The 286,112-nt window shown below is 37.6% G+C and overlaps 15 protein-coding genes, 1 long non-coding RNA gene and 1 pseudogene across 21 annotated transcripts; 6 read left to right on the plus strand and 11 right to left on the minus strand.

The window, feature by feature from the left end:
- Window positions 1-7,978: 7,978 nt before the first annotated feature.
- Window positions 7,979-9,968, minus strand: LOC137390915 (uncharacterized). The gene is made up of 2 exons (XM_068077231.1): window positions 8,285-9,968; window positions 7,979-8,040 (listed from the first exon to the last, which is right to left on the minus strand). Exons 1-2 carry the CDS (start codon window positions 9,966-9,968, stop codon window positions 7,979-7,981), a joined length of 1,746 nt encoding a protein of 581 aa, XP_067933332.1.
- A 6,122-nt stretch (window positions 9,969-16,090) lies between these two features.
- LOC137391359 (glycerate kinase-like) lies at window positions 16,091-22,347 on the plus strand. The gene is made up of 8 exons (XM_068077809.1): window positions 16,091-16,217; window positions 16,567-16,751; window positions 16,878-17,029; window positions 17,314-17,489; window positions 17,846-17,977; window positions 18,715-18,918; window positions 19,826-20,051; window positions 21,846-22,347. Exons 1-8 carry the CDS (start codon window positions 16,125-16,127, stop codon window positions 22,145-22,147), a joined length of 1,470 nt encoding a protein of 489 aa, XP_067933910.1. The 5' UTR covers window positions 16,091-16,124; the 3' UTR covers window positions 22,148-22,347.
- Window positions 22,348-28,853: 6,506 nt separating this feature from the next.
- On the minus strand, window positions 28,854-54,792 carry LOC137390917 (serine/threonine-protein kinase Nek10-like). Its single transcript, XM_068077232.1, has 21 exons — window positions 54,724-54,792; window positions 52,878-53,101; window positions 51,635-51,733; window positions 47,876-48,084; window positions 45,035-45,185; window positions 44,566-44,652; window positions 44,228-44,317; window positions 43,049-43,180; window positions 42,788-42,920; window positions 42,132-42,290; window positions 41,378-41,551; window positions 39,783-39,962; window positions 39,527-39,662; window positions 39,192-39,419; window positions 39,024-39,102; window positions 38,606-38,806; window positions 38,060-38,358; window positions 37,782-37,946; window positions 37,392-37,556; window positions 37,026-37,209; window positions 28,854-28,878 (listed from the first exon to the last, which is right to left on the minus strand). The coding sequence occupies exons 1-21, from the start codon at window positions 54,790-54,792 to the stop codon at window positions 28,854-28,856; spliced, it is 3,189 nt and encodes a 1,062-aa protein (XP_067933333.1).
- Window positions 54,793-56,231: 1,439 nt separating this feature from the next.
- On the plus strand, window positions 56,232-61,158 carry LOC137391648 (uncharacterized). Its single transcript, XM_068078165.1, has 6 exons — window positions 56,232-56,326; window positions 58,054-58,237; window positions 59,065-59,267; window positions 59,366-59,582; window positions 59,739-59,842; window positions 60,435-61,158. Exons 1-6 carry the CDS (start codon window positions 56,285-56,287, stop codon window positions 60,663-60,665), a joined length of 981 nt encoding a protein of 326 aa, XP_067934266.1. The 5' UTR covers window positions 56,232-56,284; the 3' UTR covers window positions 60,666-61,158.
- Window positions 61,159-62,746: 1,588 nt separating this feature from the next.
- Window positions 62,747-85,940, minus strand: LOC137389736 (sterol O-acyltransferase 1-like). Of its 4 annotated transcripts, none has more exons than XM_068075819.1 (14): window positions 85,843-85,940; window positions 80,992-81,153; window positions 80,022-80,116; window positions 78,530-78,672; window positions 77,642-77,695; window positions 76,512-76,619; window positions 74,438-74,580; window positions 74,218-74,345; window positions 73,976-74,127; window positions 72,846-73,042; window positions 72,295-72,470; window positions 67,661-67,802; window positions 67,318-67,463; window positions 62,747-63,419 (listed from the first exon to the last, which is right to left on the minus strand). In XM_068075819.1, the coding sequence occupies exons 2-14, from the start codon at window positions 81,116-81,118 to the stop codon at window positions 63,327-63,329; spliced, it is 1,704 nt and encodes a 567-aa protein (XP_067931920.1). In that variant the 5' UTR covers window positions 81,119-81,153; window positions 85,843-85,940; the 3' UTR covers window positions 62,747-63,326. The 4 variants fall into 4 exon arrangements, with proteins under 4 accessions (XP_067931920.1, XP_067931921.1, XP_067931923.1 ...); XM_068075820.1 differs by lacking the exon at window positions 85,843-85,940 and adding an exon at window positions 85,610-85,777; XM_068075822.1 differs by lacking the exon at window positions 85,843-85,940 and adding an exon at window positions 85,598-85,777.
- A 218-nt stretch (window positions 85,941-86,158) lies between these two features.
- Window positions 86,159-119,069, plus strand: LOC137392042 (uncharacterized). The gene is made up of 7 exons (XM_068078652.1): window positions 86,159-86,377; window positions 95,115-95,229; window positions 105,022-105,161; window positions 106,133-106,229; window positions 116,741-116,829; window positions 117,495-117,621; window positions 117,960-119,069. Exons 1-7 carry the CDS (start codon window positions 86,214-86,216, stop codon window positions 118,032-118,034), a joined length of 807 nt encoding a protein of 268 aa, XP_067934753.1. The 5' UTR covers window positions 86,159-86,213; the 3' UTR covers window positions 118,035-119,069.
- A 10,584-nt stretch (window positions 119,070-129,653) lies between these two features.
- Window positions 129,654-153,108, plus strand: LOC137392049 (leucine-rich repeats and immunoglobulin-like domains protein 2). 2 transcript variants are annotated; one of them, XM_068078661.1, is made up of 20 exons: window positions 129,654-129,945; window positions 134,983-135,057; window positions 137,624-137,698; window positions 138,444-138,515; window positions 139,400-139,537; window positions 140,879-141,022; window positions 141,741-141,884; window positions 143,423-143,494; window positions 144,050-144,127; window positions 144,534-144,677; window positions 145,112-145,339; window positions 145,674-145,840; window positions 146,351-146,493; window positions 146,883-147,072; window positions 147,837-148,121; window positions 148,793-148,920; window positions 149,663-149,818; window positions 149,936-150,230; window positions 151,170-151,658; window positions 152,112-153,108. In XM_068078661.1, exons 1-20 carry the CDS (start codon window positions 129,773-129,775, stop codon window positions 152,756-152,758), a joined length of 3,843 nt encoding a protein of 1,280 aa, XP_067934762.1. In that variant the 5' UTR covers window positions 129,654-129,772; the 3' UTR covers window positions 152,759-153,108. The 2 variants fall into 2 exon arrangements, with proteins under 2 accessions (XP_067934762.1, XP_067934763.1); XM_068078662.1 differs by lacking the exons at window positions 139,400-139,537; window positions 140,879-141,022.
- A 145-nt stretch (window positions 153,109-153,253) lies between these two features.
- Window positions 153,254-169,910, minus strand: LOC137390240 (retinol dehydrogenase 12-like). Of its 2 annotated transcripts, none has more exons than XM_068076560.1 (7): window positions 169,887-169,910; window positions 162,909-163,091; window positions 161,122-161,293; window positions 160,646-160,762; window positions 156,199-156,360; window positions 154,079-154,240; window positions 153,254-153,928 (listed from the first exon to the last, which is right to left on the minus strand). In XM_068076560.1, the coding sequence occupies exons 2-7, from the start codon at window positions 163,089-163,091 to the stop codon at window positions 153,768-153,770; spliced, it is 957 nt and encodes a 318-aa protein (XP_067932661.1). In that variant the 5' UTR covers window positions 169,887-169,910; the 3' UTR covers window positions 153,254-153,767. The 2 variants fall into 2 exon arrangements, with proteins under 2 accessions (XP_067932661.1, XP_067932659.1); XM_068076558.1 differs by lacking the exon at window positions 169,887-169,910 and adding an exon at window positions 169,850-169,855.
- A 231-nt stretch (window positions 169,911-170,141) lies between these two features.
- On the plus strand, window positions 170,142-171,040 carry LOC137390094 (copper chaperone for superoxide dismutase-like). The gene has a single exon (XM_068076344.1). The coding sequence runs from the start codon at window positions 170,151-170,153 to the stop codon at window positions 170,898-170,900; it is 750 nt and encodes a 249-aa protein (XP_067932445.1). The 5' UTR covers window positions 170,142-170,150; the 3' UTR covers window positions 170,901-171,040.
- Window positions 171,041-171,056: 16 nt separating this feature from the next.
- On the minus strand, window positions 171,057-175,317 carry LOC137390093 (WD repeat-containing protein 88-like). The gene is made up of 8 exons (XM_068076343.1): window positions 175,180-175,317; window positions 174,883-175,088; window positions 174,436-174,499; window positions 174,191-174,329; window positions 173,664-173,975; window positions 173,321-173,403; window positions 171,622-171,783; window positions 171,057-171,314 (listed from the first exon to the last, which is right to left on the minus strand). The coding sequence occupies exons 1-8, from the start codon at window positions 175,279-175,281 to the stop codon at window positions 171,072-171,074; spliced, it is 1,311 nt and encodes a 436-aa protein (XP_067932444.1). The 5' UTR covers window positions 175,282-175,317; the 3' UTR covers window positions 171,057-171,071.
- Window positions 175,318-178,126: 2,809 nt separating this feature from the next.
- LOC137392071 (SWI/SNF-related matrix-associated actin-dependent regulator of chromatin subfamily D member 1-like) lies at window positions 178,127-195,228 on the minus strand. Its single transcript, XM_068078687.1, has 12 exons — window positions 195,089-195,228; window positions 193,449-193,572; window positions 192,984-193,019; window positions 192,327-192,365; window positions 191,583-191,673; window positions 189,973-190,138; window positions 183,985-184,107; window positions 180,900-181,004; window positions 180,502-180,765; window positions 180,260-180,357; window positions 179,692-179,953; window positions 178,127-178,440 (listed from the first exon to the last, which is right to left on the minus strand). Exons 1-12 carry the CDS (start codon window positions 195,152-195,154, stop codon window positions 178,288-178,290), a joined length of 1,527 nt encoding a protein of 508 aa, XP_067934788.1. The 5' UTR covers window positions 195,155-195,228; the 3' UTR covers window positions 178,127-178,287.
- A 10,761-nt stretch (window positions 195,229-205,989) lies between these two features.
- Window positions 205,990-206,922, minus strand: LOC137390918 (uncharacterized). The gene has a single exon (XM_068077233.1). It carries the CDS (start codon window positions 206,920-206,922, stop codon window positions 205,990-205,992), a length of 933 nt encoding a protein of 310 aa, XP_067933334.1.
- Window positions 206,923-206,987: 65 nt separating this feature from the next.
- On the minus strand, window positions 206,988-208,811 carry LOC137390919 (uncharacterized). The gene has a single exon (XM_068077234.1). The coding sequence runs from the start codon at window positions 208,809-208,811 to the stop codon at window positions 206,988-206,990; it is 1,824 nt and encodes a 607-aa protein (XP_067933335.1).
- A 29-nt stretch (window positions 208,812-208,840) lies between these two features.
- LOC137390920 (uncharacterized) lies at window positions 208,841-209,776 on the minus strand. The gene has a single exon (XM_068077236.1). The coding sequence runs from the start codon at window positions 209,774-209,776 to the stop codon at window positions 208,841-208,843; it is 936 nt and encodes a 311-aa protein (XP_067933337.1).
- Window positions 209,777-246,156: 36,380 nt separating this feature from the next.
- LOC137390921 (uncharacterized) lies at window positions 246,157-246,751 on the plus strand (annotated as a pseudogene).
- Window positions 246,752-255,762: 9,011 nt separating this feature from the next.
- LOC137391069 (uncharacterized) lies at window positions 255,763-259,266 on the minus strand. Its single transcript, XR_010978101.1, has 5 exons — window positions 258,060-259,266; window positions 257,813-257,877; window positions 256,839-257,295; window positions 256,463-256,605; window positions 255,763-255,966 (listed from the first exon to the last, which is right to left on the minus strand). It is a non-coding gene; the product is annotated as an uncharacterized lncRNA (long non-coding RNA).
- A 2,538-nt stretch (window positions 259,267-261,804) lies between these two features.
- Window positions 261,805-266,615, minus strand: LOC137390922 (uncharacterized). The gene is made up of 6 exons (XM_068077237.1): window positions 266,352-266,615; window positions 266,099-266,266; window positions 264,538-264,695; window positions 263,519-263,706; window positions 262,962-263,108; window positions 261,805-262,337 (listed from the first exon to the last, which is right to left on the minus strand). Exons 1-6 carry the CDS (start codon window positions 266,613-266,615, stop codon window positions 261,805-261,807), a joined length of 1,458 nt encoding a protein of 485 aa, XP_067933338.1.
- Between the last annotated feature and the right edge of the window lie 19,497 nt (window positions 266,616-286,112).

Here is a 286,112-nt window from a genome sequence, read left to right on the forward strand (position 1 = left end):
CAAAACACGTTATCAGTTCTAAAAATGTTTGAACGCTCAGATGACCTACTGTGTAAAATCTCAGAGATGGCATATGTCATCAACCCCCAACCAATGTCCCTCTTGAGCAGGAGTGTAGGTGAGAAGCTTAGGATGGTCCTTTTTATGTACTAAATCGGCTTGAAGTAACCAAGGATATTCGAACAGTTTTTCCAAATCTATTCAGAGAGTTGGGGTTGCTCAAGGACTACTTCTACAAAATCTCACTTCAGGCTTTGTGTAAACTAATGTACATATTCACACACAGAATTCCACTACCTCTGTGGGAGAAGGCCAAAATCCGACTTGGAATGGTGTACCATGATGCAATAGCGCTGGTGACTTTGGCCACCCACTGGTGCAGTGGTACAAGTAAAAACCTTCTGGTCATGTTTGAATGTGTAGACATGACTGGTCTGAACAAAGCTGTTATGTTGGAAGTCTTCTGTATGCGTGTGGTTGAGGAAAGTATAACACTTGATCAACAACAAGATGTTCTCACAGTTCAATGCTAATAACAGTTTCTGGCAAATAAGCCTAGATGAAGAATCAAAGAAGTTTACAACATTCCTGACAACATTTAATGAAGAGGTTTTCAGCTCTTTAAAACGGCGTTCCACTGGTAGGTTGATAACACATGGGGTGGGTTGAGCCCCATGTGTTATGTATGATCATGTGCCCCATGTATGATCAACTTGTCCCATTGGCGTGGGGCAAGTTGATCATACATGAGGCGGGTTGAGCAAAACTTGAATTTGAGCTGTTTTTAAAAGCCTCACAACCAAATTTATGTTTTTGATGCATTTTAATTAATCTTAGTCATATAACTACACATTTTCATGAGAATACACAATATCGAAGTGACATAACAAGTTAGTAGCCAAGTAAGCAAGGGCTACACACTCAATAACAAAAAAACTGAATGTAAAATAATGAAATTAAAAAGTCACCAAGAAGTAGCTTCCTTGTAGTTTTCAAAAAAGTGAAGAATTAGCAGAACTAAACTCTTCTTTCCATGTAACAAGTATAATTTCCAATTAACAGAAACACTTATGCAACATCTATTTAATTATTGGTAACAGTGAACATAAAAAATTGAGATGCAAAAGAGTTGAAAACTTGTAATGTTTGGTAACGAATGAGTATCCCGGTTCTTCACGAGTTAGTAAGCAGATAAACTAAGAGTTTTGCATGTCCGTGCAATAACTATGTGTAACAAAACACTGACTGGCATCTATGGATAGTTTAGTTGGCATGTACATCCTAAAGGAGTTTCACAAAACGATCACCTACAACTGGTTCTGGGAGACTCTCACAACTTGAGAGCCACCGACCCAATCTTCTTCTTCAGTTGTAGAATATTTGCTGGGAGTTACTTTCTTTAGAAAGGTTACGAACAGATCTCCATCACTTTCTATCATAGCCACTACCGATACATGCTTGTTATATTAGTTTTATGTCTTACCATATACTTTGACTAACACATAGTCGCCAACTCTTACGCTGATATTTGGGATAACATCAGCCTCCTCCTCATCTGATAGGTTAGGAGACTCAATTTTTGGTTTTGTATCTGATGACTTCTGATTTCGTGCTTCTCTTCCCCTTCTTTTTCCCAGCTGGGCAACTGGCTAGTCAAACCCTTGTGCTGCCTCAGCCTCTAGATGTAGCTTCATCAGTGTGCCAGTCAGTAAAAGTGTTTGACCTCTCTTACGTTTCCGCTTTATTTTAGAGGGACCAGCTTTGGGCCCTGGAAATAGATCTGAGGGAGAAACATATTTATTGCTCTGGCCTTCACCAGTTGGATTCTCTATGACCCCAGAGGGGTAGCCAGGACTTCTGAAGTGGACTCCGCGGGTATTACAAAATTAGATGTTGAGGCGACAGGCGTATCTGTAATATCTGCTTAATGTTCTATAGCATTCTTCGCCTCAGGTCTGTCTGTGATTTCTGCAGCTACAAAATCAGACTCCTTAAAGATGCCAGAACTTAAAGGGTATATTCCTGTGGCTTGAAACCATGGCAGAATATTATGAGGGATCACGTTTATGGCAGCATCCTTGATAAGCTCACTAACATTGAAGATCCATATGGTTTGGCCATGGTATTTGCGCATCCAATCATAAGCTACTGGGTTATAGTATGCTTTGAATGATCTATATATCGAAACTTCTAGGGGTTGGAGTCAATGGCTTGTATGGGATGGTATTGTGAACACTACTATCCCATTCTCTTTAGCCTTGGAGACTGCCTGAATGCTAACATGAGATGAGTGATTATCGAGAACCAAAAAGATTGAATCTTCTTCTGTGCATTTTGTGTGTGCTATCAGATGATCCAGGTACTCGTTGGCAAATGCCTCTGCTGTCATCCAGCTCCTTTAACAGCACAGGCTTTGGTACCTGGGATGCTTACCTTAAGGAAGTGAGGTTGCATCTTTGCTGTTGGAAAAAGCAGCATTGGAGTATGCTGTTCCATCAGCAGAAATGGCACAGACAGCGGTCACCAGCTCTCCTTCTTCAGCGGATGTCATTTTTCCAACTTGCTTCTTCACGTTTTGAAAAAATTTGTTTTGGCTTTTGTACAGTGGAGCATCTAGTTTTATCCATATTATATATGCGTTGTGGCTGGAGCTGGAACTTGTCAATTATAGCCTTCTTGAGATTGATGAAGAACTCTCCGACAGTGTACTCGCTGAATGCAGTAGCTCGAGCAAGGGAGGTGGGCCTAGGGGTTCTAATTGACAACCTGTGTCAGCTTTTGAATGCAGAATACCAGTCATATGCTGCTTTCTTATCCATTTCCAGTTTGCTGGAACCTTCAGGTTGTTAGCCATAGCCATCTTATAGGCCATTTCCCTGAATTGATTCACTGTCACGCCAAAAAACTTGTCCGCTAATGACACCATATGACGAGCTAAGTCGTCCTCCATCTCTTCATTGAATATCTTAGATGCACAGGCAGAATAGCCAGTTACTACACTCCTACCCCCCCCCCAGGCATCTCGTTTCTGAATGTACCTGAACAAAGCCAAATAAACTGCTCGTCAGAATCACTTGATGTAAAATACCGAATAATTCGCAGAACGAATGAATACTGACCTAATCTGTAGATTAAGGAGAAAGCTACTAGTCATAAAATATGGAATAAAAAGTCCTCTCTCATGTAATTGCATATCAAAAAGGATATGTGTAGGCCTATTTGTAGAATGAAAAGGTATATAACCCTAAAATGTATGACCTTTGGGCATAATGATTATAATAGTAGCCTGTGACTAGATTAAGGCTTACTATTCAAAGTTCCGATTACATGTAGTTGAATGGAACAACATAAATGAGGGAGAAGAAATTCCTTTATGTTAAAATGTTTCACTTTCACAAAAAGCCAAAGCATTTACCTTGTCAAAGTCATTCCGTCGATCTCATATGTTTTGTCTGCTACACTGATTTTTACATCATTTTTTTTACTGCATCATACGCCGCTTCCAATGATTCAGAGTTTGCCCCTCGCTCGGTCTGTCTTTGCCTATTGCGAACCCTTTCTGCAAAAAAAGTTGATATAATGACCAAGTACATAATTAATGATAGAATTTGAGAACTATTTTGTAGCTAAGCAAGCTTATTGTCACCACACAAGTAGAGAAGAGAGAGCCAAGGTGAATGAGTATCACTATAACATGTGATGAATCACTAACATATGATTGGCTAAAAAATACCAGCAGCACTAGCAAAAAGCTATGTGAAAAAATAGGTCAAAAACTCAACATCAATAATTAAGGGAGAAGGCTGTTATTAAATGATAAACCACCAACTGTGAACTATAAAATTACAAACACATCTTATAACAACAATTAATTTATCCTATTTCAGATAATATGGCCTCCAGTGTTACTGAAAACAGAAAATGATTTGACTAATTCATGGGTTTTTTTCTTAAGACCTCTATCTGGTGGTTAAATTGGCTTGATGCAATCATCTTTTGCATGCAGATGTACATGGCTAGTAGAGCAGACAACTTTATAACCATATCAGTCTATGGTAGGCTTCCTGATAGTAACATTATAATTGTTCATCAAAAATAAAATACTACGGAGCAAATTGATCACTGCTCAACCTGCCCTAAAATTCAAATGATCAACCTGCCCCAATGTTCCAATTGTAGAATTTTCATAAATTATAAAACCTGCATTGAAACTAGGTATGCACTATTTTGGCACGTTACAACACGTATTTTGCTAAAATAAATTGTAAAATATGAATGTTCAACAGTGAGTATTGTGTCCAGTACTTGATACCCAGTCAGCATCAAATATGAGATCGAAAAAATGCTTTGATTTTCTTACCTTGTCTTAATTTGCTGAGTTGACTTGACTGTTCCTTTGAAAGTTTTCCAACATATTAAGAGAATAGCTTATGAGACGAACATAATACCTGCAGCAATAAATCCAATGATTAACCTATCCTAATGATCAACCTACCCCGGCCTCCCCTACTCACAATTCTCTTGCACTCGCTACTTAAAGAGGCTGTTGATTCATTCCACACAGTACTGTTAAGGATTGGCAAAAGTTAATTAAAATCTGATACAACAATAAAAAGAAGATTAAGAGATTGATATTTGATATAGACTGAACAGAATGCGACATGGGTAATGTGAGCGTGAGCGCATCACAGCGGCTGGCTGTGATCAAACTTCGCCTGCTTGCTTACAGCGAGACCGTTTATTTCATCAAATAAAAATTGAATAGACCGGCCGAGCACTTATATAAGGCGATTGTTTCTAAATAGAATATGTAACAGTAACGTTTAGCGGAGTTGTAACAAAAATAAAATTCGTAGTTAGATATATATATTTAGCTCCAACTATTTTAATACAAATTCAAAAATAATAGCCACTAAGAAAAATCTAAATTATAGAAATGTGTATCTCGAACGGAGCTCGTTAAAGTCCGAATCTCCTTCGCCAACTATAAGACCTAGCGGTGTGGCCAATCATTTTTGAGAATTTCTGCTATCAGCGAATAACACACAAACGGATAAAAGTACTGACTCAAACTAATACGTTTGTTTGAAAGCTGGACTAGCTTTCCCTCCCACCGCCGTCTTGCAACTGCAAGGCTTATCAACTTGCCACAGACCTAGCAACTTATATAATGTATCACGCAGGGCTTTATTTGGCTACAAATAATAACAACTAATAATTTAGCTCTTCTGTAGATCAAACGAATATCTTCTCTAAGCTATTAGACAGCTGCCGAAACTCTTTGATCTACCTAGAGCTGAACTAGTTAGGCTGTAGATCGACAATTATTCTAGTTTATATTTGGCATGAGCTTTTTATATAGCGTGTGGTGACATGTTTGTGGTGTCTTGTAATACTTGGGCAACGTAAAAAATAGCTTATTTTACTTTTAGATTGTAGAGAATTTTTACCGATCAAAAGCCTTGTGTGAATATGGGTAGTAAGGGCGATGCGTCTGGATCAATAATTAATAAGAGTGAATAGTGCGGCCAACTTTATTTCGGATCCCAACCGGAAGTCCGTATTCTCTAGAAGTCATATTCCTTGACTCGATAGAATAACCAAGTTATACAACATCCCCCTTTCTAAGCGGGTAACCATCTGAACTAAATGAATCGCACAGGCACTTTTGGGGAAAACTAGATACAGAGGCTAAAGTAAGCGTACGACTTGAAAGCTTATAAAGTAAGTATACAATTTGAACAAATAGTACTAAAGTAAACAGTAAAATGAGAGTCTTAGTTAAGGTTGTGTTAATTGCTATCCTCAAGTATTAGGAGTCAGCTATCTTTGAAGAAAGTTAAGTGGTCGGTAGCATGTAGCATTGATTGTCTTTAGAATGCATGTCCATATTAATAGAGCTGGTAATCCTCTAGTCTTTTAGGTATTCTTCGCTCTCTAGGTAGAGCATAACCTCTACCTGATCTAGGATAACTGGCGGAGTGAGTTAGATGCGAACTCGTGCCCTCTGCGCTATCCAGATCAGGTGCCTGCAGTCCTGAAGAGTCGGCCTCAATGTTAATCATAGGACCTGGCACCTCTGTACTCTCAGGACCCGGCAGAGAAGCTTTAGGTGATGGCACCTCGGGGCTCTCTTCCCGGACAGACACCAGAGCACTCCTGTTTCTTCTGATTGTCCCCTTAGCAGTTTGCACATTGTAAGAACGTGGAGCAATGTTACTTAGTACTGTGCCTTCCCGTTTCATGTCCCTAACATAAACTGATGAGCCAGGCTTGAGCTCCGGTAACTGGTGTGCTCTGTGTCTTCTGTTGTAGTTCGTCATGGTCCTTTCTCTTATTTCCTTCTCTTTGTCAACTACTGATTCAGTGCCCCTCTGCAGAGAACATTGAGCAGGAAGGATCGGCAGAGTAGTTCTGAGAAGTCGGCCCATCAAGAGCTCCGATGGAGTAAAGCCATTCTCTAAGGGTGTAGCTTTGTAGATCATTAAGCTCAAATAGGGATCTGCTGATTTCATCCACATTCTCTTTACAGTGCCAACAGCTCTCTCAGCTTCTCCGTTTGACTTAGGATAGCGTGGAGAGCTAGTAATATGCTGAAAGCCATACAAACGAGAGAAATCATAAAATTCTTTTGAGCTAAACTGGGGACCGTTATCAGATATCATGACTTGTGGAATGCCATGCGCTGAAAAAATAGCCTTAAGTTTGTCTATGACAGTAAGAGTCCCCATTGAGTCCAATCGTCTGACCTCTATATAGCGACTATAATAGTCCACAACCAATAGATATTGTTGTTTCTTAAACTCAAATATGTCTGTTCCCAGTCTCGACCAAGCAATGTCAGGAAACGTTGAATGATTGAGAGGCTCAACAGGAGTGGGTGAGTTGATCTTGCATTGGCGGCAGCTTTGTACCATTTCTTTTATCTGAGCTGACATTCCTGGCCACCAAACAGATCTCCTGGCTCTTCCCAGACATTTTGTAATGCCCTGGTGAGCCTGGTGAATCTGATCCAAAACCTCTAGCCGCATCTCGATGGGAATAACAATCCGTTGATTATATAACAGTAAGCCATCAACCTCCGTGAAGTGTCCCTTCTCGTCCCAGTACGGGTGTAACGCCGTGTTGGCGTCTGTCTTGTAAGTGGACCATCCTAGTCTCATTGACTTCAGAACCTCCTGACAAATAGTGTCAATACGCTGTGCTTCTTTGATCTTGCTAATCTGTGGATCTTCAATTACTATAGGTGTAGTACAGATATTCAGTTCCGAGACAAAGGCAAGATCTACAACAGAAGGTTCCTCAACAGGTGCCCTAGATAAAGCGTCAGAGAGATGATTCTGACTGCCTCGAACATACTCAACTTTGGGAGCATATCGCATCAATCTGAGACGCATTCTCAAAACTCTGGCTGGCACCTGATCCAGGTCTTTCACATTCATAAGCTGAACGAGCGGCTTGTGGTCAGTTTCCACAGTAAAAACTAGACCTCTCAAGAACTGATCTAACTTGTCGCAAGCCCAAGCCATCGCGAGGGCCTCCTTCTCAATCACTGCATAGTTTCTTTCGACGTCAGTAAGAGATCTAGATGCATAATAAACTGGCCTCCTTGTTCCATCCTTTTGAATCTGGAACATGGTGGCCCCGATTCCGTATTGGCTAGCATCAGTCGTTACAATGGTTTGTAGTGAACAGTCATAATGAGACATGACTGCTGTTGAGGTGAGGACCTTTTTAGTCTCCTGGAAAGCTTCTTCTTGTGGGAGTCCCCAGACCCATGTCTTGCTCTCTTTCAACAATTCCCTCATTGGTGCATTGATTGATGAAAGATGAGGTATAAAGCGAGCTAGCTGATTGAGCATTCCATTTAATCTTCTTAGCTCAGTCTTGTTAGTCGGCGCTGGATACTCTTGTATGGCCTTTATCTTAGCAGGATCTGCGCTCACTCCTCCAGCATCAATTATGTGACCAAGAAACTTTACAGAAGTCTTGCCGATGTCACATTTTGCTTCATTGAGGGTGAGCCCTGCGTGTTCCAACCTAGCTAACACCAAGCGCAGAGTTCTGTCATGACTCTCGACATCAGCACCGTGAACTAAGATGTCATCCATGTGACATATAACATTATCTATGCCCGTTAGTAACCCTGACATGGCTCGGGAGAATATTTCAGGAGCACTGGAGATTCCAAAAGGTAATCTGTTATAACAGTACCGGCCAAACGGTGTCAAAAACGTTGTGAGCTTTCTGGAGCTTTCATCTAGACATATCTGCCAAAACCCACTGTTGGCATCAAGTTTTGAAAATACTTTGCTGTTTCCTAAGAGAGCTATGCTATCATCAACTGCTGGCATAGGAAAGATTTCTCTTCTAACAGCTCTGTTTAGGCCAGTTAGGTCCACACAGATTCGTACTTCGCCTGAAGGTTTTAAAACTGGCACCATGCCACTGCACCAGTCAGTGGCCTCAGTCATAGGGGATATCACTCCTTGGTGTACCATCTCCTCAAGCTTTAGCCTAGCTTTTTCTCTTAGAGGCAGTGGTACCTTCCTTGGTGTGAATATACAGACTGGTTTGCTCTCATGTTGAAGAGAGATTTTGTAACAATAACCTTTTAGAAGTCCAAGCCCTCTAAACAGATTTGGAAAATCAGCTCGAATTTCCTTTGTCACTTCCAGTTGGTCTTTGATGTGACAAGTGACCAGCTCTAGCCTCTCACAGGCATGTCTACTCAGAAGCGAAACTGGTTGGTCTTTGATGACGTATGCTGTTTCTGTTATAGATCTTTCCTTGTAAGTCAGCCGAGCCTTCAGGGTACCTAGAACAGGAAGCCGTTTGCGACCTGGTCCTAGTAAAGTAACATGTGATTTCTCCAGTTGTTGGTCTTTTAGCCATGCCTCTTGATCACCAATAATGGTACCATCGGCACCAGTGTCTAGTTTGAATTTGGTTTTATTTCCATTAACATCTACTTCAGCCATCCAGGTCTTCTCTGTAATTTGATTTATACAGAGTTCTCCAGTAAACAAGAACTCCTGATCAATCTCTGCAGAAGCTTCATGTATTGCTCTACTCCTACACATAGCCTGCCAGTGACCAAGCTTGCCACAGTTTCTGCATTTCGCCTCTTTAGCAGGACAATCTCTTTTAGCATGAGATTGCTTCCCACATCGATAGCATTGGCTTTGGTATGTGTTGGTGCTGAGTGGAGCAACTCGAGGCTGTTGCTGTTGTGTTTGTGAAGTGTGCTGGTTATAGTCTCTTTGTCTCATTGGTTGGCTAGGCCTCTGTCCTTGTGACGCAATACTTGACTTCTTTACTACAGCATCTATTGCCCCAGGACCTGCGCTTTTTGCCACCGATTGCATGACAGCCGACGTAACCTCATTGCTTCTGCAAACCCTAACTGCTTCAGCTAGTGTCAAATTGTTGCCTTGAGAAATTAGTTTCTTTCTTACATTGTCATCTACAATACCTAGCACTATGCGATCTCTCAACATCTCGTCTAGTGGAGCAACTCCCCCTGTAGTTGCAGGACGGTAGTTGTATGCACATTTGTCTGCCAACGAACGTAAGTCAGCATAAAAAGCATCAAATGGCTCATTAGGTAGTTGATTTCGCACATTAAATTTGTAACGCTCATGCACAATGTTTCTGTCGCCTATACAATACTGTTCAAGAATATCTAATATAGTGTTGAGTGACTGGTCTGTTGTGTATTTATCGCTATTTTCAACTACTCTAGCAGCATTGTCACCAATTGTATATAATAGCAGAGCACGCTGGTAATCTTCCTTCTCTTCTGAAAGCCTAGACAAAATGTAATATGATTGCCACCTGCTCTTAAAACGTCTGAAGTTAAGCTCACGTTCACAATCAAGAACGATTTCACCAGGAGGCTCAATTCTAGGAGCATTTCGTTGTACGATAACGGTTTGTGGTTGTTGGGCGTCTTCTTCATCTCCCATTTCACAAATATATCGCTGCCACCATGTGTGAATATGGGTAGTAAGGGCGATGCGTCTGGATCAATAATTAATAAGAGTGAATAGTGCGGCCAACTTTATTTCGGATCCCAACCGGAAGTCCGTATTCTCTAGAAGTCATATTCCTTGACTCGATAGAATAACCAAGTTATACAACAAGCCTTAGGTAGGTTATGAGTTAGTGGTCTTTAAAGAGATCTAGTAGTAGGTGAGGTTGAAGGATAAATTGGTGTTAAATGAAATAAGAGAGACTGAATTTGATGATAAATTGGTAGACTCACTTTCATTACTGCACCTCTAGCTAAGGACCAAAAAGTTAGTCTCAGCAGATCCTATTGAAGAGGCAAGAGCGCGAATGTTGTACTTGCTGGTCAGCTTTCTTTGATGCTTGTGAAAAGTCAACATTTTAATGATTACAGAGCATGATAACGCAGCGTCATTAAGGTGGTTCCTTGTTAGGCTTCATGGAACTTAAAGTTATATTGAGAGGATACCCATGGGTACACATGGACTGCATAGATGAATATGAAGATGATAATTAAAAATACACAGCATTTTTTGGCACAAATATGCCAATTGAATAGTTAAGGTATGAATACATTGTTCAAGAGCTGTTGGCAGCAAATTTTAACTGTCTGCAAGGTTGGCCATACCATGTCGTCCAAGGTTGGTTCATTACCTTGGACGTCAAAAAACCGTGTGTATGTCTGTATATCTAATAACTAATTTCTTAATAATACGAAAAGAAAGCTATTCCATTTTTTTCTAAAAAATACATTGAACGGTTGAAATGAGTAGCCTATTTGTAGAATTTACTATGGGATAGCCGATGACAGCTGATACAACATGTGCTTTTGGGTTGAGCAGTCAATGATTAATTTGACTGCTTAATTGTTAAGAATAAAAACATAGACAACTCATCTTGGCATGTTTGCTCCTCAAGTGTTCGCAGAAAAATATGCTAGTTTGTGTTACGTAACGTAACAGGCCCTATCCAAAAAGCAGAGTTTAATATATCTAACTGCTGTTCAGTCACTGCAAAAGATGAGATAATCAGTTTATTTTGGCCTGTCTTTACCACCGGTAACCACTCGTTTTGTCAAATTTACTCAGTCTATAATGCACAAGCTAATAGTATTTTAAGTCATTCACAAGCTGACTTCATGATATTGTCAACTAAAAAGTAACATATGTCAGCTGGTTTGTTCACACCATGACAGTTAGTAAAAAGTAAGCTGAAGGAAAAAAAATTTGAAACGTAGTACTATATATTGAAAATGGAATGTGCGCACACTGATAGGTAGGTTGATATTGAATAGTTTAGAAAGGTAGGCTAAACCTGGAGCCGGGAAGTTATAAATAAGGCATTAATATTACAACACTTGGTGAAATATTACAGCTCAAAAGAACGAAGATATGTTTTTCTTTTGGAATGGAAGGTCATCAATTGAAAAAGATCAGCTTCATTAGGCTTTGCTTTTGGGAAATAGATAGCAGCACTTACCAATGACAAAACCATGACAATGTGACATTTTCTCTAGAAGAGATTCTTGGTATATACTTCCACTATGACCAACTCCGCGTATGTAAAAGAACAGTTCTACATTGACTTGAAGGACACTATCTACATGTAATACTAGACAATGATCTATCAGTGCTGGTTAGCAACTTAATGTTAGAATGAGCTTAAACGCTCAAAAGTGGAAAAGTGTACTTGGCAGGCGCAATGTAAGAAAGCATTGCTCTTGGATCTCTGTTTGAAACACAACCTCGCGCTAACAAATATCATTGGAAAGCTCAAGAAAGCGCACAAGATCTCATAGATCTACCCAAAATGACACACTAGGGCCTGTTGAATTATGTGATTGCCAGACAATAATATGTGGTGAATATCCTACTACAGCTAAGAGAGGAACAGACTTTGAGACAGACTTTGGGATGTTAAGACTTAAATTGTTGATCAACATAGGGTGATCAACATGATGACACACAAGAAAGCTGGTACCAGACTACTACAAAGACTGAATGCAGGTGTGCCAAAGGATCAAGTGAAAAAAGATGAACTGAAAGCGGAGATGGAGTAGAGGTGCGAATCATTGAAACAAACCGTAATTGACTTGGAAAACAGGAGTGAGAGGAGTGCGAGAGCCATTCATTTGGGTCTTAAGTAGGTACAGAAGAAGTGTATTGAACAAAACATGCTACTGTATGTTGTATTTGGCGGTTTCAGTTTTTTGCAGATTCTCAAAGGTTTGGTTTCGCAAGGAAGTTCTTCAGAATTTTGTAAGCTTTTTTATAAGGGTATGCAGGCTAATATGGGTATGGGTGGTTCGGGATCAAGCAGCTTGTCTATAAGTGATGGAGCTGAACAAGGATGTTTGCTTACACCACTTGTCTGCCACGCTTCACATAGTGTTTCACTTACAGCTCAGATGGAGTTCACATTCTGACAAGGAAAGATCTAGATTTGTTTGATGTGGCTCAGTTTAAATCAAAAAACAAAACAATGACTAAGTTAGTCAGAGAGATTTGCTTTTTTGTAGATGATATCGTTTTTGTCGGTATGAAGACTCAATCACATCCATGGCTTAGTAAATAGATTTGTCACTGCTACAAAACTATTCATTCTCAAAATCAATATAAAACACACCTAATGCCTATATCAATCGCCAAAAGTTTTAGTAGATGTTTCTCAAGTATTCACTATTGCCTTTAAATGTCATTGAAGCACTGTAGCTGGCAATTCTAAGTTGGACAAAGAAATCCTACGGAGAATGAGAACTCCTTGTGTAGTATATGGAAACTTGAAGACTAGGCTTTTGAGCAACCACCACGTTTCAATCAAAGTGAAGTGTCAGATATGTCAGTCTATAGTGCTGGCAGCTTTGCTGTATTTTGCTGAGATGTGGACTATCTACAGCATGCAAACGAACAGACTGCAAGCTTGTGATGAAATATTTATTATTAATCATAGGTATCTCATGAAGGAATAAGGTCACTAACACCTGGATGTTGAGAAGAGTAGGTTTACCATCACTCTAAGCCATTCATATTCAAATAAATTTGCAATGACTCAGCCATGTTGAGAAAGTGGATCCTTGTCATGCGCCTCGAAAACTGTTTTCCTTATTTGGTAAACAGAGGAAAGTCCAATAAAAAAACTCCCAAATTGAGATTTAAAATAGTCAAAAGAAATATGTAAAAAGTGGGTATGGACTGTAATTAATGGTAACTAATAGCAAGAAATAGATCAGGCTAAATATGTTGGATTAGACCAAAATGAAAATAATTGTCTCGTCGACAGGTTGCTATAATAATGATGAGAAATGTAAAATTAAAAGTTTTCAACTTTAAACCCTATTGAAGATCATGCAAATCCATCAAATAACTGGACTCAATTCAAAAGTTTGCCATCTTTTTGATGACAAGTTAAAAGTGTAATTCATATAACAAAAAAATATCACATAATAATAGTTATCGCTGTTACTGCTAATATGAGACGTTGTATTTAACAAGTTCTCATTCACTGTTTAACCTTTCATAAGCTGTTCCAATTTACTAGTGTGGTTTTAGCAATTTTTTTTCTCTCACGGCCAACAGCTTTCATTTTTTTAGTTTGGTAGTTGTCAGCATCCCTAGTATGTTTTCAACATGTAAAACTGAAAATCATAGATGGAAACTATCAACATCTGTATACATCATTTATATAGATTCACCTTTTCATTAGTTTGGCTTTCAAGCACATTTTGCTTACAGATCGTCAGATTTTCCCTTGTTGCACCGGGTAACTGAGCTTTCTTAAGCTGTTAGCATAATCTTTGATACATTCATGTTGTCGTTGACCTTATCTGAATCTAGTGCATTCTCTATTCTGGTCACACATTACGGCGAGTATCTTCATATGGTTGACAGCTTTACTTGACATACAACTGTGTTCTTGCATCAGTATGTTGAAGGATAGTCTTCGACATACACTATTAAAAAATGTATATTCTCTTTATTGTCGTATCATACTTGCCCAACATGGCTGATGTAATATTGCTGTCAGACTTGACTCATGTCTCTCGAGGTGTGAATCGTTTCACAATTCTTTTATTTGGTTCTCAACTTTTGTTTGTGAACTTTGAATACATTTTTGGAAAAAATAAACTTTGAAAAAATAAGAAAAAATAAAAAGATTTGTTTCACAAAAGTTCTGTGAAGCATCACAGTTGTGGTCAATGACACTACCATCACACCCGTGCTTGTTAATTACTGCAGCAGCAGCAGTTTTTTTGGTCTGATTGAGTGTCAGCTATTTTTGTCATTCGCTTCTGCGTCTAAATTCGTCTTCAGTAAGTGTTTTATTGTGAGCTGCCTGTAAGCATTAGCAAGAAACAAAATAGTGTAGCATCCTATGGACTATATATCAAAAGAAGCACATTCCCTAAGCTGGGTAGATAGATAGTTTTTATAAATTGCAAGTTACCTATCAGAAAATTCTTTATTTGGTAAGCATATGCAAAAATAATATATCACAAAAGTTTACATGCTGATTATAGAATGCTTTGTATGAGCATAAAAAAACACTGAGGAGTAGGCAATGTCTTGACTAACCTAACATTCTTTGTCTGGTCTTAGTAGCATACATGTATATTATAGTTTTATATACAGCTTTTTAAAGAGTTATGTTCTTCCGCCATGTACACTCTGTTGATTGACACCATCACGATTCATATTGACACCATTACTAAAGGGTTATGTTAGGGTATCTCAATTACTGAAGGGGTAATGTTTAGTATCAAAGTTGAAATTTTGTTATTATGGTAATCAAATATCGTACAAACATGATTAGTCTGTTATTTAGAGACAGTTTTTGATGAATAAAATAAATATTTGTAGATGTAGAAGGGCGGACAACTGCACAATTTGCCACAATTAGTTTGCTTCACACAAGAGTTTTTAATTAACTGAAATTAAGACTGTAAAAATATGTCGTTTTCCATTTGCTCCCAGATCATGAATATATGCTTTAGTGGCTGAGAAAGGCTCCACAATTTGATGATATAAACAGGTATTAATTCTGTCTACACGTGTAAGAAGATAACTCCAATTTAATATTTAGAATCCATCGAATCTTTGAAGCTACATGCATGCAGTTTATTCATAGGATTGGAGGAGGCTATAAACAATTTTAATGTTCAATAGAATTCTAATTCTCAGAACTTTGTGGCGATAGAAGACAATAATTAAACAAGTTGCAATAGTTTGCGGAAAGCCTTTGAATTGCTTAATGTAATAAATAAAAAGCATTTCAGTTTATAGGTTGTTTGTATATAATGTTGCTATCCAAGTGTTTTTATTTGTAAAGGATCGTTAAGAAAATACATTCTTATTCAGAAATGTAGAAGTTACACGGTTTCAAGTGAGTTGCAGCTCAGAGAGACAAGGGATGCTTGTTAAAAATTCGCTTCGTCACTTCATATTACTTCTGCACAAGTCTGGTTATTATAAAGGCAAGCCTGGTAAGTAGATCAGGTCTCTGTTCATTGTGTATATGCTTATTCTCATGAACTATTGTCGTAATACTGTTTTCAGAGTTATGTTTACGGTTTATACCTGTCAAATTGGAGATATCATTTTAAAGACACATGTCTAGACATGTCAGGAACTTTGATAATTTTTTGGATGTGGTTGTGAGAGATAATCACTCGAATATATTTTACAAAAACACTTACTGTAACTATCTCCATACTATATGTAACATAAACTTTACATTAGTATAATTATAGAGAATACTATGCGCTGTTCCGAAATAGCATTTACTCAAATAATCGTAACAAAAACACTTGGCATTATCACTAACAGCTTTAGCAAGGTTATATAATAGAGTCATTCTATCACCGTAGTTGGTGGTTTTGAATAACTAATAATAATTTATTATGTTACAAGCTTATACACTGAGACTCCGTTTTTTTACGAAGAGAAAACATTTCTCATTTTATTTTAAAATTTTCAGGTTTCGATAATCTTCTGCAATTATCCATGGGATCACCACATGGATTTTAATTTTCCTCTTGCTTGTAGCAAATATGTCTTGTAATGTTTACAGGCAGCATGTCCAGGAGATGTGCGTTCAGCTCTGACACAAACACTCAGATGGTCAAGGCCATTTCTCAGGCTGCAATCAAATCTGTACAGCCAATTCAGATGGTCCAAAACAACTTGGAACTAAAAGGTGAACTGCTGAAGGTTCGATGGTTCTATAATTTGTAAATATGTGAATATTTGTCAGCAGCTGTACAGAGTGCCGTGAATTTATAGACATCATTAATAGTTGTTTGTCAGTGCTTAGTTATGGAGTTTACATACGGCATTCATGACATGTGATCCTCTGTAGCATTCCTTCTTTAAATGTTATTATGGGATGTGCATATTGTGCATATGCACATCCCATGACATGAATACACATGTAGTGATCATGTGTATTCGTTGTGAATGATTGTAATGCTTGCTAAGGTTCTTATTTGGAACAAATTATCTGTCAACTTAGATTAGTAGACAGCATGAATGAGGAACTACAGGTATATGTGTATTGCAGGTTGGTAAAGGAAATCAGCAGCAGGTAATTGACTTGACCCAAAAGAGATGTCATGTCGTGGCATATGGTAAAGCTGTCGTAGGAATGGTTGCTGCAGTTCACTCTATTCTAGGGGAGAAAATTGTATCAGGAATCGCGAGCATTCCAACCAACATTCAAAAGGCGCTCATCGCTAATGGAGCGCAGTGAGTTCTGGTTTTGCTGCTGACAGTTCTGGTTCTGCTGCCGACAGTTCTGGTTCTGCTGCCGGCTTATCAACAATAATCAGAACGTGCTGCTGATATAAGCTATTGTATGATTTAAAATTGTAGAGATTTGCTTCCTGGTCCTGATAGCGTGGTTCAACTTTGTGAGGGCGCATATATGAATATACCTGATGAGGCATGTCTGAACACGTCTATTCAAATCGAGGAGCTGATTTGCCAGTTATCTGCTCAGGACCTTCTTATCACTCTCACCTCAGGTCTGTCACATTTTCCTCGTATTTCTTTATATTGTGTTAATTTGTGTAACTGTGATGTAGGGCTGCTCCGTGATGTACATAATACAGGAAGTGATGTAGGGCTGCTCTGTGATGCATATTCACAGGATGTGATGGAGGGCTGCTCCATGATGTATATTCACAGGATGTGATGTAAGGCTGCTCTGTGATGTATATTCACAGGATGTGATGTAGGGCTGCTCCGTGAGGTATATTCTATTAAACTGTGTCATCATATCTCACTATAAGCCTGCTCTTGTCTACAGGAGGAGGCTCCGCCTTACTCTGTCTTCCAATTCCACCACTGACCCTTGATATTATGGCAGATACAACAAGGGGTCTGGCCAAAGCTGGAGCTAACATTGTTGAACTGAACACTGTCAGAAAACACTTGGAGATTCTAAAGGGTGGAGGCCTTGCTAGCCTCGCACACCCTGCAAGGGTTAGAAGTACTTGTAATGCTTAGACTCTACTAGACTGCAGATTTTTGTGGGGCCCCTGGTTATGAAACATGACTGCAGTATTAAACTGTAAACGTCTTTGCTACAGAAGTCCTTTGCTACAGCTGTCCTTTGCTACAGCTGTCCTTTGCTATAGCTGTCCTTTGCTACAGTTGTCCTTGATGCGTTCTTGTTTTAAGATTTTATGAATTGGTAGTTTTTTAATACTTTGCGCTGTATTCAAAATGTCACTATTCTCTGCTCCTTCTGTGGAGTTTGCTGTTTCACTTTTTCTTAGTAGGTTATGACCTTTAGAAAGCTTGCCTGTCATTTAACAATCTGTATATTTTTATTTCAGGTAGTGAACCTCATTCTTTCTGATATAGTAGGAGATCCAATAGATTGCATAGCTAGTGGACCAACAGTCACTGATACGAGTACTTCAGCAGATGCCATTGATATCCTTGAGAAGTACCTCACCAGTCAGCAGGTCTGATGTGTAAGAGTTATCTTGTATATTTGTTTTTTGGAGTTGTCTTACCACAGTTCAACCTGTAACCATACTACTAAACTGAAAAAGCCGGAAAATTCATTCTTTAAACTCGTTTTGTGAGTTTGACTGGAAAACTAAAGGTTTAGAGAATGTATATCACTCTCTTGGTTAATTGGGCTCAGTTAAAAAGTTCTACATGCTTTTTCGAAAAGATAAAATGGAAAACAAATGAGGCAATGAATTGTAACTTGTGGCTGTTACTGTTACTGCTAACGTGAGGTCCTCTTTTTTAAAAGGTCTTATTTGCTATATAAACTTGTTCTCATATGCTAGCGCTTACAATGAATGTATCACAACAGCCTGCTGCCTGTTTTCATAGTTGAAGAATTATTTTGAACATCAACCATTCTAAAAGCGATCGTAACAACCTCTATATTGTTAGTAAAGCTTTACTTTACGGCGTGTAGTTTACCACTGCCTGATGTTTGATGTGTCTTAACACTAACTCGTGTATCAAGTTTGAATTTATGTAACAGAATATGAAAATACATCTGTTTAGATATTGTAGTAAATTGTTTATAGCTAGAAAAGGTGTTTCTCCATTTCAAATGGAAAAATCCTTGCGTATGGCCTATGGTAGAATCTGCTACATCGTCGAAACTTTCTATAGCAGCTGTCATATTACACTGCTGTATTGTTTCTTTTTCAAGCCATAATGGCTGCCTCTGTTTCAGATTCACCCTGTTGTGATGGATGTTTTAAAAAGAGACCTCAAGTCTGAGATGATAAGACCTCAAGCCGAGGTTGCCCAAGTAGACCCATTGAATATTGTGATAGGGTCAAACAGCATAGCCTTGGAGGCAGCTGTTCAAGCTTGCCATGATCACAAAATCTTGTCAGTTTTAATAACGTCAAGTCTCTGTGGCGAGGCACAACAGGTAATACGACTATTTCGTTGAACTTCACTGAGGTTTTTACTTTAGCTATGATGAAAGATGGTGTTTTTAACTATGCAAACCAAAATAACAAGTCTTCTCTCAGTGGAATAAAAACTGTCTCATATACATTCATTACTAGCCACTCGGGTCTGTATAACTGTCTGTGTCCTTAAATCCATATTCATAACTTATCAAATAGATATGAATACAGGTAGTCCTCATTTAACGACAGTAATCTGCTTCGGAAAAACTGTCGATAAACGATTTCGTCATTAAATGGGTTAGGTTAATTCGTCATCATTCAGCAATGTTGACGAATATCTTTCCCTTCATCATTTTTTATACATTAAAGCCTTATTTACTGTTTTTGATAGCTTTTTAAAGTTTTAGCTATATTTTAGTCATAAATTTTAAGATTTTAAAACCTCGAATAGACGAGTGAATGGACTCAGCAAATTTGTTATTATCGACAATACCTATGATAGTGCAAGTTTTTTTACTTCCAATAATTCTCCTTTTATTATACTTATTGATTCTTGAAGAGTAATATTTTTTTTCGACATTTTGAGGAGATATATGTGTATTGAACCTAAAAACGAACACAATGTACAGATATAATCATAGAAAGCACGATTACACGAGAAGATACGAAGTGAGGGAAGGGAGAGGGTGGCCGCGTTGCCTTAGCGAACTTCTAGTATGTTTGCAACAGCATGTATTTACGCTCACAACTGTGTTGCCACTGTACGGTCATAATCACAAGGGATTTGTGTTAAACGAATATTGGAACAGTTTCAAACTCCATCATTGCTTCGAGTTGTCATTAACCAAGGACCTCGTTACACAAGGGCTACTTTTAAATAATTTGATATATGTTCTGTATTGTACTGGATTACTGGCCTTACAGGTAGGTAGAGACATGGCAGAGCTAGCTCGAAGGATTCTACAGGGTGTCGGGGATACTCACTACTTGGAGGGTCTCTTTGGTGACACATTGGACATGAGCACTGAGATGAAGACCTCCTTGGAGAAAGAACTTCAGGCAGAAGTGCAGAAATCAAAAAAGGACAACACACCTCTCTGTTTACTGTTTGGTGGGGAAACAACGGTGCATGTGATGGGCAGTGGTAAAGGTATGGCTTAAGTTTCTGGTACCTGTACTTATCATCATTATAATGTATATCAACATGGTTGGGGCTACGTGCTGCTCTAAACAAACTTGTTATAAACAGAGTTATTTCCTTTCAAAGTCTCATAGATTAAAACTTTTTTAACATAACTCTATTGTAGTGCATTGTAGTACATGACTCCATTATGGTCCAACTTTCAGCAGATTTGAAAAAAGCAATTTTTGTATAACACAATTTTAATAAAATCAATGTTTCTATAACATAACATTTATGTTACATTAGCAATAGTAAATATTTGTATAGCTGCAAGTTACCAGAATTTTCTATAAGTTTTGAGAATGTGTTGATGTAAAACTTCCAGTCTTGATTATATTCTTCCTCGCATTCAATAGCTTACTCTGTAATGCTGGTAATGTCTTCAGAAGTTTTGTGAATGTCTATTGACTGGTTGTTAGTGATGGAGCACTAAGCCTTCATGTAAACATTGGCGACATGCCCATAAACTCCCTTTTAACCTGTTCCCTTTAATTATAGACACATCCATAGATTGTCTTTTAACCTATTCCCTTTAGTCATAGACACATCCATAAATTGTCCATTAAGCCTATTATCTTTAGTCATAGACACATCCATAGATTGTCCTTTAACCTTTTCCCTTTAATCATAGACACATCCATAAATTGTCCTTTAACCTATTCCCTTTAGTCATAGACACATCCATAAATTGTCCTTCAACCTATTCCCTTTAGTCATAGACACATCCATAGATTGTCCTTTAACCTTTTCCCTTTAATCATAGACACATTCATAGATTGTCCTTCACCCTTTTCATTTAGCCATAGATATACACTTGTTATGTATCCGTGTTGTATAGGTCGAATTACACTGAACATGTAGAAAATCAATAGTAGGAACAAATGAATATCAAATTTATATCTTTTTAATACGCAATTTTTTCTGGTGGTTGAACAAAAATTTGAACAACATTTGCTGCTTTTTGATGCTAATTACTTAAAATGCTGTCATAAATACTTAGTGATAAGTGAGAATTTCATAGAATCAGCAGATGCAGTAGTTCATATTCTGTTCTTCCATTTATTTCCCTGATGCTTCCATTCTCTCTAGAAATGTTCAAGCTTAGTAGTAGCTGTGTGCTTGTATGGTGTGTTACCAACTCTCTCTGGAATACGATACTGTAGACATGAAAGGCAATTAACTCACCATAGTGTGCCTACAGGTTTGGATGAATATGTGGAAAGGTTCAAACTTACACATTTGGTGTGGGCAAGTAGAAAAGGAAGCTCGGAGAGGGTTTATATCTGAGCAACCTGGTTCAGTAGTTTAGAACCTCTGACATCAAACCCTTACCTGATCTTGACATTTATGCAGAAGATGGCTAGTGGTTAAATAATAACTTAATATCAATGGCATGCGTCTCTCATCAGTTATGGATAATGCAATTCTGAGTTAGAATTGAACACTTTCAGCCTAGCCTCAACAAGTACTAGCATATATATTGAACCACAGCTCCTCAGCTGTTTTTATAGTCGGTGTGAGATGATTAAGTAGACAACTCCAATTATATTCACTGAATTATTGAAATAGAAACCACATGTGACAGGTAAGGATACATAGCTTGTGGTCTTGCTAATTGTTGAGCCAAACTGTGTGTAAGTAAAATGTTTTAAACAGACTTTCAAGGTTCCGTTTGAAAAACTTCATCGGGTCAGGAAAGAAAATGCAAGATGAACAGATGTTTCTCACTAGTTTTCAGCCTTCAACGCCTGCTTGTTGCAGGTGGTAGAAATCAGGAGATGTGTCTGAGTGCTCTCATATCTATGGAAGAGTTTAGTCTACCCGACGACAAAGTGGTATTTTGCTCTCTTGGAACTGATGGACAAGATGGTCCTACGGATGCTGCGGGGGCGTGTATTACTCCGCAGTGCATGCTGGGTAATAGTCTTAATGCTCGGCTCTCCTTGAGCAACAATGACTCCTACACTTATTTTAGCGAGTTACACGAGGGAAAGAACTTGCTGCGCACTGGGCTGACTGGCACAAATGTTATGGACATCAGCATCCTGCTTGTGAGGCCATGAATACCCAGTTCCATATAACTGATTATATATTAAGCAGAATTTAATTGCTCAAAGTTTTGATTTTTTCAATTTATATCGAAATATACAATTGGTTTACAAATAGTTGCGAAGATCCCTTAATGTTTGACTTTGATTCTTTTATTTTTTGTGAGTTTATTGAAAACATTTCCGCATTTTTGAAACAATAATCATTTTATAGGTCAGCTTCTTCGGAACAACTTTTATTTTAAGCTGAACGTGTGCTTATTTGAACATAAAGACTTAGACACCATCTCTGGTGAGAACATACATGTAGGTAGATAAGATTTACAAACAAATATGGTTCTCAACCCAGAACTATGTCAGAGCTTTTTATTGCCTCCCGTTCATAAGGCAGCCATTATGGCCAACACATGTCTTTAATTGGAGTTGCTCTTCTTAGAAAGTTCATTTCTGCCTAATCATCCCATTTCTTACCAGATCTAGTATATAAACCCGTAGATGTACATTAGTTAGCATGGTAAGCTCAAAACAGGCCTTCACTGTTTTAGTATCATGATCTCTCAACATTTGCATATTTGAGCTGGATACACATCTAGCAGACACGATGATAAATATTCATTGCATGGTGTTGATTCATTCTCCACAAACACATAGCCAAATCTACTTGTCTAGTAAATATTATGCATACCTGCATTCATTGCGCAATTTGATGTAATACAGAATAAACAGGTTTGAGACTGCAAGCTTGAGGCTTTTTACCTTGTACGCATTTCAAGTTTATTTTAGAGTTTTTCCCAAAGGTGTTTCTTAACGGTGACATCATAACACAGCGTAACTTGTTATTCTGATTGTCTAGCTGAGTGATGTAACATAAACCATTGCTGCCAGCTAGTCCCTTTGGCTATTGTGATATCATGTAAATAGGCCGGGTGAATATGCAGTAGCAACCATACAAGCGTAAAAAATCAGCAGACTCATCATAAATGATCAATGAACGCATAATGCTTCGAGGTTCTGTTGTACAAGTTTGGGTAATCATGGTGAAATCAGAAAAAATGGTGAACTGGAGACAGCTAGGCTTAACCATTCTATAAGAGAAAAATGGTGCTCATAAAAGAGCTCAGAGATCACATGAGTAATTACAAAGTCAACAGCAGATTTTGAGTAAATCTATATCAAGTATTGAATAAGTCTGCATTGGTTATCGGGTAGGTTAAGGGCAAATATTGGGTCAGTCTAAAGTAAATATTGGGTAGGTCTAAAGTAAATATTGGGTAGGTCTAGAGTAAATATTTGGTAGGTCTAGACTGGCTATTGCCTTAATATTAAATAGGTTCCTGGCATTAGGTAGGTCTGCAATGGATAGCGTGTGGATCTGTAATGATTATTAGGTAGGTCTGCAATGGATAGCGTGTGGATCTGTAATGAGCATTGAAAAGGTGTGTACCGGTTATTGGGTAGGTCTGTAATGAGTATTGAAAAGGTCTGTACTGGTTATTGGGTAGGTCTGTAATGAGCATTGAAAAGGTGTGTACCGGTTATTGGGTAGGTCTGTAATGAGTATTGAAAAGGTCTGTACTGGTTATTGGGTAGGTCTGTAATGAGTATTGAAAAGGTCTGTACTGGTTATTGGGTAGGTCTGTAATGAGCATTGAAAAGGTCTGTACTGGTTATTGGGTAGGTCTGTAGTGAGCATTGAAAAGGTCTGTACTGGTTATTGGGTAGGTCTGTAATAAGTATTAGATAGGCACATCTTCCTCCTTTCATATTTTCGCCTGGTCAGAATAAGCTTGGCTATAAGTGCCTCTAAAGACTACTTACATGTATAGTAGTCTATTATACACACCTACAGTAACCTGCAGTTTCAACTAGAACCTTTAGGGAAAGACTATACAGCCGCCAATGTCACTCAGCGCTCCTGAGTTTTTGAAGAAGCGTTTTCTGCTTGCTATGTTTGCACTTGAATGCAATTTGCTCATTATACATAAAGGCTGAAATACATTTGTGACACCTTAAGTCATGTATGATAAATCTGATGCCTGTTAAGTAATTGAAATAGTCGTGTCAGCAGCAAATATCAATTCTTTTTTGTATGAAGAGCCAATAGTTATACGTACGTCGCAGTGTCTCAGCGGGTCAGTAATAATGTTCCAAGTCATCTGTAACATATTGATGAGTTGAAGTCTCGATCTTTGTCTGTTCAGTCATTGACATGTCTCCAAGATGAGATGGAAGGATGAAAAAAGACCTTAGGCTAATTTTAGAAAAAGAGAAAAGAGGGAGAAAAGTAGAGTAGAAACTGAGTCTGAAAAATACAACAATTATATTTATATTTATTATTTTATTCCAAAACTGAATGTTTTGTTTTTCTTATTCATCTGCTTTAATTTTGCAGTGCATTACAACTTTTTAATGCACGGTAGACATTTACTGCTACAGCAATTGCACTCCTACTGCATATTAATCATTTTAATCTACCGTGCATCTACTTGCATGACACACTACCTGAAGTACTGTAAATAATGTATCAGCAAATACGAAATTTTCGAAACTTGAAACTGCATGTCAACTGCAACTGCACATTAGTATGAAGGTGATATTGTGGATCAACTGCCACCACTGGCATCTCAAGCCCCTGTACTGCACATTTTCCAAAGTTTTCACCACAATCGATGATGTTTAAAAGTTGAAAATAGAACTGGATAACATACGGCTTCGGTTTTAATTGGTTCCATTAAATACCATCAACTAATCTAACAAGTCATGTCTGGTCTCAACAGAATGAGTGGGTTCCTGCTGCTTAATTTTAGAGAAATCTACTGCAACCCTTCCGGTCTGTCTAAAACATTCTGGCTGCTGAGATATATTTACGTAGACTTCGCTCATGTGAGAGCTAATTCCAAGAATACATCTAACCGAAATGTGCACTAACAACACTCACCCTGCATCCAGCGGTGCACACTGTCCAGTAAGTAATACCGCCCCTATACCGTACTAATAGTGTACTAATACTGCTTACTGAGCATTAGAAAATAGTTTTACTGCATATATATTGCATACTGTGCAGTATTAAAAATACGCAATGCAAATATACTGCATGACTGTGACATGCTTACTACTGCTGATGCACTGCTAATGCAACTACATAAATATCCATAAAAATTTACTGCAACTGTAATGCATTTTACATTTGGTGTTTAGTGTGTACTTATCAATGTGCAGTCAGGATTTTTTCGTAATGGTCACAACCCTGGTATATATATACATGTATATATATACATATATATATATATATATACAGTGGTGTGCATAAACTTGGAATCACCAGTTAAATCTTCAAATATGTATGTTTACATGCTGTTGTCTAAGAAATTCTTTGGAGTTAAGTACCTCAACCCCATCAATATATATATCATTTGAAAGGGAAAATTCTGAAGAACAAGATGATGCCAAATATTCGAAAATATTCTCAGATTTTATCGCTGGGGGTGGATCTGCCGAAAGGCAGACTTATTGCAGGCTATGAATGTTGTTAGTGAAAATTGATAAAATAGGATACAAACAAACTCTTTTATACAAATTGGTGGCCCTGAAAAGGGCCATTGGGTTATTGTTGGTCTTCAGAAGGACTGGTAAGGTGTCTTGAGCTGAGCATTAGTATTTTATTGGCCAGCCCTTGTTCTTGATCACCATCTGACACCGTCGAGGCATGCTGTTAACCAACTTTCTGAGCTCTTCAGGAGTGATGATGGGATGCCAAGCATGAATAATCTTCTCTATTGTTCTTCTATTTTCTAATTGTTTGAAAGCACATCTTCTGCTGATCAGATTGATATATAATATCTGGCATGGCATCATAATTGGCGGGAAAATAGAAAGCAAATGGAAGATCCATTCGATATAGAGTGAACAAAACAATGTGATTCCAAGTTTATGCACACCACTGTACATATACATATATATATATATATATATATATATATATATATATATATATATATATATATATATATATATATATATATATATATATATATATATATATATATATATATATATATATATATATATATATATATATATATATATATATATATATATATATATATATATATATATATATATATATGTTTATTTTATCTTATATGCTCATTTAAATTTTAAGTTTTTGTGATTTGCTGGTTGCACATATACATATAAACACATTCCTCTTTAAATTTCTCATCTTTACTGCTAAAGGCTGTCATTAATTCTACCCTAAACACTAGTAACCATCCCTTCGTCCTCAATGAATGATCAAACAACAATTATGGTGTGTTAGTCGCCTTCATCGTCCACAACTCTGTATGCCCAGCAGCAATAGCAGACTTATGAGACAGAGAGAGTTGGTAACACACCATACAAGCACACAGTTACTACTATGCTTGAACATTTCTAGAGAGAATGGTAGCGTCAGGGAGGTAAATGGAAGAACGGAATATGAATTATTACTGCATCCGCTGATTCTAAGAAATTGCCACTCAGTACTAAGTATTTATGACAGCATTCTTATTATCTGTATAGATGTTATCTTATTATTCTTATTAACTAAATTCAGAGAAAAAGCTTATTGATTGGAGACTTTTTGGTTTAGCCCATAGACGAAAGTTACACAACAGGAAGATAGATATCTGATGAGTTCCTGCAATATCGGTCTGACTTACGATCAGTGTAATAAAAATGATTATTACATGTTGTCCCAGGAGAGGTACCAACATAGACCTATTAACTATACTATTAACTGTAAGAGTATAGTTAATAAGTCTATGGGTACCAAGCCCAAAATAATCTGAAGTACAAAGTAACAGCAGGTAAGAAGATGGTTTAAAGCAATTGCTTGTAAGTACATGTACGGTAGACATCTCATCAGACTACAATACTCTAAGACAGCAAAAAACCTGCCCAGTTGCTCATAAGTTCTAACTATTCTTAGAGATGAGAAGTAGTCTCATTCTTTTGTTTTGTATGTAGTCTTATAGACTCCATACAAAACAAACAAACTCATAGTGTACTGAAAACAAGTTTGACACCTCAGTTCACGTCTGAGACTCTTCAATATTTTAGCTCTACTTTCAAGTCAGGCCATATACAGAGCTTTGAATATCCTTATTACATATGAATACTTGAGACAGCATATTTTATTTCTGACTTAAATATACTTGAGCCATAATACACATAATATAATATAATAATATACTTAAGTCATAATACACATAATATAATATAATAATATACTTAAGCCATAATACACATAATATAATATAATAATATACTTAAGCCATAATACACATAATATAATATAATAATATACTTAAGCCATAATACACATAATATAATATAATAATATACTTAAGCCATAATACACATAATATAATATAATAATATACTTAAGCCATTGCACACACAAAAACCTAGAATTAATGAAGAACCCAGTCGTAAGCTCAATTTGTTGTTTTATATCGTAGTCAACTTATGAAATTTCTTTTGAGGAGACACATGATTACTGTGTTTAACACAAGCAGTAGAAAATGAAAAATGAAAACACCTGATTCGAGGCAAAATAGCATTCTGTTGTGTGTTCCTAGCATCGATTAATTTATTTAGAGTTTTTCTTGGTGATCATTATTATATGTAATTGTTATAAATGATTATAATAACACAAAATAATAAATAAGTGGATGCAGTAAACAGTTAAATTTGTTGCCTCAAAAGAGCAAGAACTTTGGCACACTAGTTATGAGCGCTTTTACGTATCAACACAACACAATATGATGACAATTCACCTGCGAGCCATGCGAGGTTATTAGAGACTAGCTGTGCTACCCGGCGTTGCTTGGGTAATAAAAAAGTCTGGACAGAAAATTGATTTGTTTTTAACATAAAACAACATTTGCCATTCTAACTTTCAAACTACATATCATGAGAGAAGTGTTTTGTGTAGTTTAAATAAATTGAGAGAAAAATGAAAACAACTGTAAAGGTTTTAAAACTTTGTCAAACAACTGTAACTTTCAAGCTATTAGCCTGGCACATTGCCAATGGAAAATTGGAGTAAGCTGCTAGGCTTCTAATGGCGGTACTCCATGACATTGCGTCAGCATTGTTGCCCAGCTAGGCTATTCTAATAATAGCTATAGCCGGAATGGAGACAGACATACGACACACGGACATACTTTGAGAAATATATATATAGATACGCAAGTACCTTATATACTAAAATAGACTGATGATGGAACTGATATGCAGAGGCTTTGCTGTAATTATGCTGAGAGATAAATTCATGAAATTGGTGTTTTTGTTCTCTTTTTGTTCTAATCTCATGTTGTGTGCAGTCCTCGGTTTGTTTACGAAGCCTTTATTCATAGAACTAAAGTTGAAACACCGAGCTAAAGATTACAAATTTTGAACTTTTTCAAATATCTGCTTTACATTCTACATTCAGATGATCACTAGAAAAAAACTCCTGCTAAGTTAATTGATGTTTGCAGTTTAATGACAGAATATGTTAACACAGAACATAGGCCTATAACTTAGGTAGCATGTGTAACCTAAACTACAGTTGCCATTTTAATTAGTTCCACTGGTTATAAATGGTATTAGATATATTTGGTGAACATAAAACAGGATTGTCAACATTTTTTAAACAATTCTTGGTCGATTTTTTGTCTAATTTCCTTCACATTATTTAGTTTTCCAGCTTGAATTTTTGTCTAACACTCTCATAGCCTGTTTCTTCATTGCATATGTAAAGTAACTGAGACTGGCTGCATAGCGGAGAGTACGTTACCATGACACCTTCCGTAGCGTTAGTTACCTTCGAGTACTAGTAATAGCCTGAAAAGATTGGCAGCATGTAATAGATTCTACTCGACACATTTTGACATGATTTATTAAGCAACCAAATGTAATAAACTGGGTGTTGTGCAAAAAATGTGACTATTAATTGTAGACATCGTCGAGAGTAGTGAAATGATCACCTACAAAAGTCAGATCAGTATTCTTATACCTTTTTTCCAGTATGACACTGCGCTCTAGTAAATAATGCTCTATGCCTATAAGCTGATGAAATGCAAGGCAGGTGGATATATCAGTTCAACGGGCAACACAAAATTATAAATATTAGCATCGCTAGAGGAGTCTTTGAGGCAGGAAGAAGTACTGTAAGTAGAGAGTGCGATGTTATAATCTGCGAGGGTTTGTTCAGCGTATCCAATACATTTTAATACATTCATTTACCAAATCCGTTATTTCCTCGTTTGTCATTATCCTCTAACTTCTCAATATAACGCTGAATGTCTATCGGCTCTTTTAACATCTTGTCATTGTTGACTCGATCTAATAGGAAGTCAGTCATTCTCTTTTCAAAATTATTATGCTCTCTTTTATTGTCATATCTCATGGGGGGATACGCGATATAAGAATCAGAGTCTACGGGCACTCCATTGGCATCACCAGTGTTAGCTTCTTTCTCTACAAATGCTTTATTCAAAGTTTTTTTCAGTTGTTTGAGCATCTCTATCTCTTCTAGGTCCTGGTCGAGACTCGCCAGTATGCTCTTGAGTTTGCCCCCCTCTTCATCCTCTGACATTACCACACTTTCCGTAAGAGTTGGTAGCATTAAAAGGTGGGAAAAGATCAGCGCTGCTTGCAGAAAATACATTCTGTGTAGTTAATATAGAGGTGACTTGGAGTCTTAGTGATTGCCTGTAAATATTAAACAAAAATTCCTTTTGTTAAGTGTTTATGAAAACCATATGAATGCATTGAAACATTGCTTGTCATATTAATTGCAGAATAAACGAGCATGTGGAGCAAGTAAACCCTTTGTTAGCATGTCCTATCAAACAAGCAGAGAGTGTTCAGCACAGTTACTTTCTTGTGAGTATTCTTGTTACAAATTCATGATTTTTTTTATGAAAATATTGAATTATTTAATAGTTAAAGTAGACAAGGGTGTCTGGAGAATTGTAATAATTAAGTCATAATTACCATAAAATGCATTGTGCATCTTCATACTGTTTACTCATTTAAAGAACAATAAAATATCCAAGAAAAAAGTGGCAAAAAATTATTTCGTGTATATATGAGCTTCTTTTTAACAAAAGCAACAGTTCTTTGAACCACCTGTGTAACTTACCGATGAAATGACGAACAGTATTTCACTGTCAGAGGCTGCAGAATAATAATAGTGTTTATGTCTTGTACTTCTGCTATGAAGTCCTGTTCAACCCTTGCCTCCTCCTCCTCCTCACACAGCTATGTCACATATCATCAACATTATTCATAGCAGATGGTTTTATATGGTCTCGACTCATTGATTTCCTGTATGACTCCTGCACTCCTGGGTATAGTGTGCTACATCTAGGCCTACACCCACACGCGAATTCTTTGTTGTTAGGCCGTTGGCTGTCTTGTTTACAAACATGTAAATGTCAACAAACGAAAACAACTTTTTTGTAAAAGCCTTGTTATATTATTGTCAGGCTTGTACGTATCTGGTAGGAAATGTCAAACCAACGAATTACAGCTTTATCTGTCAACTGGCATCAATTACACGACTATTGCTCTGTTGTTAAAATAGCTGGATGGGTAAGACCTTTTTGCTGTGAGTGTAGAACTTTGAGAGAAAAAAATAGTGGCAACTCGTAGATTGATTTGGGATCAGAAAGTTTATAGTGATGGGAGGTTTTAGACGATGCTCAAAACATCATAACATGTCTGCTGTCTTGGTTTTTCCAATACCCCCCTCCTCCTCCTCCTTTAACTGATGTGAACAATATGTATTCTTATTAAAGATACATATCTATATATATATATAAATCCCAGTGTTTGCATGTTTTCTTTATGTCTGTGAATCGGTGTGTTTAGCTATAGCTATTAAAATTCAAGAATGAAATACCCGCTTCATGCTGGATTTGATCTCAGAATCTCCCATTCACCAGGTGAACATCTTACCCATTAAGCTACACAAGATGCATTGAATTCTGAAGCGGTATGAGCCGGTATGACCGTTAAAATAGCTTGCTCTCACGGCTCATATTAGTAGGTTTACTAATATAGATAGTAGTGGACTCAAGTTAGTATTTATCAATGTTCCAGGCTAATGGCAAGTGGCAGGCAACTACATTACCTGCCATTGTTTGTAAGCTGTTTTTAATACCCATGCAATGCCGGGCACGCGGTTAGTGTATATATAAGTGATACATATAAGCCTAGTTTTTTCCATATGACTGAAAGTGTCTTTAGAAGCAATATTTAGTCGATGATGATAGGCTGAGCATGCCTGCGCCACTCAATTGCATATTGTACTACGTAAAATGAACGAACAGGAAAGATTTCAATTAAACCTATAAAACACTCACTCGTTCAACGAAGGTGTTGTTGTGCCTGCTCACAGAGAGAAAGGTTAACACGCTTGATACTGGCCTAATGGGAACAGTTTGCTCAGAAATATTCAAGGCAAAAGAATTAAGAGAAGTTTAACTTAACTACATTAAACCTTACACAGCTAGTCTATTCCAATAGTACTAGCTCCGTACTATATCAGTTTCTGGCCAGAAAACCTGGTATCCTTGGTATGTTCAAGCTGAAAAATGGTGGCTTTTTGCCTGGTGTCATCCCTGGTCTCTAAATAAAGATGACATAAAAATCTGGAGTATATAATTCACACTCGCTATGAATTTTTATTATCGTGTCTTTTTGAACAGTGTCAGGTATTGTTGAGAGTTACGGCTTAAAGCCATTCCCAGTTCTCATCGCTAAAAACTTACTCCGTAACAAATATTCTCAAGAAGGAGGGTGTATAAACTAACAGAACATTTATTTATATAGAGTGACATACATCTCATCTTCATGGTGGCAAGTCTCGCTGAGAAACATTATTACATAAAGTAAATTCATCAGTAGATGTTATTCATGGTACTCTGGTAGTCCAGTTTGTTGTGAGAGATCGTCAGGTGTGCTGATAAAGCGCAGATAATAAGTAGCTGTATAATCATTCCTGAAAGGTGAAAGGCGGTTGATTGGTGCAGAGGTTACGGCGTCAGCCGACCAAGCAGAATGTCACGAGCCTGAATCCTGTGTAATGCATTGTTTTTCCAACTTTCAACCATGTCTTCCGACAGATGGTAAGTTTATCGTATTGATGTTATAAACCTGCTAAATAGAATTGATGTTATAAACCTACTAAATAGAATTGATGTTATAAACCTGTTAAATAGAATTGATGTTATAAACCTGTTAAATATAATTGATGTTATAAACCTGTTAAATAGAATTGATGTTATAAACCTACTAAATAGAATTGATGTTATAAACCTGTTAAATAGAATTGATGTTATAAACCTGCTAAATAGAATTGATGTTATAAACCTGCTAAATAGTATTGATGTTATAAACCTACTAAATAGAACTGATGTTATAAACCTGCTAAATAGAATTATGTATCTCCTTCATTTCATGTACAAACATTTGTTTTAGTTAGTGTAGCATACACATACACATCGTCTACCACGAACAATTACATATTACCCACAATTTCTTTCATAGTACTGTTATAGCGTGTTCAAGGTCGTGTCTTCCTATACAGCAGACTTTGTCATGGTCGTATGGCTTTTTAAAAGCAGAGAAACTTTCTACAGAGAAGCGTATAGCTTTCTATTCTTTCACAGTATCTTGCGCTGTCGGTTTTGCAAAAGTTGACAATTTCCTGGGAGGCATCATGGGATTTTCATTGAAGCACTCAATGTCTAATGCTAATTAGACGGACTAGACCAAAATACTTACTACGTTTATAAATATAAAACTTTTGTGTAATCTTTGATTTACTCATTCCATTAAAACTGCCATTTGTTGCTTAATAGACAAATATTTCCAGTGAAACTTATAATTATAAATTTAATACGCAAGGAAGAAAAGCTCTTTTAGGTTTTCATTTACTGCATGATGGTTTATTGCCACGACAACAGGTCAGTCACTTCTTGCTTGCTAACCTAAACGATGTTGATGAATAGCTTTACAAATTATTCATAAAATGACTAAATATTTTCTTTGCAATAAAGCGAGGTATATTCTAGTGTATTGATTAAGGATATAATCAGCAAATGGGGTGTTATTTATGAGCTTCCTGTCAGTCTAGTAATAGGAAGTTTGCAAAGGATTTCTGTTTGATTGATAGATAGACAATATACAGAACTTCACACTGCCACAATATTGGGCTAAAATGTTCCCTCATAGAATAATCGATTTCATTTACAGGAAATATAAAAGACTGGCTGCCACTCACTGCTCCGAAACTGTCCAAGTTTATTTATCAAAAATACGTCTTCTATAATTCTCAAATCATTTTTGTCAGTAATATGAAAACAATCTAAAGACCTCTAAAAGGCAAATATACGAGGCTCCGCTAGCCCTGTGACATCTACCGCACCCGATTGTGCAACTCTACAGCTCTGACTATTTGGAATAGTTTAACATTTTATTATCACTGTTCTCCTTCTGTTTGTTAGTTGTATATTGACAAAACACACTATTACCGCTCCTTACACCCACTTGCTGTTGTTTAGGCTGACCAACAGTTTATTCACTATGTAATACTATAAATGCTCAGTTTATTCACTATGTAATACTATAAATGCTCAGTTTATTCACTATGTAATACTATAAATGCTCAGTTTATTCACTATGTAATACTATAAATGCTCAGTTTATTCACTATGTAATACTATAAATGCTCAGTTTATTCACTATGTAATACTATAAATGCTCAGTTTATTCACTATGTAATACTATAAATGCTCAGTTTATTCACTATGTAATACTATAAATGCTCAGTTTATTCACTATGTAATACTATAAATGCTCAGTTTATTCACTATGTAATACTATAAATGCTCAGTTTATTCACTATGTAATACTATAAATGCTCAGTTTATTCACTATGTAATACTATAAATGCTCAGTTTATTCACTATGTAATACTATAAATGCTCAGTTTATTCACTATGTAATACTATAAATGCTCAGTTTATTCACTATGTAATACTATAAATGCTCAGTTTATTCACTATGTAATACTATAAATGCTCAGTTTATTCACTATGTAATACTATAAATGCTCAGTTTATTCACTATGTAATACTATAAATGCTCAGTTTATTCACTATGTAATACTATAAATGCTTTGTAAACAACCACATAGTAGAAACAAATGGAGCAGAAAATATATCACAAACGAAATATTGCTTCTAATTTGTCTGCATTAATTATTCATTTATTTTGTTTACTCTTGAGACACAAGAAAATAAGCTATAATATCTATATGTATATATTTTAGTTTATTTTTTTGTTATGTATAATATTATATATTATTATATAATATAAAAAACTAGAGTAAACTATCTGTTGCTGTTGACTTTTGCAGATGTGACAGTTGCAGATGGTGAAGGTTTGGGCATGTGCGTGAGATCGGCAATCGATCAACCTCAAGCCATGCTTGCGTGGTGTACATTAGACCAAGGATGTACATTAGACACATGAATGGAAATATGAATATTCATGCATTATTCTTTGAAACGGCGTCTTATTCCTTAATGGACGCCGTTTTATTCATTTTCTGTTAATACATAACATAGCGTCTGTTTCATCTTAGTTTTGTAGACTGATGGTCAGCAGGTAGAAAATGCACAGAGATGAGTTAGCAAGCAGTTGCTGCAGATTCCTGTGATCAAGAGGCTATAGTTATTAGAAGGATGTCAAGGGAGGCATGGTAGCTGATGGAAGAACCATATGATAATCAGCAGAAAGGCGTCTACTCCCATAACAACCATAGGAAGGTGTAATTATATTTCTGTGTCATGTAAATGAGACACGCTGAGATTCCAGCCTGATGAAAAGACTGTCTATGGCTTCTTTAAATGCTACTGAAAGCATCAAGGTTATCGCCATTTTCTATGAGAAATTTTGCTATTGAAAATGTTGACACCAGGGAGATACAGTTGTCAAATAGCTTGTCAGCGAACAGACAACAATGCTGAGTGATTAACAAGTGAGAAATTGAAAGGTACAAGTGCTGCCCGAGGAAGCTAAGAATAGTTTACAAATGGTTTTATTGCAGTAACAACCGTACACATTACACTGGCAGTGCAATTATATATATGAAAATCTATAAAACTCGATATAGACTGACAGATTGTCAATGTAGCATGATTGGTTTAAATCTGAATAATGAACAAAAGTCATAGACTATAGAAGTGAAATTAAATACTCTGATATAATCTATCTGCATTATAGAAAAATAATTGATAAACATTGTCATGTCATGAGAAACTGAGACGATCGAGAACATCTGAGTAACTGGGACAGACAACTTCAAAATCTTCACTATTTGAGCGGATAATCAGAAGCAATCATAAACATCAATAGAGGCACCCATAGGGCACTCATTAGAGTCGCGTTGGACAGAGTGCATTCTAGCAAAAAACATTTAAAATCAAATTTAAAAATACATAAAACTCAATAAATGATACTCAGAAAATGCTCTTTTTTACACAGATAATATAGAAAGGATATAATTGGGCACACCATAACATCTCATGCACTCGCTCTCTCTCTCAAATTCTATTTACAGATACTGTTAAAACAGTCAGGACGGATTCTGATAAGATCATAATATTTACTGTCTAAAAAGACAAAACAATATAAGTGAACAAATAAAGTGACAAGGCAATAAATACGAATACCACAATTAAATTAGGAATGTAGAATTGTCACGCGGCGTGAGAATCACTTTGGACGGTCGACGATAAGGATGGAATCAACTTGGGATTGAAGACTAAATACGTGAATATTGCTGGCTCTCAGATGGCAGCCTAATTAAACAACTAATAAACACATAAATAAATAAATAAATATATCCTCGTATTTGCTATTGGCTATATCGGCAGAGTTCAATATTTGGCTGTAATCTATAGTTCAGTAATTCTACACTATGAGAAAAATAAAAAGTTCACTAATTTAAAATATAACCTCAATAAACTGTTATACGAAAAATATACAAATGATCAATACTATAGATGATATGCAGATACTGCAGTACTCAGGTGAGCAATCTTCAGGCTGAGTATTTCTATAGAAAATATAGCTCTACTCTTACAAGCAGGGCCTCCACAATGCACTTGAATAGCACAACTCCCCATATTTACACCTATAGCGATATATCATGTTGCAGCACCACAGCACCACTTAATAAATTACTGTTTTTCTATAATCTATGAATTAACATTGCCAAAAGATAGTGGATTGCACGGCGATATGAACCTCTGACCAATAGAACGCATCTCGCAGAGTGTATTCACCAACAAGATCACCTTCTACTTATCAACTGACCAATTGCTGCTAGAGGAGGAGATGAAAGGCGTTGTGTACGATGAGGTGACTGCATAGAGTAATAGTCACTCTCTTTCAAGACTTGCTCTATGAACTCATAAAGCGTATCATAGGAGATTCCGTCAGTGATGTCTCTCTCTAGGCCACCTATAAAGTGACATGACGTAAACAACAGTTTGTTCATGTTAGCGACTGATCTAACCGCACAGCTACAAATGCTACAAATCATTTTAGTCCCAGACTTAACATGTTTAGCACTCTAGATATTGCGCTGATCTCTGAAAGACATAATATGTACTCACTTTCATGGTCAATGATAGTACCATTAGGGGGTGACCTCTCCTGATTGGAGCCAGGGGCGTTATTTGAATTCATCAACTCGAAATTGCCAAAATTGATGTCGATCAAGTCTGAAGAGCTACTGGCTAGTTTTTTCAACTCGGTTTTGAGGTGAGCAGAGCTCGTGTTTGGCAGGAAGAGAGCTCGCTTAAACTTCTCTACTATAGACCGCCGAGGATTGTGGGTAAGAGATGGAGGCAACTGTGAGATATATATGACTTTGTGAAGGACGTTGAGTATCTGTTGTATCGGGTCACTAATCTGTTTGACCTTGCGAGGTGAGATGGAGAATGTGGCCGCCCCATTTCCTGTACTCCCTACAACACATCTTAGCTAGCTCAATCCAAGCTACTTACAGAGCTGTGTGCAAGTGTATTCCTATCACAGAGCCAGTACCAATTAGTGTCAGAACACAGATTCTGTATCATACTTTTTTATTGTACTTCTTTATCGCGCTTCTTTATCGTACTTCTTTATTGTACTTCTTTATCGTACTCACCGGGTCTACCTTTGCTGCCGCTTCTTTCTCTCCTTTTTTTCACAACATTTGGGCTGCTCAGACTTCTGTGAAAGTTAGTGATTCTTCCAGTTCTGAGCTCATGGTTGGGAGAAGGTTCTCCTGCGGAGCTGCAGCCAGAGTCTCTTGCACCATGCCTCTGAATGGCTGCATTACATATAGAAAACCTCTGATCAAATTTGGTCGATAATACACATACTCTGGTCGATAATACACATACTCTGGTCAATAATACACATACTCTAGTCGATAATACATATACTCTGGTTGATAATACACATAGCACCCCACTACTGAAGTGTAACATATAATATACCTATGACCAGGTGTTGAAGTCGTACATTAAAATAAGAAGGTATTAGAGTTTTCTACCTGGTATTTCTACTTCAAGGTTAGTTGTGTTGAACTCAAGACGTCGCCTACGAGAGGCACTGGGTGGAGGTTTTGGAGGTCGAGAAAATGCATTTCTTAAAGAGGCGGCACTACCATTGCTATCGCTGCTTGATGGTTCATCTTCGTCGTCTCCACTGGCTCCTCCTACAACCAAGAGAAGTTTCTAAAATGGCTGGCCACAGCCGAGATGAAAACAGAAAAAATAAAACATGTGTGCGCTATCTCTGGTGGATATTACTGCTGCTAATCGTTCATACCTATATGATTATTGTTGGCATCAAATACGAATCGTCCTTGATCATCAGCCGCGCTATTTTGAGAGCTGGCTAGCCTATCACATCGCTCTTGAGATGCTAGGAAAAGTTTTTGGTAGCTGTGCATGTAGTCATTGGCTTTGCTATGTTGCCTTTCTGTCCGTTTTCTTTCTTTCACCAACTTTTTCTCTGTCGAGGTGAGTTTATGTCTGGTATTTTCATGGTGCAAGAGAAACTCCTCGGCTATGAAGCCCGCAACTCCTATAATATCTGGCCTTTCCCGTGGGTTCACCGTGAGGCACCTGGGTAAAAAAAAGCAAAACACTAGCCAAGTTAAACAACCAATCAGGTTTAATTTAAAAACAACTGATCTTACTCAACTGTAGTATTTCTTTTGTAATGCAACCTCCTGCTATACAAATAGTCCAAAAGCATTTTTCTAATCCCTTTAGACATTTCCTTCAAAAATGAGACCAAGTTACTTTTTGCTTTTGCTAGTTTTTTTTCTGACACTTGTGTTTCCTTCAGAGTTATAAACTAAGGACTTACTTAGCAATAGTTGAGCTAATCTTAGGTGAATAAAGTCCTTCCGGCAACGGCTTGTACTCGCCCGCGACAATCCTATTAGCTAAGGCTAACATGTTGTTTGTGCTAAATGGAGGAGAGAGTGTGCACATTTGGTATAGAACGCATCCGATAGACCAAATGTCTGCTTTTTCTCCATACGGGTGGTCTTGCACTATCTCAGGACTGCAAGAGAGGACAACTTCTATTGAGTCATGGCACAGCAAAAGGAAAAGCTTGTATGAGTTATTAAATAAAATCTTAAGTGTTATTAGACTGTGCTTCATTTTGCTATATCAGTCTGTACCATCCACCTCCCCTCCTCTCAGTAGGGCACCCAATCACTTATTATGCATAGATGTCCCACTTTTACCCCCTTGGTATGGCACTGTGTATTACTTACCAAGCATAGAGTATGGTGCCTACAGTAGACTTCATGTACTGTGCATCACCTTTTTTATGTTTAGCCAGGCCAAAGTCCGCTAAAATTTAAACATAAATATTAGCAAAAGCAGAGCTACACGGATATTGGGTGATAAATGCAGCCTGCAGCATTGTGACATCTACTCACTTATGGTAACCTTGTCATTTTCACCGAGCATAATGTTGTTGGGAGTTAGATCTCTGTGCACAATCTGCTTCTCTTTGTGAAGGTATCTTAACGCAAGCACCAACTGAATGAATATATTCCAAATTCGAGGCTCAGAAAAAACTTCCTTCTTCTCCTTGAGAGAATGAAAATGTTCGGCGATTGGGGCTCCTTCGATCAGCTCCATGACGATGCACAGTTTGTTTGCATCTAAAACATAAAGACAACACAGCTGCATAAGTATCACCACAAACAAGCAAGCTCTGATGTTGGTTAAGAAACACTAAAGAGCCAACAGCTAAGAGAAGACGACTTACCAACAGTGAAGGTTCGGTAGTATTTGACGATATTTGGATGCTTCAGCTGGTCTCGTATTATGTTGATTTCACTAATTATCTCCCCTACGCTCTTATCTTTGTCTTTCGTGTTCTTTACAATCATGTTTAGATTTACCTGCAGTGAGGTCACGTTACCAGACTACACTCATGATAATCACCACAACAATATAGTACAAGGCGTAATAATAAACTTGTAGCCATATTAGCAGGGAAAACACGTAATCATATTTCTTACCTCCTTTAAGGCATAGTAAGTGTGGGAACGAGATGAGTCCCTCTTTCTCACTTTACAAACACTGCCAAAAGCTCCTGAACCGAGTTGCTCAAGAACAGCATAGTCCTCGATGTACTGAGTTATCTCCCTTTGTTGGTTCGTGCTCTGAATACTCTCCTTCAGCGCTGCAACTTCACTTTCCTGCAAGTTCAACATTTGCTCTACATAAGGTCATTGCAAACTGAAATTTACCAGCCTTTGTGTGACCTCTCACAGGTAAATGCTGCTTAGTAACCCCTAAAACAACCTAAGCATTGCAAAGAGCATCACAAATCGAGGTAAATTTACAGACAAAGGTAAACACAGACAAAGGTTAATATACAGCCAAAAGTAAATATTTCAACACTTCTTCTACCAACTTGGCACACTATTTAAGACATAATTAAAAATTTGATGCCAAACGATGATTGGGCATTGGTTGTCTAACTGTACTGAGAATAAATTATACACATAACGTATTGTATTTATAAGAGTTGCCTGCAGCTGCTGATGTGAGAAGACAATCCCTATACGAAAATAGGTAGAATTAAAAACTATGAAGTGCAAATATGAAAAATGTTTGCAGTGAATCAGATGCATAAACTTGCCATAGCTTACAGCAATTTATGTAAGCAATTATGCTTTTAGTGTTTTTATGTATCTTCGGTGTGAATCATAATGAGAGCTCCAGTCTCTTGAAGTGCTAATGGCAAACAATGTTAAAAACCTGCTAAGATGCTTTATCTGATATATGACATTGAGAAAAAGATTAAAAAATACCAACTCAAGCTAAGCTAGCAAATATTCTTATCTTGCTAATAAAAAAGAATTCTGTCAGCATCCTTACTAATCTGGCAGCGAAGAAAAGTGTATGTGTGATTGATATTTACAGTTAGTTCCAACTAAAATGCTGGCATAGTGCCATCAATTACTTAGAGTTAAACTGTGAAATCTAAAATTATCTGGTCATGATTTAATTATTCTGCGGATTCACAGAAAAACTTGTCAGTGACGTCATAACATACAATCCTTCGAAAGTATCTGGCCCCTTCGTGTGACACGGTGAGTTACGTCAATAACATACAATCCTTCGAAAGTATCTGGCCCCTTCGTGTGACACGGTCAGTGACGTCAATAACATACAATCCTTCGAAAGTATCTGGCCCCTTCGTGTGACACGGTCAGTGACGTCATAACATACAATCCTTCGAAAGTATCTGGCCCCTTCGTGTGACACGGTGAGTGACGTCAATAACATACAATCCTTCGAAAGTATCTGGCCCCTTCGTGTGACACGGTGAGTGACGTCAATAACATACAATCCTTCGAAAGTATCTGGCCCCTTCGTGTGACACGGTGAGCCCAAATTACCCCTACATAAAATAGCGGTAATTTTGAAGGGTGTCTTTTAATGTTTATTCATCAATATAATGTGACGCTAACAAAAAATTTCTGAGCCAAGATTACATAAAAATTATTAGTATTTTTGAACAATTTACATCACACTCCATGGCTGTTAATAAAGTCCTACAAATAAAGAATTTAACCGTAAAACGAAAGTGAAGCGAGCAACTTACTGGAAGAGAGTTGAGCTTGTCGACGACGGGCTGGTACTTCTCTATGGTGTGCACATAATGGCCGACATCTATAAAAGCTGTGAATAAGCCTTGCGATTTATGAAATATTCTCTGAAACATCCTCCTGTTACCTTCCTTGCTAAAGAGAAACCTCAGCGTTCTCAACGCATTCTTCTACAAGCCAATAAGTCCCTGTCACATAACGCTATCGGAGAGTCATGTATCAGGTTCGAAGTTGAAAAAATAACAATTATGTCACTGATGCAGCCAATCATAATGATGATCTATAAAAAGAATCCGAAGTATTACTGCTAATTGATCTTTATTTACCTTTATTGAACTTTATTTACCTCAAAAAACCTTTGAAATTGTGTTCAGACAATACATGGAAACGAAAGTTATGCAATGCGTAATCTTTCCGTTTTTGTACATAAACGTGACGTATGTGACTGGGCAAGATAAGCTTTTATGTATTCGAAACACCCCCGTGCAAAGAGACTAAACAGTTGGATGCTTTGTATTTGAGGGTTGTCACGGGTAGCTAGCAGTAAAATGTTTGCTTTCAACACTCGGGCTACGCAGCGATATTGATTGATTACTGATACAATATTTACTAAACGCTATTGATTTTTAGGAATGTTTGACTTTACCTTTTGACACACGTGACTAATTCCGGTGACACGGTGACGGTGACACGATCAAACTTTGCTAGTCATTCTTGTGCTCTACATACATTGGACACTCGGTTAATTACCTGCAGAGTTTCCCTAGATTTATCCTTTCTTGTATCGGAAGGGAGAGTAAGCATGCCAATTACATAGACCCCGTTGTTGGAAACTATTTGTTGTGAATTATGGTCATTTCTGATGAGTTCGGTGAGAGCAGCGCAACAGGCTGACTTCAGGCTGCAAACCTGCAATATGCAATTACAGTTCAATTTTTCTATCGCTATATAATACACATATATTCTACATGTAACAAGCATTCAGTAAGCTCTGTTCTAGCATAGATTACACGTAAGTTACTAGCTCTATTCCATCATTATAAATATTATCATTAATTAATATCCTAAAGATTTGCCAGCTTTAGCTCCGGGTGCTTTGAATATTATACTGACTGAACACCTGCGAGAGTATTATAGCTTGAATGAAGTTGCAAGAGGTGGATAGATGGAGGGAAGTTTGAAAGAAGGATGGGAGTGTATTTTTTTTAAATTCGTAAATGTTACTGGACAGCTTTGTCTGTAGTTTTAACCATTTGGCAGTTCCTTTCGCTAATATTGTGTTTGTTTTTTTATATTCTGATATATTAACTCGCTATAACACAATAAACTCACACACACGCATCATCTATCACTGTCCCCCCAACTGCAGCGTAGTCATAGAGTAAGCGCCCAACGTTGACATTTACCTGCTCTATCATTTCCTCAGAAAGGACACCAGAGCTCTCATCCTCTGAGCTCAGGCTAAATAAGGGCTTAGTTCGAGAACCGATTCCTGAGGCTGGGGCTGTCAAGTCTGAATGGTTGGAGTACTTCCTGTCTCTAATAATTAATTAAAAATGTGTAAAATATTCTTAAAAGTAATAATGGCATCTACAACATTTGAATGTAGCAAGCCCTGGTATCAGCTAAATCGCACAAAATCCTATTAGATGGGGAACTAAACTTACTGCAGGAGGTTGATGATAAGAGGGATAACTCCAGATCGTCGTAAATCATCCGATGTATCAGCATCTTCAGCCAGCTGGACTATACACCACATTACATACCGTAGCAGCTTCAGATCTGATTCATCTAACAAACTGAAACATGCATAAATTTGGTTATTGTTCATCCTCCATCCAGTCAACCTGTAGACTCTGAAGATGTGCAGAATTGATTCCTAAATATCATACTCGTAGTTGAAACCTTTTTACTTGTGTATTAAACCAAACGCTGAAGATATTAGAGTCTGATGACCAGTACGCAGTATGGTTTAAACGCAGTGTCGGCTAACCTGTTTTCTCATATCTGCCATGGCCTCTATTATGAGACATCTCATCTTTTTATGCATCAGAATTTTGAAACATTGAAAACAAAAACATTTTTAACCATCACACGGCTATGGCTCTGGCAATTGCAGATTCTAACCCATAGACGTAACGCAAGAGTGATGCAAGACTTTGGCACACAGTAAAGTAGACTAGACTGTGCATTATCATAAGATAGACTATGAGAGATGCACTAAATAGAGAACTGTTTCATACCTATCATTAGAAGGCTGATTTTTCAAACATATGACCACGGTGAAGAACTCTTGCTATTTTGATAGTGAGTGTACTAGATTTTAGGCTGATATTACATAGAAATGTTTATATGAGTAGCAAGAACAGTTTTTCAATGCAGTAAGTCAAGGTCATCCTAAGCTAAATGGCCAATGTACACAGCAGATCATATGCCAAAACATAATGTATTTTGGATCAGTTCATTTTATAGCCTAAGGATCAGTATGGCACAAGTTTTTCACTTTATTTTTATCTACATGCAAGGAAAGCGGATACTGTGCTATACAACACGCATCAGGGTCATGTTTATCAAATACTACAATATTCAGAGAGATGACACTTGACAGCGCAATTTATATCTTCTTAGCAGAAACTTTACTGTTTGCAAGAAAAGCATAGCAAGGTTAGACGAAATAGGTGCAAGGAATCTCTCACACTTGGAGTCCTGATACGAGTGAAATCAAAAAATTAGAAATAAGCATTTTGAAATTTTTTTGCTAGAATCGCTACGGCTGGGATTTGAGCTTGTGGGTCTTCTATTGAAACCAATAAACATATCATCTCAAGGACCATTTATAGATGTACCTGAGAAGAAGAGGGATTCCATCATATACTTTGACCATCTCCCGCACCTGACTGTCACCACATAGAACTTTGAGCAACTTGGCTGAGTGCCTACAGCGGGAGCATTCAAATAACTCTACTATGCACTGGCGGTTAAGCCAACGCAAGCATATTCACCTAAGTTCATATGTCAGCTTGCTGAACACTTCAAATGGCTTTAAATTTGATCACTTTTAGGCGTCTCAAAGAAAGATGCAATTTGAACGATGCTGCAAGCGGGTCAGAGCAATGCGTGTGTATTCAGCGACACCACAACGCGACAAATGAGGCGGATCATGTTCAATGTTTACTTTACATACCTTTTTGAATCCAAATCGTAGTCTTCAAACATGTTCAGAATGCTTTCTGTGCAGTTTAATTCGCCGATTATGCTGCGGGCTCTCTCGCTAAAACAATAGAGTTAATAACATAGTCATGGGATCATTAGGTTAACTTAAAGATAGAATTCCTACTGAATCTTAAAACAATTCAACGCATACAGTTGGCTGGTTTTTTAATGCGCTGAGTGCAATGCAATTTCAAACGGCAGTCAGATGCTTTTAAAACATCCACAAATTATTTCAGTACAATCGAAATTGTCTGCCCACACCCATAGGTCCTGCGATATGCATGAATAAAGGGCTCTGTAGGAAAATATTAATTTTTTTACAAAACTATTTAAATATAAAAGGTTTTAAAAATCTATCTCTATGTTTATGCAATCTGGTTACCGATGGTATCGATGTCTATGGTCTGACTCAAGTAGAATATGGCTACTGAGCCCCTCACCTCTGTGCCAGGTCGTGTAGCGCATAGAGGGCGCAGTGGAGTAGGGTGATGTTACGAGCAGATAGCAAGTTCACAAGCGCTCTGTGAGCACCAAACTGTACTATTCGCTCTCTGTGTTCAGTCGAGTAACTAGACAGCTTCTGGAATATGTCTGAAATTGAAATATCACCCGCTTGAGTCTAGCCATTTGCAATACAAAACATTTTCAGTTCAGAATATTGTTCAAGCACCTTTCACATGTGAATGCAGGATATTGATTTGGCCGAATTTGAAGACGGATTGCTTATCCGGAGCAGCGCATCCGAACTCAGGCTCAAGTCAAAGTTGAGGCTGACAGTAAAGAAGCAATATTTTATGCTAAGGTATTAGTTAACCTTTTAAAGTAAGGGTGCTTAGACACCCCAGCCATCATTAAAAAAGATATAAGCGTAGATGAACACAGCCTATTTCACCATAAAATTATAAACACACAACAAATGTCATATACTGCATGAGACCAGACATATTGTACATGCTGTTCATTTCTGTGCGTCATCTATAACATGTGATGTAATACACAGCATATCATATGTTATGTAATACTAAAAAGACTACACATTGCTAAAATGTAAACACACGCTACCCAAAATGTAATCGCACACTACCTAAAATGCAACATTACACTATCCAGAATGCAACATACACTACCCAAAATGCAACATACACTACGATGAAAAAGTATGTCATCTCGTGACTGATCAAAAATCTCTACTTTTTTGTTTAACTTTCAGCCACTTCCTGTCTGGCTCAACATTAAATGGCTGCATTATGACTAATCAGTGATATTGAGTTAGAGAATTGATCTGTGTAGACTACCATATAGCTAGCCCATACTGTTTACAACTGATTTTTCCTCTCTTGCTAATGAACATACCGAGCACACAAAACAGGTGAGGAATATTTAGTAAGAGGACAACCAATAGAAACAGTAGTCATTAACTGCGCATCTTTCCTTCCGATATCTGAAGTCAAGAGCTCGTGTAACTAAGAAGGCGACGGTTGCTTCGGTCAACTTTGAAATGCGAGAGTATATCGATTCTATATTGTCTTTTCTATCATCAATAAATAATAATTGGTCGACTGTTGTAAGGTTATCCAATATGCATTGTATATATATAGATTGTAAGCACGCGTAGCTTCCATTCCTCAGTGCCACTCATCACCACAAACCCTATTGTTTGCCCTTTTCTCACATCAGCTATACGCAATGCCTTTCAGCAAGCTCTACACGTGTGAAGATAAATAATTCAGTATGTGATATAGTGAAGATCACACCGATTAGCTTTTTGTGTTACTCTCAAAACATGGTTATTGTTTTAAGAGTGAGATATATGATCTATAAGTACGGCAAAGTGTGACACACTAATAAGCAAAACATGCGAAAGGAGAGGGTGGAAACGGGACATGACCAAGAAATGAAAAAGTTGATTTTTTGGTGTATTTATGAATTGACTTCTTATTTGTTTTAAGTTCCATATTATGTAACATAGATATCTATGCAGATACGTCTGTGCATAACAATCTGCATACTATAACTATCATCTGTGTTTACAAGCAAAACACGACGATATTAAGGAAAACTTGGAAGGTAGCAATGACCTGATCATCGAATAACCGGCCATAGGAAATGAGACAGCCTTCCATTGATTGAACTGCGTCAAGGGATCCAGTCGCATGCCAGTTCATCCCATGCAGCCATCCCAGTAATATATAATCCTTTCTTTATTATATAATAATAGTCTGGGCAATATCGTCTTATAAAAAATCCCATTAAGAGTCAGCGATGCCATCTATACTCTAATATTCAATAGTATACGACAGTATGTCTAGGGTAGCTTAACGCAGTCAGTGAACGGATCGTCGTCACGCCCCACATTTGTTAAGTTGTACGATGTGATACTAAAGTTTAATTCCCAGCTCTGAGAGCTTGGGTGGTACAGGTGCAGATCATCTCAAGGAAATGGTTACACTTGTACCAAAATGACAAACAAAAGGAAGAGGACTGATTGAAACGCTAATGTAGATGTTTAAATACAGGCAAATCTTGGATTGTTGATCACCTTAATGTGCAACTTTTTCGAATGGCTTGAAATTTTAGCAAGTATTTACTTAACATTCAAAGTAGTTTTTAATATATGATGTTCGGAGTTTCTTGAAACACGGCAGTTTCATATGTAAAAACGAAAAGGCTTATGAAAATTAAAAGTCGACATAAAATGTACAACAAATAGTAAAGAGGCCTATGTCAGCTAAATTAGTTAGAACGAAATAACTCTATTGTCTTTTCTAGTTAAAATGAAACACCTCTATTGTCTCTTCTATTTAAAACAAAATACTTTTATTGTCACTTCTAGTTAAAACGAAATACCTCTATTGCCTCTTCTAGTTAAAACGAAATACCTCTATCGTCTCTACTACTTTCAAACAGGCCAAAATGTCTCTAAGTTAAAGTAATAAAAACCTTTTTCATTGATTATTACTACTTTATTAATTTAAACTTTACATATAATTCCAACTCTTTACATTTATCTTTTTACAAAATCTTATTTATTGCATTTGTTTTAATGCTAGTATAATAACCTGAAGTACTTGTCACTAAGTTCTTTAGATGTGTATGCTTATAAAAAATTTTAGCTTCAACACATGACAATTTTGACACACAAAGAAAATCAGAATAAAGTAACTCCGAACATTGTGATTTGCCCTCTCTCGTAACTTTTAGTATAATCTATTTTTCGAACATCTACAGACTTTGGAGAATAATTTACCTGCTGCAAACACTACGAAAGCTCAGATACTTACTCGTAATCTCGATGAGAATCTGGGCTATGAAAGTAGTTTCCTCTTCTTGTAGATACTTTTTAGTCATGTGCTCCAACGCTAAGCAGAGTTTGGGTAAGCCAGATAGCTTGGTGACAAACTTATGTCTGAAGGGAGGGTCTCTCATCAGCATTCGCATAACTATCATCACCCTGAGGATATTCTCTGGAGGCGCCCTTTCTGTCCATTCCCTAGAAAGATTTTGGGCTATATGCTCTAAAGCGCATCAACATGCTTGCGGAGCGGAGATACTGGAAACCAAATAAACTTGTTCATGACAGCAAATGTTTGTTTTTACTCGCTCTGAATAATTAAAGATTCTTTGTCTTAGGAGAGCTCAGAGCCTCGGGTTGCGCTAATTCAGTCTAATGAAATCGTTGGTGTTTACTAGCCCCACAGGACTGCCTAGCTAGCCTTTGCTATATAGCTAACAAGTGTTTTAGTCCACCTTATGGTGATAGTATTGTATAGTTTATAAACACAATTGATTGATGTAATGATGAACATGATGGATTGACAAAATAACGTTATAAATAAAAACAAAATAAGAACAGCTGTTCAATTTACTTTTTCTAAAATGAGGTGGTATGTTTCCAAATTGCCATCAACAAAGATTATGCATGTTGGTACGTCTAACCAAAGCCCGGTAGCTCAAAGTTAGCAGAATGATAAGGTGAAAATTTGGCCAGAAGTGAGCAGAACCAAAACTTTTTTTCTACCATTTTTCAAAACCATAAGACAAACAGTTTACAGTTCAACTAATTTAAGCATATCAACAAAATGAAAACCAAACCACTAACAGCACTTGTCAGCCAGCACAGGTAACATTCAGCACACACCAGCCATCACAGGTAGCTGGCAGCACACGTCAGCCATCACAGAGAACCGGCAGCACTAGTCAGCCATCACAGGTAACTGGCAGCACAAGTCAGTCATCACAGGTAACTGGCAGCACAAGTCAGCCATCACATGTAACTGGCAGCACATGTCAGCCATCACAGGTAACTGGCAGCACAAGTCAGCCATTACAAGTAACTGGCAGCACAAGTCAGCCATCACAGAGAACTGGCAGCACTAGTCAGCCATCACAGGTAACTGGCAGCACAAGTCAGTCATCACAAGTAACTGGCAGCACAAGTCATCCATTACAAGTAACTGGCAGCACAAGTCAGCCATTACAGGTAACTGGCAGCACAAGCCAGCCATCACAGGTAACTGGCAACACAAGTCAGCCATCACATGTAACTGGCAGCACAAGTCAGTCATCACAGGTAACTAGCAGCAGAACTCAGTCATCACATGTAACTGGCAGCACAAGTCAGCCATCACATGTAACTGGCAGCACAAGTCAGCCATCACAGGTAACTGGCAGCACAAGTCAGCCATCACAGGTAACTGGCAGCACACACCAGCCATCACAGGTAGCTGGCAGCACACGTCAGCCATCACATGTAACTGGCAGCACTAGTCAGCCATCACAGGTAACTGGCAGCACAAGTCAGTCATCACAGGTAACTGGCAGCACAAGTCAGCCATCACATGTAACTGGCAGCACACGTCAGCCATCACCGGTAACTGGCAGCACAAGTCAGCCATTACAGGTAACTAGCAGCACAAGTCAGTCATCACAGGTAACTGGCAGCACACGTCAGCCATCACAGGTAACTGGCAGCACAAGTCAGCCATTACAGGTAACTGACAGCACACGTCAGCCACTACAGGTAACTAGCAGCACAAGTCAGCCATCACAGGTAACTGGCAGCACAAGTCAGCCATCACGGGTAACCAGCAGCACGTCAGCCATCACAGGTAACTGGCAGCACAAGTCAGCCATCACAGGGAACTGGCAGCTAAAGCCCAGTCAATGCCAGACCACACATGCATTTAATATAAATGTGCATTAAGCGGATAGCAAAATCTAATCAGAACATACATAAAGGCTTCGTAACAATATGGCCTATCAAACGGTCAACAATCGTCTGCAGATTACAAAGTTTGCAAAAATAATTATTGAAGTTTATAAGCGGCTTTGTCTCCGTTTACAAAGCCATGAAACAGCATGAGCAGTGGCAGCAATTCAAGCACTTTCAATGACTTGTCTATAGGTGAACCGCGTGGGAGACCTCAAGAAAGTGCTGCTGCCTTGCTGGCAGCGCCAAGGAGCATTTCAATGGACAACGCGAAGAAATGTTTTGGGTCTAGATTTTGCAGCGAAATGGTAAATGTTCACATTTCACTCTTTGGTTAAGATTGACCTAAATAATGGTTAGTCCATGGAGCTGGCCATATGATGACCAGAAATCAGCTTAAAAGTTTGCCAGCTGCACACAGAATCTGGATGCATAAACTGAAATGGCTTTGAACCTTTGAGTCAAGGATGGAACGATTGTTTTAATTTGTTAGTTGAAAGTCTTTCTATGACAACAGAAATTGTAACAGAACCAAAGTACATGTACCGGATTGTTGGAAATCATGAAACATATCTATAGCTAGTCAATTTGTGCCAACTCTTTGGCCGGTCAACTTGTAATAACTCTATGGTTAGTCGACTTGTGATAACTCTATAGTCAGTCAAATTATGGTAACTCTATAGCCAGTCAAATTGTGATAGCTCTATTATAGCTAGTCGACTTGTGATAACTCTGTAGTCAGTCAATATGTGGTAACTCTGTAGTCAGTCAATATGTGGTAACTCTATAGTCAGTCAACCTGTGGTAACTCTATAGCAAGTCAACTTGTGATAACTTTATAGCCAGTAAAATTGTGATAACTCTATAGCCAGTCAACTTGCTATAACACTATAACCAGTCAACTTGTGATAGCTCTATAGCCAGACAACTTGTGATAACTCTATAGCTAGTCGACTTGTGATAGCTCTATAGCAAGTCAACTTATGATAACTCTATAGCCAGTCAAATTATGATTGGTCTATAGCCAGTCAAATTGTAATAACTCTATAGTCAGTCAACTTGCTATAACACTATAACCAGTCTACTTGTGATAACTCTATAGCCAGTCAACTTGTGATAATTCTAGTCAACTTGCTATAACACTATAACCAGTCTACTTGTGATAACTCTATAGCCAGTCAACTTGTGATAATTCTATAGTCAACTTACTATAACACTATAACCAGTTTACTTGTGATAACTCTATAGCCAGTCAACTTGTGATAACTCTATAGTCAGTCAACTTGCTATAACACTATACCAGTCTACTTGTGATAAATCTATAGCCAGTCAACTTGTGATAACCCTATATGACAAACAGAGATTCTGTCGAACCACGAGCTGAGAGTAATTACTTTTCCTAAAGGCTAACGGTTTGTTTAGAAAGGGCTGAGTGCACGCAGCTTTATTATAGAAAAAGTTTGATTGTAATAAGTGAATGCATTGAATTGAACAAACCAGTTATAATATCAATAGCACTGCTTGACATAATCATAATCACTCGACTACTCAAATTATCCATGGCTATTCTATCGGCAGCAATAGATCTTTTGTTTGAATGCATCCGCACACGCTCAGAGCTCCCGATTCATGTAAGAGATTGGCGTGCCTTGCGATTACAGCACAAAGTATAGACGAAGCTTTATCTCACCAGACTTTTTACTTACTAACTTACATTTAAAAAAATCAATCGCAATTTTATTCTTTCCAACTAGAAAAAGAGGAATTATGATAGTGCCAGCATAATATCCGCCACGCTAAAGCGGCGTGGAACTCTTTGCCTCAGACTTACTCATTGCAAAGCCTGTGTTTGACAAGGGCCGAAAAGATCTTGTCAAAGAGGAGGGCATGCCGGGTAGACTGGTAGCTCCTCTCTTCTTCATATTTCTTGCTGTAACACAAGCATTCTCATCAAATACTCTCTGATATCGCGCAAGGTAAAAGCCAAGCGTTGTACACTTGAAATTTCTAAATTAGAATTACAAACCAGCATTATGTAAAGGGAAATACAAATAGCAATTGGGTGTGGGTAAGTGTCTGTAAACAGTGGTCGACTATGCACTCTCATGTCAATGTAAATTTTTAACTGATTAAAAATCAGCTGAACTCTGATAAGGCACTCGTCACACGGTGGAATTGTCTGACCCTGTTGTGAAGTCAATTCAACTAATCAAGCCATGTTTTATCCGTAGAGATTATCAGCAAATATAATTTATTGACTTTAGAGCCGAGACTTCTAATGATAATTTGACAAGACACACAGGCAAGCGTTTACAGGTAAGAGTAATTGAAGAAAGTAAACAGACTCTGGTATAACTGTACGTAATGATTAGTAATATGACATCTCATTGCAGGTGCCACTCTCCGACTAATAGCGTGGTCAACAAATGATAAAATTAGAATGTATAGAGGAAACAAACAAGTAAATTGGGTAACTGTCGAGAGAGAGAATTTGCTAAAGTTAGGAAGGCCCTGAGTGAGGGTCTTCCTCACTCAGGTATAAAGATGTTCATATACCGCATGTGCTTCTATGATCGACTCACAAAATAAATGAGAATATTCGAGGTACAACTGAGTGCACTCGTCAATGATTCATACACCCATCTTATTTGATTCCCCAGACTCCAATAGCACAGGGTGATGATAGCCCCAGAGTCTAATAGCAATAAAGAAGGGTGATAAACCCAGAATCTATCAGCAACAGGTTAGGGTGAGAGCCCTAGCCATAATAGGGAGGCTGATTAAAGAGCAGTACCAACTATTCCTATAACCAGGGGACGATAGCCCTAAATTTGATAGCAATAAGAGAGGGTGGTGAAAGAGTTGTACCAACTACTCTCACAGCATGAGGGATGATAGCCCTATAGTCTAATAACAATAGGGGAAGGTGGTTAACAAGCTGTACCAATTTTTTCAATAGTATACTAGGTAGATGATAGCCCTAAATTCTGTGAGCAATAGGGAGGGTGATGAGAGCGCTGTAACAACTACTCCAAACAAGGACACCTACCAAACAGCCCATCAGGTTGCCTCACCTGAAGCTCTCAAGAGCTAGCGCCTCTGTGCTGAGATGCTTTTTAGCTCCTTTATGGACTGGTGATGCTGCCTCCACCGCTGGTAGTTGCTGCTTGCTTGGGCAAACCTCAATGAGCTCTAACAGCCTTTGAAGTTCTTCAGCCTCCCTGCAAGTAATACACACCTTCTGTACCTTTGGCTTTACATATTGTGTGATGGTGTTACAAGAACTGCTAGCTACACTCTGAAACAATAGTAACACTCATAGCATGCCTCTAGCTACATGTAGATCATAAGTCTCTAGCTTGGTTTCCAATTAACTAACCGATGTACAGAAGATGGCCAAAAGTTTATTTGTAGGCAGGATACACTGAGCAAAGCTTATAGACAGTGTACATAACTGCAACTCTAAGGAAAGGCCTTCCACAGATGGTCTGGGGACTTCAAATTAGAGACAATCATAATTTTTTTGATAATTATTGATCTTCTAACAATTTTTTAGTTGTAAAAGATCTTTTTTGTATGAAATGAACATTTGTGAATTCCTAAGAATCTAGTATTATGTTAAAACAAACAACAAAATAATAATTGTAAGTTTGCATTCAAAAGGACATATTACTGAGTGAATACAACGCATACATGTACCACAGTTGCGAGTAGAATTAGGCAAAAACTACAAATTAATTTATCAGTGAGACTCTGCTACAATACTGATCATACCAGAGTTTGATTAGGAGTTATCAGCCTTGTACAAGCAAAAGGTCAAGGTCATGCCAGTCTTCTTTAGCGTTACAATACTGGATAGGACGAATACTCAAATCTCTGCTGATAACTAGATACACCCCTAGATTGCTTCAGGGTAACGCAATACAACAATCTAATTACACTCCTAGATAGTGTGTGCAATGCAATACAAATAATGAGTTACACCCGTATGTAGTGCTTGCACAGTACAAAACAGTCAACTAGCTACACCCCAATTGCTGTGGCAATACAGAATATGGCCAACAAGCTATAAGACTATACGAAACTGATAGAGTGACGATCAATGCTTTATATGAGGCAAGTGAGCAAAGCCACTGGAATTTCTCCAGTGTTTACTGTCGACTTTCAAACACACTGATATTGATCAGAAACATTTAACTTTTCATGAGGCCACTGTGGTCTCCTCAATACACCAGACCAGCAAACATAACCTAGAACAGTTCCGTTTGTATTGGAAAAGGAGGATAGTCGTTTGAACCTTGAGTATCTAGGTGAGAGGGGGGTGAGAGGCTGCTTAGGCTGCACTTCACATAAAAATGATCAACAAGCGGGCCGGCACGCGATCACCGACAGTTTCTCAGACTATGTTTAAAGCAGCTGAAAAAAGATTTACCCTTGTAGCTTTTGCACAGGCATTTTTCCAGAATTCCTAGCCTGCGAAGGCCTCTCGGCGGACTTCTACCTGTCAATAAGCAGTGCGGATACACATATCACGGCTTGCGTACTGTAAGTCAAAAACTAGATCTGAGCTGTCACAGTCCTTTGTGATATTTGTGATAGACAGCAATTCAGTGCTGGTACAAACAAAGGATGGTTGGAAACTTATGTATAACAGAGCTAAATAAATCAATTCTAATCCAAACTAAAACATGCAACGCCGTCATCAACTGTGTAATCGAGACAGCGTGTAATTAATTGCCGTTAGGTATATGCGCTTTTGTGAGCTATGAGCAATTCAAGTCATTAAATAGCTCACAATTTAGAAATCAATGACATAAATATTGCAAAAACAGCTGAGCCTTCAGGTCAAGGAAAAAGTAAGCAGCATTAAATATAAAAAAATTGTTGTTTTTGCGTATTTATCTTGCCTTGAGTTCATACCTTTCTATAGCTAAGAGCTAGTCGAGCGAAAAGAGTCTTATCAGCAGAAGGTGTCAAGAATAAATACATATCTAGAGAGAGTAAAGCCAATGAAGTGGTGGTAAAAGCTACAAATGTCATTCCATCTGTTAGGTCCCAGACACAGCATTATTTACATAGAATTCAATTGAAGATATCATATACGTAGTTTCCATATCTTATGCTAGCGTACAGATTACAGCACTGAAAGGAGTATATGGGATAAAGGAGCTGCATTTGTATGGCTCATTGAATCATATGAGATTAGTGATATGTGAGAGTTTTGCAAGAGATAATATAAATAGCCAGCCTGTGTACAAATAGTTAATGCATATTTTATAATTTTTATTCACTCCAGCTATAAATTATAAGATTGTTAGAGAGATACAGAGGGAAAGGTGGAGATGGAGAAGGGAAGAAAGAAAGGAGAAAATAGAAAGATTGAAAGTTTATAACCTTTAACCTTTTGTTTTATAACCTTTAATCTGTTATACTAACTAATTGGCAAAGTAAGACAAAAATTAGAAAGAACACAATGGTTAGTATCTACTACTGTTTGTTTCCTACAGTGGTAATTCAGCGCTAAGGCTTACAAATCAACTCTATCATGCAAAGTGTAGTTCTCTACATTCGGTGTACATGTTGGTCAGTTGTTAAAATAAGAATTGTGCTAATAAGTATCATTTTACTAAAATGGGCATACATAACAAAAATATCAATAATAATGGTGCAAAAACTATTTTAAATTTGCAATTAAATGATAACTTGAGGTTTTAAAACATTACAATAAACATTTTGATTTAATTTAAATCTGCTTGTATGTATCATGAAACATGCTTCATATGTATTAAGTTTTGAGATAGAGATTCTCAATATGTGATTATATATCATTCAAAGGGCGCAAAACATTGTAGTGCTATTTTACCAAGGTATGGCATCAATGCCTCTTAATTATCTGCAGTAATGATCAATAACACAAAGCATAAACCATCATCACGTTTGGCATAAAATAAGCCAAGTGGGTTGCTGGTAGGAAAGCAGCTAAGCATATTGTAGTAGCCAATCATCACATAGTGTGTAGTTGTGGTGAATGCTCATTTAAGAAAATTATTGAAAATATTCTCACCTCATCAGTTTGGTTGTTTTCACAAGCTTGTACGGTGCATATTCAACAAAAATGTCATTTTTAACTGTAATTTGCGTCCCCTTTCCTCGTCTGATCAAACGCGAATGATACGCAGCTCTTGCTTCGATCAAAACCATTCAAACTGCTTGCCTGAGTTCCTGCTGTTGCTTAGCACGCAATAAATTATTACACTCACCCGCCGTGTGACGAATAATTCTTCGCCAATAGAACTTGTTTTTACAAAAACTCCTGAGTTCTTACCGGTTGGAGGTAATATAGTTAAACATTCCGCTTCGTTGGAAACTAATCAAACTACTATGCGGATGCTTTTTGTCGAGTTGCATTGTAGATACAGTTTCTTATACAGCGTAAACTATCTCATTCGCAGCTAAGAAACTTTTTTGAAAACAATTAATTATGCCGCTCAAAGATCGGAGCAAACAGGATATTGCAGCAAAGGTAACCTTTTTGAGATGATCGACTAACTTCGTTTTTAACTTTCACCAATGTACAGAATCCCATATTACTAACGCCTACTGTGTTTGTAGGACTTTATCTCAACACTGCTATGTGTAATACCAAATTAATAAAAAAGTATAGCAACTTTTTATTGAATTAGATACACCGTTTTTATACCAAAAACTAATTCTTGCATCTAAATCGCAACAAATCAATCACAAGTAGTGCATCTGTTTTTAGGGTTCGATAGTTGAATTTTTAAATGTTATCTTATTTTAAACTAGGTATATATACTTACCTATGTGGTGTTTGTTATGGCAATGTAAAAAATTTCTTCATGTGAACGGGCTGATACACAAGAATTGCAACACTTAGCTGCTGAAATGTTTTAAGAGAAGACTATTTCAGTTCAACAACTAGGGTGCCAAGTTTTGTTCAAAATTTGGTGACGTAGATGACATTTCAGTGTGAAGAAACTTAGTATGTATATGCAATTAAGAAAAAACTTTAGAGTAATTATATCAAGCTTTTTCCCTGAGGGCAACTGCTTTCTTAGCAGACTAATCGTGAGCTTACTAACTAGCTACCTTAGAAGAGAGAACTGATGAAGTTTTGACAGCCTGCACGCTGCTAAAGGTTTTATTATACACTGAACAACTCTAACAAAAATAAATAACATTGTTGGAGTAAGAGAGAGAGAAACGTAGGGGTGGAGAGAAGAGAAAGGGGATGGGAGGGAAAAAAGGAAAGTGATGCGTGTCTTATAACCCTAATCAGACAGAGTAATTGTGTGGCAGAGTAAGAGATATGTAATGACTAGTACATATCTGTGCTAGTATTAGTTTTCCAAAGTTGTTCTTTTCATATTCTCTTCTGTTCTGAACCCCGAGCAGCGCGTTTTAAATACAAGCCTGAGAGTACTATGAATAACTTCATTTTATGCTAGAGGCTCAAGTGAACATATTCTGAGCACAAAAAATATTTAATTTTACATTTGTATGCACTTTACTAAAACTACTAAACAAAATAATACATTAATTCATAAACTTTACTGTATCAAACTTTCTAAAAACTCTGCAACCATTGCTCAGGCTCTTGTTGCCAATGTAGATGTTGTTTTAATATGGACCTGCTAAAGCTTATATTGAATGTGTTCTAGATCTTTTAAACTTTTAAAACATTTGCTCTAGTTTTACTCAGCTTTTATGATCAACAATAGTAACTGCATAGATTTAATTGGTTAAGCAAACTATTAAGGCAAAATAGTAGCCAGTAGACCCAGGTGTTACAGAGGCGCCACTTTTCTAGAAACAAAAGGCTGCCACTAGAGTCGAGTGTAGCAAGAGTAGGTTTTGCTTGTGGTAGGCTGCTATTTTGTGATCAGTATTGGGTGACAACATAAACGCTAATTTATTGAAGATGAACGCATAGCTACCTTGAGGTGAAATTGCGAGTTGCGGGCTCAGTCATTGTTGACAGTTGTCACGTTAATTTCAGGTGGTAACTTGAAACCTAACTTAAATTACCCATATATTAGATTTACAATCAAAATACATTTGATTAGCTTGGAGTTCATAGATCCATGGCTGAACTATGTTACTAAAGGCTTTCGTCAAAATCGCTAACCGGTTTGTTTAATTAGTTTACATGATTACAAATGTGATTGCATCGCATCAGTCTAAATACAATTTGAAGATAATTTAATTTATTTTTATACAAATTCACAGGTACAAGAGATAAAACTGAAGCAGCAAAGATGGATGAATGAAAAGAAAATGTCCGGTCAACGGAACAAAAACGTTGTCAAGGAGATGTCAAGTCCGGCAGGTGCAGGTCATTTTGAACGAGTGGAGGAATGGGTTGATTCATCGACTTCATCACCTGCGACCTCTGCTATGGCGTATCAACCAGGTTGATAAATTGGTTCCCTTTATGGTTACGCCAGCTACATTTTATTTGCCAAATGTTCATGAGAATTGAATGGTGGATATAAAAGGTTTTGAGTCTCAGTTTTTTGTTGCAATTTTTAGATTTTTTGTAATCTATATATATATTTCTCAAAGTTGGTCGTATGTCATCTGTAGGTGCGTCCAGCTATAGCACCCGCTGATTATTTTACTAATGCGGCCATGCATTACGATGCCCCTGTTAAGAAATATTTTTTGTAAGGTTCGATTACTATACCTGAGGTCAAGGCCAATTCTTTTCGCACAGACAATTATATTGTCTCAGTATCGTCGTATTGAAGGTTTTGATGGATAGCTTCTGGTAGAACAGTAACCTTTTTTATACACACACTTCTATGCAAGAATTGCTATTATTAATTCCACATATTCAGGATTTTTATTTTGTTTTCTCAGTTCGTATTAATTGTATCATTACCGAATCATCTTTAATTGTAATCGTAGCAAAACAGACTTAATTTAGCTATTACTTGCTAATTATTTCGCATTTATATCTAAACCTTTTTATAGTCGTTTTAGTTTTAATTTATTTGACCTGCACGAAACATTTTCCTCATGATATGAAGTTTGAAAATTAGAATGGCAAATGTTGTTTTATGTTATGTACAAATCAATTTTTTAACCAAAGACCTTTTCATTACCCGAGTAGCACAGCTAGTACGTCATAAAAGTTGTCAGTTTTTTTTCTGGAAAGTACTTTTATAGTAATGGAAAGCTCTGGTCTTCGTTTTCAATTTATCTGTGCATGTGTTAGAATGAGGTAACCAATTACAGGTAACTATGAGACCCCTTCTGAAGCTGCTCAAGACTTCAATTTAGTTGCGGATCAGATAATTAGCAGAGTTAAGAACAATCTCGGTTTTCATCAATATTCTGATACCAAACCGCAACCATCACAAAAAGCAAATACATCCGGTCCAATACCTGGCCAACAACCAATGGTCTCCCATTTGTGCAGCAAATGCAGCCATCTCATGGTAAGCTATGCATTTGCCCTGATAGCTATGAATTTTAATATAACAAGGTTTCATGCAGCTGTGGTTAGCTCTATCGCAATTGGTGCATAATGCTACAGGTTGGCCCTCACCACACTCCTGTAATGTTGATACCGTGTGGTCACAGTCTATGCGAGGCATGTAGCAGAGGAGCAGTGAAATGCTATTTGTGCAAGACTGACATATCTGGACAAACAACTAACATCACACTGCAACAGCTTATCATTACAAAGAATTCATCGTCAAGTCCTAGCAATAGTGCAAACTGTACGAGGTTGGAAAGACAGAAAGATCAAGGTAAACACCGCTCTCAATGTTTCATGTACATGCAAATGACACTGCCTTTTTCTCCGTAGCCATTTTTAGTGAGTATGTAATCTGAAGACATGTAACTTGCTGTTACATAAGGCAATTCAAACCGTAAATGTTGCACGCTGACATTGTTTTATATAGATGAAAAAGAAGAAAGGCAAAGCCTTCTACTGAGGCGTGAAGCCATGCAAGAAGAGATGTTGAACATAGAAGAGTCCATTAATGGCATGGAAAATAAAATTCAAGTATGGTCTGTTGTGTCATCCATTGGCTTTCTTTGTGTTATTCTACAAATACCCAATCTTACATTTCAATAAATCTCAGTACTTTAGTTAAAGGTGTGCTAGCGTTTCAGTGGCATTTAATCTGTGCCCTAGTGGAACTTTAGTTAATACTCTTCTAGTAGTCTTAGTATATTAGTAATATTTTAACAACAAAAGGAGGCACTTATAGTATTATAAGTGCCTATATGATTATATCTTATAATAGCGTCTTATAGTGCTTATATCATTATAGTAGCATCTCGATACACCAATAGTAGCCTTGTAGTACTAGTATTGGACTTGTCTGTCATCTGATCAATATCTTTGGTGGTTCGGCTAGTTTTCACTTTTTTCTACTTTGTTTCATGGTGCAAGCAGGGCAGCATGAAACTCAAGGAAAAAGTTGTATTTTTTGTTTTGAAGGAAGCATCTAGATTTACCACAATGTTTGGTGATTCTAGTAATTGTAAGAAACTCAGTGTTTTAGCAAAAAACAAAGCAATTAGTCATTTAGTAAAGAAACAGTTTCCAGTAAGGATATTTTACCTGGTGCTTAGACTGATCATATTTACAGAATGAGCTAGATCAGATCTCTAGCATAGAAAGGAAAGAAACGGACATATTTCAAAAGATATCAAGCCTTCAAGGACAACTTGTCAAACTTCAGGAGCATAAAGAAGAATTTAAACAAAAAATAGCTGCTCATCAAAATGACATTGTATCTGCACATCAGAAATTAGATCTGATAAATGAGACTGTAAAATACCTGACTTCCCGACTGTCTCCTGGTGAGTGCAGAACGTGACAGCTGTCAGAGGGTTCTTCTTCAGTTTTGCTTAACTTTTTTTAATTTGAGTTACTTTCTTGTTGTGTAATACTTTTTATTCTAATTTTTTTAATCGTCTAGAAAACTCTAAGCCTAAGACTGTCTTAACTCTCATGAATTTGCAATAATGAGGTAACAACTCCAGATAAGTTGCTAGCTGCAAGTATTGGAGATCAAATCACAAATATTTTTTACGAGTATTTCTTCTATTATGTGCAGCTTCCATTTCAATGATTTCTTTAATACCATATCATGACGTTGAATAGGCATTTACTTCAATTCGTAAGTAGTGATAAGCTTGCGCCGAAATCATAACACGCTATTATCGTAGTCATCTTAAACTTAACTGAAATATTGCTGACTTGTTATCACAAAATCTTCGCTGCTTTTTATTAATAATATCAATAAGACCACCCACTGATGCATGTTGATCAGCCAGCAATTTTTTTACTAATGTGAAGCCATTCTTCTGATACATCCTGAGTTTTATACTATTTATATAGCAAGGAGAATAAAAACAGCTTTTATTTCTCAGAAATATTTCTAGTCTCACTTCAACTTTGCTGGTATTCTTTGCAACAGGTCACTTTTCGAAATCAATTGATGTACAATTTGTGTTTTGCTTGGGACATTGACAGTATCTCTTTCGTAAAGCACAAGTAGCACAGGACTTGATAAATTTGTTGTCTAATTAAACATGCAGAAGCCTTTACAGTCGAGTTTTTCATTGGTTGATAAGCAAGAGAGCCTTTAGAAATAATGTTAAAATAGTAGCAACTTTTCATGGATAGCCTAAAGTTCTAATCAAGCAGTCCAAAAATTGTGTTGCTGAGGTGAAGGTAACGTCAGTTAACTTCCTTGAAGCTTGAACAGACACACAGAAAAAATAACTCATCATTTTGCACAAATCGACTTCAGCAAAGATTTTTTAGCTTTTCTTCTCTATATATATATGGTTTTTTGTCTAGTGAGTAACAAAGCATTAAATACAGTTTATTATACAGACAACAGAGTAATTAATTCATCTTCATCCAATCACAGTAAGACCTGGTCTTGAGCTACTAATTTTTCCTGGTGTGACAAAATGACAAAAACAACGACACAGATTGCAATACCTTCTAAAGTACATTTGTATGAGGTACTCCAATGCAATTGTCCAATCAACAACCAACCAAGACAATAGCCAACCACTAGACTGCCGTTAGTAGAGCACTGCTGTCTCCTTGTAACTATCAGTCAAGATGGCTTACGAGCAGTTGAGAATTCAGTTGGTATGGACAGCTTATATCTACTCAATACAAATACTAGTAGGATAGTCTAGCTACAACAAATAGCTTCAGGGTTCCCAAGTCTGCTTCTGTTCCCAGCTAGACTTGGGAACCCTGAAGCTATGTGCTCAGTTCTGGTGACTGTTTCTGTTCCCAATCAGACTTGGGAACCCTAAAGCCATGGGCTCAGTTCTGGTGACTGCTTCTGTTCCAGCCAGACTTGGGAACCCTAAAGCCATGGGCTCACTTCTGGTGACTGCTTCTGTTCCCAGTCAGACTTGGGAACCCTAAAGCCATGGGCTCAGTTCTGGTGACTGCTTCTGTTCCCAGTCAGACTTGGGAACCCTAAAGCCATGTGGGCTCAGTTCTGGTGACTGCTTATGTTCCCAGCCTGACTTGTGAACCCTAAAGCCATGTGCTCAGTTCTGGTGACTGCTTCTGTTCCTAGTCAGACTTGGGAACCCTAAAGCCATGCGCTCAGTTCTGGTGACTGCTTCTGTTCTCAACCAGACTTGGGAACCCTAAAGCTGTGGGCTCAGTTCTGGTGACAGATCAAATGACCAATTACGAACAAATGACCAAACAAACTTTTGCAGAAGCGTAGAAATGTAACGCTAGTTCCGTGGAAATGTAGTGTGCAATAATGATAATAATAATACAGCGTCCAATATACCCATGTAGCTATATGTGCAAACAGTGACATCTCGGCAATAGTTGTTCGAATGGCTGACTGTGTATATGTATAAATGCGTAAATACTTGTTTTATGAAAGCATAATAACCATGCGATACAGCAAGTTGCTGAAGTCTTTAATTAACATACTAAATATAGAAAAATATGGTAGTGTCACAATAAAATGGTTATGTAATGCGATTGGTTATCTATTGGGGTCAAAAGTTGAAGCCTGGGAATGAAGACAATAAAGCCCAGATTGATATTAAATGCCTAAAAACAAGTAATTCTGCTCAAACCAGGAAGGCAGCAAAGGTTAAATAAAGGTTGAATAAAAATTGAGCAGATGCATTGTTCAAAATGACTTGTAGAACAAGAACTGCCAGATGAAAATAAGAAAATTGCATTGTTGTTGTTGGCTAAGTAAGGATTATCAAGTAGCAATAGTATAGATAAAGATTACAAGTGTTTGTGTAAGCATTGCCAACCACAAACAGTCTTACAACTATTGGTGTATGTTTAAAACTCTCAAACGATCACATTGTCTTTTTTCTCTTACGTAAAATACTTAATTTAGCGCTGATAAAATTATTGTCCAATCATAAAGGGTATAACGTGTTGTAAAAGAAAAAGCTAGTACGATGGTATCTTGAGCATAAATACGAAATGAGGACTTGTTAAGGTTGGCTCTGTCCAATAGCTAGCCCATTGAGAAGTTTCCTGTAGCGGCAAGAGATGATGCATTCGCTTCACAGAATAGCGATCTTGGGATGAGATAGTCAACGAAAGAGTCCTAAAAGATGGAAGTTAGGTGTTTCTATAGCTACTGAAGAGCCATGCTCAACTTCACTAGAAAATTCTTACAACGCAGGCAAAATTTGTTACAGATAACGCTTCATGTATTTTAAATATTCTGAAAACTATGTTAACACTACCACAATGAAGTAATCTGTTGCCTGAACAGACAAGCTCTTAGAAATGTGTATATTGTCATATTGGCAAACCTCGACATATGAAGATGATTCATTCCACCAATTTCTTGATATAATTTCAGCAAATATTCTGATAAGAATGCATTTTGCTTTAATTTGTTCCATAGAACTAATAAAACGATAAATACTTAAAATAATTACATATATCATTAAAGCCAACACATTATGTATTGCCAGATAAAAGAGATAATATGAAAACCTTACCATATAAATAAAAGCTTAATTAATGTAAAGATTAAGTAAAAGGTTTTGATTGCTACTTCACCTAAGTGACACAGAAACAAAAAGTACAGATTCAGCCATGCATATGTTGGGTGCTAGAGTGAGCAGTGGAAATACACAGTATAACTTATTTTAACTTACACTACATGTACATGTATATATAGTTTACATTCACTCAATTTACATCATCTTAAAACTATTTTTGTTTTATTTTTAAATTATCCTAATTTTTTTAATCGCAAATTATGATGTTTCAAAAAATGTTGGATGGCGGGTGTTGAAAATTACTCCATAGTGGAAACAAATATTTGTTCACCATAATGGAAACAAATATTAGTGGAAACAAATAAATGTTACCATTGCATGTCGAACAATACGTATGTAGAGGTGATCGTGAGTTGAGGTTTGACTCTATAATATATTGAGGTGTTCACAATTTTCCTTATATAATTTTTTATATCATATAATATGTTATATAATTTTAAAAATGAAGAGAGAATAGCACTGCAGAGACAGCTAATTCAAATACATCACTTTTCATAATATATCATTATTAAATGTAAATCATACACTTTTTTCAACTTTAGTTTATCAACTTTTAAATTTAAAATAGTTGTATTAGTTAGCTCTAACGGCCCATTAGTCGTGAATGATACGATATTAAGAGTAATGCTAACAAAGAGAGCTCTGAGAATCACTGGTTTGTATTTAGAATGGTCTCCCAGGCACCTTTTTCCATAAATGCTACATAAACCTACCACAACCTTCCCTGTAAATATCTACAGTAGTTTATTTCCATGTCTGATTGTAAGTAGCCTTACTGACAACTTCAATGTGGCCTGTTTTTACCGGAAACATTGTGTAACCCTGTGTATATGACAGCTTATGATAGAGAAGAATAACCGTTAAATTCATGCTCCACTTAAATTCACAACTGATAATATCACAAGTACTTGAAGGGCTGTGAAGTACTTGAAGGGCTGTAGTCAAACCATATATTTCTGTTATTTGTACAACACTATGAAGCCTAGGCTGCGTTCGGTCATTAATTTTTATTATCTCTCAGATGACAATACAAATGTTTGTCAAAATATTAGACCAATCCATATTCTTAGCCAAAAATAACACCGGTGTACGAACTATGAAAACCTTTTATAATAATCCGTCTGTAGTTATATGATTGGATAAAAAATTTATTTAATGCCTCATTTCTCTTGTCATTTGATTTACTAGGTTTTTTGTTTCGTTGCTGTCATCACTTTTCATGAACAGACAACTCTAGTGTGTGGCTGACAAGAATAAAACTGATCGGCGAACCAAACTAGAACCGGACCTTCGTAAAGGAGCTTTACTCTCCACACCGACTGACTATAGGCTGGTCTCTTCTCTTGTGTAACTCTACTCAATGATATTAGACACCAACGTTTCCATAAAACAACATTGCTAAAAATCTGCTTTGGTCTGGCAGATGCGAAGTAGCTATAGTTACCCTGAAGCTGCAAGGATTTCAGTCTCTATACCCAAATAACTTAATTATTAGTAATATACACATGACACTTTAGAAAGTAATGATGTAAGAATCAATAAAAAGAGGCTTCTACTGTCACCATCACCTTCATGCTAAAGACAGGCAAATTGTAGCCTTGGTGATTCAGGAAACGGGCGGTGAGTAGATAAAAGTCCCGATAGAGATACAAAATTAGTCTATTTCGGACTGAATGAATATAATATAGTTTTTATATTCATATCTGATATTTTTGTTATTTTATTTTTGATTGTCATGGTCAACCTACCCATTCCCATCTTTTTTCTCACATCAGTTTCACTTTCTTTCTCATGATAACTTTTAACTCATGATAATTTTTTAAAGAATTAATCTGAAGACACTTGCTGGTGTCTCTCTATTATTTGTTGTTGTAACTACAATTTTTTGAACTAATATTTTTGAAAACTATGATTTTAAAACTTAAAAGTAGCATTCAAGCAATGCGGTACCAAAATATCTGAAGGAGAACTGGGTACTTTTGTACCGATTTACAAACCTGCAATGCTTCGAGAAACTATGGACATAGTATGTTAGAAATTATCTTGTATGCCGAGACAAGTATTTGCTCAAATATTAGATCTCAAGCCAAAACATTCGTATGTCAAGGTGATCGCAAGTTGAGGTTTAACTGGTTATAAAACAAAACAAGTGCCCACAGTTTGGATCAACTAGACAGGACATTTAAAACTACATTTTCTAAGTTAATTTGATTTAAAAATTATCACTCTATACTAGAAATTCCACTGTCATACAGCCCACGACCAAAGTGATATTGGAAAAAAGAAAGGGTACTGATGGTTGAGAAATGCAATAATAGCAGTCAAATGGCACTGCAGTGCAATAGGATAACTGCAATGGTAGCTGCAATGTACTGGGTGTGGGTGTTATTATATACAACAAACAGCAATAATGAAAGGAAAAGATTATATGTTTATATCTCTCCCCTGCAATAGGAGAAATGCAATATTGGCCAATATTAGAAGTAAAATGCACTGATATTATTAGAATAATCAATATTATTAATATAGTAATAATATAAAACCAATGCACTATTTTGTTTACATTTCAAAACGTCATAGCTAACAATATCAAGAAGTATCAAAAAGAATATCCAAACTTAGTAATAGTAATACAGTAATAATAGAAAACCAATGCACAATTTTGTTTACATTTCAAAACGTCATAGCTAACAATATCAAGAAGTATCAAGAAGAATATCCAAACTTATAATTAAATATCGTAATCTCATAAGAATCGTTAGAAAAAATATCATCGTAATTTCCTTTACTTACACTGCGTTGGACATCAGTTAGAATACCAAAGTACTCAAATGTGTCTAAAATGTCAGATACTTTGAAATCGGCAAAAATGAAACGATTTCAGTACTCCTACATTAATTACAGAAACCTTCGGCAATTCGACAATGCTATAGACTGGTGAAATGTGCACGTTTTTTTTTCGTGAAATGCGCACGACTTAATCGTTCTATTCCCTCTCACTCGGCGTTTCAATTTTGGGTCTTAACTTTGATAAAAGTGTGGCTTAGCAAGTGTTAATAACGATTTTCGTCCAAATAAATCTGTCTATTTGCGTATAATTCGATCAGATGGGTAAGTTTTAAGAGAATTTCGATAATTTACAAAGACTTGGTAACATATTTAAATAGGTTTGTATGTGTTTTGTATCGTTATTATACTTTAACGACTCTACAAAACGATGGTTAAATTTGTTGATGAAATTTTGATACAAGGGTTCGTCTCATTGTTGATGAGTAATTTTCGGGATTTGTGTGCCCATGTGCATTTATCATACATCTCCCAACCAATCGCTTCGCTCTTGTTTGGTCGTGGGATTATATTTTTGTCAAAATGAGTTTATTGTAAAATGGTGTTTTTTCTCAAACATCCACTAATTGTAGAGTAGTGTCTTACCTCTATGACAGGAGGGCAGTTTTTCCTGGAAAAGTACTCGACACTGTAGAGGCACATAAGCACACCATTGCCGGCAAAGAGCATTACCCACATAAATATGTTGGAAGACCTCTCATGCACTCCGCTCGTCACATACATGAACCCAACTGCAAATAAGAACAACTACAACGCTAGCAGAAGATTGACCAGCAACAAACAGGAAACATTTCCATACTCAATCCGCAGACAGTAAAAACACAATCGTGTATATCAAAATAACAATTGATGGTTTTCACAACTTTGAGTGAAGCATTTGGTTGTCTAATAGCTGCTTCCATTGCACCACTATGTTTGGTTGCCTCACCTCCGACAATTGCAAAAAGAACGAAGAGGACTGGATAAAAGAATCGAAGGGCCACGACAAGGATGTATTCATGGAAGGCAGCTGAAAGGAAGAAGGTGCTGTACATTGCCAGCCAGCGAAGATGCCTACGGAACCCCAGCAGCTGCAAGTAAGGAAAGGAGACAATAACACTATTATGGGAAAATATATTGTCTGATTGATGATGAAACATACCTGAATGGTGAAAAATAAAACTACGGTAAATATTTTGCACTGAAGTGTAAAAAAAGACAAGACAAAGCAAGAGTTTTCCAATTGCTGGTGACTGCACTTGATAATATGAATACACTGACATGACCTCTCTTTACCTTGGCTACAACTAAAAGATTTGAGGTGACAGTGTGAACTTTATGACCACCGCTATACTCCAGTTGCTGATTAAGTAGAAAAGAATGTAGAATTCGTTTACTAATCTACATGGCTCAAGTGAAATACTAAAATGGTTTGTGCTATGAATAGAATAGTGCTTACAGTACTGTACTGAGTTATCCAGGCAATAGCTAAGAGCCAGTTATGACCTGATCACATCATATATTTTCCATTACGTGCACCTGATTATCAAATTACAAACAAATACGCAACCAAATGTTTGACTGCTCATTCCATAAATTATATTATTACTCATTGAATAGAGTACAGAAAGACATAGCGCCAACAGGTTTTTATTTATTGTGCCGTTACACTCCCTATGTGGGTCCTCTGAATTGGCTAATGCAAAAAGCAATTGTTAGGGGCGTGTGCATATCTATCAACTTGGAGTTATTGTCTCCATGCCACACTCAACAACATACAACTGACACTTTAATTCATCTATTGACTAGAGGATGACTCCCCATTGAATCCAATAAAAATGTTTTTCATTTACCAAAGACTTTTGTAATCTGGCCAGCATTCGTTTATTGTAGCTTATATACATGAATCGTTATAGAAAAAACTTCGGTCATCGTTTTTAATTATGCTTCGAGAGCCATATGTTTAACCACCTTCAACGAGGCCTACTCGACTCGGCTATCATGTAACATTGTTTACCACACTACAACAGAAGTATTTATATTCTTCTACAACTGTGAGGGGTAGGTAATTGCTGCATGTGTGCCCCATACTCGTAGCCCTTACAGATTAAAGGTGAAAACACACTAGGCGATATTTAGCACGATATCGCTCAGCGTGGCGTTAACTCGCTCATGCAGAGTGATAACGCTAGACATTCTCTATCACAACTTTATCGTGAGCGACATGCATTTCGATTGGTTGAATCTTCCCAGAATGCATTTTGATGGCGGGTAATTATTTCTTATCGATGTTCACCAACATACAGCAGCAACATTTTGCTATTTTGTTATGATTGAAACATCATCCGAATGAACACTGAATTGTTCATAAATTTAATAAAAGCACTTCTAATCCTGTACGACATAATACACAAAAATTAAAAAAAAAAACCTAGTTAAAAACCAACATTTGGAGTCGATCGTTGCACAGATTGACCATCTTGAAAATGGTAAATATTTAATCCATTATATATAATAAAAAAGTACTAGTGTACTATAAAGTAAACTATATATATAAATCATAAGATATCACTGCTAAAAATACAAAAATTGTTTTTTCTTATGTCTTCTTGCAGTGTACAACCCGTAAAAGTGAGATAGGTCTAATAACAAACGCGGAAGTTATTTACGTCGTTGCCTAGACGTCGTTGCCACATTGACTTACCTAAATTTATTAACAACTCCGAAGAAACTCATGAAAAGGAATTTTATTGGCAGTTTATGAGCAAGCCACGTTATCGTTTGCTGGTGAATCGTTTAAGTGTGTATAGGCACACGCCAGCGATATTTCCGCGATTCTCATGATGCACGCGATAAAATTGCCTAGTGTGTTTGGACCTTAAGAATCCACATGCTACATGTGCCCCATACTCGTAGCCACTACAGATTGAGAATCCACATGCTACATGTGCCCCACACTCATAGCCCCTACAGATTAAGAATCCACATGCTACATGTGACCCATACTCGTAGCCCCTACAGATTAAGAATCCACATACTACATGTGTCCCATACTCGTAGCCCCTACAGATTAAGAATCCACATGCTACATGTGCCCCACACTCATAGCCCCTACAGATTAAGAATCCACATGCTACATGTGTGCCCCACACTCGTAGCCCCTACAGATTGAGAATCCACATACGACATGTGTCCCACACTCGTAGCCCCTACAGATTAAGAATTCACATGCTACACGTGCCCCACACTCGTAGCCCCTACAGATTGAGAATCCACATACTACATGTGCCCCATTCTCGTAGCCCCTACAGATTAAGAATCCACATGCTACACGTGCCCCACACTCGTAGCCCCTACAGATTGAGAATCCACATGCTACATGTGCCCCACACTCATAGCCCCTACAGATTAAGAATCCACATGCTACATGTGTGCCCCACACTCGTAGCCCCTACAGATTGAGAATCCACATACGACATGTGTCCCACACTCGTAGCCCCTACAGATTAAGAATTCACATGCTACACGTGCCCCACACTCGTAACCCCTACAGATTGAGAATCCATATGCTACATGTGCCCCACACTCGTAGCCCCTACAGATTAAGAATCCGCATGCTACACGTGCCCCACACTCGTAGCCCCTACAGATTGAGAATCCACATGCTACATGTGCCCCACACTCGTAGCCCCTACAGATTAAGAATCCACATGCTACATGTGCCCCACACTCGTAGCCACTACAGACTAAGAATCTACTTGCTACATGTGTCCCATACTCGTAACCCCTACAGATTAAGAATCCACATGTTACATGTGCCCCACACTTGTAGCCCCTACAGATTAAGAATCCACATGCTACACGTGCCCCACACTCGTAGCCCCTACAGATTGAGAATCCACATGCTACATGTGCCCCACACTCGTAGCCCCTACAGATTAAGAATCCACATGCTACATGTGCCCCACACTCGTAGCCACTACAGACTAAGAATCTACTTGCTACATGTGTCCCATACTCGTAACCCCTACAGATTAAGAATCCACATGTTACATGTGCCCCACACTTGTAGCCCCTACAGATTAAGAATCCATATACTACATGTGCCCCATACTCATAGCCCCTACAGATTAAGAATCCACATGCTACATGTGCCCCACACTTGTAGCCCCTACAGATTAAGAATCCATATACTACATGTGCCCCATACTCATAGCCCCTACAGATTAAGAATCCACATGCTACATGTGACCCATACTCGTAGCCCCTACAGATTAAGAATCCACATACTACATGTGTCCCATACTCGTAGCCCCTACAGATTAAGAATCCACATGCTACATGTGCCCCACACTCATAGCCCCTACAGATTAAGAATCCACATGCTACATGTGTGCCCCACACTCGTAGCCCCTACAGATTGAGAATCCACATACGACATGTGTCCCACACTCGTAGCCCCTACAGATTAAGAATTCACATGCTACACGTGCCCCACACTCGTAGCCCCTACAGATTGAGAATCCACATACTACATGTGCCCCATTCTCGTAGCCCCTACAGATTAAGAATCCACATGCTACACGTGCCCCACACTCGTAGCCCCTACAGATTGAGAATCCACATGCTACATGTGCCCCACACTCATAGCCCCTACAGATTAAGAATCCACATGCTACATGTGCCCCACACTCGTAGCCACTACAGACTAAGAATCTACTTGCTACATGTGTCCCATACTCGTAACCCCTACAGATTAAGAATCCACATGTTACATGTGCCCCACACTTGTAGCCCCTACAGATTAAGAATCCACATGCTACATGTGCCCCACACTCGTAGCCACTACAGACTAAGAATCTACTTGCTACATGTGTCCCATACTCGTAACCCCTACAGATTAAGAATCCACATGTTACATGTGCCCCACACTTGTAGCCCCTACAGATTAAGAATCCATATACTACATGTGCCCCATACTCGTAGCCCCTACAGATTAAGAATCCACATGCTACATGTGTCCCATACTCATAGCCACTACAGATTAAGAATCCACATGCTACACGTGCCCCATACTCGTAGCCACTACAGATTAAAAATCCACATGCTACATGTGTCCCATACTCATAGCCCCTACAGATTAAGAATCCACATACTACATGTGTCCCATACTCGTAGCCACTACAGACTAAGAATCCACTTGCTACATGTGCCCCACACTCGTAGCCCCTACAGATTGAGAATCCACATGCTACATGTGCCCCACACTCGTAGCCACTACAGATTAAGAATCCACATGCTACATGTGCCCCAATTACTGGCCATGGCAAAAGGAAAATTATGAATATTATCAAATGCTCCCTTTAAAACAGATCTGAATGCTAAACAAAAGCTCAGCCATTGCCGATCGTACTTAAATGTAGAGCACTTCATTAGTAAATATTATAGCAGATAATAGGAACCAAAATGAACAATATCCTTGTCTCCTTTTGTCTGCAAGTGCCTCATATATCAGCCGATAGTTAGCAAGTATGTATAGTGATACGTAGTGTACATAGTGATTTGATAACAAGCCATACTTACCATATACACATCCTGATAAACGTACGAAAAGAGCCAATCATGTACGACTACATTCCAGTTCCTGTAGTAGCCAGAGAAGTTGGTGCAGTTCCACCAGTCCTTGTAAAACAATCTGTCTCCAAATGTCAGCATCTCAGCCCAGGCATTCAGCCAGCAATGGAGAATAGCAAAGAAGCCTGCAGCAGAATACAAACTGAAGGAACCCGTCTCAGCTCTTAAAGGTCTTGTTAGTTGCATGTTTCTAAGTAATGCCCATCTATACGCAGTGGCGCCAAATGCAAATCGCACCACACAGCTGCCCCGCCTTGACTCTGAGAGAACCCAGGGATAGTTATAGGTCTAACCTAACAAATCTAACCTGCCTGCGCATTGCTGGTCTAAGTCTAGACTTGATTGGAAAATTTTTGGCTAGGGAAAAGCAGATTCCAGTTTTAATCTTTTTTATTAGCTCAGTTAGACAGACGAGTAAACCCCCCCCTCCCCCCCTCCCCCCCCGACAGATACTGATAGCCCAAGTCAATAGCCTGTGCTGACCTACAGCCAACACTTACCTATGAGCAACACAAGTGTGCCTGGCATCATACAACCAAACATGGATACAACAAATGACTTGACCGTCACATGATCTCTGTTGAAGTTGTGAAAATTTGGAATGCAGAATCTCATGAAGATGTAGTATGTGTAGAATATGCATATGACCAGCTGGAACACATCAAACACCACAGATGTCCAGTTGATCTCCAGCGTTCTAGAATAATCAAGGCAATGATTTAATGATTACGTTTGCTTTTATATCCAAGCAACTCAACACAGGTCATGTACCAGACGTACAACTGACATGTGTCACTTACAACTGACATATGTCACATGCAACTGACATGTGTCACGTCATCATATGAGGAAAATCCTGCTGTGTTCAACTAGCCTAGGACCATTGTAAAAAGTTGTCAATACTGTCATACTTCATATTACATAATTGGGTATGCAATACGAACTTTGGTAATCCATGACAATACATTCACAGACCTTCAAGCCATCTACATGCTGCCTGTATTTCTATGGTAAAAGCAGCCTAAAGTGGAGAAGTATTGTGTGTGCAAAGAGGTAAAGTATGAGCCAGCAGAGGCTGACTTTACAGATTTCGTTAGGGACCTGAACCAAGACAGCCACACATAGTATCACACTGCCTAGGAGAAGAAACGAAAAGTTAGGCTCTGTATCAACCGCAGTAGGTAAGCTATAACATATCCATTTAGTCTGCTCTACTAGACAGTTGTGCGCCGTAAATGTCTTGGATTCGAGCCCCAATAGGGAAGGTGATTAGGTGTGTGGTGATTTTTTATACCAATACTCTACCACTAGTCATTTACATACCAGACACGTAGATGCGGACGTTTCTGCCTAGCAAATTTTTATAGACAAAGCTCAAAAGATTGCAAGAGTGAAAGAGCAGAGTTTACAGCATGGGAGTTTAATTATTTACACATTCCATGACAGGGAGAATATCTAATGAGAATATACACGACTAACTGCTACGGGGTGAGTGACAATGTGGAAGTTAAATTAATCAGCACACTAGAGTGAAACAGAGGCTATTAGACTGAGGAGGAGTTTGATCTCCGATGCCAGGAATCCTGGTTGCCCTGGGGTGAGGTGACCATCGCCATCTTACACCACTCACCTCGGATACTCATCTCGATAGATCAAGGTCGGGGCGAAAAGGAAGTAAAGATACCGAGAGAAATCCAGACCTTTGGTGACCTCGTCTTTTGAAGAGAGTTCTCGGGCAACATTCTCACGAATGAACGAGTGAGCCTTCATGATCATCCGGACCTGATATCAAAGACATGAGTGCAATAAAAGCATTAGATAAATAGAATCTGAGATGTGGACTCAACTAAGAGAAGTGGGTGTAAAGATAACCTGTTCTATGACAACAACGAGGGTAGATATTGGTGGAAGATCATATTCAGCCAGAGTGTAGACTGGGAGAACAAGGAAGCCAGCTTGGTAGAGTACGTAAAGTAAGAAGAAGCCCCTGTCCACCCACTCTGCAACAGCAAAGGTTAGTTACTTTCATGTGCCGTGCAATGCGCTAGTAATGAAAAGTAAATGATGCAGAATGATTAACACAAATGCTTACTGCGACTGCGGTGGCGAGATTGAATCCAAATATTGAAAAGAGGATAGAGACTGGTGGTTGATGTCATCATAAATAGCCAAATGCTAATCACTAGCGAGAACTTTCCAAACCCCCAAGAGATCAGGCCGAAGTCAATTTTGATTCTAAAAAAGTTTTTATTTAGTATTAACTAGTGTGCATTATATATGCCTATTATTATATATACCTATATGATATGCCCTCTAACAAAACAGGATAGATAAGGATAAGGATACTTTCTGGGTTGATACAACATGGATTGTTTTCTTTTACAACAAAATAGCATTGTTAGTTTTACTAATCCTTTCAGCTACCAAAAATTTAGTTTCTTGAGAATAACTATAATATATGGCAGGCAGTCATTGACAAAACAGTCTTAGAAACCGAAGAGGCGGGTACCAAATTTCTGGTGTACCAATCTAGATCCGCCCATAAAAACTCTTTCTGGATCCTTACAACAGCCATGCCTCAGCATTATATTGTATTTTTCTGTAAATCTCTAAACCTTGCCACTACGTACATAACGTTACATTATAGACTTAGTTGCGCTAAGAGACACTTCAAACAGGTATGTGGTGCAGGGGATATGGCTATTTCTACCATGCAGATGAAATCTGGAATGTTTTATATAATTTTAAAACAAGTGTAAGAGATGAAGACTGCTTGGATCGATACAATCAACAAACAGCGACTATGCCTCCTTTAAACTAAAAAGCAGTGAATTAGAGGTACACTAAGATAACTATGTAACAATCCTAGCACACCAACATACTATTTCTGATGATTAACATGGACCAAGAAGAGGAAAGTGCAGACCAAGCCGGCACTCCCTCCCTAGACTATTTCTAGAGCAAGGGACTATATAACATAGCACACACTTGGCACATTGTTCTATAGAAGTGGGCTGTGTAACACAGCTCTTCTTCCTCATACTATTCCTATAAGCGATGAACCGTGTAATAAATGTGATAAAGAGATGAAGTTCCGTTAAACATTATAGCTGGAGCTGATATCATCGGTCAAAGTACAGCTCAAGTAGAGCGTGTCACAACAGTGAAGTATTTCCACTAAAGATGAGACAGGGTCTTAAGTTGTTTACGCCATTCCTCTCACAACAATAAAATAGTTAATAAAGCAAAGAGTACACTCCTTTTGTTGAAATATTTGTGATGTGTTGCCAGTGTAGTCAAAGCCCAAAGCGATATTCAACTGCCAGTCTTACAAGGATTCAAATGAGTAAATTTCAGGACAATTCGCGGGAATCATATTTCTACGCATGCTGAAGGTCTGAAGTTCTCCAAGTGTAACATCACGCCTCTTGTTACTAAAGCCTGGTTTCCATATGACAGCGCAATGATCGCGCGCGGCCCAGTGATCGTGCGCAATGAATTTCTTGGGCTGCGAGGCAGTGTTTCCATATCGCGCGTAAGCTCCATGCTTGCATTGGACAGGGTGGATATTTTCCTTACTTTTTCGTAGGAGAGACATATTTCTTCGGAAAAACAGACCTCCGTTGCGAAATTACGCTGTCATATAAAAATCAGGCTTACTCTTTCGTACGGGAGACCGATTTCTTCGGAACAAAGCCCTTTGCTGGAATTGTGGGATAGGTTGAAAAGGTCTAGCGGTGTATTGTGGGATACATAATCGCACGCACCCATCGCAAGGATCTATTCCGTTGGATACTTGCGATCAGCGTTTGCACGTCGCGCGACCGTCGTGCGTTGACGTTTCCATATCAAAACTGGCCTACGCACGACGTCGTGCGCCTTGTTGCGCGCCTTGCGCTGTCATATGGAAACCAGGCTTTAGTCTACTCATAATTCACTAGACTATTAGCAAAACTTATCAGAGTCAAACAAGATAACATCTGACACCGAGGAAAAGATGATAACAGCTCATGTAGGATAACAGTAAACTGTGGATAAAAATGTAAACATCATAATTTAGTGGGAAAGATATAAAGAGGGCCGTGTATATGGTAGCATTAGGGCACAAAATCATCCAAACAACAACTAAAACTAATTGATATTCTGTTTATGACATAAGATCTTACCTCCCCTCCTCCAAGAAGTCATAGACAACTGTCTGTACGCTAAAGATGATGAGTATGGCAGCGAATATGTTGTAAACTGTTCTAATATGATTGATCTTCAGCAATTCCCTACAACCAGTGTTACTATTTACTACATATAACTATTGACAAGCAAGATTGATGAAAGATAAATCTCTATTGTGGATATAAAAAGAGCTTGTAACCTGAGGTAACCGTGAAGAGAAAAGAGCATGGTAACGTGGTAAGAGAAAACAGCTGCGCTATATATATATATAAGCTATCAAAAGCTATTATTAATGGTAAAATATGCGCAGCAAAAATTATCATGTTAGACCAACACGTCTCCCGACGTTTTAACAAGAGGTCACTAACTACTATCCTACTGCTGCCTAAACATCTAGCAGAAGTTAGGGCGGCAGTAATAAACAGCCAGGAATACCCGTGAATCGTATCAATAAAATGTTTGAGAAGAACTCAAGCTAACTATGACCAGATAACCCTCTATCTGCACCAAACTTACTTCTATCAAACCTGTTTGATAACAGCAGTTGATAACAGTGTTCTTTATTACACTAGAACATATTAGGCGCTCAAATTCATCTAGGATTAAATAATTCTACAGTGTATTATAAAAAGACCTTTTCGAATGAGCAGAACTTATTGTGTCAATGTGTAGCCCATATTTTCAAATGAGTGATCTAATGGCAAGGTGCGGTGATCTACTGTTTGTAAACATGTTACAATGTTGACAAATGAATTTGTAAACATTTGACAGTATTACCAACTTTTAACCAAACTGTTTAGTGTCGTGAAACAAGTTGAAAGTCAGGCATTACTTCACAATACAATTACGACTGAAAATGGAACAAAAGAAAGGTGTTATTAAGCTACATAAATCTAATCCAATGAGCTCTTCAACAGTCCTTAAATATGTATAACATCAATCCAATGAGCTCTTCGACAATCCTTAACAATGTATAACATCAATCCAATGAGCTCTTCCACAGTCCGTAACTATGTATAACATCAATCCAATGAGCTCTTCAACAGTCCTTAACTACGTATAACATCAATCCAATGAGTTCTTCAACAGTCCTAACTTTAGCGCAATTCGTAACAAGGCCACTCACGTTAACACCGAGTCTCTCGTAGTAAACCTTTTCTTTGTTACTCTTTCCTGAGACCTGCAAAATACTAGCTGTCATAACTGCTGTTGCAGATACATTACTTTATCTTGACATCAACTGAATATACCATCTCTATGAGGCACTCCATGTATGACTAAAATGTGGGTATTATTATAATAGACCTTCCAACAAAGCACTGGCCTTTTTAAACTTTTTTATTTTCAGCTCTGTAAAAGGCCCTCATTTAATATAACCTATTTCATTCATAGACTTCGCCTGTATTTTTACTAAACTCATTTAATGGTGACTAGACAACCACAAATAGAAATACACTTATGTTTTATCTTTGGTTAGCCGATCAAAAAATACAATGTGCTATGCATCATTTATTATTATTATATTATTATATAGTATTATTATTATGCATCATTTATTATATGTAGCGACAAAAGCATTTTTGAACTTGTACGTGAAAATTGCCAAGGCCCTCATAACATAACAATAGGTACCGGTATGTTACATCATATGGAAACCGATGCCTTTATCAGAAAATTCCAAGGATATAAGAAGTGAACGCTCTAAGAGTCTTTTCAAGCAAATTTAAATCTTCCAGCTGTTTTCTGTATGAGTCATTACCTTTCAAAAATACCCGCTTTGATTGTATATTGATAATGAAGTAACACATTCAAGATCAATTCTACTTCATCTCTACTTTTATTAGATGTGAACGATATGATTATTTCTTGTAACATCCCAGTAAGCATAAGACTTAGTATGCTCAGAACAAACAGAATATCTGAGGCATGAAACTTGATTATCCACGATTACTCAGGCTAATCGTATTACTTTAGATGCGATTTACATGCTGCAAAAAATATAAACTTAATATACTTAGAACTCGTAAACGAGAAGTTGACTCTGTCTGGCACTGAAGTGTCAAAACCATTTTGCACCCTGGCAGCACTGTTCACTGCTGACTCCAATAAAGATCTATACTCTAGTGAGAATTTCTCATGGAGCTGTTCAAACGCCATCTACAATGTGATACGTGTAAATAAGGTGTATGGAACATCTTCCACAGAATATAAGTATGAATAGCGTGAGACAACGAGTACACAGCTGCTTGAGTGAACAACTTGGAATATGCAACATTAAAGACATCTATCACTATTTTATAAGAGACCCAAATAGGATTGGTTAGCGCTGGTCCAGCCATGCATAAGACCAACCGGTGCAAAGGTGTCAGATATATTACATGGAGCAGTTGAAAGTGACTACAAGACCGAATGAGCCGCATACAACACTAGTGCATATAAAATCCACCTGCCATGTTTACATCTGTCATTAAGCTACAGCTGATATAGTAGCAATGCCTTCCAGACAGACTTCTAGAAAAGGCAATGAACACCAGAAATATTTACCAACAGCAAGTTTATAACATCGTGTTTAACAAAAGGTAGGTAAAAATCTGAGCAATTCATCTTTTTCAACTATCCTATTAATGGTCTCTCGAAATTGTCATCACTCTAACTGACCTAGCCTATATTCTTATTATAGTTGGTAAAAGTAGACAAATAAATGCTTTAGTCACACAATGCCCATGTAAATAATGGAGACATTTTGGCTAATGGTTAGTCAAACTAACAATAACCTAAATAAATGTAATCTATCTTATACTTGCAGAATGAAAACATTCAGACATTACAACATAAATAATATTCAATCAAAAGTCCAATCAGAAAGATACATAAAGTTAGTTTGGCATATAATCATAACTCTGATAGTTGTAAAGGTTTATCACCAGTGATGATTAGTGAAACAAGTAAATCCAGTACTCTGATAGTTGTAAAGGTTTATCACCAGTGATGATTAGTGAAACAAGTAAATCCAGTACTCTGATAGTTGTAAAGGTTTATCACCAGTGATGATTAGTGAAACAAGTAAATCCAGTACTCTGATAGTTGTAAAGGTTTATCACCAGTGATGATTAGTGAAACAAGTAAATCCAGTACATAAAAGTTGATATAAATAGGGAAGAGCCATAACAACAACAAACGGCTTCAAAAGTGTCATTGAACTTTCAACTATCTGTTCAACCAGAGCAGCCATGTGAATGTTGATACACAAAAGAAAGCGCAATATCGACTACACAACTTCTCTGCTTAAGAAAGTAGAACAACCATGATAGGCGTTCAGGTACAAAATAGCAACAGAACTATGCAAGTGTGAGAACGGTATAATTATTGAGGTGACCATGTTAGCATATCACCTGCTGTTCGTGTTTCCAGCCAAATGAACCCAACTAAATGAGCAGTGGTTACTGGTGCACCGGTACAATAAATCAAATAGATGAATAGCTTAAAGAATAACAAGTACTACTAACACGAGCTTCCTTAGAGATGGCACCGAGTTTGTTGGCAGCGCTGAAGTTCGATGAATCATATCGGCACGTTTCTGGAGGAGACAAACCGCTAAACTCTATAAAATTACATGCATTGGTTAAAAAAAATTCAGATACAGTCAAACTTCGACATGTGAAATTAATTCATTCTGAAAAACAATTCATCCTATGTAAATACCGTCAAATCCGAGCAGATGTTCCTATGAGAATATAATGAAATTCATCAAATTTGTTTTACAGCCCACACACCTACAATAACTCAAAAATTCTGTGGTCAATAACAAACAGCAACAAAAAATGCATTAGATAAAATTATAAAAAAGTCATATGTAACAAATTTAAATATAAAAACTAGATTAATAAAGCGATATTCAATAATGAAAGGTCTTTATTGTAACTGTACCAGAGAGACATGCAGACAGGTTTGGAGGTGAAAATGATGATAGTGATACATGGCACAACTTACTCCAACTTAAACTAGGTGAACTTGGCTTATCATTTTAATTTTTTTTAAATTATCTTTCATCTTCACATATTTCACTTAATCTTACAGATAAAACGTTTCACGGAACTTTAAATGTTGCATGTCAAAGATTATTTTGAGTGCAGAGTCAAATTTTTGCTCAAATTTGAAATCTTATGTTGGGAGATTCGTGGGTCAAAAGAATCATAAACAGAGGTTTGACATTCCCATTGAATCAAAGACTGGTAGACAGCCAATCAACAGCCAATGTTTAAAATTGATAAAGTAAGCTGCATTTAATTATTGTTTGCAAAAACAATCTATTATCACATCTTGCACATTGGGCAGGCTGCAACATGATGTATGATAGAGTATATATTATCGAAAATATGCAGACAAAAGCCAGAGCTGCAACTAGAAAAAGTGATGATGTTTTTGCACTACACGGAAAGAGATTTCAATAACAACCTGAGCACTGTTTTGTCTCACCATTTTCTTGTAGTTGTCTATCTTCTGCTGAAGAATCAGAAGCGTCCGAATGTTGACTGGATGAACATTCGCCTTTGGAATGTGATGAGACCCGCTGGCGTAGCGAAGTGTCCTGCACTTCTTCCATTTTGCATACCGATCAATAAAAATCTAGCCTTGCGCCTGCAAGTAGAGAGCACACTGATCAATTATACACACCTTTGGACAAGCAGATTTCCACATAATATAAAAATGTATAAAAAAGTATCGAATGATCGTGCAATAAAATGACTCTACCTATTTGTTTTTGCGTGTGTATAATACAAGAGTAATGCATTTTACATTCAACAGCTACAAACTCAGACCATTGAAAAGGTAAAAAACAGAGTAATGAGAACAGAGATAATACACACAGTTGGATGCCGGTAAACCATATATATAGAGGATACTGCAGATGTGTTTAAAATTATACAAAAATCTCGACTTATTCTCAAAGAGAGCGATAAACATATATGAAATGATATCATTGATTTGCGCTATAGATTTGGAACAAGCCCAATTTCATCGGTTTGGAAAGTGGTGTTTTTCATGAAAATACACAAAAACTGCATGGAGATACAACAATGGTAACTCTTTATGATCAGTTTGCTTTGATGGAAAGGCGTAAACTAACTAAAATAAATAGAATACACAATACCACTTATTTATGTGATTTATAACTTCAAAACGTACAACTTTCATGTGTAAATATGCCTTATTCTTCTATTCATGCCATCTTACTGCTAACAGCATCACTCATTTGGTATCAGTTTAGATACCTTCAGAAAGTGAACTGTGTCCTTTTGAAAATCCTTTTAGTTGGCTAAGGTTTTGTTTAACAGAAGTTCGTTCCTGCATTGAATAATCTATTCAAAAATTGCTTTTAAATTATTCACTTGCTCATCTCTTTGATAATTAGCGAACAAACTATGGTTTTGTAAAATTATACAACAGCCTTTCTGTGATTGTGTCTCAAGTTTTGTGCATAGACATCAAAAAAGAATTTTGGCACAACCCTAGTGGCCATCTCAGACAAACACACTAGACAGATATATTCCCTTGACCATTTTTTCATTCTGTTTAGGTACTAAGTAGCAAAATTATTTCATGGCCAATTCATTTGATAAGTGATGAGCAAAGATAAGAGGGCACTCTTTTCCATAATCCTACGTTTCTGCTTAATGATTTTCTGAAATTTGCTATCAAATGAATTGACAAAAATATTTTTAATTAAGCTTTAAAACATCTGTAGGCTTTTTCGTCAAAAGCTAAACTTCAGCAAAAGGCATAGCAAAAACATTTGAAACAAATGACAGCTTGTTAAACCGAACATGAGTTTCTAATCAAATTACAGAGAGACAATTTTATGGAATGCCAGCAGTTGACATCTTTTAGTGAGACCATACTACTTTGCCAGCTACATAATTGTTCTATTTTTTTCCTAATAGGACAACTCTAGTCATTTTGAGTGACCCTGGCCAGTATGCCACACGATATAATGATATAAAGGAGTAACAGTAGTCCTAGGTTAAATTTTGATTCACTATGTTTCCATGACTCGCATAGCATAATCCGTATGATTCACATAATTCGAACGATCCGCAAGTGGAGTTACTTAGCAATCCAGCATTTCAATGAACACCTGGCGATGCGGATTTAACACCAGTACTTGACCCCATAGGTCAAGTATTAGCCTAATTAATGAATCTATAAATAACTAAGCAGTCTTGTCACGCTTAGCTTAGCAGCGATCGTTCGGAACGTTGGCGCATTGAGACTGGTGAAATCGAAATAAAAACGACTGAAGCGTGAAAATGGTTTTAATGTAATAGCCATCGATATTCTAATGCGAATTAATCGCAAGTACCGTTTCCATGATTCGCAAGCACGATGAATTCGATAAAGTTTTGCGGATCGCAAAACTCGCTTAGCTTGCGAATTTATGCGAATAGCTTGCGGATTTATGCCGTTTCCATGACGCGGATAACTTGCGGATTGGCTCTAATTTGCGAATCATGCGGGTCATGGAAACGCAGTGATTGAGTCTGATAAAAAGAAGACATTCATATTTGTAGTTCTGAAGTGGATAAGGCAGTGTTTTGATGCAAGAACATTAAACCTATACAGGTTTTAGTCTTGGCTCATATGAACTATGGCATGTGGTGAAATTGCCGAATAATAATGCTTTAAGAATCTCGTTGTTGTGATGGTTGTTTATATCAGTGATCTGCCAAGATTTAAAATTTTTTAACTTGAGTTTTCAAGCATTACGGAGTCTTAAATATCAGTAGCTGGTCCTACTTTTAAAAACTAAGAGCTCTAAACAAGGCATACTAGCTTGATTATTGAGATGAGTTTTTCCCCCTCTACTGCATTTGTCGACATTGTTGTGATGGCCTATGATTTGTTTTCTGGGTGCCTTTGCGTTTATTTTGGTTATCACAATTCTACATTGTTCACCCACTACTACTTTTGTGCTCATTATTGCAAGTTTTTATATTGTTCCTACACGAATGTAGGGTGACCATTGTGCCTTTTTACTCGCTTGATAAAGGTGACAACTGACTTTGTATAAAATTTGTGACACGCGCCATACATGTTAAAAAACAAAAGTGCTTTGGTGTGAGCGAAGAAAGACTAAAGAGCAAATAAACACGCAATTAAATAGCTTGGCATGTTGAGTTGTTTTACATGAGAAAAGGTGCAAAGCCAAGTGTTTGGCAGTGTTAGCAGTGTGATAGCAGAAGATCTCTAAAAACGAAACAATTGAAAGATTTAGGTCAGACTGTATAATTATTCAAGATATTTATTTCCTCTCACACACCTGAGTAACAATTGCATATATATATGACACTTTCTGGTAAAAATGATGTCTTCATATCTTGTAACTTGAATTAACCAAAATCGTTTGTCTTTTATTAATAGAGGCACTTAATATGTGTAACACTCCCATGTCATTACTGTTATTTACATATAAGATCAGTGAAGTGTATTTAGTACAATTAAACTGGCATCATACATGATGCACTTGGACACAAAAACGTAAAGGTCACAGCGAGCCTAAAGGAACTATCAGTTGACCATTTTATGACAGAGCACTTTTACTATGTTTAATACTATGGAGCTGGATATTGCTTTAAACAAGCTAGCTCTTTATGGAGATTATCACTAGCTGAGCTGTTTTCATGTCATGTTAAGATTGGTAATCGTGGCTTTTATGTTTGTGTGCGCCTAAAAAGTTTTTCAGTGATTTTCAGACTAAAGGTTGATACATATTTACGATCAATTTTCATTGTATCATCTTGATTTTTGTGCGGTGTACAAAGAACACAATAGTTGCAGACTTGGTGGTACATCTTGACCTTTACAATAATGCACTTTAAAATAAAGCATCACTGAATCTGAGAGCTAGAGCAACTGAGTGTATGTAATCTTCAGAAGCTGAATGAAGATGTTGAGTACAAAGAATACATTTACAATCTGTAATGATAGAGATTATGTTGCGAAAATGGAAATGAATGAGGAAAGCGAGGAGACTGGCGTAAAAGGAAAAAGGAGGCAATGGAAAGTATTCAAAAAAAAAGCGTGGTGAGAGTGAAGAAGATGGCACAAAAATGGAGAAATCATAAAGAATATGTGTATGCACATTCATACCTGCCAACTCTCACGCATTGGGTGTGAGACTCACGCAATTGCCCCATGCCTCACGCTTCTCACGCCCGTGTCACACAATTGCCCCTTTTACCCAAGCAACCCTGTTTTTTGTCTCAATCTTCAAGTAGTAATCATATAGTATACTTACTACTAATAAACAACTACGTATAAACATATTTGCGGCATTCTCATCTATCAATAACCTCCACGACATGTGGTTTCCATACAGAGTTATATTATCTTTCGCTGTGGTGTTTTTATACACTATGAAAATTTACCCCCCTTATCAAATCCTCGCGTTTTCATTGCCCCCCAAAATACTCTCACTCCTTGCCCCACTCCAAGGTTGGCAGGTCTGTGCACATTACGTGTCAACATGGTTGTATTTGTATAAAAAGAACTGTAGGAAAATAGTGAAACAATAAAAAGTAAGGGAGTGAGAAAAATAGAGCAAAAAAGGAATCAAGAGAAAATAAAAATCGAAAAATGAATAACCAGAAATTCATTTTACGAAGTAATTATTAAGGAATAATAAAACTAATAAACGAAACAGGTTAGTAAAATCAATGATATACAGCCTGATCAATGATATACAGCTGTATATCATTGGTAAAATGTAGGAAGCGTGTGAATAAAAATAAAGAAGAAACGTCTTTTCTCCATCCTTTTTAATTGGCGAGTTTTTTGTCTTAGTTGAAAAAAATTTGATCCAGTATCAGTTTTTGCTGACAAATAAAGGGATCGCCAAACGGTTTTGTAATAACTCTGATTATACTGAAGTTGAAATTATAAACCCTTTCAAACATTGCTAAGTTATACGCAACAACGTAGGAAAACCTATATATTAAATACGTAAGATCTGACGTTTCACAAATGCTTATAACAAGGACACAACACATACAATTTGTACCTCTATCTTTTAATATATGTATACCCCTTTGGTCACCGTTGACTCTGTATTTGTAGCCTTATGGTCCGCTGTTGTCGCCTTTCCAACTGAAGACGTCGCCAAAGTTTTTTTGCCGCCTGTCTAACTACGTACTAGGTCCTGTTAACGTTCATGCCAAATCTGTTAATTTGTCGGCCTCACAATTATTAACACTTTCCATCCATATTTAACTAGTTCTAATAATCTAACGCTTTTTCTAAATAAAAGATCAAAACAAAAAAATTACTAACGTATATTGTCTAATAATGAAGTTGATGGGTAATCGAGCAATTTGCCAGATAGTGAAGAACCTCCACTGCTAGATAACACACAACTTAACAACGGTATTTCGCCAAGAATGATTAGCCGCGTGGTGCAGTACTATATGTACATGTATTCATTATAGACATAAATAAGAACGCAGTCTATTCAGTTGACACTTGATTTAAATAGTTTTACCAATTAACATTAGCAATCTTAAAAATATTTCGATGTTTATAAAACACTTAGCCAATAAATTATTTGCTCTCAATAGCGTTGCCATTGTCTCGTAACGTTTGGCACTAGTCATGTGATGTAGAACAAATAATCGAAAGCTGATTTTTTTCGCATTTGCGCTACGATGGCTTGGAGCAAAAGTGGATCGCGTTGCACATGGATTATTAGTATAATTTTTTTCTCCAACGTTTTGGAAACTTGGTCTTGTATAGGTATTCCTGATAACCATTGTGCTTGCGTATATAATGATCTACTGATAGATTTAAACGTAGGAGATATACCGGTTCCGTAAGTATCCTTGAAAACTTGTGTCCCTAGACTATGTAGAATCCGGACAGATGTCTCAAAATTTGTTGCATTTTAAATTATTATATTGACGTGTATGTGTTTATGCAAAACACTGTACAGTTATATGGTTAACAGTGCGGGTGTATCTTATACGCTTAAAATCTTTCTCGATAGCCGCTACAGACTGTTGTGATGTTTTAAACATTAGTGTCAAAATTTTGTAATAGTGGCTGTTCTAATAAAGATTTGTGGCCACATGGCCAATTTTCTATGCTACAAAAATGGTGGCTATTTGTATAAAACTTACGCGATATCGGCAGTATTTTAGTGAATTTACTACAGGGAGACTTGGCTATCCATGTAGAAATGGAAAGAAGTTGGCAAGTTTTATGCACTTTGCAAAAGTCATAGCCATTAACTTTTCATCGAGAGAAAGTCTCTTGCATTCAGCAATACTTCTCTACCATTGAAATTAGATATGTTCTTATGCTGTGACACTGTCATGAATGGTTGTGGAGAAATTATGTTATACACAATTAATCCGAATCATAGGTGTCCTATAGTAGAATATTGCCAAAGGCGAGTCGAAGCCGAGCCGTAGGCTACACACACAAAAACAACAAAGGTCAACATAGTTATGAGCAAAATAAAGTTTGCATCCAAATATTTCACCAATCCGATGAGCAACACACACAAAAATTAAACCAATTGACAGGACCACCCATCATGTCAAAATGTTGCAAGTTTCAAGTCATGTTTTGTTTAACTCACCTTATGGTTTCTCAAAACTTGTCCCTAAGTCCCTATTAATTTGAGACTGCCTGATTGCTGTTTTCAAAATGGTCACTGCTAGCCTAGCGTCCTGCTTCAGCACCTCAATAACTGTTGGGGCATTGCTGAGTGCTTTCGAACTTTTCAATTTCCTCTTAAGCATGCAGGAACCAATCAAAATCAGGTTAACACTATTGTAAACAAAACCATGTGCTTCTCTACCTACGTGCGCGGGAAATACAATGCACACTTGTTAGCATGGCTGAAGCAGTACCTAAATCTAATTGTGCACCTGATGCTGAAGTAGTGAAATGGTATGATCTTATATACTGCGACATGGTTTTGTTTACAATAGTGTTAACCCGATTTTGATTGGTTCTTGCATGCTTCAGAGGAGATTGAAAAGTTTGGCAATCAAGCAAGTTCTAAAGAATGACGAAAATTGTTGCAATAGCAATGTATTATTCAATTTTCAACATTAAAGATTGACTTGCAACCAAATTCACATTGCAGTTATTTGGTATCAAAAGATTCACCATGTCTTACTCTGCTGTGTTGTAGGTGCAAAATATGTGGAAATGTGATTTCAATCTCTTGAAAGCTCAAAAACGAACAGTTAATCGCAGCCATCATGAAAACGACGTAGATTGGAATCCCTTTCCAAAATGGCTCAAATAGGACATAGTTAAACACGATGGCTTCTGTTTACGGTTTCATGCAACTTCATTCGTCAAATTATTTTTACAAATATACTTTCCAAAATTGTGAGCAAGTTGAGAAAGTGAACGCCACCCTTTTTGCATCCCTTTGCACACAATGACTTTGTTTAGTTCCCATTACTCCTGAGGCACTTTCCACAGTTTAATTTAAAAAGGCGTTAGAAAGCTTCATTTTTACTAATTGTCTCGTGCCTGATGACAATAATGATTGCCTCTGATGTTGAGCATTGAATGAATCTGCATATTTTACAATAGCTCCACCAAGGACATTTCATCCTACCATCCTTTGTAATTTTCCTTCCAGTCCATCTACAGGTCCATTCCTATGGCTAGTGACAAAGAAGTTCTACTCTAACTTCAAGTTCAGACTCTTTCAAAGCATACTTATGTTTGAAAAGAATTGGTGATTGTTGAACTGTTATTGTTGTCAAAAAAACTGCCGGCTCTACTTCTGAACACAACCCTTTGATTTTCTTAAATATAACACTTATGAATCTGAATACAGAAACTTTCCCATGGTCAAAATGGTCGGATACGCAGGTACTATTTACGCTTGTGGTGTTTATACACAGCACTTTTGTAATGCGGCTTGAACTCTCTCAACATTATTTTTGCTCACATTGGCTCAAAAGTGAAACTGATGGTGTAGCTAAGACGCAGATTCACTGTAAAAGCTGTCTGTGATAGTGGAAGTTCCTTTGCAGCACTGGGGCAAAATTTATCAATCATTTTGCTCCTCACAATTAAATTACAGTAGAAGCTTCTACAAGGTGAATAATCTGTTCCAGGGAAGTTTACATTATAGGGTTTACGTTTACATTATACGAACAGTAAAATGCACGTACATTGTCTAATTCTTGGATTAAGCAATTTCTTGGTTTTTGGGAAGATTCCAAAATCTTTCCAAACTTGCCCCTTTGCCCCTACAAAAGGGCAAAAACTAGATTTTTATTTATTGGCTCTACCGTGGCTGCAGTATTACTAGTTTGTATTGACAACATTCTCCCTTGTTCTTATCACCCTCACTAGTTTTATGGTCCATGATTGCAGTAATTTTACAATAAGTTAATACAATGGACCCTCATCATAAGGCATTGTAAGGCGAAAATGTTGTATCGAGGTATAGAAAACCCATAGTAATTATCTAATGCAAACAACCCCTTGATCCTAATATTGTCCAATTTTAAACACGCATCCATGAAGATGAGTTTAATCAGCATACAAAAGATTTCTGCTCAGCTCATGTTTACAAAATGACCTCTTAGACCTCTTATTTTATGGACAGGTCTATTTGTTGAGTGTTGTAGTGAATCCTATCAATAAACCAGATGCAGACTTCACCTAACCTTGCCCATTTTGAGGCTGATAAGTTAGCAAGAAACAATACTCAGCTGGTGGAATGCAGTACACTAAGAGAGTATTAGCAATCTAAAAAAAAACGTGTATCAAGTACAAACCTGCTCTACTGGCTGCCTGGCCAACAAGACTGTATATATATTTTATGATAACAAAGTGAGGTGCATTTAGGCGCATTGCATCACAATGTGTGCGGCATGTTGTAAACCTTTGTCAATAGTGCATGTGCGCTCACACCATCCATTCGAGGCTATAGAGTGTACTAGTTTAGATGGCACATCAGTGCACGCAAAGCATCCTGCCATTTAAAGATTTGATTACGTCAAAAAGTTGATCAGATGATATTAAGACCAATAAAAGGCTAAAACATAAGCTACAATGATGTCATTTTTGTTTTTGTCGACTAACCCTGTCTAGAGATATAAGCGTTTGAATGAGATAATTTTTTGAAACGCTCAGATTCGAGCGGGTGCTTTATTCGTCACGTGTATAGTGATACATGTGAAAAGAGTCCATGAGCGATAAATATAAGATCTCTTTTTTAGCCAATCATCAGCACGAAATTTTGTATATTATTTTATTTTGTAATTTTTGTATAGGTCATAATAAATGTTATCGCTCGTAAAACATGTTGTCTATGATCTCGAAATTAGCGTTTTACTCAATTACTAGATCGCGCATCCACATCGTTAATTTACTGAATTATTGCATCGACATGTTTTATTGACGAACAACAGAATTTTAACAATGCTTCCAGTTCCTGCGAAGGTGACTCAGAGTCTTCTGAGCATCAGGTGGTTAAAGTTTTGGGCAGACAGCTTATGGTTAGCGCTGACAGGCATCAGCAGCATTTTGCTGCAAAGGAAGATAGGAAAATGGAGGTAAATTTATCTGCAACTTTGAGTTTCCTATATATATACTGTTGTGTTTACATTCAGATTATATATTTCCCTGTTTAAGACTATAATGTAACTTCCTGTGCACGCGTACATGATACAAATCCATAGTGAGTTCTTGTTACAAAATAAACGATGTTGATTGTTAAAGTTACGACTTCTTAATTAATTTATAGCACCTAGCAATATAATGGCTTAGATTGATGAACAAGTGTTAAATATACCAAAGGTAATAATTTTAGTACTCATGAATAATTTACTAATTAATACAATTATAGCTTTTTACTATCACCAATCATCGTTTCATAACTTTTTTATCGTTTCACTTAGCTATAATATTTGCTTCCAGTTTTCCTTGGCAGTTTTAGCTAGTAAATTAGATTCATGATTAGAATTTATGTTCACTTCTCACTTGTAGAAGGTAAGGGAAATCGATTGATCAATGCTCATCTTTAACTCCCAGAAACAAAGCTCCGAATTGTTGGCTTGGCTTACTTATGCCTTATTTTTTCATTTTTAAAATTACACTCGTAATCTTATCTAACTCCCAATTTGAAACGATCAGTAGATATGCATTAGAACGACATATCTATAAACAGCATATATTTATTACATTTGTTTTATTGATTGCAGGATGTTTATGTGGTGCCACCTGCGAAGCCGCTGTGTCAGTTTGGAAACTGCCATAAATGGGAAAGAGAGACATGAATGTGTGCTGCACAAACCATGATATGTCTTGTTTGCGTTTGCTGCAGTAGATTATTTTGTCCTATTATATGAGCTGAAACTACATGTGAGTGGCCACGACTTGGATGGGTGTTTTTAATAAAAACTTTATGCCGAAATGGAAAGTTTTTGGCTTGTAAAAATTATATAATAAAACAATATTGTTGAAGATAATGCAAAACATGATTTGCAGAACATATTGAATACATCATAGCCCCGTTGCTACCTGTGCGGAAATCTTGTCTGATACATGGATTTATGGACTGTAATCAGATCTGTATTGACAGGTACTTTTGCATAGCTCATCTCAATTCCAACGGACCAAATAATAAGAGCTCAAAAAATTTTATGCTCCGCCCTACTAAGTGAAAACAGGTGAGACCACAAACCGCCAACCAGGTGCAACAATGGCTTTATTAACCCTTTGCTAGAATCGATGAGTTGATTAATTTCAAAGAAGTTGGCGTTATGCATTCACTATTTTGGTCAACTCATAAAACCATTTGTTTAGTACTTGAATCAAATGTGACCAGGAATTTTTTTTCTACAAAACTGTACTAATAATGACTAGATAAAGTTGACTATACATGACTTTTTAGGGATGCAGTAGGTTTCGCCATATATTCGAACATATTCTTTTCAAAGATGCGGCTTGCTTGTTTTATGTAGTAACCAGTTTTCGGTGTGGTTGGCAACTGAGAACTTTGCTGATACAAAAGCGGCAATGAAATAAGTTAACTTGACCTAATTACCGTAGACCGGCAGAATCGTAGTTGGTACTCAAATGTTTACACAGTATTTAAAGGAAACTAATATGACAAATTTTTAATTTCCCTTGAGGCGTTTGAGACATTTATAATAATGTATGTGTAGCTAGATTTAAAAGTTTATTCTAGCAATCATGAGCAAATACAAAATAAAATATGTGCCAATAAAGCCGCGTAGGACTAGACTTTTATCGCAACTGCCGATGTGAATACAAGAAATAAAAACAGACTGTTTCACTGTGTACATCATTTTGGGCAAGTCTGGGCACATCTTTTTTTTCTAAGTGTTTTTACCGCGATCAATATTCAAATATCTTGACAATGAGATCGCCAAAAATAAAAAACAACATATCAACTGATAGAAAAAAATCAATACTTTGCGTTGAATTGACTAAAATTTGTTGCAATCACATCTTCAATTGTGTTTTCTTGGCTAAGAAGATAGTGAAAAGGCTGCATATCTATTACATTATTTTTCGAGGGGTAGAAAGTTTAACATGATATAGTTACCGTATAAGTTGCTTCTTGTCAGAAGCCTGAATTATGCAGCCGCTAAATATATGCACCAAAAAAGTAATGGAAGTTCAAGATGATTTGAACGTTGATTTAGCAAATTTAGCAAAGCGTTTATAGAGCTAATGTTATTACATGGCGATGGATGTTGTATTATTAATAAAGAAATTTTGGATAATAGATATCGTAATTAACAGTGTTTTTCAAGTGAAGTTTAAAGTAGTGCCAGATTATAGATGGTAGCGTTTAAATTATTAAAAAACCATCAACAGAAAGGTTGCCGATCAATAATAGATAGCTTGGATTTGTTCCAGGCGCCAATCATATTTGGGATAAACTTAAAACTTAATAATCAGATAATAAACCTGATTTTAGTGTAAAGTATTGGCTTTGAGGTACATGTATCTCTGTCAAAGTAAAATTGGGTTCTTACTCGTACACTACCTTAACCAACGAAATTTACTTAGAGTAAGTCACCAATTTTTTGGTAAGCGTGGTAATTTTTGGTTGTTTATTGATAATAGTAATTGTTTTGGTGGGAGCAAGTAAGAATTTAAAACCTAGACTCTAGAACAACCACCATGTTTTAATCAAAGGGAAATGTCAGGTATATAGCTTTGATGCATGGTGCTGAGACATGAACTGTCTACAGCATGGGAATTCACAAACTACAAGCATGTGTGGTAAGACATGGTGTTGCTCATAAAAGGATAAGATCACCAATACTTGAGTATTAAAAAGAGCAGGAATACCATCATTCAAATTTGCCCTTATCACATGCATTTAGGATGGGTCGGGTATTTTGATATGACAGGTCATTGTCACCTGCCTCAAAAACTGTTGTACTCCTAGTTGAAATAAAGAAAACGCAGTCAGGAGATTGAGATCTAAAGACACTGTCAAGATGAATATGAAGAAACCACATATGAACCATAATGAAAGGCCAAATACAATATGTAAAGAACTAAAGCAGACTGAAAATTTTGGATTAGACCAAAAGAAGAACAGTCCTTGTTGCATCACTAAATAATTATGATAAATGCAAAAAGTCAATCAATGGCAGATTGGAGCTGATTTGTTGCATCTAATGACAGGCAAATGGCCAAACCACTTGTTATAATCTAAAAATGGTGTGGCTGCTCCCTCATTGAACTATATATTGCCTGATGTGTTGTCAGCTTTTTTAATGTCTAAGTGCCCTATAGTGTTTAAAAATGAACATCCGCAAAATTTTAGTAAATTTCATAGGAAAGCATCGGTATTTTTCTATCAATTGCCATGGTTTTTGTTGTTTGAGGTTATCTGACTGGCAGGATGTTTTAAGATTAAAATCGACAAAATCTGATTGCGGCCAAAACGCTCAAGAAAAATGTGCCAAAATGACGTCACTAGTTGTCTGTCTCTTTCATTATTGATACCGGCTATTGCGTTCAAATCGCAGAGTTATGAATCTTTATTCTGTTGCTATCTTTGCCATAGTGCAACTGTAGACATCATAATTACACTTCCGCTTGAATCTGAGCAGTCCAATAAAGAATCTCATTCAAACTATTATATTTTTGGACTGGGCAGGTCTACAAAAACAAAATTACATGAAATTGAAGCTTGATGTCTTAGCTTAATATTGATATTATTTTCATTTGCATCACATCAATGTTGTAAGTTCACCCTATAAGAGTTCACTTGAACTAAATAAGGGATGTTCATATTATTTTAGTATAAAGGACACTTGATAGGTGCAGTATCAAACACTAGAAATTCTAGTTGACGAAAATCAGCTTTGGTTTTTTAGCATGATATTTGTCTACAATAACGCTTAGTCAACCCTGGATATTCACCATAGCAGTGTAAGCATATCTTATGCAAAGGAATCAGTTTTTTTATGGAGTTTCAATATTAACAGCTAAGCTAAAAAGAAAGTTTTTACAGACTTGTAAAGCTGTTGTTATTGTAAATTAAGAACATCATTGTCTTAATTTACAATAACTATATAACATAATCATTGACTTTAAGAAAAGTAACTGAAATCCACTCAGTTGCAGAGCACCCACATTACCTATATTACACATTTGTTACAGTCGAACCATTACATACAAGTTGACCCGTGTCGATATTTGCTTTGTATGTTAAAACTCTTACGTGTTGGAGCAAATATTCTTATAAGAATAGAATGTATAGCTAAAAACCATGTTAACATAGTTAACTATTTGTAAAAATATATTTTTACTTTACTTTAAAGACGCGTGAACGTAACTCTAGGCTCAGCAAAGCATAGGTTCATTGTTAGAGAGAGTGATCGAAATACGTGGGAGAACTTACCGGTAATTCTAACTCGCACTAGTTTAATTGGAATAAACTTAATTTATATCGTCTATTAAGTTATTTTCATGTTTTATTTTTAATTCACACCAGTTTTTTTTACTCACAAAATTGTAATATTTAAAGAAATGTCGAATGGAGTATGTTAAAAATTACTTCATATTTGAAGCAAATATTTGCTCAAATGTTACAGTCAGTGATAGAAATATGAGGCATATTTTACTCAAATTTACACTAAATATAGTTTAAATTTACTTACTTTTATATGTTTTTAGGTTTCATTTTGAATTTTTATTAGCCTTTATTAATTATGCTGCCAAAAATGTTAAGCTTTTAAAAATTCCGGATGTCATGTTGATAACTACTCGGCATATCTGGACATATATTTGCCTAATATTTTTTGGCATATATCAGAGAATATACGTACATGTATATATTTATTATAAAGAATATATATTACATAAAGATAACCGTAAGACGAGGTTTGCGTAATCTTACTTAATGTCTAGTTAGTCGAGGGAAACTTGATGCAAACCATAGCGTAATTATTAGCACGCGTACTGGTGCCAACTAATTAAAAACTTGTGTGTAAAGTGCACGTGATCAAAACAAAATTATCTGTTCTTTAAATACCTTTCAAATATGCGTAATATATTTTTATGTTTTTTAGCTTGGTGGCATCGTCGAACAGTTCTGACTCAAAAGATTTGTATACATACTACGTGAACCCTTGTAAACTCTTGCTGGAACCAACTAGCCTTGACGTGAACTGTGATAAATCCTCGGTAGGTCCTGCCGCTAACTTGTAGCCATCCATGTCCCATCCATGTCAGTGTTATTCACTTTATTCGTTGTTTTGCACTAGCTTATAAAATACTTGTGATGGTGTCTGTAGCCACATATCTGTGGCTACAGATATGTGGCTATAGACAAACCAAATATGTTTGTCTCTGTCATTTGTTTACCTCATTCCTTGCACGCTGTTTGTTACAGAAAAGTGTCTTCTATTTTACCAATTTTCATATACTGTCACACCTCGACATACGAGTGCCCCAACATCCGAGAAAATCAAGATATGTGCAAAATTTCGAGCAAGTTTTTTCCTTGAGATACGAGGGATATTTGAAATACGAACCGGTTCTCGGTGGCCACTATATGGGCAAATATGCGCGAGGCCGCATTCGAAAATAGCATCGCTCAGTCCTTCTCCTCGAATCAGTTTGAAAAATTTATTAAAAGTTTGGTTAAAAATTATAGTGAACGCGCAGCAAAAAATGCATTCTGGAAATGGATAATAAACAATTGAAATGAAAAATCAAAGTTTAGTAAAAGATTAAAACTTCTTCAAGTGTGTGTTTAGTAAGCTAGGTTTATTAAGTTGAATTCAATGTTTTCATTACATAGAGTCACAAAAGTTTACTGCACCAAACGCGTTGCTGTGAAGTCTCTCTTAGACAGCCGTTAGCCACCACATCTGTCTCGACGGTAAAAACTTACAGTAGTGTACATAGGAATTTTACATTTTATTGCAGATTTTAACAACTACATAGGTATTTGTTGCTTTGTTAGCACTAAACAACTGAACTACAACAATAAAAACACGTTTTTCTACCATAATATCCTTTTTTATGTGGATTTTCATAGTACGGTAATGGATTGATTTTTAATAATTAATTTTATATAGGAAATAGTGCCTTGAGACGAGTAAATTGACATATGACCTCAATCTCAGAACGCATTAAGCTCGTATGTCAAGGTATAAATGTATTATAGTAATTAGTCTTTACCGTAATTATTACTCAAACATCATGTCATGACTTCACTATGTGTATATATATTTATATATCTTGGTGTTTGTCTGTCTGGTTATAGCGATTAAGTTTTAGCAACAAAAATCTTCTTCGTACTGGATTTGAACTCGCGACATTCAAATCACAAGTCTACTAGCAAGGGCGCGCAACCACAAGGCTAAACTGTTCTTATTGCACCTATCGGTCTTAGCATATACTGTACATCTTTTTCGCGATTGCACATGCTCAGCAAATGCACGTTTTTTATTAATTAATACAGTGATCCCCCTCCGGGTTGCGATGCCCCTGTTATACGATTTGTTTGCCTTACGAAGTGGAACACGATGTTTTTCCGGCCTTAACACAAGTTGAAGTAAATTTTTTCCCTTTTTTTCACCATATGAGATCAACAAAAAATTCTCACGAAATTAAAATTGGTCAGTCTGTGTGCTGATTGTTATACCGTTATGTTATATATGTTATACGTTGAATTTAACTTAAGTTAAATTCACGTCGAAGCTCTTCATTTATTTCAACTGCACCAAACACTTTTTTCATGATATGAAGCTTAAAAAATAGTTGTTTGAAAACCTTTACAGTTGTTTTATTTTTTTTCTTAATTTATTTCAATTAATTTCTTGTAATTTATTTGAACTGCACAAAACTTTTCTCATGATATGAAGTTTGAAAGTTAAAATGGTAACTGTTATAAATTATGCTAAATAAAAATAAATCTTCTGTGAAAAGACGTTTTTATTACTCCGGCAATTATTCACCTAGTATATATATATATATGTCATGTTCAAAAAATTATCGTAAGTTAAAGAAAAGAACTCTAAACTCCACCAGTTGATTATATTAATATTAATCGATTTTTGACTAAAGATTTTCTTGCGACTGCTACAACATTGTTTCGCCCGTTGCGCGCGTCAAGCAGTCGCTGATGGTTTTCACAAGATGTGAAAACCATCAGCGAGGTGTGGGGCTACGAACTACCCGAGACGATACCTCCGTGCATGCCTACATGTTGATATGTATGGCATGCGTGGAGGTTGATAAGCCTACATGTTGATATGTATGGCGTGCGCGGAGGTTGATAAGCCTACATGTTGATATGTATGGCATGCGCGGAGGTTGATAAGCCTACATGTTGATATGTATGGCGTGCGCGGAGGTTGATATGCCTACATGTTGATATGTATGGCATGCGCGGAGGTTGATAAGCCTACATGTTGATATGTATGGCATGCGCGGAGGTTGATAAGCCTACATGTTGATATGTATGGCGTGCGCGGAGGTTGATATGCCTACATGTTGATATGTATGGCATGCGCGGAGGTTGATATGCCTACATGTTGATATGTATGGCAGACGCGGAGTTTGATATGCCTACATGTTGATATATATGGCATGCGCGGAGGTTGATATGCCTACATGTTGATACGTATGGCATGCACGGAGGTTGATAAGCCTACATGTTGATATGTATGGCAGACGCGGAGTTTGATATGCCTACATGTTGATATGTATGGCAATGCGCGGAGGTTGATATGCCTACATGTTGATATATATATGTATGGCAATATTCAATCTAATTCTAGCAACACTAAACAAAATAATAGTCAATCATTTTGTTTAGGGTTGTTAGTTTTAGTTTGAATATTGTCTAATATTTTCTAGTAGGCATACGTTTCGGCGTTTTGTTCTGTTGTTGTAGGGTTGGGTATGCGCTTTTATTTTCCAAGTTACTCAAAGTTTTTGTTGCTGGCTTTCAAATTCCTTGTGTTTGCAAAGTTCTGTCTGATTTTGTATGCTTTTCTGGTTGAATGAAACTTTGAGATTGTTGTATCTGGATTTGAATTCTGTTACGCGTAATCAATTACACTGTATATGATTCGTTTTTCATGTCAGTTTATTTGTTACTTCAGCTTGGTAGATTGTCTTCGGTGATGCATTTGTTGTCTAGTGGGCATTTGTTGTCTAGTGGGCATTTGTTGTCTAGTGGGCATTTGTTGTCTAGTGGGCATCTGTTGTCTAGTGGGCATTTGTCTTTTTGTCTGCAATTGCATTTTTCTGTTTGGTTCATTATGTTTGTTTTGGGTGATTTTATTATTCTGTACCTTTATTATGCTCTTCGTATTCTGCATACATGAAAAGCGGATTTCAAGTGTGTATTCGTTTAAGGTTTTGTGCAAACGGTGTTCTTTGTGAAAGCATCTAGTAACAGTTTGGATGTACCGGTATTTCTTTCCTACGCTTGTGGCGACACTTGAGCTATACGGGGGTTGTACCAAATTGTTTTGTGTTGTTTACTGTGTTTTGTTGGTTATTGTTGCTTCTGTTGTGTATTCAAGTTCATGGTTATAGCAGCAATGTTTTAATACATCTTGGTATGATTGCTTAAGTCTGTCAACTTCTTGTTTACTTGATGACAGTGCGGGATGTGTAGGGATGTTGTCGGTTATGGTTTTAGGGTGGTTGCTTATGTACATAGAGTATACTGTTGCCTGGTTTTATGTAGGGACTGTGTGTGCCAATTGTCAAATAGAAAGTTACATCTAGAAAGTTAACGATCTGTTTGTTTGCTTCAATTATGAGTTTGAGTTGTGGTCTCTAAATATTTTACAGATTAACTTTTCTGTTTTTTCTATTTGTTGCTGGTTTCCTTTACATACTGAGAGTCCGTCACCTCTGTATAACCTTCACCTCTGTATAATCCAGTACTTGTTGTTAGCTCATTTGGTAATAGTGAGAGTAAATATATTCCGACTGCTCGCATGTTTCTGCTCCATCGATGTTGTCTATAATAACATCAAATGTTGGTTGTGATTTTTTTCATGGTTCATTTTTGTGAAAGAGTAGTGATTCTTTTGCATGCATGATTTTGCATGCATGATGATGTGACTTTCTTCTTTGGTGATCATGGTTGTTTTGCTGGCAAAATCAAGTACATTTTTGAGGAGTGTTTCAGTTACAAATAGGTAGAATTCACAAATATTAAATGTGGTGAAGGTTTGTTTGTTTTTTTCTGGTATGTTTTTGAACCACTCTATTACTACATTTGTGTTGTTCCATAAATTTATTGTGGCAGATTTTGTTAGTTGCTTGTTGATTTTCGTCAGTATTGATTTACTTACTAACTCTATTTCTGATTTTATTGGCTTATGTGGGTTGTTTTCAAAATTTGGCTTGTTATAAATGCTTGCATTTCTGTTAGTTTTTCCATTTTGTTTTTGAGTGTGCATGTGCAAAGTGTTTGTCGTCGACTGTTAAGCTTTGCATAGTTTGTTGCAGTAACTGTAGTTGTTGCGGCACACTAACTAGCTGTTTGTAACTATACAGTACAACTTTTAGTCAAAAATTGTCTAATTTTATATATCTATACAGCTGTATTTTTTTCAACGTTTGTCTGTGTGTTCATCATTGTGTTTTTCCAGTTATAGCTATTAAAATCTTGGAATTAAAATTCCGCAATCTGATGGATTTGAACTCACGGCGAATGCATCCACAAGTTTCTTTTATCTAGGCGCTCTACCACTGAGCTATATAAAGCATATTGACCAAAGAAATTATCATATACGGCACACGCTGAATGATATAGTATTTGAAACTATGAATTCTATTAACTCTATAAAACACAATGCTTTTTCGTGTTTTCTTGAACTTCTGTTTTCGATTTTTCGTAAGGTTTAATTGCTATATTGCGGTCAAGACCGATTCTTTGGAGCGGACACTTGCATTATCTCCGTAAGAAGAACCTCTACATTTTCTCTTTGTTCGGTCAGACAGACAGTTCGATGTATCATTTTTATATTTGCACCAGTATCGAGAGGTACCTTGATTTGATATTTTGATGGATAGCTTCTGGTGGAACAGTAACCTTTTTTATTTTTTATACACACATACTTTTATGCAAGAATTTTTATTATTAACTCTACATATTCAGGATTTTCATTTTGTTTTCTCAGTTCGTACTAATTGTGGCATTACCAAATCGTCTTTTTTATTGTAATCGTATCAAAACAGACTTAGCTTAGCTATAGCTTGCTAATTATTTCACATTTATATCTAAACTCTTTTATAGTCGTTTTATTTCTTTTTTAATTTATTTGACCTGCGCAAAACATCCTCGTGATATGGAGTTTGAAAGTTAGTTTGACAAAGTTTGAAAACCGTTTCAGTTGTTTTTGTTTTTTCTCTTAATTTATTTCAACTACACAAAACACTTTCCTCATGATATCCAGTTTGAAAGTTAGAATGGCAAATGTTGTTATATGTTAAATACAAATCAATTTTCTGTCCAAAGACTTTTTTATTACCCGGGCAATGCCAGGTAGCACAGCTAGTATTTATATATGTACTGTATTAAAATATACATATATATTTATCTATATCAAAATATACATATATTTTTATATATATACTAGGTGAATGCTCAAATGTTAAAAAACAAGGCAAAAAATTTATTTTCTTTCAACATATACATCATTTACCATTCTTACTTTTAAACTTCAAATCATGAGAAAAGTGGTTTTTTGTGCAATTTAAATAAATTAAGAAAAAAAAACAACTGTAAAGGTTTTCAAACCACTGTAACTTTTAAATTCCATATCGTGAAAGAAGTGTTTTGCTAAAATAAATTATGAGGAAAAAGAAAACTGTAAAGGTGTTTAAATGTAAATGTAAAATCATTAGCAAGTAATGGCTAAATATAGTCTGTTTTGCTATGACTAGAACGAAAAATTATTTGAAATACAATTACAGTGAAACATGGATAACTCGCCCTCGGATATATCGAACACATGGTTAACTCGAACGGATTTGCTTGGTCCGTTCCCACGCAATGATAAATGGCTTTATATACCTCGGCACCGTTAACTCGAACAGTTTTTTGCCGAATTCGCAAACGTGGTTTCCGTTCAATTTATTTCGAAGGAGTTTCCACTAGTCGCGGAGCTGAGACTACTCTGCTTTCTTAACAAAAGCGCTTTTTATACGCGTATAGTGTACATATAATTTCCCCCGTACCGTATAATGGAACCGAAAAAGAAATCGTATAAAAATGATTAATAGGGTCGCTAAGACGTTCGCTTAGTTACGACCAAGCTATAAACGTTAGAAGGTATTAGCGATAAAAAATTAATAAACATAGACACAGCATGCAAAATACATATTGTAACAGTGATTATATGCGGATACATAAAGATAAAATGTCACAAATAGGCTCGTGGCTTGGCGTCCGCTACAACAGACATCAGCAAAGAAAAGCGTAGAAACCTTTTGACAAACTTAAAGTACTCGAGGAAAACGAAGCAGGACAAAAGCTATCAGCATTATCAAAAAGAGAAAATCTTTCAAAAAGTACAGTGTCAACATGGATTAAACAAAAAGAAAGAATAAGATCGTTATGTGACCAAAGTTCATCAAGGCTAAGAGATCGTTCAACGTCGCACGATGATTTGGATGGTGTATTATTGACTTAGTTTAGACAAGTGCGTAGTGAAGGCGTACCTATCGATGGGCCAATTTTGTTAGAAAAGGCTAACAAGTTTTTACAGGATTTAGGAAAGGATACTACTGTTTCTCGCGGTTGGATCGACAGTGGAAGAAAACGCATTCTATTGGCAGTCAGATAGTTGTTGGAGAGTCAGCTGCAGTTAATGTTGGAGAAGTGGAAAAGTGGAAAGAAGAGGTGCTTACTCCATTACTTCAAACGTACACTTATGATGACATATTCAATATGGACGAAACCGGGTTGTTTTACAAGTTCATGGTCGACAAAACTTTGCACATTAAAGGGGAGAAGTGTAGTGGAGGGAATTTGTCAAAAGAAAGACTGACTGTGGCACTTTGCGCTAATATGTCGGGCACCGAGAAGGAAGCTCCTATTGTAATAGGAAAGTTCAAAAATCCCCGCTGTTTTAAAAATGTTACTAACCTTCCATATCAGTATTACCACAATAAGAAGGCTTGGATGGTGAGTGGCATCTTTCAAACATGGGTAAGAGATTTTGATCGCCGGATGACCAGAAAAAACAGAAAAGTGCTTCTCATCATTGACAACTGTCCAGCACACCCAACTATGAATGGGCTTATGTCAATCAGGCTTCTATTTACACCACCCAATAACACAAGTGTGCTGCAACCTATGGACCAAGGAATCATTCAAACTTTTAAATCTTACTATCGTCAGCAAGTTTTGCAATTCACTGTTGATTATATTGACACTCATGGAAAGAAGCCAGATGCTTCTATCAATGTTTTGCAAGCAATAAGCTGGGTGGACAGAGCATGGAGCCGTGTCACAAAAGAAACGATTGCTAACTGTTTTCACCACGGGTTTGGTCATACCAACCTTGATCAAACAGATGTGACTTCAACTGCTGATGATAATGAAGGTGACACTGAGAAATCTAAATCTTCTACTACACACCATAGATTCTACATCAAATGTGACAGCAAGTAAGTAATCTTGAAATAGCCAATGCTGTTACATTATTATGAACTCGACCCGATAAAGGGCTAAATTTATGACTGTCTAAGGTGCCTAACAAATGTTTTAAAAATAGTGTTACTTTAGCTTAAATTCAAGTTTGGTTTTGCAGATGAGCTTTTAGTGGTTGATGCAGACATTACTGTTGCTGAGCATTTGAGTGATGCAGAGATTGTGCAGTCCATGACATATTGTGGTACTCTCGATGAGTCCGATAGAGAGGATGAGGCTGAGATTGTTGAACCTGATCCACCCACCTTGGCTGATGCAAACAACGCTTTAGATATCCTCAGACGTTTTATAGATACGAGAGAGCGCAAGGACTGTAATAACTGTTTAAAATCTATTTCTACAATAAGTCACACTGTTGATTTTTGTCAAAAAAATACCTTGTCACAGACTACACTCGATAAGTTTTTTAAATGAAACAACTGATCAGTTGTAAAGCATGCTTTTTTGCATTGGTCATAAATGTTTACTTATGTCCAGTTTTAAAAATTATCAGAAAGAATAGATATTTTTCTATTGGGCTGAGATTTGTTTGCAGTTTTAGGTGATGTGACTGACAAGACGTTTTAAGATTAAAATTGGCAAAATTGATCTCGAGTAAAACACTCAGAAAAAAAATGTCTTCTGAGCGTTTTAACCGCGATTAGGTTTTGCCAATTTTAATCTGAAAAAGTTCTGGCAGTCACATCACCTAAAACAACACACAAACCTCAAGTGTATAAAAATATCTATACTTTCTGATAAATACTTTAAAACTCTACATCAGATGCCCTTTAACTTACAACAAACAACCTATACTTTAGTTTTATATATACATGTAGTTTGTATATGTATCTACTGATAAATACATTCACTTGTGACTGTGCTCTGATAACTTGAACGCTCTGATAACTCAAACACTTTTGCTCGGTCCCGTGAAGTTTGAGTTATCCATGTTTCACTGTATATGGTTTTATTTCAATTCAGTGTTTGCATCATAAGGTGAAAATATGGTATAGATTGGTATAGAAACCCATAGTAATTATCTAATGCAATCACTCCCTGGTAAAAATCATCAAAATCACCATTAAAAAATAGTAACAAAACAATATGTTAACCTTGGTAACTATAGTTACCTACAATAACTTCAGTGCATTTTGTGGTTATGATCTGCAAAAAAATGTAACATTGTAATGTGCAGTACGTACCCTGGAGAGTTTTTACCTTCGAGACAGACATGTAACATAAACGCTGAATCTAACTTAAATGAATTTAGCTTACTAAACACATACTTGAAGCAAATTTTAGTATACATGTATTTTAATAAACTTCAAACTTTGAACTAAAATTTTATCACCTATCTGTTTGCAAATCCGTTTTTATCATAACAGATAACGCTGAACTGAGATAGTGAGCAACGTACATCTATTTCCAATGTTGTGGGAGGGATTTCGGCAAATAGCTTATCAACATTTTTGTTATTTCGTTGTAAGCAGTCCAACAATCGCCAAATTTTAATTTCGAGAGAACTGTTAATTTAATTTGCGGAAAACAAAGGCGCTCTAGTATGACAAGGACGAAAAAGCATCGTGTTTTATAGAGTTAGGCGAAATATATTTTATAACAGAGGCATCATAAGCTGTGGGCGCAATGTATCAATTAATACGCCATTTAGCGTGTGCAATCGGAAAAGGGTATACATTATATGGTAAGAACGATGGAATTGTAATTCTTGCGTAGCTTTGTGGTTAGATCCGCAAATTTAGAAACTTGCCGTTACAATCTTCAAGAGTTCAAATCCAGTACGATGCGAGCTTTTCTTTCCAAGATTTTAATAGTTATAGCTGGAAAGACCGAACACAAAATCACCCTGACACGCAAACATTGAGATTTATATATAAAATCTTTAATATATATACGTGTATATATTAATGTATATATATATATAATTTAGTATGTTTATCATATATACACAGTATGTATATGGTATATATACTACAAGCATATTATTATATATATTATGCTTATATATAATTAGGTATGTTTATAGTTGTTTTATCGGCTCACAGCCTACTGCTCTGTATAACTGTATCTGATAGCAATGATGTTGGTTGTACACAGCTATGTATCTGATAGCAATGATGTTGGTTGTACACAGCTATGTATCTGATAGCAATGATGTTGGTTGTACACAGCTATGTATCTGATAGCAATGATGTTGGTTGTACACAGCTATGTATCTGATAGCAATGATGTTGGTTGTACACAGCTATGTATCTGATAGCAATGATGTTGGTTGTACACAGCTATGCCAGAAGGATGTTCCATATGATGACAAAAGCTCGCAGTGGTATCCAATTGGTTCTTATACAATAGAATACACAGGTGTTCCTAACAGAGACCTCCAGTTCCACTATGGTTCACAGCTCTTTGAGGGAGTTTACAGGTAATTTTATGTATGCTGTTCCCCCAGCTATATCAACAAAATTCACATAAGTCTTCAAGTTACCTATGAATTCAACCTTAGCACACAAATGCAGAAAAAGACACCTAAAGACATGCTTTCTAACCATCTGTATAGCTTTCACTCTGCTTTGACTTGCCACTTCATTATCAGATGCAGATGCGGCACGTATCAGACATGCTTGCTAAAAAAACAACGTGTTTTGTCGAAGTGTGTAGCCATCTTTTATAACTACATGAAGACATTCAAAGTAACGTACAACAGTTGTTAGATCTTAGTGAGTGCAACACCAGGTTTATGGATGTTTATGTCTATTAGCCCATCATCATTAATACAAGAGAGAACTTGATTTAATAATACTCTAACAGTCTTCTCATTGGTTGTTTTAGATAGATTTAATATCGGATAGCTGACAAGCATTTAAAGAACACAAAAATAACCTCTCATAACTTTATTAATTAATTAACCTAGTAGTCTATGAGGGTCATTGTATATATGAGGAGATTAAACAATAACAAATATAATAATGGCTGATAGTAAAGGTTGACCAAAAAAATTTAATCCAAAGGAAAATTCATAAAAACAAAGGTAAACATCTTCCGCAGTACATTCTCAAAAGGTGTGTTCATAAATGTGTGTAGGTTATTCAAGATATAACTGTCTAGTGTGTTAACTTTCTCTCCCCGTTTTCAGTTTACTAGCCTGAGTACTATGTTATTATTATCACTAATGTGATATAGCTAGGATATGCTAGACGTTCATCACTGTGACTGGTATTGCTTTAAACTCGTTATTATAGATATTGTTGTGTGTGTATAACCAATCTGCGAATCACTTTTGTCTGCTGAATTAAAAGTTGGTCTATCCTTACTGGCAGTCAGTCCTTTTTAGTTTTGTGTTATAGCAAGTTATATACTTCCTTACTAGTGTAATTAGGGTTGCTTTCTCTTCAGGGGTTCCGTTATAAATATAGTGTGTGATGAGGACCAGCCTGTAGAGACCCTCACATTTGATGGTGAGCATAAGTTGAATGAAGAGGTGACGGAATTTGTAAGTACTCATAACCTCTATATCCTCTTCTAGATAACAAGTTTTTATTCTTCCTTGACATAATACCTAGCTTGTACTATGCACTGTATTCAAACACCTTGTCAAGTCATTATCTCTACGGTATGTTTTAAACAGAAGCTCATGTCATCCTATAAGTAGCCATACGATCTATGGTAAGTATCAGCTGCTCTGCGATGCTGTTGCCTCTGCCATTGTTTTCTTCCAAAACCAAATTTATGCATACCTATAGATTTATCCTAGTATTATCAATGCGTGTCTGTTTCGCTGCTCAACAGGGTTTTTCACAAGAGGTCCATCAACTTTTACCATCTTTCACGGTTGCTATATCTAGTTTTGGCATCAAACGCTTGTCTGCATATATTTGCAACCAGTAACTGCTGAACTGTAAGATAACTCGTGGTAGTAGTTGTTTCGCATCACCTGGCAAAATATTGTTTAAAACGATTATCGTCAGACCGTATCACTATGATAGTTATCTGATATGCTAGCGTTGTTTGCAAGACCATATTCCTCTCATCTCAGTTTGTCACACTGTCATCAAGTTAATCACACTGTACTTTATCTCACTCAGTCTTACTTCTACCATTGCTATCTGTAACTTGAATAACTACTGTAAAACCATATATTTGAACGCCACGGCGCTCATTTTTCAACACTTTCCCTAAAGTGGCGGTCAAATAAAGATGGCATTCAAATAGAGGCCGGCGTTGTATTTTTCAAATAACTTGTCAGAATTTTGGGAGGATAAATTGTACATTTACTTTTACATTCGAAGCGAATGTCGCCTATATTGTGCACTCTTTTTCGGGCGGACGACATTAACCCTTTTGGACGCAATAAATCTGCCAACTTACCTTTAACTTGTCAAGGATCTCTTGACTAAATGAATATGCATTGGAAAGCTAAAACATATCTCTGCCAATTGATATCTATAGCCTGTGCCCTGCTGTACAATTTGTTAAATTTTTTAATTTTTTTCCATTTTAAAATTGAAGGCAGATTTTTATTTTATAACTATATTTAACATTGTTGCATAAAAGCTCATTGCACTTATTGATGTTTGCTACAGTTTGCAGCCAAAACTAGCTTTTTATGTGAAATAGAAGAGGAGTTATGAGCGTCGATCCATTGTAATCATGTTAAGATAACCGCAAGGATGCTATCAAATAATATGCTATAAATCTGCTAATTTCTAAGTTATATGATGATAATAATCTATCTAATGCTACAAATATATATTCAGGAATAAGTAACATAAACAAACCATTCTTATAATACATGCGGAAACAGAAATTAACATTTTTGGAACAAAAATATTTGCATCGTTAGCTCAGCCAGTTGCGTTCTGTTTGTTGCTTTCAATGGAACGAACATTTTCTGGTTCGTTGTTCAATACCTTCCACGATGTCTTCTGACCTGAACTCTTCTTTTGCACTGATGAACTAGTCGATATTAGCGTCCGAACAATTTTTTGGCAGAGCAAAACTTTTATGTGTTGCATTTCGCACAAATGATAAAGTTTGAGACGCATGAGCGCTAGGCACAACTTTTAGCCTAACACTATTCATCCACATACCATTGTAAATGTGAACTTAACACTATTCATCCACATACCATTGTAAATGTGAACTTAACACTATTCATCCACATACCATTGTAAATGTGAACTTAACACTATTCATCCACATACCATTGTAAATGTGAACTTAACACTATTCATCCACATACCATTGTAAATGTGAACTTAACACTATTCATCCACATACCATTGTAAATGTGAACTTAACACTATTCATCCACATACCATTGTAAATGTGAACTTAACACTATTCATCCACATACCATTGTAAATGTTAACTTAACACTATTCATTCACATACCATTGTAAATGTTAACTTAACACTATTCATCCACATACCATTGTAAATGTTAACTTAACACTATTCATCCACATACCATTGTAAATGTGAACTTAACACTATTCATCCACATACCATTGTAAATGTGAACTTAACACTATTCATCCACATACCATTGTAAATGTGAACTTAACACTATTCATCCACATACCATTGTAAATGTGAACTTAACACTATTCATCCACATACCATTGTAAATGTGAACTTAACACTATTCATCCACATACCATTGTAAATGTGAACTTAACACTATTCATCCACATACCATTGTAAATGTTAACTTAACACTATTCATCCACATACCATTGTAAATGTTAACTTAACACTATTCATCCACATACCATTGTAAATGTTAACTTAACACTATTCATCCACATACCATTGTAAATGTAAACTTAACACTATTCATCCACATACCATTGTAAATGTGAACTTAACACTATTCATCCACATACCATTGTAAATGTGAACTTAACACTATTCATCCACATACCATTGTAAATGTGAACTTAACACTATTCATCCACATACCATTGTAAATGTGAACTTAACACTATTCATCCACATACCATTGTAAATGTGAACTTAACACTATTCATCCACATACCATTGTAAATGTGAACTTAACACTATTCATCCACATACCATTGTAAATGTGAACTTAACACTATTCATCCACATACCATTGTAAATGTGAACTTAACACTATTCATCCACATACCATTGTAAATGTGAACTTAACACTATTCATCCACATACCATTGTAAATGTGAACTTAACACTATTCATCCACATACCATTGTAAATGTGAACTTAACACTATTCATCCACATACCATTGTAAATGTGAACTTAACACTATTCATCCACATACCATTGTAAATGTGAACTGTTTTCACATACAAATTAATTCCTTGTTTTTCCTGTAAACGAGGAATTAATATTAGCCCGATACAGTTATTAATTATTTCTGTTGCTTTCAAAGTTTTAACGGAAAAACGAAAAGCTTTGGAGTTGGAAAACAGACTTAGATATGAACAGAAACAATGAAGGAATTAATTGTTATTGTTGTAACCAAATCATTATTAGTACGATTTTGTGGACACTTTTTTACTGATCACTTGCTATTATGGGTTCGTAAAGATCAAAGAATGTCAAGGTCGCGGTCAAATTTAGGTGGCGCTCAAATAAAGGGTGGCGCTCAATTAGAGGTTTTACGGTAACAGATATTTTCAGATAGACTTAATCAAATACAGGTAACCGTACTAGCCATGTATGTACATGTAGTTGCCTACTTTGAGTCGCTAGCTAATATAACACTTCGTAAAAGAAGTACCTGTTAAAATGTTTGAAAGAAATGCTTCCACTATTCAATGCATTTTGAAAAGCTACTTGTTTAGTTATATTCTGTGTTACTAATTGAACTTCTTACTAGTTTATGAGGATTCGGAATTCCTCATAGATTGTAACAATCACAAACAGCTTTAACCAAACATTTATGTTTCAACGAATTTATTCTCTATGCAGTTATCTGTTCAGCAGATTGATATAACCCTAAGTCAAGGAGCAATAGCTGGATGACCACTGGTCCACATCATTTTGTTTAGTTTTTCGTAAAGTGTCATTGCGACGAAACTAAAAATCGTGTTTGGCCATTTAAAAAGAAAAGACGATGGTCTAGGCGGATAACTCCATAATTTAAAGACTTCTTTAAACAAAGGCTTAACACATGCATAACTTTTATGTTGACCAATGCAGGCAAAAGAATGTTTAGCTCTGTGTGATATACTAGACTCTCTGAAATTCTGGAGGCTTCAAACCTCGCTGACAAGCTCCATGAATTGAGCATTAAAAGGGGCAATTATAAAGAGTTGTTATACTCATCGCTGTCATTGCTATGCCAGCTTTAGTCATCCTTGACTGTAAATATACTTGTATTAGCATGCTAACACTGGTCTGATGAGACACTTTGCAATGATTTCATACATGTGCCAGCCAAGTATATTGAAATGTCATATTCCCAGCAGATGTGGAGGATCAATTTGTCATTCTGTTTTGATATGTTAGTCTAGAAAAACCTTACATCAGTTTGTATTTATGAACCAGCTTTTGAATGGCTGTAAAAAGTAAAGCGTATGATAGGTGGATGTTGAAATAATGCCTTCCTCTGTGAGCACTGTTGATGATGAAACATCTCCGTTATATTCTAGAAATTAATCACTGATTTTCATGGTTTTCACATTTTGCACCTGGCAGATCATTATTTCTTGCTAGCTCTGCCATTAGAGATTCTTCTATGCACTCTTTGAATGTGCTACATTCTTCACGCTATAGTTACTTTGAAGAACTGGCTCCTGCATAGCCCACCTTAATTTCGATTCAGCAGTTAGATTCAGGCACAATGAGATTCAGGTATTTGAAAAGTCCGTAGACAAAGCAATTTCTCAGCAAACCATCAGAATATATAACATAGAAAAGGTTATGTCTGTCTGTAAGTTGTTGTTTAGAAGAGAATTTGTCCAAAAGTAATGTTATGTTACAGATTCGGTGAGCCACACCTAAGCGCTCAACTAATACAGGAGGTAGAAACAATACGTTTTTGCTGCTAAACTGTCACATCCTGTTATGTAAAGCTTATAGATCCTGTTATACATCATGCTAGCCTCATTGTGGCGACCAGTCATATATTTATCAGTATAGTTTAGCGTTTATAGTTAATAAATACATAATACAGTCATGATGTGTTGAATGTTCATCATAAATCTATCCACTCCTGGTGGAAGCAATTTGTCTATTAGCTAGTAGTCTAACTACTCCTAATGGTTACTCTTGTTTTATCTGTTGGTATTGTTAGGCCACCATCTTTTTGCACGTGTATTTTGGCTGGTAAATAATTTGTAAAAGGCAACTGTTATGTCATGTATTTTGATAGCTATTGGCTGCGCTGCCGCCAAAATTGTGCTGGTATGGTATAATCTGCAGGTGTACTAAGTAAATGGTGATCAGTTCAAAAAGTTTTTGAACCTTGAAACTCTTTGAACCTTGAACTCTGTAAAAATCGCCTTTCCAGATCTCCTTAAGTAAACTCTTCTTATCGTCATTCAGAGAGATCTGGAGCGGGCATGTAATCTCTCTTTAATAAGCGCACACAACATTTAGTAGCCATAGATGTGAGCATATGTGTGTTTTAAGATAAGGAGGATATGTCTAAATGTGTGGTTTAGGAATACAAAAATGTTTATAACAGGCACTCTCCAACTTACGAATGAGATACCTACGTTCTGGATGATCATTTGTTAAGCGAATTTGTTCGGAAGTTGTTTAAGATTATAACTTGTGCAGCGCGCATGGGCTAAAAGTTTATCATTATTTTTGCGAAAGGTTTTTCAAATAGCAAAGCGTTAAAGTTTTTGCTCTGCTAAAAAAATTGCTTGGACGCTTATATCGACTAGTTCAGTAGCTCAAAAAAGAGTTCAGACACTTAGAAGGTACTGAACAGCCAGAAAAAGATAAAATCGTTTCATATGAAAGCACCATAGATATACACCATGTTTCCATGGTGCGCAGTACTGCGAAGCAGCCCCCTCCGAAGTCGAGGGGATTGTACGTTTCCATGCTGCGCAGCGGTTTTCAGCAAATACCGCAAATTAGCCAGAGAAGAGAAATTGTATAAATCGAATCGCCTAATGGAGAAATAGAATCGATCACGGATACCGAACGTCATAAACGGTCTTTTTATGATTCTGTCGTCATTATACTTTTATTTACAATACACATTCACAAGGTTTTACAAACCTTAACACACTTTTTACATAGTAATATATTTTTAATAAGTATTTTTAAGTAATATATTATTTAAACGTTAATTTAGGATTTGCCACCTATTTTTCGAAAAGCGTTGGCATCGATAACAAAGTCCAGGAAAGTAATCACCTCATCATCCTCGTGAATGCAGACCATAATTAAATTTAGGTGAAAGAAGATCGGAAGAATAGTAAAAAACAAGATTAGCAGGACAACCTTTGTACTAGTTTATGGCCCTCGAAGAGTCCGTCTCTACGGCATGAGAGCTATGCGCAGCCACTGCGCAGTCGCTGTTTCCTTGCTGCGAATTTGCACTGGCTTCGCACTGATCAGTGCGCAGTGATTTCAGTGCGAAGACGCCGTTTCCATGATTCGGAGATAGCGCAACTCCGAAGCACTGCGCATCATGGAAACATTGTGATAGTAAACCCTAGATATGCGAATAATCAAAACAAGTGAGGCCTATAATTAGCATGACGCAACGTCATGGTGATGTGCAAAGCGAATCAGCTGATCTATTAACTCCTATTGACTTAGCACTAAAACTGCTCAATTTTTCCATAGTTTGTGCATCTGAGACTGCATATTTTATTGAAAATATGTAAAACTTATATGCAGTAATACTTCAACTTACGAGTGCCCTAACGTACGAGAAACTTGAGGTACGAGCCAGCTTTTAAGCAAGTTTTAGCACTAAAATACGAGCCATGTTTGAGATACGAGCACATGAGACAGTTGCCAAGTATGTCGGAGGTGTTTTATGAGAACAGCATCACTCTGTATTTTTTAACTGCTCAGATTATACTTTTGTACCATGTTTTTTGTGCGCGATTTTCAGTGCAGAATTATGTGAATTAAAAGTACCGTGCGTAGACCGAAAGTTTGCCAGTAAAAGGATAGATAGTGCAAAGAAAAAGCAAATGATAACAATTGATATTAAATGGGAAATTATTGAAAAATATGCAAAAGATGTATGCGTGATTGAGCTTGCTCAACAATATGACAGAAATACATCCACAATTATCAAACACAAGGATTATATTCAAGGCATTTAGTCTGCAAAAGGACTAACCATAGTTTCTAAACGATGCAGCGATCTTCACGACCACTGATGGAGAGACTGCTCAGGTTTTGGATAAAAGACAAACAATTGGCCGGTGACTGCGTAACTGAAACGATGCTACGTAAAATGGCCGGTGCTATCTATCAAGACTATAAAAAATAGACATTCGGACAAGTTGGCTAGCGGTCGTGCATTAACCCTTGGTGACAACACCTGTGTTCGTCCTGATCGCAACATGTTGAAAGGGCGACAAAGGCAAACGTCCTTAGATAGGTTTCTCTTAAAACGGCCGGCTGGTCGTGAGAGCGAAACAAAAGAAAAATTAGCTAACCAGCGAGAAACTTAAAACTATGAACGCCGAAGAAACTTTAATTGCGTTAAGTTAAAGATTAAAGTTTGCTTTTAGGTTTGCTTTTAAGTTTGTCTTTTAAGACTTGGATAAAATTTAAATTTATCAAAGTCAAATGTTGTAACGAAGGATAACTTATCTCTCCCTCTCTGGCAAATGCTAGCGTTAGCTGCTATTGTATGTGTTTAATTTTAAATTTTAATTAATCACATTTCCTTGCATTATTTTTATTTGTTGCTTTTTGAAAGCATGTGGTAAGTTAGGACAATAACCAACATGTTCTTTCTGTTACAATATATTGTTTTGAGTGTTTTATTTGCATTTTCAAAGTATGAAAACCTATCAATATATATTTAATTGTTCTATATATAAATAAATTGCACCAACATGCGAGTAAATTGACATACGAGCTCAGTCTCTGAACGCATTAAGCTCGTAAGTCGAAGTATGACTGTAATGACTTTGGATGAGAAAGGCAAGAATCTTACACACATGGTAATGAATAATACCAATGATTTAGAAGCTTCTATATCATTGATAATACAAAGAGTGACCAAATAGAAATTAAACTAATAACAAACTAATGAATCAAATGAGGTTTAGAAGCAGTTACGCTGGACCCCTGTATTAAACACCCATTAGACATGACTTAAAATAACTAGACGAGATAGTTTTTGTCTAAGGTTGGTTGAGCTAGATTCCTGCTTTGAAGCGGCATAGTGTTTTCTGATTTTAGTATAGCGATTTACTATAGTTTTGAGTAGATTGTTGGCATGCACTGTACATGTAAAACCTTGATGGAGGTTATGTAATAAAACATATATGTTACTGTCTGTGATGTTACTTGTTTAAAAGCTCTCTGTGTGATACCACAGCTCTCCATGTGTGAATGTAGGCACTTTTCTGCAGCAATTCATATTCGGCCTATCAATCTGGTCACCAATCCTCCTCTGTTTTAAACTGAGATTAGGGTTATGTCATCACTATTTCTACTTTCCACTACTTCGACATCGGTCAAGAACTTGATACGCTCATCACATTTGAGTTAGAAAAAATCCTCATCACCGAACTCCTCATCTTCACCTTCCTCAGCTTTTGTCTCTTCTTTCTTTTTCTTTCTAGCCAGAGAATGTAGCAGGAGTTGGCCAGTTTTTTCAGCCCTGCTCACATCCAGATCAATACAGTTAACATTGGGATTTGGTGTGATATCTGCTTTTATGAACAGTGCTCGAAGTGCAGATCTAAAGCACTGCACATCCGGGTTATTGTTATAGCCACCCTTAGATCGTATTGTGGAAAACAGAATCTCAATGTGATCCTGGTTGATCTTAAAGGTTAGGAAGTAGTTGATGTAAGGGTAGTTGCTGAAAAGATATTGAGCAATGTCATGTACAGATTTGGCTGCTGACTCAAAACCAATGACGAAATGATGATGATTTTCCTATTATTTTTCACTAGCAGCTTTCAGCTTGGTGTCTTTAATCGGCATAGATAGCTTATGATATTGTTGAGAACTTCTCGTTTTGAGTTGAAGTTCTGTTTTGTTATGGGCAATTCTGGATATACCTGGGGTGTTGTGGTCTCTTCTGATGACATTTCACTAAGAATTTGGTCTTATTGTTATGTTTATGACTTAAAAACTAGCATGCCAAGCGTGCTTCCACTACTAAACTTATTGCTCAAATGAAGGCTTTGATGCTGTGATGCACATCACTACGACGTAACGTCGTGAAAACAACAGCCAATTATAGGCCTCACTTTTGCTCCATTGTATTGATAGCTATTCGCCAATCTAGGGTTTACTATATCTATGGAAAGCACCAATCAAAACGCAAACTGATGAGCAAACGATACAAATATTTTGTTTAAAAATGTTAATTTTTATTTCTGCTTGTGTTATAATTATGGTTTGTTTATGTCACTTGTTCTTGAATATACATCAGTAGCATTTGATAGATAGATAAAAACTTAGATATAACTAAGTTTGCAGGTTCATAGCATATAAACTCAACTTACAATTGATCAACGCTCATAACTCTTCTTCTATTGCTCATAAAAGCCAGTTTTGGCTAAAAACTGTTAAAAGTATATCAATGAGTGCATTGAGCTTTTATGCAACATGTTTTTATGTTAAATATAGTTATAAAGGGTAGCGTCTGTACGCACAAGACATTTCGTATATACCGGTCGTAACACGAATGTTTGTAAGTAGAGTAGCGTCTCTATACTGACACAATATATAGAAGGACAGTTTGTAAAAGTGCTAATAATTGTACATCTTGGATTATTTCAACTCCCTAGAGCCAGTGTAAGCTAAAACAGAAATGGAGCAGTACAAAAAGTAACAGTTCACCGTTCCGTAGGACTATATTCATCAATGGTCTGCTTTGGTTCTGCTTCACATTGCAACAGTGGCCAGCGTCAGCAAATGCATACACACTACAGTGTATATGACATAAATGAAAATTGTAGATCAGACACGTTAAATAGAAATAGCTGAGACACTGATAGAGCAATTGCTGAAGTTTTGGTAGATTTACGGAAAATCACACTTAACCAAAAATGGAAACACATCAACTCCTCTGTAGTACGAGTTGCAGCCTAATGCTTCGCCGACTTCCTGTCTAGCGTGATGAACAGGAAATCATTGTTCTCTAGTTAAAAGGATTGCCATAGAAGGAACTATGGCAATTGATCAAATTGTATTAGGCTACTCTGAGTGAGCCAGATATAATAGATGAATAAATCTCCAAATTTAGCACTTGTTGAAAGGCAGATGAAAACTAGGCCAGTCTGTTACAATAAGCTATGAATGGCCACACTACCACGATTGATTAAAAGGAACTTGTGACTCTCTCGCTTGGCAGATCATAGAAACATCCCTACGCTATGCATTCCCATTATTAAACTGAGTTGTTTGCCCCAATTCTAGATCGCTGCTAAATATGCTGGTAGGAGAGAGAAACTTTCAGCGCTTACAGATTGAACTGCGCTGTCAGTCCTGTTCATTGTGCAGGCCAAAGGCCCCTCGGTAGAATCTAACATTATGATAAATACTAGTAACTTTAAATGCTCAGATTGAAGACACTTGTGGTGAATTGCCTAGTTTTCACCGATCAGATTGCTTTGACTGCAATGAACAACTCGACATGACACAATGTCAGTCAAAAAAGGAATACTTTGGTCGTCTGCCAAAGGGCCTGCAGCATGAATAGACAAGATTGACAGCACCCTTTAAGGCTTAACTAGAAAACTACCACATACACAACTACCATTGCTACTAAATGATCTGAGCTTGTCAGTGCTGCCTGATATTACCGGAGCATTGAAACTTCAGTTGTATCTACATATTTTAGTCATTCACCCTGAGAGGAGACGCTTGCTGTCCAATCAAACACGGAGGACCTAACACTGCCCTGAGTGCTGGATCCATCTTACTAATTTTGTAAGGTTCAACTCGCGCAGTGGTTTCTCTATCTCAGACACATCTTACCCATTCCTGATTGCTTCATTTGTTTGTCCAAAGTAGCTACTCCGTGGGCTTTCTGGCTGCCATAGTAGCTACTCCGTGTGCTTTCTGGCTGCCATAGTAACTACTCCGTGTGCTTTCTGGCTGCTAATGGCCTTTATTAGAAACTAATCCTTGAAATTTTTCTTTGTTTTATTTTTCGTATTATATGAAGGAAATTTAAATCAAACTTCAACAGCACAAAAATATGCAAGCTAAACTTACACGGAATTCATATATTACATGTATTACTTGTATATTTATATACAATGTATAAAGGTCAGACCTACTATAATAAAGTGAGCAATGAAAAATGCAGATTATTAGTATAACTAGTGTGTTAGAGTACATTAACCTTTTCTGACACATAAGGCATTCAAAGAAGTTTCTTTTTAATGCTTGATAAATTTTTTGGCAGAAGACAATTCGTAGCGCAACTTGACATCAATTTTTGTTTAAACCTGTGCGCTATAATTTCTACGCATATCTGTGTCACCTAATTTCATTTACTGAGAAATAGCTAATATACTTTTACTGGCTATTTTACTGGCAAGTTTAACCATGTTCATGCCTTTATCTTTTAATACTTTGAATTCTTGTAGATTCTTTGTGTTGCTGGTGGTGTATTTCTGTGGAGGTATGCTGTTTAACAAGATTGGACGAGGATATACGGGTGTGGAGATAATTCCAAACTATGAGTTCTGGTCTGATCTTCCCAAGCTAGTCATGGTAAATATATATGTTAACAATTTGCTTGATCTTCACCTAAAACCAACAAAAAAATTGTGGCTAGGTGTCCTATACCGAAGAAGAATAATAAGAGTTGTCTGCTCTGCCTGAAGTAGAATTCATAAATAATTCATCAATTATTTAGTCTCATACGAGGGAATATTTCAAAATTTCTGCTTTTTAGATTTAGATAGTTTTATTTTGACTAATTGTTTTGCAACCTTAAAGTATCGCTTTTGCTGCTGTGACATTAAGTTACAGCCAATATTTCTTTGCAATTAAGTCAGTCTTTGCTAGAATCTAGAGTCTACTTGATTACGATAAATAATTGTTTACAGGATGGCTGGAAGTTTACCATCACATGCGGTTGCCGCTCCACTGAGGAATCAGATCCAGCTTATGATAATATATAAGCAGCCCCGAGCAGGCATTCCCTCAACCCAATAAAGACTGTCACCTAACAAGTTGTTAGGAATTGTCCAGTGTAGTTCGACTAGTCGAGGGTTCATTGATAGACACTCCTTGAGACAATATCATACTGATTGCACCAATAATTTTTTGTACATTGTTAATGTGTGGTATTTTAATCATATAACTTTTGGCATGTTCCAGAATCTCTAACATCATTGCAGTTGTTGACACACGAAACATTTAGTATGCAAATTATCAGAAAACCAACTACGGGTGGGAAGTAAATGGCCGAGAAGTACAAATGGTCAAACCATATTATGTAGCATTTGACTATTCACGCTAATTGCCTCAACTTGTGCTATGCAAGATCTGATTTCATTGTTTTTCACTGCATTATTCTCTTTTGAACATTTTTTCCGGACATCATTCCTGGGTCTTCCAATATTGTTGCTTTTTTGAGGTTTTCCAAAACTTTTGCTTATGTGTCACAACTTGATGAAAAGTGGATTTGGTCCATGTTGCCGCACATACCCTCCGTTACTCGTTATGCATGCTTTCATGACACACTACTCGCAATAGGCTGTTTAGACAACATACATTTATCTATGCTAACCTAACAAAGCTTGTACAGGATAAATTCACTTTTGAACTGCTGTTTCCAAACCTCAATGACTCTGTTTTATATTACCAGTATGACATCAGGCTTTTCCTTCATCAAAATTCTACTTTACACATGGTTGTGACGGTGCCTTCATAGTGCTGCAAAGAAACAACTCTGCATGTCAATACTAGTTTGTCGGAGCATTTCCTTAAAAATAACTAGATTTGTAAATGCAATAATTGTGTAAGTGTAATTGGTTGAGCGTGCTCCCTGGATTTAGAACAAAGTGCACATACCGGAGCTTGAGATTTATAGATTCGCTAGTATAATTTGTATTTCTATATAATTCTATGCCGTCTCTCTCATTGTGAAACCATATTTGAATTTTATATTTTTTTTTCGGCTTTGCTGAAAATGAGGGTGACACACGAGTTGACTTATTTCTTTCTTAAACAGCGCAAGCCATTCGACAACCAATAAGCATTGCATCAACTAGCTTGCTATTTAGTTCTATGCCGAATTGTAGAAGTTTGAATTATTACGGTAATTAATAGGATTAGTTTATCATTAAAACAAGAGTGTTTCTAGGTGTTATTTGAAGGACCAAGATGAGGATATTGACTAGTAAGGGTTAATTCTTCTATAGTTATTGACATACATGTACATAATGATCGTAGGGATTGCAAGTAATAAAGATCATACAGCATTGGAGTAAACCGATCAGATAATAACACTCACAATTGTTAGTGCTATTATCTGATGTTAAACCAATCTACAAGCTCCAATCACAATGGGTACAGAAAGCCTTTTCAACAAGAAATGACACTCCGACAGCAAAAACCAGTTTAATTATCCACATTTACCGATATAATAATAAAGGGCTGTAAACTTCAGCGGAATGGTCTAGCTACAGAATAGATTGGTTACGAGAAGGCCTATAACTTAGTGCTTCACTTGTTGGTTCTTAAGACTAAGGATAATAAGTGTGTAAGAAAAGAAATAGAGGTGTGTAAAAAGTAAATATTCTTTGGGAGTATGAGGAGAGAGAAGACAAGTCTAGAATGTGGAGGTCAAAACTTGATCACTGATAATTAAGAGAGAGATTTACTACCATCACTTCTGTTCATTATGTTTTAACCCATTGAATACTGTGTACTGTGGAATGCAAAGCAAGAATAGGTGCTTGGCAGACCTCGTCCTGCTAAGGTGAATCCCTTGCTTTATATGGACAACTTGTAACTTTATGGCTAAAATAAAAGAAAACTACAATCTTTGGAACAAACAGTAAAGACGTTCACACAAGATATACAGATGAAATCCTGGATACAGAACTGCGCCATGATTGTGATGAAAGAAAGTAAGAGGGAGATAGATGATGGTATAGAGTAGTGACCTGATTGTGAGATGATGAGGAATGTAGGATTAAGGATTATAAATCTCTCAAAGTACTGGAAGCCGATGAGGCCAAAAAGAAGGAAATGAAGAGAAGATAAAGAGGGAGTACATCAGAAAAATCAAACTAATAGTGGAATCTAAGCTGAATGGAAGGAAAATCATCAAAGCTTTGAGAACATGAGCTATTGCTGTTCTGATATACTGTGAAGTAATGTTGAACTAGACACCGGAAGAGATAAATGTGATGGACAGAAAAGTGCAAATGTTGATGAATATCAAAGAGCATTACACCCAAGAGCAAATGAGGCTTTACTTGCCAAAAAAATGAGGGAAAGAGGATTGTTTTCTGGGAAGGAAGCATTCAAAGTAAACTGGCATCGTTTATTGGATTACATCAAGTGTAAAGAAAAGGGATACAAGAGACTGCTGACCAGATTTATAAAGGAAAGATTTTTTTTAAATACAAAGACGCAAACATCATCAGGAAAACCAACTAGAAGACTCTGCACAGATGATACATTTTGATTGTAGATAAAGATGATTCAAAAGAAACGTATGCGAGGGTTTAAGATTGGATATGTAAAAAAACAGAAAGACTCATCGTGGCAGCACAAGACCAGGCATTACCAACACAATGGAATAAGACCCACATAAAAAGCCAAGGAGGAACATGGCTGTGCAGGATGTGCTACAAAAGAAGCGAGACAATTTTTTATATATACTCAATGAGTGTCAGAAACTGGTTCAACTAAATATAGGAAACGACATGACAAAGTGGTAAAAGACAAGAAAATGATCACGCATAAATTATAGACATTGAACTACCTGATAACAAGAGCACAAAAACACGAGAGAAGGAAAAAATTAATATCAAAAACTCGCAAGAGAAGTTTTGCGATAAAGCTTTGAAAATCATCTACAACAGTAATAATACCAGTGGTGGTGGTCTACAACAGAAATAATACCTGCGGTGGTGGTCTACAACAGTAATAATACCTGTGGTGGTAGTCTACAATAGTAATAATACTAGTGGTGGTAGTCTACAACAGTTATAATACCTGCGGTGGTGGTCTACAACAGAAATGATACCTGTGGTGGTAGTCCACTACAGTAATAATATCTGTGGTGGTGGTCTACAACAGAAATAATACCTGTGGTAGTGGTCTACAACAGTAATAATACCTGTGGTGGTAGTCTACAATAGTAATGATACCAGTGGTGGTGGTCTACAACAGAAATAATACCTGTAGTGGTAGTCTACAGCAGTTATAACACCTGCGGTGGTGGTCTACAACAGAAATTATACCTGTGGTGGTGGTCTACAACACTAATAATACTTGTGGTGGTGGGAACACTGAGAACTGTATAACATTGATAACACTAGACACTGATAGACACTGATAACACTTGTGCATGTTGGACATTAAGAAGAAGGCAGACAAAGTACAGTTCTCTGCCCTACTAAGGTTGGTGATTAGACTGAGAAAGAAGTTGGATATCTTAGGTTAGGGGTTTTAACCAGAAGCTAACAAAACTGGGCTGAAGAGCTGAGAAAATTCACAATAATAATAACAATGAACAAACAGCAGTAATTTATAATACAAATCAGTGTTGTAAAGGTTTTTCTTTATCCAACAGCAACTCTTGTTACAGTCACCTGTTATACTGCCCTGATCTGACAAAACACAGCAACTCAAATTCTCACAATGTCAACTACAATGAATTCTTCACTGCTTTCTACACAGTTGCAGTGGTATTTTGAAATCATAGGGTTATAGACAAGATAGTGTAACAAATACGCATGTGGAATTACAGGTTGAGTATATCATGTAATTACCTCTTAATTAATTATTCGGTAAACTATAGTAATAGCATATAGCATAGCATATAGTTAATAGTAATAGAATACGGTAATAGTCATCCAACACTTATCCTATTTCTTGTATCCACCTCTCATCCTGGTGATTATATACATAAATCAATTTTAACAATCTCATCAATACTGTCATATTACAAGTTGTTGCTGTAGCCATTTTGATATGAGGCTAAGCAAAAAACTAAAAAAGAATATTTTGTCTTAAAAAGCATATTCTTTGGTTGCTATCTGACAAAAAGACCTTAATTCAACACCAAAGCATGATGGTTGTTATCCAATCACGTTACTACGTCATGTCTGAGCATGCAGTTCTGATGGTTGTTATCCAATCACGTTACTGCGTCATGTTTAAGCATGCAGTACTGATGGTTGTTATCCAATCACGTTACTGCGTCATGTCTGAGCATGCAGTACTGATGGTTGTTATCCAATCACGTTACTGCGTCATGTTTAAGCGTGCAGTACTAATGGTTGTTATCCAATCACGTTACTACATCATGTCTGAGCATGCAGTACTGATGGTTGTTATCCAATTACGTTACTGCGTCATGTTTAAGCGTGCAGTACTGATGGTTGTTATCCAATCACGTTACTGCGTCATGTTTGAGCATGCAGTACTGATGGTTGTTATCCAATCACGTTACTGCGTCATGTCTGAGCATGCAGTACTGATGGTTGTTATCTAATCACGTTACTGCGTCATGTCTGAGCATGCAGTACTGATGGTTGTTATCCAATCACGTTACTGCGTCATGTCTGAGCATGCAGTACTGATGGTTGTTATCCAATCACGTTACTGCGTCATGTCTGAGCATGCAGTACTGATGAAATTACCCTGCTTAATCATCATTAAAGTAATGATAGCGGATCTGTTCACTGATCTAACAGTGGTAGCGGCATGAAACACGGTGGATGTGTTTAAAATCAAATGACCATTAAATTACATGTTTTCAAATAAAACATGTTATATTATGTACACCCTTCACAGCCATTCTAAGTTTATTTAGCTGATAACTAGAAATAGATTGCAACGATTTAATAGAAATACCTGCCTAAATTAACAATTGAACCAATTAGAAGCAAGGATTCTGCCTCATTAACACCTCAGTGCATTGTACTCTGTAATATCATCACACAACTTTTCCTTGAGGCAATCATGAATGTGGTACTTTGCAGTGCATTGAATGCAAGACATCACAACAAAATTTTTATATAAACAATGATACTTCTTTCTTGTTTGAATATAAATACGTGTATATGATAAATTCAAAACCATCTTCTTTGAGTTGAGAGTTATCTACTCAATGTTTACAAGAGGAAATAACCCTTTAATAAATATATTAATTCACATGTAAATGCATCTGAATGCATGACAATAGCATGTTATAATCAGGTCTTTATTCTTGCTTCCCTTAATCTTCAATTTTCAGTTTTTATTTTTGCCTGCCACACTTTTCTTTTTCTTTTCATTGAACTAATTTTATTTTTTATGATAATCAATCAAATAATCAATCAGATGGCTTTATGCTACATGTTAGTTACTCAATAGAAACCTAATGGAGGAGGCAGCACAAAGAAGTCCCAATTTGGTAAAAAGCAAAATGCTGAAGTCGTTGAGATATTATTGTAGTACTTATTGTACTTTGTTATATTTTTGTTAAGTGCATGACGCCTCATATTACATTAACCAATCTTCAGTTCAACTTTATTGGCCTTTTAATATAATTTACAAAATATTTTTAGTGACAGTTTGTAAGATCTAACCGATAAGCATAACTGACAACATTAGAATAGCCAAGAAAAAGGAATATTATATTTTTCGCTATTATAAATATAAAGTAAGAGTTTACTTTAAAGTAATAGCTTAATATTTTTCAGACTTAAAAATGGATTGTGGCAATAAGTTTTACATCTCTAAGGTTATTTCTTTCATGCATTGCGCTATCATTGACTGATGAGAGGCTTTTAACTCACAAGTGTCACTAATCTTAAGAATAAAATGAACATATTACTTTTATCGTCTGTTAGCAAGGTCAATGTTGTATTTTTTGGATCGTAGAGGGAGCGAGTTACTAAATTACCAGGCGATGTGGTATTTGATGTTAAGCATATTATATCTCCTTACAATAATATTCCTCTTGCGGTCTAGTGAAAGTAAATATTTTATTATTACAAAGTTAGAAATGTGATACAACTTTTTTCTATTAAAAAAATTTTCACGTATAGATCTGATGTATGCTTCTGTTCTCTGATTCGTTACTTAAAATATCTTCTGCGAAAAAACTGTTTATACCTGTGTGGCTGGCACTCCTATAATTTTCATTGTATCTATATTTATTAATTATTATATAGTATATTATTAATTATATATAAATCTATATTTAAAGATCATCCAAACTTTAATTTCAATTTTTAATTTTATTTTGCCTATAAACCTCTAATATGTGTGACCTTCACTGTTTGGAAATAATCAGAAAAAATCTCATAAAAATTATGGATTTGTTTTTTGCAATTTATTTGTTAAAACTTTATAACATGTTTGCTTTAGCCAAATCTTAAGATTACATTCTTTCAGTACTAGTAAATAATGAAATGTGGCATAATATAACACAAGTCACTGTACTTCAAAGGATTATGACAAACTGGAATGTGACATAATATACTACAGTATGCTGCAAGATGGTTGGGTGTAACATGACAAGCAATGAAATTGCTAATCGTAATGCTATATAAACATATTATCACCATAAAAATAATAGCATAGTTTATTGCAGCAAAATCTTAAAGTGATTAGGTATTAGCAGTGGTCTAAAAGATTTGACCAATATACATGTATATATATATATTTATGTGCTTTGGAAATGATTAGCTTTGTAATCGTAACTCCTTTCTGATTTGTTGACATGTAACCTAGGCTAGACTAAACCAAACCGCTTGTAGATAACTCACAGCATTGTCAAGGGTTCAGAAGGGCCACTGCCAGACACTTCTACCACTATGACCAACTTTCTATGAAGCCTGGTAATAACGAACAGTTCTTATCAGCCTCAGTGCATTCCCTCTTCTCCTCCTCAATAGCCTTAGTGCATTCGCTCCTCATCAGTAGCGTTAGTGTATTCCCTCCTCATCAGTTGTAAAAGACAACTATGAGTAGTGTTTGTGAAGACCATGTTTATGTATCTGCTATGCCACTAATAGGATGATTTGCATGTAACTTTAGTATGTGAATGTATCCTTACCATGTGCAAATACGGAATTGTACTTCCAGAACTATAAAGGGTTTACTATACAGTTGTCTAACTCTTTCATCCTTCACCAGTTTTTAGTATAGATATGCTAACTCAATTGTCATCAATAAACCAAGCTACAGTAAGTATAATGACCTTGATAGCTGATGGCCCAATGCTAAACATGGCTTGCGTATATATCCATTACTGGTTATTGAACCTGGAAAAATATATTCTAGTGGTTGACCTCATAAGAAAAGAAGGTCTAAAATACCATAGACTATACTACTAAATATTTACAAATGAAATATGTAATGAAAGAAAAAGGATAAGGAATCCCAGGCGAATCCCTTTTCATTCTCTAACCGAATGCTACTCAAAATTTTACTCTTTCAGAATGCGAGGTGTCTCAACTATTGCCTGACTCGGCAGTTTCTTGATATCGAGAACGTCAGTACTTATTACTTGTTCTTGTATCGTATATTTATTAGTAGATTAAGTGTAGTTAGATTAGACTAGCTCACAGGCTTCTATGCGTTGATCCCTCGAGTCCACTCTATAAAGACTTCGGAAGAAGGATATTCTTCAAAAATAGATATCATCTAGAGAAGATACATGTAAAGAAGTTTATCATAAAATAACACAGTTTGTATATACACGCAATTGTAATAAAAACATTTTCATTTTCTACATTTCGTACAAATGTATTTAGATTTTATTTGATACACGGAGTTGTCTTATCCTTTGTTCCTAATAGCCTCTTAATTAAAGTATCTTTATAAATAACTATTAGTATATTGAATAAAAATTTGTTAAAAACGGCAGAGCAGACGATGTTGATGTTGATGACCTTGACTAGGCAGAATGTGTGAGGAAATTCCGAAGTTCAATAAATCCATATCCCAAGTGGCAAGAGTCAGTTCCACTTCCACTCTCAGATCCTTGGCTATAATATTGGTTTGTGTTTGACTTCTTCACGGCACCAACAACACATAAATGGTATACGCTCTTGCCTTTTAAAGAACTCTAGAAATCAATGTTCATGGTCTAACTCTTAATTTGTTTATTAGATTGCTGATGTTTTTTTCTGAAACGGATAAAATTTTTATGAGAGTTTTTGGATCCATTTTTGTAGCTAAGTCCGATACACTAACTTTTTTAAAATTTCAATGCTTAGCTCCAAACTTAATTAATAGTAAAGTTATGCTAGAATGTTGCTCAAGTATTTTTAAAAAAATTATGAACTCGCTATGAACTCACTATGAACCCACTATGAACTTAGTATTGCTAGATTAGTTTCAATAAAACACTATATTATTATAACTGTTGAAATAAAAGTTGTTTGTCAAAGTGAGTTTTTAATATAAATTTGAGAATACTGCATTATGAATAACTTGAAACATACTTTATTAATAGCTAAATAAAATGGCCCTTGGAAAAAAAAATTTCCGATGTGCAATGATAGAATGTATGTTGAAAACAATTGCTTTCTCACAAATATAAAAAATTTAATTCCTTGGTACTATAGGTTTCGGAAACAGTTTAGCCAAAATAACTAACAGTAGGAAGTAAGTTGTGCAGAAACTATAGAACACAGCAAGCTAGAATTTACAAAGTAAGGTTTTACTAAAATAACTCACAGACATTTAGTCTCAAGTCTCTTGGCCTAATTCGTAACTTGGTGGCTTGGATCCAAAACTGGCTTTCTGATAGGACTTTTTCAGTCCCAGCCAATGGCTGAGTTTCTCTTCCGACTGAAGTGACATCTGGTGTTCCTCGGGTTTGGTGCTAGGGCCCCATTGTTCCAGTTGTTCCTCATACACATCAATCACCTTCTCAGAGTCGCAAATTGCGAGAAAACATCTGTTTATCTTTTTGCCAATGATGCAATTTTATACAGACCCATAACTTGTGTAACAGGCTGCCAGGTACTTTGAGACCAACTAACCAGAGTGTCAGACTTGGCAAAAACTTGGTAACTAAAGTTTAACTCCAATAAAGGCTCCTCGACATCCATGTATCCAGCTAACATAAAATTTACCTACAAACTTGGGGCCATATCCCTAAAATCTTCCAACAATTCTGTTTACCTGGTGTGTTTATGTGCAACTCTTTGGACTTTACTTAACATATAAACAATACTGTTCAAAAGTCAAATGTCACTCTTTTTACGCTCATGTGGGCCCTCCAAAATCCTTGCTCTAAGATAAGAGAGCTGCTAATTTTGGTATTTGCATGTCAACAAAGGAGTATGCGCCAGAGATATGGAACCCAGATCTTAAATACCTAATTAAAGACCTTATAGATGAACATGTACCGTATATGGCTTTAGTAAACTTGATATTACTGTTTAAATGATAAGTAGAGACTGGCAAACCCTTGAACACAGACGGGAGTTGAAAGGCCTGTTTGCCTCGAATAAAATCTAATCTCAAGATCTTAAAGTTAATATTCATCGGTTCGCACAAACCAATTATCAATAGTTTGCTAGATGCAACAACATAAGGCATACCATAATCGCTAACGCAATGAAAAATTCATTTTTAATCGAGTATTGCAATTTTATATTTACCATTTATATAATTTTTTTCTTCTATTTTCCTCTAGTTGAACCATTTTATTTTTACCAGCTAACCCAGCCACAGGAGGTACCGTACATATATAGATAAACATACTTTTATTAGTACATGTAGATATGTTAATCACCTGGAACAACTCTCGTGAAAACAAACTCAAAGCACTTACTTTTGCTAAGTGCCTTGAGGCAGATGAAAGTCTCAGTACGATGTAAATTGGCATATCTAAGCTGTTAATGGGTTAAAAACATTTCTAAAGCTATTCATGTAAATGGCAACTTAAAAATATTTTGAAAACATTTTTAGGTTGTCTTATCCTTGCTGTCTCCTTCGGTCTGCTGTATAAACACTTCATCAAATAACTCAAAGTAAACAGGACAAACTGTATGAGTCCTAAAAGAAACAGATACTCTCCTACATTTAATAATATAATAATTAATAATATTTTGGGGTTTACCTCTTTTGCTTATAGTAAATTTTCTTTTTATGTTATGATACTTATAGCTGTTTTGCTACTATACCATCACAAATGGATTTGAATAATTTTTTTGTTAAACTATTAAGGAGAATGTTACTAACTAATATTATATATAATTCATATGCAACCTCCAGGCAACCAGTTAAGCTATATTTTATACTTTTTAAAATTTACTAATCAGATTTAAAAAGGCATGAGAGACAAACCCTGGCTAAGCTCAGTAATACGGTAAATGATTATCATGACAGACTTTAAAGAAGCCATTCCAAAGTGTGAAAGTTGTAATACAGATGGCTTGGTCTAGCCTCATGGAAATGTTTTAGTTCACGAATGGTTTCAATGAATGCAAGCAATGATTATAAAATGCGAGCTAAATTTATTCTATGCATGCAAAACATCTGTGTGGTCAAGTTTCTCTAGTGAAACATTTGCGCTGATACTCTTGCGGTGGATAATATTTGGATGGGTGTCTCTTGGTAGACAGTTTAGCAAAGTTCACTGAACCATAGTTCTGGTGTAATAGACCGCTGTCATGAATTATCCTTGGATAGTAGATTGGTATTTGACCACACTTATAATCATTAAGCTCAATACACTTTTATGTCTGATTCAATATGTCTTGTTTGACTACAAAATAAATAACTGTATATAATAGACACTAGATTTCAGATTTCAATGACATTGTAACATTATACTAGTCCAACAATTTCGTAACTTTATGCTAACGATTCACGGTTTAGCATAATTTAGCCTAAAATTAATTTTGTAATTCAATTGTTGAGTATGAAGGTGGTCAAGTCATATCCTGTTGCATACCATTACAGTCTTCAGCTTCCTAGCCTGCTCATATATGCTATTGATTTTATAAACATAGTTTGCAAAATTAATATGACTATTTTTGCTAAAGGTACATATGCTGTCAATGCCAAAAACATCCACAACTTGTACGTTATCTGCCATCATCAGCTTACACATCTTTTAAAATTCCAATTGTACAAGTCTAAGATGCTTTGGACGCAGCTACATTTTGCAATAGAAGACATACATGTACATCATACATGTATGATGGCAATAACTATGCACAGAATTCGGAGGACCGACCGAAGTTTCTTACATAACTTGGATTTGTCTGCTCGGTTTCTTGTGCTTTGCTCTAGTCGGTGACCTTCTGTGCATCGTGAAAACTGGAGCGATGGTCTAGCCCAAATTATAGTATAATCCTTTAATTGTTACGCCGCAAGGAATTCTCGCTACCGAGTGTAAAATCCGATAAAGAATGAAGCTATTACCTTACCAAACTGTCACGTGATCACAATGTCCAATGAAATGAACGCTTTAGCAATGCTTGTAATAACAACCTGTTGTCAACGTTCACTACTAGTAGTAGTAGAAAGCTGTACGAGCACTGTATCCTCGCGTCGATCGAGAGTGCTATGCGCAGTGTATGTTTCAACGCGTTGACATTATAGTTTTCAAGTTGTGCTGTCGATGTCATCGATATAGCTAACGTTTAAACAACATTTGAAGTGAACATTATAATGGAATATTCGACAATTATCTGGAAGCCTCAGCCAGGATAGCCTCACTATGAATGTAGGCATACATATTGTGTGGATAAGCGCTTGGCTTATCCTGGGGCACTTGCCACGATTTTCATATTCTCAAGGATTATGTCGTACTTTGAATAACGGCTTCACAGATTGCTCAAATAAAGAATTAACATATGTTCCGAGAAATCTACCAGCCACAACAAGGACGCTGTAAGTGTTTTCTTTAACTATTATAGTATTAGCTTGTTCTAATGAACATATACGTCTACGTGCCTTATATTGCTGAATATATTACAATAAAAAGCAGAGACAAGTGTCACAATTATTATTTTTGAACTTATTTTTAAATATTTACCTTGCTTGAATTTGGGACTGTAGAAAATTGAAAATAATTTCTGTAGGTATTAAGAGAGTTATCGTGGATTAAACCTATTGCAGTTTATTACACGGTTTCAGTGTTAAAGCTAAAAAATTACTTCACATATTCCAAAAGACTAAATTTATCAAACCAAAATGTAGATTTAGATAATACTTCCGTTTGTTTATATGATAATCCAGTCTACTTTCAGTGAGGAATTTTTATGAAGCATCTTTTACTGTGTCATAGTATTTTGTTTTAGAGATCATCGATCGAATAATGTTCATTTATTGCCAAAGACATTGTAGTAACGCCAAGGTCGGACATTATTAAATATTATTTATTCAGGTTTTAAAGATATACATGTATGTAACTCGACTTTGAATATTAAAAATTCAGTTGACCTAACCAGGTTGTCGAGTTAGTTTACTTTCAGCCGACAGAAAGAAAGTTAGTCTTGTAATCCTGCAGCGATCCTTTTTTGCCTTTCATGGTCTGATTAATAGAATTTAATATGATTTTTGTCACATTATGGTTTATCACGGAGTAAATGTTGTTTCTGGCCAGAATTAGCAGGAGGTAGATTTTTGACACCTTCAGCTACCATTCCATCAACCATAGCACTTGTTGCCACTACAGTTGACAAGACCAAACCAATGCTTCTTGTAATAGTAGCAGTTGATATATAATGTTGCATATGGTGGAGGATTTCATTAATTTAATTGTTGGCATTTGCTTTAAACTAATAACATTATTTCTCATCATGTAGTGTTCATAATTGCTTCTTGTAGGCCCTTCTAGCCGTGTGTGTTGTTTACGAAAAGAATCTCTACCATATGTGTACTACACATTATAGTTTGTGACATCTGAAGTGTTTGTAGAGATAGTAATGCTATATTCTCTGTGAAATATTTTACAAGCTCGTTTTTATGCTAACTCATTTTAAAAAGGTGTTAAGCAAAAATTCTGTTGTTAACAACACTGTTAGATTTGTTCCACTTTGATGATGAGTGCTGGTAATTGCTATACACTTTCAGTAAACATGACAATCATCTTTACTATACTAAGAGCTGTGTTTGTCTTTCCGAAGCCACAGTTAGAAAAAATAACATGCAAACTCGGCACATTCAAACGGTGACATTCGGCTTGCCAGCTGAACAATCTAATAACCGCTAATAGGCTGCCTTTCAGTATTTTAAAATAATTGTTAGCATAGTTATTACACCTGATAATGTTCCACGGCGCATGAAATTGCTAAGGTACTAGTAGTTATAAAATGACACTGTATCAACAGGTTAAAAACACTGCAAAAAACTTCAAAAAGCTGCCAGAAGTAGTCTAAACAAGCCATAGATTGCCAGTACAAATCGATCAGCTAAAAATCTCGACATTCAGTGATTTTTTGCCAGTCAACTATTTGAATAGACTGTGAATCAATCAAGCGTTTGAAGTGAGTGAGTGTAACTACTGATGTAGAATTCTAAACTATCTTTGCTCATACCTCTACTGTGTGCCTGTGTCACTGCTAATTGAGGTGATAATAACATTCAATCGCATTACAAAGCTTATTCTATACTGAATCGCCTTAACAAGGTAGTTGATATCATTGAGAAGGTTTAAGCCTGATAAACGTAGGGGTAAAACAAGATACCATTTATCAAGTTGCGTGTAGCTTCCTAATCCAGTCCTGTGCAAAGAAACCGATGTGGACAAAACCTTGTTAACCCAAGTGAACAAATAGTACAGATCTAGTGAATCTGCTTCCCTTATATTCATCATTTTGAATATGTTAACACTTGTATTAAGTGATATATAAAATAGTGTCAGGTTATAGCTTGTTATCCAATTGTTATCATAAGGTAATATCATATATCAACTCCGATATATGATATTCCTATGGAGAATATGCGATTCCTATGAAGAATTGGGCCAAGGTGAATGAGCAGTCAAAATTTGTGTGGTTTATTGCATGGAAATACTAGAATGAATAATCTTACGGTGTCAACTATGTTTCAGCAACAAATGTTGTTTTATCTTATATCCGCAGCGAAGTTCGTAGAGATATGAAGAGTTGTGGAAAGCGTAGCATGTTCCCACTGAATACGCTTGTCAAAGTATTTATTCATGTTGATGTAGGCATACGCTCTTCTACAGTAAACCTATAAACACTTTTTTTTAATGATTAATATTTTTCAGTTTTCAACCAATTTAAATTATTAAAACTGCTTGAGGTCAATGAATTATCAAATTTTGCATTAAAAATTGATAACAAACCTGTTATATTTGTTGAAAACTAATAATTGTTAGAAAAACTTGAAATGGTTATAATAAGCTTAATATTTTATTACTATTTGATAAAAATAGCCGTCGGCTAATTAATATAGTTGTGATTAGATTTCATTAAAACTAAACACTACCGCTCTGCTCAACCTTCTTCTGCACGGGTTATTTCTACTTGAAAATTTAATTAATCTGGATTTCGCTTTATAGCAAGCAGGAAACTCTTGTAAACAGAGACACTTTCTATTCTATAAAAACACTAATTTGTTGCAAGTTCCTCAAAATTGTACACATGTTTTATTCTACATTCTAAAAATAAATTAGATTTACTCCAATTAATATATATAAAAACAATTAGACTAAAAGAATTATGAAGGAATACAAATGTTCTGCTATTGTTATCACTTTTACCCATCCATATTCATCCTTCTCAATCTCTGATAATAAAGAAATGTTGTTATAGAGATGCTTTCAAGGCTTCACACCACAAAATTTGCAATTGTTTTCTTAATAAAAGACACGTAATGTTTACACGAGCTTGCGATTTTGTCAGTGAGGTTTTAAAAAACTTACAATATTAAAATGTTACCGTTAGCTTGTATTCTGCTGATAGATAAATAGAAATGAAGGGGCGTCTATGCTCCTGTAGCAAATAAACTTCTTTTACAATACAAACTAAGGCTAGCGTTGAGTGACATTACATACACGCACCTGCAGCCAGCCATTCTGCTAAGTGGAATAGCTACGACTGTTTGTAAATACTCATAATCAGTTACTTGGGCTGGTGTTCACTGTTATTGCGTTTCCATCAGGTCTCTGTGAGCTCTTATCTTCTGTTGTAATCATGGCCATAGGGTGGGGGATAGGCTTGCTCCAGTTCATTTTGGCACCAGTTCGGGTACCAATGATGTTCATGGTTAAAACTAGAGTCTTTGTAGTAGGTGTTTTCAGCTATGCAAATTTTGTGGTATTGCGGTTTGAAACCAGACAGTGGTTTCACACCTCTGTTTAATGGCTGGATGATGAAATGTCTGAGACTAAACCAATCTTTCACACGTCTCATATACTAAAATTTATGTTGCTGGGAGTTTGATGGTGTGGAGGCCACAAAGTTGAATACCGCTGAGCTTGGTTCTCAATTGATTAACGTTTTCATGTTTGAGGACCAGCTGGCCTGTTGAAATAGCTGTGTAAATATCTATTGGCATTGAGGCTTGCCAGTGCAAATAGTAACACTATGCCTGCATTCACTCCATTCAGTTATCAATGCCGTGTAGCCCTCGGCCCGACCTGTTTCTAGCTCGGCTCCCAGTCAAGGTTCTCCCCAAGCCTTTACATAAGGTGGCGTATTTGCTTCCGTGGTGCCGCAGCATCAAATTAGTAATAGGTTATTTGAAAATCAAAACTTCTCAGGTTTTGGCATTGTCATCATTTACATCAATAATAGCTCTAATTTCATTCACTCTGAGCTTTGCTACCAATGCCTATGCCAAGTGTTGACAAGCTTCGCCCTGGGGAAGCACCTATAAGATTGAAAAGGTTACTTTATGCTTTATGTGGTAGTGTGTTGTTTAAATACTTGAACTGGAAGAAGTCCTATTGTGAATGCATCGGCCAAGCTCTGCCTGTATCTTCCAAATAACCTGACATTGTTTTATCTCTGACTAGCCTGTAGCATGACTGAAGACAAATGGTATCTTCTACCGCTAGTTGGTTACAGACTCTATAGTTTACCTGAAAACTAGATATGGAAAGAATGGGCTAGCAAATGCCTATTCGTGGCAAATGTTTTTCAGCGTTGAGCTGCGATCATAGAAGACCAATGGTACGGCCATTCCATTTTCTAACCATGCATCTAGTTAGTTTACCATTCATACCTCCATTCTGCTCACCTTTAGAGCGGCTTGCTGAGGCATGACGCTGTCAATAATGATATATTGCGTTCCTTAGAATTAGGACACAAACTTTCATTCTAGGATAGAATGAAAGGTTTGAATACGCAGTGATAGTATTAATGTCTGAACAGTCGAGCTTTGAGAAAGCTCGCTTGAGTGATAACAATAAGAGTGAGTGCAGGGGAGGAGAGCAGCGTTAAGGCTTGTGGCTACTCCATAATGAAAGCCTATAATAAATGTGGTCTAACTAGTGTGAAATGTGGCTTCACTGGAGACCTGTTTGAATAGATATCATCTGCCCTCTCGCTCATTTTGTTACGCGCTCCTATTTCTATCGCTGAACGAAAATGGTTGACAGCTTTCTAGTGATAGTTGTTTATTTGTACAAAGACTCTTTACTGGCCATGTTCAATTTTGATCTGAAAGACTGAGTTGATGAAAAGGTATCAGAAATAGTCTGCATATGTGGAAGACACTGCCTCTGTTACATATCGCATTGTTAGTTTTCACTTGATCAGCAGTGATTGCTCTCTTGGATAACACTTGGTAAATAAACACCGAATCATCTTTTCAAATTCACTTAGTTATTGTTCGCAGCTTGTCCATATCGAGATAACGACCACCATAGTTTGATGGCAGCAGTCATGTCAGACGCTACCTACTGGTCACTCGTTTATGTGTCTGCTGCTTCAATGCTTAGTTATTCTGCTTTAGGAGGCTCAGCAGAAATCGTCTTACCAGGATAGAAGCTGGAGATTTTCCAATTGTGATGCCAGAGCTGGAGGAACTGTAAGTGGCTTTGTTACTGTAATGTAATTCCTCGAGCAAAGCGGTTGTTAGCTCCCTGCTAATAATATTTCATTACTGCAACGTATTATATATATTACGTATTATATATTACATAAAGGTGTATCCTACCCCAACGTATGCGCATTTCTGTAATACTTTACCGAGGCATATGTATACAGTTAGTCCTTTGCTGCACTTGTGTGATGTAGTTTTCTTACAAAGTCTCTTTTGCTCGTCTCTCTTAGTTCATCGGATGTTTACTTGGCGCTCCGAGAGAAATTTCAAGTTCTAATTTTTTCACTACCGTGCGCCGACCTGTTGGCAATCGCGGTAATAGAGGTACAGACCCTCAGCGGATAAATCGGCTATTCAATAGGGTTTCACTTTTCTTTTCATTACAAAGCGTACGCATTAGCTAGACCAATCAAATTTTGTCTTCAACGAAACAACATTGTTGCCAATCACGTGCAACCAATCGAAAGTTTTTTGCTAAGCAATTTCATTTTTACTTCTTTTTTTAAAACGTGAAAACCATATCGCTATCGTCATGGCAAAAAGAAGTTCACCACGTTCGTTCAATGCAAAGGAAGTGTCAGAAATTGTACGAGAGTGGGATTCTCTAAACAATTTTGTACTCATTTTGTAAATAATTTTTTTCTGAATAAGATGAATTTTACAGTATAACAATATCTGCATTGAGTCTCGAGATATTGCACACATACTAGCGGTATATCCAATTTTTGAAAATCCATTTGAATTATTTTGGTCAGAATCCTTCGTTTTTTCGTGACGTCATTTTATTGTTGTCGGCCATCTTTATAGATAATTTTTTCGTTAGAAACACGAAGCTTTTGCAATTATAATTTGAAAATGACGTTTTTGTTTGCAATTTTTTATTATAGTATCAAAACAACACTTAAAAGTACTAATAAATCAAAGAGAAGTGATCGTTTTCTACAAAAATGACAACTTTTTCGTGAACGAGCGCATGTGCAGACGACTTGATGACGTCAAAAAAAACGATGGATAACGATTTTAGCGCAGTAGTGAAAGAGTTAAGCGTTGAATATGATTGGGATGGTGTAGGCTTGCTGTCACAGTAAAACCGTACACAGGATTGTTGTATGAAAATCAAAAGACTCCCCATATTTTAACTGATCTCAAAGATATCATAAACTAAACCAGGTTGAAAGGCAATATCGAAGAGATGGCTACGTGCCTCCAGATCATTTTTTATCATTTAAATTTGATTAAATAAAGTTTCTGATGGTCACGAAATGTTTGGCACCTTACATTAATTGTCAGCGTTTGAAGGCTTTATTTGACTAGTGCAGCTCGCTTGCTATAGCTCATCGGGCATTGCTTGAGTGTTTGTACACCTGGAGGCTGTGACACTGGAGTGACCGCAGCGATGAAGGAACACCTGTGGCCACACAGTATACACATTCAATGCCAACATAACAAACGACTATTATATACAATCTAAAAGCCTGTTTAAACTTCCCCTCTCGAAATTAAAATAATGGGCTTGAATAAATTATGTGGAGCAGTTACTTTGTCGAGGCCAATTGTATGTTTGATGAAAAGACTGCTTGACTCTCCTCGCTAGTAGTTCAATTGAAGTGCAGACTATTGGGTAAGACTCCTCTTGAACCTCATCATCAATTGGATGGTTTGAAAGTAGACATCGTCAAAGGAAAGGGAACAATGTTTTAGAAATTCTCCTCCTGGTTTTCAAATAGCTGTGATGATATACCCAACGGCATGGCAACCTGAATGTCCTTGTGTTTTGTCCTTGTGATCTAAGTGCATGACTTGGTCTAGCAATGGGGTAGTCATAGCTGTCATCTATGTAACTAAAAAGCATGCTGCCGAGTTGAACTGGTTACCCCCTATTACACCCCTGGTGGCCACAGCGCAGCTGGCCCACTCGGATGATGCACTATTAATCACTCATCTAGCTGCTTATTTGTCATCGAGAAGGTCATTATTCCTACAGATGAGTTATTCAGCTTTCTTCTGATAAGCATTTTAATTAAATCTTGCTTACGCACCTGTGGGCACCTGTGGGCTAGTGGCTTATCACTCTAACACGCCGATAGACCAGATGGCTCTACTTGAGCTGTTCTAGACATTAGTGTCGCGGCCTGCCGAAGGCAATTTGGATAAACTTGTTCTCCAGTGGCAGTACTGAAATTTCCCACTTCACTTTTCTTCTTACATAATCACTACAGTGACACTGACATAAAATACCTATACTGGTACTATTATATAATCCATAAGATGATGCCACTCAAAGTTGCACCAGTTTTCAAATGAACTTTTCTGCCTTCCCCCATCTTGTACTTTCAAGTTTGACTCGGCTGGCTCCTTTGTTTGTCGTCATTCCACTTGGTTTTGAAACAGTCAACCTGTCTCTGTCTATGCTGAAAGTTTCAGCCAGCCAACGATCGTTACCTGTTTGTTACGTTGTTATGTTGATATTATTTTACCGCTATTTTACCGCTTCACCCTCTGAGATCTTCCCCTAAAGTTCTAAACCAACCACAATTTCTTCCTTTTCTAGTGATCTGACTGAGAACGCTATTCGGAATCTAGACACACAGACTTTTTGTCAAAAATTGCCCAACCTGCAAGTCCTGTAAGTATCGTGTTGTCAATGCATACATTTTCATTTTTGTTTATTAATATGTAAGTCCTTTTGTAAGTGTCATTTTATCTGTGAGATATTTTGTACATCTGTGAATGTTGTTGTATGTCAGTGTCATCTGTTGATGTCTATGTAAGATGCGCTATTTGGCTACAAAAGTTGCTGGCTGGCTCTAAAAAAGCTGGCTACATGTCTATGAGAACTTTCACCTGTCTATGAGAGCTGTCATGTGTCTATGGGAGCTGTTACTTGTCTATGAGAGCTGTCACATGTCTATGAGAGTTCTTACATGTCTATGAGAGCAACTACATATTTATGAGAGCTACTCCATATCTGTGAGAACTGTTATACGTACATGTAAATGAGACCGTCTATGAGATGTTTGTTTCTACAACTTGTTGTCTTTATGGAATTGTTACATTTTCTATCTGTGAAGTCTCCTATATAGGCCTATAATGTGATAGCTGCTATATCGATGAAAGCTGTTTTTTTTGTGAAACTGGTTGTATGTCTGTGGGAGTTGCTACATCTATGAAAGTTGTTCTATTTCTATAAGAGCTTTTATGTGTCTATGGGAGCTGCCACATCTTTAAAAGTTGTTCTATTTTTGTAATGTGACTACCGCCATATCCAAGAGTTTGAATATTATGGTTGATCGACAGCGGTTATTAAAATTAAGGTTGCTGTACTGGCTGTTCATTACCAGCAGACGTAGCTCATTTTGTCTTTGTTTTAGTCGGCTCTCTAGAAATAAGCTAACTGTCCTGCCAGACCTGAGCAATTGCCAGTACCTCAGAGAACTGCATTGGTAAGTTTTAATACTTCCGCTACACTGTCATAGCTACTTCTAGACTAGCGGGCTGACTGGGGCCTTTTTATACTTTAGTTATTGGATGCCTTACAGATAGCACCCGTGTATGTCTTTCTCCATTGTGTAAATACTAGCTGGCACCAGCGCGACAGGGACGGTCGGTGTACTGGTTACTAGGCATAGAGCCATTAGGGTTGGTCTGCTTCTTTGCTTCTCCGACCACTTCCCCACCGTGCAATAGATCATAGCGTTCCTCTCTGCATTGTGAATCAATTCTGACATCTGACTGAGTGGAGGGAAATATTCAGCTAATTTATTCATGCTGAGATGGTTCGCTCAGAGGATTGATGCAGCAGCCTTCCCTTGTGTTGACATAATAGCATTGCCAGAGCATCTATTTTAAATCATTCATCTCACTTGGCATTGATGGCTTGACATGACGGACCGATCCCAATTGTGCTCTGCCTCCTTAGATTCTGAGTTGGAAACTGATTAGGGGGCATATGATAGCGAGATCTGACAAGGCTGAGAAAGCCTCAGCTGACTACTAGTGTCCCAGCTTAGTTGCAGTCATCGAGTTGCCAGGATAAACAAATCTTGGCCAAGAAAATAGATTTCCTTAAATCTATCTGTGCTTCGTTTTGGCTTCACTCATTGAATACGAGAGCTAAGCCAACTCTTGGCAGCTCTACAGCAAACTTCGGCATTCGAGTTCTGTGTGTGTTAGACTTTATTTACTAGCCCTGAGTTTATTTCTTCACTTTGTGTGAAAATTTGTATTGTATTTGCTTTTACTTGAGTGATGTTAGATTTCTACTTCTATAGTCACAATAATGTGCATTTTGTCTATCAACTGTGAAAAAAGTATTGCAAATTTACAGTGTTAACAATGAGATCACAGCACTCTCCGGAGCAGCATTGTCCGGGTTGACTCGGCTTGAAAAGTTGGATTTGACCAAGAACAACATCTCAGTTATCAGCACCGCTGCTTTACCAACAAACACCTCTCTCAAGCAGTTGTACGTACCTATTACCCTTCTCTTCACCCTTCTCTTCACCCTTCTCTTTTTTCTTCACCCTTCTCTTTTTTCTTCACCCTTCTCTTTTCTCTTCACCCTTCTCTTCACCCTTCTCTTTTCTCTTTATCCTTCTCTTCACCCTTCTCTTTTCTCTTCACCCTTTTCTTCACCCTTCTCTTTTTTCTTCACCCTTCTCTTTTCTCTTTATCCTTCTCTTCACCCTTCTCTTTTCTCTTCACCCTTCTCTTTACCCTTTTCTTCACCCTTCTCTTTTCTCTTCACCCTTCTCTTCACCCTTCTCTTCACCCTTCTCTTTACCCTTTTCTTCACCCTTCTCTTTTCTCTTCACCCTTCTCTTCACCCTTCTCTTCACCCTTCTCTTTTCTCTTTATCCTTCTCTTCACCCTTTTCTTTTCTCTTCACCCTTCTCTTTTCTCTTTATCCTTCTCTTCACCCTTCTCTTTTCTCTTCACCCTTTTCTTCATCCTTCTCTTCACCCTTCTCTTTTCTCTTTATCCTTCTCTTCACCCTTCTCTTTTCTCTTCACCCTTCTCTTTACCCTTTTCTTCACCCTTCTCTTTTCTCTTCACCCTTCTCTTCACCCTTCTCTTCACCCTTCTCTTTTCTCTTTATCCTTCTCTTCACCCTTCTCTTTTCTCTTCACCCTTCTCTTCACCCTTCTCTTTTCTCTTTACCCTTTTCTTCACCCTTCTCTTTTCTCTTCACCCTTCTCTTCACCCTTCTCTTCACCCTTCTCTTCACCCTTCTCTTCACCCTTCTCTTTTCTCTTTATCCTTCTCTTCACCCTTCTCTTTTCTCTTTATCCTTCTCTTCACCCTTCTCTTTTCTCTTCACCCTTCTCTTTACCCTTCTCTTCACCCTTCTCTTTTCTCTTCATCCTTCTCTTCACCCTTCTCTTTTCCCTTTATCCTTCTCTTCACCCTTCTCTTCACCCTTCTCTTCACCCTTCTCTTTTCTCTTTATCCTTCTCTTCACCCTTCTCTTTTCTCTTTATCCTTCTCTTCACCCTTCTCTTTTCTCTTCACCCTTCTCTTCACCCTTCTCTTTTCTCTTTCCCCTTCTCTTCACCCTTCTCTTTTCTCTTTTCTCTTTATCCTTCTCTTCACCCTTTTCTTTTCTCTTCACCCTTCTCTTCACCCTTCTCTTTTCTCTTTATCTTTCTCTTCACCCTTCTCTTTCCCCTTCTCTTTGCCCTTCTCTTTCCCCTTCTCTTTACCCTTTTCTTTACTCTCTTATGAGCACGCATCACAAGTCATCTATAGTTTTACCTTCCTTAGTCACAGGAAACTGGGCTATTTAGGAGTCTTCTCATCATTGCAGGTCCCTAAGCAACAATATGATAAATAACATGAGTTCTGGCGCTTTCAACCCCCTCGTCACCCTAGAGAGACTCAGGCTCAGTCGCAACAGATTATCCACTATTGAAGAGGAGGTCTTCTCCGGTCTGAAGAATCTCCAACTATTGTATGTATTGGATTGAAGCGGCCATTATCTGGTCAGTGCTCATGGCTGCTATAGTCGACGGCAGCAGGTTTCTCAATATGATGTGTGAGAGAAGGGATGAGTGGCTCATTGCTACTGGCCATTCGACTGATCAAAGCGCCCGAGTTAATTTAACTCAGACCTCCTTTGTCCAGCGAATGTTTGTTTTCTATGAAAATGCATGCTTATACTGATTGTGTGCAGCTTGGTGAGCGAAGCCTTCTGCATCGCTGAAGTTTTTGTTCCTTTTATCAAAAGGTATAAAGTGTTGAAAGTCAGTGAATGCATGATGGCTTTCTTATCAAATACAATGCGTTTGTATTACCATAGAATGCTTTGGGCCCCTTGATAATATGCCTTCTAAATAACTCGCTCCCGTGCAGCGTGTATCTATGCCTCGCTTGATCATCTCTTTGAATCGATATTAATTAATAAAACACAACTGCATTGATTTTACTCGCAACCATTCTTCTCAGCTTGCTCTCGCGTGTTTTAAATATTATGGGAGTTCTCAATGCAACAGCTGGCAAGTGTTTGGCCAATTGCACTCCATTGCTGCATATTCATTGCTTTGCTCTTCAGTGCCAATCACATATTTGAGTTTGTAGTTGGCAGGCATTGTGGCTCACCGCCTTGGCACAGCACAGATATTTGGATTGCTGCTGCATTCTCTTAACATTGCATATGGCTCTGTTTACAGGGATCTCAGCCGAAACCGACTGACAGAAATTGGCTATGTCTATTTCGGCGGGCTGAAAAAGTTGAAAGTATTGAGTTTAGAAAGAAATCGACTTAGCTCCTTGCGAGATGGTGCCTTCTATCAATGCATCTCGCTTGAGTCTCTGTAAGTTTTCACTCGATGGTTAGATGGCAGTAGTCCATGGCAAGAAGGTGTTCAGTTGATTAGTGTTGATATTTCAGAGTAAAGTAACATGTTTATGAAAACCAAATAAGCATGTTTTACTATTATAGAATAACTATTTCCAAAATTTACATTTCACTCACTCAGAAATTGTAAAGGCACTAAAACAAAATGCTACTGATCTGTAATAAATGTAAATAATTACATTAAAACCTTTTAAAACTGATTCTAGAATTATTGTTGATAGTTTAGCCATCACTGCGATTGTGTATAAACTGATACAATACGATAAAGATCAATATCTGCCATCAGAGTAAGGACGCTTGTTTCAAATTTGTTACATGAAGCGATTATGATGATCAGTTAAAATGTCTCAGATATGTCTAGTCCATAAAAAGTGACAAATTTGGATTAAGCTTTGTGTCGATGATAAAAATGACACTAAAATGTATTAGCCATTTGAAGTTTCGCTGCTTCGTCACTCGCTAGGTCAAGTCGCTCCTATGCTCGAAATGTTGACAAGACTAACAAACTTTTGTTAGTTGGCTGACGAGTCGATCATTCCTTACCATTCATGTTGCTCTTTCCTTTTTAGTACAGTCGTTTTTTAAGGATGACAAAAAGTATTTCATTTAAATTTACGAATTTCTGAAACTTCTCTGTGCAACGTTTACACACCACTCTGTAAATTAATTTGATTTTTATCTTTTCGTTTGGGAGTGAAAATTATATCGAGTGTTTACTAAACTGTCTGAAAGAAAACCCTAAATTGATAGGTGAGCTGTTTAATTTTTATTGCTACATCTGGAATTTTTATACTTGGTTGTCAGATTTTTGGTGTTTTATGAATATTGTTAGTGTGAAAATTAATGTCAATGGTCGTTTAACTAATAAATCTTGAGTTTATAGCTAGATGAGTTAGTCTTTGATATTCAATTTTTATTGTATCACAACATTGCTGCCTTCAGCTTTCATATTAGCTAGGCTTTTAACATTTTCTGCTGAGTTTGATGGTGAAATCTGTCAAGTATTGCTGAGGTATTCTGGATAACGAATCACTTTTTGTTGTTAAATAAATAGGCTTGTTGGGAATAATTTTATGTTTTAATTAAAATTTATATTGAACTAATTTTTCAATTGCAATAGCCGATCAAGACAGAGTTTTCAAATAGATGGATAACATTGTCAATAACATGAAACATGTTAAAATTATAACTTTATAATGTCATGAAAAAAGGAGATTGTCAGCTGCATGTATATAGGAGATATATGGCAGACTGTTAATCTCTTCGGCACTAGAAACTTTGGAAAAAAAACACAATAAATTCTGCCAGTTTGTAAAACATTTGTCTCTTAGGGGACTGCAAGTATCAATGACAGGGTTGAACTTACAGCGCATTACATTATAACAACATAAGTCTATACTTCGGAAGTTGAGGAGCCTTCATTTAAATTTGGAAAATATTGTGTAGAAAGCTTCAGAGTTTGGGCACTCCAAATTGTTTCCTGTTGTGTTGCAGCAATCTCCAATCAAATCTTCTGACATCAGTGAAGGCCGGACCTTTCTTTTCTTTGAAAAACATGCAGAGCTTGTAAGTACTAAAATGCTATAGTATTTCACTCAAAGTTATTATATATACAGTTTGTCTGTATATGTTATTATCTATACACAATTCTTCTACAAATGTGTCTACACAATGTGTCTACACGTTACTGTCCATATACTGTGTATTTCAGCGTTATTGCTTACATATGTGACTCATCGTCTTCTCTCAGCTTGCCGCTCTGAGATAATTTGATTCAGAACAAAAATATTTGTAGAAGTTTAAATATTTACAACTTTGTGCTGCTTCAACGGTCAAAAAATTCTTTACTACTTCTCCGAGGCTCTCCAGCCGTAATAAAGATATGAAGGCTCAAGAATGTGTACAGTCACAAATCTCTTATCACCCGAGTATTCGCACTTCAAGTGAAACACCATTATTCTAGGGCAAAAGCAAACATTGATACAAGGTGTCTAACTGATAGTTGAAGCCGCTGGCATTTTGTCCAAATCATGTTGGAGTATTTTCTTTGTAAGCATTTCATAGGCGTTTATGAGCGTTATATACTGTCTTCACTTAGTAGAGTATCTTTACTTGTTCTAGGAACTTGGCGAGAAACAGCATCTCCTCCATAGATAATCAAACCTGGTCACAAGCCTCCGCCTCAGCCATTTCCAATCTGTACGTATCTAGCTTTTGTTTATCCCAACAATATTATAGCTTAACATACTGCGAGTGTACCTGTGAGTTGTCAGCTCTCTACAGCTCCTTGTAAATGGCTCATTCAATGACTTACTTGTTGTTTCACATCAATCTGTTGAAACAAGCTCTGGCTTGTCATTATAGTTCATATATATATGAGTGAATCAAGGTGGCTGGACATAACTGTCATGTGTGTATTTGGTTTGAAGTTGGAAATATGACACTCCAAAATAGAACTAGAATAGAACATGTTTGTTGCCACGCAATTTTTATTCTTTAGTTTATCTGTAGACCAGACCATTAGAAGGACACATGATCAATGAACTCAACCTAAAAGTGTTGTAATTAGTGAGATCTTCAACTCTGTAAAACTGTCTACTTGCAGCGACTTGTCAGAGAACAAACTAAGTGTTATCCAGTTGGGTAATTTTGTGGATGCGCGTAATTTAAAACAGCTCAACCTCTCCAGCAACAGGATAAGTCAGATAGAGGAGGCCTCCTTCATGCATCTCCGCACTCTTGAAACTTTGTGAGTTTTACAAATTTGGTTATACATGTTAAGTTGTGCAGTTGAAGATGTACAGTTAGTTTTAGCAGTTTTGGTGTTACTGCTTAATCTATATATGAACATTTGCTATAGGGACCTCTGCACCGGGTTCATATATTTATGATTTCGTGAAATCTGGCTATAAACCTGATAGACTAAAGGTGGAATAAACAAGGTTAGGTGAGAGGCTGACAGCCTATCTAGGTCGTTGTTATAGCTGTCGTGGGTGGAGCAACTCCTAATAGTCAAATCAATTTAGTTTTTGCGCCCATTAGCTTAAGTAACTCGGGTATTAGTTGGTGTGGTGGTTTGTCTGTTTCCATTCTATTGAGGAACGAAAACAAAATACATGGAGTTGGATGCACACTTGCGTTAAATTTGCTCATTTGTCTATCTTGAACCGCGCTGTTTTATAGGGATTTGAGGAACAATGAGCTTTCGGATAGTCTCCAGTCCCCAGCCAATGCAGTATTCAGTAGCCTTAGCAGTCTTGTCTCACTTCAACTCAGTGGTAACAAGCTTCAGTCTATTACTTCCAAGCTACTGCGGGGTCTCGAAGCCCTTCAGACACTCGAACTTGGGGAAAACCCAGTGGCAATGGTAGAGAGCTATGCTTTTAGCACCCTGCCCAGTCTCATCAGCCTGTGAGTACATGTCTATGCTCTCATCATTTCTATACACTTTGTCTTTTCCTAATTGATTGAAGAAAAAAATTGTACCAGCAACTTGAATCACATGAATACAAGAATGGTTGTACATCTAAAATGAATACACTTTTATCAGCTTATTCTTCAGACATCGACTCAATTAGATGCTAATGACTTTGACCACAACTAATTATTTTTCATTTTTGCAAGAACTAATCAGCTCCAGATCGTTGCATATTTCATTATTTGCCTATGAAGTATTACACAATTAGCAATTACTAACGTGTTTACAGCGATAAGCTTGTCATTTAATAAATTAAATCCTACCTAGGGAGATGGACACGAGCTCACTCGTATGTGATTGTAAAATCTCCTGGTTACCACCTTGGCTAGAGCAGAGAGGAATGAGTTCAACTGTGGAGGGACGGTGCGCCCACCCTCCTGCACTTGTAGGCCAGAGCATCTTTGAGATAGAACTCCAGCGTTTTGAGTGTCCAAGTTAGTATTTTACAATACTATGTTCAGTAAAGCAGTTTTATCATCGGTGTTCGCTCTGGTTTTAAAAATAATATAATATTAAAATAAAGCCGCTGTTCACGTGAGATAATGTGTCATGGATTACATAATAATCGATGACTATTGCAGAAAGCAGTTGTTAGCTTAAAAAGGCTAATTTAACTCCAGGTGGCCTGCCAAGTAGAGTGAGAGTTACGTAAGCAGTCTTCCTATGAGCAGCTCACCAATTCTCATTTCTAACAAACATAGCAGTAAGGCTAAGTAGCGGGTAGGAATATATGTGTATAAGCACAAAATATTCACCCGCTACCTCTTACTGGCAGCCGCTGCCTCTCACTGGCAGCCGCTGTGTACACTGAGCAGTAGTGCTAGATCACTTCCTACGACTTGGTTTCAGCATTTATCTCCAGAAATGTTTGTTTATCACCCACTCTGCAGTTAGTAGCCATTCAAGCTTCAAATAATCATTGATCTTTGAATTGTGTGTTTCAGAAGGTGAGATGCCGGTGACACCCTTTATCACACGAGAGATGCAGGCTGCTAATGCTTTGAGGGGCTCAAATGTTACCTTAACGTGCATAGCAACAGCGAGCAGGCAGTCCGAGTTGACTGTCGAGTGGAGAAAAGATAGCAAGGTATGAATGACTGACAGCGAACCCAACTGTTTGTCCGTCCATCTTACTTTAGCTATGGTTGGTGAAGCTGTGCTCTCCTTTCTGATCTGGGCCCATGGCATTTCCTTGAATACCATATTTGGTCGTAGCGTACTAGTAGTATGTATGTTAGTAGTGCTACTATGTTATGCAATGCACTAATCTAGTAAGCAATTCAGTGCAGATAGCTTGTTAATCTCATTTATCTAATCATATTTTGATACATAACTTCGATAGAGCATTTCTGTGATCGTTGCAAAGCTTGATAACTCTATTTTTTTTGTAAATTTCAATCACTAATTGCTTAGCAGGCTACTAACATGATCCAAACATTTTGCCCAACGTTTCAGCATTTTTCCATTCTTCTCTAGGTTATTCCAGATTCAGCCGGGCTGATCCAAACGGAGATGAGCACATCAGATGACAGGGTGGGTGTAGCTCTTTACACAACCTACCTGAGGCTCATTAATGTGACAGAAGAGGCCGAAGGAGCTTATCAATGCGGCTTCCAAAATGAATTTGGCCAAGATTACTCAAGCAATGTTCCGTTGCAGGTGTTAGGTATGCATAGTTATTATAGCGGACACATCATTCCTCCACACTCCTTTTTGTCTGTGCGTTTACTCTTTTGAGATTCATCCTTCACCTGACAGTGTAATGAGCAACCATCTCTAAGTGTACAAAGTCCTTATTGTTAGCTCATCTCAACTCACTGGCTAATTACACTGATTTGATTATTTGAGTTGAGGCTGTTTTGGTGCTTCCCTTTGGTCATATCGTGCTGATTCATTCTCACGCCTTCACTGCCAGCAATACTTGCATACATTTTTTCTCTCATTATACAAAAGTTAAAATTGCTGGCACTTCATACTCTCCAATATGATAATGAGTTGTTTAAAATTAAAAACTAACAGGCAGAATTCAAAACTAACTATCAGGCATTTTCAATTGTAGTTGTATAAATTGTGCAGGTAAAGCTCTCAAAAAGATTCACATAAAGCTTGTGACCTTCCATCAAATTTAATCTTGTCTCATTCCAGTTGGTTGTTTTCCTACCAGCTTTTCACCACCTGCGTGCAGGCATGAAATTGACGTCAGAACTATTCATTTTTGATGCTGCAATCAATTTTCACACCTCTGTAATGTATTCTAGCATTCGCTATCAATTACCTCAACCGACTTCAATTAATATAAGTCTGAATATTTTGTCATGTTGAGGCTTTCTAATAGATTGATTCCTTTAACATACCTGCTGCATACTCGCTTCATTTTCACTCGCTTGGTTGGCTGCTTTTCTTTGCTTATTAGAGTTATCTCTTCTTTAGTGTTTCCGTCATTCACTAACAAACCAAGAAATGTAACCGTGAAAACTGGACAGAGCGCCAAACTTCTATGCGAAGCCACAGGCTATCCGCAACCCTTCCTCTCGTGGAGCAAGGATGGAGGCAAGAATTTTCCTGCTGCTCGGGACAGACGTTTTCTAGTGAATCCTGGCAACTTGAATGAATTCATTATTAAGGATGTGCAGTGGGCTGACAGAGGAGACTATTTCTGCAATGCTACAAACAGTGCTGGTAGCATTATAAGCAATGCAACCGTCAACGTACTCGGTGAGTGACCTCTCTATTTTGCATCTACCAATACAGAAATTGCTAGCGACAAATGTCAAGGTTGTCACACCCAACCTTTTAGCTGCTCATCTAATATATTTACTAATAATTCTCTACATCGCTATGGTTTTATTTTGAAACTCTGTAGAAATTATTCTGTTTATGTGATGAAAAAGACGCTTTAATTTTTATCTACTACTAAAACAACGCATTCATCGAATATAAGTTGCAAATACAGAAAATGCTTTTATTGGAACGCCTCCTGTTCATTTCACTCATAAACGCTGTCACGCTGGTCCCATATAATGAGTTGCCTTCTTTTAGGAGTGCGCTGCCTTCTTTTAGGAGTTCGCTATATCATTTCAATGATTATTTAAATAATCCTGTTCAGAGTTGAGATTCTTTTTCCAAAAAGAATACAGAAAATTTTATTTTGTGATAGTAACCTAATTTATACCAAATAATTTATATTGTGAGTGCAGTCTTGCTGATTTGTATTGATGTAGTGCCAAAATCTATATCTGTTTCTTGTGTCCTTTTAGCAGCGTATATTCGAAAGCAAATAATGTTATTTGCAGAGACACCAATGACTGCAACATTTACTAGCTCTTGTTGTGCAACGCATTTGCTCTAGGTCATTGTGCTAATTATGTGTTGGTATACTTTGGCAGTTCCTCCAATGTTTACTGAAGATATCACTTGCACCAACACAGAGGCTGGAACCTACCTGCTCAAATGTCAGGCTGATGGCAACCCGAGGACACCGATAATCTGGTATAAAGATGGCAAATTGATACAGGTAGGCTGTTTAAAAATGTTTGTGACAGCTATGCACACACTGACATCCAGGGATTTGTAGGGCTTGATCCGGTTCATTGGGAGTTTCAGGGGTGAAAATAGCAAGAATGGTATAATTAGGACCCAAATTTAGTTTGGGATTTATTTCATGTATTCATTTTATTGAACTAGTACACTCTTAAATAATTGTTTCTGGTTAGCTTTAGATCTTTTTATACAACGTTTTAGTTATTCATCTCCAAAAAATACCTATCATGCTTTTTACCCTTCACTATGCAACTTTCGGTAGGTATGATTTTGTTTCTCTACTGCGCAGACATTAGTCATACATCAATTTAGCTCATGCGCTCATTCTGTTCATTATTGGCAACAGTCAAATCTTATATTCAACTGTATTTATTGGGAGTTGTATTGATTCTTCATAAGTGTGATGGGTGGTGTGACGGGTGCCTGACCAACCAACCGACTTGGTACCGCGCTATAATATATGCCGAGATGGTAGATCTTGGTCTGAGATGTGTGAGATTATAGGAAACAGGTGACTGCTGTAGCGACACGACACGCAGGTGTGAGACCTAATCTCACCTTTAGGAATGTTAATAAACTTGCACTGCTTGTTGAAGTCTTGTCGGATTAGGATTCCTGTCTGTTCGTAACTTGCTTCTGTGTGATAAATGATTTAGGCAACCCTCGGTCATTGAACACCCCTCATAGGCGATAACTTCCTAGTCATTATTTTTTAGGCCAGTGAGAAATACATATTCTCCGTGTCTTTTAACAACCTCTTCATCATTGACGCAACTCCGGAAGATTCTGGAAAGTACATGTGTTCAGCTAAAAACCTCTTAGGACAAGTTACACAGATGTGTGAGATTAACGTTGAAGACTCATCTGCCATGGTAAAAGTTTCTGAATATAACTCGACATATTTTTTTGGTATTGATGTATTTCATTAAAACGTATAAAGCATATTAATGTCTCCACAGATTTGAACATGTCTCTTATTTTTTTTGTAGCAGTCAACTGAGAATTCGATAGCATCGGTGAAGAAGACGACAATGCTTGATCAGAAAACAATCACTGGTTTGATAGTTATAGCGGTGGTGTGCTGTGTGGTGGGTACCTCTCTCGTCTGGGTTGTTATTATACACCAAACAAGACGTCGCCAGAACCGTAATAAGACCACAAATACAGGTGGCACAACTGACCCACTCAACTCACTCGCAAATGGTAGTAACTCCGCTTACAAAATGGCGGACAACCTGAGCAACACCAGTGGCAGCAGTAACACGAAAACTGACAGCTTCCTAGGTATGGTAGACTCATTCCTTTTGGCATGCTATTTGCTCTAGCTCGGTTCCAGTGTTAGCAACCAACTTACTGCTTAAAGTTTGTATAATAGTGGCGAAATCTACATATTTTGCAAACAACTTTAATAAAGATAATTTTCTCGTGAAACAATTTAGATTGTTAAACACACCTGTACACAAGCGGAAATGTGTTTCGATGACAGACACAAAATTTTGCCATTGGAGTTATTTATCTAACTGACTGTTCGCTTAACTGAATTACAAATTCCACACATTGACCATTACTATCACATCAGTTTCTGTTTGAGGAGTTTTAAAAAATCACCAGATAATCTAATATTCTAATAATCCAACCATGTATTAATACTCTTATATCGCTCTTAACACTCTTATATCGCTATTATTTTGTTAAGTCGTCTGACTCTTTGCATACAAATTATTTACAAATTTGGTGCAAAGTTTAATAGTAATTGAATTTTTGTTTCATATTCATCAAATTTATTAACCTGTTAGAAAAGCTGTACACGCAAAACCTCAAATTTTAGCTTACTGGCAATATGACAATGGCAGGAGTTTTCATATTCAACTGTTCATGTATATGTAAAGTATTCTACACTCGGCAATTTAAATGCTTAGTCATCAGCCTCTCAACAATGTATAATTTTACTATGCGAACGATAGACCGAGGGAGACAAATCTAAGTAATTGGTGTTGGTAAATCTAGGCATAAAAAGTTGTTACCGTATAAAATTAACAATTATAAAATATAAAGTTACAATGACAATCCGCAAAAAGCCAAACAGTTATCCTGAAAGTTTCAACACAAGTGATTTTAAATTGATCAATTAATCTTTAGGCTTTAATACACTCTGTTCCAGTTACCAGGGTTGCTAGGTTCCTTCGTATAATGATATTGAAACCTGTATCATGGTACTTGCAGAGTACCAGAGCTCCAGGGAGTCTCCCAGTGCATTCTACAAGGTTGCAGGAAGGTTTCCCACTATGGATTCTGAGTTGGCAGCTGCTATGGAGCCCCTAAATCCTAGCCAGCAATCAGCCGACAGCCTGTCCTCGGAGGTGCATCCACACCCGTACTCGCATCATACGGTTGGAGCTAGTGGATACGCCAGGAGAATATCACCAGAATACTATGCTGGTGAAAAGGCTCACCCCTTCAGCACATTCCAGCCTTCTAAACAGACCCACAGACTCCAACAGACGGATAGTGGGCGACCAATAAAAGCATCACAAAGCATATCTGCAGAATATATACCTTATATAGATAAAAGAATGCCACCACCTGATTTAGCGCATGTTTTGCATCAACTGCGGGCTCCAACACAACCCCCACAAGCTGTTGTCAATCCTGTGCGCGCGCATAAGCCAGCCGCAGCCACTTCTTTAAAGCACTTGGCTTATGAAGAACCAGGTATGATGGTATATCGTTAATAAGCATGCAGTACATTGGTAGTGCAACCTCGCTTTTTAGATTCATTCTGACAAATATTTAAGCACTCGGAATTGATAGTGAAATCGTGAAGAGGCATGGTGCTTTTGTTAAAATGCATGCGTGCATTAAGGCAATGATTAGATCTTTGGCTGGCAATGCTTAGCAGATTTGTTCGCCAAGGATGCAATGATGGTCCATTTCTGGGATCAATTTGCTCTAAATTACATCTTCCTTCGCATTAACATTAATAAATTGCCTATTAGGCTTGACGGAACAGCATGACTGAGTCACTGACGACTAGCAACTCTTAGCTCTTAGTAGCCTGTTAGATGTGCTCCTCATCCAGATGGTAGCGCAAAACTATTCCATTTGGCAATTTACATACCATAAGTGCATATAGAGAATACAAATGGTGTATTTATATTGCTTTAGGCTATATGAACCTGCCCAGGTCAGCTGTGACCCCATCTGCATCAAAGTCAAGTGCCGGCCAGTACAGTGACTATATGAATGTAGAACCTAGGGATATACACATATATCAAAATACCAGCATCCTTTCTATACACCCTAGTGATACTACATGTTCACAAATGTCTCCGAGCCAAGCTGATCCTCCCTCACCATCAGCGGACAGCACTGAGAAAGAGACGCAAGCGGGGGCAAGTGAATTACCCGAAACATTTGTGGCAGCAACGACCAGCAATCCTGATTCATCCTTCATGAGGGCTGGTCGCATATCAAAATCATCCTTACTTAATGGGAGTTCTCTAACACCATTAACTAACCAGACCTGTTCACCAGTGAGTTTGACTAGTGATGGTTGTAGGTCGTGTCACTCGAACTACGCAAATCAAAGCAACTTCAAAACACCTGCTGATACGAATAAAGCAGATGACACAAAAACCACTAGTGATCTAACCAATGTAATCGCTGATACTCGTGCTGATATGGCAAACATGTCCAAATTGTCAGATGATAGTGCATCGCGTGTGTCCTTACCAAGAAGACGCGAGGCACTTGCTGACAGCTCATTCGTCGAGAAGTATGGACTAACATTTGCTGACGCGTCTAAAAGCTGATTCTATCACCTCGGTCAGGTGACGCCTCCCTGTAAACTGCCAAACTGCTCAATTTCTCTCATTATTTATCCTTTTTTTGAACAGTGCCTGCCAATTGTGTACAGATTGTAAAGTATATTTTCTAGGTACTGTCCCATGTTCATAATTCAATTTTCAAGTGGAATTTTATCTCATGTACATGTGTTAGTCTTGAGTATTTATTTTTTAACTGTAAATATTTTCAATGTTGATAATTGCCAAATAGCTGTCAAATAGCGATATCTATAAGTTGCACACTTATATTTTGCTTCATGAATGGTTTTATATTTAAATACATTTGTAATAAAATAAACAATATATAAATTAAAAAAGAGATACTTAAGAGTCGTGTGATTCAACATAGAAAACGTGCTGTTCCATACTCGCTATGCTGAGTAAAAATCATGTTACGGTGCAATATTTCAGGTTGCGCCATATAAATGTAAACGAAATGGGTTTGGAGAGTAGTATAGAAAGGAAAGCATAGTTGGAAAACGCTGAGCGGAAGCGATGAGCAGAGCATGCAAGAACATCAATAACCAGAACGTTGCTAAAAAAAAATTTCTTCAAGCTTTACTTGCTACATAAAAAAATAAAAGATGACAAGCAGTAATGATACAGCAGTCTTTATATAAATGACATAATGTGTGAATTATAAATAACAGACTGCCACCTCTAGCAGTCCTAAACAACGATAACAACAAAAACAAACCTCACATTTATTTGCCTTTGCGCAGCAGTGAGATTAAATAAGACAACTCCAATGACTAACACCTATCAAATTTGTATTTGCAACAACTCATTACAAATCAGTTGGAGGTGCTGCCTGCTAAACATGGAAACTCTATGCTAGCTCTTGTATAACTGAAGGAGGATTGATCAGTAAAATGATCAATGTTAGGGGTGCTAAAATGATCAATGTTGGGGGTGCAATATGAAAACATGAAATCGTTCCTAAATGACAGATGGAGTAAATACATGTATATGAACGCTACACAGTGCTGTGAAGACTAATATCATCAAATCCATCATCCCTACCAAGGCCTGCTATCTTCTTACTAATATTCCAGACCTTCTGTCTGAGCTCTCTGTCATATGATTCTATTGAAGACCTCTCCGCTACACCGTCCTCGTAATAGCAACCCGTTGAACCTGGCCAATCAGAGTTGATCAAATATTAGTCGGTTACACGGTAAAGAAACGACAAGAGCATATAAGAATTGTTTTGCTTTGACATTCAGTACAATGAGATTTCCATCATTGACCTCTCACACGATAGCCTCCTTTCCACAGGTATCTCACCTTTATATTTATCAGATGATGCAAGTAGAGCGACTTGCTTTCCTGCTTGTTTCTTTGTCTGTGTAAACTTTGCGCAGCGAAGTAGATAGTGGAGGCATACTAATTTCAGACCTCTTTTCACTTTGCTTGATCTGCTTTCCAACTGCGTGCTTGGAATATTACCTGCAGCATACCATCAACACTTGGAATATTACCTGCAGCATACCATCAACTTTCCTAAGTAGTACACTTAAAACAGTAACACCGCGAAGTGTGTATCTCGTGGTAGTTAAATCTCATCCCAAGCTATATCTCTCCTCCCTTCGGATAACATATGTACAACTATATCCTTAAAGGTTGACTTGCAACAAAATTCACATTACAGTTATTTGGTATCAAAAGATTCACCATGTCTTACTCTGTTGTGTTGTAAGTGCCAAATATGTGGAAATGTGATTACAAGCTCTTAAAAGCTCAAAAACGAAAAGCCGTCGTAGATTGGAATCTCTTTATTTCGATGACGTAACCACGAAATTTGGTTATCGTCTTGTCACGTATATTCTCACGTGAATTGAAAGGCCAATACAAAGCTCAATATAAAACTCATCGTAGTACTAGTTTATGACAAACACTTCGGGTTTTACCGAAGACCCCGTATCAAATATAGATGCTAGCTACTTTACAGTTTTGTTTCGGCATTATTCAATCGTCAAGTCGTAATCTGATCATGTGACCCAATGCTTCGCAAATAATTTTTGCAGCACTTTTCGATTATCACATATGACTAACAGGCTCGTCATGATTATCAGACAATGATATGTACTCCTTCGAGGTAAGGTTAAAAAATTAAATGAATTTTTACGGTAAGTTATAAGATATCACTGCTAAAAGTGACAGCATTATGATGACGATAAAACAGACGCGTAAGAACAATAGACATGGTTTTATTGAATGCGGGAAGTATATTTGTGAAAATATTTCGACCAATAAGGTTGCAAGAAAGTTTAAACAGAAACCATCTACCACAACTACGTCACATTTGAGCCGTTTTGGAAAGAGAATCCAAACTACGGCAGTTTCGTGTGGCTGCGATTAACCGTTAGTTTTTTAGCTTTTAAGAGCTTGTAATCACATTCCCACATATTTTGCACCTACAACACAACAGAGTAAGACATGGTGAATCTTTGATATCAAATAACTGTAATGTGAATTTTGTTGCAAGCCAACCTTTAACTTCAACATAAAAGACTTTTTACAACAAAAACATCCAATAAATTCTTCTTGTGAACGAACCTAAAACAATCTATGTTCAAATGTTCCTAGTCATAATAATAATAGCAGGATCGGAGTAACATTTGCGTAAATGAAGGTCGGCACAAGGACTGATTTTTAAAATTAAGAAACATTTTTGCAACCTGAACATACATTGACATTGTATTGATAGGTGTGTGCCACCTTCATGGCAGAATCAACAGCTGCACGAACTGTATAATGAATTACATCAAACTATGACACACAGAAATTTGTCAAAGCATCCTGCCTTTCAACTGTTCGCATAATTAGTTGAATTTTTTTGGCAAAGAAAGTCAAATAGCTAAAATATTGGTAACTCTTTATAAATATGCATTAAAGTGTTTCGAATTTTAAAAAATTAGCCAAAAGATACAGAAGCCAAAATCTTTCCTGACATCATGCAGCAGGCATCTATTATATGTTTGCATATATTATATTAGTTATTACCACTTTTCTTATGGATTCCAACAGAAGAGTCTTCCAACAGAAGAGTCTTCCAACAGAAGACTCGTGTAATGAGCACTGACAGCTGTATGTTTGTCTTATTTTCGTCAAAAAATTGTGACAAAAATATTACTGTGTCATACTTGTGTGTCAATACATGGGTAAATACTTAATGTGACAAAATTATTGTCTTAGTTGTGTCAGCTTTCAAGCATTACTGCAAAAACCGCCTTCAGATTGGAGCAAGTTTTATAACAATGTTCTCTCACAAGTTCAGTTTCTGTGACATCTAGCCTTAGTTGTCTAACAACTGAAAACCTGATAGGCTTGACACTGCTAGTTATCACACAGGTGGACTGCATGTCTATCTGAGCTGTGAACATAGTGAAATAGGCCCAACTCACCAGGATTGATGCAGTTGACTGACACCCCCGTGCCGCTGAGACTATCGGCCAGTTGGTAGCTAAATAGGATGTTGCAAAGCTTAGAATTTTTATACGCTTGAAGTCCTGAGAAAGTGCCTTTTTTAGTTAGTTGGAAGTTGTCTACATCCAACTCTGTAACACCTGAAACATTGGATATCTACATGTAGATTGAACGATGAGCATCACATGATACAGATTATGATGCACCCCAATCAACCCTGATACTAACATATAATTATTTTTTACACATTTTATCAACAATGTTAACAGAAAATAGATATAAGCTTTATGAGCGGGCAGATAAAAGCTAATTGGCCAGTCAAAAGTCAACATGTCCGAAAACAAGCAAGCAAAAAACCTTGGCTATTTGAGCAAAGCATGTGATGGCGAAAAAGTATTTCAGCAAGCATCTATACCTTTCTGCTGATAAGCGCAGAAATCTGTGCTACCTAAGGGAAATGCGTTGCGTTTTATTATTTGATGAATCAACAGATAGAGAATGCTGTTTATCATGGATGATGAAGAACACTCGAGAGACCACTGAATTGCCAAACCAAACCATTTGCATAAATTATGACATTGTCACAAGAGAGAAGTTTTCCATCAATAGTTGAAATCAACAATACAACCAACAAAATCAAGTCATTGTAAAAGTCATAATAAATCTAGCGAACCAAGCGCAAACAATAGCCTATGGCAGTCAATATGACAATTTGAAGGAAGTTTTAACCTACATCAAAGGATGTTAGTGATGTTAACAGAACAGGATGTAGCGAGATTAATGAATATTTTGCATTCGTATCATTAAATTTCGTATCATCTTAATTAAAATTCTGAACAGTAAATCTACGTAGAGCTTCAAAGATCAAATGTTCTATTACCGCAGGCTTATTGATTTTTATACTAGGGTAGCAAACACCTGCAACTCGATTACATTAAACCTTGGTCTGATTACACAACTATGACATAAAGTCACAAAATCTGATGGGATTGTTAGCTCACCAACCAAGTTTGCTTTGATCAAAGTTCATGCACTAAATTTCTCACTCCCAAAATAAAAATTATAACCTACAGAATTTCTTTTGATGTAGAAATAAACTAAGAAAAAATGACTATGTATTTCATTGAATGTGCAAAAAATCTTTCAGACTGATATTATTTGAATAAACAACAAAAAGTGAAGTGAAATAATAATATTATAATATTGCTACTTAATTACCCTGTGAAATAATCTGCATCTTCAACAAAGATCATATACTCATAACTAACAAAATGTCATGCAAACATAGCAACTAAAACCCATTATAACCAAACCATAGCCAAAATATATGGAATGCACCCAAAACTATCTCAGTGATAAGATTCGCTTTTATGACAAATATCATGCAAATTTAAACAAAGTTCTATAAAATCCTTGATAACAGGTAATGGTGGCCTAATGAAGTGCTGCCCACAGCATTAAGTTTTTGTGTCAGCTGAGCCATTAGTCGCCTACATAACTCGAAAGGACAAAACTTTCTACTTTTCCTTGAGCGTGTGTCAAGTGAGTATAAATTGTTCAATGAAACAAATTACTTTTAATTAAAGTGAGTTGTCTGCCCAGTAATGATTTTCACGAAATATGTAGACTGTACTCGCCATCAAAATTTTCCATACCGCTCCAAAAATAGTTTTTCACTGAGATTTAGCACCCTGAGATTCACCTCATTGCAACACAGTTGCTACACTAACGTACGCATCACATTTCAATGGGCAGACAACCCCCCTTTAGATTGCTCAAGAATAACACAAGACCTTAGAAACACCCTATGAAAAATGACAGTGGTGGGTTTTTGAAGCTACACATTCTAGAGATGGATAAAAGCAATACTGCAGAAGGTGCATATGATGTCTTTCAACCACCACCATACATCCCTTATTTATGTGCTCGACTGAAACCACTGAAAAGTTCCAATAAAAACACAACAGTCCAGGTTGCCTAGAATTTCAACTGCATCAGACGTTCAATTTTAGGACAACATCTAAAAAGACTACCTTGCAACGCAGACACAGATTGCCATACCTTGCTAAACAATTGTAAATTTTAATCTATAAAGCAGAAGTGATATATTATTATAACTAGTGTCCTTTTAGTCTAGAGTGCCATGAGAGGCCATGAGATGTCGTTAGGCGTGATGAAAAGCAAAGAGAATAACTAATAACTATTTAGTTTTTTAAATAGTTATTAGTTTTATATATAATAGTTATTATTATATAAATAGCACAACTCCTTTGAGACACGAGACGGTCGGTTGGTGCAGGTGCTAGTCTACCAAGCTAAATGTCACGATTTAAATATCTCTAAACACAATATTTTATTCTAATCTCTAACCTCGGCTTCAGACAGACAATCAGTGAAGTTTGAGAGTTTTTATGATAAATGCATGTGCACACAACTTACGAAAATTATTCATCAACAACATCGCAAACCCTTGCATTGAAATATCATCAACAAATTTAACCATTTTTTTGTAGAGTCGTTGAAGTATAATAACGATACAAAACACATATAAACCTATTTAAACGTGTTACCAAGTCTTTAAAAGGTTACCGCAATACCTTAAAACTAACCCATCTGATCGGATTATACTAAATCGACAGATTAATTCGGCCAAAAATCGTCACAAAACCACAAAACACTTGAAAAGCTTGGTTTAATAATAGTTAAGACCGGCCTACGATACGCCAATAAAGCCGTGCGACAGATAGTAGAACTATTTAGCAGTGCGCATTTCACGAGAAAAACGTGCTCATTTCACCAGTCTATGGCATTGTTTAATTGCCGAAGGTTTGTGTAATTAAAGTAGACTGTTTGAGGCGTAGACCGATTTACAGGTACGAAAATGTGGTACACAGTTTATCAGCCTACGTTTTTGTCCAATTATCGAAGGTTTTTTAAATTATCTAGAACATTAGCCAAATTTCTTTGCATCTTATCTACAAGCTAAGGCGGAACTACAATGCCCCTTTATGACAAGAACATTTCTTTATTTCATTCTAGTTTGCATAAAACTTCCAGACGCGTGAAGGTAACGCTTGCTTTCTGTTACATATCGCTGTCAAAACCATTCTACATTTACAACACAACCAACTTTCAAACTGTATATTACACGGCAGATTGCCGTTTTACTTTTAATATTGCATTTCAGAGATATAATAAACATATTTCTTTATTGTTGTTGTTAGTTAAATTATGTACAGTAGGTTAGGTCTACGGCTTGAATTAATATTTATTTTATTTTTGTAAAACATAAGTTTGAGATAGTTACATATTTATTTTATTAATATTTATTTCTGCTACATATCACTGTCAAAACCATTCTACATTTAATACAACCAACTTTCAAACTATATATTACAATATATTTTACTTTTAATATTGCATGTCAGAGATATAATAAACATATTTTATAGCTGTACAGTGGAATTTCTAGCACTCTTAGCCGTACAGGCATTCCTCTCGATCTAGCATGGGGTTTGACAATACACAAGAGTCAAGGTCTTACACCATGGCTAAAGCTGTCATTGATATAGGCCGCCACGAAATGACCGCTGGAATATCGTTTGTTGCTCTCTCTCGAGTTTGAAACATCAACGACTTACTTGTTAATTTCTTTACACTCTTAGCCGTACAGGCATTCCTCTCGATCTAGCATGGGGTTTGACAATACACGAGAGTCACGGTCTTACCATAGCTAAAGCTGTCATTGATATAGGCCACCACAAAATGACCGCTGGAATATCGTTTGTTGCTCTCTCTCGAGTTCGAAACATCAATGACTTACTTGTTAACAACTTCGCTAGAGAGCGCATCACTCGATTAGCTATCAATGCCCAAATCTTACAACGCAAAAGAGAGGAGACTAGACTGCGCGACCCTTAACAGATACTGTATAATTATAACAGATATTGTAATATCAACAATTAACCAATTACTCGTATACCTGGTTTCAACCCAACTTTACCTCCAAAATAAATTGTTAGTTGCACCTTTTTAGAGTCGTGCTCCCTCAAATTTATTTTATATCATCTCAAACAAGTCTCATTTACACTATACTCTGTCAATTCCTGCTGAGAACTACTTTTTCAACAACCAACAGTACCCTTTCTTTTTTTCATTATCACTTTGGTCGTGGGCTGTATGACAGTGAAATTTCTAGTAGTAGTAAATATTAAAGATTTTCTTGTTCTTTGCATGACAGTATTTTTTAAAACACGCCTACAAATGACCATCAGGACAGCACCGTGTCTGAAGGATGACCACTGGTCTACAACAACAATAATGATAGAAAACTAATCTACATCCTTATAACAATCCAAACACCCAGCAAGATTTCAACCAGGTAAGCCCTGCCATCATTGACCATTCACAATACACGCTGCTCACCGGGAAGCTTCTCATGATCGTGCTCGGCGCATGTGACATTTACAATTCGTGCGTCACCAGTCATGTGGGCAGCAGTGACGAGCAGGTCGAGCAAGAGGTGTGTGAGAAGGAAAGGACCTGTAAGAATGGTAATTACAAGTATGTCAGTAAATTACACTAATATGCAAAGTGATGAGCACGACTAAATGCCCATCATACACAAAAAGATCCGATGGCAGTCTTGCAATGCATAAGAAATAGTGGATATTCTCGTGTTCATGACAATTGGCTGATATTAACGATTGTTTTGACTAATCGATGTTGCTTAGTGGCCATCATAAAAGCACTTAATAGAGAGAAAATAACTTTTCTTGCGCAGCTGCGAAAATTGTCAGAGAATACAGTAACAAAACGCTAAATTTAAAGCAAAACTCGCTAATAAATGGAAGAACCCTTTGAAAGAATGTAACCATCTAAAACAAGAGAATAATTCCTACCAATATAGTTGGTGGCCATGGTCACTTCTATTTGATCCCGAGTTGGTTTGGCGGTCAAGTCGGTAGAGGAAAGCTTCACGGCTGCATTGTTGACCAACACGTGCAACTTCCGCTTTTTCATCGTGAAGTTTGTGACGAAATCTCGCACAGATGTAAGTGATGATAAATCTAACTAAAATGAGCGATACAACATTCAATTCTGACCAGTTGACCTCCATTTGACCTCCAGTTGAGCTCCATGGTATAGTTAACCATATAGCAGAAGAGCAAGAGACTAATGCAACAAGTAAAATCTGTTACCCTGAAGATATTCATAATAAAAGAAGACTTCTATATATTGATTTTTAGATAAGTCCATATTGAGGTGTTATAATGACTTGCATTTAGGATTTCTATTCCTTGTGTTAAATAAGAGACAACCAAACTAATAAACAACACACACAAAAGTTCAACTGAATTTCAATCAACGGACATTTAATATTTAGTGTAATCATAATCTAAATAACTACTTATTATGAAAAGAAGTCTTTATTGGAGTTTTTCTTTCATTGCATAAAGAACACAACTCCAACTAAATTACATATCTTACAAGCAAGCGTGTTATGGCAGGTTCACATTACACACTACTGCGTGAACACTACTGTAGTGGACACACTACACAAACCCATTCGTGTTTATAACAGCGAATAGTCTGCAGCATAACGTTTTTATTATACAATGTGTTGCTGAAACGTTTAAATACCACCCCACAGCAACTATCTATCACGAATGTAAATATAGATCTTGACAATCCGCAACAGCCAATCACAATCGCCAAAATGGCGCGCATTGCGTAGACTGTCGTGGAAGCACGGCGAAATATTGAGAAAATTTGACAGCTGTAATGTCAAGCTTTCTCATTTGTACCAACATTGTGTTTTTGCACCAACAATTAAAACAAACACACTTTTTAATTCTTTTCGGCCTCGTACTACGTATAAGGGATATCCACTGAATAAATGTATGTACTTGTGGCTTTTGTATTTTTGTTTAGAATAATAAGTAAACTATACATGAATATGTATAAAAAAAGAAGTTATGATGTATTAATAAATGAGTTCTCACGCTTTTTGCCTCATATTGAGGATCTTAGTGAGAAAACTCCATTCTGATGCAATGCTTCCTGACGTATCCGTGTTGTCTCGGCGATGGCATCGGTTTAAAGTGTGCATAGTCGATGAATAATCGCTGATAAAACAACCATGACATACAGTGAGGCGATATAGTGTTAATCAGCCTTAAGGGAATCCGTTTATAAACTAGACATTTTCCAAACAATGTTATTTTTTCATCGCTTTTTAAAACAGTGTTGCTCAATGTACGAACTCTCGGCTGGCTCTCAACCAAGTGACAGAAACCAACACATTTGAAGCGGTGTGGCTTCTACCAAGAATATACCTGTGTCCTTACAACTGAACACCAACGTATATGTGTAGATATGAATTACGGAATAACTACACCGAATAGTCAGTTGACCAAAAAGCTGCTAAATACATTTAGTTGCTGCTAAAGACCAGTGAACTACTGTAACAGGCTGAATAGCAAGAAAGACAAGCGCGAGTGACAGAAAGAAACAAACCTAGGTTGAAGATGTATTTAAAAATTTTGCCTGCGAACCATTTTGACAGGTAGGTAAATTTAAGTGAAATAATGTAAGCGGTTTCCATAAAGGTCAAGTTTTCACGACTCAATGAATGTAGGTACACACTATGTAATTTACATGATTTCGAGACAATGCTACCACTTACCTGCATTAGCGTGACCAAAGCACTTGGATTGTCTTTCTTGATTTGATGAATAGCATTCTGTCCTTTCTCCTGATCCCTGCACGCCAAAACTACATCGTAGCCTCCTTCTGCAGCCATATAGCGGGCAGTCTCATAGCCTATCCCTCTGTCAGCTCCAGTTACTATCACAACTCTACCCGTCATCTACAATTTGTATGAAATGCTAATGCGCTACCGATCAAGAGATGAGCAGAATTCCAAATACAGCGAAGTAAGTAAACCTCTCAGAAGAAGCTTACAAAATGTTGTAAACTACCAAAGGACGCCCAAGAATTCAGTAGAGCTACAGATTCTCGGTTGTTCTTCATATGTCCTCTCTTTTCGTGCCTAGCCCTTAACATAGTACAGCATGTCTGAACCTCTAACTACTCAAAAGTGAACTTGGTATTGGCCACGAGGGGTCCAAAGGTTATTTGTATCAAGATAATCGAGATTAATCAGCGAGGCATAGAGAGATACGCATATAGGGACAATGAAGATTAGGCGCATGATCCTTGTGTTGCGTATGAGTTTATAATAGAGCAACGAGCCATGACAATATTAATAACCATTTCAAAGTATTGATAAGTCGATTTATACATTAATTGCTTTAGAAAGTAACGATCAATAGACACCGTATAAAAAGTGTATTGCTAATTCGACACGGTAGGCAAGTGTTATAGCATGTCGACCCGGACAAGCGAGACAATTGAAAAATAGTCTCGTGGCTAAGATCAAGCGGCACCACACTTGTTAAGAATATACAAATAGAATTGCTTGAATCATGTGCAAAAATACACTTAGTAACAAGTTGAGACAGTGAGTTTAGACCATGTTCTCACTTAAGAATATTGGAGAGTATGTTGAAAGCTAAACCAGAATGACCATGAGCTGATTTGGAATAAACTGATTGCTAGATAGTAAAGAACAGGCTGTAGTCACCAGGTAAATATGCAGACACCAAATAAGCGAAACGACTTATGCACAAACTGTCTGTGAGAGGCTGTTTAATTAGTAAGATAGGAAGATAGAATTTATAGGAACCTGACCACCAAATCACAAGCCATGTCAGTAAAACTAGTCTTTTGACTATATTATGGATGGCAGATAGGCCTTTAGATAGATCTCTTACTGGCTGTAAACTACTTATTCTCAAAAGAAACTTTCAAAAACATCAAACTCACAGACCTATTTCTCAACCGCTTCCGTATATTGTTAACTATAAATATACCACATGTAAAACAACTTATGGTATAGCATTGAAATCAATAGAATGATCCAATGCAGCAGATAAAGACCAGCAAGTTTTGACATGCTGCTATTGCCAAAACGCCACATAGATGTGATATAATTTACATTTATCTTCATAAAAACTGTTTCTTAATGCTTGTTGTCTGTTGGATTATTTTTAGCTAACCTGATGCCACAATGATCATATTATCATAAGTTCTGGTTAAACCATAATAAGATAAACCGTAAAGCTTGCTATACAATCGAATGAATTCTAAAAACCTTTCGAGGCCTTTTCAACAATTTTCTATATATCTCACACACGTGATATCTTTCATATACATTAAAAGCTTATGAATTGAACATGAAAACCTAGTTTTCTAAAATTCTCAGACAAAGCAGACGAATTTTTCAGTTTTTTCAACTAACGTACATAAATTAAAAAGCTCTAACATCAACAATTCTTTTACAGTTGTTCCAACTAAAAAGATCATAATTATAGTATAGCAACTCTGGCCAACAGCTGTTATTCTACACAATAGAAATATTAAGTTTGCTCTGTGAGGAGACAGTTTAACTGATGCAAGAAATCACAACAAATACTCCTACAATCATGAAACTCGAATGTTGAAATTAGTTTACCAGTTACTACACGACTACTACTATGAATACACATCTTGTTATAGCTTCAATCAAACACAAACGATCTTTTATTTCCCACATGATAGTCATATGATTTTCAGGGATCTGAAATTCCCACTTTCGCACTTTTTAATATGTACCTGCCTACAAGTTAGTCTAAAAACTGGTCTCTATGGAAACCTTGTGCACAATGTCACACGCAAAATCTATATTAATAAATCCCACTTTGTCATTGTGCCTGTCTGTTAGTCCGTATAATAAATTCTATACAAGTTTCTACATTTTTGGTTGATTTCATCCAAACTTCACAAGCAAATGCTCCACGCCTTCCACCAGGTTGTTAAATTATTTGGTTTCAGAACTCTGCCTGGTTCCTGAGAACCAGCTTCTTAAACACCCAACTGCGGGCTGTCTGATTGTAAAGGAAAGCGATCCTAGGCATCGCCGGACTTACTGTTAGTATGCAGTCAACTTTGGCATTAAAACCTTATTTTTTGTTTTTTACAGTTTGATACAATGTTCACTTGCAATAATACTGCAAGGGAAATTCTGTTTAATCGGAAATTCGGAATAGATAGTATCTTGATCCAAAATAAAATGTGACAGAGAAGTGTCTGCACTTGTATCATACCAAAGATAGAAAAGATGAAAATGGATGTAAGAAGCAACATTTAAATTGACAAACTGCCAATGTAGAGTTTCCGTCAGGTGTCTGCTTATAAGATACATCACCTTATATAACTTATACGAGTTCACTCACTTATGGTATGAATGATTTTACCCTCTATGTGATAAACTTGAGTGATAAATACCATAACAGGATAAGGACAAGGTAAGCTTTCCACTGTTTCAATCCTAGACATGGTTTAACTATATATAAAGTTGACCAGTATTTATAATTATTCAATCACCTAACTTACATAACACTAACTTACATAACACTAATTTACATAACACTAACTTACATAACACTAACTTACATAACACTAACTTACATAACATTAACTTACATAACACTAACTTACATAACACTAACTTACATAACACTAACTTACATAATACTAATTTACATAACACAATCAGAGAAACCATTTAAAAAAATACTGCCACAAGGTCTGTGCTCATGCCATAGTTGTGACTCTCAACTAGAGTTGAGTAGGGAAATACTCTTTTCTTTTCTGCCCATAAAAGAAAAGATCGCTGAGTATTTTTATATGGCAGTCTTATATCTTGCAGGACAATAAAACCTCTGCTATGCAAGAGAATTTTACAACAAGCCACAGAGTTATACAGTAGAAGCTCCTATAACATAAACTTCCTTTTACGTAAATCCTACTTAGCGTAAAGAATTTATGATAAGTTTTTGCTTCAAATTAATGTAAGAAATTCCATATAAGGTAAAGCGTCAAGTCGGTGAAAGTTCTCAAATTCGATTTGAATAATGAGTATCATAGTTAGCCTTAAAGGTTGACTTGCAATAAAACTCCCATTACAGTTATTTGGCATCAAAAGATTCACCATGTCTTACTCTGCTGTGTTGTAGGTGCATAATATGTGGAAATGCGATTACAAGCTCTTAAAAGCTCAAAAACGAACAGTTAATCGCAGCCATCACAAAACCGTCGTAGATTAGAATTGCTTTCCAAAATGGCTCAAATGAGACGTAGTTGTACAACATGGCTTCTGTTTACACTTTCACGCAACCTCATTTGTCGAAATATTTTCACAAATGTACTTCACGCATTCAATAAAACCATGTTTATTGTTCTTACGCGTCTATTTTATCGTCATTGTAATGCTGCCACTTTCAGCACTGATATCTCAAAACCTACCGTAAAAATTTGTTTAATTTTTTAACCTTAGCTCGAAGGAGTACATATCATTGTCTGATAAAAATGACGAGCCTGTTGGTCACCTGTGATGATCGAAAAATGCTGCAGAAATTATTCGCAAAGTATGGGTCACATGATCAGATTACGACTAGACGATTAGACCAAGCCGAAACAAAACTGTAAAGTAGCGAGCATCTATATTTGATACGGGGTCTTTGGTAAAACCCGAAGTGTTTGTCATAAACTAGTTCTACGAGAAGTTTAATATTGAGCCTTTCAATTCATGTGAGAACATCACGTGTCAAAACAATAACCAAATGGATTAACTACGTCAGAGAAATAAACTGATTCTATCTACGGCGGTTTCGTGATGACTGCGATCAACTGTTCGTTTTTGAGCTTTTAAGAGCTTGTAATCGCATTTCCACATATTATGCACCTACAACACAGCAGAGTAAGACATGGTGAATCTTTTGATACCAAATAACTGTAATGGGAGTTTTGTTGCAAGTCAACCTTTAAAAATAACACTTTTTTTCTTGCTGTACTTGAGAGAGAAAACAACATATAAGGGTATCTTTATTATATATACTGATACTCTGGCAGTCTAGTGTGTCATGAGAGATTGTCAGGTGTGCCAATAAAACACAAGAAATAAGTAAGCTAGCTGCGCAATTATTGAGAAACACCTAAAGGCTGGCGAATCGGTGCAGGTGATAGTGTCAGTTTACTAAGATGAATGTCACTGCTTGGATTCTCGTTGAAAGCTATCTTTTCTCCTAACTCTAGCTTCAGAAAAATGGAGAAACAGAACAGACATCAATCTTATTATTATTGTAAAAAATGTACTCTAGTTTTACTTTATTTTAGGCATATGCAATATTTTTTCTCTCTAGCAGAGACCTTGCTGTGTGAAAAAAGTGAAAAGAAACGATTTAAATTGACATTAAAGGTGTGGGCTCTCTTAAACTAACATAAAATTACCATAGCTGAGGACGCAAAACCAAGTGAGATTGATATGAAAAAAGTTGTCGATAAAAACCAATAACACCACAGTTCCTGTAGTCATTAAATTAAAAAGTTAAGTTTAGTTGTTTTCGTTTTGAAGGGCCAAAAGAGTGAGCTTGAGAAGATCTTAGAACGGATTAGGCAATTAACATGTACTTTACAATTTGTATAACGTAAAATCCCTATAAAACAAACGTTCTCGAACTGGATTATTTACATTGTAAGAGCGACTACTGTGCTTAAGAAAAATGAAAATAAAAGAAATGAAGTTTAATATGCAAGCTCTGAAATAGAAAGATATAGAAAAATAATCATCAATATAATATACTAATACACATTGCGATTGCGACAGATTAATATTACATTACTAAAATAAATAATAAACCTAAGCAAGTTATTTAGATAGCTTTCTTGAAAATGACAGTTAGTATTTAATTTAATCTGCATATCTTGACATAAATTCCCGAGACTTGTTTTAAGCAATATATTAAACTAGTTGCATCAAGCCAACTACACAGTAAAATATCCAAACAGCTAATGCAGCTCTAGTCAAAGCTTAGCTGTAATCTTTATGATAACTAGATAAGGTCAAAGGCTAAAACAAAAATTGCATGGTACATGGATCATACTTGCGTGTTAAAAATATAGTAAAACCTTTTAGCAACTTGACATGAGTTTATAGGGAAACTAGGGTTTGCTTTTAGATCAGGGTATATGAGCAGAAGAATATTGATTTTCTGTAACAAAAAGTTGTTGGAATGAATTTCATTCTTTATCGAGTTACAGAGCGTAAGCTTCCTCTATAAGCCACTTTTGTTCTTATTGCTCCGTGTTCTCACACAATTCTATCATATGCTTTGGCTTGATCGTTTTTATATCATAATTTTGGAAATTTTTTCCCTCTCTTAGTGACAAATTCAAGTTGGATTTTAAAACTAGCCATAATTTATTTTGCTCAATTTTCTTATTCATCATGAACAGTATTCTTTCTGAAAAGTAAAATTTTGGTCTTATTTATTGGGTTCCATACCACCTATAGCTACTTAAATATTAGTCTACACAAAATTACAGATGCAAGCTGTTTAGAGTGTTACTAAATTCGTTACGTTCATTTGTTCATTGTGTGGATAAGACTTTATATGGTTATTAGATATCCATATAAAGGGACTGTTACTTGTCCAGGCAACAAACGAGTCTCCAAGATTTTATTTGGTTCAATTCATGAGATCTTCTGGTTAGTATAGAAGTTCCTGAATGGGCAGTTACTAGTTGTTTTATTACTTTGACAACATTCTTCAAAAATTCATTCAAAAATATTTTGACACCAGCTCAACTATTGAATTTTCATGTATAATTGTGCTGTTGAGGCTGGCATTGTTGTAATAACAAGCCCTATAAAACCTTCAATAACAACACTGCACTTGTGAGAGCTTTTTTCAAAGAGTACAATGAGTGTCACTTGTCCGTCAAGTATTCAATTAATGATTTACACATTTGAACCCGTGTCTTAGACGTTTTTTATGAAGTCACTTCAAGTAAGTATGGCAAAAGCTTTTTTACGTGAAGATGACTATGCAGTCATAACTGTAATTCATCTTCTCGAACGGTGCCATCAGCGACTTAGTGTCTGGAGTGCTTTGTTTATTTTCAAAGCAACATTTGTAAAAACACACTTGTTGTAAGGATTGGTTTGAAGTTAAGTTTTTCCACAGCCACTAATTAAAATGTAAACAGAGATTTTCGTCCGCGATCAACCAGCTTTGTTGACTATTCCTAATGAGATGACATACATCAACGGCAATTTTTAATGTATATATATTTTTATCCAGCATAGTCAGTAACTATATATTAAAATAACTACTACTCATTCGATCATTTTGAAACTTATTATCAAAGCGATTAAGCGGGTTTGGCTAATTAAGTACTTCATACGCATCCAGTTGTCAGATTCCGTCAGGTCTTACGAGGTTTCTATCGAAGATAACACAAGAACAAACTCATAAACAATCTTGACTAAGCCTGCACACATTCTAACACCTTGCAAACACTAAGCTAGTTTGGGCCAGTTTGCTTACCCAGCGGACCTAAAGAGCTAGAACAAGAAGTACTTTTTGGTGAGAAGCAAAAAGTTATGAGTGTTGCAGAATTTGCTTGCGCAAAGGGATCAACAAATGAAAAACCTTTTTGGAGTGATCATTAAATACAACTTACTTTGCACTAGACATAAAACTATTACACTACAACGAACCTATCCTATGGTGATAAAAAACAATTTACTCTGCGGCAAACAGTCAGCAACCACCCGATTGTGGTAAAAAAAACTCTCAAAGCTGCAGTCTACAATTTGTGCATTTAGACAAAAATTTTGCAATTATATTAATATATTTTGTTTATTAAAAAAACAAATTTTTTTAATCAAAATTGAATTTAATATATAAAAATAAAACCGAAAATTTTTGTAAAGTAAAGTTTTTAATACGTCATGTGACCACACAAAATGTCGTCCAACGACATGCCAGGGGATTCCGCAGCTACGCAAATTGAGCTTGCTGTTGACATGACATGTGAACAATGCTCTGCAGTCATAGAACGGCACTTGAAATCTAATAAAAATATAAAAAGTTTTAACATCAATCTCGAGAAACAAACTGTTTTTCTCGAATCTGCGCTACCATCGTCTGAAGTAGTAAAGTTTGTTGAGGAGACTGGTAAAAAGGCATTGATTACCGGCGTTGGAGCTGGCGGTAGAGACGCTGTTAATCTTGGGAGTGCTGTTGCGATAATGAACGAAGGATTACCAGAGACACGTATTAAAGGGGTTGTTCGATTAGTTCAGAGTACAATGAAAGTCTGCATTGTCGATGGCACGCTCGATGGATTGTGTCCAACATCGAAACACCGTTTAGCTATTCATGAATACGGCGATATTACTGACGGGTGCAAATCTTGTGGGCAAGTTTTAGACCTGGAGAAGAAGTGCTCACGACAAAATTTGTATGGAGATTTGGGCGAAATCGCTTGTGATGACACTGGCCACTCCACATTCAGAATTGAAACTGAACGCGTAAAAGTTTGGGATATCATTGGAAGGTCAATGGTAGTGTCTTCTCAGCATAACGAAAAATTATCTCTAAACTGGAATAAATTAGCTTGTGGAATCATTGCAAGATCAGCCGGTATTCTTGAAAACTTCAAAAGAATTTGTGCATGTGATGGTACTACCATATGGGAAGAACAAACTTTTTCTGATGTCAAAAAGTAAAACTGAACAATCACATAATAGGTGTAAACCAAATCTTTACTAGTAGATGTATTTTTATTTTATAGCACATATTTTGAAAACAGGCAGCCAAATGAGGTCAGTGTAGCAATAAAATGCTGATGTTCATGGATATTTCAGGTAGGCTGTATAGTTGACTTCTAATATATATAATTAAATATCAGAACTCGCAATTCTTTTTATAGTCCCTTGGACACTTTCGTCATAAGTTGTTGGTTCTTCTGTTGCTGTGAAGTGCTCTGGCTCCTCTTCTAAATTGTCACTGTTTATAATATTGTCAATTACAGACCATATCGTTGGTCGAGATTCCATTCGACAAAAGACACATAGTGTGTGCCCTGGTGTACTTGAATCGTCTAGCATAGCTACTGAGAATGGCTTCTTGCAGTTGGTACACTAAAACACAAAGGACTCTCAAACTAATCTCATTATGGGATCAAAGTACTTAATCTGTTCAAGCTCAGTTGGCATTTAACTTATACCTATATGCAATCTTCTATACTGATGGTTTTTTTCTCTAATGAATGTCACTGCCAAATTGTGAATGAATTGTAAAAAATTTATAATCAGCCCAGAATGTAGCATTAGGATAGACCTATTTAAGACAAACAAGATATTGTGTTGGTTACAGACACGTGAATTAAGGCAGCTATGTATATGTAAGGCTGCAATATTAAAAAAACATGTAAGTTGAACAGCGTACTGTTGAGACTCGCAGACCAACTGTCTTTTTATTTTCATTCATCGTCGGAATCTTGTCACTCTCTACAATGTTCCATAACCTAATGGTGCCATCACTTGATGCTGACATGACCCATTTACCGTCATCACTAAAGGATACATCGGTCACCCAACCTTCATGGCCCTGTAAAATGAAAGATGTGATCAGTTCTGGCTCATTTGACAATGCACTGGCTCTCACAACTAGTTTGGGGTATTTTATATACTCTTTGTTTGTATGGGATGACAAACAAATTTTTTTATCTTTACCTAACTCGCGAGATAGTCTTTTTTATTTAGTAGTTTCCATACTTTTACTGGTAACTTTTCAGCATTGACAAACCCTCAACAAACCAAATTGGAAATGACTGGTTTATTTCTGTCATAGAAACATGAAGCCTTGCTCTCATTAAAAGCTTATGACCCTTTATATCTGTCAGCAATAGAATGATTGGCAAAATGCGCAGTTCTTTAAATCACGATAATAAGCTATAAACCAGACCTTCAAAACACGTGCAAGATAACACTTCGATTAAAAATAGCAGTTGGTAATACGCTTGCGAGACTATACCTATAAGAATATGAAAATTTTTGCTGCGCATAACGTAGTTTCTTTTGAAAGCAGCCTTACATCCAACCTTCTCTTGAAACTATCTCATTGTTAGTACAACCTTTTAAAGGTTGACTTGCAACAAAATTCACATTACAGCTGTTTGGTATCAAAAGGTTCATCATGTCTTACTCTGCTGTGTTGTATATGCAAAATATTTTAAAACGTGATTACAAGCTCTTAAAAGCTAAAAGACAAACAAATAGTTAATCGCAGCCATCACGAAAACACTATGTTAAAATCCCTCTCCAAAACGGCTCAAATGGGATGTAGTTGAACACGATGTGCTTCTGTTTACACGTTCATGCAACCTCATTCGTTAAAATATTTTCACAAATATACTTCACGCATTCAATAAAACCATATCTATTGTCCTTAGGTGTCCATTTCATCATCATTGTAATGCTGTCACTTTGAGCACTGATATCTCAAAACCTACCGTAAAAATTTGTTTAATCTTTTAACCTTAGCTCGAAGGAGTGCATATCATCCTCTGATAAACATGAGGAGCCTGTTGGGCACCTGTGATAGTCCGAAAATACTGCAGAAGTCGTTCGCCCTATTTTGCAGGAAGTATGGGTCACATGATCAGATTACCACTAGATGATTAGACCAAGCTGAAACGAAACTGCAAAGTAGCGAGCATCTATAGTTGATAAGGGCTTTCCGGTAAAACCTGAAGTGTTTGTCATAAACTAGTGCTACGAAACGTTTTATATTGAGCCTTTTGTTGGCCTTTCAATTCACGTGATAACATCATGTGTCAAAACAATAACCGCGTCGAGTTGAGTACGTCATCGAAATAAAGAGATTCCAACCTACGACGTTTTCGTGATGGCTGCGATTAACTGTTCGTTTTTGAGCTTTTAAGAGCTTTTAATCACATTTCCACATATTTTGCACCTAAAACACAGCAGAGTAAGACATGGTGAACCTTTCGATAACAAATAACTGTTATGTGAATTTTGTTGCAAGTCAAACTTTAAGAATGAAATGAAAAAACCTTAGTATTGAGAAATCCTTTGATACAAGTGCCGTGTGAGAAGTTTCCATTTTAATCGTTTGTGCTTACCTGTAGCTTTAGCTTCATGTTATGTTCCATTGTATCCCATATCATTACGTTTTTGTCATATGATCCGGACACGAGAAAACTTCCTGCAATTCAAAAAATGAGGACATATCTTTTGTTCTTGATGGATAAAAATGAAGCATGAGTTGCGTTGTTGAACATTTCACTCTTTCAACGGGATGTCATATACCTGATAGCCTCTCAAAATGGGTGATTAATGAACACCTAACCTTTATTGTTGCATTGCTCATCTTCTGTGAACAACTTCACATACCGGCATTTGAACAAAATCGTTTTAGTAGAATTAGACAATTAGAATAGAGAAAACTAGTTGAGATTTACTAACCATCTTTGCTGAATGATACTGCACTGATGCACCCTTCATGCAGTTTTTCAAGAGCTGTGGGACCTTGCGACCTGTACATGCCAGTAGTTATATCCCACAGATATATCATTTTGTCCCAACCGCATGTGGCAACCAGCTGGCCATTATCGGTGCTCGCCACATCCGATATGATGCTCTCATGTGCTTGCAGTGTTACAGTGTTCACCCCTGATTTTAAATCCCATAGTTTACATGTTTTGTCCATTGAAGTACTCACAACCCTCACATCCTTACTGTCAAAACAGCATGTTGTGATCGTGCTTGTATGTAGATCTACAAAAGTTAGTGAGTTTGTGAAGTATGTGGAAAACCTTGAAAAAAGGTACGTTATTCCCAAATAGTCATAGTTTAATTGTGCGACCGTGCTAATCTGATTCGTTCTGTCAATGATTTGTATGTTTAGGACTAGTGCCATTTGTTCCTCCTTATAGAAATAATAAACTCATAATAGCTATCTGTTCATTTATTGCGTATCTTCAAACAGCTACCAGCTATTTCTTTGACTAGTTTTCCAGAAACTGTATCCCAGAGTTTGATTGTGTGGTCCACATCTGAGCTGGACACAATTAGTTTGCCGTCACGGGACAGATTACAATCAGTTACTAGTCCTCTGTGCTCACCGGTCCACTGTCAAATATAAGACTTCATTTTTGCAACTATTGCGCTTGATTATTTCAGAATTGTGCAGCTCTGTGTAAGGCCAGGAGGTGTAAATAATAAGTTAATAACATACCAGAAACATTCCAGTTTCAGCATCCGTTACCCGGACTCTCCTGTCCCAACCACTGGATACCAGCCTAGCAAGACCAACAGTAGATAAACATGCGATTGCAAACTTCTAGAGATTGTTGACATAAATGAAGTACATAACTCTTGCCAGTTGCAGAGTTTTGGGTGTTCTTTTGTAAACATTCTAAGTAATCAAAGCTTTAAAACAGCTGAAGCCTTTTTAAACGCGCCTCTATCTTTTGGTAATCTTTGTCTAGTCTTGTCTATGAGAATTTTCTCAAAGCCAGCACATTTCCGGTAATGGTGAATATTTATCACAACCAGAGCTATGTAGCAGTTTTAACCGTCTCGTAGCAACTTTGACATACTACGCAACATCTTCATGGAGTTATGTTTTCTTGACATGTATATAGTATTCACCCGTTGGACCAGTAAATATTTGTAAGCTGACCTGTTGCAATCAGTACTGATACAGCATTTAGTTATGTTAGTTCCAGGTGCGTGTAGGTTCTCGTACTTGACTAGTTCATCGCCACCATCACTTTTCCACATTCTAACTGTGCCATCTCTTGAGGCACTCAGAATTCTAGTATCATTACAGCAGAATATTGCCGAGTTAATACAGTCCTGATGACCTCGAATAACTTTTATTTTTATCTATAAAATAATGCAATATAATCAACTACTTTTAGAATAATCAAGTATTGTGCAACTAAAATAGCAATAATCTACACTTTTAATACTGTACCAGTTTGATTCCATCTCCTTCAGAGTTGATTTGTTGCTCTTCATACTGAGGTGGAACATATACCTCGTCATATACAATTTCATCTTGAAACATGGCAGCCATGCTTAGATCTTAAACTACTAACCTGTGCTGTTTAAAACACTCTTGAGACTGCCAACTAGTAACTACTAACATGTCTAACTAGGGGAGTAACAAGTTGGTATTAGACCTTCTGCGGCAACCTTTTATAATGCTAAAATTCTGTCAAAATTTTATATACGAAATAGAAAAAGGGCTACGTGAAATCTTATTATAGCTTATAGTCCTGTTTTTGAACTGCTGTTTTTTCATTTATGACACATTAATTTTTCATCCACCCCTGACAGCACAGCAGTGCATTAATATGGTAGCAGATTGTTGAGCATGTGAGCGTTTAGATTTCTTAGCAACTATTGATGAATTTCTATAACCATTGGCGTGCAATAACCAAACTTTGTAAGACAGCTAATTACTCCATTATTCTTCTTTACAAACATGGATATATTGATTAAGCTCAACGCTGTATTCAAAGCTTTGAAGATAGAAACCTAGTCAACCGGTCAGTTGTAAGGTAGCTGGGCGCGTTTCAAGGATCACTTCTGGTGTACATATCAATCTTCATCGGTAAAGAAAATATTTTACCTAGACATATTATAATAAAGGCTACAATTTTGGACTACGGGAGAGTGAAGATGCAGCTTTGATTTCTTTCTGGTTACAGTATGGTTTACACGTTTTTGGATTTGAATGATTGCACGTTGTCTTTGGGCATGTTTAATAATTTATCTTATTGACTAAAGTACAATCAATTATAGTAAAACCTGATAACATTGTTCGGTCACTGAAATTATTATCTTGTGAAAATATTGATCAGAAAACTAGCAACAGTTTTTGTAGGATCTAATATAGTACATGTAAATTGATCTTGCAGAATATGAGTTACTGTTGCTAGTTAACATCATTCCGTTATCGATTGCTTTTTTAATTCAACCCTATTTTCCACATAGCCAAAAAAATGTTGACTACAGGCTGTTATAAACAAAGTTCATCATTTTCGTAAGCTTCTAAAAGTTCTAGCGATAAAAAGTATTATTACTGAAGGGGTTGTGGAGGCATCGCATATATCCACAAATCATGCATCATTACAGAGTCATAATCTGTTTTGACTTTTAATCTAACATTAAGTTTTTACTGCTTTAACTGTGTTGCAAATCTAGCTGTAATAAGTTGCCAAGACCATGGTATAAATACACACTTTTTAAGCTATGTCAAAGACCACTAGACCTGTCTGTTGCAGCTGCTATAGATTACCAGAACTATAATTGGCTGGTACATGATAACTTAAAGAAGTTTGCACCAACATACACACTTACAACATCACCATCATTTGTTTTATAATTGGGAAGATAGATACATACGAATGCTAACAATTTTCTGCTATTTTTTGGTGAAAATGTATTTGAAAAATATATACATACCTTGGCTAATCTTGCTATGTCAGATGCTTCTGTAGAGTTGTCATATCGCTCTTCAAAAACTCGTACAATTGTTGCTGGTTCAGTTATATATTCTGCATCATTATAAGTATCACAAGGAGAAATCATGTTGAACTTTGCTGAAATTGCAATGGCTCTAAATACAGATTCAAAACAGCTGCATAAGTTTGGTCATTTCAAAATTTTGAACTAAAACATCAAAATTTCATGTTGTTGTAATCTGAGTTGATGCATGGTAGTGATTATAACATGAAACAATTACATATTGCGCACTGAAACAGAATGGCTGCATTAAATAGGTGTTATATATGGTAAGTTATATCTTTATAATATCTTATTGATAGATACAATGGTTGCGCACAGTTGAGCTAAATTACTTATATTGTATGTATGTGTCCAGCATCAAAATGAGCATAACATATTTGCCAAAAAATGTAATGCTTTAAATTACATCTGATAATGATCATATCTAATACTGATCAGATACAGTATCATATTGCCAATCATAAATTTATGTCATTGTTAAAAGTAATTCTCCGTAAACCAAAGTATTCCGTATGATGTATGTAAATAAATGTATTTTGCGCTTTTTTCACGTAACACATACCGTTTGTTAAAAAAATGTTTGTATTATTGTTTGAGAATCAAAACATCCACTCAACTTGGCTGCAAAAACTGGTTTTACTACATGGTGAATTACCGACATCTACTATTGCCACTAGATTAACGAGTGATTAAGAAATAAGGTTAAAACTACCAATGAAAAACAGAATGAACTTGTCAAAACTACAAATCATTAAAATTAATATTATTTTAAAAATTTGAACATCAAACTCGGTATTATAAATCTGGAAGTAAACCTAGCCTTGTTTTTGTACGCCTCTCAGCAACTGCTGAAATACTATTTATGTCACAGCCTAAATTATTACCGTTTTCCTTATTTTTGTAAGTCTCACATTTTTGATTCTGGATAATTGTGCAACGTCTAGTTCATTGTTTAAATAACTTAAGCTACCAATTTCGTGAAGTTTAATTGAGCGATGGGAAACTTTTCGCTGGAATTTCCACAAAGATGAGTCGTTGCTTAGCGATTGTTGCCGATAGGTCGTTTTGTTCACGGCAATTACAGCTGGAGAACCACTTTTCAAAATATTGATGAGAAGACAACTCGAGTAACTTACATCATTTGCACGTTTTCTTGGCATTCTATATTATTTAGGAATAAAGAATCAATTCTTCAACAGACAGTTTCAAACTAGGTCTAAAATTATTGCCCTAAACTCTAAAGCGATAAAAAATCATATTTATACAATTTTCTCAGCAGAGCATGCTGCTCATTCATAGTAGCCAGTCCCCACTATACACACGCCTAGTTAGCTCTTCTAATCATGAACTTGGGTTATTGAAAGCATACAGACCATTCTATGTTAATGAAAACAACAGATTATATTATATACATTATTATTATATTTACTATACACATACTAAACATGCTGTAACACCGATGGTTTATCTCCAATAAAGAACTCAAATGTAGATATTTATACTACAGACAATAGAATAGTGTGGAAAAAGACAATAAAAATGAAGATAGCTAATGTTTAAATCCTAGAGCATGATCAATCTCAGCTTTGCGTTGCTGCACCTTGTTGTAGAAATATCTGGACACACCCTCTTGGATGCTAGGTTTGTAGTAGAACTCTGCCTTTCTCTCTTGCTCAGGGTTACCAACAACATCAGTCATGGTCTGTATAGAAACACCAAAAACTGGAGACATGCTCGAGCAACGTTAACTGATTAGAAAATTTAAAAAAAACATAATTCCTAATTGATATACTTATCATTGATTCCTAACGCTGATTGATATACTTAGCGGAAACTCCTATTTCAGAATCACATATGACTAACATGTACACAACAATTCACATAAGCGAAACTAAAAGCTAGTTTGGTTCCACTTCTTGATGAAATTCATAATTACATTAGACACTACTATAACGTAACGTAAAATTCCTATTATGTAAATTCCACTAAACGTAACTAATTCATGTGATTTAGTGACTGATTACTTAGTTAACTGTTTACTTAACTTTAGTTAAGTTAGTTAACTAAACTTAGTTATCTATTATAGTTAACTGTTTACTTCATTTAAACAAAACAAATTCCATATAATGTAAAGCGTCATGTCGGTGCAAGTTCTCAAATTCGATTTAAATATCGAGAGTCCCATAATTAATCTTGAAAATATTGTTTTCTTTCTTGCTACACTTAAGAGAGAATAGGATGTATAGGGGTATTTCTATTATATATACTAGTACTAGTAGAATCTGAGTCTAGTGCATGATGTGAAAGAGAGACTAAAGACGGTTGAGTGCTACAGATGTTAGTGTTGATTTCTGAATGTCACGAATTAGAGTGGCGTTCAAATCAATATTTTATCTTAATCTCTAACCCTGGCTTCGGAGAACCGGACAGACAGACACCGCTCTCACGATAGTAAATCTATACTCTTGTTTTTCTTTATTTTAGACATATACAGTATTTTTTATCTTTTTCTTTCCATCATATCATATACCTCGCTGTCTAAAACAATTGAGAAAAATAGATTTAAATTGACAATGAAGATTTTCGCTCCCCTTAACCTGACGATAAATTATTGTCATCATGAAACCTGAACCAAGAGAAAGGGTTAACAAAAAGGGGAAAATTGTCAATACAAGCCAATATACCAAAGTCACTGTACAGTCATTACATTAAAAAGTTAGGTTTTGTTTGTTCATTTTTGAAGGGCGGAAGGGGTAAGTTTGGGACGATTTTGGAATAGATTAGGCAATTTACAAGCATTTTACTGTTCATTAAAAGTAGAAATTCCTATAACGTAAAGCTGTAGCGTGTTCCCGCAAGAACAACAATACAATAGCTTTTATTAATGGCGAACACTATTGTGCAACATGGTGGAACCAAATATGTATGCAAATAAAAGTGAGTGAACAAGCACCTTGAGATCTCTGGTCTGTGAAATTAACCAATTGGTAATGAATTCCTGCGGATTATCAGCAAAGCTAAGATAGAACTCCCTTGAGGTCTTCAAGTTGTTAATCTGTTCAACTGTGTCATGTATTTTCGTATCATTAGCTGCAATTTCTTGCTGGTTCTGCGGAGACATCATGAATGCATTCATCTGAGCTTTTTTTGGATCATCGACTTCAATCTCCACATCATAAGCTGCAGCTTTTTTTGCAGCGTCGGGCCCTTCTACTCTACAATTGAATTCAAGACATGCGTATAATGAAAGGTAAACTATGTGTAGCTGTGTTTAACAGGAACCATAGACACACCAAAACATCTCCCAAGATAGTTTTGACATCAATACAGAATTAGCTATGCATTATAGCATTATAGACAGTGCTAGGTGATGACTGGTTACTCTATGCATGAAGCAGTTCAACAGCAGCTCAATGTGTGTGTCATGCCATCTGATGACATCCACCAAACCTGCATTACACTAACACATACTCCTTGAAAAGTCTAGCTAAAGATGCAAAGGTGCAGTGTAGATAACATACACAATTGTGTGGTTGATGACTATTGGATCAGGAGGCATGAGGAGATTATGAAGCCGGGCAGGCAACTCTGCAAACTTCAATCTTGGGGTTTCAAATATCTAAATGAAACGAGACATTAATTGTAAAAACCGACAATGTAAAGCCAGACCAAAAAGCTGCAGGTAACTGCAGAATGGAGAGACAAACAAAGTTGAAGTTTAACCACTTCAACCGATAAAGAGAGAGTGCTAGTTGATGCAAACCTGAGCAAGAAACCTGTCACAATTAACAAACTCCCGTTCTGTTGGATCCTGCAGCTTGTGCTGTTTGATGTACTGCCAGAGGGCATTAATGATCTGAGGTCGAGACTCGGTGTGAATTCCGAGGACGTGTGCTAGCCGAGGATCCAGCTTGTATTTGAGAGGATTATAGTCTAGCATGAGAAGCACAGTACATTTAACATTCTGGTCCCCGGCTCTCTTCACTTGAAACCCATCTGTCTCACTAGTCTTGGGTGTTCTGTGCCACTAACGAACATATTTCTTAATTATGATATGCATAGATTATGATGCCTGTATAACATACTAGTGATTATGAAAGGGAAGATAAATCCTCATAAACACATGTAGCTAAGCTCTGAGAATCCGATGTAAAACATTACCTCAACCAGATGATTGTCAGGTCCGTACAGTTCTTTATCTAACTCTATGACTAGACTCTTGAAGAATGTTGAAAATTTTTGCTTTGGTTTGGAGCCTTCAGCATTCTACAATAAGACTGAATAAGGATGGGAGCTGCATAGGTGATGAAATAAATAGTCAGATAACCTGAATGTATGATATAAAATTATAAATACAGTTAGATAGCAACCTATCACCTAGCAACGTAGTACGAGGAATGTAAACGAATAGGTGTGAATAAAGAAATGATGGTAGGTGACAGCGGTGGGTGACAGTGGTAGGTGACAGCGGTGGGTGACAGTGGTCGATGACAATGATGGGTTAAGTGGTGAATGACAGTGGGGGATGACAGTGGTGGATAATAGTGGTGGGTGACAGTGGTCGATGACAATGGTGGGTTAAGTGGTGAATGACATTAGAGTATGACAGTGGCGAATCATAGTGGTGGATAATAGTGGTGGATAATAGTGGTGGATAATAGTGGTGGATAATAGTGGTGGATAATAGTGGTGGATCATAGTGGTGGGGGAGTGGTGGGTGAAAGTGGTGGATGACAGTGGTGGATGAAAATAGCGAATGAAAGTGGTGGATGACAGTGGTGGATGATAGTGGTGGATGACAGTGGTGGATGACTGTGATGGATGACAGTGGTAGATGACTGTGATGGATGACAGTGGTGGATGACTGTGGTGGATGACTGTGATGGATGACAGTGGTGGATGACTGTGATGGATGATAGTGGTGGATGACTGTGATGGATGACAGTGGTGGATGACAGTGGTGGATGACAGTGGTGGATGACAGTGGTGGATAATAGTGGTGGGTGACAGTGGTCGATGACAATGGTGGGTTAAGTGGTGAATGACATTAGAGTATGACAGTGGCGAATCATAGTGGTGGATAATAGTGGTGGATAATAGTGGTGGATAATAGTGGTGGATAATAGTGGTGGATAATAGTGGTGGATCATAGTGGTGGGTGAGTGGTGGGTGAAAGTGGTGGATGACAGTGGTGGATGAAAATAGCGAATGAAAGTGGTGGATGACAGTGGTGGATGATAGTGGTGGATGACAGTGGTGGATGACTGTGATGGATGACAGTGGTAGATGACTGTGATGGATGACAGTGGTGGATGACTGTGGTGGATGACTGTGATGGATGACAGTGGTGGATGACTGTGATGGATGATAGTGGTGGATGACTGTGATGGATGACAGTGGTGGATGACAGTGGTGGATGACAGTGGTGGATGACAGTGGTGGATGACAGTGGTGAGAATAAGGGTTGGTGAATGGGAATGAGTGTGGTGCAGAAAAAAGGTCTAATAGAAGAAACTGTTGACAAGTGTAACAAGGTTGTGTTGAAGGAATTGAACAGCAGCTTGATTACGACTACATGGAATGTTTTGATTAGTAAAGGGCTGCAATATAAAAGATATGCATTGCTACACAAAAGGAATTTGCATAGGAAAGCTAGCAGCAGAAGGAGATGGGTTGTAGGAGAGATGTTTAAAAGAGTTGTCCTTGAGTGAAAGATATGACAAGTATTAAGCACTCTACTATAAGATGTGTAGATGTTCTTATCCTTATGTAGTATAGTGCTATGTTGGCTGTTCCTTTCAAACAGCTGGTAATGTAAATTAACATTCTATTGATTTGTATAAACTAGTGATTCTATTTAGTCCTGGCTAAGTTGACCGGTGGCAAGCACTACGCTGCCAAAGCTATTTTCAATATCTCAAGTACAACCAAGATGACATAATACTTGAATGGATACGAGTGGTAGAATTACAATGTGCACAATGCAGGACATTTATACTAAGAACAGTTACTGGACTCAGTTCCAAATAGTGATACAATTACGAACCCGCAGCTCTAAGAGTTAGCCCGACAACAATAATTTTTAGCCTGATAACATGTATTTTTAGTGAGTGAACATAAAAGCAGGCTATTCTGATGTCAGACGGCAACTAAATGTGTTAAATTATGATCCATTAGTTTCATTTATTGAAACAGTGAAGAAATGTCTTCTCAGCTACTAGACATTACATCTACCTAAATTTAAACATGTACCTAAATTACGTGTACCTGAATTACGTGTACCTGAATTACGTGTACCTGAATTACGTGTACCTGAACTACGTGTACCTGAATTACGTGTACCTGAATTACGTGTACCTGAATTACGTGTACCTGAATTACGTGTACCTGAATTACGTGTACCTGAATTACTTGTACCTGAATTACGTGTACCTGAAATACGTGTACCTGAATTACGTGTACCTGAATTACGTGTACCAAAATTACGTGTACCTGAACTACGTGTACCTGAACTACGTGTACCTGAATTACGTGTACCTGAATTACGTGTACTTGAATTACGTGTACCTGAATTACGTGTACCTGAATTACGTGTACCTGAATTACGTGTACCTGAATTACGTGTACCTGAATCACATGTACCCGAATATAGTAAAGTATTTAGAGAGCAACAGATACACTCATAGCAACTTCACATCTAATGTCGACAACCAAAAGCATGTAAATTCAGTATAATATCACTAACACCTGTTCTGGCTACTCTTCACATATCCACCATGCTGCTTCAGGATATTAGCTTTTCACTAGGGGACTTTTAATAGTTTCAAATTAAAAAAAAAATTCGCAGCTCTATAATTACTACCATGCAAACTGCCTTTAAGTAAATGGGCCTATTATTAATGATAGACCGTGACATATTTGTATGGAAAAACCAGGAACTACACTGCTGGTCCACACTATACATTTATGTATACAGAATAAAATTTTTGTTATCTTACAAGTAATTTAAAATAATTGTTTACTTAACACCTATCGAGCCTACAGAACCTTAAATTGGTTCGTTCTTCGCAAAGTACTTAGATTAATCAAATATTAGTTTAAATCAAATTAAAATCATGAATATAACAAACAATGTGGAGCCAACCAAAGGTGGTGAGATGCATAGTTAAGGGGCCTCTCGACACTGATAACCTTTAACTAAAGCAGCGGTATATGATATAGATAAAACACAATGCTTGACAGTCACCTCATCCAACAGCCTGCCTTCCACTCTCAGCTCCCACCAAGGGCCTGTCTCTTCCCCTCCCTCAGCATCCTGCCGACCAGGGTTGAAAGTGTTTGATATAAAGATTCTGAGCTTTCGCTTTTGCTAAAATATACACAATTGAAGTAGCAATATAACTAACAATGACAAACGACTTAACATGATACTAAACAAAGAAATGCTGTAGGCATAACTGGTAAAAAGTAAGAGATGAGATATATTTGGTGCACTCAATGATAAGTTCTTTATCTTGTATACTAGTTCGGAAGAATATTGTTGGTTGCTGAATACTAATTCATAAACTGTCCTTTGAATGTTGTCATAATCTATTAACCAAAACATTGTACACTGTATCCTAAAGCATCTGGCCGATTTATTTGGAAATTGGTTTACAGATAACAAGTAAGCATGGAATGACATCAATATTGGCCATTCCTCAGATTTTGCAAAAAAAATTATGGAGAACCGCATTGGTCTTACACTAAGTGCAGATTAGAACAGTTTCTACACTAGATGGAAGGTAGTACTGTTACTACACAAGGTGAAAGGCAGTACTGTTACTACATAAGGTGAAAGGTAGTACTGTTACTACACAAGGTGAAAGGCAGTACTGTTACTACATAAGGTGAAAGGTAGTACTGTTACTACACAAGGTGAAAGGCAGTACTGTTACTACATAAGGTGAAAGGTAGTACTGTTACTACACAAGGTGAGAGGTAGTACTGTTACTACACAAGGTGAAAGGCAGTACTGCTAGTACACAAGGTGAAAGGCAGTACTGCTAGTACACAAGGTGAAAGGCAGTACTGTTACTACACAAGGTGAAAGGTAGTACTGTTACTACACAAGGTGAGAGGTAGTACTGTTACTACACAAGGTGAAAGGCAGTACTGCTAGTACACAAGGTGAAAGGCAGTACTGCTACTACACAAGGTGAAAGTTTGTACTGTTACTACACAAGGTGAAAGGCAGTACATACTGTTAGTACATAAGGTGAAAGGCAGTACTTTTATTACATTAAACGAAGGGCAGTACTAATACTGTACAAGAAGAAGTAAGAAAGCAACACCAGAGCATGTATTTTATTAAAATGTCAGGGTTCACATCACTTGAGGGGAAGTAATCTCCAGCAGCAGGTTTGATTACCAAGTAGAATTACTTTACTTTTTACAACTAATAAGCACTGCAACTAAGCTATATAAAGCACATTTGTAAGCAAATATAAAAAGGTATAAAAAGGAATATAAAAATGTTCCCATGGATTGATTGATCCGTTTGCTATAAACCAACCTAATGAGAGCTGCAAGGACTGTTTTGTGTTCAAACATCACTCGGTGCAGTATTTTTACAATTGCAAGAAATCTTTAGGAGCAAAACATTAAAATTGGTATTTATATTAAAATAAGATACACTTTAGTAGTTGTTTTATTTGCCTTCATACAGTGTACGAGCAGAATTAGATGAGTTCTACAGCAATTCAACTGCTTGTATGCACTGACGAAGAAGCAAACAAACAGCCAGTATAAGATACAAGTGTACCACCACATAGGTTATTTGATACATACACAGATATTCAAATATCTGGCAATTGTGCAAAAAGATTCATAAGTTATAGATAAAACCGCAAACCTAATCTTGTGAGACCAAAGTGCCTAAACCATCAACAGGCCTGATGGATTATCCAAAGCACTCAGCAGAGAATTTCTCCTACAGGCTCATATGATTTGGTGGTACATGTATGTTGGATATATGTGGGTGAGTGATAGGAGAGGAAAAGAGGAAGTGTACTGTAGACAAGCTGACTAATGATAGCACTGAGCTAATTCCTTAATTAAATAAAGGTTGACTTGCAACAAAATTCACATTACAGTTATTTGGTATCAAAAGATTTACCATGGCTTACTCTGCTGTGTTGTAGGTGCAAAATATGTGGAAATGTGATTACAAGCTTTTAAAAGCTAAAAGGGCAAGGCCAAGCATGGTGTCACACACAAAGGCAATTTTTTTTCCGCTTCTTGCAACCATAATTTCCAGCTAATTAGCAAGCAAACATGTTCAGACATGTGGAAACACAAAAGTTTTCATAATAAAATCTTCTCTCATGAAGATACTGGGCATGCAAGTAGGTTTTTCCTGTATGGTGTGTGACGCGCGGGACAATTGATCATATCCTCTCAAACTTTGCAATTCATTTTGAAATAAGTTTTGCTTCCATTTTATAATCAATACAAAAGTGGGTTTTCTAGCCCAGGTGTTTTTTCCGAGCAAACGCAAATTTCTCTTTATAATTCAGGTGAGCAAAGATCAGTTTGTTCCGTGCGTCACAATTTTAGTGCATTTAGTTGCAACCTGTTCTTCGTAAGCGATCTGAGATGAAAAATTCTTATGTATAATTCGATTTTGGGCTGTTATAGCTTAGCTAAACTCGCCAATTCGCTGAAAATACCGCACGTTTCTGTTTTATAGGTACATGGGGGTATTTGTGACGCGCGGGACATTTTTAATAATATGGTGATGTCTGCCTTTGTTTGGGAGTTCTCTTTGATACCCTGGCATGTGAAAGTAATGCTAGATATTCCAAGTCTATAAAGCCAGTTTCTTTGAGAAAAATAATGAATTAAAATGATTTTATGTTTTGTAACCTAGAATATGGAGCTTGTCAATATTAGCCTACTCTTCTCATAAACACACCTAGTGTGCAAATCACGACGTAATCTTTGAACCAAATGTGTATTTTTAAAATATGGTTACAAAAATTCTCTTTCACTCATGTATTGAATTTTCAGTCAGTAGAGAAAGTAGGTTTCCTTTATAGATACCGTAAAACTTTTTTTCTGAACTGTCCAAAAGCGACGGAAAGCTTCGGAAACACCTGCTGAACTACACGTTGAGTGACATCTTTGAGATTTTCAATGAGGAATATCCAGATGTCAAGGTGAGTCCTAGTAAATTTAAAGAGTTGGGCCCAGTAAATTGCAAGCCAGTTTCTAGACATGATCAAATTGTCTGTGCTTGCAAATACTGCGAAAATTGGGAGTTAGCTCTACTGGGACTGCGACAGGCCAGTGTCCGTTTTTTGGAAATGCCCACTACTGGCCACCAGCTACCAATAAGAACTGTGTGTAACATGGAAAATGAATCGTGTGTGAAGAGGGAATGTGACTCTTGTGGCGCCGATTCAATCGATAGTTTGGTTGTTAGCGATAAAGAACATGTGAATTTTTATCAGTGGAGAGATGGTGAAAACGGCTTCCTAATCAAGCTCGAAGATCAGATGCCATCGTCTGACTTGCTTGTGCTGCTGAAATACCAACTGACATCGCTTTCCCTTCATATGTACACTTCCAACTGTCAATACAAATCAATCATTTACCTCAAACAGAATTTGAAAAATGGTGCAGTGATCATTCACAAAGATTTCAGTGAGAACTTTAACTGTAAGCAAGCAACCGAAATCAAAGCACTTACTACACCACAATAGAGGTGACAGTATTCACTGTCATGATTTATTATAAGCTGGATGGAATGCTAGCCCACAAATGCTGTGCAATAGTTAGTGATAGCCTAGAACACACTAAGGATGCTGTTTACACGTTTAATAAAGACCTTGTTAAATTTCTGAAAACAGAAAATATTAACTTGCAACATATTTATTATCTAAGTGATGGATCCGCATCGCAAGTCAAAAATCGGTTCACAGTTCAGAACTTGATTGGCCATAGGGAAGAAATGGGTATGCCAGCTGACTGGAGTTTTCGAGACATCGCATGGCAAAGGGGCAGTAGATGGTGTTGGGGGAAGCATCAAACAACAGGTTTTAATGGCAGTATATTAAGGATGGTATGTCGTAAACTCGGCAAAGTCATTTGCAGAAGCTGCAACAATAATAACTTCCAAATCAGTGAAACCAAGAAGATTCTATACATCTCAGAAAATATAATCACTAAAACAGCAAGGATCTGCAAAGAACGCTGGTCCACTGCACTTCCAATTCATGGCATTCGATCTTGCCATCACATAGCAATTAAAGAAGATGGTGATGTTACTCTGATAGAATGGTGTTCTTACACTTATCAGCCAGTTCCATCCACACCGAGCAGCGAACCTAATCAAAATCAACCATTGGAGATACTTCACAAACACTGACTCAGTTCTCACCACAAATGCTGGTCGCAGTGGCCTATGACTCTGAAGTCAGCATTGGAGAAATTCTCACAGGGAAAGCTGATGAAGGTAGCTACATTATAAAGTACATGCACCGACAAACCCTGACGACATAAGAACCACCCACAGGAATTTTCTTCCGAAAGTATTTCCAGTTATTGTACCAGCAGCAACTACCAGGTCCCGGAGATACTTTGTACTAGGAAATGAGACAATAATAATGGCAGAATATGTTTTTAAGAAAAAATGGTTTACTGCATGAAAGTCTGACAATCTTTAAGTTATATGTGTTTTATGTTTAAATAAAATAAATACAATATATATTAATTTTAAATTATTGGTTGGTTTAGCACAAGTATATATATGCAATGTTACAACTACAACTCATAACAATTTGTGGCCTAACAACTACAAAACATAGAAAAATGCTTTATTTTTCATTATGCTATTTTCGTCCCGCGCGTCACAGTCCCGCGCGTCACAGGTAGTTGTCCTCTTTCAAACCTCACAGAATCACTAAACTTTGTCCTGGAAACAAAATGATATGTATTTTTAATAGAAGGACAATAGAGCTTTGAGCTCGTCAAATAATAATGCTATGAGTCCAAAATTTCAGAAGATTTTTTCAATTGATCAAAATGTAGTTTTTCATGTCAAATTATGGTCCCGCGCGTCACACCAGCTTTAATGGTTCATAATTTGTTAATGCGTTGCATGACAAAGATGAAATTTCATTCTGTGATAGTTGATGTCAAGTGCTTTCTAAAACCGTATAAATGACACCAGAATTTTATATCTGAGCTGAGAAGTATGCGAGGAAGCGTTCAAATGTCCCGCGCGTCACAATCCTGCCAAAAACGGCCTTACCCAAAAACGAACAGTTAATCGCAGCCACACGAGACCGCCGTAGTTTAGAATCTCTTTCCAAAACGGCTCAAATGGGACGTAGTTGTACAAGATGGCTTCTGTTTATATTTTCATGCAACCTCATTCGTCGAAATATTTTCACAAATATACTTCATGCATTCAATAAAACCATGTCTATTGTTCTTACGCGTCAATTTTATCGTCATTGTAATGCTGTCACTTTCAGCACTGATATCCTATAACCTACCGTAAAAATTCGTTTGAATTTCCAACCTTAGCTCGAAAGAGTACATATCATTGTCTGATAAACATGACGAGCCTGTTGGTCACCTGTGATAATTGAAAAATGCTGCAGAAATAAATCACGAAGTATGGGTCACATGATCAGATTACGACTAGACGATTAGACCAAGCCAAAAAAAAACTGTAAAGTAGAGAGCATCTATATTTGATACGGGGTCTTCGGTAAAACCCGAAGTGTTGGTCATAAACTAGTGCTATGAGAAGTTTTATATTGAGCCTTTTATTAGCCTTGCAATTCACGTGAGAACATCACGTGACAAAACAATAACCAAATGTAATGACTATGTCAAAGAAATAAACTGATTCCGATCTACGGCGGCTTCTTTTTTTGAGCTTTTAAGAGTTTGTAATCACATTTCCACATATTTTGCACCTACAACACAGCAGAGTAAGACATGGTGAACCTTTTGATACCAAATAACTGTAATGTGAATTTTGTTGCAAGTCAACCTTTAAGCTAATGTACATGTACTTGTATTTGGAGAGAATGTCAGAAACCTCTGTAACAAGCTAGAGCTATATCATTGAAACATAAAGCACTCATACCACAAGCTTACAGAAAGTTGCTGTAATAATTATACGTATAACAATCTGCTACAAGGCCAAAAATAAATAAAATTCATAGTTATTCGCTACCTTCATGGGTCGTTTCAAGGCCTCCTGCATGTCAAGTCTCTTCCGCGCTATCGTTGCATCCAGCTTCCTTTCAAAGGCTAGAAGATCCATGTAAGCCTGAGATTCTGGCACCAACTGCCTTACCTTCTGAGAAAGTATCTTGTCAGCAATCTTTGGTTTCTTCTTGCTGCGAGAGAGACCAGCGTTGGCATTTTCAGTTACTATACAGGAAAAAAGTTATGAACAATTACTAATTTTTAATGCTTCAAAAATGGATTTTTCATAGGGTTCTCCGATGCATGGCCTGAGTAAAACTTAAAAAATTGAATTCCTCAAATAGAGGCTTTTCGAAAGAATTTACCCTTTGAAGAATCGATTCTATAAGGAATCCTTAGAAGATTTTAAACGAGTCGAATAATATTCGGCTTGCATTAAAAACTGATGGTAATTTCTAACGAAACAGCCAATTGTATGAGTTTGCTGTAATAATATTAATTTGATATGTGAATTTAAATGAAATACTTAAAAACATGCTAACCCTTTATATAAATACAAGCTCAAAACAAAATCAATGAACAAATGAAAATTATTACAGATATAAAATGTTTTACGCAGTTTATTAATTAATATTTAAGTAATTATTTAAGTTATTATTAAATTATTATTTAAGCGATTTTTTAAGTTATTATTCGATTTATTATTATTTAGGCAGTTTATCATTACCCATATGTACTTTGGTTTCAGCATCATAACCAACTGGAGTCGATTAACTTTGGCTACCTAAAACTTCTCTGACTGTATGGAAACTTTTCTGCAATTATTTCTTAGAAGGAAGAACGACTCCTACGAAAGGTATTGTCAAAGCTTACAAGCGCAGTCAATATCATCACAACTGTAATCCTTGCCATTTTACGCCTAACACTCTGAAGCCCAGTCTTGTATCAACAGTAAAAGCAGACCCCCTGATCCTAGACTGTATAAACAACTTTCCATCGACTATGAGAGGATTTACATTTAGACTAACACAATACCTTTTGAACTGAATAGCATTTGAAACTTTGCACTTGGACAATTCAATAAAAGAAACAAATAAAATAGAGTGAATAATTATTTTCACACACTTTAAAAAAAGGTGGTGTTTTAAAAGTAACTGAAAGATCATAATGGTTGGGCTACAATAGAGTCTGATAAAGTCTGCATATTGTTATGGATTAGAAGGCTAAATGGTTTTAGTGTAAAGCTCTTGTCGCTGAGGAGAAGCTTGTTAGCTTCGTTTATTCACGATTCTTCATTACCAAGATTTTCAATAAGCATGTCATTAGAAACCAATTTTCCGTCAGCAGCCATTTTTGATTTCTAGGTCTGTTTGAAGTGCTGACATCTCAAGAATCAATAGTCCAATCGTCTTGAAACTTGGGAATTATACTCAAAACATATTATGTACAAAGCGACCAAAATTTCGTAACCCAAAGTAAACCAGATGCACGAAAAACAAAGCAAAACTACGCGGGCGCAGTATCAGGTTAGAAAACAATTTGCCAAATTATCTTGGGCTCAGGCTTCCAAATGTTAAAAACAAGTCAAAGGTCATTGAACTGTCATGTTCTGAATATGTTAGACTAAGTACATACTTTCGGTTAGGGTGATTCATACGATCCACCTGAGGTCTCTTCCGTGTTTCCAGCGCATTTTGTAGAGCTGTAGGAACCCCAGGTCGACCGCCTATAATTACAAATTCTAACTTCAGACAGACAACGAAATGGTAATTTAAAGACCTTGGTAATTAAACAGTAGCTACCTTTCTGAATCAAAATCATTGTACCGTAGTTGCAACCATAAACTGTAGATATAGTAGTTTATGGCGTGTATTGTAAATGCATTATTGCATCGCAGGTTCAGCATTATTTCTATTTCCAAAAACCATAGTTACTACCAATAGTAATAGCAATACTAATAGGCTAGGCTGAGTACAGCTGACTGGATTAGATACACATAAGCATGGCCTAATGAAGGGAAACGAGACAAGATAGAAAAAACCAAATACACCATGCAGTGAGTAAACATGCTACACAGATCCTGCGAGTTGAGCAGGCTGTCAACACGAGTACAGTACAACACTGTGTTAGATATGGGATAGGTGAGTGAGAAGAGAACATTTGTAGATAGTTTGGAGCTGTACTTACACCTCATAAATCCCGAGTTGTAATTTGCATTGTTTATGTGTTAAAAAGGCGATACGGTACAAAACTTGAAGACTCTAGCGTAGGATGGATACCAAGCAACCTTACACTCACACCTCCACACAAAATGAGGGTAAATGATGAGATGGTAAACAAAAGAGGTTCACAACAAGCGAGTCCAGACAGACGACTTACTCGTTCCACCCTCTTTGTCTTTTTCCTTCTCCTTTTTGCCTGTGATTCATAGTTTAGGTGTGGACAAAGTTCGATGTTAAGTTTTATGAGTATCATGAAAAGTTTGCTGTTACGCATTTAAAGGACAAACTTCAGTCACTAACTATTTATTTTTCATAAAATATCAAAATTGTGAAAAAAAATCTGTATGTTATAAGCAAAAGAAACGAAAGAGCATTTAGGTGAAAGAGAAGATTGTCAAAAAAAGAAATAGTCTTACTGCCAGGCATACAGACATGCCTAACGCAGCAAGCCTGGGGCCCCACAATTTTTGTTGCACGTATTCTGAGAAAACTCAAGCAATGGCTTTCTGAGAACTACAAATGTGGTCAATATATGGAACAGAGGAATCCTCAACGTGTCCTCTTCTGTATCATATATCATATCTAAGGGTATTATTAAATATATAAAGCTTTGTCCGTCTTTACACAAGAACAAATCTGTTAGGCTGAATTTTGAACATTTAACAGAGATTTTGCAGCGAGTTGAAAGTATAACTTCAAGGAATGATCTAACAATGTAGACCAGTCCTTCCAAGTGCACATAACTCACTACATGGCATGCTTTGCCTTACTTCTAACAGCTAGAGGTGGGATCACAACATGCATTTCATCTTACCTTTCACCTTATCTACCTTGTCTTTTGATTTACCCGCTATAAAACAGACTCTCTGTACTGAAGTAACATTGTAGAGTAACAGCATAAACATATCATTTTAGCGAGAAGTAACCATGCAAAGCAATCATATGAATGTGAAACCCTCCATAAGCAAATAAAGGTTTCAACAGGCGCATGAGAAGCTTTGTAGAGATATTGGCAGCTTTCCCGGTATTTAATGACGAGCTTTATTTATGAAAATACTTATTGCAGACACAAGAGATACTCCTGAATACAACATAAAAATATTTGCTAAATGTACAGAATATCGTTAAAAATCAATGAAACTATGAATAAGCTGCATTTCAACTTCTCAGGTGCATATTTTACCTTTAGAAGTGTGCGATATCATTCCGTGCAGTATAACCAGCCACCAAAGCACAATATGGAGGAACATGTTATATCCATAAACATATATCGCCTTACCAGGAAGTGCATTCATAGGCATAGAGGAATATCGCATTGGTTGTTGACCTCCCATAGGTACGCCTGACATCTGGCCCGCACTGCTAAACACGGGTCTCTGTGGTGCAGGAGCACCGGGTGTCCCCTGTAATAAACAGACACAACAATACATTGATAAAGAGAAGCTATCTCACAATGAAATAAGAGGCATATTACAATCAGTACACAAAGTGGTAGGGGAACAGTGTCAGTTTCATTACAGAATCAGGAGCAAAAAATTTAGAGACTTCATAAGCTATAAACTCCATTAACTTTTATTACTACTGTTTAGACAGTTCACAGTGCTTGAAGTAGATAAGACACTATTAGGTGATCTAATACAGACAGTCAAGACATTGATTTCCAACTAGCTTTATGTGAAAAACTGTGACTTACATGTGATTTATATATATATAGCAGAGCTGATACAGCTCCTAAATATAAAATGGTGGAATAACTTCCATGCTTAATATGTTCTAGAAGAAAAGTCAGAACCGTGGTACTTGAAACAAAACCTGAGAGGGCAAAACATTTTGTTATTATGAATGTATCTAGACTCTCTATTTGCTTAGTTTGTATGGTTTTGCCAATCTTCAGCTTGTGTTCAATTTTGTCATACAAAACCATGACAATAAAATGAATTGCGTGTACAAAAGGGGACCAATAAGGATATCATATAGGGTATTTTTTTATTCTAAATTATCTCAAGATATTTTCACTCTTTACTCTATTTCTTTTAGACCTGTCTGATAGAGAGTGACCCACAAACACAAATTATGAGTTTTGTTTGCACCCTCTCCTTGACAACTGAAGGTATTGAGCAGTCAGATTAAAAACAAAATAAATTAATCTTTTCATTCACCTCTCCTTTTTTTTATAAATACTTGCTTATATAATATTTTGGTCATCGCCTTCTTTTTCCTCTTTGATTATATAGGCTATGCTATATATATGAGTTGTTCATATACCTACAACATCTAAAATGAAACTTTTTAGCTGCAAATAGACTACTAAATTTGGCAACATAGTGACACTCAAAGACTTGAGGCAAAGATGTAAGTGGTAACTTAAATTTATTGTTTCACTATATAGGTCCTTCTTTTCCATTTGCAACTTTGTAGACTGAGCTTTGGGTGTATTCTGAATAACTCTAAAAACCATTAGGCTACTTTACAATGCAACTTCTTATTCTGGCATATACTTTTTCTTTTACGTCTCTTCAACACCGACACACAGACTAAGGCTGTTCACAAATTTCAGATACCTGCATTCCATCTTTTCTATCCTCTTAAAGTATTTAACGTATTTAAAAGCCCAAATATTTATTTTCAGCTGTCAACTTGATATATATGTATGTATATAGAGGGTTTTGATTTTTAAAACCCTATCAGTGATAGCATCAACTAGTTCCTTTTGTGCTTTTCTATATTTGTAATCTGCGTGTGTCTGGTCATTTGTCAGGTCAAGCTTTATAACAGATGCTCCTCGCTCACTCAAGTAATGGCAGCATTTTTGTAGAGTCGTACTAGCATTAAGCGCAAACTGAGCAGTAATTTACGTTGTTGTTTGGCACTGCCAAAAGCTTATTAATACTCGAAGTGCTTCAGCACTCATACACTCACCATAAAGTTTTGTTGATTTCCAAATGGCCTCATCGGAGCACTAGGAAAACGAGGTGGTTGAGCCATTTTATGTTATTGCACCTGGACTCCAATCCTTTCTTTTCTGTTAACAATAACGTAAGCTAGGCAGCCCTTTATACGAGAAGAATCGCCGAGTCTTTTTGCGCCACACGAAGGCGCGCATGAGGCTAAGTTTGAGAATAAATTACATAAAGCTACTCATAAAGTAACAACAAACGCTAACACTGTACATACGTTTGGTGAAATTTATAAACAATAGACTTCGGCATCCAATCACAGGGCGTTGTCAATTTCAATGTCATTTGTCATCCTAACAAACGACCCGATCTCATGGGCTGTAGGGCAAAAAGTCGGACATCACCGTTACTACTGATAATCAATAATATGATAACATAATATATAATAATAAATGACTGTTTTCGGTTTAACAATAAGCGGTCCAAACGTCATTTATGCCGAAGTCTATTGTTTATAAATTTCACCCATACGTTTATGTATTTCGGACTTTTTGTTTTCGACGGCTACGCATACATATTTTGGTAGTTTTTGATGCAGCGGGTGTCACGGACGCGTCAAAACTTTCGTTTTTGATAACGTCCTTTTCGTAGAGGACAATTCACAAGACGATTCTCGTCGCAAACAAGAACATGCTAAAAAGTACCTACGGTATTGTACTTTAGAAGTATACATGTACTATAGGAATGCCCATTAAATGAACATATGTATATAAACAGTAGCAGGTAATGTAGCTGCCATTGACTAAGTTCCACAAGCGTGCATTTTATAACTGGTGTAATAAGTATGTGCACAATTATTCCATATATGGCAAGGACATCATAGTGGTTAGCTGGCTTCTCTGCGGAAGTGGAGGTTCTGAGTTAATTCTAGTGTGAAGCAAATTTGATGTTCCTAGTAACTATAGCTATATATGGGCAGTAAAGAACAGTACATAGATCACCCAACAAGGTGTTATAATAATTAAAGGATAGTCTGCAATGTTACCAGCTTTCACATTCGCTTACGATGAGATGTCTCTAGTAACTAAACTTAATATATTTAATACAATAAATACGAAACATTTTGCCTGAGCTTTTCACTTGCAATCATGGTGCTGTACTTTGTAGAATGTTCCTACGAGCCAAGTGATTTCTTTGACCTGAAGAAGCACGAGCATCTCCGCTGTTGTCAAGTGATCTGCCACAAGCTACGAGAGCACTTCATAGTGATAGAATGTCAATCTGAAACTCCCTCATCCCAGTCAAGTTTGGTGTCCATGACTTGAAAAATCCTCTCATTCGTTTTTATACAAATCATACGTGGGCTCACATCTGGTTTATTCTGAATTATTATTTTGGTAATTATGCGCAGACAATTGTTATATTTCAGTGGTAAACACAATCGCTTTTAACTCGCTGGCTTGAAGTGTACTACAGAAGTTAACCAAATAAACTGACAGTCCTACTAATTATCAAGTCTATCAACTTTCATACTTCGTGAACCTAACACAAACATGGTGCTTCGAGTGAGGAACGAAGAATATTAATAACTGCAGCTACTTTTAATCAGCTGAAAAAGATAATACTTAACTACTAACTCAATCATTTTCAAACAGAATAAGGATGGCCGAAACTGTCAACTTCCTAGACCTCTACAAGATGGTAATGACTTGTCATTCTAATGGAACCGTTTCAAAGAAGAGTTTAACTACTATCATATAGCATCGGAGAAGGGATACAAAGACGATAAAGTCAAGGTAGCCAGCCATTCTCCTATGATGCATCGGTCCTCGAAAAGTGGATATTTTCAAAACATTTAGATTTAAAACGGGGAATCGAAAAACAATTATGACGGTGTGATAGAGAAATTTGATCAGACTTGCAACAAAACGTCAAACAAGATGCTCAAACGCCACCAGCTGCTTTCTACAAAACAAGGGCTTTAATCTATAGTTGAATATGTAACTACCTATATTACACAAGATAGCCAGTGAATTTATGATGCAAGCACTCCTGCTTAGAATAGCCGACAATTCACTTGGAAGGAAACTCTTTAAAGTAACAGAAGGCCTCACTTTGGTGGAAGCTGTCAAGAAATGCAAGACATCGGAATCATCACAAAGCAGATCTTGAATCAATTATGTCTGAAGAATCTGGTCACCGCATTAAACGATCTTCCAGGAACAAGTCCAATAATTATTCAAGCTCTAAAGACACAAGAAGAGGGTACAACCAAAGTGAGGATCGGTCTAATTGTGGCAGCTGTGGTAGGTCACACCCGCCTCGCAGATGCCCAGCCTATGGAAAACAGTGTGAAAAGTGCAACAAGTTTAACCACTTCAGAGCTGTTTGGAGGTCTACGAGAGAACAAAAGATACACCAAATGACCCAGGAACAACTGAATGAGCACGACAGTGACTCAGCTGAATCATTGCTGTGCATACTAGTAATATGTAAAGGCAAAAATCTTACTTCTATAATCCAAACTGACTCTGCTACGGGAGTCAGAGTGATAGAATATCAGTTACACACAGGAGATTCCTGTAATGGACTAAGCAGCAAAGACTATAGTTTACTAGAGAGACCGCGAATGTCTATTAAGAAGCTGCCCAGTCTAGAGTTGTATGATGGCACCGAAACAAAGCCTGTTGAAAAATGCAAGGTTATGACCCGCGGTCAACTTTTTGAATTCTTTGTAGTGAGGCCATCTAACATGAGCCTACTTTCATTGGATGCCTGCCTAGATTTGAAACTAATATTGGTAAACAAAGGATCGGTTAACGTCATTAGTCGGGATGAATTCACAAACATCAACCACTTTCTCCAGAAACATAAAACTGTGTTAAGTGAAATAGGTTGTCTACCCGGCAATGCCCTAGCAAGGAGAAAACCAAACGGTAAGCCAAGGCTTTGCATCGACCCAGCAAACCTAAATAAGGCTATTCGAAAGAACCATTTTCTTATGCCTACGCTAGGAGACGTTCTACCAGAACTGGATGGTGCCAAAGTTTTATCTTTCTGCAATGCCAAAGATGGGTTCCTTTAGATCAAACTTGACGAGCAATCAAGTGACCTAACAACTTTCTCGACGCCCTTCAGGAAATATAAATGGCACAGAATGCTTCTTGGACCGTCATCCAATCCAAAAGCGTTCCAAAGCAGACTCACAGATGCCCTGACTGGTCTTAAAGGGGTTATGATTGTAGCTGATGACATTTTAATATATGGGAAAGGAGACACTACTAAAAATGCCACTGCAAATCACAATCAAAATCTAACCTAATTGCTAGAGAGGACAGAAAAAGTCAACCTCATGCTCCACAAAGACAGATGCCAATTTCATCTCACTGAGCTTCCTTACATTGGTCACTTAAATCTCAAAATATGGTGTCAAGAAAGTTCCGAACAAAACAACGGCAATCCAGAATATGTAGACTCCCAAGGATAGCGATGCCGCTCAAAAATTTTATGACACATAAACTATCTCTAAAAGTTTATAACCAACTGCTAAGACAGACTCTCTAAGAAGGTTACTTGGAGCTACTAAAGAAGAGTTTTACTGGCAAGAAGATCAGAAGAGGGCATTCCATACTCTAAAACAACTAGCCATTGCAGATACTACACTCCAGCATTTTAAAATAAATCATCTAGTTATCGTGCAATGCGATGCTAGTACTCAAAGACTGGGAGCTGCTCTAATTCAGTGCAACAAACCTGTGGCATTTGCATCCTGCAGTCTGACGGAGAGTGAGAAAAACTATGCTCCAATTGAGCTGGAATTGCTGGCAATAGTGTTCTCATGGTAGCACTTCAATCAATATGTCTTTGGTAACCCAGATGTTCACATACATACTGATCATGAACCGCCTTTACCTATCTGGAACAAATCTCTGCTCAAAGCTCCTAAGAAGTTACAATCCATGTTATTAGCAATGCAAAGATATTCTGCAAAATTAATATATTGGCGTGGTAGTCAACAGATCACTGTCTACACGCTCTTCAGATGTCCCACAGATTTTGACAGACTTGTATTTGGACAGACCTTCCAAATACAGACTCTCCTCTCTGATCTAATAATATAACTAATCCTCAACAAGATCTACCAGTCAGCATAAAGACTTATAAGCAAATCCAGGCAGCAGCACAAATAGATGCCGAACTCCAAGAAGTCACGGAATTAAAAGTTGGCAAATAGCACAAGCAGGATCAGATTTCTACAGCCATTATGTACTACTTCCATCTCAGGGACCAGTTGGCTGTCTTGGATGGGATTGCTGTCTTTGGGATTACTGTCTTTGGAACCAAGGGCCCTAATTAGTTATCCCGAAATCATACAGGCTCAAAATTCTACAGAAGCTGTACGCTAGCGATCAAGGTACAGCTGCAACTCTAAAGAAAGCCAGGTCATGTGTGTATTGGCCAAACATGGCAATAAACATCGGGTCACACGTAGATCAATGTGTAAGCTGCACAATGGACGCTCCAGCTCAGGGCAAGGAGACCCATGCAAAACCATGACATACCGGCAGTTCCATGGGTTAAAGTAGGCATGGACCTGCTCACTCATAAAGGGAAAGACTACATCATAGTGGTCAATTACTTCAGTAATTTTTTTAGTATGATTCCCTCAAAGATACCAAGACAAAAACAGTCATAAAGGCATGCAAGAGAATACTTGCCAGTTATGGTACGGTATATTATTGGCAGCTCAATGAACATTTGGCTACAAGCCAAGCAGACCATAGCAGAAACATAAACTTCAACCCTAAATATTACTTGTGTTTTATTTCGCGTTAAATAATAATGCAAAGTATGCCAACAACAACAACAATAATAACATTGTTATTCCAAAACCTATTCCAAACCATAGAAATCAACCGGCCCTGATGCCATGCTACCCTTAAAGTCATTTGAAATATTTAGCCAAATCACCCTTGTCACAGATCCTGACGACACACACAACTTGCAGTTGGCGACAATGATGAGTGATCAACACCTCAAAGACCTTTGTGATATATACTCAGCTGTAGGTTAATGCTGTCATTCGCCACATCATAGACTATATTGTGCATTATATTTTAACAAACGACAGGCTTCATTACGGAATGGAAGATATTACATGGACAGCCATTGGCTTGAATTTTAATGACAGCTTTATTAAAAAATAGTGTAGAAAATTTCCTGCTATTATTTTTGTGTATGATTAGAAGTGCAAGTGCATTCAAGTACCCATGTCTGACCGTGTATACTTATACTCCTGTAATTCAAATTATCTTTTCATGTAAGTTTAAGAATTAGTAGAAAGTAATATTTAGTTGCCAATTTATAACCTTGAACCTGATCTCGTCATTCTAGATAGGATAGAGAAGTTCCGTCGTTAGGTGTGTTTATCTAGATATGATAAAGATCAGCTTTACACATCTGTATAAATATACCAAAAAGCAAATTTATTAAAATGTATCAAGCTAGACTCTGATGTATGTATTTATTTTAATACTGCAATTAGAACAAGAATATACTTTAGTTGGAGAGTTACTAAATATTGTGAGCCCAGTGCCTCGACTAGTCGCATTGCTACGGCGCATGTGGGCCTCATAATGTCCCAAGGAGTAGGAACTAAGCTTTCATCTATTTTGTTTACCTTAATATTATAACTACGGTATATCTTCATTTTTGCTTAATTTTATATTTCCACTAATTGATGAAATAAAATACACTACTGATGAGGCTGCAAATGCATGAGCCAGCATAGTATAATAATTCATCAACCAGGTTATGCTAAGGACTCAAGAATGCATCGCTTCAAACGGTTTAAAAATTTCGTACCTCCATGATGTCATATATTAGGCGGTAAGGAATTTCAGACTTTTGCCACACAGATAACCAACTTGTCAGTTTTCACAAGCATTCAAGCAAGGAAGTGAAAAAGAAAGTAGCGACTGCCTAAGTGACTTCTGAGTGTGTAGAGTTGACAAACTCTGAGTTAAATTTGAGGAAAAGGATGAACAGAAGAATAGTTGAGTTATTAAAGACAGATAATTCTCAGCAGCTTCTTTTGAATAATATCCATCTCAATTAAGTGAATATTTGGTACAAGCTTTAATACAATATGAAATTCTACTGTGTGTAAAAGAATAATCTAATCAAATCAATGTGGATATAAGCAGGTAATAGATGCCAAGGAAATAAGGTAGAGCAATGGGTGAAAAATTTACTAATGCAAATTTCCGATTCGGGCATCAATAAAGCTGGTGTCTTGTTAGTGTTCACTACTAATTCACAACAACATATCAGAACTTGATATTTTAAAGTAATGCTGCCCTTAGATTGACTATGCGGGCTGAGGAGGTGCAAAGCTGAGGCAAAGATGGAACAGTCATGAGCAACAATAGGTAAGACTCGCACGAAAGGTTGATGCTTATGTCAAGCCAGAAGAGACAGACTAGACTAAAAAGCCAGAAATGCACTTACTGCATGTAATTAGACAATTAAAATTGTAAAACCAGAAAAACAGGCTGATGGGATTTACCAAGATGAAAAGTGAGAATAATTTGAAAGCAAAAAAAAAGTTAAAAATTGGTAAAATGTTGAGAAGCGCCGCAGTGGAGCCTGTTACTACCCATATATAACAGTGGCAGTCTGAGAAACTCATTGATTTGGCTGTTGTACTTGCAAGAGAGTAGATCTACAATATTTATCACGATGCCAAGAGACTACTGCGGAAACTGCGATAGACTTGTTGCTCGCAACCATCGAGCTTTTGCATGCAATAACTGTGATATATGGGTACATTTAAAATGTACGGGAATCTCAGTAAAGATTTATAAAGGGGTACAAGATGGTGATAACGACATATTTTTCTTCTGCAACAATTGTAAGGTAAGTCGACTGTTATGACAAAAAACATCTTAGGTGGAGCACAAATGACTATTTCTAGCACGCATAGTATTCTCTGCTGAGCTGCTGCCTCAGTATACCTATCAGTGACTATTGACTACCAAAGTCCCTAAATAAGACTGTTTGTAATGAACTGAAATAATGAGATAGTATGCAGCATGGTTTTCGGAGAACACATCAATCATCATTATACCCTGAAATAAAAGATGATTTTCCTGTAACAGGAAGTGAGAGACTGTGGAGAAAGAGAGAGTTGTAGAGCAAGATGATGCAGTGATGGGAGGTACCAACGAAAGACAACATGAGTGTATTGGAAATATTGCGGTAGGTTTAGAAGAGAGCCATTAAAAAACTATTCACAACATTTATTTATCATTTAATAACTATTTACTAACATTTTTCCAAGAAATTATTAATCAATTTCTTTTTTGAAATTAAGTTATCTTGTTAGTATTAAAAAAAGATTATATTAGTATAAAGAAAAATGCAACAAAAATTGTGTGTAAAAGAGTTTATCAAGGAAATCATATTTTAGCCTGTAATAAAAGATGATTTTTACATTTGTGGCCCTCCCATTTAGATTTAACTTTTATTCATACATTTGTGGCTACCTCTCTGCCATCAACTTACTTTTTACACTTGTGACTCCCTCATTTTCATTTACTATTTACTTTTTTGCATTTGCGGCTACCTGTCTGCCAACAAATTTTACTTTTAATATATCTCCAGTGACTAAGGCTCTCTTTCCTAAGGGCCTGCTTGGGCGTTCTCTCTCTCCCTCTCACTCCCTCTCTCCCTCACTCCCTCTCACTCCCTCTCTCTCTCCCCCACTCCCCCTCACTCACTCCCTCTCTCACTCACTCTTTCACTATCTCATTCACTCTCTCACTCTTTCACTATCTCATTCACTCTCTCTCTCTCACTCTTTCACTATCTCATTCACTCTCTCTCACTCTTTCACTCACTCTCTCACACTCTCTCATTCTTTCTCACCCTCTCTCTCACTCTTTCAATCACTCTCTCACACTCTCACTCACACTCTCTCTCCCACTCTCTCTCATTCTCTCTTTCACTCACGCTCTCACTCACACTCTCTCTCCCACTCTCTCTTACTCTTTCACTCTCTCACTCACACTCTCTCTCTCATTCTCTCTGTCACTCTTCCACTCTCTCACTCACACACTCTCTCTCTCTCCCACTCTCCTCCCTCATTCCCTCTCTCCCCCTTCTCTCTCTCACTCTCTCTTGCCTGTGAAGTCTCTTCTCCCCACCTGTTGAAACTTTCTGCTTAAATACTGTCATGAGTATCATTTGACCTTCGAGACTCCTCGCAGCCATACAAGACTAAACGCTTCCTGGTAAATATGTTTTTGGCTTACAATTACTCAACAAAATATACTATGATGACAAAGCAAATTTAACACTGACGTGTGAGGATTTAGATTAATGATGCATAACATAACTCTCCATAAACACTCATAATAGTCAACTTAGTTCACATAGGCAAAAGTGCACAGACTAAAAACAATCAAAATGGAATATGGTGACATAGTATATTTAACAATAATATATGTGTGGCTTCAGAATAATCGTATATAACATAAACCTTCCCAAATCCCACTTGACAAGACCAGGTAAATGTGCATACTGAAGAAAACTCGCAAGAGTGGGGTGGGGACAACTCTTAATTTTGTTTATTGCGCTGAAACCATAGATGTATAAACCTAGATTGGCCAATAATAGCTATTCCCATTGGTTGCCTTGTCAGACTTAAATAGCATGACGTAACTTCATTGTATTGTACCTCATGCTTGACTGCACTGTTGTTAACAATGGAGCTAATGAGGAGAAAGTGACAAAATCACATTTATTTTCACATAAAAACCTTCTTGGATACACAATCCAGTAAACTAAAGCAATTCTGTGATAATATCTGATAACCACCATAGATTAAAACTATAAAAGCTATGAAATGTTGCACACAAATCATGAGCCATCAGGGCTTTATTTGCCACCCTCTCCTATCCCCATTCTCTCTTTTCCCCTTTTCCAAAGAAGAAGTGAGAAGGGGAAAAGAGAAAAGGGGGAAAAGAGAGAGGGGGCAAACAGCCCACCCACCCAAAGAGCCAGACCCTGGCTAGGTAAATAGACCAATGTCATGCTGAACTAAACATTACTAAATATGATGAGTATGCAAGTATGTATTAAGTCAAAAATGAGACAGAATGATTATTTTACAGCTGGCTATGTAGCTGGCTAGGTCACCAGAGCTGAAGTGTAGTGATTGTATCACTAGCATCGTGGATGTTACCAACTATGATGTAAACCAAGCAACGAATTTCCTAATCACAGTGAAGAATCGTGGTGGCTTGACTTTGTCTTCGCCTGTGGTGATTGAGGTTTGCAACCACAATGAGAAAGCGGCGAGAGTGTTGCTTAGTAGTGCTGGATTGGTTAAAAACTTTCCCAAGCTATCACTAATTGCCATCATGGAGAAGTTGCTGAGGTTCAACATCATGCTATTGTTTAAGTGTAATCATCAAGCTAGTAGCCTAGCTCGTGAGATAGCAGAGATATATTTCGATTAGGGCGCATTATGAAGCTAAGAATAGAGCTGGCACGGGTAGCTTGTCTGGTCTTGACCCACCGGGTCAGAGATGCCCGGGTAGGGCCACCCGACCCTCGGGTCTTCCTATACCAAAACACGGGTAGGTTTATGGCCAAACAACAGCGGTTGTATATCGCGTTGTAAGTGCGATTGAAATGGAGTCGCATATAGTCCTAGCGCGGAAGGACCAGGCGAAATAAAACAAGGTGAGTCAAGACTATATTTTTACGTCTGCGACAATAGTCTTTGGACTATAGGTTTCACAACGTTTTTCGGCAAGAAATAATCAACATGTCGGTGGTCTGGGAGTTCATGAAGAAGCCAGTCACGAAAGGAAAATACCAAGTTATTTGTACAATATGCAAAAGCAAGTTAAAGGTTGAATTGCATCACAATTCACATTACAGTTATTTAGTATCTTAAGATTCACCATGTCTTATTCTGTTGTGTTGTAGGTGTGAAATATATGGGAATGTGATTACAAGCTCTTACAAGCTAAAAAACGAACAGTTAATCGCAGCCACACGAGACTGCTGTAGTTTGGATTCACTTTCCAAAACGGCTCAAATGGGACGTAGTTGTTACAGGATGGTTTCTTCTCTTTTCTCCTTTTCACTTCTTCATTGGAGAAGGGGAAAAGAAAGAATGGGGATAGGAGAGGATGGCAAATAAAGCCCTGATGGCTCATGATTTGTGTGCAACATTTCATAGCTTTTATACTTTTAATCTATGGTGGTTGTAGCGAATCCCCTGGTTCGTAGTTATAGTGTCACATACGGGTGATGAGGCATAGTGTATATTCTATTAAAAGTTTATTATATATGCTTGTCAACACCGTGAAACTACAATAAAACAATAACTCGATTGTCGATAAAGGTTATTGAAAGTATGCTAATTATACAGGTAGTCATCTGCAAAGCCATTTAGAAACATATAAAATAAAACACATAAAATGAAAGATGTAATATTTACCTTAATAACACATCCAGGAGATTGCTAAATAGTATGTGATTCTCCTTCTGTTTAATTCTTGATTATATGTGTATGCGATAGATATTGGTGTAATTATGAAACTTAATACAGATAAAAGAAAGTATCAGCATCAAAAATGAGGCTTAAAAACTACATGTTGTTGGCTCAAAGGCTGACAAAACAATGACACCTAATCAAACGTATGGCACTGTGGCAAGTCAGACAGACCACACAAGACCATTAGACCACCCAAGATCAACAGGTCAACTGGCATTCACTCTGGGCAGGAGCAGTGAATCACACAGGGCGACTAGATATTGCAGTGCACTATCAAATTAGGAAATTTAACAGACAGCAGAACTTTACACTCCCACCTTAAATTTTCATAATTTTCAACATGATTGGCGCTAGCACATATCATTTGCTTTGACTGGTAAAAGTTTAATCAATTTCACAACTGGTCTGATTAGAAATTTTCCTGAGTTTTTTGCCTGTACACGGTTGCCTAACAGTACTTTAGCTGAGCGTATTTGTCCATCTTCAGATGTGTAACAATCGGAAACTCGGCCTTTTAACCAGACATTTCTTGTTGTTTGGTCATCTTTGATTAATACGATGTCACCTACTGCTATATTATTTGTTGTCTTGTGAACCCACTTTTGACGAGAATGCAGTTGGGATAAATATTCTGTCTTCCATCTTTTCCAGAATGCATTAGCAATGTGTTGAACCGCACGCCAGCGCTTGCGACTGTACATATCGGACTCATCAAAGCTTCCAGAGGGCGGTAGGGTAACATCAGATTTCATAGTCAGAAGCATGTTAGGACTTAGAGGCATGTCTTCTTCAGTAACCACAGATAGTGGTCTGGAGTTTATGATGGCCATGACTTCGTACATCAAGGTGCGAAGGTGGCTTGTGTCAAGCCTATCACTATGAGACTTCAAAAGAGACTGAAGGACATTTCTAGCAGTTCGGATCATACGTTTCCAAACGCCACTCATGTTACTGGCGCTGGGAGGATTGAGTTTAAACTCAAGCACGCCGTTTTCTGTTAAATCTTGAACAGCTCCAACAAAGTTGGTGCCCTGGTCACACCAGATTTTTTTAATAGGCCCGCGAATGGCTATAACGTTTCGAATTCCATTCACAAAGGCTGTTGTGCTCATATCGTCCAAAACTTCAAGGTGCACTGCTCTGCTTGCGAGGCATGTTACCATGAGTCCATATCGTTTTAGCTCTGTCCTTCTATCTTTGACCATGAATGGTCCAAAACAATCGATCCCACAATAGCTGAAGGGAGGCGATTGGCTAGATCTTTCATGAGGAAGTGAGGCCATTTGGGGTGTTGGAGGTTTAGCTCGGTGGGATCGACAAGTAATACACTGGTGTATCAAAGAGGCTATTACTGTATACTTCTGGCACCTATTATCCAGTACCCAGAAGATCTCATCTTGGCTAATGTGAAGCATCTTCCTTGATGGGCCACTTGCTCATGAAGATGCTGAAGAAGAAGGTGAGTAAAATGCCCACTTTTGGGCAGCAGAATTGGATGTTTCTCAGAAAAACTGAGAGCTGTGCTGCGATTGAGGCGGCCTCCTATTCTCATTACTCCATTTTTATCCAGGAAAGGGTTCAGGTTGAAAACTGTACTCTTTGGATTTAGTGGCTGCTCTTTTGTCAGAGATTGCACTTCTGGAAAATGCTCAGCTTTTATGCATTTAACTATGTACAGGAGTGGTGCGTTAATTGGCAGTTGAGTGCCCTTTAACTTGGCTATTCTATTGAGAAAGAATTTAGTGACTTTGATAGCTTTATTCCAACTAGAGAATTGCTGAAGTCGCTGATAGAGAGTTTGACTGGGACTAGAAATCGTTTGGACACAAAGGGATTTGACTTCAGGGTCATCAGGTTTTACTTCGGGTGTCAACTGATCAGGAAATTGCATAGGTTCCTTCCAGAGAAAATCTGGACCTGTAAGCCAGTTAGATTTTAACAGCTGAGTGATAGTCAGGCCTCTTGAAGTGTGATCGGCAGGGTTTTGATCTGTAGGGACATTGCGCCAATTTTCAGGACTTGAATTGTCTCTCACCTGCTGAACTCTATTAGTCACATAGAGATGAAAATTTTTAGTTGTGTTTTTAATGTAACCAAGAACAATTTGAGAATCTGTCCAAAAGGTTTCTGTGGCATCAATCTCTAGCTCAGATTTAATAAATCTGGACACTTTAGCTGAGGTAACCGCTGCTTGCAGTTCCATGCGCGGAATGGTTATTGGCTTGATTGGTGCTACTCTGCTCTTGCTCATTACAAGTGGACAATTTACTTGTCCTTGTGTGTTTACTAGTCTGAGATAACTAACCTCACCGTAACCACGAGTACTTGCGTCACAGAAGTGATGTAGCTCAGCCTTAAAGATGTCGCCAAAGTCTGTCGGTTGATAACATCTTCGGATGCTTATGTTTGTTAAGTCTGGAATAGAAGCTTTCCATTCCTTCCATAGTGACAATAAATCACCTGTCAGGGGATCATCCCAAGAAGCTGAACTTCTACACATATCCTGTAGAATGTTTTTGCCAATTAAAATATATGGCGATAGGAATCCAAGAGGGTCAAAGATTGAGGCCACCGTAGATAGTACACCCCGTCGGGTGTCTGGTTTTGTAGCAGTGTCATGGTGAAAGGTAAAATTATCCTTTTCAGTGTCCCATAGAATACCAAGTGATCGCTCTTGGGGAAGCGGATCAGAAGATAGGTCAAGACTGGCAAGGGCACGGGCGCACTCACTTCTTGGAAGTTGTGCCATCACTTCACGGCTGTTGGACGCTATTTTGTGAAGTCTTAACTGGCCGGCAGCACATAGTTCACGTGTCTCATGAATGAGAGAAACTGCTTCAGCCTCATTGAAGACACTTGTGAGACCGTCATCAACATAAAATTTGCGGTGAACAAATTGATGAGATGCAGAATGGCCAGACAATAATGAATTATATTGATCAGCGAGAAATCGAAGTCCGTATGTTGCGCAAGCGGGGGAAGATCTAGCCCCGAAAAGATGCACTGTCATTTTGAAAGTAGCTAGATTTCCATCACAATCATACCAAATAAACCGTAAATAGTCTTGGTGCTCTGGTTTCACCTTGAATTGGTGAAACATCTGTTCTATATCACCCATGAAGGCTACAGGGTTCAAACGAAATCTAAGAAAAATGCCTGGAAGATCATTCATGTGATCGGGTCCTTGTAGTAGAAAGTCATTTAAACTGACTCCTCCCACTTTAGCAGTGCAATCAAACACAACGCGAATACGGTCAGGCTTGCGAGGATGAAAGACACCAAAATGAGGAATATACCAAGAGTTGGTAGTGTCGTTGGTTGCCAGAACTGCTTCCCCTTTTGTGATGATGTCAGACATAAACTCATGGTATTGCAGTTTATATATGGCATCTTTTTTGAATTTTTTTTCAGAAGATGAAATCTGTGCATTGCAGTGGTTTTTGTGTCAATGCTGAGCGGTTTAGCCTTGAATGGTAATGGCATTGTTATGTAACCCTGCTTATCTTTATGAATTTGCTCTTTCATAATTTTTAGGAATTTGAGATCATCGATTGACATTGTCTTTATCTCATCAGCGTGATTTGTTTGAAAGTCAGAACTAAGAAGTTTTAGTATTTGTTGTTCGAATTTATCTGTGTTGGGGAAGTCACGAGTTTCTGTTTTGATTTTAAAAGAGATACATTTTCTAGTCGTTGGTTGTTGTACTGCCAAGTTTACTATTGTCTCAGATTGAATGGTATGAGCGGAACTGTTGTAGCTGTGTGCAGAGTTTGTGGCATTTCCCAACAAGATCCAACCCAAGTCAGTGAGACGAGCAAAGGGCTCATGGTCTTCTCTACTGATTTCTTGTCTAGATATAAACACATGTGGAAGATTGTTTCCAATCAACAATCCGAGCTTGAGGCTGGCTGCTTTTTGAGCAGAGATGAACTGAGAGGCAAGATGTTGTAAGTGTGGCCAGTTTTGCACTGATGTGGCATTGGGTATCTCTTCTGAGTTGAAAGGTATTTTGCTTGTGCTTATGCACGGTGGAAGCCTACTTGCTCTGCTCTGATGGAAGCCACAAACCAGCAGTCCTAAGGCCGCCTGGCACATCGAATCAGTGCCCTCAGTATCAGTAAGTGTACTAATTTTCATAGCTGCATCACAGGTCTGTACGTTGAGCTTGTCAAGGGTATTTTGAGTGATGAAGGTTCGATTTGAACCTGAGTCTAGCAGGGCAAACACCAGAACTTCTTTTTCAGGATTATCTTTGGTTGAAATATACACTGGTATTGTCCATGACATGACATTAGATGGTCTAGTGTCGGAACAGTTTAGGACTGTTGCTGATTTCTCACTGTCTGTTTGTATTACTTCTATAGGAGTCTTACTTTTGCTGTCTTTATTTTTTACGTAGTATTCATGAAATACTGTGAGGTGCTGTTGGTCGCAATTTTTCTTTGTGCATTGTTCTGGAGACCGACAATCGGTCATTCGGTGTCCAGGCTTAGAACATGCAAAACATAAGTTATGGCTCATGAAAAACTTTTCGATTTCGGAGTGTATTTGCTTACCAAGCTTGAAACAAGTACCCGTCGTATGATTGTTCATGTTGCAGTTTAAGCATGGGTATTTGTTTTGTTTCAGACCATTGGCATTGTAACTATTGTGAGACTTACCATCAGCTGTGGTTGCTGTCGAAAAAGACATGACTTTGTTGCTTTTGTCGCTTTTACTTTTCACTGATTTATCTGTTTTCCCAAAGTCTTGAAACGCTTTAGTCAATGTGTTGTTTAATGTGTCAGATTCATGAACTAGAAAGTCGATGAATTCTTGGAGTGGTGGAAACTTGCTCAATTTCTTCTCCAGTTTTGTGGCCTTTGCTGTCCACCTGTGAGCAACATGTAATGGAAGTTTTTGTATCAGCCGCTTGTTTACAAATTTGGAACCAAGGTTCAAATCACTATCACATTCTGAACAAACTTCAAGAAAGTCAATGAAGTCTTCTAACTGTTCGCCATCATTTGCTTCAATTTTTTGCCAGCCGAGTAACTTTTCCTCTATGGCTTCCGCCACTATTTCTGGTTTGCCATATTTGGTGTCCAGTTTCTTCCAGGCAAGCATCCATGCACTTTCTGTTTTTCTAAAGCTGAGGCCCTCTATTTTTTGCCAGGCCTTGCCTGTAACATATTGCTGCAGTTTGAGCCATTTTTTGCCTGGTGTGCATGAACTGAAATCAAAGGTTTCGAAAAAGGAGGCCTTCCACTGCTGATACTTAAGTGTCTCACCCTTAAATATGGGTGGTTCATCAGGACGCTGGCGAACCGTGTTGATTGCTTCAGCAAGAACAACAGGATCGAAGACTGTAGTAGGGGTACTAGAAATCGTCACAGGAGAACTATCTGGGGAATCTCTTGGAAGGCGCAATGGTGTGATCGCCTCATTGGCAGGCCGTTGTGATGTTTGTCGGAATAACTCATTTGAGTCTTTTAGCTGTGTTTGCCCTGAATTTAACTTATTGGTGACAGGAGGGCGCAACAATGACTCATTGTTATCTTCCAATTCTTCTGCTATTGCTTGTGCATAAATCTGCTCACGTTGGCGCTCAGCTTCTAACCCTGCTTTTAATTTAGCTTGTGCTATCAGACTTTTATTCCTTTGAACTTGTGTCTGAAGTTGGAGGCTTTCCTCCTCAAGTTGTTGAGATTCTATCTCGGCTTGAAGCTGGGCTTGTTTAGTTGCAGCAGCAGCTTTTGCCTCGGCCTGCATGATTTTAAGTGACTGAGAAAGTCTGCTCGAGCCTGATTTGCTAGACCTGGATTGTCTAGAGGAAAGAAAGGATGAATTTTTGGATTTTATGCTTTCTATGTCTGGCTCAGCGTGCTTGGTTCTTGTTACCAACTTATTCATACGAATTTCTAACTGGTCGATAACCTTCCTGTTATCAGCGAGCACGCGATCTATTTCTACAATGTCTTTCTTGTCAGGTTGTACATGTAAGTCGCTTTCATGAGCTTCTTTGTATGCACTATGCAGTTTTGTGATATTAACTGCACCTAATGTGATTTCTCCATGCATGCTGTTAAGCTGTTCATAGGAAAGTTCAATAGAGTTATCTCGCAAGTTATTTAATGTAGCTTTGTGACTTACACTGAGATTTTCAATAGTTGCTTGTAATTCAGACTTAATTGACAGTATTTTTAGTCTTGGTGAAAACCTCCTACTGGTAGATTCTTCACTGTGAACAGAAGCGAGCTCTTCGCTATCAGACATGATTTAGCTTAGGAGAAAAAGCTTGGAACTCTACTCGTATTGATTTACCCCAATGAATTCGAGGACACAACTCCAAGAAGGTGGCAACGTGATCTGCACTATGGTCAAACCTGTCAGAATTTTCAGCTGAAAATTGTTCTATTTTCTAACTTGTTTATAGCTAACTTACTAAAAATGCCAAAGTTTTAAGGCAATGCACTAGGTTTAATTACAGTAGTTTTTACTGATGGCAATCAACAAAGGATTAGTTTTGAAATTCATACCACAAATTTTCTCTGCAAGGAATCAATTGAGACTATCACCCTTGTATGATTCACTGCCCAATGACCAGAATTTGCACTAGTAGAATTGCTTAATTGCTAACGCACACTATTCAGTGAACAATTCGACTAGCTGCGTAAAAATATTTATAAATCATTAAAAAACAAAACACAAAACAAAGTCAATTGCTGCTGTTTAAAGAAAAAAGAAAAGGTAATGCGAATTATCAAGTTGGAAGTCAAGATGTCTCTGGCTGCGTGGCTCTAGCTGCTCGACTCTGGCTCCTTGGCACCACTTTTCCTTTGTAAATCAACGGAGTTTCACTTAGGCTGCTGGAGGCGAAATTAATGTTCATTGATATATATATGTATATGTATATCCTATATACGCCTGGCAGTCCGATTTCACTTCCGTTAGTGTGTGTAAGTTTCACTGTAGCGAATCCCCTGGTTCGTAGTTATATTGTCACATACGAGTGATGAGGCATAGTGTATATTCTATTAAAAGTTTATTATATATGCTTGTCAACACCGTGAAACTACAATAAAACAATAACTCGATTGTCGATAAAGGTTATTGAAAGTATGCTAATTATACAGGTAGTCATCTGCAAAGCCATTTAGAAACATATAAAATAAAACACATAAAATGAAAGATATAATATTTACCTTAATAACACATCCAGGAGATTGCTAAATAGTATGTGATTCTCCTTCTGTTTAATTCTTGATTATATGTGTATGCGATAGATATTGGTGTAATAATGAAACTTAATACAGATAAAAGAAAGTATCAGCATCAAAAATGAGGCTTAAAAACTACATGTTGTTGGCTCAAAGGCTGACAAAACAATGACACCTAATCAAACGTATGGCGCTGTGGCAAGTCAGACAGACCACACAAGACCATTAGACCACCCAAGATCAACAGGTCAACTGGCATTCACTCTGGGCAGGAGCAGTGAATCACACAGGGCGACTAGATATTGCAGTGCACTATCAAATTAGGAAATTTAACAGACAGCAGAACTTTACAGTGGTTATAAAGATATTATCATAGAACTGCTTTAGTTTACTGGATTGTGTCTACATGAAGATTTAAAATGTGAAAATAAATGTGATTTTATCAGCTTCTCTTCATTAGCTCCATTGTTAACAACAGTGCAGTCAAGCATGAGGTACAATAAAATGACATTACGTCATGCTATTTAAGTCTGACAGGCTTTTTCCCTATTGGCCAATCTAGGTATATATATCTATGGCTGGAACCAATGCTGCCAACGCTACAACCTGCCGAAACCAACAGGAGGGAGCTGAAACCAACTCACTTGTGTTCTGCTTAAACCAATAGAGTGCGCTGAAACCAACGCTGCCAATGCTATAACCTGCTGAAACCAACAGGAGAGATCACAACTCTTGTAAGGATAATAATTATTTAATTATCCAAAGTATTTGTAGTAACTTTGTGTGAGCTTGCCAGTGATGATGATAGACGATATTTCTCCAATAACAACGACTTTATTATAATATTACAAGTCATGCGGCTATTTCAAAAACCAAACACAAGCTGAACCATAGAGTTATCTCCCCTTAGAGTGATACCTGTGCCTTCAACAACATGAGCGTTTCCGGTGCCAACAAGGAGCATTTAGGCCACGCCCCTTTTTTGTGCTAGTCAATCATAGTGATTGACAGAACAATAACATCAGCCATGAGAATGATCATGAATTTCCACAGTTAAGATAGTAATTAATGCTCATATTAAAGAAATGATGATTATAGTTTATTACTCTAATATATGCTTATTATTTAAAGCAATTCAATACCTACATGCCTGGCAAAGGCTCTGAATAGATAGCGTTAAGTAAGTGAGTTAATGCAATTACCTAGTTACTCCAATGACATACAGCCTCCACACATGGGGGGCTGTATATCATTGGTTACTCATAGACAAGATACATGTAGATAGTCATACTGGGGTTGTATTACATTGGTGTGATGGGAAGTTAATCGACTGCCATCAAGTGAAAGTGGGGTGAAAGTATTGACATTGTATGGTGATAGAGTGATTCATTGACACCACAGTTCACAAACAGCCCTTACATGTAATATTAGATTTCAATACATATCAATCAAATACATAGACTAGCATGAAGCAAAGATGTCCACTGGTTAGTGGACATCTTTGCTTGATGTAAGCAAACAAAAGGTTTGAACGTTAGAGTGGCAAATGTTGTTATATGTTAAATAAAAATAAATTATACTTAATTATACTAAATTATAAATATTTAAAAATAAAATAGACTTTTTTATTACTTTATTTATTAAATAACTTTTTATTGTAATCATAGCTAAACAGATTATATTTAGCTATTACTTGCTAATTATTTCACATTTACATTTAAACACATTTGCAGTTTCATTTTTCTTCCTAATTCATTTAAACAAAAAACTTCTTTCATGATATGAAATTTAAAAGTTGTAGTTGTTTGACAAAGATTGAAAACATTTACGGTTGTTTTTATTTTCTCTCTTCTCTTCATTTATTTCAATTACACAAAACACTTCTCATAATATGTAGTTTGAAAGTTAAAGTGGCAAATGTTGCTATACATTAAATAAAAATATTACTTAATTATACTAAATTATAATTATATAAAAATAAAATAGACTTTTTTATTACCTTATTTCTTAAATAATTTTTCATTGTAATCATAGCTAAATAGATTATATTTAGCCATTACTTGCTAATTATTTTACATTAAAACACATTTACAGTTATATTTTCCTTCCTAATTTATTTCAACAAAACACTTCTTTCATGATATGAAATTTAAAAGTTGCAGTTGTTTGGAAAAGCTTGAAAACCTTTACAGTTGTTTTCTTTTTCTTCTTAATTCATTTGAACTGCTTAAAAATACTTTCTCATGATATTAAGTTTAAAAGTTAGAATGGTAAATGTTATATAAAAATAAATGTTCTGTCCAAAGACTTTTTTATTACTCGAGCAACTCGGGTAGTAGCCTACAGCTCATAGTTGATGGCAGTCGATTAGCTTCCCATCACACTAATGTAATACAACCCCAGTATGACTATCTATCTTATCTATGAGTAACTGATTGCATTAACTCACTTACTTAACACTATCTATTCAGTGCCTTTGCAAGTCATGTAGGTATCAAGGATTACGTGCATGTCACAATTTCCATTTCCGTAATTCATTTCCATAATTCATTTCCATATTATCTCCATTTCCATAACATTTCCGTAATTCATTTTTATATTATTTCCATAGCATTTCCATAATTAATCTCCATAACATTTCCCTACTTCATTTCCATATTACTTCCATTTCCATAACATTTCCATAATTAATTTCCATATTATTTCCATTTCCATAACATTTCCATAATTCATTTCCAAATTATTTCCATTTCCATAACATTTGCATAATTCATTTCCATATTCATTCCATTTCCGTAACATTTCCATAATTCATTTCCATATTATTTCCATTTCCATAACATTTCCCTACTTCATTTCCATAGTATTTCCATAACATTTCCATAATTCATTTCTATCTTATTTCCATTTCCATAACATTTCCCTACTTCATTTCCATATTATTTCCATTTTCATAGCATTTCCATAATTTATTTCCATATTATTTCCATTTCCATACCATTTCCATATTTCTAAAATAAAATTTCCATATCCATTTCCCTAAAATTATGGAAATACTTATGTTTATGGAAATAGAAAAGTAAACATTTCCATTACATGTTTAGCAATTCCCGGGTAGGTATTGAATTGCTTTAAATAATAAGCATATATTAGAATAATAAACTATAATCATCATTTCTTTAATATGAGCATTAATTACTATCTTAAATGGAAATTCATGACCCTTCTCATGGCTGATGGTATTGATCTAGTCAATCACTACGACTGACTAGCACAAAAAAGAGGCGTGGCCTAAACGCTACTTGTTGGCACCTGAAACGCTCGTGTAGTTATCACTCAAGGGGGAGATAACTCTATGAGCTGAACTGCCTAAAAACTTGTAGCAGTATTTATAATACAGAAGCAATTGGCTTAGAGATTGATAGTTGTTGTTCAAATCGACCAACCATATCGTCTTGCTGACCGCCGACTTTCTAAAAATATTCACATTCGTAACAATAAAAGATTATTGCTAGAAACTGAGCCATTGCAGTGTACTAATGTAAACACTATCAAAAAGTTCAGATTATTCTCTATATACTGGGTAGCGGACAGTAATTGTAAAAAAAAAACAGTAAGACATTTCGATAATGAAAAGGACTAATTACAAAGTCTTATTTCGAGAAAACATAGAACAAAACGGAAACAATTTTAAACAACTAACACTTAATTATAACAGAAACTTAGATTATCTTGACATATAACCATGAACATAAGAAATGTCTTCAAATGAGCGAACAGTAAGAAATAAATTATAGAAGATTGTTCATTACATAAAAAGTTTGATTTATTGTGTCTGTTATCTTTTTTAGGTCAACCACTATCCCAGAAATTCCTTTTCTATATATATCGGCTGCATCACCTTTCCCTTTGATCAGTTTACCATGTTTTTCTGCGCAGAGTGCCCAAAGCGTTTTGCCTCACTCAGAAAGCTGCGACGACATGAGCGTTGTCACGTCAGAAAAATTAAGTGTCCTTCCTGCGAGAGCGTATTTGCCACCAGGGCGTAATTAGTACATCACACAGAAGAGGTGCACTGGCGAGTTGTGGCTACACAAACATCGCCCACGGAGCCACCATGCACAAGTAAGCCAAGGGAGAGGAGGGCACCTTCTCCGAGGCAGCTGCCAACTGGGCACAGGGGACCGGTGTGGCGTCCATCCAACTCGGTTAGGGCATTGACAGCTCCAATACGTGGGGTTTCTTCTTGAATAGTCGCCAAGAACCCCCAAGATCCTCTCGGTCTCGATAAACTACACGTTCTTGGGACGGATAACATCCAAATAGAATAACTCTCTGGAATTATTCCTCCCACGGCCCTTTTCAGGGCCACCACTATTTTCATAGAGTTTGCTAGTTTGAGTATCTCGCTTGATTTTTAAGTTTACTACAATACACTTCGTTGCCTTTTACCTGAAGTATTGATATTATTCAATAACAGAAAGCTATAAAAAGACTTTTTTAAAACATTGTAATGTATAGTTGGATAGTTACTGAAAAGCAACCAAAGTTGCGTTGCATCAAACCTTACACCCCAGGGTTGGTACTCCCCCAAAGGCCCATTAGGCTCGGCCCAAAATCACGTTTTAGGGAGGGGGTTTCAGACCATGAAGCACTGTCAGTGAATTTGCTACTTTAAGGGGTTTAGACAACCAAGCCAGTAAAAGGGCCCATGCACATTATAGATGGCTGTTATGACTATGAATCCCAAATAAAATTTACTAAGTTTTGCTGAACACTTCCTTTCATTGATTGATCTGATTAGGTGTTCCCCTAGATACATAGGGAATACACATGCTATAGGCCTAGTGGAAATTATTGCTTATGAATCATATTGGATGTTTAGCGGGGCGTGGAACCTGGGCGCCCCTAGGTAACTCCGAGTGTTTAGGGATGTATTTCGGGGGGGGGGGGGGGGGTAAACTGACCAACCAGGTGATTGAGGGTACAATATCCAAGTCTGGACCTAGCCAGGTGGGTGTTTCTTTCAGAGTATCAGTCTGGGCCTTACACCCAGTTCATGTGTTTGAACTACTACGGTAAGTAAATCTAGGTTTCGCCTTTCAGTCCAGAATTGTCGCCTAAAAGTCCGGAATTGTCGCTTTTCTGTCCGCCCTGTCGCTTTTTCGTCTGAAGTTGACGCCTTTCGAACCGAAAGTGTCGCCTAAGTGTCTGTCGCCTTATTAACTGTCGCCTAACTGCCAACGATTCATCTGATCATGTGACCCATTCTTTCTGCCAAACGGCGCGAATACTTGCTGCGGCATTTACTACTATCACCGGTGACCAACAGGCTGGTCATGTTTATCGGAGGATGATATGCACTCGTTCGTGGCAAAGTTCTAAAACGTACAGCTTGATTTTAAACAGCTTCTATATCTGCTATATGTTTTGTAAGAAACGGATCCCATATTGCTGCAGCATATTCAAGATGTGGGCGACAAAGTGACTTGTATGTCGGCAACCGAGCAGATTGTGGAGCCTAGTATTAGCGTTTTTTATCATGTTTAGTTTTCGCTAGATGCTTCTTTGTTTAATCAGACAGGAATATTTGTTTTTATCTTTATTGTTTTTGGTAGGCACATATTTACTAATAGCTGTACTCAGTCCAGCTGAAAACACACTCCACATTTCATCTGTTGAATATGTGTGTAGTTAATGCTGTAGAACGTATATTATGAATAACGAACAATAGTACATGTGAATAAGGAATACAATACAAGAGCATTAGAAAAACGTGTAACGCATCCTCGAGGATAAAAACAGAACTGCGTGCGCATGCACTAACCGGAAACGGCAAAGCCAATGATTCAATAACGTAACATCTCTCCTTCCCCTAGGGAAGAAACATATCATCACTAATTGTAATCCCCTTTTTAGGACAGTTCATAATCTGACAAATATGATGGGACAGTTTTCGCACGCGCTGATTGTCTGGTTTGCGTAGGTGTTGATTGTGGTGATTGTAGTATTTCTTGTGCCATGGGGGTGCATGGAATCGAGTCAACGGTGCCTGAAGAGGGCTGCTCGTGTGGACACGTCTCCGCTTCTATATTGACACCTGTCTCCTGACCCATCGGCAAGTGATTGGGTTTTGTCACCTCGCGTTCACTGTTCATTTCATTGGATGTGTCAGCCAAGTACGGAGAGGTTTCTCTTTTGCGTAGCTGATCAACGTGACGCCTTACAATACCTGAGGTGGAAGCATCTAAAATCTCATACATGGAATTTCCCAGAAGATGCATGACTGACCCTTGCAGCCACTGAACGGCTGGTCTCTGAAACGTCTTGTACCACACTAAATCACCCTCCTGAAAGTGACGCTTCTGCGAGAAGTTTGTGAGTGGTGCAGCCTGAATTGATGACTTCAGAAGATCTAGTCTTGTTCGCAGGCATCTGCCCATCAGTAATTCTGCTGGCGTCTTGCCTGTTACCATGCTAATCGATGTACGATATTTGAGGAGAAACTTATCAACTTTCATGTTTACTGCTTCTGTCGAAGCCTTGTAAGCTTGTTTGAATGTCTGTACAAATCGTTCGGCTTGACCATTACTTTGTGGGTGGTATGGTGCCGTTGTTAAATGTCGTATACCATTGCTCTTCATGAAGTGCATGAACTCCCCTGATGTGAACTGAGGTCCATTGTCAGTGACCACTGTATAGGGCAACCCATGTGTAGCAAAGACTCTTCGTAGTGTTGCTATGGTGATTGCTGAAGTAGACGTCCGAATGGGAAAAACTTCCGGCCATTTGGAATAGGCATCTACTATAATTAGGAACATTGTATTATCTAGAGGACCGGCATAATCCAAATGTATTCGCTGCCATGGACTATCAGCAGGGGCCCAATGGTGGGGATCTGATGGAGGATTGTGTTTAACCGCATTGCACTGAGGACAAGACCTTGCAATGGCTTCAATGTCCTCATCAATTTGTGGCCACCATACATAATTGCGTGCTGTTGTTTTCATTTTGACCATCCCCAAGTGACTTTGGTGGAGTTCGGTGAGTATTGTGGCTCGCAAACTAGAGGGTATAACAAGGCGTATGCCTCTCATCAAGCAACCCTTTAGCGTCGAGAGCTCTTGTCGACATCTAAAGTATGGATCTATGTTTGCGGCACTGTATGGAGGCCAACCATGTTTGGTTGAGTTGTAGACATTGCTCAATGTTTTGTCCTCCTGAGTTTTTATGGATACTGTCTCAAATGTCACGGGTAGTTGGGCATATTGTTCAATGTGAAATAGTCTTGTTTGTTCACAATGAAGTCTTCTGCATGGCTGCGGAAGCCGTGACATAGCATCAGCATTCGCATGAGTGAGTGATGACTTGTATTCTATGTCGTATGTATACGCTGTTAGAATAGAGGCCCATCTTTGCATTCTCATCGCAGCAATAGGAGGAACACCGGTTTTTGGGCCTAGAATTGTAACCAATGGCTTATGGTCAGTGAGCAAGGTAAATGAGCGGCCATACAAGTAGAGGTGGAATTTTGTTACCCCAAAGATAATTGATAGTGCCTCTCGTTCGATTTGGGCATAGTTTCGCTCACTTGGGCTTAATGTTCGAGAAGCAAATGCTATGGGCTTTTCTTCACCATTTGAAAGTTTGTGCGATAAGACTGCCCCTACCCCGTATGCTGAGGCATCACAGGCCAGTATCAGAGGAGCGTTAACATCGTATGGTGTCAACACGCAGTCTGTAGACAACAGCTGCTTTAACTGAACAAAGGCTTCTTGACATTGTGAAGACCAGTTCCAGTGAGCATTTTTGCGTAACTGTTGATGCAATGGGTGCATGACTGTTGCTAAGCTTGGTAAAAACTTTTGATAGTAGTTCACTAAGCCTATGAAAGATCGAAGCTCACCAATATTTGTAGGTGTTGGAGCCTCTTTGATAGCCTTAACCTTGCTTTCCATAGGGTGCAGGCCGTGTTGATCTATGCGATGTCCTAAATAAATAATTGATGATTGTAGGAGGCAGCACTTTTCTTTATTGACCTTTAGCCCATAATTCTGTAGACGGTCTAAAACGCTATGCAAAGTAGATAGATGTGATTCATAGTTCTGACCAGTAATAAATATGTCGTCTTGATAACATAAGACATTTGGTAGGCTACCCAGTATGTCATCCATTGCTCTCTGGTGGATGGCAGGCGCTGAGGCCACCCCGTATGGGAGTCGGTTGTACTGGAACAGTCCTTTATGTGTAGTGATAGTAACTAAAGGCTTTGAAGCTGCATCTAGTTTGATCTGAGCAAAGGCCTTTGACAAATCTAATTTGGAGAATAACTTTTCGCCACTCATTTTTTCTTGAAGGTCATCTATAGATGGCATAGGATATGAGTCAACAACTAGCTGAGGATTTAGGGTAACTTTAAAGTCTCCACACAGCCTAATGGAACCATTGGGTTTTATGACGGGAACTACAGGTGTTGCCCATTCACTATGTTCTACTGGAGAGATAACGTTTTCATTTAGGAGAGATTCAAGTTCTTGTTCTACTTTTGCCCGCAATGCGAATGGTACAACTCGGTGCTTTTGCCAAATAGGAATAGCACTTGGGCGCGTACGGAGCGTTGCTTCAACCTTTTTCATTTCTCCTAAAGTTTGCTTGAATAAGGACGGGTACTTTGCAACTAGAGTGTCCATCAGTTGTGCCGTTGCCTCGACCCGATTAGCCTTGATCTCTGACCAGTTTAATTTAAAGTGGTTTAACCATTCCCTTCCAAACAATGGGACCTGCTCACCATCGGATTTATCTAGCACAAACATCCTTGCTTTACTTTCTTGCTTGCTGAAATGCACAGTTGGGTAGATGACTCCTTTCGGCTTAATTGACTGCGTTGCGCCGTATGGTTTCAAAGTAGTAGATGTAGGTTGGAGTTCCGATGAGCCTTTAATCTTTTTGTAGATATGATATGGCATTGTGGACACTCCTGCACCTGTATCAAGTTCCATTTTCACTGGGATACCATTGATGAGTGTATCTAGCATGATTGGTGGGTGGCTGTGCTCCTTAGACAGTGTGTTTATATGAGCTATATCTTCATGCTCCTCTGTAATTGCATCTGACATTACACTGTGTGTGTTTTGTGCTCGTCTATGAGGCTTCTGGAGTTGAGGTCTTTTACTTGGAGTTTTCTGTTCACAAACAGATTGAAGATGGCCTTTCCGACCACATTTAAAACATTCAGCTTGAAGGTGTGGGCATTGCTTTCTTGGATGAAGGGTGCTCCCGCAGGAACGACAAGGCCAAGGTTTGCCACTGGTAGTAGGCGAATGCATGTTAGAGATGTGACAGACTTTAGATTCTGTTGGCTGTCGTTGTGTCATGACTTCGGCATCTTTCCCAGCCTGCTCCATACCTCGAGCAATCTCTATGGCACGTGAAAGATTTAAGTCTGCTACAGTTAACAGTTTGCGGCGAGCATTTTCGCAGTAAATTCCACAGACCAGTCTATCACGTAGTACCCGTTCACGGTACGCACCTTCAAAATTGCAATGCTCAGCAAGTAACTTGAGTTGTGCAACATACTCATGGATGCTTTCACCAGGTAGCTGGTTTCGTTGATGAAAGCGATATGTTTCCGCAATTTCGAGTGGAGGTGGTGAGATATGATTACTTAGCAGCGTGGTTAATTCTTCGAATGACTTAGCTGTTGGTCTATCTGGTGCTGTGAGACCACGTAATAGTTTATATAACTTGGGACCTATGAGGCTCAGAAAAGTTGCCTTTTTCTTGCTATCATCAATGCTATTAGCTTCCGTGTAGAAATCAAAACGCTCTAAATAACATGTGAATGACTCAATTGACTCATCAAATGGTTCCATGCGTCCAATGGAATTTTGGGCTGCCATTGCAAAATTAATGCTTGTTGAGCTTTATGAGAGAATTTCTGTTAAGAAAAAGATGCACAACAACGTGTGTCTTGCGCAAGAAAAAGGCAACAGTTCTAGTACAAAAATACAGGTAACTAATACAGTAAAACGATAGGGGACATTGAGATAATTACGAATCCCATCCTTGTCGCCATTGTTGAATATGTGTGTAGTTAATGCTGTAGAACGTATATTATGAATAACGAACAATAGTACATGTGAATAAGGAATACAATACAAGAGCATTAGAAAAATGTGTAACGCATCCTCGAGGATAAAAACAGAACTGCGTGCGCATGCACTAACCGGAAACGGCAAAGCCAATGATTCAATAACGTAACATCATCAATGTTGGATAGCCTACTTGAGACAATTAATTTTCAATCTCAATAAGATTGAATTCTTCAAGTTCAACCTTATTGTACATTTTTTATGTGTCTTGTTGGTAATTTTGGTAATTTTTTGTCGATGGTAAGATCTGCTGTAATTATATAGTGATCACTAATGCCTGGACTGATAAAATCAGTACATCTTATGGTTGTTGGATTGTTTGTACATATTAGGTCTAATGTGTTACCTAATATGTGTGTTGGTTCATAGATTACCTGATGCAAATCATGTAGTTTTAGTGTGTCTAAAATGTTGATGTAGCATTTTTTCTCTTGTAAATGTCACTGTCAGATCATTCCAGTTTATTCCTGGAAAGTTCATGTCTCCAATAAGTATTAAACCATAACTGCCACGAACAACTTTTATCTTATTTACTAGGTAAATCAGACACGCTGATTCCGATTTTGTAATCAAAATAAAGATTAGGCCACTAACTTTCAGAGTAATGAAGGATTTTTTATAGCGTTTTAATATCGGTCTCGAAAACAACATGATCGGCATAACAAGCTCCGCCCATAAATACGTGACGTAACCTAGCTTTTTAGGAACAGAAGTTACGTAGGGATGTTTAGACCGATTTAGAATAATAGAGATGTGTGTTTTAAAATCCATTAATATCTAAATTCAGCCTTAAAAATAATATCAGTCTTTTCTGAAAGGAAGATAAGCTATTTAGCATTGCATATTTAAAAAGCGCGATAACAACGCTGGCTTGTGATAAAACCGCGCTTTTTGAGCTAATTTTTCTCGGCGTCCAGCCCATTTAAACGTCATGTAACAAGCTGCAAGCAATTTTAAATAGTTTATATCCCTTTCATAAAAAACTGAAATTATTTTACAGGCTGGATTTAGATAATAATGGGTTTTAAGACACCCATCTCTATTATTCTAAATCGGACTAAACATTCCTAACTTCCGTTTCTGAAAAAGCTAGGTTTCGTCACATATTTATGGGCGGAGCTTGTAATGCCGATTGTGTTGTTTTCGAAACGGATATTGAAACGCTTTAAAAAAGCCTAAATGACTTTGAAGGTTAGTGGACTAATCTTTATTTTGAGTACAACATCGGAATCAGCGTGTCTGATTTACCTAGCAAAAACGATAAAAGTTGTTCGTGACAGTTATGGTTTAATGTGGCTCTGATATATTTATGCAGTAATTCTTCGATAGAAGAATTTAATGTTGCAAGTTCTCTATCATGTTGAGGTCATTGGTAGCAACCAATTAGTATAGAGCCGTTTATTCTCACGGGAATTATCTCACAATAATTTTCATTTTTGAATGATATAAGTTCATGATCAATATTTTGATGTACAGCTATCAAAACGCCTCCTCCGTATAATGTCCTGTCAAGTCTATAAATTGTTTTATGATTGTAATTAAAAATATGTTTATTACTTATCGTGTGATCAAGTTTAGTTTTGGTTAAGTATACTACGTCATAGTCAAATGTTAACATTGATAGTTCTGTAGTTTTCCGTTTTATAGATCTTGTGTTAGCATAAAAAAGTTTTAAACAGTTGTTGTGCTTTCCATGATCCCCATGTTCTCTTTGTTCGCTGCAACCCATTATTCCTTTTCATTTTTGGTTTGAATTATATTGTTTCTAATTCTGTATTCAATATCTGAGTTTTGAACCTTTAGTACTCACACCTCTTTTCTTAGTTCATACCCTATATCCCTCATTTTTTTGCTAATGCCTAATTTACAAAATATGTGTTCCCCTCTCATTGTGCTATTGATTCTTTTCAAAAACTCCCATTTGCCATCTTCATCACTAAATTCCATTTTTAACGGTCTTGTTTTTCCATCTGATTTTTGTCCAAATCTCATGACTTTGATTGGTCTCTTGTTATGCTGAAAGCCCTGCTGTTCAGCTGATTCACCGATTGAATCATTAGGGAATTTCTCTGTTTTCTGATACACCATAGAGGATAGCGTTTTTTGTGCATGTCCCTTTAATCTTGTTGAATGCTTTTTGAAATTAGATGTTTGGCAACAGAGTTAACTTCAAGAGATTTGTTATATTTTACTGTTTGACTGTAAAGCACTGGCGCATGATTTCTTGAAGAAATCTAACTTTTCTTCAACTATGTATTTTTGTAGTAACAACCCATGAGTAAGTTCGCCAATGAATTGTTCATTTTTTTGTAGCCCGCCAATGGTGTTAGAATATTGAGCAGTACTTGATTTATTTTCGTCATTTTTCCCAGTGCATGGTAAACAGGTGTCACAATACCACTTGACTCCTTTTACATCTAGCTTGGTTATAAATTGTACTTCTGTCGGGTGATAGTCTTTGGCATGTTCCATGATACCAAGCCTTACAAAGATCACAAGCTATCCATTTAGTTAAGTTTTTATGCTTTTGTTGTTTGACATTTGTATCAAAGCATTCTTTTTCAGAACAAGTATTGCATTTAGTCTTTTCATCAACATCTGTCCCCATTTTAGGAGTGAATTTTAGTACAGAAGAGACCACTCTCTAGTATGAATAAATTGATATAAATCTCGAGGCACACACACTTGTTTATGTCTAGTAACTAGATTTTTAGATCTAAAATTATAACACTTTTTAAAAAGCTGCCATTGTCGTCATGACCTTGACCTTCCCCTTGTGAATGCAATACCTGCAATATATCGGCTACAATAGAAGTACCTGTAGAGAACAATATAATCTAAAAATATTGTAATCCTTGTTGGCTGGTATTACTATAGTTGTGTTGTATTAGCCAATATAATTTTATCCAATATCCAGTACTACAGTTGTAGCAGTTGCTTGCTAACAATTGCTAACAATACTCACTAATAATCGAATGAATGTCAGAAGTAGTGTGAAGTTTGTATATTTTATTGGTAACTAACTGAACTGTTCTCTACAAAGCCTGACTAGAAGTGGTCATTCACCCCCAGGTGACAGCTTTATAAAACGGTGAAATACTTCCAATGACAAAAACAACCTATGGGCCGCAAATGACACTAATGGTGTAATAATTGCAATCACAGTTCTAGAGGTATCAAGCGTTATACTGGTAAGCGCATGCTTTGTGTATATAATAAAGAAGAAGGTATACAGTATGCTATGTGTATGGGAATACAGGAAGCTTTTTACTAAAATTATGCTATCAAATTAAAATCTGCTACACACTCCCCTCCATAATGGAGCATCTATCCCACCATTATTCAATGTCACTATCGATACGCTGTAATTGCCTCTTTATTATCAGAATCTTCCTTTTTACATCCTTTTTTGCTTGAATCATGGAAGCTCTTCCTTTAGGCCGTAATGCCGATTTAGCTTAGGGTTGCATCTCTCCACAACCACTTTTGAGACCTCATTGGCTCTGTGAGCAAGTAGGGGAAGGCGGGGCAAGTTGGGCCAAAAATCTCATGTTGACCTATTATGGAAAACTGACAAGCTCTATGTTCTCAAGTCTTTTTGTAGCAATACTTTGATGTGTGTTCTATACCAACAGAAAGCCACATTGATGTACCTTCAGTCACTATCAAAATATTTCTGTCTCAAAGTGTCTTGTCTTCTGGCCCAACTTACCCCACCAACGGGGCAGGTTGGGCCAGTGACTGGGGAAGTTGGGTCAACATGAAACTGTAAAAGATTTCTAGAAATTATATATCTACAGATGTTGCGTTTTCTGTAGCATATTAGTTTATTGTATAACTATTAATTACCATGATATACAGTACTATTACAATATGCACAATGACAATTATATTATTTAAAAGTGTATAGGCCTTATTATGGAAATGCACAGATTAATATGAATACGTTGCGGAAAGGTACTTTTCGTTTTAACCGAATTCTATATGAATATTATGAAGTTGAGAATCATTTGAGAAATAACAGTTTTATAAATACTACTATAATACAAGTTTCTAGATGTGAATATCCTCAACCAATAGTGACAATGTCATGAAATTAGCGCAATTCCAGCGAACTGTTTTCCAAAGCCAACTTTTCACCGAAGTCGATACTTCCTAGCGTTCTGGCAGTGGTGCCAGTAGACACCGGTGCTCCCAATACTTTTGCAATTGACTTGGCTCAACAATAGATATGTCATCCTTCTCAAGTTTAACATAGGCCCCTTGTGGGTTGCGCTTGTAAAACTCAACTAGCCAGTCTGATCCCTGATTGGCAGTAACCATCCCAACATAGCCAAAGGTTTTGCGCTTACCAGCAAATTTCACTAGCACAAACTTTCCAACCTCAATAGGCTCCTCTCCATCATGACTCATCTCTTCATTCTCTGTTGGAGCATCGCTGTCAGAGTCATCATGCCAACTACCAGTTCCTCATTATCTCAAGAGGATAGGGACACTGCACGCCGCTTCTTCCTATGCAGCTTGCGCACCTTTGATTTAGCAAACTCTTCCAGCTGCTGCTTCTCTGGTGTGTCAGTAAGTATGGCAGTCTTAGCCCTCCTTCGTTTGCCCTTTGATGTTCTGGGTGCTGCTTTCGGCAATGGATGTAGATCTGCTGGTGTATAGGGCATGCTGACTTCACTGGCAGATTGTGGCGTACATACCGGTAAACTCATTTCATCGTTGTAAGTGCTTGGCTGGGGTTCATCTTCTGCAAGATGAGGGATCATACTACTGTGCAGAGGATCATTCAGGCCGGTCTGCTCTGATGTTTCTGCTACTGGGCGATCTGTCACATCTGAGGGCCGATAGTCTGCATCGAAAAATATATTAGCATTCAAGGGGTATATACCAGTACACCGAAAGCCAGACATGATATTGGCTACTGTCATTCCTTGAGCAAAGGATCGCTCAGTGAGCCTGCCGATATCATAGATGGTGACACTTCAGCCTGGATAGGTTCTCATAAAGTCGTCTAGTGCCCTATTAAAATAGATTTTCATCATTATTTAAGTAGAACAGGGTGTTCGGGAGAGCATTTAGTTTGCTGGATGAAGAAAGGCAGGTAGCCCTGAAAAATTATATCTACTGTCATCCATGCCGATTTGTTTGCTGTGCCTGTAGATCCATGGGGAGCACCGTTAAGAAAAGCATCATTCCATCTAATCCTTCTGAATATGTAGAACGGGGGTAGAGCATTCCCTTGCGCATTCATGGTGCAAGCCATTGTGGTAAGTTCCCCGCGCTCCTGCGATTCTGTGCCACCCACCTGCTTCTTTCCTTTAGAACTTAGAACTTTTCCCGGGTTTTGTACGGTTGTTAATCCGCTCTCATCCATGTTGTAAATATCCCGTGAGGTAAACTTGTATCTGCAATAGAATTAATAATAATTATAACTAAACATGTAGGCTACATCCAATGCAAAGACTGGTTCCAAAATACAACAATAAAATGGAAAATTGTGAGTTCCTTTACTTAAATTTATCCCAGCTTCTGCTATGCAATACCAATTGGGAGATGTGCATAGCTTGAATGGCAATACAACATTATAGTATGGTACAGTAGTGTGCATAAACTTGGAATCACCAGTTAAATCTTCAAACATGTATGTTTATGTGCTGTTGTCTAAGAAATTCTTTGGAGTTAAGTGCCTCAACCCCATCAATATATATATTATTTGAAAGGGAAAATTCTGAAGAACAAGATGATGCCAAATATTCGAAAATATTCTCAGATTTTTATCGCTGGAGGTGGATCTACCGAAAGGCAGACTTATTGCAGGCTATGAATGTTGTTAGTGAAAATTGATAAAATAGGATACAAAAAAACTCTTTTATACAAATTGGTGGCCCTGAAAAGGGCCGTTGGGTTATTGTTGGTCTTCAGAAGGACTGGTAAGGTGTCTTGAGCTGAGCATTAGTATTTTATTGGCCAGCCCTTGTTCTTGATCACCATCTGACACCGTCGAGGCATGCTGTTTACCAACTTTCTGAGCTCTTCAGGAGTGATGATGTGATGCCAAGCATGAATAATCTTCTCTATGAGCTCCCGTTTTGTCTTTGGTTTATCTTTGCTGACTATCACACCAATACGCTGCCAAAGATTTTCAATGGGATTCAGGTCAGGGCTTTGTGCTGGCCAGTCTATTACCCTCACATTACTTCTGGTCATCCACTCCTTGACTCTCTTGGCACGGTGGCAGGGTGCATTGTCATCCTGGTAGTACCAGGGTTGGTCGTTGCTGGCGAACAGGCTCCGAGCACTTGGAAGCATGACATCTTCCATGGTCTTGATGTATTTGTCTCCATTCATCATGCCTTCACAAATGGAGAGTCTTCCCACACCAAAAGCTGTCATGCAACCCCATACCATGACTCCAGTAGGGTGCTTGATGGTTGGTAGCGTACAAGCCGGGCTGTACTCCTCTCCAGGTCGTCTCCTCACATAACAATTTCCAGAGTGGTTTTGGATGGTAAATGTTGACTCATCACTCAACAAGACCCTTTGCCATTGGGCTGTTGTCCAGAACCGTTTATCTTTAGCCCACTCTAGACGACGCTTTCGCTGTTTCTCAGAAACTAAGGGCTTGCGCCTTGCCTTGCAGCCTTTTAAACCATTTGCAAGCAGTCTTCTTCGCACTGTACTGGGGTGAATCTCAATATCTTTTGTCCTTGATCTCCTTACAAAGTTGAGTACTGTTCAGATGTCTGTCAGCGAGGGATCTTCGTACCAGGTACCGATCTTCACGGATAGTCGTCTTCTTGGGTCGTCCAGCAGAGTAGGTGGGTTTAAGACTGCCATTGGAGGTCCAAGTCTTGCTTGCTGTGTAGACTGCCTTCTGAGAACAACCAACTTCCGCAGTTATCTGTCTTTGGGTCTTTTGCTGTTTGTGAAGGTGCAGAATGATGGCTCTTCTCTCTGTAGATAACACTTTAGGCATGGTAAAGTTCAAAGTCAAGCTGAGTTCAAAGTTAAACTGAGAATGAATAAGACTTCAAGTGTCCTGCTTTAAATATGCAACAGTCCGCAAATTGCATAACTGAAATGCCATCATGATGGGATTTAGGATATTTCACTTTCTTTGAAATTTGACAAGCAGTAAACTTTCTCAGCTGGGAAGGTTTGTGCTAACCTGTTATAACCAGATTACGTACAAGACCAGATAAAATTGCTAATCTGTTTAATAGGATTAATATAAATCACTCAGAAATGATTGTGTTAAATCAATCAATGCATTGTTTGAAAGCACATCTCTTGCTGATCAGATTGATATATAATATCTGGCATGGCATCATAATTGGCGGGAAAATAGAAAGCAAATGGAAGATCCATTCGATATAGAGTGAACAAAACAATGTGATTCCAAGTTTATGCACACCAATTGGGAGATGTGCATAGCTTGAATGGCAATACAACATTATAGTATGGTACCTGGAATAGACATCAGCCAACTTTGAGTAGAACTCTGACACTCGGGACGGTTAAAGGCAACTTGTCGAGCTAGGGATGTAGCTTCTGGTTGTCTTATTACCATTCCATTTCTTTTTCGAAAGTTTTCTTTACCTACATCAAGAAAGATACACATTGGAAGGTATATGTATGGTTATGGGTAAAAATGAAAAAGTGCACGCGCCCAAAAGCTGAATAAGCCTGCCATTTGCGCACTTTAGATAAGAGAAATTAGCCTGTTCACCTGCTGAATTTTTTTCTTTCCAACTTGGTTGGATATTCACGCCATTCGCAGAAGCGTAGCGATATACAAGCTGTCTGCAATGTTCAGCCGAGAGACCACGAAATATGTTGCCCAACAGTTTGACGTGATCGGCTAATGTTTTCTCCTGCTGCAAGCTGAAAGTCCTTTGGGCATCTGCAACACTTCCATACCCTTTCCAGTTTTTCTTCGTAAGGCTAGATGCCTTCATATACCGTTGGAGTGTTGTTCTTGGTATGCCCAGGACCATTGCTGCTTGGTTAATTGAAACATTACGCTCCCTCACTTCAATGGCTGCTTGTCTCAGTTTATCAGGATCTACCCCTTTTGTCGTTTTTCTGCATCTATTTCTCACCATACTAAAACAATATTGTGACTAACCACTAGAATATTGTAGATTTAGAACATTAGAATTAGAATATTATACGTGTAGATCTAAGGGGCAAGTTGGGCCACTGGCCCAACTTGCCCCATCCACCATTTTATCACAAAGTTAGCATGTGCTTTATTTTATTTTATACAGTGCCAAAACTTAATCCATTAGATAGAGTACACCTTTCAGTCATCCATCATGCCAAAGTACATTACTCTAACACTGCCTTTTCTATATTAAAAACTTAAACCTATTTTGGCTAAAAATGGACTTTGAGAGCTGAAATTTTGCACACTGTTTGGAAGCTAGGTACTTATCAACTACACAAAAAATCATTGTTTGATGCAGCAGTTTTTGAGATATGTCCATCAATAAATAAACATTTTTAGAGCTTCACATTTTTAGAGCTTCACATCTGACTATTTTGTGAATCAGCTGCTACACCAAAATGCTTGTTTTTGGTGTCAAATTGAAGCTCAGAATGTGCTCCTAGCAGCCATAGAAACAGAATTTTGATAACGACTACAAAAAACTTTTTTGAACAAATAAATTTATGCCGATCGATATGACAAGACTGTGACCTGTAATTTACAGAATAATAAAGAAGGTGCTGATTTTAGCCAAAATCTGTTACTATCACCCGACTATACACAAAAATCTGAATATACAAGTAAAATCTCATGACAATATCTCGTGTCTTCTTTTTTCTATAGTCTCCGGTAGCAGATGGAGTCACACAAAAAGCACAAATTTGAGAAAAACGACTTTGAAAAAAAGTGTATCCGCTGTCTCTGTTGCTCAGTAGTTGTGCGACGTGCTGTTGACTTACTTCAGCAGTTGGCCAGCTCGCTACTCAACCTTTTCAGGAATATGAAACTGAGCAACTGCAAAAGAAAGTAAACCTTAACGATCCTATCTTCAACTTCTGCTCTTTATGCTGCTGTCCCTGTTGCTCAGTAGTTCTGCGACGTGCTGTTGACTTACTGCTACAGACAATTGGCCTTTTTCTCAAATCTTTCAAAAGAAAAAATCCAATGACCTACAGGAGGAAGTAAATTTACCATGATGTTGACTTATTCCGTCTTGGCTGATGCTCCCTCTCTTCAAACTCTGCTCATCTTGCATGCAACTATTTCTTCTTAGCTACAACCAAACCAAAATACATTTGCACTCTAAATACTTCCGTCGACTACTAGTGAATACTACTATGTATAATACTCTAACTAGCACTTCACCATACCTTTGAATTGGGCACTAAATTTTCCGGCTGCATAGGTTACCCCTTCTTTTTGCCGCTGTCTTTGTTGCTCAGTCACTCTGTGACGTACTTTGGACTTCCTCTGGCTGCTATTGACCATCTTTTTCTTCATTCTGTGCTCATCTTTGGCTCTTGCATGCAGCAATGACTTCTCACCTACAAGCAAACCAAAATACTTTTGTACCCTAAATACTTCAGGCCTACCGCTATTGAAGACCATCACAGCCATCGTTGCACTGACTGTCACCGCACGCTTACGATGCCACTGGGTCTTCGGGCAACTTCGCCAGATTTCCACATTCAAACACTCATTCGCATTCTGCGTATCCACATTCGCACACCACTCCAACAATCTCTCGTCCGACAATCTCTCATACACAGTCAGGATCATACTCAACATCGCATTCGGTAAGTCAGGTCTCTTAGGTGACATGCTGGGATTCTTATACCAACACCAGCTATCAGAAGGGCAATAATCATGCTGCGGGTGCGAGGCATCAGACGTGATGTGATACGGCGTGGCCAAAATTTCTCTTTTCATTCCATCAATGCTACTCGGATTCCGACTGATGGCGTTGCGATAATAAGATTGCAAAGATGCCATCAAGGTTTCTGTAAGCTTGCCTTCCCCGGAAATAGGCGTCGCCAATTTACTATATGAAACTGAGTTTTTTCAAATGAGTCATCAAACGTTTAGCAACATGATCTATGCACTCCTTCTTGACGCTGATATTACCATACACATTCAGACTACAAACCGCATCATACGCTGCACTGTCACCATCACCAAGAAAAACAGTATATCATAAAGGCATTGTTGTAGATCTCTGCCAGATGATCTTTGCTGCTTCTCTCTCCATAGCACCGCTTGAGCCGTCATTGTTCTTCGTACAAGCATCTTGGTGTTTCATCCAAAACTCGTCGTAATTACTGTCATCCTTCAGTCCTCTCTCACATCCCCGGCAGTAGTTTGACATCACTTCAAAGTCTACAACATATCCAGTAAGAACATCTATAGCGACAAACACACCATTGCGTGAAGTATGACCACGCTTCTGCCATGTACCGTCATAACTTACAGCTATAGCTACAGTATCTACATCAGTACTACGTGAATCAAGCTTTAGATACGCTGCCGTTACAATACTCCTAATGATTCTAAAATGATCCTCTAAAGCTGTAGAACATGCAGTAGCTAACTTACCTAACTTAGCGAAGTATCAAGTACGCTGGATAGGCAGTGGTAAATTTAAATCCGAAATAAAGCTACACGCCTGCTCATAACCTACCCTGTTACTCTTACAAGAATAACAAACCTATCGTTTATATCATAAGCCTTGCCATTTACCACACTCCGGGATGTGTGCTGCGACATAACTACGGTCTTACAATCATTACAAACTACTTCAAACAAACTAGACATACCATATACCCTATCAGTCTCAACTAACCCTACATTAGTTCTACAACAGACGAAACACATTATATGAGAAACTATGCTATATAAAAATTCCATACTCACTACCTTAAAGCTGCTTGCCCTAACACTGCTTGCGGTGGTATCACCAGAAGCGGTGTCAGAACCAGCAGAAATAGGAGAGCTAGCAGGATACTTCCTGAAAGTCTCCAGCTTGCGCTTGGACGCAGAAACTGGAGCGGCAGCAGAAGAATCTGAAGCAGCGACAGAATCTGAAGCAGCAACAGAATCTGGATCAGCACAAACTGAAGCACAAGATGTGGATGGTGCTGACGAGAGAAGAGATGTGCTCGGCGATGTTGTGGTCGCATCAACTCTCTACAAATAAACATTTATGTTTAGAAATTATTAGTTGCAAATAATTATTTTTTGCCGAGATGTCATATTCATCTTGGTTCATATTCTGCGATGTATACAGCATACTAAAGCACCACAGCTAACTTTACCACTGATAGAAAGGCCTAATAGAAAACCTTCAACGTGTATGTTTGGTATCGAATAGCATAACATCAACTCGGTATCATCGATACATAACCAATATTTATTAATTGATACTATGTGAATTGTTTGGTTAGCCTAATGAAATGGGATAGTAGATAAAAAGATTTCTAGTACCGAATTAAAACTAGTCGTAATAACTAAAAATTGAATCGAAAAAATTACTAATAAAAAATAGCAAAGCGATAATGCTAACCTCTTCATCAGTCTTTTTAGATGGAAAGACTCGTTTTCTTTTCTTCTTCCCAAACGCTATGGCTGAATATGACTTCACCATATCTTCAATGTAAATCCAAATATAAAAGTAGAACGTGTGTGAGAGCTTTGTAAAACGTGTGTAGCTAGGACCTCGGTCAGAGACAAAAGGAATGAACTAACCGCTGGCATCGAGATGCTTACAATCGCAACCTACGTCACCGGCATTTCATTGGCCAATGTTTATTATACGTCGATTTCATTTGATAAAAAGCAGCTCTGATGCAAATCAAACCAGCTGGTTTGATTTGCTTTAACAGGGTCCCTTTTGGCGGGAACAAAAAGGCTCTATCTCTTTATTGGTTGATTCAACGTGAATGTAAACAGTACCATTGGAGAGACCGCGTGTTGAGCTCTCATTTGGTATATGGATTACATTTGATATCGGCCGATAAGGAGCCATTTATTATGCAAATAAAGAGGTCGTAAGGGTCGAATTTTTGCGGTTTTCTAGCGTTTTGTATTATGACAGGGTGTCAATAAAAAGCTTATTGTAGAGTTTTGCCTTAGTTTCTGTCAATAAAATGCATATCAGTTGAAAGAGCACATTCTACTGCTTACAATGCTTCATAAATCTGCAATATAGAAAATTTGACAGAAAATTTAAAATTGCTGTCATTTTAAACTCCGCCTTTAAGTCAACGTGATTTTTAAAACTTTCATTTGAAGCAAAATTACAGGAAAAGTTGAATAAAATTCTTACCTGCCAACTTTGTATTTCTGAGTAATGGTGAAAAATGACCTTGACCTATAACATTCTTAGTGACAATATTACAGAGAGCAAAGAGGTAAAGCAACTCTTGATATTAGACCTGGCTCAACTTGCCTCTTGACCCAACATGCCCCGCCTTCCCCAAAGTATTGATTAAGCATATCCTAGGTTACTTCCGTGATACCTTTGTCCCTTTTCTTGTTGATGAAGAGTTACATTTCTTGTTTGTCTACTGCGAAAACCACAGCTACACAGATGAAGAGTGAAGTGGGTTGCTACATGTCTCAGGGGGATCTGCGACCCAAAGAGCGCATAGCACACACCTTACTGGTACGGCTAAAGCAACCACTTGCATCACTGATCTGTCGTTGTGCTTCTCTGCTTACCATTCTAGCTGTCCTTTCTTTCTTGGATTTTTGTCCTGGAGATAATCGCAGAACATTCAAGATAGTTGAACTTTCAACTTTCTTGTTTTCTTGCTGTACGTAAGGCATACCAGCCTGTTCCGGAGATGATCGCAGAACTGGGGATGCCTTGGCATCACTTTTCATTCTCGGCTGATGAATCATTTCCATGATTGGTACTGGGAACTGTAGTTGCGTGCAGGTTGCCTTACAGACCTCTTCAGAAGATTTCTTGGTCGTCTGGGTAGTAGACTCGGGAGTGGACGGGAATGTTTGATGGAATAAGGTGGTGGAGATTTGGGGCGAAGTCGGGCCTGTGTCCATCAACAGTGCTGTATCGTCAACATCGGATATGTCAGAGTAGAGGTTTACTATCTATGGGTAGGACATCTTCCTTGTTGGTGCTGTCCTGTTGTACCTGTTGAACTTGAAAGCCATTTGTCTACAAAACAGAAAATTCATAAATAGATTTGAACATTGATCAATAAAGGGACTAGCTGGAGATGATCGCAGCTGTGTTATGGTTTGTTACCTGGAGATAATCTCAGGATTGACAACGGGGTCTTGCAAAGGGTTTGTAGTGGTTTGATTTAATGTGTCTTCACCATCTTTGTCGTACCTAAAATGCATAGAACTTACTTGTCTACAAAATACAAAAGGGTGGTTAAATGCATGCAAGCTGGTATCTGGGTCAATTTGTTGCTCACAATCTATAGTTCGTGGTCTGGAGATGATCTCGGAAGACAAGCCAGTGGACTGAACATAATCATTGAGGTGCTTTGGTGGATGCTGGTTGCGGGTAGGTCGTGGGCAGTCATCAGATGATGTCGAGCTTGTTTTGACTGGTATAGCGCTCTCTGGTGTTCTTGGCTTCTTCGCCTTGCGGTCTTGTGTGACTTAGACCACCATTGATAAAAAAATTGTAGCTTTGAAAATGAACAAATTGATCAGCATGCAGTATTGGTGGAATAGCTTATTGAGATAGTATCTTTTGGACAAAAATTCGTTTTCAACGCTAACAAGGAAGTTTAAGCAGCATGTCGTACTGTAGTCGCAACTTATTACATTGCATACTAGGCCAGAGCTTGGCTGTCATAGATCTATTCAACATTACTAGTTTTTTAGTGGGTTGCCCTTCTCATCTAGTTTGTCTTTCACACTTCTCATTGTGATGAAAGGGAGGTAATTTTTCTCAGCTAAGCATTTCAGAATAGAACATTTTTCTCTACAGAGCGCATGTTTTCAGCAGTTCTCAGCAAGTTTTGCTGAGATGAGAGCGAGATCCTCCTTATTACCAATCTGGTTTTTGCTACTGGCTCATTTCACTTCCAGTTGTTCCATACAAAAATCAAGTTTTTCCCTGTTTGCCACCATCTATTGAAGGCCTTTGACCCTTCTGTTAGCAAGTCCATATGTTGTATATAACTCCCACTTTGCAAGCGGGACTGAAGACTTGGCTCAAAGCTTTTGATTTGCATGTATCAGTTTGTCAATATTTCTTGATTGGAAGAGTTCATCAAAGCATTCAGTTCCAGATGTGCTCAAAACTTCCGTCAGAGTTCAAATTTTATGCTTACATGGTTGGTGTCACTAGTTTCAGGTCTTATCTGTTCTTTCTTTTGTAGTGTCATGATTTGTCCTTGATAAATTTTGTTTATTAGCTTGCCACTTTTAGTCACCTTTGTCCGTTTCAAAAATGCAACATAAACCTGTTACAATTGTTGGTAACATCGCTCAATCTGAAGTTTTCGGGCAATCCTAACAGCTAAATCATTGCAAATAATTTGATAAAATTGGGTATACAAGATTTACAAACATTTAGTCGACACTACCATCAAAAACCATATCAATGCTAGTCAAAAGACTAAAAAACAAACACAATATTAAAAGCACTTTCTTGACATTGGATAACTGGCAAATAAGTACAACTGTTTATCCAAACACTTGTACAAAAATTTTACAAATGTGCACAAAAATCACTCGGTAAAGAGCGAGAAACAATACATGAGATTTTTAGAGCAATTGAAAAGTAAAGCAATAAAAAAAGAATATAGCTGAAAAAAAGGAGGAAAGTTCAGGTTGAAATCTACACCAACGAAAATAAGACTGAATACAAGAAGTAATAAAATTTATAGCGCAAGAAAGGGCTAGAGATGAAAAGAGGAAGCCTAAAAGTTGATCAATCATTAGTGAAACTGATGTTTAGCTGAAGCTTTGGAAGCTATTTACTTTGTTCTAGCATAAAACATGCTCAACTTGTAATACTAGAAAAAGTAGCCTCTGTTCTCCCTAGTTTCTTTCATTTCTAGCAATATCTTAGCCTCCAACTGTTTACTTTAGAGCAGATGAGAATCAAGCATTAAGAATCCTTCCCGGTTAAAGTTGGTCGACTCGTCTGCTAGCAAACATTTTTTGACATGATCGGCCAGTCTCTATTGAAAAACTTATTGTACACAAAAACTTTATGAGCAAGGAGAGGTGGAGTGGGTCTTTAGGTGACCAACAGTTTTCCTTCTTCAACATCAGTAACCCAAATTTGATATAGTAGCTTGTTGAGATAATCTGTTGTGTATAAAAGCAAAAAATTTCAAACTTAAAGATCAGAAGTTTGAGCAGCATGTGGTAATGTACTTGCAATTTACCATATGGAGGTCTGGATCTTATATACCGCATACTGGGCCGGAGCTTGGTTGCCTTAGACCTAGCGACAATCTTTAGAGGATTGCTCGTCTTATCTAGCTGCACTGGTCTTTGACAGTTCTCGTTGTGATGGAGCAGAGTTAGCTGTCCTAGACTGAGCATTCCAACATGGGAGAAGCCTTCTCTCTTTGGAGCATTTCGGTTTAAAGAGCTGTGGAAACTTTCCAATTCACTAGTGGAGACGGTGTTTGCTTGGTTTATAGCTGAACTAAAATCGAAGATTAATATCCGAGAGCAGTTGGATAAGATCGGCATGAATCTGGAAATCTAGATAGGCAACCTCAAGCTTGTTGCCTTCTCCATCAAACACGTCTTCTAATTGTTCGTGATCACACTCTGGAAAAGTTTCATAGGTGTGAACACATACATCGCACCACCATTCTTTTCTGAGCAGGCCACTTTGATTATGTGAAATCACATGGTACATGTGATTTATAACGGCGGGTATCCAGTCAAGAAGAATTCTGAAAGCAACCTTAGAGTTAGCAAGAGTTAATCGCTTCTTCAAATTTTTAATTCAGTGCCATGAGTCAAAAGCGTGAGAAACGGTACTTCACTGAGTAGACGTGTACTTCATAACAGCGGAGTGTCTTTCAGTCAGCAACTCGGCTACTTGTAGATCTTCCTCTTCTAGATAAGCTCGACACCTTTTCAGCCTCTCGAGTTCCATAGCAGGTGACAAAAACGTTTCTGTACACTTTAGTAGCTCGCATGCCGCAATCTTGCTGGAAGAGTTATCCATCAAAATGTAGAAACTGTATGTAGCTACAAGGAGAACCCAATATTGAAACATGCGGTCCACAGATCAAGTTTGCAAAGCATAAAAAGTTACACAATGAAGACGTTACCTGAATGTCCAATGCTGTGGAAACAGGCATCGCCACTCACTCTGATGGATTTTTCCCTCTGTTGATGATGAACCTCATCCAGCATATTAGCTGTCACACTTCTAATAGCCTGTTGTAAATCACATCACAAAACATGTAAACCTCACAGCATAGAATACAATAAAGTTGATACAATTTGAAATTAGAGTTAAACCATAACTGTCACGAACAACTTTTATCGTATTTTATAGGTAAATCAGCAACGCTGATTCTGATTTTGTACTCAAAATAAAGATTGGTCCTCTAACCTTCTAAGTCATTTAGGCTTTTTTAAAGCGTTTCACTATCCGTTTCGAAAGCAACACAATCAGCATTACGAGCTCTGCCCATAAGTATGTGACGAAACCTATCTTTTTCAGGAACGGAAGTTGGGAATGTTTAGTCCAATTTAGAATAATAGAGATGGGTGCCTTAACCCTTTAGCGACCGCGGGCTTACGGCTGGAAATTCCCCAGCGTACCAGTGCATTTACTATGGCGATTTGAGCCTTCGACACCACTGCGTAAAAACTGCATCAATTCTCTTCAAAATTGAGGTAGTTACATAAATTAACTTGCATTGGAATCCTGAGAAATTTCTCTACAAGCTGATACTTTTTTAATGTAGTTAGCTTGCATTTGCTTACCTGTAAGAGTCGCAATTCGTTGAAGCTACGAGTTTTTTATGTTAGTACGTCATTTTCAATTGTATTTTATATTCACTAACAGCAATTGGCATTGTTGTATAAATAATTCTTGCATGGATTCATATGCTCACAACAATTTGCAAAAAAAATTTAGTCGTCCAAGAGCATTGAAAGCGGAGTTATGAGCTCCGATGTATAGCGGGAGCGCCATTGGAAATGCTCGAGACGCCATGTCCATAAGCAGCGCAAGACAGTCATCTGACAAGGTTGCTCCAGCTTTCGTGCAAATTGGCACAAAACTGCAAATGAATATGCATCTGGAAGCTGAGACATTTTCTTGCAGAGTGAGATTGTTTCCTCCACACAGCTTGCAAAAACTTTGCAGCTAGACATCTATATACGCAGTTACAACTTTTGCTCTGAATTTTTATGCATTTCTTGAGACTAGATTTATGTAAAAAATTTGCATATAAAGTCATTGCACAGATTCATGTGTGCTGCAGCAAAGATTAACTGGCGGTGTGCAAAAAGAATTAAGTCAGGAGCCTATATTCACACATTTGGTGTGAAGCAGCAAAAGACAGGAAGCAACATTTATTATGAGCAGAAACAGCAAATCATGGACTGCTAGATTGCAGAACAATATGAGAACTGAACTATTTGATTAGACTGCTGCTCTGAAGATGGCAGTGTGCAACAAATGCAGCACATCAATGCACAACTAATACAATAGATTAGCAAATGTATGTACAAAAGCTAGCAATACAAAGCAGTAAAGCATTTGCAGAAACTAAATAAAATACGATTTGTAAATAAATTTAGCTAGCATGGCAAGGATCAAAACATGACTCGCACAAAGATATTCCACAAGTGACTCCGCTGCCAGTGCATTCAGCTTGGTCATCGACAATGTATACAGACAACTGGTGCACATCGCCAGATACAGCAACGGAAAGCAAATAACATAATTCCAAATTTAGATCTTTTAGATGGAATATGCTGTCTGAAGTTGAGCCAGCCTTTTCATGCCAGCAAGCTTTCATCTACAAATATAAATTTATCAAATAGAAAAACAGGATAGAACCAGTCGCATGTCATGGCAAAAACATTTTTTAATTTGAACAATTTATTGCCAGCAGGGTCTTCAAAATTGTCAATAAAGTGTAAACTTGCTTCTAATTTTCTTTCAATTTATAAACTGATTAAAAATCAGCGTAGATAATAAAGGAATGTGGACCAGTAAGGCAATAGAGTAGGCTTTTTGAGAATACCTATATGCAAAACTAAACAAGCAACTCGCCAAATATTTATCATCAACACGCTCCGAAGCATCGCAATGTTTTTGAAGGCCATATTTATTCGTTTCGTTAAATATAACATTTATCATGGCCGATGTTTAACAAGCTTTGAATAATAAAAACACTTACCTGTTTAAGAATTCAAACTTATACTCCTGCCAGGCTGTCAGCAAAATGTAATTCTTTTGGTTTTAAATCAGCTCCTCTTTGATATCTGCCATTATTCGCTGTTTCAACGTCGGCCGTTTCAGTCTCACTTTCGCAATCCAGTTCATTCTGTTGATTTTCTTTTTTACTTTCATCGTCTTCCTCACATCTTTCTGATCTAAAATCCTCTTCTTCACTTTCAAACCAGTCGGTATCTTCCTGTAAACGAATCTTTTTAGCAGCGCCTAAGATATCGCGTCCGTTCATAATGATCAGCTTTCCATAAAGAACGTTCAACTTCTAACGTGTTCTTTTTGCACATGCGTAGAAGGGACTAATTATAGCACCAAATTAATAGTGTGATATTTTTTGAAACTCCTCAAATTATTAATTAAAAATTTTAGGGCCGTTTTTAAAATAAATAAATGAATTTAAAAAATACCTATCGAAGACTCAGGTCTGACGGGCAATTACGGGTTTGGTACGCTGAGACTGCGCTCTCAGCCCGTCAGATTACGGGAACGGTGTGGAAAAGGTTAAAACTCATTATCTAAATCCAACCTGTAAAATAATTTCAGTCTCTTATGAAAGGTATATAAACTATGTAAAATTGCTCGTATCTTGTTACATGATGTTTGAAGGGGCTGAACGCCGAGAAAAATGAGCTCAAAAAGCGCGGTTTTATCACAAGCCAGCGTTGTTATCGCGCTTTTTTAAATATGCAATGTTAAATAGCTTATTTACCTGTCAGAAACGACAGATTATTTTTAAGGCTGAATTTAGATATTAAAGGATTTTAAAACACCCATCTCTATTATTCTAAATCGATCTAAACATTCCTACGTAACTTCTGTTCCTAAAAAGCTAGGTTACGTCACGTATTTATGGGTGGAGCTTGTTGTGCCGATCGTGTTGTTTTCGAGACTGATGTTAAAACGCTGTAAAAAAGCTTTCATTACTCTGAAAGTTAGTGGCTTAATCTTTATTTTGAGTAAAAAATCGGAATCAGCGTGTCTGATTTACTTGGTAAATACGATAAAAGTTGTACGTGACTGTTATGGTTTAAGATAAAACTTACCCCATGTAGACATGCACTTGGATGTCTGTGGTATGTATTTAATGTTGGCATTTCGATGTTTACCGCTGAGAAAAAGTCAAATACTTTTTTGGCATTGCTGCTGTGGAGCACACGGGGCACAAATAAGAATTTTGATCACTGGAAACCTTGTCAGAGTTTGACCAAGTTATTGCGTGGTCACAGGTGAAGCAACGAGTGATGTAGCGCATGTATGCCCCATGTCTATCCATCAATTCCACAGCACTGTGACCCGCACACATAGGGCATACTTCAAGGAGTTTTTGAAGCTATATTCCACAATATATTTTGGTTGTTTCTGCCAAGGTTGCTCACTGTGAATACCAACAAAATATACTTACAATAAAGAAAAAAAATTGAAACTTTACAATTGGAAACATTTAAAAAATCAATTAATTTTACAATTAATAAACAGTAAAAATTTTCACATCAACTAGTAACTACGAAATATCTAGCAGACCTCTACAGTTTGGTTTGAGGCAATTAAGTGAGAGCTTAACCCTTAACCCAGTCCTGTCTTCCCCTATCATATTGTCGATTTGGCCGACATGAACAGCAGATGTGTCAATTTGCCGAATGTCTTTGAGAGTTTTCATGAAGCCTTTGATGTAAACGCATGTTTTCTTTTCGAGGAACGCCCTCTCACAGAGATGAGAGGACACACTTATCGCTCGCCCTCTCACACTTATGCCTAGTGCTGCACTAGGCAAGGGTCACTGTAACAACCATAAATATAGTAAACCCTAGATATGCGAATAATCAAAATAAGTGTGGCCTATAAATAGCATGATGTAACGTCATGGTGATGTGTAGAATGAATCAGCTGATCTATGAATTCTTATTGACTCAACACTGAAACCTGCACAATTATTCCATAGTTTGTGCATCTAAGACTTCATATTTTATTGAAAATATATAAAACTTTTATGACTTTAGATGAGAAAGTCAAAAATCTTACATGGTAATGGATAATACCAATGATTTAGAAGCTCCTATATCATTTATAAAGCTAGGAGTGACCAAATAGAAATTCAACTAATAACAAACTAATGACTCAAATGAGATTTAAAAGCAGTTAAGCTGGACCACTGTATTAAACCCTCATTAGACATGACTGAAAATAACTAAACGAGATAGTTTTTGTCTAAGATTGGTTGAACTAGATTCCTGCTTTGAAGCAGCATAGTGTATTCTGATTTTAATATAGCGATTTACTATAGTTTTGAGTAGATTAGTGGTATTCACTGTGCATGTAAAACCTTAATTGAGGTTATGTAATAAGGCATGTTATTGTCTTTGATGTTATTTGTTCAAAAACTATCTGTGTGAAAACATAGTCAGGTGCGCGAGAGACATCTGCATATACAACAGAGTATGTGTGGCTTCCGAACGCTTTGTGCTGGAAAGATAACCTTCAGCGAATAATTTCGTTTTTGCCACTGGCACAGAAAATTTCTGCGGAAACCGTGCAGATGGTTGATGACTGTTTTGTTTGCATAGAGTTGTAAAAGTTGCTAAAGGGTAGATTTCCTTTGCTCACGCTGCTTATCGATGGTCATGTCTCGCATATCTATTGACAGAGTCCTCAAATTTGCAGGCCTCCATTTGGTCATGGAAAGCTCTTGATGCTGCACCCATCCAATGATGTAATATCGGGCATGTTTTCTCCAGAGTTGAATTCTTGAGGCATTTTATTTTGTATTAGAATTCAATGTTCCTGAATTGTATTGTTTTCCCTAACTGCTCTAGATACCCAACATTACCTTTTCTTTTTGCCCCATTATTGCCTCCTTTATTTTCTAGTTTAAACTCCACTTGCTACCACATTTGTTTCAAGTTGTGGTTGGCCGTTGGTGTTCTGAGCACTCACTGATTAATTTTTTTCTGATAGTAGATCGGATTTTTTTCTATATCACTTTTGAGTTTTTATAGTTTTCTTTTACACTATGAACTAACAATTATACCGCTGATCTTTTTCTTTCTCGTTTGTTTTTAATCGTGGTTATCCTTTCTCATTTTTACTCTTTTCCAGTCTACGGCGTTTTCGCGATGGCTGCGATTAATTTTCGCTTTTGAGAGCTTGTAATCACATTTCTAAATATTTCGCACTTACGATGCAGCTGCAGAGTAAGACATGGTGAATCTTTTGATATCAAATAACTGTAATGTGAATTTTGTTGCAAGTCAACCTTTAAGACGAAGTACAATAGTCTCACCTGTTCAGGTTAAATGTTAGCTGCAAGTATCCACAACGGTGCTTAGCTCATCCCCAATACAAACCACATGAGCCAAAATTCTGTTTATAATTATTATCAATTAAGCTCAAATCATGTCATGATTTAAAAACTTATTTTGGCTGAAAATGGACATAGAGAGCTGAAGTTTTGCACACTGTTTGGAAGCTAGGTACTTATTAACCACACAAAAAAGCATTGTTTGATGCAGCAGTTTTTGAGATATGTCCATCAATAAATATAAATACATATTTTTACAGCTTCACATTTGACGATTTTGTGAATCAGCTGCTATACCAAAATGCTTGTTCTTGGTGTCAAGTTGAAGCTGAGAATGTGCCTCTAGCAGCTATAGAAACAGAACTTTGATAACGATTACAAAAAAAATTTTAGCAAAAAAATTTATGCTGATTGATATGACACGACTGACCTATGATTTACAGAATAACAAAAAGGTGCTGATTTTAGCCAAAATCTGTTACTATCACTTTTTTCTACACAAAATTCTGAATATACAAGTAAAATCTCATGACAATATATCATATCTTCTTTCTATAGTCTCCGGTAGCACATGGAGTCACAAAAAAAGCACATTGGAGAAAAACAACTTTGAAAAAAACACTTTATGCCGCTGTCTCTATTGTTCAGTAGTTGTGCGACGTGCTGTTGACTTACTTCAGCAGTTGGTCAATTCTCTACTCAACCTTTTCAACAGTATAAAACCAAGCAACTGCGAAAGAAAAGAAACCTTACGGGTTCCCTCTTCAACTTCTGCTCCTTATGCCGCTGTCTCTGTTGTTCAGTAGTTCTGCGACATGCTATTGACCTACTTCAGCAGAGGGATGGAAATGTTCTCAACTCTTTCAAGAGAATATTCCCAACCAACTGCAAAAGAAAGTCAATCTTACCGATGCTATCTTCAACTTCTGCTCTTTATGCCGCTGTCTCTGTTGCTCAGTAGTTCTGCGACAGTTCTACTACAGACAATAGACCTTTTTCCTCACATAAGTTTCCTCCATTGCTATATTGGAGTTGTCTTCTTCAAAAGGGTATATTCTGTTAGCAATGAATTGAAGAATATGATATAACAGCTTGTAACCATCAGTCTAGATTTCAGATGCTCTTAATGCTGCAACAGACCGTATAGCTTTTGGTTGTGGAAAATATGCACAAATAATATTGAACGCTAGATTTTGCATTGTTAGAATATTCAGCAAAATATTTTCAAAAATGCCCTGGCCTAGCTGCATATATATCAACTGAAAGAAAAGTCAACAACTTAGCCATCAAAGAAAACACATCAGGCTCACAAGTTCTTCTAGTATAGATAGCGCATCAATGGGTGCGCTGCACGGGGTAACCAACTGGGTAACACACATTTGGCAGCATGGTAGGTCTATTGGCAGCAATTCTCAGGCCTCTAATAGTTTTCTACAGTACGCAAGAGATTGGCATGACTCTACCTAATGAATACGGTCATTTCAAACATTTACGTTGTATAGTAGATTGCACAGAACTGCTTATACAAACTCCATCAGATTTGCGGTGCCAGCTGGCCACATGGAGTAGTTACAAGCACCACAATACTATAAAACTGCTGATTGCTATTGCTCCACAATGATCAATCATGTACATTTCAGAGCTTTAGGATGGGAGAGCAAGTGACCAGCATGTGGTAGCGAGTAGCTCATTTTCACAATACCTTGTGCCAGGAGATCAGGTCATGGCTGATAGAGGGTTTACCATTAAGGAGTTGCTGATGATGCGTGGAGCGGGGTTGGTGATGCCACCTGCTGCACGAGGAAAATTGATTGCAAATGTACGCATACATGTAGAGCGAGTGACAAGAAGGGTGAAACAATTTCGAATCCTTGCTCAAACTATACCCATAAATCTTCCAATGTGTAATGACACTGCAACTGTGTTGTGCAATCACTAACATGACCGGCCCCATTGTTATGTCTCGGAATGAAGTTGCTGCTGAGAGAAACATCAGTATGGGAAGCTGTTAACTAGCCATGATTTATCACTGTTTTACTGATCATTTGCTGTCACAAGTAAAATTATATACACGTACATGCATACATACATATACATATATATATATATATAAAATTGGGTAAAAATGAAAGTTAAAGTTAAGTTTAAAACAACTTTATTACTAATAGTTTCATATTGCCATGCAATAATCATCAGATAAAATTGTTAGCACTGAAAACGACTTATATATAGATGGAAATAAAAGCGTAGGTCTTAAAATACCTAAATACACCACTGATACGTAGGATTAAAATTAGCATTAGCAAGCAACACGATTTAAAGCCTCAACAATGCAGAAGTTTAAAAGTTAAGTCTTAAAATTGCTTAAAAGGAATTTGCCAGCATGTCTACATGTTGAAACTAGTTCACAGCGTTTGTTTAAGGTAGCAATGTAGATTGTATATAATATAAAATTTCTCATACAGACATAGGTTGCATCTGCCTGTGGTCTTGTTGTATGATGTAGCTCTTTTGACTATGCTCCACTTGATGTTATATTCTATGCCTTGGTCTTTTAAGGTCCATATGTGCTTACTGAGCTCGGTGCTTGATCTTTTCTCTACATTTCTAAAGGTTGTCATATGATTGTAATAGCGTTGTTTGAATGTGGTGTCAGTCAATCCTATGTAATGTTCGTCCGCAGATTGATCATTGGTGGTGACTGTCGCCTTATATATAATTGACTTGCTCAGGCACTTTCCTTGTAGTGGGCAGCCATTCTTATGTCGGCAGTTGCATTCTCTTGGTTCTGTAGTTATAGGGGTCTCATTGTGATGCTGCAGCAATCTGGTATTATGAGCGCTAATGATACTGCTCACATTGTTCATACAGCTGTAGCTTAATTTCACAAAGTTTCTATTGAAGATCTTACGAAGAGCGTGCGATTTAGGGAACTCTGTGTCCAGGATATTAAAGAAAATCTTACCGATGTTATTAGCTACATTTTTGCTGAATGGCGGGTTGTACCATAGTATCGGTCTTCGTCTGGTATTCTTGTCTCTGTTTTGCGCATTGTTTGTCGGGGCAGGCTGAAACACAAGCTTGTGTTTGTGTCCGCTTAGATTGAGTGCCTGCTGGTATATGTCAGTTTCGGTGGTAAATGTGGAGTTGTCTGATGACAAGCTGCTCAGTCTCCTATTTATACCTAGTGGTATATTGTTTATTACTCCAAGTGGATGATTGGACTTGGCGTGTACATATTGTGGATGTGTATTTGGCTTGTGGTAAATTCTGTGTATACCGGTCGTCAGGTTTAGGTTTACATCTAAGAAGTTGGCCACCTTTTTGTTCGCCGATACAGTTATGCGTAGTCCGTTCTTGTGGAAGATAGAGCAGAGTTTTTTCTTGATTTTCTCAGCTTCTCTTGGGGTCTTGTTGGTTATTCCTAGGCCGTCATCTCGATATAAACCGAAAGTGTTGCCTATCTCATCTTGGATCTGCTTGAGTATATAGGCTCCAACCAGCTCACAGCATTCCGCCCCATCATAGCTTCCCATAGTAATGTCAAATAACTCATTGCAGGTTTTCTTTTGCCATGGTGTATTTTGGCTGAACAGCAATGACTTTTTGGCGTGCATAATAGTGTTTATCTCATCTTCTGATATTTGCGTAACGGAGGATGCAAAATTTAGTGCGTCATTCATCAGTTGTTGTGTGATTGAAGGATAAAATTCAACCACGTCAAACTCTATAAATGTGTAATTGTTCTTGTTCTGGATTTTGTTGAACCAGTTCAACACAGCTGTAGTATTCCTCCATTGGTGAATTTCGAGTTTGTGATTAATGTCTTTGTTGATTCGTTGCAGGATGATCTTACTAACTTTGCCAATCTCTGACTTGGTCGGATTAATCAGACGGCATGCTGGATTATTTTCAAAGTTAGCCTTATGATCTTTCAAAGGGATATAAGCTTCCCTCTCTGCAATAGTGTTGATTCTGTTACTTAAATCTAATTCGTCTGTAATGGTCTTGGCTTCGCTATTGATACCTGTGATAGTGTCTTTGTCTGCTTTCCTGTAATTAGTTGTTATGTTGTTCTTAAGCAGGGTTTTGTAGTTGTCCACCTCCAGTTTGTAATAGTTGTTGGATTTATCAGCTGGTACAATTAATTTGTCACAGTTGGTGATATTATCACGAATATCACTGGATAGTTTACTCTGAAATTGACATCTAACTTTTCTAAATTTGATGTTTCGTATCATGCACATTAGCTTGGTTTCAAAAGTAGACAGGTCTGGAATATGTGGTGGTGATTTACGAGATCTAAAACCGTATGTGTTTTTCTTGCTTGTGTTTGCTTCTGGGTGTAAATAGAAGAAGGCCTTCCATCGCATTCGCTTGCAGAAGTCCTCAGTTCTTTCTATCAGTTTCTTGATGTACTGTTGATCTGATGCAATAGGTATATTCTTGGTCGAATAACTAAACTTGGTAGCTTCCATAACAGCAAGATCTGAGAAAGTGCTCAACGATAGGAGCTCGTGTATACAGTAGATGCAGTATGAACAGTCTCTTGCATGAAAGTGCTCAATATTAAAATAGAGCGATGTAAAATTGGGTAAAAATGAAAGTTAAAGTTAAGTTTAAAACAACTTTATTACTAATAGTTTCATATTGCCATGCAATAATCATCAGATAAAATTGTTAGCACTGAAAACGACTTATATATAGATGGAAATAAAAGCGTAGGTCTTAAAATACCTAAATACACCACTGATACGTAGGATTAAAATTAGCATTAGCAAGCAACACGATTTAAAACCTCAACAATGCAGAAGTTTAAAAGTTAAGTCTTAAAATTGCTTAAAAGGAATTTGCCAGCATGTCTACATGTGGAAACTAGTTCACAGCGTTTGTTTAAGGTAGCAATGTATATTTCCCAAGATATATATATATATATATATATATCTTGGGAAATAGTTTTTTTTCAAGCATTTTGTATTTGAAACATGTGTCAGACATGTATGGTATACGAAACCATGCAGTACACATTGTATATGCATTAGATGAAAATATACTAATATATACAATTTATACCTAGAATATGAATAGTTACTGTGTTTAATGTTCCAACTGTCTTCAATAGTCCAATGGCTGTTCACATAGCACAAAGTTTCTAATCGAAATGTGTTTTTTTTGGTGAGCTAATGATCATATAAGGTGCCATGTAATGTTCAAAAAACAGCTGAATATTCGAAAGCATATCCAAACAAAACTTTTCATCAAAATCTATGGTTTCAAACGTACTTGAGCTGTAAGGTTCCCACGGATCCGAATTCCCACGATCGAAACGGATCTCAACATGACACTCATCCGAACATTTATACAGATTTACTTAACCAGCAGATACCCCTCACACCAACAAACTGACATTCTAAAGACCATCTATCAACGATTCACATGAACATAGAAATACTCCGCCTAGGGTTGCATGACTATGTAAAATTTATCTAACCGAAGTAAATTAACTCTACCCATCTTGGCTCTCCGTTTTCCGAGCTTTATGGTTTCAAGCAACCATAAAGCTATTTCCCATTTACCATAGTGTTATATTTTTAGTATATCTTATTCCTCAAACATTTTAATCCGAACAAGGCGTGGCCTCACTTTTTATATATATATGGCCCCTTCATTGTTATCCAGGGAGCTTGTTGTATTAACCTCTGGAGGAACATATATTATCATTTTATTCTATTTTTTTGAGACTTCTACTACACACTCTCTCTCTCTCGACGCCAGGTATTTACCAACTGTGTTTCAGTTCCTCATTTTAACAGCCATTGTCTAACTTTTTAATTAACTTTTAAACTTGTGTTCATTTTATTGTATAATTAATAAATTATTCTTGCTTTGGCTTCCTTGTAAAATAACTAGCTGATTGAACCAACCGCAAACTAATCATCGATAATCTCAAGAGAGAACAACTTCCAAAGAATCAGGTCAAATTAAAAACATAAAGATTGCCTCTATTTTTGGGCAAATCTTTACATTGGTGCCGAAACCCGGGACCAATAAAAGTAAATAGAATAATAATATTCCTTTGAGTTAAATAGAATTTGGGTTAGTAGTAACATAAATTGTTGGGTTAATAAGTTGAATGAATAGATAATTAACTTGCTTAAAAAGTGATTCGGATACTTAACTGGAATTTCTTAATAAGTCAATAACGGTAAATACACACAATGGCTGAGGAACAAGTGAAACAGGCAGTAGTGGAGAGCATCCAGGCTTTTCGAGAGGAGATGATGACGGCACTTAGGGATGCGATGCAACAGGCCGCATCCCAACAGGAACAGCAGATGACAGAGCTGAGAGCCGACCTGCAGGCATCAGAGGAGAGGACCAGCCAGAGAGCAAAGGAGCTGGTGGACTCCCTGGCAGGGGTCGTGACCGAGACGTCAAGAGATATCCGCGAGCGGGTAAGGCAGGTTCGCGACCTGCACCGCACCGATCAGGAGGAGTCACAGATGGGGAGGTCCCGCCGACGGGAGAACCTGACAAGCCTCGAAGGATCGGAGGATGAGGACGTGCAGCTAGGAGGGCCATCTGAAGTAGGTTCTAATTTATCTGGTGGTGTTGGGCTAACTGGTGAAGGGGAATTGATGCATGGTGGTGGTGGTGATTTTGGTGTTGGGAACTCCCGGCAAATTACCCAGAGGTCTGACGACACAGGGGGCAATCCCAGGGATTGGTTGAAATTTGCATTGAAGGGATTTGCGGGGGAGACGGGTGATCTGACTTGGCCCGAATTCCTGTCAAAATTTGAAACCTGTTGTATTTTCAATAGAGTGCCAGACAAAAGCCAAACAGCAGTATTGGGTTTTTATCTATTGAGCATACCAAAAGGATATTACGACGAAATTATTCGTAAAGATAGAAATATTACTTACAAAGAGCTGTGCAATGAGATGAAGATAAAGCTGGGGGCAAGTAGAGGGTCAGATCAAGCTGCTCTTGAAATTTCCATGACCAAACAACTTCCCCGTGAGTCTGTAAAGGAGTATTACGAACGGTTTAGGAAAGTTGTTACTGCTAGTGGGACCCCGTTGTCAGACCCCTTTGTATCTTTGCATTTCAAGCTTAACCTAGTAGATAACATTCGCAAAAACTTATTAACTGTCTCTGACAAGGCTATCGATGAGATAGTCAAGATGGCTTGCAGTGTAGAGACTGGGCAGAGGGCTATAGGCACCCTGCGCGGCCGGGGTGAAGGGTATGAATCGTCCGATAGCATGGGTATGGCTGATATACCCCAAAATCGGAGATTCACCCCTAAAAGAGCGGAGAGTCAAAATCTCCGTAGGGAGAAGGGTTGCTTTGAGTGTGGTAGCTTGCAACATTTCCGTAAGACATGTCCTTCCCGAAAACCTAACCATGGTGAGAGACAACACCCTTCTAACCGTATGCTAACTAATCACTCTCCTAGGGAGTGGGAGCCACCTCGCGGTTACCAACCTGATTGGGAGAATCCGCGCCAGGTACGGCCTCCTGACTCCTACTTTGAGGGAGCGGCGTATTATCCCCCTCGGGAGGCCATGGTTCCTGAGCCCCCGCCTCCTTTTGGCAACCCGAACACGCCGGGCGCTCCTATGCGCGGGCCGGGGGCTAGACCCTCCCGACCTCCGCATGGGCAGCGTTCAGGGCGGGCTCGGACCGCTAACAACTGTGCTGTGTTTGATGTCAGTTTTCTTGAGGTCGTGGACCTGCGGCCCGAGCCGAATGATGAGGGTGGCATCGGTGGTGTAAAGGTTAGCACGGAAGCCTTGCTAGCAACGCAGGCACCCGGACACCCTCCTTCCGCACCTACAACAAGTAAGCATCAATATTCATTTCTGCTGACTCTACTTATACTGATCATGACATGCCTGACAAATACATACATAAAACTTAAGAGGGGAAGCAACTCCCGTTCAATGTGGATTACAATGACCAATGGACTGATAGGGATTATGAACGGACTGAATGATGGACTCTTAAGGACTTATGCCGTACTGATACTCCTTTGCCTACCGACTTGTGCGGCCACTACCCCTATGATCTGTCGTACGTCGAACCCAATTGCTCGGTTTAGACTACCTGAGACCCCAACTTGTGTTCTACCTTCTGCTGACCCGATACCTGAACCAACCCCCATGACTATTGAGCTATTTAGACAGAACCATGCACAATACCGGACCAACGCAATAGTGTGCAAAGTAGTACAGACCTTGGTGACTTCCTCCGCAAATTTTGTAGGCGGTAATCGAAAAAAGACCATTGACTACAAAACACAGCCTGTGACCTTTGACTCATGTGTAAGAATGAGAGACCAAAAAACGAGCGACTTTGGAGCAATGACTGAAACAAATGGGGTCTACAAGACCGACAATAAGGTTGACGTCAGGTACATATCCGGCTTTAAATGCTGTCAGACCTACTCCTTCACGGCCTCGAACGCATACCTCTACGAGACCATAGTCTTAAAGAGACATGGGGATGGCGAGGCTATGGAGAGCGTGGTTGGAGTAGTGTCACACTGTATTTACGAGCAAGGTACATGTAGCCTTAGGGACGGGTCTTTTCTAATGTGGACCCCGGACAAAAATGAGACATGTGACTTTCTGTTTCAGAGGAAGTACGACGGACGAGCGCAAGCTAATACGTGGCTCTCGGAAGATGGTGAATTGGCACTGACCTTCACCCGAAACACCACCTTCTCCATGAGTGCGCAGTGTGGCGGACAGCTCGAAATATCTGACCAGCAGATCGCCGTGAGGAGACCCCAGTCCAGAGGACGAAGGGAGGCAGAGCCAACTAAAGGGGGTCTGGTGGTCAGTTCGGAGCTGAATGCCCGCCTGCAAGCGGTGGAGTGGAGGATGAGAGATAACCTAGTTACCATGTTCCGAGCTGCCCTTGCTGCCACTTGCCAATACATGAAAACTACGACCCAACTACTAACTACTTCATTAGCAGGTAACCCCACCTTAGCTACTAGACTGTTGACTAAACAAACTTACTTGTTTGCGCGACTAACTGGAAATCTCATTACGGCTTATCCATGTGAGCCGGTAGACGATTACCATATCATCGCCTCAGACACCTGCAGTGACAGAATCCCAATGACAGTCATAATTAATGACGAAAACATGACTCTCTTCATGGACACGCACACGCATATCCTCTACAGAAACACTCATTCAGACGACTGTGCCTTAGATGTGGAAATACCTGTGGTGTTGAGCGATAAGGCTTATTTCTACCATCACCAAACCGGCACACTGACAGAAATAGGTAAAACTGACACACTAAATCTGGTCTCTCTGAACTACTCATCGACAGCCTTCCCACTTAATGGCACCATCATTCACAATCTTGTCTTACATGACTGGAAGGAATTCGGACACAAATATAGTTTAAATGACTTGCAGGGAGAAAATGCAAAACAAAAAGCCGTTCTCGAATATCTCGGCATCTCTTCTCACGTACATGCCGACCCGCAGCAACAGGCTGGAACCATGGCCCGGTCCATAGTTAAAAAGGGAACTTTTGCTTTTCTAACAAATTTAAAAGAAGTAGACCTAAAACAATTGTGGATTTTTGTTTGTTGTATCATTGTAACAATAAAAACCTTGTGGCTATTAATTAGAACATGTACTCGCTGTAAGTCTCTGTTGAAGGAACCAAAGCAGAGGCTAAATAACTATATGTGGGGTGGTGGCACTAATGGCTCGGGAGCAAGTACTAACCTCTCGGTGCAGGTCAACCAGCAGGGCGCTGGGGAAATCCGCCAGGACTCAGCTGAGGCGGAGGACCCCGCTGAGATGGCTCTCACGGCTCCGCCTCATCCTCCTTCCCGCAAGGATACTCCAATAACCAGTGAGTTGTATGAGGACGACCCGTCAAGAACGCTTCCACGTCCGACTCGGAGACCCAGGAGGGGCCGCCCCAGGCGGTCGGCTAGGTTCGCTCCAATTGTACATGACCTCCTCTGTGGCTCTTCCTCCTCACACCTGTCCTTGACCCGCTTGAAGGTGAACGGGACCCCGATGGACGCCCTGATCGATACTGGAGCCCAGGTGAGTACCATGACCCAGGAGCTCTGCAGCAGACTCGGCCTCTCCAGGTGGGTACGGAACAGTTGCAGGGCTATCCGCTCTGTAACAGGTAATGTAGTCAAGGGAATAGGCGAAGTGTATGCACCATTACAGTTTGAGCCGGAAGTGAGATGTAAGGGATTATTCTTGATACTAGCCAGTTGTCCCTACGACCTTATTATAGGCGTAGATAATCTTAAGAAGTTTGGTCACGTGGGGTTTGAATACACCTCCGGAAGGCTCAGACTAAGTTTTAATCCTCACCAGGTGCGTACACTTCGTGACCTTGATGTATTAATAACCGACAGGGTGGACACCGGTAAACAACTAGCCACATTACACACAGATTTAGTTTTCCCTCCTATGACAGATTCAAAATTTACAGTACCTTGCTCAGAATTTGGCGGGAAAGTCACCGTCCTATTTGAGCCGAGACATCTACATGAGGATTTGATCCTCTCAAGGTCAGTCAATCGAGCCGAGGGCCACTTTGGGTGCCGAGTAGTTAATACCAGTGAGAACCATGTGGTGGTGTACCGAGGCACGCCTTTGGGTGTGTTGGAGGCCCTTCCTGCCGAGGTTGTTTTGGACCAGTGCACACTGGACCCGGCAGTTTTGACTCCTCCAGGGGCGCCTCTCGAGGATGTGGTGTCCAAGGTAGACCTGTCCAAATCGGTTCTCACTGAAAATGAAAAGCATGATTTGCGAAAGTTCTTGCACACCAAATCAAGAGCTTTCGCCACACATGATTATGATTTAGGGAAAATCACGGGGTTAGCAGGTAGAGTATGTGATACGGGAGACACCTTACCCATCAAGAAAGCTCCCTATCGTTTGCCCGTCTCGCAGCGAGAACCGCTGGATCGTGAAATTCAGAGAATGTTACAGGCAGGTCTAATTGAGCCCGGAAACCAATCAGCATGGGCATCCCCGGTCCTATTAGTGAAGAAGAAGGAAGGAGCTTGGCGACTGTGCACAGACTATCGGGCGATCAACGCTGCCACCAAGAAACTGTGTCATCCTCTTCCACATCAAGACTCCGTGCGGGAGATGCTATCCGGACAGGGCCTGTACACAACTATCGACCTCCAGAAGGCGTATTGGCAATTGGAGTTGGACAGCGAGGAGGATAGAGACCGCTCAGCCTTCGTCACCTACAACAACGTATGGAGGTACCGATGTTTACCCTTTGGCATGACTAATGCACCCAGTGTATTTCAACGGGCTGTCTCAGTTATACTGGGAAATCTTTTGTGGGTAGAATGTCAGTGTTTTCTAGATGATATTTTAATCTTTTCACCCCCAAATTATGCTGAGCATAAAAGGCGGATTGGCAATGTTTTGGACAAGTTCATCCAGTATGGAGTTAAAATTAACCCTGCGAAATCTGTTTGGGCACGAGCTGAAGTGCAATACCTAGGGTACGTGTTTACTTCAGTAGGCAGTGAGCCCGCCCCTGGCTTAGTGGAAAAGATACACAAATTTCCCTCACCTCATGATTTACCCTCTTTACGCCGTGCACTAGGCATGTTAAATTTTTATCGAGCATATATCAGTAACTATAGTGAAAAAGCACAGCCACTAATAGACTTGTTGAAGAAAGATAGAACATTTACGTGGTCTAAAGAGTGTGAAGAAGCATTTACTTACCTGAAGGCGAGACTGGTCGAGTTTCCGGTGTTACGGTTTCCTAATTTCAGCCTCCCCTTTTTCTTACACACTGACAGCTCGGGTTATGCACTGGGGGCTCAGTTGTGCCAGTATGTCAAGGGTAAGTTGCATCCGGTGGCATACTATAGCAGAAGTTTAAACGAGACTGAACAGAGGTACAGCACATTCGAGCGAGAAGGCTTGGCCATCGTGGATGCTTGCACTCATTTTAGGCACCTGGTGCTGGGTTACCCCCTTACAGTGGTAACGGATCATGCACCCCTACAGTGGCTCATGACAGCAAATCATAAGAACTCTAGGCTGGCCAAGTATTCTTTGAAACTTCAGGAGTACAACTTAAAGGTAGTTTACAAACCTGGTAAGACACATGTAGTTCCCGACGCCTTGTCCAGAGCCATTTACACAACTGAAGGGTTCGTGGGCGCTACCGCTTTGTATTTGAATGCGTCTCCTACTGAGGTTGATGATTTTAGTAGGAGACAGAGAGAGGACCACTTCCTGGGACAGATTCTCGGCCTCCTACAAAGCGGGACCATTCCACACCAGCTGGACGTGACCCAGAAGCGACACCTCCAATTACATCGCGACAAGTACTCCGTCCATGGTCACGTGCTCTACTTCCATCCTGCCGGCAGCACTCGCCCGTTACTTTGCGTGCCTCATTCCATGCAGCTTGACGTGTTGCAGGCATACCATTCCGGTTTGTTTGGTTGCCATGTTGGGAGGAAGCGCACCCTCGGACGGCTAGCCCAGAAATACTACTGGCTGGGAATGCACCAGACCGTTGCTGCCTTCGTGGAAGCCTGTGTACTCTGCAATCAGAGAAAGAGAACTCATTCCAAGCCGGTGTACCCACTCCAGCCACTAGGATGCGAACGCCCCTTCGCTAGGGTGAGTACAGACATGCTTGGGCCACTACCTGTCACTCAGCAGGGCAATCGGTACATACTGGCATTTCAGTGTTGCTTCACAAAGTACGTGGTGGCAGTACCAGTGCCTGACAAGGCCAAGGCCACAGTGGCCGAGGCTTTGGTTCAGCACGTGATATTGCCACTAGGCATGCCAGGCGTCCTGCTGAGCGACAATGGTGGCGAATTTGTGAACGGGGTTATGAAGGAACTGACCTCCCTGTTGGGAATTGAGAAGAAAGAGACTACCCCCTTTCACCCGGCCACTAATGGCCTCATTGAGCGTTTCTTTTCCACTTACAGTAATCTGATGGCAACCATGGTCAGCTCATGCCAGGACGACTGGGATAAGCTGACCCCCTTTGTCATTCACAGTTATAATAATACCCAGCATGCCAGTACAGGTTTTACTCCCACTTACCTCCAGTGCGGGAGGGAAATTGACATTCCTTTTGATCTCTGTGTGCCTGCCTCTTTGCCTGAAACCTATAATGAAGATAAAAGCGTTGTCGAAACCACTCGTGAATTCTTAGCTGTAGCATGGCGTTTGGCAAGTGACAATATTGAAAGTGCTCAGCGCACGTACAAATTCTACCATGATATGCATGCTAGGCAACACAAATATGTGGTAGGAGATACAGTCTATGTCTTAGTACCTCGCACCCTACCTGGGAAAGTGAAGAAATTCACGTCTCAGTTCCACGGCCCTTATGTCTTGACTGGCTTGAGAGGATTAAATGCCCGTGTTAAAGCTATGAATGTAGACGGTAATCCTACCGGAGTAGAGTTTGTTGTCCACTTAGAGCGCCTAAAAAGGGCTGCTTCTCCACTTGCACAATTTGTTAAACCTGCCTACGTGTCCAAAACGTTAATCCCTACACCAGACGGCCACGTAGATAATACCCTTTCAGACGGGCACGTGAATAACCAGTCACGCGCTCCTCAGCCTAAGCCCAGGAACCATACGTATAACCTGCGGTCCAATACGCAGTGACACTCTCTTTTCTTTTAGTTTTTTTGTGTATAATCATTTATGCGTATACATATTAACTTTGAGTTTGCGTACGATAGCGTAGTCCCTTCCTATTGGTTAGCTAATTTCCATTTAGCATTGTATGCCCTTCGTAGCTATGCCGTCACGCTCAGTGACCGCGGCTTACGCCTGCTTGCCCTTGTTGTATGTATAACCCTTGAATTCTCGAACGCTACCCATGCAAATAAATTTTATTGTGAGTAATAAGTCACAAGTATGGATATAGAAGAAAGCTATGCTGATTTATTGTATCTTGTAAAAACTTATCAGAAGCTACAAAAATGCTTCACAAAAAGAGGTGATGGTTTAATCCGTAGAACTATGTACGTGGGGTAGAATCCTGACGCTCGGTGATTGTTTATATTTTATTCGTTGTTTATTCCCTCTTGGTTTATCCTTTATACTTTGTTTCTCTTTGTGCCCGCCATTCATGGTGCCTTGATATGGATTTTTGCGCTTTGTTTGCGCAGCCTTGCCGGTCTCGGATGCCACTGTGTTTATTATTCCTGATGTGGCTGCACCTGTCAAACATGAAATTTATTATAACACTCTCGACTCAGTTCATAAGGCGAGCGTAGGAACGTTCACGCTTGGTTGATTTTGGCAATACTCCTTAGTAATTATCCGGACTAACTATTCTAACCCAATCAATGTTGTAGCACAATGGCGTACCCTATACAAGTAGGTTATCGCCACAGCCTGACCGTGTTTTAATTTAATCTGGTACACTCATGTTATGTTCATCGAGTGACCCAGCTGGTGGGCCACTACAACCACTTTCTATGACCTTATACTTTATATTATGCCATGTAGTCCCTTGTCACAGATACATGTAGAATATTTTAACAGTACTAACCTGATGAGGTGGTAAATGGGGGGGATCCGTAAGATCCCAGTAGCGTGGGTGAAGGGAGGTGATAGGTATCGTTGCAGGAAGGGGAGCCGAGGGAGGCTCGCGGCTCTTCCGGTGTAGCTCTTCGTCATGGCTGTCGGTAAATCTGGTTAGCGTTTGACGAAAAGTGGTAAGAAAGGAGGAAAGGAGATGCCCCGGAGGAGGCCAAATACGAATACGAACGAGAAGATGTGGCACCCCGTAGGGTCCAGGTACGGGAATGCAAGTTGCAAAAGGATGACACACGACAAAAACCTTGCTGCCGAACCACCGACGGGGGTGGCGCCTATCCAGCATACTTTACTGAGATTAATTTGAATTGTTGGTTTGAATAGTAATAATGTTTTTAGTTGAAACTGGAAGTAAGCTGAGCACAGTTGCATTACATGAATTTTATGAATGAATTTTCTTAACGGATTTAATTTTAAACAAATTGTAAACACGTTTAACCATGGAACCTTTTGGAAGAAGAGGCCTGGCTTTGGCCATTCGCATGCCATAATCATGGTTTAAGTTATAGGTTCCTACCCCTCCCCGCTTGGGTTGGCCTTGAGGAGACAGGACCTTGAGATAAAACTTTGAGACTGCATGCAGACATTGTCGATGCCTTACGACCCACCACAGCCCATAGCCACAATATGTCTGTCCTTCAATGACCTTATGAGGCCTGTTCTACCACTGAGGGAGGCTTCTAAGTCATGAGAGCCATTGTCTCTGACCCGCCTCCCTCCAAATGAGTGAGTAAACAATATCTCGTGCAAGAGGAATGCTAGAGGTAGCAGCCAAAGTCACCCACCCTGCCAGATAAAAAAAAAGAAAAAGAAAAAAGAAATATATATATATGGGAGGAACACTTGTGCTGCTGTTTGTTTTTTTTATTACTGTTAGGCGCAGAGAACCAGGAAGTTGCCCACTGCGCCAGCTGTCTACCTTATCTACACTATCCGAGCTATCTTAACCTTCTACACTATCCAAACTACCTATATCTTCTACACTATCCAAACCACCTATATCGTCTACATTGTCCCAGCTATCTAGATCTACCTGGCCTGCCTGACACTAAACTGGAGGTTAGAGGAAGGTCAACCCCCAGGACAGTTGGTTAACGAGGCAAGTGTACGCCAATAACGTGAAGTGGATTGGTGTGTGGATAAAATCTTTGTTTGTCTAAGTTGGTTTTGTGATTTTTTTTTATGGCTTTCTATGTTTTTTGTTTTGGTTTTCTTTCTTATATGGTTTGTTTTTCTTTTGGTATTCCGTACATTTGGTTAGAGTTTTTGCTTCGCCTTTGTGAGAACTTTTACTCCTGTAGTTTGTGTATTTTGTTTTAGCCTGGCAGTCGGCTCTGGAGGACGGATAACCAACCCGGGTAGAGTTCGTGAATGTGGACGAATTGGGAGTCATGCAACCCTGCGCTTATTTACCAGCCACCCCTGAGTGTACCAGAGAAACTATATATCACCAACGATCGTGGGATTGTCCATATACATATATATATATATCAAATACGAACTACCATGTCCTTGTGTGGAGTCGTCTCCCGTGCCGTTCGACTGGCGGATGGGGGAGGTGTAAGGTTCCCACGGATCCGAATTCCCACGATCGAAACGGATCTCAACATGACACTCATCCGAACATTTATACAGATTTACTTAACCAGCAGATACCCCTCACACCAACAAACTGACATTCTAAAGACCATCTATCAACGATTCACATGAACATAGAAATACTCCGCCTAGGGTTGCATGACTATGTAAAATTTATCTAACCGAAGTAAATTAACTCTACCCATCTTGGCTCTCCGTTTTCCGAGCTTTATGGTTTCAAGCAACCATAAAGCTATTTCCCATTTACCATAGTGTTATATTTTTAGTATATCTTATTCCTCAAACATTTTAATCCGAACAAGGCGTGGCCTCACTTTTTATATATATATGGCCCCTTCATTGTTATCCAGGGAGCTTGTTGTATTAACCTCTGGAGGAACATATATTATCATTTTATTCTATTTTTTTGAGACTTCTACTACACACTCTCTCTCTCTCGACGCCAGGTATTTACCAACTGTGTTTCAGTTCCTCATTTTAACAGCCATTGTCTAACTTTTTAATTAACTTTTAAACTTGTGTTCATTTTATTGTATAATTAATAAATTATTCTTGCTTTGGCTTCCTTGTAAAATAACTAGCTGATTGAACCAACCGCAAACTAATCATCGATAATCTCAAGAGAGAACAACTTCCAAAGAATCAGGTCAAATTAAAAACATAAAGATTGCCTCTATTTTTGGGCAAATCTTTACAGAGCCATCTTCTTTAAAAACAAAAAAGTATGATTTTTTTATGTCTGTCACCATCATTTGTCCCTGAACCTGGCTATAATATGCACTTTTGTGTTCTAGCCTTGCAGCTCCATTAACTATGTGCAGGTAAGGGAGGCAATCAACGTCTTTAGCTGGACATTTTATTTCCACAAGTCTAGTCTCTTAGCAATCGCAGGAACAAATGCCATCTGGACTAGCTCCGATAAATTGCAGTTTTTTATGAATAAAAAGACCACAAGAATTAATTTTTACATTTTGGTGTCCTTGCAGTAGCAGTAGTTTCAAGTTTTCTAAAGCTAATGGCTTTAATTTGGCTCCCTTTAATATTTGAGACAAATGTAGCAATTTAGGAGGATTGATGATGCTTTCTACTAATTTTGAGCAATTTGTTGATGGACTGCGTTTTAGGGACTCCATTCTTGTGTGAATTTTGTAAAAATTCGATGCTGTCACTCGACCTCTCCTCAGTCTTCTCCAATTTTCATTTTCAGATTGTCCTCTGGTAAAAACTTTTATATCAAAAATTTGTTGATCGCTCAAAACGCATTTAGTAATAAGTTTATCTACAGTAGCTACAGTCTTGGCTGCATCAGCAATACTGCAAATGGAACTGATCCAAATGTCTGGAGAGTCATTGTCATTAGGCAGTATAGTGTCATCATCAATGGGCTGAGATGCACTGGTTTTGAGTTTCCCTGTAAACAAAGACAAAAATGTCATACACATATGATTCTCATTGTGATTACTATTCCAGTCAAAAGCAGACTAATTAAACACCTGAATGTATTCTGTTGTGATTGGTAGTCAAATTATGTAATTTTGATAAGCTTGTGGTGGGAAGAGAAGAAAGATGCAAACAAGTGTACTAGATGATTTCACAATTGCGGGGAAAATAGTACTTTCCCAATAAGAATCTGAAATGCAGGTTAAGCTCGAAAAGTGTTGATTTTATGTCTTTCATTACATGAGGATTCTAGTTGGGTGTATCACTGCAGGTACCTTGCAAAATTATTAACCAGTGAAATTTGTATATAAAGTATTGCAAGTATTGTTTTTGTTAAAAATTTCAAAAATTTAATTATAAGTATTTTGTCACGGATTATGTGAATCACACATGGCCCAACTATAGGATGGCAGCAGCTAGTCCAGATAAATAAGTTCTGCAGCTGTAATGCCATTTTTTTCCACTACATTTGGAAATTTTATATAACACTTAATGTCGTTTGCAGTACCGGTTTGCAGTTAGTGTATTTTGCTCCAGAGTCATAAAATTTTCTGAACAAATTAGGCTAAAAATCGTGACAATAAGTGGTGTACACCTGGCAAAAACAGCAGTGCTGTCGGTACTGCTGACCGCATTGATTCTACAAAATCTTTGAAATGGCATGTGACACCTGGCTCATTGAGTGTCTCCCCAAACTTTACCCTGCTAGTTGTACTCTTTTTGATCGATTTTTCCTTGCCACCTGAAATGATATCAACAATTAGACATTTACAAAGATAAGTAGAGCAGTTTACTGCCTAATCCAAAAATCTTCACTCTGTAGTTAGCAATCAATGCTTGCATAGTGAGAGAATGATACAGATTATCATGCCATTTCTCCACTTATGGCAGTCAGTAGCCTTGATGCTACAGTTTGCGACCACGTAATTGAAAACTAAAATATTTAAACACAAAAAGATGTTGTGTAGTACATGATGACCTGCTGTACATTTATTGTTTGTGATTATCTATGAATATAGTGATTTAGCAGCTGATTTAAATCTTTGTTAAGCATTCTTTCGTATGTTCTATGGCCATTATATAGCAAGTGCTGAGACAATATTGTAATACAACTTTCAATGATTACATAGCTTGAATTTTGTTAGTACTAACCTTTGCCAGATTTGTGGCTTGGTTTCTTAAAACTCATATCAGCTACTTTCATAAAGACAGTCTTTCTTGAAGATGGTCCTTTCCAGGCACAGGCAGTATTCGTGCAGGCTGGATTTGATATATCGAGCCTGAATGCACTCTCAATTTTAAACATGAGGGCTGCTATATGGTTGCATGTCTGGCTCAGACTAAAATTGTAAACATCATGATATTGCAGTTGCTAGTTATAATACTGTAATGCATTATTTGTTACACATTTTTGCTAACTATTTACAAATCTAATATTCTAACTATTTTTTTTAACTTAACAGTTTCAATAAAACAATAGAGCCATATCTCTGATTTATGTTTATTGTTTTGAATGTGCCATTGTTATTTTTTAAATATTTTACAGTTTAAAAATCAGAAGGTTATAATAAACAGTTACTTTATATAAGAACAACAGTCATCGACATAAACATCACACATACTATAATTCAGTTGCACTAACTTTTGTGTTTATACTATATAAAAGATTTAGAACTACACTGATTGTACATAAAAATCAATGAGTTAAGTCCAAACTTGATACATTTTGCGAAAGATTTTGACATTAAAAATCATCTAGACACTAAAACCAAATAAACTTGACAGACATGGCAATACCAAACCCATGCACAATCTAGAAACTCAGTTTTCTAACATCTGCACCAAACTGCACCAAATTTTGCTCATTTGGCCAGGATATCTTTGTTTGCCTCTAAAGAGAGTAATAATAGTATAGCTTGGTTATAGATGGTCAGCGGAGCATCATTTTAATATAGACAATAAATTGTATTATAATAATAGATGACCAAAGCTCTTAAATTAACCCTCACACTATCAACATATTACTTGAATTTCTAAGCAATGTTGAAATGTAATTTCATATTTGATATACATGTAGATGGAGCAATATACTTTAAATAGCTTCTTTCATCATTAATGGCACACACATGCAATGTAATGTAAAAAACTCAGTATATTTTTATATGGCTTACCCGGCAACACAGGAGCAAAATGCTGATTGCACCACTCCACTACTTTTCGGAACCTTAATCCACTGAGAATGAGGAATGTCATTCGCTCGTTGACTTGGTGTACAAGTGCTTTTGAAATAGCAGGCATCTGTATCTCTGATGTCATGGAAAAACACTTCCTGGATCCAGTTATTGAAGAAATAGCTGTATGCTTTTCCGGTTTTATAGCTCTTTAAAGCATCACTTGAAAGGAAATGCCCATTTTTTGAACAAATCGCACTATTTCATTGTAACAAAGAGGTGGCCATTTGTTCATACCCTCCTGTTCCCCAATCCAAGTTTTCAATTTATTCGGATCACCAGCTTTCACTCCTACTTGCAGTAACGCCTTGTAATCTAATTTTTTAGAAATCTTGCTGTTTTAATGTTGGTTCTTCAGAGACATTAGTATTATACAAGAAATATACCCTTGAACAGAGCTCAAGACGAGTGCCCGAGATGCCGCATGCACGTTTGTGACAGTACTCCTTTAGAGCATCAGTTGTCCATGTCTGCACTTCTTAAAGACTTATTAGTTGAGTTTCAAACAAAGTCGAATTGCAATCGATGTCCATTTTGTGACAGAATGCCAAAGAATGAGAAAATACTAAATTGAATCGGGTATTATAGCAAAGTTTCAATGAGAAAATGAAATTAATGTCCATGTCAAACTGTTTGTTTAGGTTTATTAGTGCACTTATGTCATAAATGTTTACCTCATTAACCACATATAAACAAGGTAAACTAGTACTGAAAGAAATAGTGAACTGGTGCATTTCGGCCAGAAGTTATTTTTTCAACTTTTCTTTCAATTGGTATGTGGTACATCAAGAGACAATACTCACATAACAGGCTGAATTAGCAAGTGCTAACAATGTTGGATGTCTGAACGATAGTACCAGATACCACATAGTGGTTATTTCTTAATTGGTTACCCAGTGCAGCGCACCCATTGATGCGCTATTTATACTAGAAGAACTTGTGAGCCTGATGTGTTTGCTTTGATGGCTAAGTTGTTGATTTTTGTTTCTGTTGATATATATGCAGCTAGGCCAGGGCATTTTTGAAAATATTTTGCAGAATATTCTAACAATGTAAAATCTAGCGTTCAATATTATTTGTGCATATTTTCCACAACCAAAAGCTATACGGCCTGTTGCAGCATTAAGAGCATCTGAATACTAGACTGATGGCTGCAAGCTGTTATATCATATTCTTCAATTCATTACTAACAGAATATACCCTTTTGAAGGAGACAACTCTAATATAGCAATGGGGGAAAATTTATGTGAGAAAAAGGGTCTATTTGCCTTTTTCTCAAATCTTTCAAAAGAAAAAAGCCTATGACCTACAGGAGGAAGTAAACCTTACTATGATGTTGACTTATTCTGTCTTTACTGATGCTTCTCTTCAACTTCTGCTCATCTTTCATGCAACTATTTCTTCTTACCTACAACCAAAATACATTTGCAATCTAAATACTTCCGTCTACTATTATTGAATACTACTATGTATAATACTCGCACTTCACCATACCTCTGACTTGGGCACCAAATTTTCCGGCCGCATAGGTTACTCCGTCTTTATGCCGCTGTCTTTGTTGCTCAGTAACTCTGCGATGTAGTTTCGACTTTCTTTGGCTGCTACTGACGATCTTTCTCTTCAATCTGTGCTCATCTTTTATCTTTTGCATGCGGCAATGACTTCTCACCTACAAGCAAACCAAAATACTTTTGTACCCTAAATACTTCAGGCCTACCGCTATTGAAGACCATCACAGCCATCGTTGCACTGACTGTCACCGCACGCTTACGATGCCACTGGGTCTTCGGGCAACTTCGCCAGATTTCCACATTCAAACACTCATTCGCATTCTGCGTATCCACATTCGCACACCACTCCAACAATCTCTTGTCTGACAATTTCTCGTACACAGGCAGAATCATACTCAACATAGCATTCGGTAAGTCAGGTTTCGAAGGCGACTTGCTGGGATTCTTATACCAACACCAGCTATCAGAAGGGCAATAATCATGCTGCGGGTGCGAGGCATCAGACATGATGTGATACGGCGCGGCCAAAATTTGTCTTTTCATTTCATAAATTTTAGCCGGATTCCGACATATGTCGTTGCAATAAGACTGCAAAGAGGTCATCTAATTTTCCGTAAGCTTGCCTTTCCTGGAAACAGGCGTCGCCGGTTTATTATATGAATCTTTGACTTTTTGCAAACGAGTCGTCAAATGCTTAGCAACATGATTTATGCACTCCTTGACGCTTACATTACCATACACATTCAGACTACACACCGCATCATACGATGCAGTCACCATCACTAAGAAAAACAGTATAACGTAAAGGCCCTGTTGTAGATCTCTGCCAGATGATCTTTGCTGCTTCTTTCTCCATAGCATCGCTCGAGCCATCATGGTTCTTCTTACAAGCATCTTGGTGTTTCTTCCAGAACTCGTTGTAATCACTGTCATCCTTCGGTCCTTTATCATATACCTGGCAGTAGTTTGACATCACTTCAAAGTCTACAACATATCCAGTAAGAACATCTATAGCAACAAATACACCATTGCGTGAAGTATGTCCACGCTTCTGCCATGTACCGTCGCAACTCACAGCTATAGCTACAGTATCTACATCAGTACTACGTGAATCAAGCTTTAGATACTCCGCCTTTACAATATCCCTAATGATTCTAAGATGCTCCTTTAAAGCTGTAGAACATGCAGTAGCTAACTTACCTAACTTAGCGAAGTATGAATTACTCGTAATAGGCAGTGATAAATTTAAATCCGAAATAAAGCTACACGCTTGGTCCTAACCTCCCCCCCATTACTCTTACAAGAATAAACAAACCTATCATTTATATCATAAGCCTTACCATTTACCACACTCGGAGATGTGTGCTGCGACATAACTATGGTCTTACAATCATTACAGATTTGCGACATACCAAATACCTTATCAGTCTCAACTAACCCTACATTAGTACAACAGACGAAACAAATTATATGAGATACTGAGCTATATAAAGACTCCATGCTCACTACCCTAAAGCTACTTGCGCTGACACTGCTTGCGGCGGTATCACCAGAAGTAGTGTCAGTGTCAGCACCAGCAGAAATAGATGAGCTAGCAAGATACTTCCTGAATGTCTCCAGCTTGCGCTTGGACGCAGAAACTGGAGCAGCAGCAGAATCTGAAGCAGGATCTGGATCAGCACAAACTGGAGCATAGGATGTAAATGTTGATGGTGCTGATGAGAGAAGAGATGTACTCGGCGGTGTTGTGGTCGCATCAACTTGCTACAAATAAAAAATAGTTTATGCTTAGAAATTATTAGTTGCAAATAATTAATTTTTACTGCTGCGACTTCATATTTATTTTGGGTTCATATTCTGCGATGTATATAGCATACTGAAGCACCGTAGCTAACTTTACCACTGATAAAAAGGCCTAATAGGAAACCTTCAACGCCAATGTTTTGTAGCAAGTAGCATAACATCAACTCAGTATCATCAATACATAACCAATATTTTATAATAGGTACTATTTTAATTGTTTGGTTAGCCTAATGAAATGGATAGTAGCTGAAAGATTTCTAGTACCGAATTAAAACTAGTCATAGTAACTAAAAATTGAATCGAAAAAATTACTAATAAAAAATAGCAAAACGATAATACTAACCTCGTCATCAGTCTTTTTAGATGGAAAGACTCGTTATCTTTTCTTCTTCCCGAGCGCATTGGCCGAATAAGACTTCGCCATATCGTAAGTGTAAATCAAAATCACTGGTTATAGAGCGTGTCTCAGGGCTTTGCAAAATGCGTGTAGCTTGGACTTTGGTCAGAGACAAAAGAAATGAACACAGCGATGTTTACAATCGCTACCTACATGTACGTCACTGGCATTTCATTGGTCAATGTCCATTATACGTCGATTTCATTTGATATGAAAAAAGCAGCATGTACTTCATAACAAAGGGAGTGTCTTTCAGTTAGCAACTCCTCTACTTGTAGATCTTTCTCTTCTAGATAAGCTCGACACCTTTTCCGCCCCTTGAGCTCCACAGCAGGTAACGAAAACGTTTCTGTACACTTTAGGAGCTTGCATGCCACAATCTTGCTGGAAGAGTTATCCAACAAAGTGTAGAAACTGTATGTAGCTACAAGGAGAACCCGATATTGAAACATTCGGTCCACAGATCAAGTTTGCTAAGCATAAAAAGTTACACAACAAAGATGTTACCTGAATGTCCAATGCTGTGGAAACAGGCATCGCCACTCACTCTGATGGATTCTCCCTGTGGTGTTGATGAACCTCATCCAGCATATTAGCTGTCACACTTGTAATAGCCTGCTGTAAATCACATCACAAAACATCTAAACCTCACACCATAGAATACAATAATGTTGATACAATTTGAAACTCGAGTTGAGATAAAACTTACCCCATGTAGACATACACTTTGATGTCTGGTATGTATTTAATGTCGGCATTGCGATGTTTGTGATGCTGCAGTGATGCTGTGGAGCATATGGCGGCACAAATAAGGTTGATCACTGGAAACCTTGTCAGAGTTTGACCAAGTTATTGCGTAGTCACAGGTGAAGCAACGAGTGAGGTAGCGAATGTATGCCCCATGTCTATCCATCAATTCCACAGCACTGTGACCCACACACATAGGGCATACTTCAAGGAGTTTTTGAAGCTTGCTATGTTCCACAATATGTTTTAGCTGTTTCAGCCAAGGTTGCTCACTGTGAATACCAACAAAATATACTTGCAATAAGGAAGAAAAATTGAAACCTTACAATTGGAAACATTTAAAAAATCAATTAATTTTACAGTTAATAAACAGTAAAAATTTTCTCAGCAACTAGCAACTACAAAATATCTAGCAGACCTATACAGTTTGGCATGAGGCAATTAAGTGAGAGCCTAATCCTTCATCAGTCCTGTCTTCCCCTATCATGTTGTCGATTTGGCCGACATGAACAGCAGATGTGTCAATTTGAGTTATAGAGCGTGTCTGAGAGCTTTGCAAAATGTGTGTAGCTTGGAACTTGGTCAGAGACATGAGGAATGAAAACAGCGATGTTTACAATCGCTATCTACGTCACAGGCATTTCATTGGTCAATGTCCATTTTACCGTCGATTTCATTTGATAAGAAAAAAGCAGATCCGAAGCAAATCAAACCGGCTGGTTTGATTTGTTTCAAAGTGATCCCTTTTGGCGGGAACAAAAAGGCTTTAACTCTTTATAGGTTGATTGAACGTGAATGTCAGCAGTACCATTGGAGAGACCGCGTGTTGGGCTCTCATTTGGTATATGGATTACATTTGATATGGGCGATAAGAAGCCAATTTTTATGCAAATAAAGAGGTCGTAAGGGCCGCATTTTTGCGGTTTTCTTGCGGTGTGTATTATTACAGGGTGTCAATAAAAGGCTTCTTGTAAAGTTTTGCTTTAATTTCTGTCAATAAAATGCATACCTATTAAAAGAGCACATTCTACTTCTTACAGTGCTTCATAAATCTGTAATATAGAAGTTTTGACAAAAATTGAAAAATTGTCATGGCATCCTGTGTGCCTCCTGGTGAAATAAAACAAATAAACATGAGCCATCAACTCATTTCAAATAGCTTACGAAAGAATTGTCCTAAGAATTAATTGGGGTGTTGATAACTCAGTTAGAAAACCACCTTTCTGCCGGTAGCAAACCTGGCAATCAGCCTGTGCAGCGCCCGTTGCTCCACTCTACGGGTCTTCAGGAAACTATTGCCAGGTGTCATCACGCGGCATTCTCCGGAGGAATTGAGAATTCCAGCTCGACTCTAAAGACCGCTCTGAGGCTTGGAAGCCAGAATGATAGTACATTTTAGGTGGTACTCATTCCGCGGTAACGAGGTTCTCAGAGTGGGCGCCCAAGTAGGGAACCCCAGCCATGAAAGCAAACTTTGACAAAGTGCTGGGGCTTAGTAACCGATGGTAAGCAGTGAAACCAATATGCGTTCCTCAATGTAATTGTTTTTATTCTATAAATTTGGTGATAGCAGATTTATGCACATTAATCATGCGATTTTAAAAATCGAAGCAGCGTGTAAATAGTTATTCACACTCATGAAAACCACAATTAGTTTGTTAGCCACAGGTGTAGTCATCATGTGGCTTAGCTTGAATAAAAGTAAAATAATAAAATGACAATGCAGTAAAAATGAGTACCACCTCGAGTTGATCTAGAATTCTCAAAGTCGTTGAGTGTCTTGATCACCATAGCAGAAGCCCTTGAACACATGGTCTGCAAGTTCTTCTATATCATCTGTTGGTCGGAAAAGAGCGCGAATCGTTCACACCAAGCAGGCAGGTAAAGGCCGTCGCTCACCACAACGAGTTTGCGGCATAAGCCAAAACACGAGATTGCGTTACGCACACAACCTTTTCCGAGCATTTGGCAATGGCTCTCCAAATGGGAATAGATTGTCTACCAAAACAATTATTGAAAAACAATTGTTGATCATCGAAATAGTCTCAATTTTTATATAATAAAATGATAAAACTAATACACTCTGTATTTTGGTAAGTGTACAATCCATGTATAACAGTTCTCCTTGTGTTCCACGAGTTGAGATTATGTGTGTTCAATCGATGCAATAAATGTGTAACACGAGTTGTAGATAATGCTTGACACATTAGCATAGCTTTTGTGTTGTTGGTATTGAATAAAAATCTAACTCACTATGATATCGCAAGTAATTATTCCATGCCAACTCAGGGGTGCTGACGCCAAGAGCTCGTCCACACCAAAATGCATGCAGAGACATTCATGCTCCATATGGTCATAGAGATGATGAGCAAACTCAGCATCATGGCAGCACAAACATTCAAGGAAAGATGGCATGTCTTGACAGCGCATGCAGACACACCATTTCGTAACCGGTGGTATTAGTTTCTAAAGAAATGAATACAAATATGTCTATGCAACCATAGCCAATACATCAGGTCAATGTTTTTATAAAAGGCAGTATATGATTCATAGTTGTTAAAAATAAGCATGCATTTAGTAAAAAACAAGTGCTGTCATCCTGGTGGTTGGTGATATCACTTTTATGGCTGGGATGATTCTTTTAGTTTGGTAATTTTGTAACCCAAGGGGTAAACATATTTGTTGTCTTGAAAAAAGTGTGATTATACATTTTGGGTACATATTCTCAAACTTACACTGCCACCTAAAATTTTAACAAGTAGAAGCTTTAACTAAAACTACAACTTTATTGACTGGTCTTACAAGGCATCGTGGCTTGACACTTGGATAATCTTTTGATCTGATGAACAATTTTACTGATCTGACCACTCCATCATGAGACTGGTCTACACTAACCACACGTGCTAGAGACCAATCATTTCGCAAACTTTCTTTCTTTAATACATGAACAATGTCGCCAATCGCTCGCACTGTGCTGTCCACTTTTGCCTTGTTTGTAGTGTTTGAATATATTCGCTACGCCATCTGCGCCAGAATTCATTTGCAAGCTGCTGTATTGTGCGCCAACGCTTGCGAGAATAGATGCCTACATCGTCAAAATGGCCAGGTAGTGGTAGAGTGTTTTTATATTTCATAGTAAGCAGCATGTTTGATGTGAGAAGAATATGATCATGAGTGAGTGCGCCTAATGGTCTGCTGTTCATGACAGCCATGATCTCATAGAATAGTGTTCTTGAGTTAGATGTACTCAACCTCCCACCATACTTTTCTCCCATCCGCTTCAAAATGCTCCTAGCTGACCTGATGAGTCTTTCCCAGACCCCACCCATGTTACTTGAGTGTGGAGGATTGAAAGTGAATTTGATATGAAGCTTGTGGTTTAGCGGGCCTTCCATATTTTTAGCCAGGTCATTGAATGCACCTACAAAGTTGGTACCTTGGTCACACCTTATGGAAGAGGCAGCCCCACGGATTGATATGAAGTTGTTTAAGGCATTAATGAAGCGGTCTGAGGTCGCGTTTTCTAGCAGCTCAAGGTGAACTGATCAAGAAGACATGCTTTACAGTGATTATGAGACCATGACATTTTCGTTCTTTTCTTCCATCTGTTGTGATAAAAGGGCCAAAACAGTGTCGACCACAATGTGTGAAGGGTGGTACCTCTGCAAGTCTTTCAGCTGGAAGAGTTGCCATCTGGGGTGCATGTGCTTTGCCATGGTTTCTTTTGCAGTTGACACATTTGTTCAAGTATTTTAGTAAATGTGCTCTGGCATTAACAATCCAAAAGCCTATAGATCTGATTTGTGCTACAGTATGTTCTCTGCCTTGGTGCGCAGCTAGTTTATGACAATGATCAATTATTAGTGTTGCAAGGTGACTAGATTTGGGTATGATGATAGGATGTTTTTCTTCAAAACTATGTACAGTGCTTTCATGTAACCTACCACTTATCCTAAAGATGCCTTCATCATCCAAGAAGGGACTGAGTTTTAGTAGACAACTTGATTTGTTGATTTCCTGATTGAATTCAAGATGATCTATTTTTGCTGAGAAATGTTCGTGTTGGACTAGTTTTAAGATTGATTGTTGCGCTTTGTCAGTATCTTTATGTTCAGTTTTGTTTATTAGACCCTGTAGATACAGTTTTGTACCAGGTGGAAAATTGACTCAGGCGTTGATCAAATATTATTTTATCAATGCTGAGTGTGGTTTTGAATGTGGTGTGTAAGGTTCCCACAGACCAATTCCCACGGATCCGAATTCCCACGATCGAAACAGATTTCAACATGACATTCATCCTAACATCTATACAGCTTTACTCAACCAGAAGATACATCTTACACCAACAAACTGACATTTTAAAGACAATCTATTAACGATTCACATGAACATAGAAATACTCCGCCTAGGGTTGCATGACTATGTAAAATCTATCTAACCGAAGTAGATTAACTCTACCCATCTTGGCTCTCCGTTTTCCGAGTTTATGGTTTGAAGCAACCATAAAGCTATTTCACATTGACCATCGTGATATATTTTTAGTATTACTTATTTCTCAAACATTTTTAATCTTAACAAGGCGTGGCCTCACTCTTTCTATATATACGGCCCCTTCATTGTTATCCACAGTGCTTGCTGAATTAACCTCTGGAGACACATATACTCTTATTTTATTCTACATTTTGGACACTTGTATTATTCTACTACTCACGCTCTCTCGAAGCCAGGTAGTTACCTACTGTGTTTTAGTTTCCTGTTTTATCAGCCATTGTCTCACTTTTTAATTAACTTAAACTTGTGCTTATTTCCTTGTGTAATTAATAAATTATCCTTGTTTTGGTTTCCTTATAAAATAACTTGCTGATTGATCCCTCTGCAAACTAATTATCAACAATCTCAAGAGAAGACAACCACCAAGAACCAGGTCCTACATAATCATACAAAGATTGCCTCTATTTTTGGGCAAATCTTCACAGGTGAGCGGCTGTTTGACTTCAGGGTTAACAGTAAGCTGAGGTTGTGTAAGTAAAACTAAAGGCTCGTTCCATAAAAACTTTTGGCCTTAGAACCAGCATGAGTTGATAATTATCGAGTTGAGATGGCTGCGCCTCTGGACCCTTAGTCAGCAGGGTCTTAGTCTGTGGGAACATGTGACCAGCAATTAAGGTCAGTCAGTGATCTCATGGTTGCTATTCTATTAGCGGCATAGGTATGGTAACACTTTGTGGTGCTGTGAAGGTAACCTAAGACTATAGTAGAGTCTGAGTAGAAGTGGTTGGTGAGATTTGAAATAACCAGCTCTTCAGTGTATTTCTTTATGGCACGTGCAGCAATACAGGCTGCCTGCAATTCCAGTCTAGGGATTGTGATGTGTCTGATTGTTGCAACTTTAGCTTTACTAGCTAGCAAGGCTACATGAACTCGATTGTTGGTATCAACTAGGCGTAGGTATGAGCAATGGCCATGGCCAGTGGTGTTCGCATCAGCAAAGGTGTGTATCTGCGCTGATTTACGCTTGTCAAATGTACTAGGTGTGAGGCATCTTGGTACTTGGATGTGGTTTGTATTGGTCAGATCTGACTTCCAGTCTGACTATTGCTTGAGAAGGGTTGGATCAAGAGAAGCATCCCATTCAGAGTTGCGTTTGCATGTGTCCTGCAGAATCATTCCGTCTTCAAGTGTGAACGGGTATACGAGACCTAATGGATCAGACTGATGCGACTGATGATAGAAAACCCCTGTCATCGAAGGTGCCTCATCAGTGGTTAGGCCATTGAGCCTTGAAGAGTCCAGTTCAAATTTATCCATCAGCTGCACTACTTGGTCGCAAATGTCTTGTCCAGTGGTTGTTGAGGACATACTGGCCATGTCTAAAAATTCTTCAATTATTTCAAAATTTCTGTGGTGCATCATATAAAAACAACCAATTTGGCAGTGTCACTAGCATCTGTGCTTTTATCAAGAGCCAAGCTATATGATGTGCATCTCTTAATTCATTTTTTCGAAGTCCCTTCAATGTTTTCCGAAAGCTGGTTAATTCTGCGTGCCACAGTAAAATGAGACAAACTGGTTTGTTGTATTAACTGTTTTTTTTTCAGGATAGGCGAAATCAGTGAATATACCCAAGCAACTTTTTACTAATTCTCCATCACTAAATGTCTTCTCTTTTTCTGCAAGTAACTCACAGACTTTGAAGCTTGTTTACAAGCTCAGAGTCTTTCTTATATGAAGTAAACACCCCTTGTTGCTTTTTAATTGCCGTGGTCATCTGTTCTAGCTTGTCTAATCTAGCTTGGGCTAACACGGTATCGTACGTGGTTGAATGTATTGATGTGTAATGTCGTTTGATGTTATATTCCTTCAATACAGCGATTGTAGCTTGGCAGATTACACATATACCACCTTGGTTTTGCTCAACAACAAAATATTTGCTACTCCAATCTTTATTGAAAACTCTTCCTTCAACTTTTCTTAGTAGCAGACATGTTTGGCTACAAAAAAAACTTGGCTGTTCTATTACCATCCCAAAAAAGCTTTAATGAGTACAATCAGCTGACACAGGACTGGGTAGAATCGATAAATTTCATTTAAATTTGGGATATAAGTTTAAGAAAATATTTGTAAAATATCTTAATAAAAATTTATTAGAGGAAAAATCCGGCCCAGAATTTTCAACTTGCCTAAAAAAGTTATTTTCATTTTGGTTAGCACTTACCAGGAATAATCTTTTCCAATCTTATTTTATCAATCTTTCCCAACTGTCAATATAAGTGCGCGGTCAATTAACGATCAAATGTCCATTCGACCTTGACATCTAATATGTCCGGTTCAAAAAATGTAAAAATAATATTGAAAAGATAATTCTAAAACACCAGCACCGCAATGCAGGGGTCACATTATTTTAGCCTGTAGGCCAGATTGTGGCCCCCGGGCTGCCTGTTGCACACCCCTGGCGTAGACCATAGCTTGCACATGCTGGAGATGATCTTGCACCAAATGAACTGTCATCTTATATGTGGTGGGTAAACCTTCCGAGTCATACCAAATTAAACGAAGGTAGTCTTGATGGTGGGTACTGACTTTGAATTAGTGGAACATCCTCTCGATGTCTCCCATTATGGCTATTCAGTGAATGCGGAATCTTAGTAAAATGCCTTGCAAGTCATTCATGTGGTCAGGGCTTTGTAACAGAAAATCATTTAGGCTAACCTCTCCCATCTTGACAGCACAATCGAATACAGCCCTAATTTTATCAGGATTTTTGGGGTGAAATACACCAAAATGTGGTATGTACCAAGAAGTATCGCTTTCTGTTTGGACATGCACTGCTTCACTTTTGGAGATGATGTCATTCATGAATGTGTGGTACTGTTCTTTGAATGTTTCATCTTTGGCAAATCTTTTTTCAAGTAGTTTGAACCTGTGTATGGCTGCATGTTGATGGGGGTGAGGTTTAGATTTGAACAGAAGTGGCACTGTTACTCTTCCGTTGGATATGGTGGTTTGCTGTTTCATTATATCAAGGAATTGGACATTCTCAATAGATAATCCTGGGCTTTTGTCATGAGCATCATGGAAATCAGTGTTGCATAGGTCTATAAGTTTGCTCAATTCTGTATTAGGTTGTGGTGAACATTTAAAATTTACTAATTGTCTTGTGGGTCGATCTACTATTGTGGCTAGGGTTTTTTTTAGCATGATCCATTATCTTCCATCCTATAGCAGTTTTGATAGCAAATGGTTCGTCATCTGCGTTGGAATCAATAACTTGCTGGGGATGATAAGCATGCATGAGGTTGTTACCTATTAGCAGACCAACAGGTATGTGATTCTGAGCTGGTAGGTCATTAGCAATCTCTACAAGGTGAGAACATTGCCTTAGTTTGTGCTTTGTGGGTATTTGGTTTGAATTGATAGGAAGTTTCAAATGTGAATAGCTTGGTGGTTAGTCATATCGCTTGTTGTCATTGTAAGCCCTAGTTGTAAGGCCAAGTACAATGGGTAAATCCATTGGTTTGCATTCTGATGTCATAGTAGACATGTCAATGCTAGTTGGTATACATTCTGGTTCAATTTTGTTCATTGCTGCTTGTGTTATCTATGTAGTATCCGACATGGAGTCGATCAATGCATAGGCTAGAGTTTTTTAGCGGGTTCTTTATTTGATTAAACCCAAACTGGTAATACCCATGATAATGAGCTATAGGAGTCATAAAAGCTTGTATTATATGTGACTGCTTGTTTAACTATACCTTGATCTAGTCATTAGGACTCTGGTTTCTCTGGAGGTTTTGCGGGTTGTGTTTGCTGAGCAAGGACTTATGTTGTGCTGGTTTAGGTTGTGATTGGTTTGATTGTGTTGGTTTTGGTTGTTTGTTGACCTTGAACTCTCAATGTAGTATTTTGATTGTTGCCGGATTGAACTGGCCGTCTTTGATATTGATTATTTTGCGATTGTGGTGTGCTAGCAGGTGCAGAGTTGGCCCTTATATTATGAAGTGCAGATGGGTGATTTCCATTACATTGTTTGCACTTGGCTGGCTTGGTGCATTGCCTGTAGCCGTGTGATCCGTCTAAGCAAGCAAAGCAGAGGTGCATTTTGCGTAGGAATTCATGCTGTTCATTGATTGGTAATCTATTAATCACACCATATTCGGAAGTAGGATGGTTTAGCATGTTACAATACAGGCACTCGGTGGTGTTACTTGCTCTTGTGATTGGTTTTGATTGTTTTTGCCCACTTTGCTGGGTGGCATAAGTTGGCCTTCCATTTCTGCTTGGTCTTGTTTTTGGTTTAATAGATTCCATGAATATTGGGTTACAAGCAACGTCTGCTTCCTTTGTCAGGAACTGAGTAAATATAGCAAACTTTGGGAAGGTATTATGGCGATTGTGATAGTTTGTGGCATATCTAACCCATTTGCGTGTGATATAGTCAGGGAGCCTTGATATTATCTTTTTGTTTTCTCTGCTGTCATCAAGTATTTGCAACTGGTGTTTGGCATCAATTTAAAAAATCTGAAAACTTAATGCATCAGTGTCTTTAGGCCTTACACATAACCAGCTTTCAATCCTAGTCCTGAAAGCTTCAGCGACTGAAGGATTGCTGAATCTTCTCTCTAAGGCAGCCCTTGTGTTTAAGCATCCTGACCTGGGAAAAGGAACTCTCCACAGGCTCCAAAGCTTTGTCTTTTACATATCTCTTAAGATAATGCAGTGTTTCAATTATGGTGCATTGTTTGTTGCCTACAAGGTTGTCAAATACAAATATCCAATCGGGATAGGTTATGGGGTTGCCATCAAAAATTACTGGTTCTGGAAGTGGCAGTCTGGTCATATTGAATGCTGATGTTATTGCTTCAGCCAGTCCGTTTGTTATGTGATTTATGTTGGTTACATCATGAGGTGGGGTGCAATTGTTAGGTTCGTGGTATGATAAAGGTTTAGATAGCTTTCTGATCATTATCTCATTAAGGATAGGAAGGTCAAGTTCCTCATCTGAGTCAGCATTGGATTGATAGTCTTCATCAGGCAGGTTGTTGGGATTTCGCATGTCAGGATTAGATTGGGTGCTATTTTGATTTTTAATGTTTGATGTGGGTTGGGTATTACTTTTATCTCGAGTTGTGGTATGTTTGGTTTGATCTTTTGGCGTTGAATTGAATGGGTTTGAATTCTGAGTATTTGGAAGAGCTTTGGAATTGTCATTTAAGCCGGATGACATAAAAAGACCTGAATTGTCTTGCTCTTCTTCTGCAATCGCTTGCGCATAGATAGCAGCTTTACAATTTTCTGCATCTAATTGACCTGCACTTTTTTTGCGCTGTTCAGCTTAGCCAACTGAGCTTCAATCTCTTGTACTTTCGTAGCCTTTAATTTGGCTTCAATCTGAGCGGCTGCGGCATCAGCTTGTGTTTGCATATATCTTAATTTAGAACTAGTAGAGCTGTGTACACTGGTAGCAACTGACTATACTTTAGTTTTGTCTGATCGCATGTTTTTTGTCTTTTGTTTGGTTGCCATACCATATCATCCATCTTTTAGATTACCATCTCCATTAGCAGTCGTATATCATGTGTGAGCTTGTCTATAGCTCGGTTAATAACCTTATCTGGCTCATCAAGGGTTTTTCTAAGCTGATTATAAAGAGAGTAAATGTTTCTACTGCTGGTTTCTAGGTCTGTTTTTATGGTCTGTAATCTTTCTAAGTCAAGGTTTTGGTTTTTAATTTCAACAAGCAGTAGGGTGTTAACGTCACATTGAAGGTTTATGGAGTCTTGTGCAGTAGATTTTGCTTTGCTTTTTGATTAGCAATCCTTTTTGAATGACGCTGTGTTTCATGCTCAGTGCTTGTGCTAGCTTCATTGTTTTGCATTTTAGGTACATGAGCAGTAGCTGGGGTAGACTGATCCTCATGCTGTGAGATCATGTCAACAGGTTTTTCACTCATGGTTTGTTTGGTAGTAGACAAGTGACAAGGTCAACGCCCAATAAAACAGTTGTTATTGCGCAATAATCACAGCTTCAACCAGTGTGAAAAGGGTTGTTTAATTTGTATTCTGTTCTATTATGTGGGGTGTTTATGTAAGCTTGTTAATTGCTTTAACGGTCAGCCAAGGGTGATATCACCAATCTCTCAAAGTTAAGCTCATCCCTATTCAGCTTTCTATTTGGAGGACACGTAGCCTCAGGTTACCAGTTATGGACGTTCGCTTGTAACATAATTCTTACGTCAATGGTTTCATCTACAGTCATTGGAGAAATCACAAAAGGGTGCTTTGTGTACAGAGCAAAAAAGAGCACAACGGTAAATGCGTTAGATGTGGAGACGGCACTGGAACTAATCGATATGCCAGGACGAGAAGACGAATCTGAAACAGAGTCCGATGACGACCCTTCCGCACCACCGGAGGACTCGGAAATCGAATCATCATTAGAAGACCAAAGCAGTGCGCCTCCATCACATAAACCCTACGTACCCAAATATCATTTACCAGGAGTAACGGAAGTGGTGGGGTCCACTTCTGTAGTGTCCCCCATAATGACGCTAGCATCGATGGCACATACACTCACCACACCGAAACAAGTGCCGTGGATTATATCACAAGGCTAGAAAGAAAAGAGAGAGACAGTTTACCAGCACCATTAACGACCAATCGAAGATCAAACACAAATTAATTGGAAGGATAAACCTCAGAAATAAACCTTGAAAATCGGGTACGGGCAAACACCCGCCAGAAAAGTGACAGTACGAAGAAAGTTGAGTGAAGCATGCTTCAAATTTGACCGCACAGAGAAGAATGAAAGGACGAAACCAAGAACTCGCCAAAATACGACACGATTTGATCACTCGACACCAAATTAGCTCCCTCACTGAACATTACCTTCCCGCCAATCAACTGACAGCTCCGCCCACTCTTCAAGGCCTCTGATTGTGCAAGCTACTAGGTGACCTCCAGACAGGAACAGACCAACTGCACCAAATACAACCCTTGGCCATTAAACATTTGATTAATTAGACTCAAGGGCAACTTGATTTATTACGGAATATTCCTGCTACGACTGACAACTCAACGACACACCAATGACTATTTGACAATCATTACTCTTCCTACACACCCCAACTTAAGATCCACAGCAGCTTCCCTCAGTAAACTACAACTGACAGCCTATTGAGACACATATAAATATGTTCAATGAATTTTATATTTATTGCGCACTAAGGAAAGTAAATAAGAAAGAATGAGAGAAAAAAATACTGGAGGAGGAGGGACTACACCCCATTAGCGCACTCGCACCAGAGGTCCTGGTGGGTGAAGTTGCCGCAATCTGCAAAATCAGGCCCCGTGGATGCATCGGCGGTAGCTTCGTAGGGTTCACCGATCCTACCTCCTCCTCCGAACTTTCTTCCCCTGCTGGGAGTACTCTCGGAGCTGGTGGCCTGTAATGGAGACATGGAACATCCACCGAACCGCTGACTCGAAGCAGAAGATAGCAAAAGGATATGTACATATGCATCCACTTTGAAGGCTCACCTGGCCTGCTTGTCAAGATAATGAAGGAGCCTGTCTCCCCTTTCCATCGGCCGCCTCAACAGCCGCATTGACGCTACTCGTGCCACCCTCCAGTCGACACTGGGGGCTAGTCCCCACATTGGCTTAGTTGGCCTCGTCGTGGTGGCTTCGGTCTGGTTGGGGGCCTCAGCTGTCGCGGGCTGTCCCTGTCCACCGAACTCCCTCTCAGCAATCTCGTTTAATCTGTTAAATAAGATACAAGGATCAACGCATTCCTGGTGAGTGCACTGACTATAATACACCTAACTCGGGTCGATGACCATCAATCTGATATTTAGTTTAGCTTACCTCCTTACAAATACCAAAAGCTCTGCAACAACGGCATCTGCAAACGTCCTGTTTGACATATTGCCAAGAAAAATACTGCTGGGAACTTCCTCCCCCCCAGTATTTATACCTTTCGGCTTTAATAATTACCCATTCCTACTACTAACCACAACATATGGTTCACCACATGTTAACATCTATATTTCCTTGACAGGTATGAGCTTTAAAATTTACTCAAAAAACTTGAAAATTATTTTTGATTATAAACAAACTTGAAATGAAATAAAAACTACTCTTGTCTATTGTCAGAGTCAATATCTAACCAAAATGACAGATTTGCCTTTGCAAATGTCCCAGAAGACGGTGGTGTGCGTGCGCGTGTTTTTGTGTGTTGCGTGTAACTTAGTTTCTGTGCCGGCGTCTTCGCTGGGCTGCCTTTGCGTTGTGTTGTCTTCCTTCAATTGTTGTGTAGCTTTTCTCCACAAGTTATGATTAGTAGTTAGAGTTACAACTGATGCTTTATTCTTGTGGAATTTACACTAAATAACACCGTGAAAACTAAAATATGAAATGATATATAAGCTTGCCTTTCCCTAAAACAGGCGTCGCCGATTTATTATATAAATCTTTGAGTTTTTTCAAACGAGTCGTCAAATGCTTAGCAACATGATTTATGCACTCCTTGTGGCGGACATTACTATCCACATTCGGACTACACACCGCATCATACGTTGCACTGTCAACAACTCCCATAAACACGGTATAACGTAAATGTAGATCTCTGCCAGATGATCTTTGCTGCTTCTTTCTCCATAGCACCGCTCGAGCCATCATGGTTCTTCTTGCAAGCATCTTGGTGTTTCTTCCAAAACTCGTTGTAATCACTGTCATCCGTTTGACATCACTTCAAAGTCCACAACATATCCAGAATGAACATATATAGCAACAAATACACCGTTGCGTGAGGTATGTCCATGCTTCTGCTATGTACCGTCGTAACTCATAGCTATATCTACAGTATCTACATCAATACTACGTCCATCAAGCTTTGGATACTCTGCCTTCACAATATTCCTAATGATTCTAAAATGCTCCTCCAAAGCTGTAGAAAATGCAGTAGCTAACTTACATATCTTAGCGAAATATGAATTACTCGTAATAGGTAGAGGTAAATTTAAATCTGAAATGACGCTACACGCCTGTTCATAACCTACCCTGTTACTCTTACAAGAATAAACAAACCTATCGTTTATATCATAAGCCTTACCATTTACCACACTCGGGATGTGTTCTGCGACATAACTACGGTCTTACAATCATTAAAGGCTACCCTTATTTAAAAATGTATCCGTCAAACCAGATCCGTGTTAAATAAACCCATAGAGTTATCTTCCCCTAGAGTGATAACTACACGAGCGTTTCCGGCGCCAACAAGGAGCGTTTAGGCCACGCCTCTTTTTTGTGCTAGTCAGTCGTAGTGATTGACTAGATCAATAACATCAGCCATGAGAAGGGTTAAACAAGGATCATGAATTCCAGTTGAGATAGTAATTAATGCTCATATTAAAGAAATGATGATTATAGTTTATCACTTTAATATATGCTTATTATTTAAAGCAATTCAATACCTACGAGGGATTGCTAAACATATTATGGAAATGTTTACTTTTTCATTTCCATAAACATAAATATTTCCATAATTTTAGGGAAATGGATATGGAAATTTTATTTTACAAGTATGGAAATAGTATGAAAATGGAAATAATATGGAAATGAATTATGGAAATGCTATGGAAATGGAAATAATATAGAAATTAATTATGGAAATGGAATTAATATGGAAATGAATTATGGAACTTTTATGGAAATGGAAATAATATGGAAATGAATTATGGAAAGTGAAATAATATGGAAATGGAAATACTATGGGAATGAAGTAGGGAAATGGAATTAATATGGAAATGAATTATGGAAATGGAAATAATATGGAAATAATATGGAAATGAATTATGGAAATGGAATTAATATGGAAATGAATTATGGAAATGGAAATAATATGGAAATGGAAATAATATGGAAATGAATTATGGAAATAGAATTAATATGGAAATGAATTATGGAAATGGAAATAATATGGAAATGGAAATAATATGGAAATGAATTATGGAAATGGAATTAATATGGAAATAAATTATGGAACTTTTATGGAAATGGAAATAATATGGAAATGAATTATGGAAATGGAAATAATATGGAAATGGAAATACTATGGAAATGAAGTAAGAAAATGGAATTAATATGGAAATGAATTATGGAAATAGAAATAATATGGAAATGGAAATAATATGGAAATGAGTTATGGAAATGGAATTAATATGGAAATAAATTATGGAAATGGAAATAATATGAAAATGGAAATAATATGGAAATGAATTATGAAAATGAAAATTGTGACATACATGTAATCCCTGATACCTACATGACTTGCCAAGGCACTGAATAGATAGTGAGTGAAAGTGAAGGTAATTCAAGCAGTTACTCATAGATAACATACATAGTCATACTGGGGTTGTATTACATTTGTGTGATGGGAAGCTAATCAACTGCCATCAACTATGAGCTGTACTACCCGGTGTTGCCCGAGTAATAAAAAAGTATTTGGACAGAAAATTTATTTTTATATAACATTTACTATTCTAACTTTTAAACTTCATATCATGAGAAAATATTTTTAAGCAGTTTAAATGAATTAAGAGGAAAAAGAAAACAACTCTAAAGGGTTGCAAGCTTTTTCAAACAACTACAACTTTTAAATTTCATATCATGAAAGAAGTGTTTTGTTGAAATAAATTAGGAAAAAAATAAAACTGTAAATGTGTTTAAATGTAAAATAATTAGCAAGTAATGGCTAAATATAATCTGTTTAGATATGATTACAATGAAAAATTATTAAATAAATAAGGTAATAAGAAAGTCTATTTTATTTTTATATAATTATAGTTGGTAGAATTAAGTATAATTTATTTTTATTTAACATATAACAACATTTACCACTTTAACTTTCAAACTACATATTATGAAAAGTGTTTTGTGTAATTGAAATAAATGAAGAGAAGAGAGAAAATAAAAACAACTGTAAATGTTTTCAAGCTTTTTCAAACAACTACCACTTTTAAATTTCATATCATGAAAAAAGTTTTTTGTTGAAATGAATTAAGAAGAAAAATGAAACTGCAAATGTGTTTAAATGTAAAATAATTAGCAAGTAATGCTAAATATAATCTGTTTAGATATGATTACAATGAAAAATTATTGTAATCATAGCTAATTTTTATTACTTTATTTAATAAATAAAGTAATTCACAACTACTTTTTTATTACTTTATTTAATAAATAAAGTAATAAAAAGTCTATTTTATTTTTAAATAATTATAATTTAGTATAATTAAGTATAATTTATTTTTATCTAACATATAACAACATTTGCCACTCTAACTTTCAAACTTTTTGCTTGCTTACATCAAGCAAAGATGTCCACTAACTAGTGGACATCTTTGCTTCAAGCTAGTCTATGTATTTGATTGATATGTATTGAAATCTAATATTACATGCAAGGGCTGTTTGTGAACTGAGGTGGCAATGAATCACTCTATCACCATACAATGTCAATACTTTCAGTTGATGGCAGTTGATTAGCTTCCCATCACACCAATGTAATACAACCCCAGTATGACTATCTATCTTATCTATGAATAACCAATGATATACAGCCCCTCATGTGTGGGGGCTGTATATCATTGGAGTAACTGATTGCTCCACTTACTCACTTAACACCCTTACTTACTCATCTCACTTAACTCACTTACTTAACACCATCTATTCAGTGCCTTTGCAATGCATGTAGGTATTGAATTGCTTTAAATAATAAGCATATATTAGAGTAATAAACTATAATCATCATTTTTTTAATATGAGCAATAATTACTATCTTAACTGGAAATTCATGATCATTCTCACGGCTGACGTTATTGTTCTGTCGATCACTACGATTGACTAGCACAAAAAAGGAGCGTGGCCTAAACGCTCCTTGTTGGCACCGGAAACGCTCGTGTTGTTGAATGCACAGTTATCACTTTAGGGGGAGATAACTCTATGAATAAACCTGTATCTTTCCTTGATGTATCTCAGATGTAAAGACTTAGTTTTGAGTTTATTATCCCTTGTCTTTACTTGAATTTAAAACTTGCCACAACGGTTCAGGGATTCAGCCTCTGTATTAGAACTGATCTTTTTCAAATGCAGTTGTCTGACTGTACTTATTGTGGATATTACTGAGAGATTACTCAGGTTGTTTTGTAGTCAAAACTCAATTTCTAGTTTATTAGTCAAAATGTCAAAAACACCTCTATGTATAAATTATTCTCGAACAAAAATTATAATGTTTAAAATACACTATACACAAATTCTAAGTAAACTATAAAATCTGCTCGTTAAAATGATTCTCAAGACTCGATCCACAAGACTGGATTGTACAGAGAAATACAGATAGAATATAAGACGTAAAACACAAACCTTGCGAGCCGCAACAGTAATCAAACTTTTGATAATGTCAAACTGTCCTAGCTATATACTTGGTTAGACAAGGCGCTATGGTCAGTGTATACCGTTGTCTCGTGTCCAAGCAAGAAATGTCTAAAGTGTGTCACTGAGTCGAGA

This window comes from Watersipora subatra, chromosome 3 (genome assembly GCF_963576615.1).
Source record: "Watersipora subatra chromosome 3, tzWatSuba1.1, whole genome shotgun sequence".
NCBI classification, from domain to species: Eukaryota; Metazoa; Bryozoa; class Gymnolaemata; order Cheilostomatida; family Watersiporidae; genus Watersipora; species Watersipora subatra.

Excerpts from the sequence above, each read along its gene's own strand:
- LOC137390915 (XM_068077231.1), bottom strand. The coding sequence starts at position 9,968 with ATGGGAGATGAAGAAGACGCCCAACAACCACAAACCGTTATCGTACAA. Across the intron at positions 8,041-8,284 it reads TTCAAAACTTGATGCCAACA|GTTGGAACACGCAGGGCTCA; the intron begins GTGGGTTTTGGC and ends GGTGTTAGCTAG.
- LOC137391359 (XM_068077809.1), top strand. The coding sequence starts at position 16,125 with ATGGTCAAGGCCATTTCTCAGGCTGCAATCAAATCTGTACAGCCAATT. Across the intron at positions 17,978-18,714 it reads AGTACCTCACCAGTCAGCAG|ATTCACCCTGTTGTGATGGA; the intron begins GTCTGATGTGTA and ends CCTCTGTTTCAG. Across the intron at positions 18,919-19,825 it reads TCTGTGGCGAGGCACAACAG|GTAGGTAGAGACATGGCAGA; the intron begins GTAATACGACTA and ends CTGGCCTTACAG.
- LOC137390917 (XM_068077232.1), bottom strand. The coding sequence starts at position 54,792 with ATGTATTTATTCTTGACACCTTCTGCTGATAAGACTCTTTTCGCTCGA. Across the intron at positions 38,807-39,023 it reads GGCACCATACTCTATGCTTG|TCCTGAGATAGTGCAAGACC; the intron begins GTAAGTAATACA and ends CCTCTCTTGCAG. Across the intron at positions 37,947-38,059 it reads TGCCAACAATAATCATATAG|GAGGAGCCAGTGGAGACGAC; the intron begins GTATGAACGATT and ends TCTTGGTTGTAG.
- LOC137391648 (XM_068078165.1), top strand. The coding sequence starts at position 56,285 with ATGCCGCTCAAAGATCGGAGCAAACAGGATATTGCAGCAAAG. Across the intron at positions 56,327-58,053 it reads AACAGGATATTGCAGCAAAG|GTACAAGAGATAAAACTGAA; the intron begins GTAACCTTTTTG and ends ACAAATTCACAG. Across the intron at positions 59,583-59,738 it reads GGAAAGACAGAAAGATCAAG|ATGAAAAAGAAGAAAGGCAA; the intron begins GTAAACACCGCT and ends TGTTTTATATAG.
- LOC137389736 (XM_068075819.1), bottom strand. The coding sequence starts at position 81,118 with ATGGAAGAAGTGCAGGACACTTCGCTACGCCAGCGGGTCTCATCACAT. Across the intron at positions 78,673-80,021 it reads CCATCTCTAAGGAAGCTCGT|ATGGCGTTTGAACAGCTCCA; the intron begins GTTAGTAGTACT and ends ATCACATTGTAG. Across the intron at positions 76,620-77,641 it reads ACGAGAGACTCGGTGTTAAC|GGAATTGCTGAAGATCAATC; the intron begins GTGAGTGGCCTT and ends CACTGGTTGTAG.
- LOC137392042 (XM_068078652.1), top strand. The coding sequence starts at position 86,214 with ATGGCTTGGAGCAAAAGTGGATCGCGTTGCACATGGATTATTAGTATA. Across the intron at positions 86,378-95,114 it reads GTAGGAGATATACCGGTTCC|CTTGGTGGCATCGTCGAACA; the intron begins GTAAGTATCCTT and ends TATGTTTTTTAG. Across the intron at positions 117,622-117,959 it reads ATCTTCCCAAGCTAGTCATG|GATGGCTGGAAGTTTACCAT; the intron begins GTAAATATATAT and ends AATTGTTTACAG.
- LOC137392049 (XM_068078661.1), top strand. The coding sequence starts at position 129,773 with ATGAATGTAGGCATACATATTGTGTGGATAAGCGCTTGGCTTATCCTG. Across the intron at positions 143,495-144,049 it reads TTGAAAAACATGCAGAGCTT|GAACTTGGCGAGAAACAGCA; the intron begins GTAAGTACTAAA and ends TACTTGTTCTAG. Across the intron at positions 145,841-146,350 it reads CCAGCGTTTTGAGTGTCCAA|AAGGTGAGATGCCGGTGACA; the intron begins GTTAGTATTTTA and ends TGTGTGTTTCAG.
- LOC137390240 (XM_068076560.1), bottom strand. The coding sequence starts at position 163,091 with ATGACGGGTAGAGTTGTGATAGTAACTGGAGCTGACAGAGGGATAGGC. Across the intron at positions 156,361-160,645 it reads CGATCATGAGAAGCTTCCCG|GTGTTACAGAGTTGGATGTA; the intron begins GTGAGCAGCGTG and ends CCAATGTTTCAG. Across the intron at positions 154,241-156,198 it reads AGTCAACTGCATCAATCCTG|GTAATATTCCAAGCACGCAG; the intron begins GTGAGTTGGGCC and ends GGTATGCTGCAG.
- LOC137390094 (XM_068076344.1), top strand. The coding sequence starts at position 170,151 with ATGCCAGGGGATTCCGCAGCTACGCAAATTGAGCTTGCTGTTGACATG.
- LOC137390093 (XM_068076343.1), bottom strand. The coding sequence starts at position 175,281 with ATGGCTGCCATGTTTCAAGATGAAATTGTATATGACGAGGTATATGTT. Across the intron at positions 171,784-173,320 it reads ACATGAAGCTAAAGCTACAG|GGCCATGAAGGTTGGGTGAC; the intron begins GTAAGCACAAAC and ends TTCATTTTACAG. Across the intron at positions 171,315-171,621 it reads TTGGTCTGCGAGTCTCAACA|TGTACCAACTGCAAGAAGCC; the intron begins GTACGCTGTTCA and ends TTTGTGTTTTAG.
- LOC137392071 (XM_068078687.1), bottom strand. The coding sequence starts at position 195,154 with ATGGCTCAACCACCTCGTTTTCCTAGTGCTCCGATGAGGCCATTTGGA. Across the intron at positions 179,954-180,259 it reads GTCATCAACCACACAATTGT|AGTAGAAGGGCCCGACGCTG; the intron begins GTATGTTATCTA and ends ATTCAATTGTAG. Across the intron at positions 178,441-179,691 it reads CACAGACCAGAGATCTCAAG|ACCATGACTGATGTTGTTGG; the intron begins GTGCTTGTTCAC and ends GTTTCTATACAG.
- LOC137390918 (XM_068077233.1), bottom strand. The coding sequence starts at position 206,922 with ATGGCCTCACTTCCTCATGAAAGATCTAGCCAATCGCCTCCCTTCAGC.
- LOC137390919 (XM_068077234.1), bottom strand. The coding sequence starts at position 208,811 with ATGAATGATCTTCCAGGCATTTTTCTTAGATTTCGTTTGAACCCTGTA.
- LOC137390920 (XM_068077236.1), bottom strand. The coding sequence starts at position 209,776 with ATGAAAATTAGTACACTTACTGATACTGAGGGCACTGATTCGATGTGC.
- LOC137390922 (XM_068077237.1), bottom strand. The coding sequence starts at position 266,615 with ATGTCTGATGCCTCGCACCCGCAGCATGATTATTGCCCTTCTGATAGC. Across the intron at positions 266,267-266,351 it reads ATCGTAAGCGTGCGGTGACA|GTGAGAAGTCATTGCCGCAT; the intron begins GTCAGTGCAACG and ends GTTTGCTTGTAG. Across the intron at positions 263,707-264,537 it reads TTTTGCTCCTGTGTTGCCGG|TCTGAGCCAGACATGCAACC; the intron begins GTAAGCCATATA and ends TTACAATTTTAG.